This window comes from Pristiophorus japonicus, chromosome 5, assembly GCF_044704955.1.
Source record: "Pristiophorus japonicus isolate sPriJap1 chromosome 5, sPriJap1.hap1, whole genome shotgun sequence".
In the NCBI taxonomy this organism is placed as follows: Eukaryota; Metazoa; Chordata; class Chondrichthyes; family Pristiophoridae; genus Pristiophorus; species Pristiophorus japonicus.
Window position 1 is genome coordinate 250166703 of NC_091981.1, and position 288358 is coordinate 250455060.

General features: G+C 46.2%; 1 protein-coding gene across 1 annotated transcript; it reads left to right on the forward strand.

Annotated features, from left to right (window-relative positions):
* The first annotated feature begins 55818 nt into the window (after positions 1-55818).
* LOC139264669 (integrin beta-1-like) lies at positions 55819-230748 on the forward strand. Its single transcript, XM_070881540.1, has 15 exons — positions 55819-56000; positions 101553-101622; positions 104008-104093; positions 148404-148620; positions 153255-153425; positions 153727-153920; positions 158733-158888; positions 164648-164743; positions 187558-187647; positions 187758-187898; positions 206569-206771; positions 211903-212132; positions 218158-218380; positions 218940-219101; positions 230226-230748. The coding sequence occupies exons 2-14, from the start codon at positions 101553-101555 to the stop codon at positions 219091-219093; spliced, it is 2031 nt and encodes a 676-aa protein (XP_070737641.1). The 5' UTR covers positions 55819-56000; the 3' UTR covers positions 219094-219101; positions 230226-230748.
* The last annotated feature ends 57610 nt before the right edge of the window (positions 230749-288358 follow it).

Consider the following 288358-nt stretch of genomic DNA (forward strand, 5'->3'; position numbering starts at 1 on the left):
AACCAGGCATCGGGAAATTCCAAGGAGCAAAAGTGCAGATCCACTTAATTCCAGGGGCGCGACCCATTCATCACAAGGCGAGAGCAGTACCGTACATGATGAGAGAAAGGGTAGCGATCGAGCTAGACCGGCTGCAACGAGAGGGCATCATTTCACCGATCGAGTTCAGCGAGTGGGCCAGTCCTATTGTCCCAGTCCTCAAGGGAGACAGCACCGTCAGAATTACAAAGTAATTATCAATCGTTTCTCCCTGCAGGAACAATACCCACTACCAAAAGCCGCCGACCTCTTTGCAACGCTGGCGGGAGGAAAGTCGTTCATGAAGCTGGATCTGACTTCAGCCTACATGACGCAGGAACTGGAGAAATCATCGAAGGCCCTCACCTGCATCAACACGCACAAAGGTCTTTTTGTTTATAACAGATGCCCATTTGGAATCCGATCAGCGGCGGCGATATTCCAGAGAAACATGGAAAGTTTACTGAAGTCAGTCCCGCACACCATGGTCTTCCAGGACGACATCTTGGTCACAGGTCGGAACACAGTCGAGCACCTGCAGAACCTGGACGAGGTGCTTAGTCGACTCAACCGCTTGGGGCTCAGGTTAAAACGCTCGAAGTGCATTTTCCTGGTGCCTGAAGTAGAGTTCCTGGGAAGGAGGATTGCAGCGGACGGCATCAGGCACACCAACGTGAAGACGGAGGCAATCGAGAACGCACCGGTGCCACAGAACGTGACAGAGCTGCGGTCGTTTCTGGGACTCTTGAACTACTTTTGTAACTTCTTACCAGGCCTCAGCACCCTGCTGGAACCACTATATGTCTTACTACGAAAAGGGGCCGAATGGATTTGGAGCAAAAGTCAAGAAAATGCCTTTGTAAAAGCGAGAAAATTGTTATGCTCAAAAAATTGCTTGTGTTGTATGATCCATGTAAGCGTTTGGTACTAGCATGTGATGCGTCGTCATATGGCGTCGGGTGTGTATTGCAACAAGCTAATGATTTCGGAAACTGCAACCAGTTGCTGATGCATCCAGGAGTCTGTCTAAGGCCGAGAGAGCCTACAGCATGATTGAAAAAGAAGCGTTAGCGTGTGTTTATGGGGTAAAGAAAATGCATCAATACCTGTTTGGGCTAAAATTCGAATTGAAAACTGACCATAAGCCACTTATATCCCTGTTTTCTGAGCGTAAAGGGATAAATACCAATGCATCGGCCCGGATCCAGAGATGGGAGCTCATGTTGTCCGCATACAACTACGCCATCTGTCACAGGCCAGGCACAGAAAACTGCCCCAATGCTCTCAGTAGGCTGCCATTGCTCACCACGGGGGTGGAAATGGCCCAGCCTGCAGATCTAGCCATAGTTATAGAAGCATCACCCGTCACTGCCCGGCAGATCAAAACCTGGGCAAGCCAGGACCCCTTATTATCTCTAGTCAAAAGCTGTGTGCTTCACGGGAGCTGGTCCAGTGTCCCAGTGGAAATGCAGGAAGAGATAAAGCCGTTCCAGCGGCGGAAAGATGAAATGTCTATACAGGCAGACTGCCTTCTGTGGGGCAATCGAGTAGTGGTCTCCAAGAAGGGCAGAGACACCTTCATCAATGACCTCCACATTACCCACCCAGGCGTCGTAATGCTGAAAGCGATAGCCAGATCCCACTTGTGGTGGCCCGGTATCGATGCGGACTTAGCATTCACAGATGTAATACATGCTCGCAGTTAAGCAATGTACCCAGGGAGGCGCCGCTAAGTTTATGGTCTTGGCCCTCCAAACCGCGATCTAGGGTACACATCGACTATGCAGGCCCGTTCTTGGGTAAAATGTTCCTTGTGGTTGTAGATGCGTACTCCAAGTGGATTGAATGTGAGATATTGTCGGCTAGCACGTCTGCTACCACTACTGAAAGCCTGCGGGCCATGTTTGCCACACACGGCTTACCCGATGTCTTGGTGAACGACAATGGGCCATGTTTTACCAGTGTTGAGTTCAAAGAATTCATGACCCGTAACGGGATCAAACATGTCAGATCTGCCCCATTTAAACCAGCGTCCAATGGCCAGGCAGAGAGAGCAGTGCAAACCATTAAGCAAGGCTTGAAGAGGGTAACTGAAGGCTCACTGCAGACTCGCCTATCCCAAGTCCTGCTTAGCTACTGCACGAGACCACACTCACTCACTGGGATCCCACCTGCTGAACTGCTCATGAAAAGAGCACTTAAGACAAGGCTCTCGTTAGTTCACCCTGATCTATATGAACAGGTAGAGAGCAGTCGGCTTCAACAAAGTGCATACCATGATAGCGCAAATGTGTCACGCGAGATTGAAGTCAATGATCCTATATTTGTATTAAATTGTGGACAAGGTCCCAATTGGCTTCCCGGCACTGTCGTGGCCAAAGAGGGGAGCAGGGTGTTTCGGGTCAAACTTTCAAATGGACTCATTCACCGGAAACACTTGGACCAAATCTAACTCAGATTCACGGACTATCCTGAGCAACCCACCTTGGACCCTACCTTTTTTGATCCCCCAACATACACACCAGTGGCAACCGGCACCACGGTTGACCACGAAGCAGAACCCATCATTCACAGCAGCCCTGCAGGGCCCAACACATCAGGCAGCCCAGCAAGGCCAGCTGCATAGCAGCCCAGCGAGGGCCAAACAAATGATTTAACAACACCAGCTTTCACACTGAGATGATCAACCAGGGCAAGAAGGGCCCCAGAATGACTCACGTTGTAAATAGTTACAATATTGACTTTGGGGGGGAATGTTGTTATATATGCAGACTTGTATTTACTCTGTACAGCCACCAGAGGGCTCATTCCTTGGAGTCCCAAGGGATCCCATAATCCCTTGGGAGCACAGGTATTTAAGAAAGGTTTACAGGTTGGAGAGGCACTCTGGAGACCTGCAATAAAAGACTAAGCTCACACTTTACTTTGAGCTCATAGTGTTCAGCCTGACTTTCTCCGTACACAACACATATTGTGCCTTTAACGTAGAAAAATGTCCCGTTCACTTCACAGAGGCGTAAGGAAACGATGGAAGCCAAGCCAAAGGAAATATTAGGAAGAAATGACCAAAAACTTGGTCAAACTGGTGTCCTTTAAAGTGGGTCTTAATGGAGGAGAGCGAAGTGAAGAGGCAGGGGGATTTAGTGAGGGAATTGTGGAGCATAGGGCCTCGGCAGCTGACCTCACGGTGTGGCAGGGGTGCAGGATACGATACAGGCAACAGTGTTATGAATGAGTGGAAGAATGGGATGTGCACTGGAAGTGACTTAAGATCCAGCCAATGACCTTAAAGGGCCGGAAGATGAGAAACCATGACCCATTGAAAATCTCAGCTGAGCCTTGGTCTTTCAGCAGGTAAATGTGAGAGGTGGAATGAAGGGAGAGTCCGGTCAATGAGGTGGCGTTCGGCCTCACCACTCCATTTTCCTGCTGTTTAAATTGCTATCTTGCCCCATCCTTGGCGGGATTGCAGAGAAAACCCCCTCGAAGTGCCAGACTGACACGAAATGTTTGAAAAAACAAAACATTATGATACTGGTTTGCCTTGATGGTTTAATTTTTTTAAATTTCAAAATATACTTTATTCATATAAAAATTTGTACAGTACATTCAAAAAATCAGTTCAGTACATTTAGCTGCGGTCAGCAATCCCATGCACTACATTTGGGTGCTGACGGCAGTTCCGTTCGATACATTCCCTTGCTTTTCAGTTCAAGTACAATTTGGTACAATACGGGATACATTGTAGTACATTCAACAAATTACATTACATGTGTCACTATACAGTACACGGAATGGGTGACGGTACATTTACATTTTTCTTTTCAACGTGCATTACGAAACAGACCTTGCATTGTACATGGCACTACATAGGTGTTTACAGATCATAGTGCTCATGTACACAAAAAAGAAGTTACAAGTACAGCCCGAGGGAGTTTTGTACTGATACCAGCCCCTGGGTTTACAGTGGCAGAAGGGCTTTAAACTGTGGCCCTTCCCCACCGTGCCTTTGCGGCGACTGCACCAATTTTAAGGGCGTCCCTCAGCACGTAATCCTGGATCTTGGATTGCGCCAGTCTGCAATAAGCAGACGTGGACATCTCCTTGCTCTGGAAGACCAGCAAGTTTCGGCAAGACCAAAGAGCGTCTTTGACCGAGTTGATGTCTGTCTTGGTGTGTGTCCCTGGGAACAGTCAGTAGAGCACAGAGTCCTGTGTTACGGAGCTGCTTGGGATGAACCTCGACAGCAACCACTGCATCTCTTTCCAAACCTGCCTTGCGAAGGCGCAATCCTGAAGGAGGTGGGTGACGGTCTCGTCCGCCCCGCAGCCGACTTGGGGGCACCGTGCCGTGCTGCTGAGACGTCAGCTGTGCATGAATGCTCTACAGACCTGCGATTTCCCGAGATCCGATCCCTGCATGCGCTGCTTCCCAGTGGCAGCCTCACATCATAGTCAGGCAGAAATTTGGCTGCTTTGAGCCTCCCGTTAGCGCCTACAGGGGGCGCCAAGGGGTTTCCGACCAGGCACAGCAAATGCACCGATGCCTGTGAACTTCCCTGGCAGTTACCGCCTCGCTCTCTTGCGCCCCGTAGATCGTGATGTCATCAGGTGCACAGCGCCCCTTTAACATCCCGGATGTGATATTCGCTCCCGCACCCTGCAGCATCACCGGGTATCAACAACGTCAGCTGCAGGAGGTGTTGTCACCTCGGCTGGCCGCGTGGGGAGCGATATTTAAAGGCCGTGGTGGTCAGGTGGGGCAAACTTTATTTTTGCACCAGTCTGCTGCCTGCTGAATGTTTCTGACGGCTGATTGCTGCGCGATTCCTGAGCCCTCCACTCTCTTAGTGTGCTTGGGGCTTTAACAGAAGATGCGCAGGTCCCATGGCCCCACAGAAATTGATGCAACCCATCACTGGTCCTTCCCTTTAAGTGAGGGAAGGAGACTCTGAAGGCAGCTGCACTGCACTGAACTTTCTTCAGTACTCTGCCATTACCACCACACTCACACGCTTTAGTGCTCTAAGGGAAGGTGTAGTGCTTGATTTAGTGCTCCACTTCCCTTTTGGAGCGCTAAAGCTGACCCAGGATTCAAAAAGGATTATTGCCCGGCGATACTTCTCACTTTTCAAAAGTTATCACCGCAAACAGGAGGCAGCGGAATTTCAAGCCCTTTTAAAGAATGGGAGGGGATTCTATTGAAACAGTTTGGATTCTGAGGGGCTTGACAGGGTAGATGCAGAGAGAATGTTTCCCTTCGTGGGGGATTCTAGAACTAGGGGGCATAATTTCAGAATAAGGGGTCGCCCACTTAAAACGGAAATGAGGAGGAATTTCTTCTCTCAGAGGGTCGTGAATCTTTGGAATTCTTGTCCCCAGAGAGCTGTGGAGGCTGGCTCATTGAATATACTTAAGGTGGAGATAGACAGATTTTTGAACGATAGGGGAGCTATGGGTTATGGGGAACGGGCAGAGAACTGGAGCTGAGCCCATGATCAGATCAGCCATGATCGTATTGAATGACGGAGCAGACTCGAGAGGCCAAATGGGCCATTCCTGCTCCAATTTCGTATGTTTTTCTGTTCTTAAATGTTACTTTTATACACTCCAACATCTCCGGCAGTGAATCACTAAAACCTGCTCAGCTGTCCATGTTTTTCTCTCAGTTTGTTTCTCTCCCCTGTGCAACTGTCTGTTTTGGATCTGCCATATCATTCTTCACATGGTTTCCTTATCTTGGCTTCCTCTTCTCCTCTGCTTTTGATCTAATGGAGCTTCTGATGTGAACAGTGGGACCAATAAACCGATCCTTGTTCCTCAATATCATCATTCCCTGAGGGCTTGTAGCACTCATCGTGTCAAAGTGAGTCGTTTCTTCCTTCCTAGTAGCAAAGGAGCCACTTAAAATAATAAAAAATTATGAAAAAGGAGATGAATCACTGATGACATGACTGACCTAATTCATTCATGCCTGCTGTGCTCACAGCTAAAATTGTTTGAAATTCAAAGTTTTGTTTATAATTCACTGTTTTTGGTGTGTATCAAATATTTTTATGTGTTCACTGCTGTATATGTGTTCAATCAGAACTAAGTAGTAAAGATCTGGGAGGTTCAAAAGCAGCTATTATAATTAATTCATTGTGAGACCACTTACTACATCAGATAGCATGGTTTTGGGTGATGAGCACACATTGCACCATTTACTAATTAGCACCTTTTGCATGGCCAAAGTAAGGATTTTTGAGTGAAGCAGTAAAGCCAGTGAGATTTACAGTTTTAGAAATCTGAGGCCCCGATATATACGGGGAGGCGGGGGAGGGAGCCTGTCAGCGTCCGTGAAACCTGGAATTTAACACAGGGCCTCGTCAACATTTTTTTACTCCCTTTCCCTCCAGCAGCTAGCCCGATTGAAGATTGGCAGGTGGGAAAGCCTGTGGTACAAGGTAGCCGCCAGAGATGCTCCCCGTCAGTCGAGAAGATCGGGGGGTTGGTAGTGTCATATATGTAGACCATGTATACTAACTGTATTGTCACACAAGGTGTGCCACCAGAGGTACCTGAGGGTCACCTGCATAGATGTGCAGGGCCCAGTATAAAAGGCTGCCCACCATGCTTGTGTCTCACTCTGGAGTTACAATAAATGGGGGACTAAGGTCGCAACAGCTCAAGTACAATACTAGACCTCGTGGAGTCATTCATAAGGGCATTAAAGACATAACAACTGGTGATGAGATTACGAACTTTCACGCAAAAATGACTAATGTTGGTGCATTAGAAAAGTTCTCAGAGGGTGAAGATTGAGAAGCCTTTGCAGGGCGGCTTGGCCAATATTTCATAGCAAAAGAACTGGTAGGCGATGATCCGGCCACGCTGGCAGATAAGCGCAGAGCTATCCTGTTGACCAGTTGTGGGCCCGCGGTCTACGGCCTTGTCAGGTACTTGCTTGCACCAGAGAAAACAACGACCAAGTCACACGAGTAGCTGAAAGTGCTAATTTGGGAGCAACTCAAATCAAAGGAGAGCATCTTCACGGCCAGCCATCGATTTTATACACACCGCCGCCCCGAGGGCCAGGAAATCACAAAGTACGCTGCCGACCTCAGGAGGCTGGCAGGACCATGTGAATTCGGTGTATCCCTCGCCGATGCGTTGCGGGACATCTTCGTAATTGGCATCGGTCATAAGGCCCTTCTTCACAGGCTACTGTCTGCCGAAACCACCGTCTCTCTGCAGAAGGCCATCAGCATCAGCCAGGCGTTCATGACCTCAAGCTGCAGCTCCAAGCAGATGATGACTCACTCTCAGGGCTCAAACCCGGCAAGTACTGTAAATAGAATGGCGCCTTTCACAGGCAGAACTGTTGAACGTGAATTTGCCCAGGGCAGAGCGTACAGGCCCCCGATCCCTTCAACTCAAAGAGTCCGCCGAGGGGTGCAAACATAAGTCGAGTAGCACCATGCTGGCGGAGGTAATCACAGGGCTCATCAGTGTCGATTCAGAGACTGTGTGTGCAAAGGCTGCAGCACAAAGGGCTACCTCCAGTGAATGTGCAAAAAAGCTGTGACTCACCACGTGGAAGAGGAGTCAGCAGATGGCTGTGAATCCAGCGCGGATTATGACAAAATGGCTAGAGAGGCAGCTCAGTCCCAGGACGAAGTGTATGAAGTATATACCTGCACCACAGATTGTCTTCCAGTGATAATGGAAGCCGAGATAAATGGCGTTCCAGTCTTCATGGAAGTGGACACTGGGGCGAGTCAGTCAGTAATGAGCCAGGAAGCCTTTGAGAGGCTATAGAATGATCAAGCTGAACAACCCAAGCTGGTCCCGGTTCAGGCAAAACTGTGCATCTACACCAAGGAACTGATATCAGTTGTTGGTAGTGCGGATGTAAGTGTATCCCATGATGGCGCGGTGCACAATTTACCATTGTGGATTGTTTCAGGTGATGAACCAACGCTACTTGGAAGAAGATGGATGGGGAAGATTCATTGGAACTGGGAAGACTTCATCCCTCCAGCGATCAACGTCCCCCATGCTCAGAGGCCGAGCAAGCCCCCACCTTGGACCAGGCCGACCGGAGAGCAGATTCGCGCAGCCCCCAAGGCAGACCGCTCATCACGACTGCGTGGCGATGATCCGGCTGAGACAACCAGAACGCACCTTCCTGGTTTCAGTGGCAGGACTCCTGGGGAGGAAGATTGGATTCGAGGGCACCTTCCCAGCTTCAGTGGCAGAATCCCTGCGAAAGAAGATCGTGGCAGTCGACATCATGGACAGGTAAAAGATGGCGTCCAAACCACGAGGTGCAACGCTAATGGAGCAACGAAACATGGTTCCACGCAACGAAGACGACTGGGGTAAAAGTAGTAAGACCATTTTAAAGGAGGCCAGCAACCCGCCATTTTTGAATGAACTGCTTGAAATTGGTAACCAATGTAAAAGTCCAGCTGTAACGAGCAAAATGTTGTTGAGCGATGTCGGGTGCAAATTACAATCAGTCAATGTAGCGGGCGAATACCTAACGGTTGTATACAGGTCCAGCGGGCTACCCAATGCTGTAGCCTGCGTACCCGGGACCAGAACAATGTATCATAAAGTATCCCCACAGCTGACAGAAGTAGACAAGCCGCAGATAAACGATCCCCGGAGAGCAGAGGCACCGGTAGCGATACCCTGCCTCAGATCGGTTTAACATTGCAGGCACCCGATGGCATGAACCGTCACGGGTCAGAAACAGTAAACTGCGCCTATGCTCGCAGTCGGCTACCATCGCCTACCACCCGGGTGGAAAAGGCGCAGCCCACAAACCCACTCGCCACCACGGCAATGCCTAAGAGCGAAGGGTCACCCGCAATGGTTCCTCCAAACGGGACCTGTACTAGCCAGGATCCCAAACTAGAGAGTGCTCACAATGGTGCCCTCAAGGAAAGCAAGTCACCAGTCCCCTGCAAACTGCTAGACAAGATGAGGCAGCCCCACCGTCGCTTAGACGAAACGCTCACTCGCTCAGACCGCTCCCCAGGGAGTAGCAGCGACACTGTGCAAACGAAAAGGACAGGGAGGTCACAGTCACATCAGCTGTCTTTGGGCCTGCCCGACACTAGGAGTAACAGTAAGAGCCCTGAGCTCCGGCAACTCGAGTAAAATGAGCTCACCTCGCCCACAGACCCACTAGCATGGGGCATTGTGCCACCACCAGACGACCCGGATCTCATCCGGCCGTGCTGGAACTAGACTGTCCTTGTGTACCTGTACTGATATACCTGTACTGATCATGTAAATGTACCACACAAAAAGAAACGCAACTGTAATCCACCCAACAAATGTACCAAGATGTAAATGTAAAATCCATGTGATGAACTTGAATGCAACTTGCATGTAATGGGCCATTAGCCTGATCTCTGTGTGGGGGGGAGAATGGATAGTCATGGACTCACAACCAGAAACCACAGGGACCTCCACTGGCAAAAAATCTCACTACCAATCCACCCAAGCTAGAAGCGATCCTCCAATGGTCAACCCAGGAAGAGCAAAGCCCAGGTCACCGTTAATGTACGAGTTAATTTGCATTAAAGACTTGGGGGGAAGTGGTGTCATGTATGTAGATCATGTATACTAACTGTATAGTCACATAAGGTGTGCCACCAGAGGGCATTGTGGTGGGAGACCTGAGGGTCACCTGAATAGGTGTGCAGGGCCCAGTATAAAAGGCTGCCCACCATGCTTGTGCCTCACTCTGGAGTTACAATAAATGGGACTAAGGTCACAACAACTCAAGTACAATACTAGACCTCGTGGAGTCATTCATAAGAGTATTAAAGAAGATGCTAAGAGGCTGCAGGGTGACTTGGACAGGTTAGGTGAGTGGGCAAATGCATGGCAGATGCAGTATAATGTGGATAAATGTGAGGTTATCCACTTTGGTGGAAAAAACATGCAGGCAGAATATTATCTGAATGACGGCAGATTAGGAAAAGGGGAGGTCCAATGAGACCTGGGTGTCATGGTACATCAGTCATTGAAGGTTGGCATGCAGGTGCAGCAGGCGGTGAAGGCAAATGGCATGTTGGCCTTCATAGCTAGGGGATTAGAGTATAGGAACAGGGAGGTCTTGCTGCAGCTGTACAGGGCCTTGGTGAGGCCTCACTGGGATATTGTGTTCAGTTTTGGTCTCCTAATCTGAGGAAGGACTATTGAGGAAGTGCAGGGAAGGTTCACCAGACTGATTCCCGGGATGGCAGCACTGACATATGAGGAGAGACTGGATTGACTGGGCCTGTATTCACTGGAGTTTAGAAGAATGAGAAGGGATCTCATAGAAACATATAAAATTCTGACGGGACTGGACAGGTTAGATGCAGGAAGAATGTTCCTGTTGCTGGGAGAGTCCAGAAAAAGGGATCACAGTCTAAGGATAAGGGGTAGGTCATTTAGGACTGAGATGAGGAGAAACTTCTTCACTCGGAGATTTGTTTACCTGTGGAATTCTCTTCCGCAGAGAGTTGCTGATGCCAGTTCATTAGATATATTCAAGAAGGAGTTGGATATGGTCCTTGCAGCTAAAGGGATCAAGGGGTATGGAGAGAAAGCAAGAAAGGGGTACTGAGGTGAATGATCAGCCATGATCTTAATGAATGGTGGTGCAGGCTCGAAGGGCCGAATGGCATACTCCTGTACCTATTTTCTATGTTTCTATAACAGATGGGGGCGGCTTGGAGCCAAGGGAGGGATGGAAAGATCGCAGGGGAGGAAGAGGTCGCGCGCGGGGGGAGAGAGGGTGTGTACGGGGACAGGGGTCACGCAGGAGGGCAGAAAGGTAGCGCACGGGTCGGAGAGAGTGGTCGAGGGAGAGAAAGAGAGGGGGGAGAGAGAGGATGCACGGGGTGGTGGGAGAGGTATCGCATGGGGGGAGTAGAGAGATCACGCTGGAGGGAGAGAAGTCGCACTGGAGTAGAGAGAGAGGTTGCGCGGGAGGTGGAGAGAGAGGTCACGCGCGGGGGAGTCAGAGGTTGCACTGGGGGAGAGAGAGGTCAACCTGCACGGGGGTGAGGGAGAGGGCACGCGGGGGGGAGAGACAGGTCGCAGGGGGTTAGAGAGAGAGGTCACGCGGAGGGCGGAGAGAGGTCATGTGCAGGGGGACAGAGGTTGTACTGGGGGAGAGAGTGAGGTCGTGTGGGAGAGAGGTCATGGGGGGTGAGTGGGCGTGCATGAGGGGGAGAGGGGCTGCAGTGACAGAGGTCGCAAGCGCGAGGGGAGAGTGGTCGCGGGGGGGGCGCACGAGAGGTCGCATGGGGGGGGCGAGAGGTCGCATAGGAGAGAGAGAGAGGTTGTGCTGGTGGAGAGAGTGGTAGTGTGGGGGGTTGGGGAGGGAGAGGTCGCATGATGGGGAGGGAGAGGTCAGGTGATGGAGAGATCTTAACGTCAGTGGTAGGAAAGGTACTAGAATCTGCTAAATGATGTAATAACAAAACATCTAAACACAAAGCTTAGAGATTGAATTAGGCCCAAAAATGGGTGGTGTCAGGGGCCAGCACTATTTGCTTGCACCCATTGAAAGTGATCCAGGTAGCACGCAAAATTCCTGCTACCTACTCGTTATAATGATTGGAGCACTGATCTCAGCGCTGAACATGCTGTTGATTGACAGCGCTCAATGGTGGGGGTAGTGGGTGCAGTCTAATGCTCAGTATGTTTGGCCTAGGCTCTCTGCACTACTGAAAGGGGAGGTGCTTTGTTGCAACAACAGAAGACATGGCTCAACAATAAAGGGATTGAGCATGAAGATTCTCGGATTATTTTTATTCATTCATGGGATGTGGGCATTGCTGGCAAGGTCAGCATTTATTGCACATCCTTAATTGCCCTTGAGAAGGCGGTGGTGAACCGCCTTCTTGAACTGCTGTATACTTCTTTGTAGTACAAAGGTTTAGTACAACTGAGTGGTATGTGGCTTGCTAGGCCATTTCAGAAGGCAGTTAAGAGTCAGCCACATTGTTGTGCGTCTGGAGTTACAGATAGACCACACCGGGTAAGATGGCAGATTTACTTCCCTAAAGGACATTAGTGAACCAGATGGGTTTTTACGATAATGCGCTAGTTTCATGGTCACCATTACTGATACCAGTTTTATTTAATGAACTGAATTTAAATTCCCCAGCTTCCATGGTGGGATTTGAATATTGAATATATTTAAAGTGGAGAGAGACAGATTTTTGACCGATAGTCAGAGTAGGAATCGCAGGATAGCTCAGATGAATACGTGGCTTGAGGAGTGATGCAGAAGAGAGGGATTCAAATTCCTGGGACATTGGAACCGGTTCTGGGGGAGCTGGGATCAGTACAAACTGGAGGGTCTGCACCTGGACAGGACTGGAACCAATGTCCTGGGGGAGTCTTTGCTAGTGTTGTTGGGGAGAGGTTAAACTAATATGGCAGGAGGATGGGAACCTATGCAAGGAGACAGAGGGAAGTAGAATGGGGGCAGAAACAAAAGATAGAAAGAAGAAAAGTAAAAGTGGAGGGCAGAGAAACCCAAGGCAAAAAGCAAAAAGGGCCACATTGCAGCAAAATCCTAAAGGGGCAAATGGTGTTAAAAAGACAAGCCTAAAGGCTCTGTGCCTCAATGCGAGGAGTATTCAGAGTAAGGTGGACGAATTAACTGTGCAGATAGCAGTTAACGGATATGATGTGATTGGCATCACGGAGACATGGCTCCAGGGTGACCAAGGCTGGGAACTCAACATCCAGGGGTATTCAGCGTTCAGGAAGGATAGACAGAAAGGAAAAGGAGGCAGGGTGGCGTTGCTGGTTAAAGAGGAAATTAATGCAATTTTAAGGAAGGACATTAGCTTGGATGATGTGGAATCGGTATGGGTGGAGCTATGGAATACCAAAGGGCAGAAAACACTAGTGGGAGTTGTGTACAGACCACCAAACAGTAGTAATGAGGATGGGGACAGCATCAAACAAGAACTTAGGGATGTGTGCAATGAAGGTACAGCAGTTATCATGGGTGACTTTAATCTACATATTGACTGGGTTAACCAAACTGGTAGCAATGTGGTGGAGGAGGATTTCCTGGACTGTATTAGGGATGGTTTTCTAGACCAATATGTCGAGGAACCAACTTAGAGGGCTGGTCATCCTAGACAGCGTAACGTGTAATGAGAAAGGACTAATTAACAATCTTGTTGTGCGAGGCCCCTTGGGGAAGAGTGACCATAATATGGTAGAATTCTTTATTAAGATGGAGAGTGACACAGTTAATTCAGAGACTAGAATCCTGAACTTGGGTAAAGGTAACTTCGATGGTATGAGACGTGAATTGGCTAGAATAGACTGGCGAGTGGTACTTAAAGGGTTGACGGTGGATAGGCAATGGCAAACATTTAAAGATCACATGGATGAACTTCAACAATTGTACATCTCTGTCTGGAGTAAAAATAAAACTGGGAAGGTGGCTCAACTGTGGCTAACAAGGTAAATTAAAGATAGTGTTAAGTCCAAGGAAGAAGCATATAAATTGGCCAGAAAAAACAGCAAACGTGAGGACTGGGAAAATTTTGTAATACAACAGAGGAGGACAAAGGGTTTAATTAGGAGGGGGAAAATAGAGTATGAGAGGAAGCTTGCTGGGAACATAAAAACTGACTGCAAAAGCTTCTATAGATATGTGGAGAGAAAAAGATTAGTGAAAACAAACGTAGGTCCCTTGCAGTCAGATTCAGATAAATTTATAATGGGGAACAAAGAAATGGCGGGTCAGTTAAACAAATACTTTGGTTCTGTTTTCACGAAGGAAGACACAAATAACCTTCCGGAAATACTGGGGGACCAAGGGTCTAGTGAGAAGAAGGAACTGAAGGATATCCTTATAAAGTGGGAAATTGTGTCAGGGAAATTGATGGGATTGAAGGCCGATAGATCCCCGGGGCCTGATAGTCTGCATCCCAGAGTACTTAAAGAAGTGGCCCTAGAAATAGTGGATGCATTGGTGATCATTTTCCAGCAGTCTATCGACTCTGGATCAGTTCCTATGGACTTGAGGGTAGCCAATGTAACACCACTTCTTAAAAAAGGAGGAAGAGAGAAAACGGATAATTATAGACCGGTGAGCCTGACATCAGTAGTGGGAAAAATGTTGGAATCAATTATTAAGGATGAAATAGCAGCGCATTTGGAAAGCAGTGACAGGATCGGTCCAAGTCAGCATGGATTTATGAAAGGGAAATCATGCTTGACAAATCTTCTGGAATTTTTTGAGGATGTAACTAGTGGAGTGGACAAGGGAGAACCAGTGGATGTGGTGTATTTGGACTTTCAAAAGGCTTTTGACAAGGTCCCACACAAGAGATTGGTGTGCAAAATCAAAGCACTTGGTATTGGGGGTAATATACTGACGTGGATAGAGAACTGGCTGGCAGACAGGAAGCAGAGAGTCGGGAAAAACGGGTCCTTTTCAGAATGGCAGGCAGTGACTAATGGAGTGCCGCAGGACTCAGTGCTGGAACCCCAGCTCTTTACAATATACATTAATGATTTAGATGTAGGAATTAAGTGTAATATCTCCAAGTTTGCAGATGACACTAAACTGGGTAGCGGTGTGAGCTGTGAGGAGGATGCGAAAAGGCTGCAGAGTGACTTGGAGAGGTTAGGTGAATGGGCAAATGCATGGCAGATGCAGTATAATGTGGATAAGTGTGAGGTTATCCACTTTGGGGGCAAAAACACGAAGGCAGAATATTATCTGAATGGCGGCAGATTAGGAAAAGGGGAGGTGCAACGAGACCTGGGTGTCATGGTTCATCAGTCATTGAAAGTTGGCATGCAGGTACAGCAGGCAGTTAAGAAAGCAAATGGTATGTTGGCCTTCATAGCTAGGGGATTTGAGTATAGGAGCAGGGAGGTCTTACTGCAGTTGTACAGGGCCTTGATGAGGCCTCACCTGGAATATTGTGTTCAGTTTTGGTTTCCTAATCTGAGGAAGGACGTTCTTGCTATTGAGGGAATGCAGCGAAGGTTCACCAGACTGATTCCCAGGATGGCGGGACTGACATATGAGGAGAGATTGGATCAAATGGGTCTTTATACACTGGAGTTTGGAAGGATGAGAGGGGTTCTCATAGAAACTTACAAGATTCTGGCGGGACTGGACAGGTTAGATGCGGGAAGAATGTTCCTGATGATGGGGAAGTCCAGAACCAGGGGACACAGTTTTAGGATAAGGGATAGGCCATTTAGGACTGAGATGAGGAGAAACTTCTTCACTCAGAGTTGTTAACCTGTGGAATTCCCTGCCGCAGAGAGTTGTTGATGCCAGTTCATTGGATATATTCGAGAGGGAGTTAGATATGGCCCTTACGGCTAAAGGGATCAAGGGGTATGGAGAGAAAGCAGGAAAGAGGTACTGAGGGAATGATCAGCCATGATCTTGTTGAATGGTGGTGCAGGCTCGAAGGGCCGAATGGCCTACTCCTGCGTCTATTTTCTATGTTTCTATGTTTTTATGATAGGTGAGTCAAGGGTTACTGTGAGCGGGCAGGGAAGTGAAATTGAAGCCAAGATCAGTTCAACCTTGATCTTATTGAATGGCGGAGCAAGCTCGAGGGGTCAAATGGCCTACACCTGTTCCTATTTCTTATGCTCTTATTTGAGCTCATGCCTCCGGATCGTTAATCCAGACCTCTGGATTCCTAGTCCAGTAACGTAACCACCATGCCACCGTTCCCGCTCCACTGATGGCCTTGTTCGTGGCTGTTCAAAGAAGGCGAGCTGTCATATTCCAACAGGATGGCAAGAGGCAATCCAAGGTCACTTGCAGAAGGCTCTGGGGGGTGGGGTGGTGGGGGGCAGGGATAACTAACTCTGTCACGGCCGCCAGTGTGGGCTCAAGGACGTGGATCCAGTGCCGAAAAAAGCTAAATGACCTCCACGGCTGGTCAAAGTGAGTGAAGGCTTCAACAAATGCCATATTCCACCATCTGCACCATAAGCCTCACACACTGCTCAGCGCACCATATCATCATATCATAGGCAGTCCCTCAAAATTGAGGAAGACTTGTTTCCACTCCAAAAGTGAGTTCTCAGGTGACTGAACAGTCCAATATGGGAATTACAGTCTCTGCCACAGATGGGACAGACAATCGTTGGATGAAAGGGTGGGTGGGGAGTCTGGTTTGCCACACACTCTTTCTGCTGCCTGCGCTTGTTTTCTGCATGCTCTCGGCAATGAGACTTGAGGAACTCAGCGCCCTCCCGGATGCTCTTCCTCCACTTAGGGCGGTCTTTGGCCAGGGATTCCCAGGTGCCGCTGGGGATATTGCATTTTATCATGGAGGCTTTGAGGGTGTCTTTGAAATGTTTCCTCTGTCCACCTGGAGCTCGCTTGCCGTGTAGGAGTTCCGAGTAGAGCTCTTGCTTTGGGAGTCTTGTGTCGGGCATGTGGACAATGTGGCCCGCCCAACAGAGCTGGTCAAGTGTGGTCAGTGCTTCGATGCTGGGGATGTTGGCCTGATCGAGAACACTGACGTTGGTGCGTCTGTCCTCCCAAGGGATTTGCAGGATCTTGCGGAGGCATCGCTGGTGGTATTTCTCCAGCGATTTGAGGTGTCTACTGTATATGGTTCACGTCTCTGAGCCATACAGCAGGGCGGGTATCACTACAGCCCTGTAGAGCATAAGCTTGGTACCAGATTTGAGGGTCTAGTCTTCGAACATTCTCTTCCATAGGCAGCCGAAGGCTGCGCTGGCGCACTAGAGCACTGGAGGGGGTCGTCATCAATGTTTGCCCTTGGCTCTCGAGGTATGGAAAGTGGTCCACGTTGTCCAGGGCCGCGCCGTGGATGTTGATAACGGGGGGCAGTGCTGTGTGGCGGGGTCGGGTTGGTGGAGGACCTTTGTCTTACGGACAAAGGTCCGTAAGACAAAGGTCCCCCATCATTGACCTACCAACAATCTCTACCTATCGCCACTCATGCCTCACAATCATGGTTTCACTTCACCCTCACAACCTTACCACTACTGCAACACTCACACCCACATCTCACGTTTTGCACACACTGACTCTCATGTGGCCTCAGCTTGCCGCAATGCAGGCTCAGACTGCTGCCACCATTGCTGGGTTTATGAGTTTTGAAAGGGGCTTGCAGGGTGCCAGCAACCTGTCCTCCAACAGCCGCTATGTTCGCTGAACTAAAATGGCCCCCAGTCTCCTGAATTCTAATTTAAACTTCACACTCTTGTGTTTAAATCCCTTTGCAGCTTCACCCTTCCCTAATTCAGTAACCCTATAACCACCTAGTAAACAATCATAACAACTTAGTAAATAGTAGTCAACATGGAGTCTGGCTTCTGGGGGATCCTCCCCACCCCTCACCCCACCAATGCTAGGTGAGGCTTTACTACCTCGGTCCCACACTCTAGAATTCCGTTCCAAACCCCTTCGCCTTTCCACCACCCTCTTCTCTAAGATCCTCTTTAAACAACCATCCTAATAACTCCTTTGGCTGGGCATTCATTATTTGCTTACACCTCCGTGAGGCGTCTTAGGTTGTTTTTCTGTGTATAAATGAATGTTGTTGCTGAAATGGGGTGATCCCAACAAGGGAGCAGGAGTGAAAATAAAGAAAATACACTTTAAAAAAAAAAGCCTCAAGTATTTCATCACATTACCTGTACTATCTTGCATTAATATGTATTTGTTTACCATCTTAACAGAGATAATGAGTTCATCATGTAGGTTCCTGTATTTTTTCAACCCTTGTGTATCTGTATCCTGCAGATGGAAAACTGTTCGTGACCTCCAGTGTTCTAACTCAGCTGCCAGTCTGCCCTGTTCAAAGGCAAGCATCGGTACACTCGCAGCTCTTGATCTAGTGACCAAATCAGAAAGTTTATAAAAATATGATTGCAGTAATTAGTGGATGTGTCTGAACACTCTGTGACTTTATGTGAGGAATCCCACTGGGCGAAATCACCAGCAGCATTTGTCTTATCTTAGGGATGTGCACATCCGACCAATACATGCTCCAGAAAAAGCCCAGCAGCCTACAATTCCCAGCCCTTCCTTTCAGCTGAAGTAGGATGACAACAAGAGGCTGGGTAGCTAGTAACCAGAAGAGAGCCATTTTGTATTAATCACACGTACTTGTCAGTACACGTAATTCTACAGCAGGTTGGCAGCTCTCCAACATGTGACTCAGTATTCTGAGATGAAGCATATGTCCCAGCTTCTCACACTCAGCTAGGACTCATAGGATAAGCATATCTCCTTAAGGAGTGTGTTCAACATTGTCCCAGGAAATGATCATGTTTCTGACGGCAGACAGTAGCTACTGTAAAGTTAACCCAAGATAGCACTGTTTCATGAATGCATTCCGTACACAAGCAAAAATTCAGTCTGCTAAACTCTGAAGGATGGATATATTTGCTGTGTAGCTGAAGGCTGGACTTGCTGACACATGCTAGGTTTGCCTTATGTCAACAGCAATAACAGGAAAAGGACAAGATGAGTCAAAGAATGATGCATATGTGAACAGCCGATCCCAGTCAGACCAAACTTAGGGGTATTGCCCTTATCTAAAACTGACAAGCACATATAAACACATATCAGCAGTTATTGGTGCTGCTACTGATTTTTGAAAATCACTGTACATATCACTATAATTTTTAAAAGTTGCTCTTGGGCAGCACTAGATATGCTGCATTTTTATGGTACATCCGTAGCTGCCCTGAGAAGGGGGTGGTGGGCTTTCTCTTTAAACTGATGATGGTACTCCCATGATGTTGTTAGCTAGGGAATTGCAGGATTTTGATCCAGCGATGAAGGGGAATATGTTCAAGTTCGGATGGTGTGTGACTTGGAGGGGCACTTGGAGGTGATGGTGTCAGCTGTGGCTCAGAGGGTAGCACACTTGCCTCTGTGTCAGAACGCTGTGTGTTCAAGTCCCACACCAGAGGTTTGATTACCTGATGCAAGGCTGACACTCCAGTGCAGTACCGAGGGAGTGCGGCACTGCTGGAGATACTGCCTTTCGGATGAGATGTTAAATCAACATCTGTCCTCTTCTTAGGTGGACATAAAATAACCCACGGCACTGTTCGCAGAAGAGCAGGGGGAGTTCTTCCGGTGTTCTGGACAATATTTATCCCTCAAACAACACCTAAAGCAGATTATTTATTTCATTGCTGTTTGTGGAAGCTTGCTGTGCACAAATTGGCTGCCGCGTTTCCTACCTTATAACAATGGCTACACTCAAAAGTACTTTATTGGCTGTAAAGTGCTTTGGGACGTACTGGGGTTGTGAAAGGTGCTATATAAATGCAAATCTTTCTTTTCATAATCTTGCTCCTTCTTGGTGATTTCAGGGCTGGGAAGTGGTATATGACGAGCGCCACAATCAGGAGGGAGGCAAAGATTGAGGCATGGCAGGGTGGGGGCACGGCCAATCGTATCAGACAGGAGAGCCCGTGATTGGTGGAAGATTTGATTTGAGGATCCAGGGGAGCCTGTTTTAAATATTATAATACAGTGTCCCGCCTCCTGAGAGCGGGACACAGACCACACTACGCAACCCGCTGCTGTACAAATGGTGGCTGACACGTGCGTAGCGGGTTGCAGTTGCGTTTGGTGATTTTTACATTTTTTGAACCCCCTGACCCTCTTCTATCCGGCGTATTCCCTATATCTATTCCTTCAGTCATGTAGTCAAGCCCACAATTTGCCTTTATTAAACTTATGCTGGCTGTCTTTGATTATTCTTTGTACCTCTAATATATTTTTGAATTGTGGATTCTGGGGCCGAGATATTCCGGGGGCTCAGCGGGCTCGATCGGTGGCGGGTTGGGTGTGAAATGTTTTTTTTCACCTGTGAACCCACCGCCTCGCACCTTCCCCCGATGTCGGGCCTGTCATTGCTGAGCAAACCCAACACGCAGCAGCGGGGGACCCAATTCAGGTCACTATGACCTTATTTAGAAATCATTAAAAATACATTTGAGCTCACCTTTTGATTTTATGTGCCCGCCCACAGAGTCTTCGCTGCTTGGGAATCACGTCTGTTAAGCTGAGGCAGAAGTTCAGTGGCCATTGAATCAGCTGTTGAGTTGACAGCTTCAAATGTAAAGTAAAAGCTCCCACCTTAGAGATATCTTCCCTCAGTCACAAGCTCTTCCTCACTACATTTCCACAACAGATTCACCATGCTGCAAGTCCTTACACAATCTCCATCCAGTCCAACCTCATTACCTCTCTCACCATTAACAGATCGCGTCTGTCATCTCTTTCACCTGCCATTTATTCCATCAACTGACTGTAGAGGGACGTGATCGGGGCCCAGGGGAGGCATGAGTTTGGGGCCAGGGGCCCAGGGGCAGCACGGACCAGCCCACCCTGCGATATGTGTGCGCACTAGGTCCGTGCAGCAGAGCTGGTCTCCAGTCATCTTGGATAATCCTTGCCACTGGAACAAGACCGTATGGTGGCTGGTGTGCAATGGCCACCACACGTTAAAAAAAATCCACACATAGGCCTCTTCCACCCTTCAGGTTGTAGTTCCGGTCCTTCATTGAAACACCTGTGAACTCATCCTCTTTTTGGCGTGAAAGCAAGTCATCCTCATTTCGAGGGACCGCCTATGATGATTCCATCAGCATGGGTGCCCTTTATACTCTCTCACCTTGGTCCTCAGAATCCCATCAGGATCAGCCCCAACACCAGCAGCACCAACAACAACACCACCCTTCTCCGCAATCAACTGATGCTGCATTAGACACAGGGCATCAGCACCCAACCACATTGCTGCCCAGGAGGGCCAGGGATGGCCTCACCATTACTTCGCTTGAGGCACCAGGTTGGCACCACCCCACATCAACACGATAAAACATCCCTACAATGCCCAAGCCATTCCTTTCACACTCATCACCATTTCAGGGGGTACTGTTATGTCTCACCATTCACTGCAACTCACTAAGCCACTTCCAAAGGTACACACAAAGTCCAAGAACACAAAGTGTTGAAAATAAAGGTTTCAATGTTTGACACCACATTAACAGAATTTACATGAACATTGCATCAAACACCCAAGTGGCTATCCTTGTGTGTTGTTAGTTAGTATGATTGCACTTGGATGAGGGTGAGTGCAAGGAGTGGCTAGTGAGATGGGGATGTGATAATGTAAATAGAGGGAGGGATGGGTGGAAGTGCAAGGTAAGTTGGTGTGAGTAAGGATGTGTAGGTGTAGGGTAGGGAAGGCAGAGTGATGGGAATATGATGAGAGGCACAGCAGGATGAGATTGAGTGTGGCTTTGTACTAACATTTCGTGATCTACTGAGATTGCAGCACTGCACCCAGATCCTCCTGACCACATCCCTGCTTAGGACCTCCTCTGCAATGTGCAACTAGGCTGCATTGATCTCCTGGGGAGGTCTCTTCCGCCCATGGGAAGGGAAGAGGAGCTCCCTGCGTGCTGTGACTCCCTCCATAAGCATATGGAGGGAGTCATGGGAGAGCCTGGGTGCAGCCCTGTGCCTTTGTGCAGTCAATGCCAGTGTTTGCACACCATAAGGCTGTAGAACACTGACAGCATAAGTGTGAAAAGAAAATTGGCACTGGTCTCTTTGAGGAAACTGGCTGATGACCCATCATCAAATGACTTCACCAGGCCCGCTTCCTCTAATTGGCTGGGAAACGCGCCGGGTTGGCTTAACAAGTCCAGTCAAGGGAAATTCATTCTACACATCTGTACCCGCCACTGTCATTCCCGCCACGGACCCGCCGAGATCAGCAAAATCGCAGCCGAGGAGTTTGTCCACTCCTGACATTAGACTGACTGGTCTATAGTTACCCAAAAATCTATCACATGCCGTCAGGACCCAGTGACTTATCCACCTTGAATTCTGCTCATTTTTTTCAGCACCAGTTCTTTTCCTAATTACTTGCAACATATACTTCTCCAGTACATCAGCAGCTCACTTTCACCATCATTTGTAAAAACGAATGCAAAATATTCATTGTGTGTCTTCACCCGTCACAATCGGATTCCCTTCTTCGTCTTTGAGTGTTCCCACTCTCTCTAATTTTCCTTTTATTTTTTATATGCTTATAAAGAAGCACTACAATCAGTGTTTACAGATATAGAAAAAAAGATATTATTACATTTTTTTTCACGGTCGGACTCCCCACCCTCCCACCTGTAGGATAGTGGGCCATGACAAGCTAAATGACTTGGCATAAGCATAAAGCATGATGGGATCATTAGCATATAATGTGAAGAAAAAAAAAGTTTGCGTGCAAAGTAGTAAGACGAATTCGAACCAGGGAGGCTGAGATAAAATGGAATAAGGGGACAGTTAATGCAAAGGGTAGTACAGTTAAAAAATGTGAAATGTGGGATGATTCAGCAGCCTTGAGGACCAGTGCAATTTTAAAAAATTCATTCTTGGGATGTGGGCGTTGCTGGCAAGACCAACATTTATTGCCCATTCTTAGTTGACCTTGAGAAGGTGGTGGTTAGCCGCCTTCTTGATCTGCTGCAATTCATGGGGTGAAGATACTGAAAACTGCTGGGTAGGGAGTTCCAGGATTTTAGCCCAGTGACAATGAAGGATGATAAGTATCTTACACAGTCGTGTGACACCTGCTGAGTCAGTATGAGTAACTGGTGCAAACAAAGAAACAATACAAGTAGCTGTGTTTCAAGAAAGGTATAAATATAGAAACATAGAAAATAGGTGCAGGAGTAGGCCATTCGGCCCTTCGAGCCTGCACCATCATTCAATAAGATCATGGCTGATCATTCCCTCAGTACCCCTTTCCGGCTTTCTCTCCATACCCCTTGATCCCCTTAGCTGTAAGGGCCATATCTAACTCACTCTTGAATATATCCAATGAACTGGCATCAACAACTCTCTGCAGCAGGGAACTCCATAGGTTAACAACTCTCTGAGTGAAGAAGTTTCTCCTCATCTCAGTCCTAAATGGCCTACCCCTTATCCTATGTCTTCTGGTTCTGGACTTCCCCAACATCGGGAGCATCTAACCTGTCCAGTCCCGTCAGAATCTTATACGTTTCTATGAGATCCCCTCTCATCCTTCTAAACTCCAGTGAATAAAGGCCCAGTTGATCCAGTCTCTCCTCATATGACAGCCCAGACATCCCTGGAATCAGTCTGGTGAACCTTCGCTGCACTCCCTCAATAGCAAGAACGTCCTTCTTCAGATTAGGAGACCAAAACTAAACAGAATATTCCAGGTGAGGCCTCACTAAGGCCATGTACAACTGTAATAAGACCTCCCTGCTCTGATACTCAAATCCCCTAGCTATGAAGGCCAACATACCATTTGCCTTCTTCACTGCCTGCTGTACCTGCATGCCCACTTTCAGTGACTGATGAACCATGACACCCTGGTCTCGTTGCACCTCCCCTTTTCCTAATCTGCCGCCATTCAGATAATATTCTACCTTCATGTTTTTGCCCCCAAAATGGATAACCTCACATTTCTCCACATTATATTGCATCTGCCATGCATTTGCCCACTCACCTAACCTGTCCAAGTCACCCTGCAGCCTCTTAGCGCCCTCCTCACAGCTCACACCGCCACCCAGTTTAGTGTCATCTGCAAACTTGGAGATATTACACTCAATTCCTTCATCTAAATCGTTAATGTATAGTGTAAATAGCTGGGGTCCCAGCACTGAGCCCTGCGGCACCCCACTAGTCACTGCCTGCCATTCTGAAAAGAACCCGTTTATCCCGACTCTCTGCTTCCTGTCTGCCAACCAGTTCTCTATCCACGTCAGTACATTACCCCCAATACCATGCGCTTTAATTGTAATGAAAATCTCTGTTAGGTGAGCTTAGCATTAAGTGCAACCTCACCTGGTGAGCCCCTAGCCCCCTGATGATTCTCCTGCATGTTAAGTGGATAGATGTGCCGCTAGCTTGTAGTACTCGTGTGTTGTCCAATAAAATCTCTGTCAAGTTGATCTGACTCAAGGCTTTATTCATGGAGTGTGGATAATTCCGGCAACACCAATCCAACTACTTGTGGCCCCAGTCTCCCCTCAGCCTTCCTTCATAAACAAATGCTGTTTCTCAACTTAGAAAATAACAATAAAAATATAGAAAATAAATCCATCTTTCAGATGAGACGTTAAATACTTTCAGGTGGATGTAAAAGATCCCATGGCGTTTATTGAAGAAGAGCAGGGGGGTTCACCCTCGGGGCCGAAATTGCCCTCCGCCCCGTTTGGGGTGAATAATTAGAATCATTTGGTGAATTACCGCCCCAATCGATGAGGCAGGGAATAGAGGGAAATTGCCCTCTTTTCTTCTGAAAAATCATTGGGGCAGTGTTTGAGGTGGCAGAGGGGCGGAAGCAAATTGGGAGCGGGGCAGAAGACGGGCGGTGTCATCAGCGCTGCGCTGAGTACGTCAGCGCGAGCACGAGGGGGACGTGCCGCGTCACACTGACGCTTAGTAACGTCCCTCCCCTTCACTTAAAGGGGAGGGACGCTGCAAGGCCTACTTGGCGCCCACTGGACCACCAGGGAGGGCTTTGGCCAGGCCAGCAGGCCGGCACCCAAGAAGGGGTGCCAGGCTGCCTGTTGGTGGCCCGGCCGAGCCTGTTGCCGCCATTGTCGGGCCAATTGCAGAGTCGGCCGACAATTAAAATAAAATGGCGGCTGCGGCGGTGTGCCCTCTTCTCTGAGGGCAGACGCGCCGTCCAGCCACTGGCAGCTTCCCGCCGTGCGGGGCAAGCGATCATTCGATTATTTGAGGGCAATGCCACGTCCGGGCGGGGACCAGTGGTCGGGACCAGTGTCACTACCGCCGTTCGCACAGGAACGGGGCAGGTACCTTCTCCTCCTCAAAAATCTCAGGAGGGCAATGTCCCGATCGTTGGAGAGTTCACTCCGATTGGTGGTAACTGCTCTTAAAAAAGGGGCATATTTGACCCCTAGTATCCAGGCCAATATTTATCCCTCAACCAACTTCACTAAAAACAGATTAACTGGTCATTTATCTCATTGCTGCTTGTGGGAGCTTGCTGTGCGCAAATTGGCTGCCATGGTTCCCTGCATTACAACAAAGACTACACTTCAAATTACTTAATTGGCTGTACAGGCTTTGGGATGTCCTGAGGTTGTGAAACGTGCTATGTATATATACCAATCTTTTTTGGGGGTGTCATGTATGTACTTTTGGGATCACTAGCCACTAGATGGCGTCACTGTTGGAGGCCATTGGGCTGCACGCACATGTGTGTAGCCCATGTATAAAAGGCCAGCCATTTTATATATATGCACTTTGGGCCTTAATAAAGTAGAGCCAAGGTTATACCTCTTGGAGTTAAACAGTACACAGTCTAACAGTTATTGCATACACAACAGGGGGGAAAATAAAGAGTACTTATCCCCTCCTCATCCTTTACTCCTCTCCGCTCTCTGCCCTCCTCCCCTTCCCTCCCCTGCCTCCTACTCCTCCTCCCCTCTCTTTACCTTCTCTGCCAGCACACTCTCCTCCTTCCAACCTCTTCCACCTCATCTTCCTCAATCCTCCCCAGTCTTCTCTGTGACACTCCCTTCCTCACCCAACCCTCCCCATCCCCCAGTGCTGCTAATGCTTTTCCAACCTCTTGCTAAGCTCTATCCTTTGTTTCTCCACCTCCTGGCCTCCAACTATTTTACCCTCTCCCTCCAATCTCTAACCCTGCTGTACCTTTCACCCCTCACCCCTCACCTCTAACCTCTAAATTTCCTCTACCTTCCTCCTCCCCCTAGCCTCTAATGGTACTCTATCTTTCTATGTGTCACCCTCCTGGGCCTCTCATCCTCCTCTAGCTCCCTCTGCCACACTCACTCCCCCTCACCCACCAGAATCTAACTCTGTTTTACCTTCCCTCTTTAGCTTCCTACCACCATCATTACAGTCCTCCCTCAGCCCTGGCCCAATTCGACTCCACTATCTAATCCTGCTTCACCTAAAGACTGCATTTAGTCTTGACTTCCCATGTGCAATACCACAGAAGGTCAATCAGCCTAAGGTAATACTAACCATTTCATAGAGGTGTTTACAATAATGAAGGGTTTTGATAAAGTAAATGAAGAGAAGCTGTTTTCAGTGGCAGAAGGGTCAGTAACCAGAGGATACAGATTTAAGATAGTGGGCAAAAGAACCCGAGGTGAGATGAGGTGATTTTATTTTTTACACAGTGAGTTGTTTTGATCAGGAATGCACGGGCAATTGGATAAATAGGCACAGGCAAGATGGGCCAAATGGCCTCCTTCTGTGCTGCATCCTTCTTTGATTCTTACCAATCTTGTGTGGTTTGATCACTGTGAATGACAGGATATACTGGGAGTTAACAACTAAGCGACAGTGAGAAAATGTTACAGGACGTAAGTGTAACTAAAAGAGGAAGTGCGTGTAAGACTATAAATATATTAACAGATTAAGACATTGCTTTCAAGACAAATTAACGAATGGAAAGGAAGCTTAGGAAAATGCAATTAGTAGACCCTTTCTTGATGGCTGAGAGTTGTTCACTAAACACTGTTAAGTCAAAGAACACTTTACTCTCTTGTCGAGAGTGTGTTGTTGGTACCACTTTCAGAAAGGGTAAGCTACTGTGAGAACTATGGCAGAAGAATAAAATCATAGAATTATAGACTGGTTACAGCACAGAAGGAGACCATTTGCTCCATCGAGCCCGTGCCGGCTCTCCGCAAGAGCACTTCAGCTAGTCCCACTCCCCTACTCTTTCCCCGTTGTCCTGCAATTTCTTTTTCCTTTAGGTACTTATCCACTTTCCTTTTGAAAGCCACAATTGAGTCTGCCTCCATCACCCTCTCAGGCAGAGCATTCCAGATCCTAACCATTTGGAATGGATTGATGCTTGGCAGTGACCTGCCTTTAAAATACAGGCCATTCACCGTGGTAATTCTAATTTACAGTTTACTTGTAGGGAAAGTCTCTGCCCTGATGTGCTGGGTGCCGGAGGAAATCTAAACTTCCACCGTCAAACTCTGGTTCTTCTGTGCTTGGAGTGTTACCAGGACATCAAAAAATTCGAGCAAGAAATTGGAATGTGTTAAATGTTGGTATGGTGTTGAAGGTCTGAGGTATAATTCAACTCCAGAAATGTCTTCATGATTTCAGATACCAATCTTAGCTATGCCTTTGATCTGATTCTTATTATTTTCTTTGTATCTCCATTCTGGGCTGGTGGTAGCGATAAGCTGAGAGGCTGTATGGGACCTGTGGGATGCTGAAAACAATCCTGGTTTACGCAATGCTGATCATATACACTGGCTGCGGAAAGGATTTTCACTTTCATCAGATTCAAAGCAGTACTTGGGTTCTGCCACACATACCATGTGCTGCCACATTATGTATCACATTCTGCTTTAATAAAGCCACAAGTCCAGGGGAAGCAAATTAGTGTTGTGGGATCACCATGCTCACCACATCATTCGAAGAGGTTGCTGACTCTGTTTGTCACACAAACATACACACTTATACAGAATTAGGTAAAAACATGGCTATTCATCCCAACCAGTCCATGTCGGTGTTTACCATCCATGCAAGCAAATGGTTCGAATCATATTTACCCACCCTGTTTTTATATCCCTTCAATCCTCTTTCCTTTATCTACATATCCAATCTAATCTTGAATGCTGACATCGTTTCTGCCTCACCCACTAACTCTGGAAGTGAGTTCCACAGCCTCACAACTCTGTGTGAGAAGATGTTTCTCCTGCTTTGAGTTCTAAATCGCTTACATTTAATCTTGTATCTGCGGCCCCTCGCTCTTGTGCCTTCAACTATTAGAAACAGTTTGCTTCAATCTACCCTCTCCTATCCTTTCATAATGTGAAACCCTTCTAAGCCCCATAATCTATATTCCAAAGAATAATGACCCAGTTTTTCAAGTGCTTTTTCATATTTGCATTTGATTAATACCTTCTTCGGAGGGTATTCGTGAGTTTAAAAAATAGAGGACAGGGTGATTCACTGAAGGTGCAGAGGCATTGAGTGAAGAGGGGAGGGACTGGCTGCCTTATATTGTAGTTACAGCACAGGCACAAGCCTGGTGACTCACTTCATGATTCCAAACTCTCGGCACCACCAATAAAACTGAGAATAACCATCAACCAATGAACAAGTCATTTGCTTCATTGCATGAAATTATGTAAGCTGGAGTGGGTAGAATTGTGGGTTCGATCCTGAAGCAATATACCACATACTACAACTTGCTCCAGCGGTGATTCAACAATCAGAAATGTTTTAACAAGCCAAAGGTTTACTCAATTATATCCTGCCTGGGAAATGTATGTAATTGTAGGCTCTCTCTTATGGTTCAACTGAAGTGCCATCAGCCGTATGTTGGAGCTACCTTGACCACCTAGAAGGACAAGGGCAGCAGGTGAATGGGTACGCTATCACATCAAAGTTGCCCTCCAAGTCACACACCATCCTGACTTGCAAATATATCCGTGTTTCTTCATCGTCGCTGGATCAAAATCATGGAACTGCCTACCTAACAGCACTGTTATGTGGGAGTGCTTTCACCACACAGACGGCAGCCGTTCAAGAAAGCAGCTCACCACCATCTTCTCAAGAGCAACTAGAGATGGGCAATAAATGCTGGACTTGCCAGCAACACCCACATATCGAGAATAAATTTGAAAAAAATGTACCCCATATCTTCCAGCAGCATCCTATCTTCAAAAGCAAATTACTGCGGAGGCCGGAAATCTGAAATAAAAGCAAAAAATGCTCAGCAGGTCAGGCAGCGGCTGTGGAGAGAGAAGCAGAGTTAATGGGGTAGAAAGTTTCTACGGACCCGGGAAGGCATCGGAAAAGCCGGTTTTCAGCCCGCAATGCGCAAGCGCTGAAAACCGGCTTTTCCAATCTGTCAAGCTGGAGCTTGACGGATCGTAGACATCTCGGGAGCGAGGATGGTTGAGCGGGCGAGTTTGCGGGATTTATGCATATCTTGCCCGGAAAATGTCCTCAAAAATCTTGCACCTGAAAAAGCAGGCGCAGAGCCTACTTTTACAGGCGTAAGAGTTTAAAAACCTATAAAAAAACATGATTAAAATAAAAATTAAAAAAACATATTTATATTAAAACCCTGCCCACTCAGGTAATGTTTTTTTAACCCTAACCCTAACTTTTTAAAACATCGGCAATTCTCTTTTCTTTAAAAAACATGTAGAAACATAGAAACATAGAAATTAGGTGCAGGAGTAGGCCATTCAGCCCTTTGAGCCAGCACCACCATTCAATAAGATCATGGCTAATCATTCAACCTAATCATTCAACCAGTATCCCTTTCCTGCTTTCTCTCCATACCCCTTGATCCCTTTTGCCGTAAGGGCTATATCTAACTCCCTTTTGAATATATCTAACGAACTGGCCTCAACAACTTTCTGTGGTAGAGAATTCCACAGGTTAACCACTCTCTGAGTGAAGAAGTTTCTCCTCATCTCGGTCCTAAATGGCTTACCTCTTATTCTTAGACTGTGAGCCCTGGTTCTGGAACTCCCCACCAATGGAAACATTCTTCCTGCCTCTACACCTGTCCAATCTCATCTGAATTTTATATGTTTCTATGAGATCCCCTCTCATTCTTCTAAACTCCAGTGGATACAGTTGATTCAATCTTTCCTCATATGTCAGCCCTGCCATCCCGGGAATCAATCTGGTGAACCTTCGCTGTACTTTCTCAATAGCAAGAACGTCCTTCCTCAGATTAGGAGAACCAAACTATACAACTGCAGTAAGACCTCCCTGCTCCTATACGCAAATCCCCTAGCTATGAAGGCCAACATGCCATTTGCCTTCTTCACCGCCTGCTGTACCTGCATGCCAAACTTCAATGATTGATGTACCATGACACCCAGGTCTCGTTGCACCTCCCCTTTTCCTAATCTGTCACCATTCAGATAATATTCTGTATTCCTGCTTTTGCCACCAAAGTGGATAACCTCACATTTATCCACATTATACTGCATCTGCCAGGCATTTGCCCACTCATCTAACCTGTCCAAGTCACCCTGCAGCCTCTTAGCATCCTCCTCACAACTCACACCGCCACCCAGCTTAGTGTCATCTGCAAACTTGGAGATATTACATTTCATTCCTTCATCTAAATTATTGATGTATATTGTAAATAGCTGGGGTCCCAGCACTGAACCCTGCGGCACCCCACTGGTCACTGCCTACCATTCTGAAAAGGACCGTTTATTCCGACTGTCTGCTTCCTGTCTGCCAACAAGTTCTCTATCCACGTCAATACATTACCTCCAATACCATGTGCTTTAATTTTGCACACTAATCTCTTGTGTGGGACCTTGTCAAAAGCCTTTTGAAAGTTCAAATACATCACATCCACTGGTTCTCCCTTGTCCACTCTACTAGTTACATCCTCAAAAAATTCTAGAAGATTTGTGAAGCATGATTTCCCTTTCATAAATTCATGCTGACTTGGACTGATCCTGTCACTGCTTTCCAAATACTCTTTCATCTTTAATAATTGATTCCAACATTTTCCCCACCACTGATTTCAGGCTAACCGATCTATAATTCCCTGTTTTCTCTCTTCCTCTTTTTATATTTACATTAGCTACCCTCCAATCCATAGGAACTGATCCAGAGTCAATAGAATGTTAGAAAATGATCACCAATGTATCCACTATTTCTATGGCCACTTCCTTAAGTACTCTGGGATGCAGCCTATCAGGCCCTGGGGATTTATCGGCCTTCGATCCCATCAATTTCCCTAACATGATTTCCTTCAGTTCCTCCTTTTCGTTAGACCCTCAAACCCCTAGTATTTCCGGAAGGTTATTTGTGTCTTTCTTAGTGAAGACAAATCCAAAGTATTTGTTCAATTGGTCTGCCATTTCTTTGTTCCTTATTACAAATTCACCTGATTCTGACTGCAAAGGACCTATGTTGGTCTTCACTAATCTTTTTCTCTTCACATATCTATAGAAGCTTTTGCAGTCAGCTTTTATGTACCCTGCAAGCATCCTCTCATACTCTATTTTCCCCCTCCTAATGAAACCCTTTGTCATCCTCTGCTGAATTCTAAATTTCTCCCAGTCCTCAGGTTTGCTGCTTTTTCTGGCCAATTTATATGCCTCTTACTTGGATTTAACACAGCCCTAATTTCCCTTGTTAGCCACGGTTGAGCTACCTTCCCCATGTAACAATTTTAATTTCTATTTGTGTATTGTGTGAGGTGTTTTTTAAATGTTTTATGTTGTGTTTGTGCGTTTTTTTTTCATTCATTGTAATAGGAGCTTCGTAACTTACGAAACTCCTATTACTATGAATGAGAAAATACTTACCTGTGATTGGGTGTCCAGGCACACGTGACTCCTGCGCATGTCCCTATGAGCACGCGCTGCGACGCACTGGGAGAGGAGGCCTATGGATCAGGATTTCGAGCGGGCGCTGCAGCTCCAGGTAAGTGCGCATTTTATGTCTATTATTTAGTGCTTTGCCCGCGGGAAGTCCTCGAGAGGAATTTCTGCCCCATTGTTTCAGGTCGATGACCTTTTGTCAGAACTGAAAAAAGTTAGAAATGTAACAGGTTTTAAGCAAGTACAGAGATTGGAAAATGGGGAAGATGAGGAAAGAGAAAAAAGGAAGGGTCTGTGATAGGGTGGAAGGCAGAAGAGATCAAATGACAAAAGGGATGATGATGCAAGGCAAAAGGAGATGATAATGGGACAAGTAAAGAACAAAAGATGGGTCTAGAAGAGATGTAAAAGGGAATGACAGAATCATCAACAGCTGCCATCGGAAAACATGGGTGCAGAGGTTATGATCTGAAATTGTTGAACTCAGTGTTGAGTCCGGAAGCTGTAAAGCACCTAATCGAAAGATGAGGTGCTGTTCCTTGAGCTTACGTTTTTTATTTATTGTATCCTAACTTCCCTGTCAAACAATTTGGGTAACCAAGATTCTTTAAAGATTTGTGCCCACTGAGCACTTGCTGGAAAATCAGCATTATGTGCATTATATTTTGCCAGTGGTCATCCAACGCTCTGTATGTTAATGGAGTACTAATCATTTTGACAAGATCCCACACAAGAGATTGGTATGCAAAATTAAAGCACATGGTATTGGGGGTAATGTACTGATGTGGACAGAGAACTGGTTGGCAGACAGGAAGCAGAGGGTTGGGATAAACGGGTCCGTTTCAGAATGGCAGGCAGTGACTAGTGGGGTGTCACAGGGCTCAGTGCTGGGATCCCAGCTCTTTACAATATACATTTACACATTAATGCTTTGGATGAGGGAATTGAGTGTAATATCTCCAAGTTTGCAGATGACACTAAGCTGGGTGGTGGTTTGAACTGTGAGGAGGACAGGCTGCAGGATGACTTGGACAGGTTAGGTGAGTGGGCAAACGAGTGGCAGATGCAGTATAATGTGGATAAATGTGAGGTTATCCACTTTGGGGGCAAAAACATGAAGGCAGAATATTATCTGAATGGCGGCAGATTAGGAAAAGAGGAGGTGCAACGAGACCTGGATGTCATAGCTCATCAGTCATTGAAAGTTGGCATGCAGGTACAGCAGGCGGTGAAGAAGGCAAATGGTATGTTGGCCTTCATAGCTAGGGGATTTGAGTATAGGATCAGGGAGGTCTTACTGCAGTTGTATAGGGCCTAAGTGAGGCCTCACCTAGAATATTGTGTTCAGTTTTGGTCTCCTAATCTGAGGAAGGACGTTCTTGCTTTTGCGGGAGTGCAGCGAAGGTTCACCAGACTGATTCCTGGAATGGCAGGACTGACATATGAGAAGAGATTGGATTGACCTGGGCCTGTATTCACTGGAGTTTGGAAGGATGAGAGGGGATCTCATAGAAACATATAAAATTCTGATGGGACTGGACAGGTTAGATGCAGGAAGAATGTTCCCGATGTTGGGGAAGTCCAGAACCAGGGGACATAGTCTAGGGGTAAGGGGTAAGCCATTTAGGACTGAGATGAGGAGAAACTTCTTCACTCAGAGAGTGTTAACCTGTGGAATTCCCTACTGCAGAGAGTTGTTGATGCCAGTTCATTGGATATATTCAAGCGGGAGTTAGATATGGCCCTTACAGCTAAAGGGATCAAGGGGTATGGAGAGAAAGCAGGAAAGGGGTACTGAGGTGAATGATCAGCCATGATCTTATTGAATGGTGGTGCACGCTCGAAGAGCTGAATGGCCTACTCCTGCACCTATTTTCTATGTTTCTAATTACTGTTGATAAAAGAGAGGGAGCTGCTTATAGACAAAGTGACACCTTACACTCAAGGAATGCCACTGCCTCTCCAGCTGTCCGTTTTATGCCACATTAAATTTAATGTTCGGCAATGTGTAGGAAAAGAGTGCAACAGTTACTTCAGTGCTATATGCTGAGCTGCATATTGGCTGATCCAAGTGACATCTCCTTCTGGTGCTCAGAAAAACAAAGAGGTGTGCAGATTTAATGTGGTGGTCCTTTTCACTTCCACTGACAGTATTGTCATGATGTTGCTCCTTGACTGCAGGTCTGGTTCCAGGAGCTGGCACAGGACTGATGTCGTGTCCCTGTTGACAAGGTGCCTCTACCCACCCTATTCCTCACTCACGTCTAGATGGTGGCATATCTGTGATCCCCACACTGCGTTGACTAGTAGTGAGTCCTGAGCATTGGTTTCCTGTATCCGCCAACATATATGCGGTGAAGTCCTGCTATTCCTCCTCCTCCAAAGTATCCAGCAAAGAGAGACTTGGCTGCACCCATGCTGCCGGCAATAAGCATTAATGATTATTCCATTGCCTCAACCTGCCTTAGCTGAGTGATCTCCTCTCTTACCTTCCTGCCTGCACCTTCCACTTTAACACTGGGCTGCTCCTTGTGTCCTGTTCCATGCAGTCCATCATTGGTGGCTGCTCACTTGGCCTTTATCCTCCTGCCCTCTAGAACGTCTTACCCTTTTTCTCTAACCATGCCACCTCTCTCCCTGCTTTCAAAACCCTCCTCAAAATCCCTTTCTTCAACTATACTTTCTATTCCCCCACCACAATCCTCCCCTTTATCCCCTACTCCCTGCTGCTTTGTGTCTACTGCTTTGACCCCGCTTAATGTAAAGCTCTCTGAGATGTCTTCCTGCACATTAAAAGCACTTTAGCAATACGAGTTTTTCTTATTTTATATTTTTTATCTATAATACTCCTGTGAAGTGCCGTGGGACGTTTTATTACGTTAACGGTGCTATATGAATACAAGTTGTTGTTGTTGTATTTAAATATACTTTACCTTGTTTTCTTTGACACTCCTTATTTGAAAGGATTCTGCTCCCCCATTACAAGCCTAAGGACTCTAGTGTACTTGTAACAAAACACTATAAACAGGCTAAAGATTTCAGAGAATGCTCCCTTGAAATATTTGCTTTTGTATTAAACAGCGAAAGAAAATCCAGAAGCGCCATCTATTGTTTAAGTGTGGAACTGCAGTGTTTCATTTTACCCCGACAATATGGGGCATCTTTTCTTCTATTCACTAGTTTTAGCAATTGCATTGATGTATGTAAACAGGCTGTGTGCTACTGGTGGGACGAGATTACAAGGAATTTTTCACACTAAGAATTATTAGGATATGAAAGGCATTATCACAAGTTGCTGCTGAAACTAAAGAGGGGATTAGATGAGGACTTATAGAACAACAACAAAAACTTGTATTTATATAGCTCCTTTAACGTACTGAAACGTCCCAAGACACTTCACAGGAGTAGTATGAGATTTTTAAAAATTGCCACCGAGCCGCATGAAGAAATTAGGGCAGGTGACTAAAACCTTGGTCAAAGAAGGAGGTTTTAAGGAGCGTCTTGAAGGAGGAAAGGGAGACAGAGAGGTTTAGGCAGGGAGTTCAGAGCTTGGGGCATAGGCAACAGAAGGCACGGCCACCAATGGTTGAGTGATTATTATTAGGGATGCTCAGAACTGGAGGAGCATAGACATCTTGGGGGGGTTGTGGGGCTGGAGAAGATTACAGAGATAGGGAGGGGCGAGGCCATGGAGGGATTTGAAAATAAGGATGAGAATTTGGAAATCCAGGCGTTGCTTAACCAGAAGCCAATGTAGGTCAGCGAGCACAGGGATGATAGATGAGCGGGACTTGGTGTGATTAGGACACGGGTAGCCGAGTTTTAGATCATCTCTAGTTTACCTAGGGAGGCCAGCCAGGAGTGCATTGGAATAGTCAAGTCTAGAGGTAACAAAGGCATGGATGAGGGCTTCAGCAGCGGATGAGCTGAGGTGGGGCGGAGACGGGCGATGTTACGGAGGTGGAAATAGGCGGTCTTAGTTATGCCGCAGATATGTGGTCGAAAGCTTATTTCAGGGTCAAATATGACACCAAGGTTGCGAATAGTCTGGTTCAGCCTCAGACAGAAGTTGGGGAGAGCAATGGAGACAATGGCTGGGGAATGGAGTTTGTGGCGGGGACCGAAAATAATGGCTTTGGTCTTCCTAATATTCAACTGGAGAAAATTTCTGCTCATCTGGAACTGGGTGTCAGACAAGCAGTCTGACAATTTAGAGACAGAGGAGGGGTCGAGAGAAGTGGTGGTGAGGTAGAGCTGGGTGTCATCAGTGTACATGTGGAAACTGATGCTGTGTTTTCAGATGATGTCACCAAGGGGCAACATATAGATGAGAAATAGGAGGGGACCAAGGATAGAACCTTGGGGGACACCAGAGGTAACGATGCGGGGGCGGGAAGAGAAGCCCTTGCAGGTTACAGAAGAAAAATATTAAAGGGGCCAGGCAAAGAGCAAGGAGATAGGTTTAAAAATTTGCTATACAATACACTCGTCCCCATGTTAGACAGTGATGACCTTATTTATGGTCAACAGAACTGCTACAATATATTTGAACCCAAAATCCTTTCATCAAGACTGTTTACATCCACCCCTCAATATTGATTGCTTCCACCCCTATCTCAGCCCTTCCACTGAAATCCTTATCCATGCCTTTGTCACCTTCAGACTCAACTACTCCAATGCTCTCCTAAAGTTTGATTGAAGAAGTGAGTTGCAAGTAGGGTCTTAAAGGAGAAGAGAAAGGTGGAGAGGTGATGGGATTTAGGGAGGAAATTTCAGAGCGTGGGGCATAGGGGACTGAAGACACAGCCGCCAACGGTGGGACAAAGGGGAGGTGGTGCACACAAGGCCAAAATGAGAGGAACTGAGAGTTCGGGTGGGAGGGGTTGCATGGCTGGAGGAAGTTACAGAGATAGGAAGGGGCGAAGCCATAAAGAGATTGAAATATGAGGATGAGAATTTTAAATTGTTTAAATCAAGTGCCCCTACCTTCTAAACAGATAGCTTGACCACTGAGTCTTAGGGCAGAGTCCTTTTATCAATCAAACTAAATGGCATTGCATGTTACATGTGAAATGTACATACATGAATAGGATGCTGTTAGTATAATTGATTCATGTATTTTCTCCAACAATATAACAAATGAATTGATTGTTATAATAGGGTAATTAGTACCATTCAAATGTCATTAAAATAGGATATGAGAATGGATTTTGCAAAGGCCATGCAGTAGAAATGAGTCATTTGCTAAAACTGCAGGAGAAAATAATATAACTTTAGTCTTTTTCTCGGCGACATGGAAAATAAAAAGGGAAAACAAGGTCATTCCTATTGTTAATAGGAAACAGTGAGGAAAAGTGGAAAATTCTCATTCTAGGATTAGTACATGAAGTAACAAGCTCTGTATGAACACAATTAACTGAAGGATTTGTATGTATTCGTGCTTTTGAAAGTCATTAAAATCTTCTTTCTCTGAGAACTACTGAAAGCCCAAGACTGATAACATAATTACTATAGATCATCAAGGCAAAAGAAGACAGTAATATTGAATTAAGAAAGTAGGGAGTCTATTGGGAGTGGATGGAGGAAACAAATTAAATTGCTTATGAATAGTTTAATTAGTTTGACTCAAAATGCAATAGATATAGAACTCTTTCAAAAAGAGAACATACAGTCAGAGAATGCTTCTTAATGAGGTATGTTGAACGGAGAATGGGAAAGAGGCTACACTGTGGTATAGAATTTGGAAAATGGATGGCACAAAGATGTAGCGAATATGAAAATGGAATCCACCTACAGGATTAAAGATTTTACGTCTGACGCATAACCAATATCTGGCATACCTGGATTGCACTGCCTGAAAGGGTGGTGGAGGCAGATTCAATCATGGCTTTCGAAAGGGAATTGTATAAGTACCTGAAGGGAAAAATATTGCAGGGCTATGGGGAAAGGGCGGGGGAGTGGGACCAGCTGAAGTGCTCTTGCAGAGAGCCGGCATGGGCTCGATGGGCCGAATGGTCTCCTTCTGTGCTGTAACTATTCTATGATTCTATGATTCTGTATATCAAAAGGATTTGAAGCATACCCATTGACTCAAATTTCACACAAAGAATGCTGATTTGCCCGAATTTCACATTGACTAATCAACAGAGGAACAGAGGAATATTTGGAACATTAGGAACAAGAGTAAGCCATTCAGCACTTCAAGCCTGTTACATAAGAACATAAGAAATAGGAGCAGGAGTGGCCATATGGCACCTTGAGCCTGCTCTGCCATTCAATAAGATCATGGCTGATCTGATCATGGACTCAGCTCCACTTCCCTGCCCGCTCCCCATAACCCCTTATCCCCTTATCGTTTAAGAAACTGTCTATTTCTGTCATAAATTTATCTAATGTCCCAGCTTCCACAGCTCTCTGAAGCAGCGAATTCCATAGATTCACAATCCTCTGAGATAAAAAATTTCTCGTCATCTCAATTCTAAATGGGCGGCCCGTTATTCTAAGATCATGCCCTCTAGTTCTAGTCTCCCCCACCAGTGGAAACATCCTCTCTGCATCCACCTTGTCAAGTCCCCTCATAATCTTTTACATTTTGATAAGATCACCTCTCATTCTTCTGAATTCCAATAAGTAGAGGCCCAACCTACTCAACCTTTCCTCATAAGTCAACCCCCTCATCCCCGGAATCAACCTAGTGAACCTTCTCTGAACTGCCTCCAAAGCAAGCATATCCTTTCATAAATATGGAAACCAAAACTGCACGCAGTATTCCAGGTGTGGCCTCACCAATACCCTGTACAGCTGTAACAAGACTTCCCTGCTTTTATACTCTATCTCCTTTGCAATAAAGGCCAAGATTTCATTGGCCTTCCTGATCACTTGCTGTACCTGCATACTATCCTTCTGTGTTTCATGCACAATAACCCCAGGTCCTGCTGTACTGCGGCACTTTGCAATCTTTCCCCATTTAAATAATAACTTGCTCTTTGATTTTTTTCTGCCAAAGTGTATGACCTTACACCTTCCAACATTATACTCCATCTGCCAAATTTTTGCCCACTCATTTAGCCTGTCTATGTCCTTTTGCAGTTTTTTTATGTCCTCCTCACACATTGCTTTTCCTCCCAACTTTGTATCGTCAGCAAACTTGGCTACGTTACACTCAGTCCCTTCTTCCAAGTTGTTAATATAGATTGTAAATAGTTGGGGTCCCAGCACTGATCCCTGCGGCACCCCACTCATTACTAATTGCCAACCAGAGAATGAACCATTTATCCCGACTTTCAGTTTTCTGTTTGTTAGCCAATCTTCTATCCATGCTAATATATTACCCCCAACCCCAGGAACTTTTATCTTGTGCAGTAACCTTTTGTGTGGCACCTTGTCAAATGCCTTCAGGAAGTCCAAATACACCACATCCACTGGTTCCCCTTTATCCACCCTGTTCGTTACATTCTCAAAGAATTCCAGCAAATTTGTCAAACATGACTTCCCCTTCATAAATCCATGCTGACTCTGCCTGACCAAATTTTGCTTTTCCAAATGTCCTGTTACTGCTTCTTTAATAATGGACTCCAACATTTTCCCAACCACAGACGTTAGGCTAATTGGTCTATAGTTTCCTGCTTTTTGTCTGCCTCCTTTTTTGAATAGGTGCGTTACATTTGCAGTTTTCCAATCTGCCGGAATCCATGGAATTTTGGTAAATTACAACCAATGCATCCACAATCCCTGCTGCTACTTCTCTTAAAACCCTAGGATGCAAGCCATCCGGTCCAAGGGATTTATCTGCCTTCAGTCCCATTATCTTACTGAGTACCACCTTCTTAGTGATTGTGATTGTGTTAAGTTTCTCCCCAGCTATAGCCCCTTGATTATCCACTGTTGGAATATTGTTAGTGTCCTCTACCATAAAGACTGATACAAAATACTCGTTTAGAGTTTCTGCCATCTCCATGTTCCCCATTACTAATTCCCTGGTCTCGTCCTCTGAGACCAACATTCTAGCCACTCTTTTCCTTTTTATATACCTATAGAAACTCTTACTATCTGTTTTTATATTTTGTGCTAGTTTACTTTCAAAGTCTATCTTCCCTTTCTTAATCATCTTTTTTAGCCATTCTTTGCTGGCTTTTAAAAGCTTCCCAGTCTTCTGTCCTCCCACTAGTATTGCCCATTTTGTATGCCCTTGTTTTTAATCGGATACTGTCCTTTATTTCTTTAGTTCGCCACGGATGGCTTTCTTTTCTCTTGCACCCTTTCCTCCTTACTGGAATATATTTTTGTTGAGAGTTGTGAAATATCTCTTTAAATGTTCTGCTATTCAAGTTGAGCATGGCTGCTCTGCAACTCCATTTACGCATCTTTGCTCCATATCTGCCTAACAAAAATATATTGATCTTAGCCTTGAAAGCTCCAATTGTCCGAGCAGCCACGCCTTTTTCAGGGAGAGAGTTCCATTTACAACATGCCTTTGTGTGAAAAAGTGCTTCCTGATTTCGCTGCTGAATGGCGTAGCTTTAATTATGCCTCCTTGTTCTTGGTTTCCCCACCAGAGGCAATAGCTTTTCTGGTATGGGCTCGACGGAACAAATGGTGTAACCTGAGGTGCTGTAACCACTCTATGATTCTATGATTCTACCTGCCCTATCAAATCCTATTAACATTTTAAACATCTCAATCAGATCACTCCTCAATCTTCTATCCGTGAAGGAATGCAAGCCAAGTTTTTGCAACCTGTAATAAAAACAGAAAATGCTGAAAACACTCAGCAGGTCAGGCAGCATCTGTGGAGAGAGAAAGAGAGTTAATGTTTCAGGTCGATGACCTTTCGTCAGAACTCTGACGAGTTCGGCAGTTCTGACGATGGGTCGTCGACCCGAAACGTTAACTTTGTTTCTCTCTCTACCGACGCTGCCTGACCTGCTGAGTATTTCCAGCATTTTCTGTTTTTATTTAAGATTTCCAGCATCCGAAGTATTTTGCTTTTGTATTTATGCAACCTGTCCTCAGAATGTAACCCTCTAAGCCCCAGTAACCTTCTGGTGAATCTGCACTGCACCCCCGAAAGGACAATATACCCTTCCTGAGGTGCGGAGCCCAGAACTGCACACACTATACCTGATGTGGTCTGACCAAGGCTCTAAACAACTAACGCATAACTTCTTTCCCTTTCTATTCCAGACCCCTGGAGATAAAGACCAACATTCCATTAGTCTTTTTGATTACTTTGTGTACCTATCTACCAATATTTAATGATTTGCGTACTGGGACTCCCAAATCTCTTTGCTCCTCTACCGTTTCTAGTTTCTCACCATTTATAAAATACTCTAGTTTATCTTTCTGTAATGAATTAAGTTGCTTGTTGCATTTATTAATTAGTTAAGCATTTAATAACTGACTCAATAAAGTTAAAATTCCGATATAAAATACAATTTATAAATAAATGAGTTCCTCATTCATATTTAATAAGTACATTTCTGTCTGATTATAACTTCAGGTCCATTATTATAATCCTGTTAATTTTGTTTATCAACACTGCCACATGAGGTCAACTACGAAACTATGAAATTAGAGGGTACATATTAAAAATTGGTCCTAAGTAGTTACATTAAGCAAAACAAGCCATCAATAAAACGAAAACAAAATTAAGGAAATCGGGAATGTAAAAGAAAAGAGACGATAAAAGATAATTGGACATAAGAAAATTGAAAAGGAAATCCTCAAAACAACATGATGCAGAATGCAGGAAAACATGGTGGGGCTGAAATTCAGCCTCCCAATAACGGCACTTACCGCCAGGCAGCGGAGTCGAGCAGCCGCCGATTTCCATCCAATGGCCGCCACGATCGAAATCCACCTCGGGAATTTTTTTTTGGCGGTCCTCACTTCCGCCCCCCTGCTGCAGACCATCCTAAGTGCGTCATCAAAGGGCGAACTGCCAGTCTCCCGCACCTCCATCACCCCTCCTGCGAAATTTAGGTTGAAAAACCATAAATCCGCCGAGCGGTGCCCCCGACAGCTTTTTCTATCGATGCACCTTGTTTTCTGTGTGTGGGACTTGGCTGCACAGCGGCCATTAAAGGCGAGGGCCCACTGCCGCCGCGGCCATGTTTTTTTTTGCCGGCTGATTTCCCCATCGGCCGGACAATTATGCCCCTGGGTTCGACTGGGCTGCCCTGGCAACTATCTTGGGTGCCAGACCGCTGGCCTGGCCGAAACCCTCCCTGGTGGCCCAGTGGACCCAAGTTTCAAAGTGCCGAGCGCTCTCCCCTTTAAGTGAAGGAGAGAGTGTGGTGATGCTCACGCATCGTGATGTCATCTCCGCTCCGCTGCTGACTGACAGCGGCGGAGACTCAGCCCCGCCTCCACTCCCGCCCCTCTACAGTACATACCGCCCACTTCCGCTCCCATTATGACTGGCTTCCGGTCCGCTCCAAAAAAGTTGCCAAAAAGCTGAAAATTGACAAGAGTCCACCTCGTCTGACGCGGCGGTAAAAACGATAGGTGCACCAGGTTTCCGGTAGGGGTGAATTTCTACCCTGCTGCATCCAGGTGAATTCCCCAATTAATCTTATAAAATTGTGCTCTGAACTTTAATTCAACTCAAACACACTGGAAACTATGCAACGAGGAAAACTAGAAGAGACATTTCCTGAGAAATCTTACAGATACATCCTTTTCCATTAAGATTCATCTGAGTTGTTTTAGATAACTTCAACTGGTTTCTGGCGTGCTGGCAAAAGAGTGCTGAAGCTCTGTTTCTGCAGCCCGAAGTGAGGAAACCTGACCAGATCAGGGTACACACCATCTAGTGGGCAAAAGTAGCAACTGCATGGAGAAGACATTCACTATTTGGCCATGTGAATCTCCTTGTGCTTTTAAATGTTTTTACATTTACTTTCCTTTGGCAGGCTGCATGACCATTCTATTGAGACGTTGAAATGTTATGTTGAAGAAAATCATCGAGGATATATTATAGAAATATTCTGAGTATAATTTCTCCAAGTGTTATTCAGTGCTGCCAGCAACCACCAGGATTGAATTTGTGAGGCAGCTGTTTTTGTTACAGATGTCACACACACACAGACACCTTAAGTAATAAAACAGACTTAAAAAAAATGTCATCAGTGTTTCCCAATTGAGGGAAAGGTAGCAAAGTGGTTATGTAACTGGACAAGTAATCCTGGACTCATGCTTCTGAGACAAGAGTTCAAATCCCTCCACGGCAGCTGGGGAATTTAAATTCAGTTAATTAAATAAATCTAGAATTAAAAAAAAACTCATATCAGTAATAGTAACCATGAAACTACCGGATTGTTGTAAAAACCCATCTGGTTCTCTGATGTTCTTTATGGAAGAAAATCTACTGTCCTTACCTGGTCTGGCCTATATGTGACTCCAGACCCACAGCAATGTTGGTTAACTCTTAGCTGCCCTCTGAAATGGTGGCTCACCACCACCTTCTTGAGGGCAATTAGGGATGGGAAGTAAATGCTGTCCTTTCCAGTGACGCACACATCACAGGAGTGCAAGGTAACTAAGTTTGCTGATGATACTAAGATGGGTGAGAAAGCAATTTGTGAGGAGAACACAAAAAATCTGCAAAGGGATATAGACAGGCTAAGTGAGTGGGCAAAAATTTGGCAGATGGAGTATAATGTGGGAAAATGTGAGGTTATCCACTTTGGCAGAAATAATAGAAAAGCAAATTATAATTTAAATGGAGAAAAATTGCAAAGTGCTGCAGTACAGAGGGACCTGGGGGTCCTTGTGCATGAAACACAAAAAGTTAGGATGCAGGTACAGCAAGTGATCAGGAAGGCAAATGGAATGTTGGCCTTAATTGCAAGGGGGATAGAGTATAAAAGCAGAGAAGTCCTGCTACAACTGTACAGGGTATTGGTGAGGCCACACCTGGAGTACTGCGTACAGTTTTGGTCTCTGTATTTAAGGAAGGATATACTTGCATTGGAGGCTGTTCAGAGAAGGTTCACTGGGTTAATTCCGGAGATGAGGAGGTTGACTTATGAGGATAGGTTGAGTAGGTTGGGCCTATACACATTGGAGTTCAGAAGAATGAGAGGTGATCTTATTGAAACTTATAAGATAATGAGGGGGCTCGACACGGTGGATGCAGAGAGGATATTTCCACTCATAGGCATAGGGGAAACTAAAACTAAGGTACATAGTCTTAGAATAAGGGGCCACCCATTTAAAACTGAGATGAGGAGAAATTTCTTCTCTCAGAAGGTTGTAAATCTGTGGAATTCTCTGCCCCAGAGAGCTGTGGAGGCTGGGTCATTGAATATATTTAAGGCGGAGATAGACAGATTTTTGAGAGTTAAGGGAGTAAAGGGTTATGGGGAGCGGGCATGGAAGTGGAGCTGAGTCCATAATCAGATCAGCCATGATCTTAGTAAATGGCGGAGCAGGCTCGAGGGGCCAAATGGCCTACTCCTGCTCCTATTTCTAATGTTCTTAAATAAAAAAAAAAGTAATCTGTCAATGTTTTGGATACGAAGGGAATCGAGGGTTATAAGGATAGTGCAGGAAAGTGGAGTTGACGTAGAAGAACAGCCAAGATCTTATTAAATGGCAGAGCAGGCTCAAAGGGCCGAATGACCTACTCCAGCTCCTATTTCTTATATTCATATAACTGCAGTGGCGAGGAATGCATTTGAGATCATGGAGAAAATAACAGTAATCCATCATGTGACGCTTTCAACTTGAAATGCCATACTATACATTCATAAGACACTAGCACTAGATGGAATGCATCCAATTTTACAAATGAAGTGGAGACAGATGTAGGAAAACTGGATAAATTTTATTGTTCATTGGCCACTGGGAAGCCTGGAATGTTTTTGTATTTAATGTTTAAGTTGCTTATTGCCTTGGGATTGGTGTCCAGGTCTAGCAAGAAAGTGGATCCTTCAATGAGTGCCGCACGCTAACAGATCCATCACACATGCTAGCCGAGTCAACTCTGAGAGCCAATCTGGCTGGTCTCCAGGCAGCATAGAAATAGAAACAAAAGATCTTTTCAAATACTTTTATTTGGTAAAGATCATGCAAATGTTATGTCCTTTTGCTTTGTAAACTAATGGTCAATCAACACACAGGAGTGCAGAAAATATGAATAGTCCCTCACCACTTCCTCTACCTTGGTGGATTCATAGAATCGTAGAAAATTACTACACAGAGGGCCATTCGGCCCATCGTGTCTGTGCTGGTTGAAAAAGAGCTACCCAGCCTAATCCCACCTTCTAGCACTAGGTCCGTAGCCCTGTAGATTATGACTCTTTAACTGCATGTCCGAGTACCTTTTAAATGTGATGAAGGTTTCTGCCTCTACCATCCTTTCAGGCAGTGAGTTCCAGACTGGGTGAAAAAACGTTTCCTCATCTCCCACCTCTAATCCTTATTATTCATAAGATTCATAAGATAATGGCTCAGATTTTGCTGTCAAAATAACAGTGAGGCGAATGGCATTCACTGTTATTTAAGCGTAAATGGTACAGCAACTTCGGGCGAGGTTAAATGCCATTACCCAAAAAGTTGCTTTCTGAGTTCCGCCGTTCCGCCATTAGCTTTGCGAAAATGGCATCTCGTGTCTGCCTCACCATTGAAAAGTATCGAATGGTGTGGAGTTGCCGAATCAGTGGGGTAGGTATGAATTAAACTCACCACAGAACGTTAAGCCTTGTCATAACAAGCGCAAGTACCCTTTTAACGATGTGATAACTGTTAATTACTGCCTGTCGACCTCTCGGCACTGAAAATTAGCTATTAAAAGTGTGGAGTGTGGTATTAATTGTTGTTGGAACTTTAAAAAAATTTCAAATTTAAAATTAATTATATTTTAGTTAATATTTTCATATTTTAATGTAAATAATATAGTCTGGCATTTTCTGCCACCACCAAACGCATGCATTCATTCAGAGTAATGTTCTGTTGCAGTCTTGTGGGCCGACAACAACCCTCTGCTGCTGCCCCGATGTAGTCCTGTTTTCCCGGCTCACCTGCTATTTACCTCTTCTGATTCCAAGGTTGGCCCCTTCCCAGCAGTCACTGAAGCTGCCAGCTCCCCTAGCCCCACTGTCAGTCCCAGCCCCTTTGCCGTGGCTGGCTCCAATATGACTGCCACCATTTCGAAAAGCACAGGCCAGAGGCTGGATGACACATCACTCAAGAAATTGACGCACAATTGTGGAGTCCAGTTTATTGATCAATCAGTTCATATGCTGTTTGAGCATACACTGGCCTCTTCAGTTTATTGTCCACCCACATGAGCAGATTAGGCAGTAGAATATCCTCTATCATTCTCTGCAAATATAAACATAGAAACACAGAAAATAGGTGCAGGAGTAGGCCATTCGGCCCTTCGAGCCTGCACCACCATTCAATAAGATCATGGCTGATCATTCACCTCAGTACCCCGTTCCTGCTTTCTCTTCATACCCCTTGATCTCTTTAACCATAAGGGCCATATCTAACTCCCTCTTGAATATATCTAATGAACTGGCATCAACAACTCTCTGCGGTAGAGAATTCCACAGGTTAACAACTCTCTGAGTGAAGAAGTTTCTCCTCATCTCGGTCCTAAATGGCTTACCCCTTATCCTTAAACTGTGATCTCTGGTTCTGGACTTCCCCAACATTGGGAACATTCTTCCTGCATCTAACCTGTTCAGTCCCATCGGAATTTTATATGTTTCTATGAGATCCCCTCTCATTCTTCTAAACTCCAGTGAATACAGGCCCAGTCGATCCAGACTCTCCTCATATGTCAGTCCCGCCATCCCGGGAATCAGTCTAGTGAACCTTCGCTGCAATCCCTCAATAGCAAGAACGTCCTTCCTCAGATTAGGAAACCAAAACTGAACACAATATTCCAGGTGAGGCCTCACCAAGGCTCTGTACAACTGCAGTAAGACCTCCCTGCTCTTATACTCAAATCCCCTAACTATGAAGGCCAACATGCCATTTGCCTTCTTCACCACGTGCTGTACCTGCATCCCAACTTTCAATGTACCATGACACCCAGGTCTTGCTGCACCTCCCCTTCTCCTTGTCATGTATTCAACCAGCATTGTAACCCATGTATAATCTGACCTAAGTTGTACACTGTGAGAACAATGGCCACTAGGTGGTGAACTTGTGGGAGACACTCCTAACCTGGACCTTCAGGTATAAAAGGGGAAGCTCCACCCACTTTCATCACTTGAGTGCTAAGGAATAAAGGACAGGTCACAGACTGACCTTCTCTCAAGCATGGGCCTCGTGTGCATTTATACTGTATAGTAAGGATGTATCAATGGCGACGAGAAACTGGGATTTAAACCACGCGAGCATGGCCACTAGTAGAACAGACGAGAGGTACTGTGTTAAGGAATGGTTGGGACAGAGATTCAACATTGTTAAAGCAACACACAGTTCACCAGGCAGACAAGGGCAATTGGGCATGCCCCAACATGTAGGCGAACCCAGAGGGGGAGTTCGACAGAGACAATGGCAAGCTGAACGGCGATTCACGCCATTGCAAGGGACAATGCAGCCAGTAATGGGGCCATCAACACCTGTTAATGGCACACTCAAGGACATCACAGGGGCAGTCAGGGACGATCGACTGGCAAGGGACCTTTTGTTTCCAACAACAGCTCATGTTGGAGGCGTGGAGGCACACACTCAGCCGGAGTTTGCAGAGATGAGCAAAATACCTACAGAAATTGCAGAAATGAACGCTGGGGGAAATCGCTGGAAACTGAAGTTCAGCGAGTTCATGTGGAGCATTTATACAGTTCATACACCAGAACGCCACCGATAATGATGAAAGTGCTCCTCAATGGCATCCCAGTATCAACGGGGGCCAGCCAGTCCCTGCTGAGCATCAAACAGTTCGAGAAGTTGTGGACGTCCAAGGCCAGGAGGCCAAAATTATCGGCGATTGACGCACAGCTACGGACATACAAAAGGAGATCATTCCGGTGCTAGGCAGCGCCACGGTATTCATGACCCACGAAGATTTGGAGAACAGGTTGCCACTCTGGGTTGTCCCGGGGGACGATCCCACATTACTGGGGAGGAGTTGCCTTGCTGTCATGAACTGGAATCAAGGTAGTGATTCACATGAACCCGGACGCCAGACCAGTACACCACAAGGCCAGAGCGGTGCCGTACGTGATGCGGGAAAAGATAGAAGGCGAATTGGACCGCCTGTTGAGGGAAGGCATCATCTCGCCAGTCGAATTCAGTGACTGGGCGAGCCCGATTGTGCCGGTGCTCAAGGCGTATGGGTCGGTCAGGATATGTGGTGATTACAAGGCCACCATCAATCGGGTGTCACTCCAAGACCAGTACCCGCTACCGAGAGCGGAGGACCTCTTTGCGACGCTATCCGGTGGCAAACTTTTTTCAAAATTGGACCTGACCTCAGCTTACATGACCCAGGAGCTGGCGAGTGAGCCGAAGAAGCTGACCACCATCACGACACACAAGGGGTTGTTTGAGTACAACAGATGTCCGTTCGGGATTCGCTCGGCCGCCGCGATCTTCCAAAGAAATATGGAAAGCCTCCTCAAGTCGATTCCAAGGACGGTGGTTTTTCAGGACGACATCCTCATCACGGGTTACGATACTGAAGAACACCTCCACAACCTGGAGGAGGTGCTATGCAGACTGGACAGAGTAGGTCTGCGACTGAAAAAGGCGAAGTGCGTCTTCCTATCTCCAGAGTTAGAATTCCTGGGGATGAGGGTAGTAGCAGACGGGATCAGACCTACTGCGTCCAAGACGGAAGCGATCCAGAGAGCACCCAGACCCCGTAACACGATGGAGCTGCGTTCGTTCCTGGGGCTCCTGAACTATTTTGGTAACTTTCTTCCCAAATTGAGCACGCTGTTAGAGCCGCTACACGTGCTCCTATGCAAAGGTCGCGAATGGGTCTGTGGGGACAGCCAGGAAAGGGCTTTTACAGAGTATGCAATTTGTTATGCTTCAACAATCTGTTAACGCTATATGACCCATGTAAGAAACTTGTGTTAATGTGCGATGCGTCATCCTATGGTGTCGGGTGTATGTTGCAGCATGTCAATGACAAGGGTCAGTTACAGCCGGTAGCGTATGCCTCCAGAAGTCTGTCCCAGGCAGAAAGGGCTACGGGATGGTAGAAAAGGAGGCGCTCGCATGTGTATATGCGGTAAAGAAAATGCACCAGTACCTGTTTGGCAGGAAATTTGAGGTGGAGACAGATCACAAACCCCTAACGTTCCTTTTGGCTGACAACAAGGCCATAAATGCAAACGCATCGGCCCGCATACAGAGGTGGGCACTCACGTTAGCCGCCTATGACTATGCAATTCGGCACAGACCGGGCACCGAAAACCGCGCCGATGCACTCAGCAGGCTCCCACTTGCCACCACTGAGGAGGCTACCGAGCATGCTGCTGAGATGGTCATGGCTGTTGAAGCTTTCGGAAGCGAAGGCTCACCCGTGACAGCCCGTCAGATTAAAGTCTGGACAAATTGAGACCCGCTATTGTCTCTAGTCAAGAAATGTGTCCTGAATGGGGACTGGGCAGCCAAGTACAGGGCATGCCCTGAGGAATTTAAACCATTTCACAGGCGCAGGGATGAACTCTCGATTCAGGCCGATTGCCTACTGTGGGGAAACCGCGTAGTCATGCCCCAGATGGGCAGAGAGGTGTTCATCAGAGAACTCCACAATGAGCACCCGGGCATTGTCATGATGAAGGCAATTGCCAGGTCACACGCTTGGAGGCCAGGGATAGACGCAGATCTGGAACTTTGTGTTCGCAGGTGCAACACGTGTGCCCAGCTGGGCAATGCGCCCAGGGAAACCCCCCTTAGCCCCTGGTCATGGCCCGCCAAGCCTTGGTCACGCATCCATGTGGACTACGCAGGTCCTTTCATGGGGAAAATGTTTTTGGTTGTAGTAGACGCCTACTCCAAATGGATCGAATGTGACATTTTAAATTCAAGCACATCCTCTGCCACGGTAAAAAGTCTACGGGCAATGTTCGCCGCCCGCGGTCTACCGGACATGTTGGTCAGCGACAATGGCCCGTGCTTCACAAGCACTGAATTCCAGAACTTCATGGCAGGCAATGGAATTAACCATGTCAGAACGGCACCATTCAAGCCAGCCTCAAACGGCCTGGCAGAACGAGCAGTGCAGATAATCAAACAGGGGATGCTCAGAATTCAAGGGGGTTCCCTACAATGCCGCTTATCACGCCTCCTGTTGGCCTACAGATCCCGACCACACTCGCTCACAGGGGTTCCACCCGCAGAGCTGCTAATGAAAAGGACGCTCAAAACCCGGTTATCCCTTATACACCCCACCATGAAAGAAATTGTCGAGAGCAGGTGCCAGTCACAATATGACTACCATGACAGGAATGCGAGGGCGCGATGTATTGATGTAAATGACCCTGTTTTTGTCCTCAACTACGCTGCAGGGCCAAAATGGCTCGCAGGCACTGTGATTGCCAAAGAGGGAAATAGGATTCTGGTAGTTAAACTTACCAATGGACAAATCTGCCGCAAACACGTGGATCAAACAAAAAGGAGGTTCAGCAACCCCATAGAAGAAGCAGAGAGAGAACACGATATAGAGTTCACTCCTCCACAGGTGACCGAACACCGGAACCAAAGGGAGAAGAGCCCAGTCACTGTGTGCAGTCCGGACAGGCCTGAGGCACCGCAAACAGCAGACACTCAGGCCAGTGCCCAACAACCGGAGCCCCAACTCAGGCGCTCTACAAGAGAGTGTAAACCACCAGAGAGACTCAACCTGTGATCCCAATAAGACTTTGGAGGGGAGGTGATGTCATGTATTCAACCAGCATTGTAACCCATGTATAATCTGACCTAAGTTATACACTGTGAGAACAATGGCCACTAGGTGGTGAACTTGTGGGAGACACTCCTAACATGGACCTTCAGGTATAAAAGGGGAAGCTCCACCCACTTTCATCACTTGAGTGCTAAGGAATAAAGGACAGGTCACAGACTGACCTCTCAAGCATGGGCCTTGTGTGCATTTATACTGTATAGTAAGGACGTATCACTCCTAATCTGTCGCCATTCAGATTCTTCCTTCCTCTTTTTGCCACCAAAGTGGATAACCTCACAGTTATCCACATTATACTGCATCTGCCATGCATTTGTGCACTCACCTAACCTGTCCAAGTCATGCTGCAGCCTCTTAGCATCCTCCTCACAGCTCACATCACTACCCAGCTTAGTGTCATCTGTAAACTTGGCGATATTACACTCAATTCCTTCATCTAAATCATTGATGTATATTGTAAATACCTGGGGTTCCAGCACTGAGCCCTGCGGCACCCCACTAGTCACTGCCCGCCATTCTGAAAAGGACCCATTTATCCCGACTCTCTGCTTCCTGTCTGTCAACCAGTTCTCTATCCACGTCAATACATTACCCCCAATCCCATGTGCTTTGATTTTGCACAGCAATCTCGTGTGGGACCTTGTTAAATGCCTTTTGAAAATCCAAATACATCACATCCAATGGCTCCCCTTGTCCACTCTACTAGTTACATCCTCAAAAAATTCTAGAAGATTTGTCAAGCATGATTTCCCTTTCATAAATCCATGCTGACTTGGATCGATCCTGTCACTGCTTTCCAAATGTGCTGCTATTTCATCCTTAATCATTGATTCCAACATTTTCTCGACTACCGATGTCAGGCTGATTCCACGTTTTCTCTCTCACTCCTTTTTTAAAAAGTGGTATTACATTAGCTACCCTCCAGTCCATAGGAACTGATCCAGAGTCGATAGACTGTTGGAAAATGATCACCAATGCATCCACTATTTCTAGAGCCACTTTCTTAAGGATGCAGACTATCAGACCCTGGAGATTTATCGGCCTTCAATCCCATCAATTTCCCTAACACAATTTCCTGACTAATAAGGCTTTCCTTCAGTTCCTCATTCTCGCCAGACCCTTGGTCCCCTAGTATTTCCAGAAGGTTATTTGTGTCTTCCTTCATGAAGACAGAACCAAAGTATTTGTTCATCTGGTCTGCCATTTCTTTGTTCCCCATTATAAATTCACCTGATTCTGACTGCAAGGGACCTACATTTATCTTCACTAATCTTTTTCTCTTCACATATCTACAGAAGCTTTTGCAATCAGTTTTTATGTTCCCAGCAAACTTCCTCTCTTACTCTATTTTCCCCCTTCTAATTAAACCCTTTGTCCTCCTCTGCTGAATTATAAATTTCTCCCAGTCCTCAGGTTTGCTGCTTTTTCTGGGCAATTTATATGCCTCTTCTTGGATTTAACACTATCGTTAATTTCCCTCATTAGCCACGGTTGAGCCACCTTCCCATTTTATTTTTACTCCAGATAGGGATGTACAATTGTTGAAGTTCATCCATGTGATCTTTTAATGTCTGCCATTGCCTATCCATCGTCAACCCTTTAATATCATTTGACAGTCTATTCCAGCCAATTCACGTCTCATACCATCGAAGTTACCTTTCCTTAAGTTCAGGACCCTAGTCTCTGAATTAACTGTCACTCTCCATCTTAATAAAGAATACTACCATATTATGGTCGCTCTTCTCCAAGGGCCTCGCACAACAAGATTGCTAATTAGTCCTTTCTCATTACACATCACCCAGTCTAGGATGTCCAGTCCTCTAGTTGGTTCCTCGACATATTAGTCTAGAAAACCATCCCTAATACACTCCAGGAAATCCTCCTCCACCGTATTACTACCAGTTTAGTTAGCCCTATCTATATGTAGATTAAAGTCGCCCATGATAACTGCTGTACCTTTATTGCACGCATCCCTAATTTCTTGTTTGATGCTGTCCCCAACCTCACTACTACTGTTTGGTGGTGTGTACACAACTCCCACTAGCGTTTTCTGCCCTTTGGTATTCTGCAGCTCTACCTATACAGATTCCACATCATCCAAGCTAATGTCCTTCCTTACTATTGCGTTAATTTCTTCTTTAACCAGCACTGCTACCTCACCTCCTTTTCCTTTCTGTCTATCCTTCCTAACTGTTGAATACCCCTGGATGTTGAGTTCCCAGCCTTGGTCACCCTGGAGCCATTTCTCCGTAATCCCAATTATAACATATTTGTTAATAGCTGCCTGCGCAGTTAATTCATCCACCTTATTAAGAATACTCCTTGCATTGAGGCACAGAGCTTTCAGGCTTGTATTGAGTAAGGCACTGGCAGAGAACGCTTCATACAGTGGAGCGCCCCTTGGGTTAAAAGACGCAGAAAATACTGCAGGAAGGAAATCTGAAGGAAAGTGATAAAGAAAAATAATACATTTTGTATAATACATTTTTGCATATGCATTTTTTTTGGGGGGGGGGGTAGCATAATATATGATATTCTCCCTAATTGTATCTTGTGTAGTCTCCCTAGATTGCACATCTTTTCTGTTGGAAACCCGAATCTTTTTTTTTTATTCAGTCACGGGATGTGGGTGTCACTGGCACAGCCAGCATTTATTGCCCATCCCTAATTGCCCTTGAGAAGGTCACAGTGAGCCGACTTCTTGAAACACCTGGCATGCTAGGCTACTTTGGAGGGCAGTTAAGAGTCAACCAAATGTATGTGGGTCTGGAGACACATACAGGCCAGACTAGGTAAGGGCATCAGATTTCCTTCGCTTAAAGGACATTATTACGACAATCTAGGAATTACTGACACTAGTTTTTTTTTAGTTCCAGATTTACTTAATTGAATTTAAATTCCACAGCTGCTGTGGTGGAATTTGAACTTGCGTCCCTGGAACATTAGTTCAGGCCTCCGGATTACTATGCAGCCGTTTCCCTACAAGTGGTGTCTTAGCCATGAGCCCCAGTAACAAGTGACTCCATAAGTTTCTATGCCACCAGCCTGTCTTTTACATCATTGATCCAAATCAGGAAGCTTTAGAGACTGCAAAATGCAGTGCCCTGCTCTTACTGAATGTGCCAGTCTTAGATGCTTCTAATCAGTTCTGAAAGTTTTAAAAGAGAGTGGCATGGAAGATGAAGTCTGTCGCTGCTAGGGGCCTACAGCTAAGAGATAGGCAGGTCTGGTGGCACATGTGGGAAGAAGATGTACAGTACAGGCTTCAGAGCCAGGAGTATCTGATCTATAACCACACTTTGGGCTATTAGTTTGTGGAACAAATGTCAACAATCAAGTTCAGAAAAGTAGGTCAACATACTTGATGTACTCTGTTCCTTTCCAGTGTGCAGCTCGACCCAGCATTTGAACTGGCAGCCCCGACCTGCAAGGACTATCAGCAGGTCGGGGCCTTCAAAGGAGCAGTACCACTTCAAGGTACAGCGTGTGCTGGAGAGTGACGGCTGTGAAGAGGGCGACTGGATTGGATGTCACCAAGGTCCAGGTTGCTGATTGGAGCGTGGGCAGATACAGCAGGAGCGGTGAGGTTGAGGTGCAGGAGTGGCAAGTGATTGTGGAGCAACGTGATTGGGGCTCAGGAGAGGCATGAGTTTGAGGCCCAGAAGAGGCGAGGGCCCAGGGGCAGCACGGGCCAGCCCACACTGCAATATGTGCGTGCACTGGATCCGTGTAGCAGAGCTGGTCTCCAGTTGTCTTGGTTAATCCTTGCCATTAGCCCAAGACCTAGCTTTGTCAAGCCTGTGTGGTGGCTGGGGTGCAATGGCCACCACACGTTAAAAAAATCCACGCACAGGCATCTTCCACCCTTCAACATGTAGTTCGGGACCTGGAATATTAGGACCTTCATTCAAACACCTGTGAACTCATCCCTTTTTAGCATAGAAGCAAGTCATCCTCGATACGAGGGACCGCCTATGATGATGATGATGATGTACTCTGTCCAATATTAAGACAAAACAAAATAACTGTTCAGGATTTGATGCTTTTGGATTTCAGTTGGCATTTTCTTTCAAAGTACATCACCCATATATGTCGCACATTTTTTAAATGTATGTATTTGTTCATGGCAAGGCCAGCATTTATTGCCTATCCCTAATTGCCTGCGAGAAGGTAGTGGTGAGATGCCTTCTTGAATCGTTGCAATCCATGTGGTGAAGGTACTCCCAGTGCTGTTAGGGAGGGACTCCCAGGATTTTGACTCAGCGATGATGAAGGAATGGCAATATATTTCTATGTCAGGATGGTGTGTAACTTGGAGGGGAACGTGAAGGTGGTGGTTGATTGAAATGTTATTGATTAAAAGACCACATCTAGTACCTTAGTGATGGGTCTGTGAAAGTCACTACTTGGGATTGTGGTCTTGGACCAAAAGTTATTGAATGTTACTGGGCTAGTGTAACGCAATACAGAGTGAGCTGATAGCACATGAACACTGTTCAAGTACTGTATATATTTACCAATGCTCTTTATTGGCGATTGTGCAGCGGGAGCAGATTTGCATGAGTATCAAGGTTGGAATTTGAACTAAGATCTTTTGGAAATCCTTAATGTATTGACTTGATTTATTGTACTTATCAACTTCTCAAGGAAGTCAGTGGTGGGTGGGACAGTGTAACAGAGGTTAAGCCATTGAGAATTCTATTTAAATGGTTGGCATAATTAATATAAAGAATATAATAATGTTTAAGTATGTGATAGAAGAACTGATCATTGAAAATATAGCACAGCTGTTTTAATATAGCTGTGATTGCCAAACCATTTGGACGCACATGAATTAATTTGATCAATTTTTTTCCCAGTAAAAAACACAAAAAAATAGATTTTGTTTAATCCAGAATGAATGGCTATCACTCCCACTGTGTGGCAGTTCCTGGGTCTGGTGTGTCACTGTCTTCTGTGGAAAGATTATATAATTCTGCTGTTTTCTGGGAGGAGAGAGAGAGAGGTTATAATTCTGCTGTTTTCTGGAGGAGAGAGAGAGAGGATATAATTCTGCTGTTTTCTGGGAGGAGAGAGAGAGGTTATAATTCTGCTGTTTTCTGGAGGAGAGAGAGAGAGAGAGAGGATATAATTCTGCTGTTTTCTGGGAGGAGAGAGAGAGGTTATAATTCTGCTGTTTTCTGGAGGAGAGAGAGAGAGAGAGAGAGGATATAATTCTGCTGTTTTCTGGAGGAGAGAGAGAGAGAGAGAGAGGATATAATTCTGCTGTTTTCTGGAGGAGAGAGAGAGAGAGAGAGAGGATATAATTCTGCTGTTTTCTGGACAAGAGATGATATAATTCCAGGAAATCAGTTGGGTTTTGGGAATAGCCATAATTGGAGTAGGAGACAATTTAGCCTCTCCAGGACAATGAACGAAATACTTTTCTTTTGGCAGGCAGCAAAAATCAGCAACGTTCACACGATCTGTATTTTTTTTTAAAGTCTCAGAGGTCCAAGCATCGACAACTGGGCCAAGGTTCCAGCATTGCACATACATGGGGTGGGGCTCGTGTTAGTAACAACCGAAACAGGGAGACCGACTGGGAGCAGAATTGAAGCAAGCGCCTGTGTGTGTGAATCCAGATCCGATTGAATGCGGAGACAAGCCAGATCACCCACTAAAACCCGGCATCTGGTTAACTCATTATATTAGCTGTGCAAAGAACATACTCCACTGTAAAGGTAAGCTAGCGGGTCTGATTAATCGTCTCCATCTGGTAGCTGTCCCGTTGCTGTTTTGTTGCAGCTGTCCTGATTTCTACAACAGTATGCAAATCCAGACACACTCCCGTTGCAACAGCTCCGTCTGCTTCTGACTCGGTTTTATATTGGCAATTCCAGCTTTTTGCAATTGTGGTTGCTAGTTAATCCAGCTAATATTGATTGCTTGAAAACTGTCCCAGGACCTAACTGCTATTTAAAAAGAATTGAACCCAGCTGGCTATGGTACTGATTTTGAGTCCTGACCATAAACTAATGCCTTGTGTTTAAATTTCCCCATGGCCTTGCCCTCCCTATCTCTGTAATCTTCTCCTCGCCAACGACCCCACCCATGAACTCTCCACTTCTCTGAAACTGGTCTCTCCCTTTGCTCTACGAATCGTGGCTGTGCCTTCAGCCACCCAGGCCCCACCTACCCGCATTCCACCCTTTAAGACTGGTTAAAACTCAACTCTTTCACCAAACTTTTGGCCACCCCAGTGAACATCTCCTCCTCTTGCTCGGTGTTCATTTTTTTTCCTTGTCCTTCTGTGAAGTGCCTTGGAACAAATCTCTACATTAAAGGTGCTATATAAATGCAGATTGTTGATGTTGTAATCTGTCATGTATGTAACCTCATGTAACTGTAACCTTCATGTAACAATACTGCATACTGTATACACCTAAGAAATGCACACCTTGACCACAAGGGGTGAACTTGTGGGAGACACTCCTCACCTGGTCATCCAGGTATTTAAAGGGAGGTCCCACACAGGGTCATGTCTTCTTGGTCCTGTGAATAAAGGTTCAGGTAGAATGTGCCTCGTGTGAATTTATAGTAGTGTGTAAGGACATTACATAATCCACATGATTTAGATCAGTGATTTTAAAACTTGAGGAGCAGCCTGCAAATGTTGTCAGACACCAGGGGGTCCTCTGCATGTATACTAGCTCGACTACCCACTGCCTGTCTCTGGGGATGTCAATTTTGGAAACTAGAACATGGTTCAATTTTTCCACCCAGGTTATGTAAGGCCTGAATCAGATGCAGAATAAAGCACCCTTCACTCAACCCAACAACATGCATAGTCTATCTCTTAGATTTTGTGTCAGCCGTGGCTCAGTGGCACTCTCGCCTCAGAGTCAGAAGGTTGTGGGACTTGAGCACAGAAATCGAGGCTGACACTCCAGTGCAGTACTGAGGGAGTGCTGCACTGTCGGAGGTTCTGTCTTTCGGATGAGACGTTAAACTGAGGCACCGTCTACTCTCTCAGGTGCATGTAAAAGATCCCATGGCACTATTTTGAAGAAGAGCAGGGGAGTTATCCCTGCTGTCCTGGCCAATATTTATGCATTAATCAACATAACAACAACAGATTATCTGGTCATTATCATATTGCTTTTTGTGGGACTGTGTTGTGCATAAATTGGCTGCTGCATTTCCTACATTACAACAGTGACTATACCTCAAAAGTACTTCATTGGCTGTAAAGTGCTTTGAGACGTCGGGTGGTCGTGAAAGGCGCTATCTAAATACATGTCTTTTTATTCCATGCTGCAATAATGTGAATTTATTTAATATCCCTATCCTTATGGCTTCTTTGAATGCTGGACATTTTTGTGGCGTATAATCATGTCTAATCTTTGTTGTCTGAGCAGAAGTATGGTTCACCACAGGGCGCAAGATGGGGAAGTAAGCCTCCGCATGCTGCGCTTATGCACCTTGTTATGTCTGATTACAGAACAGGATTGGGAAAGTCCCGGAACTGATCATCTGACACGTCTCAGCCATTAAATGGAACATGTTCTTCAGGAAAGGGAATCTGCCACCATCCCTACACGTGGCTCTAATCCACACTACGTGATTGACTGTTAATGTTCTCTTAAATGACCATGCAAGCTACTTAATTGTACAAATAATCGCTACCGGCTTTTTTCATTAGAACAAAGCAGATTATGGATCAATCTGAATGGATGGTACCAGGTAGATAGAAGTAGACTGTTTCCAATAGTTGTGGGATCCAGAATAAGGGGTTATAGGTACAATTTTAAAAGTACAAGATTAAATGTAAGAGATTTAGAAAAAGCAAGAGTATCTTTTTTGCACAAAAATTTGTGAGGTTGTGGAATTCACTTCCAGGGATAATAGTTGAGGCACAAACTATGTCAGCATTGAAGATTAGATTGGATACATGGATGAAGGAAAAGAGGATAAAGGGACAGGGTGTGGGTAAATGCGATTATAACTACAGGTTGAACCTCCCTTATCCAGAACTCCCTTATCCAGAACCGCCCCTCGTCCAGAACCATTCCCGGTCACTGGGTGGTGCATGCGCAGAACTCCGACATAAACAAATTGAAGTCCTTCCTCGCGGCTGACTCCCGCAATCACTGGCCTGACCCCGTGATCCACCACGCCCCCTCTCCCAACACCTCTCTGCCGCACTCCCAGCCCTAGGCCAGCCAGCCCAGATATCCCCTTGCTCAGTACCTGTACCATCTAATTTAACATGACCACCCCTCGTCCAGAAAAATCCCTTATCCAGAACGGACCAGGTCCCAAGGGTTCTGGATAAGGGAGGTTCAACCTGTACTTGCTCACGTGCAGGTTAAAGGCTAACGAGGAGTGTTTGGGCTGATTAGCATGTTTTCATATTGGAACTTCTATTTATTTATATGTGTCGTATATGCTGACTATGGATGTACTCTATGTGTAGTCACTGTGATATTATATAAGATGGAGACTTGTTTACTTGATGTACTATCAATAAGGTTCACACCGTGTACAGACATGCTGGCACCACTAGAAGGTGCAACTGGGGGAGACCAGGGGCTTCCTGCCTTAGTGGCAGGGCCCTGTATAAAAGGCTGCACACCATGCTTGCAGGGCACTCTGGAGTTTGGAATAAAGGACCAAGGTCACTACAGTTCAAGTACAACACATTGCCTTGTGGAGTCATTCATAAGTACAATATAGACATAACAATATGTATTTTAGGAAGACGTTCCATCACCACCTTCTTAGGACAACTAAGATTGAGAAGAGGGTTGGCGCGATGACGCAGTCCTGCTTGACCCCAGTCTGGACGTGGATTGGGTCTGTGATAGATCCGTTGGTCAGGATCACGGCTTGCATGTCGCGGAGGATGGTGACAAACTTTTGGGGGCAGCCGAAACTAAGGAGAACTCTCTATAGTCCCTCATGGTTGACAGTGTCAAAGGCCTTTGTGAGGTCAAAGAAGGCCATGTACAAGGGTTGGTGCTGTTCCCTGCATTTTTCTTGCAGCTGTCGCGCCGTAAAGATCATGTCCGTTGTACCCCATAGTGGCTGAAATCCGCCCTGTGACTCCGGGAGGAGCTCATGATCTTTGCAGCGTGACAGCTGCAGGAAGAATGCAGGGAACAGTGCAGCCCTTATACATGGCCTTCTTCAACCTTACAAAGGCCTTTGACACTGTTAACCGCGAGGGTTTATGGAGCATCCTCTTCCGTTTCAGATGCTCCATCAACATCAACATCCTCTGCCTATTCCACGATGACATGCAGGCCATGATCCTTACCAACGGATCCATTACAGACCCAATCCATGTCCGGACCGGGGTCACACAGGGCTGCGTCATCGCCACAACACTCTTCTCAATCTACCTCGCTGCCATGCTCCACCTCACAGTCAACAAGCTCCCCGCTGGAGTGGGACTAAACTTCAGAACCAGTGGGAACCTGTTCAACCTTCGCCGTCTCCAGGCCAGGTCCAAGACCACCCCAACCTCTGTTGTCGAGCTACAGAATGCGGATGACGCCTGCGTCTGCGCACATTTGAGGCTGAGCTCCAGGACATAGTCGACGTATTTACTGAGGTGTACGAAAGCATAGGCCTTACGCTAAACATCCGTAAGACAAAGGCCCTCCACGAGCCTGTCCTCGCCGCACAGCACTGCTCCCCCAGTCATCAAGATCCACGGCACAGCCCTGGACAACGTGGGCCATTTCCCATACCTCGGGAGCCTCTTATCAACAAAAGCAGACATTAATGAGGAGATTCAACACTGCCTCCAGTGCGCCAGCGCAGCCTTCGGCTGCCTGAGGAAAAGTGCATTCGAAGACAAGGCCCTCAAATCTACCACCAAGCTAATGGTCTATAAGGCTGTAGTAATACCCGCCCTCCTGTATGGCTCAGAGACATGGACCATGCCCAAGTCGTGGAGAAATACCACCAACGATGCCTCTGCAAGATCCTACAAATCCCCTGGGAAGACAGACGCACCAACATTAGTGTCCTCGACCAGGCCAACATCCCCAGCATTGAAGCACTGACCACACTTGATCAGCTCTGCTGGGCAGGCCACATTGTCCGCATGCCAGACACGAGACTCCTAAAGCAAGTGCTCTACTTGGAACTCCTTCACGGCAAACGAGCCAAAGGTGGACAGAGGAAATGTTACAAGGACACCCTCAAAGCCTCCCTGATAAAGTGTAACATCCCCACTGACATCTGGGAGTCTCTGGCCAAAGACCGCCCTAAGTGGAGGAAGTGCATCCGGGAGGGCGCTGAGCGCCTCGAGTCTTATCGCTGAGTGCATGCAGAAAACAAGCGCAGGCAGCGGAAAGAACGTGTGGCAAACCTGTCCCATCCTCCCTTACCCTCAACGACTGTCTGTCCCACCTGTGGCAGGGACTGTGGCGCTCGTATTGGACTGTTCAGCCATCTAAGGACTCATTCTAAGAGTGGAAGCAAGTCTTCCTCGATTCTGAGGGACTGCCTATGATGATGATAAGTGGACGAAATCCGCACTGTGACTCCGGGAGGAGCGCCTCAGCCACAGGGAGAAAACGGTTGAGGAGGATTCTAACGGCAACTTTCCCAGTGGCTGATAACAGGGAGATTGCTCTGTAGTTGCCGCAGTCGGACTTGTCCTCTTTTTTGAAGATGGTCACGATTACAGCATCTCTGAGATCTCCTGGCATGCTCTCCTCCTTCTAGATGAGAGAGATGAGGTCATGCATTTGTGCCAATAGTGCCTCTCCGCCATACTTTAGTGCCTCAGCAGGGATTCCATCCATTCCCGTTGCCTTGTTGTTCTTGAGCTAGCGGATGGCCTTTTCCTACCTTGTGCAGGGCTGGGGTTTTGCTGAGATGGTGGCGGGTAGCATGTTGCGGGATGGTGTCGAGGACTCAAGTCAAAGGCAGAGTCTCGGTTAAGGAGATCTTCGAAGTGCTCCTTCCAGCGGTCCTGACTGCCTCGGTGTCCTTGATGAGTGTCTCCCTGTTCTTGGCCAGCAGTGGGGTGGGGCCTTGGGTGCTTTTTTGTAGTGAAGAATCCTCGCACATCATGGCTGTCGGCCAGCTGCTGAATCCCCTGTGCTTTCTCCACCCACCATCTATTCTTTAGGTCGCGGATTTTTTGTTGGACCTCGTCTGTAATGCTGCTTTGCTGCTCCCGAGTTGGGTTGTTGTTTTAGGTTCAGAAATACCCTGCGCTTGCGATTTGTTAGCTCTTGGATTGCTGCAAGATCCTGCAAATCCCCTGGGAGGAGAGACGCACCAACGTTAGTATCCTTGATCAGGCTAACATCCCCAGCATCGAAGCACTGACCACACTTGACCAGCTCCGTTGGGTGGGCCACTTTGTTTGCATGCCTGACACAAGACTCCCAAAGCAAGCGCTCTACTCTGAACTCCTACATGGCAAGCGAGCCCCAGGTGGGCAGAGGAAATGTTTCAAGGACACCCTCAAAGCCACCTTGATAAAATGCAACATCCCCACTGACACCTGGGAGTCCCTGGCCAAAGACCGCACTAAGCGGAGGAAGTGCATTCGGGAGGGCGCTGAGCACCTCAAGTCTCATCGCTGAGTGTGTAAAGTCCTTACAGCATGAAACCACATGAGGCACATTCCAGGGACAAGGCCACTCTGTGACCTTAACCCTTTATTACAGGACTCCAGAAGTGATGACCCTGCGTGGAACCTCCCTTTTATATACCTGTGTGGTCAGGTAAGGAGTGTCTCCCTCAAGTTCACCCCCTGTAGTCAAGGTGTGCATCTAAGTTGAGTGTATACAGTAATACAGTGGTGTTACATTGTAGTTACAAACATGACATCATCTTCCCCCCAAAGTCTTACTGGAATCATAGGTTTAGTCTTTCAGGTGGTCTACGCTCCCTCGTGGAATGCCGCAGTTGGGGCTCTGGTTGTTAGACACTGACGAGAGTGTCTGTCACCTGTGGTGGTTCCGGCCTGTCCGGGCTGACCTCAGCAACTGTGCATTCTTCCAATTGCTCTTGTTGCACGTTCGCTGGCAGTAGTCCGAGCTCCATCTCATGGTCTTCTTCAGGTTCCTCCGTGTCCATACTGAACCTTTTATTTACTTGGTCCAGATGCTTATGGCATATCTGGCCATTATTGAGTTTTACCACGATGACCCTATTCCCCTCTTTGTCAATTACGGTACCCTCAAGCCATTTGGGCCCCATGGCGTGACTGAGGATGAATACAGGATCATTTATTTCTATACATCTCCCCATTGAGTTACGGTCATGGTACTTGTTTTGTGACTTGCGCTTGCCCTCAACTATGTCGGTCAGGACTGGGTGGATAAGGGACAACCGAGTTTTGAGTGTTCGTTTCATGAGTAGCTCTGCGGGCGGAACCCCCGTGAGTGAGTGCGGGCGGGATCTATAGGCCAGCAGGAGGCGCGATAGGCGGCATTGTAGGGAGGGTCCTTGAATTCTGAGCATACCTTGCTTAATGATTTGGACTGCCCGTTCCGCCTGGCCATTGGAGGCCGACTTGAACAGCGCAGTCCTGACGTGGTTGATGCCATTGCCCGACATAATCTCCCAGAATTCATAGCTCGTGAAACATGGGCCATTATCACTAACCAGGATGTCCGGCAAGCCATGGGTTGCGAAGATAGCAATGTAGGCTTTCCACGGTGGTGGATGACGTGCATGAATTCAGGATGATGCACTCGATCCATTTCTACTACAATGAGAAACATCTTCCCCATGAACGGGCCCGCGTAGTCAACGCGAATATGTGACCATGGCTTGGTGGGCCAGGGCCACGGGCCGAGCGGGGCCTCCCTGGGGGCATTACCCAGCTGGGCACAGGTCGTGCACCTGCGAACACAGTGTTCCAGGTCTGAGTCAATTCCAGGCCACCAAACGTGTGACCGGGCAATGGCCTTCATCATCATAATGCCTGGGTGCTCGCTGTGGAGTTCCCTGATGAATGCCTCCCTGCCTTTCTGGGGCATGACTACCCGGCTGCCCCATAGTAGGCAGTCGGCTTGGATGGAGAGCTCATCCATCCGCCTATGGAACGGTCTGACCTCCTCAGGGCATGCTCCGTGTGCGGGCGCCCAATCCCCAGTCAGGACACATTTCTTAATTGGGGATAGGAGGGGATCTTTGTTTGTCCAGATTTTGATCTGGCGGGCAGTGATGGGGGAGCCTGCACTGTCAAAGGCATCGACAGCCATGACCATCTCAGCGCTTTGCTCAGCTGCTCCCTCGGTGGTGGCCAGTGGGAGACTGCTGAGCGCGTTAGCGCAGTTTTCAGTGCCAGGCCGGTGCCGGATGGAGTAATCATAAGCAGCTAGCGTGAGAGCCCACCGGTGTGTGCGAGCTGATGCGTTGGCATTGACAGCCTTGCTGTCTGACAACAGGGATGTGAGTGGCTTGTGGTCCATCTTTAATTCAAACTATCCACCGAAGAGTTACTGATGCATTTTTTTTACACCATAGACACATGCAAGCGTTTCCTTCTCAACCATCCCATATCCCCGTTCTGCTTGAGAGAGCGACCTGGAGGCATAAGCCACAGGTTGTAGCTGACCCTCAGCATTACCCTGCTGCAACACGCACCCAACCCCATAGGACGATGCATTTACAGGGGTCGTACAGAGTCAACAACTTGTTTGAACAAAGTAGGTTTCGCGCCCGATTAAAAGCCCGTTCCTGACAGTCCCCCCAAAACCAATCGCAACCCTTACGCAGGAGCACGTGTAGCAGCTTCAACAACATGCTCAAGTTCGGCAGAAAGTTCCCGAAATAGTTCAACAGTCCCAGGAATGAACGCAACTCCGATGTGTTGTAGGGCCTGGGTGCTCGTCGAATCGCCTCTGTTTTGGATTTGGTGGGCCAAATCCCACCTGCAGCAACCCTCCTGCCCAGAAGCTCAACCTCAGGAGCTAAAAACATGCATTTAGACTTCTTGAGTCGCAGGCCTACCCGGTCCAGTCGGTGTAGCACCTCCTCCAGGTTGTGGAGGTGTTCCTCAGTGTCTCGACTCGTGATGAGGATGTCGTCCTGGAATACGATCGTTCCCGGAATGGATTTAAGCAGGCTTTCCATGTTACGTTGAAAAAACGCGGCCACTGATCGAATGTCAAACGGGCATCTGTTATACGCAAACAGTCCCTTGTGTGTGGTGATCATGGTCAGTAGTTTAGATTCGTCGGCCAGTTCCTGGGTCATATAGGCTGAAGTGAGGTCCAACTTGGTGAACAGCTTGCCATCTGCCAGCGTGGTGAAGAGGTCCTCCGCTCTTGGGAGCGGGTATTGGTCTTGTAGGGACACCCGATTGATGGTGGCCTTGTAGTCATCACAGATCCTGACAGAGCCATCCGCTTTTAGAACGGGAACGATGGGTCTCGCCCAGTCACTGAATTCAACAGGCGAGATGATGCCCTCTCGCAACAGCCGGTCCAATTCGCTCTCGATTTTTTCCTTCATCACATAAGGCACCACTCTGGCTTTGTGGTGCACTGGCCTGGCATCAGGGGTGATGTGTATCACTACTTTAATGCCTTTGAAAGTCCCGACGCCCGGTTGGAAAAGTGACTCGAAATGTTGTAGGACTTGTGAGCACGAACTTCGCTCCATCGAGGACATTGCGTGAACATCCCCCCATTTCTAGTTCATCTCGGCTAATCAGCTCCTCCCCAACAGTGCGGGACCATTGCCTGGGACAATCCAGAGTGGCAGCCGGTTCACTAATCCATTGTGTGTGACAGCCATCATTGCACTGCCTAGCACCGGAATGATTTCTTTCATGTAAGTCCGGAATTGTGTCTCAATACGTTCTAATTTGGGTCTACTGGCTTGAGTGGCCATAGCCTCTCAAATTGCTGAATGCCCATGAGTGACTGGCTGGCCCCAGTGTCCAGCTCCATGCATACTGGGATGCCATTCAACAAAACCCTCATCATCATTGGTGGTGTTTTGGTGTATGAATTGTGAATATTTGCCACATGGACCCGCTGAACCTCGGCATCCATCGATTTGCCCCAAAAGTCACCCTGCCTCGCAGAACCCTCTTCTGGTCCATCTGCCTCTGGTTGCAGGTTTTCTGCACATTCGAGCTAAATGGCCACTGAGATTGCAGTTTCTGCAGACAAACTGTTGGAATCTGCAGGATCTGGCTGACTGTTTTCCCCCACACCTCCAGCATGAGTTAAAGATTCCATTGTTGGGGACAAAGGGACTATGGCCAGGAATTCCACGCTGACTGTCCTTTTGACTGCTCTTAAGTACCCTATTAGTGGGCGTCAATGGCCCCATCCTGGGCCGCATTGTCCACTGTGACGGCATGAACGTCTGTTCAGCCTGCCGTTGTCTCTGTTGAGGTCCTGCTCTGGGATCTATTGCTGTCTGGTAAATATCGGACTGCCCCTGCCTGCCTGCGGGGCTCTGAGCAGCATTGATGATGTTGACTCCCTGATCCATCGCTGCGTTAGAGGCAGAATTGCGCGCGTAAATCATTTTCGTCTCTTCCCCGCCATGAAAGTTTGAGTTAACAACGCTGCCGCTTCCAAGGTCAAGTCCTTGGTCTCAATTAACTTGCGAAAAATTCCCGCATGACCGATACCCTCGATAAAGAAGTCCCTTAGCATCTCCCCCCCTGCAGGCGTCTGTGAACTTACAGAGGCTGGTCAAACGCCGGAGGTCCGCTACAAAGTCCGGTATGCTCTGTCCTTCACGACGTCGGTGGGTGTAGAATCTGTATCGAGCCATGTGTATGCTGCTCGCCGGTTTGAGGTGCTCCCCGATTAATTTGCTAAGCTCTTTTGTCCGATGGCTTTTCGGCTGCTGCATCCCCCAGCCAGTCTTTCGTGACGAAGCTTTGCTGAAGCCTCTTGACAAAATCGCCCCAGTCTTCCCCAACACAGTACCGTTCCTCTGTGCTACTGGTGGCCATCCTCGTGGGTCGTGAATTCCCGTTTCTCGTCGCCAATGTAAAGTCCTTACTCTACAGTATGAAACCACACGAGGCACATTCCAGGGATAAGGCCACTCTGTGACCTTAACCCTTTATTACAGGACTCCAGAAGTGATGACCCTGCGTGGGACCTCCCTTTATATACCTGTGTGGTCAGGTAAGGAGTGCCTCCCACAAGTTCACTCCCCGTGGTCAAGGTGTGCATCTAAGTTGAGTGTATACAGTAATACAGTGGTGTTACATTGTAGTTATAAACATGACAGAGTGCATGCAGAAAACAAACGCAGGCAGTGGAAGGACCATGCAGCAAACCTGTCCCACCCTTCCTTACCCTCAACGACTGTCCCACCTGTGGCAGGGACTGTGGCTCTCGTATTGGACTGTTCAGCCACCTAAAGACTCATTCTAAGAGTGGAAGCAAGTCTTCCTTGATTCCGAGGGACTGCCTATGATGAGTGGACGAAATCTGCCCTGTGACTCCGGGAGGAGCACCTCAGCTACAGGGAGAAAACGGTTGAGGAGGATTCTCGCAGCAACTTTCCCAGTGGCTGATAACAGGGAGATTGCTCTGTAGTTGCCACAGTCGGACTTGTCCTCTTTTTTTAAAGATGGTCACAATTACTGCATCTCTGAGATCTCCCGGCATGCTCTCCTCCTTCCACAAGACACCCAAAGTAAGCACTCTACTCGGCACTCCTACACGGGAAGCTAGCCCCAGGTGGGCAGAGGAAACATTTCAAGGACACCCTCAAAGCCTCCTTGATAAAATGCAACACCCTCACCAACACCTGGGAGTCCCTGGCCAGAGACCGCCCTAAGTGAAGGAAGAGCATCCGGGAGGGTGCTGAGCACCTCGAGTCTCATCGCCGTGAGCATGCAGAAAACAATCGCAGACAGCGGAAGGAGCATGCGGCAAACCAGACTCCCCACCCACCCTTTCCCTCAACCATTGTCTGTCCCACCTGTGACAAAGACTGTAATTCCCACATTGGACTGTTCAGTCACCTGAGAACTAACTTTTAGAGTGGAACCAAATCTTCCTCAATTTCGAGGGACTGCCTATAATGATGATGATGAGGACAACTAAGGATGGGCAATAAATGTGGCCTTACCAACATCACCCACATCCCAACAACAAATGTAAAAAAAAGATCTGAAAAGAATATTGGCCTGGATTTTGCAGTCAGCGGCGAAGTGACGGTGCTCGCAGCTGACTTCAAAGAATGCTGCCCACAAAGGTCTAGGTAAAACGCACCCGACCCTGTACGCTGACGCATCAAATGTAAGAACTAGCTTTTTACCTGGATCAAAAAAGGCTAAAACATTGTTGGAACACAGAAGGTTGTGTGCCTTATTGAAGGCGCGTTCTTGGGTGTCCCCCCAAAACCAATCGCACCCCTTTCTGAGTAGCACATGGAGAGGCTCCAGCAGCATGCTCAAGTTCTGCATAAAGTTCCCAAAGTAATTGAGTAGCCCGAGAAAGGCGCGCAGTTCCGAGACATTTCGGGGCCTGGGTGCCAGACGAATTGCTTCGGTTTTGAATTCTGTTGGGCGGATTCCATCAGCGGCAATCCTTCTGCCCAAAAATTCAACCTCGGGCGTGAGAAACAGACACTTGGATTTCTTAACTCTTAGGCCTACCCGATCCAATCGACTTAATACTTCCTCCAAATTGCAGAGATGGAGTCGGTGTCCTTGCCCGTGAAGAGTATGTCATCTTGAAACACAACCGTCCCTGGGATGGACTTGAACAGACTCTCCATGTTGTGCTGGAATATAGCAGCTGCCGACCTGATGCCGAATGGGCATCGATTGTACATAAAAAGGCCTCAATGTGTGTTGATGGTGGTGAGTAGCTTGGACTCTTCGGTCAGTTCTTGTGTCATATACGCAGATGTGAGATCTAGTTTCGAGAAAAGTTTTCCTCCAGCCAATGTGGCAAATAGGTCCTCCACTCTGGGTAGCAGGTATTGATCCTGTAGGGAGACTCTGTTTATGGTAGACTTGTAATCCCCACAGATTCGTACGGATCCATCAGGCTTCATGACAGGGACGATGGGACTTGCCCAGTCGCTAAATTCCATGGGTGAGATAATGCCTTCCCACAGAAGCTGGTCCAGTTTGTGTTCAATCTTTTCCCTCATCACATAAGGCACAGCTCTAGCCTTGTGATGGACCGGTCTGGCATCCTGTGTGATGTTGATTTTAACTTTAGCCCCTTTGAAGGTGCCCACACCTGGCTGAAAGAGATGTTCAAAATGATTTAGAACTGTTGAGCAGGAGGTCCGTTCCTCTGACGACATGGCGTGAACATCATCCCATTTCCAATTTAGTTTTGCCAGCCAGCTTCTCCCCAAAAGTGCTGGGAGATCTCCGGGGACAATCCACAGGGGAAGTCGGTTCACCGTCCCTTTGTGTGTGACTGAGAGCATGGTGCTTCCAAGGACTGGGACGATTTCTTTGGTATAGTTCCTTAGTTTGGTGTTGATCCTTGTGAGTTTTGGTCTGTTGCTTTTGTGCGGCCACAGCTGTTCAAATTGTTGAACGCTCATGAGAGATTGACTAGCTCCCGTGTCCAGTTCCATGTTGACGGGTATCCCGTTGAGTAGGACCCTCATTATTATTGGAGGTGTCTTGTTGAAAGAACAGTGGACATTGATCGTGTTGACCCGCTGTACCCTGGCGTCCCGTGCACTGTCCCCACTGTCTTCTGGTCCGCTTTCTGACCCTTCTGATTCGTATACCAGCCGAGCTGCTGTTTTTCTGCACATGCCAGCCAGATGCCCTGTATTGTTGCAGTTTCTGCAAACAGCATGCTGAAATCGACACCCCCTTGTTGAGTGCCTTCCCCCACATCTCCAGAACAGACCGCTTCCATTGTTTCCGAAGGATGAGCTGCGTCTGGCTGATCTCTCTTGAGCTTCTCTCAGTCTGTAGTTGATTGCTCGCATTATGGGTTGATGAGGTGTGAACGGCCATTCATGTGGCCCTTGATGGCTTCTGGCGCCACTGCCTGCTGTTGAAGGCCTGCTCTCCTGTCTTTGTCTGTGTGTGGGGGTAGCGGCTCGTTTCACGCTGTGAACCCCTTGTTCCGATGTTTCGTTAGTTGTCGTACCCACAGTATAGATCAACCTAGTTTCTTCTTCTCCTGCCAAGAATGTCTATGCGACCAGTGCTGCTGCCTCTAGGGTCAAGTTCTTGGTCTCTATAAGCTTTCAGAATATGCCTGCGTGGCCTATTCCTTCAATAAAAAAGTCTCTCAGTACTTCTCTCCTTAGTTCATCGGAGAACTCACATAAACTAGCCAGCCTCCAAAGTTCCGCCACAAAGTCGGGTATGCTCTGGCCCACACAGCGTCTGTAGTTGTAGAACCTGTGTCTGGCCATGTGTAGGCTGCTCGCTGGCTTTAGGTGGTCTCTCACCAGTGTGCTCAACTCCTCAAACGACTTGCTTGCTGGTTTCTCGGGTGCCAGCAGGTCCTTCATTTAAGGCGTATGTTTTCGAGCCACAGCTGGTCAAGAGATGGGCTCTTCTCTTGTCTGCCTTATCGTCGCCCAGCCAGTCTTTGGTTACAGAGCTTTGCTGGAGCCTTTCTATAAAGTCCTCCCAATTGTCTCCAGCATTGTATTTCTCATCTGAGCCGTTGGTAGCCATTCTGTGGATTCTGTGATCCTGTAACTCGTCGCCACTGTAAAGTCCTGACCCTGCAGTACAGACTTACATGAGGCACATGCTGAAGTCAAGGTCACTCTCTGGACCTGCACCTTTATTTCACAGCTCTCGAGTGCCACATTTGTCTGAGACCTGCCTTTATGTACTTCAGTGGGACAGGTATGCAGTGTCTCCTGCAAGTGCACCCCTGGTGGTAAAGTATGCTTGTGGTTACAGGTCATATCTAGTTACAGCCATGTATAGCATGGTAAGATACAGTTATATAAAGTAATGTGAGATACATGACAATTTTAGCTATGAGGAAAGATTGGATAGGCTGGGGTTTGTTTTCTTTGGAACAGAGGAGGCTAAGGGGAGACTTAATTGAAGTGTATAAAATTATGAGGGGCCTAGAGACAGTGGATAGAAAGGACCTATTTCCCTTGGCAGAGGGATCAATAACCAGGGGGCATAGATTTAAAGTAATTAGTAGAAGGATTAGTGGGGATTTGAGGAGAACCTTTTTCACCCAGAGGATGTTGGGGGTCTGGAACTCACTGCATGAAAGAGTGGTAGAGGCAGAAACCTTCATCGAATTTAAAACAAATTTGGATATGCACTTGAAGTGCCGTAACCTACAGTGCTACGGACCAAGAGCTGGAAAGTGGGATTAGGCTGGATTTGTGGCAGGCACAGACACGATGGACCGAATGGCTTCCCTCTGTGTCGTAAATTTCTAAGATTCTATTCTATATGCATTGGGTTTCTTTTGATCAAGGGTCAAAGTGTATGAAAAAGGCAAGCCTGAAGGCTCTGTGCCTCAATGCGAGGCGTGTTCGGAATAAGGTGGACGAATTAACTGTGCAGATAGCAGTTAACGGATACGATGTGGTTGGCATCACGGAGACATGGCTCCAGGGTGACCAAGGCTGGGAACTCAACATCCAAGGGTACTCAACATTTAAGAAAGATAGACAGAAAGGAAAAGGAGGCGGGGTGGCATTGCTGGTTAAAGAGGAAATTAATGCAATTGTAAGGAAAGACATTAGCTTGGATGATGTGGAATCGGTATGGGTGGAGCTACAGAATACCAAAGGGCAGTAAACGCTAGTGGGAGTTATGTACAGACCTCCAAACAGTAGTAGTGATGTTGGGGAGGGCATCAAACAGGAAATTAGGGATGCATGCAATAAAGGTGCAGCAGTTATCATGGGTGACTTTAATATGCATATAGATTGGGCTAACCAAACTGGAAACAATACGGTGGAGGAGGATTTCCTGGAGTGTATTAGGGATGGTTTTCTAGACCAATATGTCGAGGAACCAACTAGGGGGGAGGCCATCTTAGACTGGGTGTTGTGTAATGAGAGAGGATTAATTAGCAATCTCATTGTGCGAGGCCCCTTGGGGAAGAGTGATCATAATATGGTGGAATTTTACATTATGATGGAGAAGGAAACAGTTAATTCAGAGACCATGGTCCAGAATTTAAAGAAGGGTAACTTTGAAGGTATGAGGCGTGAATTGGCTAGGATAGATTGGTGAATGATACTTAAGGGGTTGACAGTGGATGGGCAATGGCAGACATTTAGAGACCGCATGGATAAACTACAAAAATTGTACATCCCTGTCTGGCGTAAAAATAAAAAAGGGAAGGTGGCTCAACCGTGGCTATCAAGGGAAATCAGGGATAGTATTAAAGCCAAGGAAGTGGCATACAAATTGGCCAGAAATAGCAGTGAACCCAGAGACTGGGAGAAATTTAGTACTCAGCAGAGGAGGACAAAGGGTTTGATTAGGGCAGGGAAAATAGAGTATGAGAGGAAGCTTGCAGGGTACATTAAAATGGACTGCAAAACCTTCTATAGATATGTAAAGAGAAAAAGGTTAGTAAAGACAAAGGTAGGTCCCCTGCAGTCAGAATCAGGGGAAGTCATAACTGGGAACAAAGAAATGGCAGACCAATTGAACAAGTACTTTGGTTCGGTATTCACTAAGGAGGACACAAACAACCTTCCGGATATAAAAGGGGTCAGAGGGTCTGGTAAGAAGGAGGAACTGAGGGAAATCCTTATTATTCGGGAAATTGTGTTGGGGAAATTGATGGGGTTGAAGGCCAATAAATCCCCAGGGCCTGATGGTCTGCATCCCAGAGTACTTAAGGAGGTGGCCTTGGAAATAGCGGATGCATTGACAGTCATTTTCCAACATTCCATAGACTCTGGATCAGTTCCTATGGAGTGGAGGGTAGCCAATGTAACCCCACTTTTTAAAAAAGGAAAGGGAGAGGAAACAGGGAATTATAGACTAGTCAGCCTGACATTGGTAGTGGGTAAAATGATGGAATCAATTATTAAGGATGTCATAGCAGCGCATTTGGAAAGAGGTGACATGATAGGTCCAAGTCAGCATGGATTTGTGAAAGGAAAATCATGCTTGACAAATCTTCTGGAATATTTTGAGGATGTTTCCAGTAGAGTGGACAAGGGAGAACCAGTTGATGTGGTGTATTTGGACTTTCAGAAGTCTTTCGACAAGGTCCCACACAAGAGATTAATGTGCAAAGTTAAAGTGCATGGGATTGGGGGTAGTGTGCTGACATGGATTGAGAACTGGTTGGCAGACAGGAAGCAAAGCGTAGGAGTAAATGGGTACTTTTCAGAATGGCAGGCAGTGACTAGTCGGGTACCGCAAGGTTCTGTGCTGGGGCCCCAGCTGTTTACATTGTACATTAATGATTTAGATGAGGGGACTAAATGTAGTATCTCCAAATTTGCGGATGACACTAAGTTGGGTGGCAGTGTGAGCTGCGAAGAGCATGCTATGAGGCTGCAGAGTGACTTGGATAGGTTAGGTGAGTGGGCAAATGCATGGCAGATGAAGTATAATGTGGATAAATGCGAGGTTATCCACTTTGGTGGTAAAAACAGAGAGACAGACTATTATCTGAATGGTGACAGATGAGGAAAAGCCGAGGTGCAACGAGACCTGGGTGTCATGGTACATCAGTCATTGAAGGTTGGCATGCAAGTACAGCAGGCGGTTAAGAAGGCAAATGGCATGTTGGCCTTCATAGCGAGAGGATTTGAGTACAGGGGCAGGGATGTGTTACTACAGTTGTACAGTGCCTTGGTGAGGCCACACCTGGAGTATTGTGTACAGTTTTGGTCTCCTAACTTGAGGAAGGACATTCTTGCTATTGAGGGAGTGCAGTGAAGGTTCACCAGACTGATTCCTGGGATGGCGGGACTGACATATTAAGAAAGACTGGATCAACTGGGCTTGTATTCACTGGAGTTCAGAAGAATGAGAGGGGATCTCATAGAATCGTTTAAAATTCTGACGGGTTTAGACAGGTTAGATGCAGGAAGAATGTTCCCAATGTTGGGGAAGTCCAGAACCAGGGGTCACAGTCTAAGGATAAGGGGTAAGCCATTTAGGACTGAGATGAGGAGAAGCTTCTTCACCCAGAGAGTGGTGAACCTGTGGAATTCTCTACCACAGAAAGTTGTTGAGGCCAATTCACTAAATATATTCAAAAAGGAAAGCAGGAATGGGGTACTGAAGTTGCATGTTCAGCCATGAACTCATTGAATGGCGGTGTAGGCTCGAAGGGACGAATGGCCTACTCCTGCACATATTTTCTATGTTTTCTATGTTTTCTATGTTTTTCTATGTCTATACAATGCCAGCTACATCAAATAGTTTCTATGCTTTTACCATGTGTTATTATCTAAATTTGACTATATGGGATTACAAATGCTCCGGTGCTATGCACCAAGGCAGCCTTAACATTAGATGATGTGAATTACCCTAATCTGTCTCCTCTTGAGCTCCCCACCATCATGCAAGTTTTCACTCCTCGTGACACAGCTAAGTCCATGCATCCTGAGAACATCCTGGCTATAGCACTGAAGTTCTATGCACCCGAGCTATTCACCCCTCTAACCAACCTGTTCCTATGATACTGACATCTACCGAACAATATGGATGATTGCGCAGGTATGTCATTTCTGCAAAAAAAACCAGGAAAAATCTAGCCCACGCTATTAGCCTCCTCCCAATATTCAGTAAAGTCATAGAATCATGGAATGGTTACAACACAGAAGGAGGCCATTTGGCCCATCGAGCCCACACCCGCTCTATGCAAGAGCACTTCAGCTAGTCCCACACCCTCGCATTTTCCTCGTAGCTCTGCAAATATTGTTCCTTCAGGTACTTATCTAATTCCCTTCTGAAAGCCACGATTGAATCTGCCTCAGGCAGTGCATTCTAGATCCTAACCACTCGCTACATGAAAAAGTTTTCCCTCATGTCACCTTTGGTTCTTCTGCCAATCACCTTAAATCTGTGCTCTCTGGTTCTTGACTCTTCCCCCAATGGGAACAGTTTCTCTCTATCTACTCTGTCTAGACCCCTCACGACTTTGAACACCTCTATTAAATCTCCTCTCAACCTTCTTTGCTCGAAGGAGAACAACCCCAGCTTCTCCAGTCTGTTCACATAACTGAAGCCCCTCATCCATGGAACCATTCTTGTAAATCTTTTCTGTACCCTCTATAAGGCCTTCACATCCTTCCTAAAGTGTGGTGTCCAGAATTAGACCCAATACTCCAGTTGAGGTCTGGATCAGTGTTTTATAACGGTTCATCACAACTTCCTTGCTTTTGTTCGGTATGCCTCTATTTATGAAGCTCAGGACTCCGTATGCTTTTTAACCGCTTTCCCAACCTGCCCTGCCACCTTCAATGATTTGTGCACATATACCTCCAGGTCTCTCTGTTCATGCACCCCCTTTAGAATTGTACCTGTTAGTTTATATTGCCTCTCCTCATTCTTCCTATCAAAATGTATCACTTTGCACTTTTCTGCACTCAATTTCATTTGCCACATGTCTGCCCATTCCATCAGCCTGTCTATGTCGCCTTGAAGTCTATAATGAACCTCATTGTTCGTTATACTTCCAAGTTTGGTGTCATTTGCAAATTTTCAAATTGTACCCTGTACACCCAAGTCCAAGGGTTAGGAATTCGGTATCACCCATTTTGAGGCGGTAAGCCCGGCTGGTTGATAAGTGTAGCGCCTTGTGAAAGTTAGCGCCGTCTACCATGAAATTCGGTTTCAGCACCCCAAGAGGGAAATGGATCGGTAAATCAAGTCGTTGCACAATTCTCTTAGGGCGATGAAGCCAAAAATCGTTGTGATAAATTCCCAGAGCGAATGTGGATGAGGCGATGGTTGTTAGTCATTCCGGCACCAGCCTCTTCTTAAAGGGGAGGTAAGATGACTCTGCGCAGGCGCAGTTTCACCATCGCAGTCTGCTCAGAGCGGGAAGATGGCTGAGAGCAGGATCACCAGCGTGCCCACCGATGTTTAAATGCGGCCCTAGAGGCATTAAGCGAGGCTGTGGAGATGCAATGGGATGTCCTGCAGCCTGAGAGTGGCAGGAGGCTACCGCCTAGAGATTTTAGACGGTTGTGGAGGGAAGTGGCACAGCACTTGTCGGCCAGGAACATGGTGCCCAGAACTGCGACACAATGTTGCAAGGAGTTCAATGACCTCACTAGGGTCATCAGGGTGAGTACCCTTTCTATGAACGTCACGATGCCATAATGTGAACCTCACTTTCTCATACAATGTACAGTAGGTCAGTACCTGCGTCTTCATTATGTGTACCAGGCCATGGTCTTCGTTGCTGAAGAGAGCTGTAAAGTTCCACCTCAGTTGAGCAGCCATACCTTGGCCATCCACATGTAGCTCATCTTCTTGTTCCTTACTCAGCCTCACCCCTCTTCTTACTACCGATTCACTTTTAATATGCGTTTGCAAAACTTCAGCCTTACTCTTAATATTAGTGATAGCCACCAAATCCCACTGTTCACACAGCCACTCTGCGCAACTACTGAGGGTCAAATGGACATCTGCACACTTCCATACAGTAGCAGCTATTCAACTCTGCAAGGCACATGTGACAGACGATTAGCTGCACACTTACTCACACCTTCTGTTTGTTATTGCAGGCGAAGCTTGCTCACAACAGGCAGGAACAGCTGTGGACCGGAGGAGGGGAGCCTGAGCTCCACGTCCTCACCAAGGTGGAAGTGTGAGTGTCCGCCCTCATGGGCACACAAGTGGGTGCAGTAGTGGTCGGGGAAGCCAATCCCCCTGGGGACTATGACGGTATGTTCATCCCCTTTGTCTCTTACATGAGACCATTTACCCCTGAAAACACGTGCCTTACCATATAACTACCATATAAATGTAAAACCCACTTTACATATAAATGTCCTACGTCACCTCCTTCTTCCCTTCCTGCCCCCTCCCCTGCTGCTAACCACACTTCTGTCGCTTTGTGCTTACAGATAATGAGCCAGAAACGCAACAGCCTGTCCGTGAGGCGTCCAATGACGGGGGAGACGAGCAGGAAGGGGACGACAGTTCTGCGCCACTCTGGCACGATCCATCTGCTGCAGACAGTGGGGACACCACCTTGGCGAACGAGCTGATATTCCTGAGGTTTGACAAGCGTGAGGCTCCTGGCCACAGTGCATCGGCCCCTGAGGCCTGCTGAGCATGACTCCGATGTGGACCTGGATTTGGAGGGGATGGCGACAGAGTCTCAGGGGATGCCCGGGAGCTTATGGGTGCATTGGCAAGGGTCCCGCAGAGCGTGGATGCAGTTGCTGTGAGGTTGGGGGAGGCCGCCTCAAGCATTACCCGTGCCTCTCAGCGGTCCATCGAGCCCATCCTCGACAAGTACCAAAGGATGGTAGAGTCGACGAGCGACCGTGGAGACGCAGAGGTGATGGTGTGTGCCATGGCTTATGTGGCAGCAGCAATCACAGCACAGGCCGAAGCAACACAAAGCCTTCGTGATGTGATGCAGTCACTCGTTGCTGGCATCAATTCTCAGTCTGCTGAGTTGCAGACTCAGTCTGCTCACACGCAGTCTCAGGTTGAAGCCACGCAAACACTGATTGCTGCCATTCTCTCTGGATTCTCCACAGTTCAACGGGGTACTGACAGTGCCAAAGCAGCCCAGAAATCTGTGCTCCAGCCGATTACTCCGGATGCTGAGGCTCTGCCCCAGGGGAGTTGCAGTGTGTCATGATGACAGCATTCCGGCTCCCACCACTGCCACTCCAGCTTTGCACCTGCTGCGGTCTACACTCTAGCCATCGCAGACTGCTGCCACCCATGCTGAAGTGGTGCAGTCTGCAGCCGGGCCTTCCAGGCACAGATCTGGTCCAGGGCATCCTGCTAGGCCATCTGCAGTCTCTGCCTCACAGACACAGCAGCCTTCAAGCAGCCTTGCTGCAGATACTGGGGGCACATTAAGGAGGAGCACTTGGCGTGGGAGAGGGGAAAAGGGGAGGGGTGGGAAATATGTGACCAAGTCTCAATAAGGACTTTTCTGACCATGGCCAGATGTCCACATCTTGTAAATATAGTCGTACATATGTCGTTGCTAATGTTTGACGCTTGCTATTTGTGGAAGTGTCTTGGCATAATATGGCTCATGGGAGCTGGTCTTGCATTTCAGATGGGAGGGACATTTGTATAAATATTCCTGAAGTTGCTTGTGTGTTATGCTGTTTCAAGGGGAGTTTGTTACATTCTTTATTAGTTGCTGGTGAAGGGTTGTTGGTGTGCTGCTTGAGGGCACACTCTTGTTTGAGATAATAAAATGTTGATCTGACCTTTTACATTGCCGTCATGTGTATGAATGGAAAATTTCACAGAGCTGCGCCATCAGCCTAGCACATAGCGATGTGACTAACAGGGCCAGTTATCATCTGGTTATTGATTCATCGGAATCGATGCAGGATGAGGCGCTGATGTGTGGCCCTTGCAGCGGCAACATTGGCACGGTGCCTCCTCTGTGGCTGCTCATCCTCCTCCTCATCTGCCTCGCCATGCTGTGCATCATCATGCTCCTCTTCCTCCTCTTGATGGAGCTGCAAACCCCAGTGGCAATGCCTGGGCCAGATTGTGCAGCATGCAGCAGACCGCAATGATCAGCGACACTTAATCAGGGGAGTACTGAAAGCTGCCTCCAGAGCAGTCAAGGCATCGTAAACGCTGCTTTAGCACCCCGATACTCTGCTCTATGAGGTTCCAGGTGGCCGTATGGTTCTCGTTGTACTGATGCTCAGCACGGGTGTTGGGGTTGTGGAGGAGTGTCATGAGCCAGGTGGCTAGACCATAGCCTTTGTCGCTGAGCAGCCAGCCGTGACCTTCATGTGGTGACTGGAAGAGTTGTGGCACAGTGCTCTCCTGCAGGATGAAAGCATCGTGTACGTTGCCAGGATAGCGGGCATTCATAGCGAGGAGATGCTGCCAGCATAGCGGGCATTCACAGCGAGGAGCTGCTGCCAGGATAACGGGGATTCAGAGCAAGGAGACGCTGCCGGGATAGTGGGCATTCACAGCGAGGATGTGCATTGCCAGGATAACGGGCATTCACAGTAAGGATACGCTGCCAGGATAGCATGCATTCACAGCGAGGATACGCTGCCAGGATCGCGGGCATTCACAGCGAGGATGTGTTGGGTATGGTCGCACTCCAACTGGACATTCAGAGAGTGGTAACCCTTGTGGTTGTGAAACACCTCCGCATTCTGGTGTGGTGCTCGCAATGCCACGTAGTTGCAATCAGTAGCGTCCTGAACCATTGGAAAGCCCGCTTTTCTGGTGAACCCACATGACCATTCCTCCTGTTTTTCCCTCGTCATGGGAAACGTTATGTAGTCCATTCTCTTGCGGTGCAGAGCGTCTGCGACCTTGCGGCTGCAGCAATGAGCAGCAAATTGTGAGATGCTGCAGATGTCCCCTGCTGGAGTCTGGAAGGAGTAGGAGCCATAGAAACTGAGCGCCACAGTGACCTTTACTGCGACGATCAGCGAAGTCCTGGTCTCGATATCGGCCTGCAGGTCTGGCTGCAGGAGATGGCATAGCTTGGTCGCAACCTCCTTGCAGAACCGCAGCCTTCTTACACATTGCTCCTCAGACATGTCCAAGTCTGAGAATTGGTCCCGATAAATCCGTAGGGCGTAAGGCCTCCTGTTCCGACATCTCCAGAGTCTCCTCATTCATGACCCCACATTTCCAAGCTCCCTTCTCTGGAGACGTTGCCTACCAATAGATTGGAGGAGGCGATGGTGGTGTGATAACAATGCACCCATGTAAATGCACATCTAAAATCGCTACCCAACTGTAAGTTTGAACACAATCGGCCGCAGCAATCCAAGAGGTTTACGCACTGTGCTATGTGGAAACGTAGCACTCACTGTGATCTCTGATTAACCTGGTTGCTCATCCCTTTAAATACTCTCCCGACATCGCCCAAAGAAGCTGGGACCCCCTGCTTTCTTTGGCATGTTCAGCGGCTGTTGGTAAGTGAGGCGCACAAACCTAATTTCGTTAGAGGAAATGGAGGATAGATGTGGGGCAGAGGCGTCAAGGGAGGGTGGCGATGATATGGTTTTGAAACGGAGGGTGGCAGTATTTGAGGAGAGGGAACCATCACCTACAAATTCCCCTCCAAGTCTCATTTGGACATACATCACTGTTCTTTCATCGTCACAGGGTCGGAATCCTTGAATTTCCTACCTAGCAGCATTCTGGGAGCACCATCAGCCTAAGATCTGCAATGGTTCAGGAATGCCCAATACCACCTTTGAAGGGAAACTAGCAATGGCTTTTCAGGGTTGCTCACACCTGTAAGAACAAAATACTTGTTATGTATGTAAACATTGTAACTGTGTAAGACTTGCCACCAGAGGGCGCAACTGTTGGAGGCCCAAGGGTCACCTGCACACCTCGTGCAAGGGAGTATAAAAGGTTGTCTGCCATGCTGCTAAGGCACTCTGGAGTTGTATTAAAGAGACTAAGGTCACATCAGTTTTAGCTCACAGTACTCAGTCTTGTGGAGTTCTTCCAAACTTAACAATTGGTGACGAGTAACAGATTACGAACTTTCACACGATCATGGCTGCTGTTGGCATTTTAGAGAGATTTGTAGATGGTGACGATTTGGAAGCCTTCGTTAAGTATCTCGACCAGTACTTCGTGGCCAATGAGCTGGATGGGGAAGATAAAGCGATCAAGCGCAGGGCGATTCTCCTCACCGTGTGTGGGTCCACAATATACGGCCTCATCAAGAATCTGCTAGCACCGGAGGAACCAGTGGAGACATATACAGAGTTGTGTACGCTCGTTCGGAACCCCCTCAAGCCGAAGGAGAGCGTCTTAATGGCCAGGTATAGCTTCTACACGCACCATCGCTCCGAGGGCCAGAACGTGGTGAGTTATGTCGCCGACCTGAGACGCCTTGCGGGATCTTGCGAATTTGCTGGATTTTTAGGGGAAATGCTGCGGGACATTTTTGTGCTTGGCATCGGCCACGAGGTCATTCTTCGCAAGCTGCTGTCCGCCGAATCCCTAGACCTGACCAAGGCCATCACGATAGCCCAGGCATTCATATCCATGAGCGATAATACCAGACAGATATCTTCCCAGCATCGAAGCTCACCAGCAAGTACTGTGCATAAAATAATGTTGCTGGCAGGCAGAACTGCATATGGCAGGGTCTACACGCCTGCAGCTGCAAGACCTAGGATGACTCAGAGTCCGCCATCGGGCGTGAATGCAAATCCATTAGCACCATGTTGGCGCTGCGGGGGTAATCATCGAGCCCATCAATGTCGATTCAAGCAGTACATGTTCAAAGGCTGGGAAACAATGGGGCACCTCCAACGAATACGCAAGTGCTGCGATTCACCACGTGTCAGAGTCGGCAGAGGATGATCGATCTGGCGCGAATCACGCAGAACAAACGAGAGGCAACTCAACCCGAGGAAGAAGTGTATGGGGTACACACCTTCACCACCAAGAGCCCTCCTATCATGTTGAAAGTCAAACTGAAATGTATTCTGGTATCAATGGAGTTGGACACGGGGGCGAGTCAGTCAATTATGAGCCAGAAGGCTTTTGAGAAACTGTGGGGCAACAAGGCACAAAGGCCCAAACTGAGCCCGATTCAGACAAAGCTGCGCACCTACACCAAATAGCTCATACCAGTCATTGGCAGTGCGGCAGTTAAGGTATCGTACGATGGAGCTGTGCATGATTTATTCCTGTGGATTGTACCAGGCGATGGCCCAACGCTATTCGGCAGAAGCTGGCTGGGAAAGGTTTGGTGGAACAGGGACGACATCAAAGCACTATCTTCAGTGGATGATTCCTCGTGCACCCAAGTGTTGAGCAAGTTTCCGTCGCTATTTGAACCAGACATCAGCAAATTCACAGGCGCCAAGGTGCAGATCCATTTAGTCCCCGATGCAAGGCCCATTCATCACAAGGCTCGAGCGGTTCCATATATGATGAGAGAGAAAGTCAAGATCGAACTGGACAGACTTCAATGAGAGGGAATCATATTGCCAGTCGAGTTCAACGAGTGGGTCAGTCTGATTGTTCCGGTGTTGAAAAGCGATGGCACGGTCAAAATCTGCAGAGACTACAAGGTAATGATCAACAGAGTCTCGTTACAGGACCAGTACCCGCTACCCAAGGTGGATGACCTGTTCGCAACGTTAGCAGAGGGGAAGTCGTTCACCAAGTTGGACCTAACCTCCGCCTACATGACACAGGAGCTGGCTGAATGTTGAAAAGATTGATGTGCATCAACATACACAAAGGACTGTTTATATACCACAGGTGCCCTTTTGGGATTCGCTCGGCTGCTGCCATCTTCCAGAGGAACATGGAGAGTCTGCTGAAATCGATTCTGCGCACCGTTGCATTTCAAGACGACATCCTGATCACCGGTTGTGAAACCACCAAACACCTGCACAACCTGGAAGAGGTTCGAAGTTGACTAGACAGAGTGGGACTCAGGCTGAAACGCTCCAAGTGTGTTTTCCTGGTGCCAGAGGTTGAATTTTTTGGGAAAAAGATTGTGGCAGATGGCATCAGACCAACGGACTCAAAGACAGAGGCCATCAAGAATGCACCCAGACCACAGAATGTGACGGAGCTGAATTCATTCCTGGGACTCCTCAACTATTTTGGTAACTTTCTACCCAGGTTAAGCACTATGCTGGAACCGTTGCACATGTTGCTACATAAGGGTGACGACTGGGTTTGGGGTAAATCTCAAGAGACAGCCTTTGAGAAGGCCAGAAACCTACTTTGTTCTAATAAGTTACTTGTACTGTATGACCCGTGCAAACGATTAGTGCTAGCTTGTGATGCATCTTCGTACAGGATCGGCTGTGTGTTACAGCAAACCAATGTATCGGGCAAACTTCAACCGGTTGCATACGCGTCTAGAAGTCTGTCTATGGCTGAAAGAGCCTACAGTATGGTCGAGAAAGAGGCGTTAGCATGTGCATATGAGGTTAAGAAAATGCACCAATACCTATTTGGACTTTGGTTTGAGCTTGAAACCGATCACAAACCGCTCATTTCACTGTTTTCAGAAAGCAAAGTTATAAACACCAATACTTCATCCCTCATCCAAATATGGGCACTAACTTTGTCCAACTATGACTATGTTATCCGCCACAGACCAGGCACTGAGAACTGTGCTGATGCCCTCAGTCGGCTACCATTGCCCACTACCGGGGTGGAAATGGCGCAGCCCGCAGACTTACTTCTGGTCATGGATTTCTTTGAAAGCGAGTGGTGAACCTGTGGAATTCTCTACCACAGAAAGTTGTTGAGGCCAATTCACTAAATATATTCAAAAAGGAGTTAGATGTAGTCCTTACTACTAGGGGGATCAAGGGGTATGGCGAGAAAGCAGGAACAGGGTACTGAAGTTGCATGTTCAGCCATGAACTCATTGAATGGAGGTGCAGGCTCGAAGGGCCAAATGGCCTACTCCTGCACCTATTTTCTATGTTCTATGTTTCTATGTTCTATTTGTCACTGCTCGCCAGATCAGGACCTGGACCAGCCAGGATCCTGTGCTATCACTTGTAAAAAGTTACGTCCTCAATGGGAGCTGGTCGGCCGTTCCCGGGAAGATGCCAGATGAAATTAAGCCGTTTCACTGACGCAAAGGTGAAATGTCCATCTAGTCGGACTGTCTCTTATGGGGTAATCGTATGGTTTTGCCAAAAAAAAGGCAGGGAAACATTTATACGCGACCTACACAGTACCCACCCAGGCATAGTCATGATGAAGGGTTTAGCCAGGTCGCATGTTTGGTGGCCCGGCATTGACTTGAACTTAGAGCCATGCGTACACCAGTGCAACACATGCTCACAACTGAGCAATGTACCAAAGGAGGCTCCATTGAGTCTGTGGTCATGGCCCTCCAAACCGTGGTCCAGGATCCCTGTAGATTTTGCTGGCCCCTTTCTCGGAAAGATGTTTTTAGTTGTAGTGGACGCTCACTCTAAATGGATTGAATGCATAATCATTTCATCCAGCACATCCACTGCCACCATTGAAAGCCTCTGGGCTATGTTCGCCACCCATGGCTTGCCCGACGTCAGTGACAATGGACCGGGTTTCATCAGCTTGGAATTCAAGAGTTTATGACCTGCAATGGCATCAAGCATGTTAGGTCTGCCCCATTTAAGCCTGCATCCAATGGTCAACGGAACGGGCAGTCCAAACTATCAAGCAGAGCTTGAAACGTGTGATGGAAGGCTCCTTGCAAACCTGCTTATCTCGGGTTCTGCTCAGCTACCGGACGCAACCCCACTCGCTTACTGGGGTTCCCCTTGCAGAATTGTTAAAAAAATGAAAAGAGTACTCAAAACCAGGCTCTCCCTAGTCCACCCAGATCTCAATGATCATGTGGAAACCCGGCATCACCGGCAAAACATGTACCAGGATTGTGCGGCTGTATTGTGTGACATTGATGTTAACGGTCATGGTCCTAAATGGGTTGCTGGCACTGTCTTGGCCAAGGAGGGGAATAGAGTGTTTATAGTCAAACTATTGAATGGACAAACATGCAGAAAGCATTTGTATCAGACCAAATTGTGGTTCACCGACAACCAGGAACAACCTGAAGAGGACATCACCATCATCGATCCACCAACACACACCCAACCAGCAATTGACCTCACTGTCAATCAAGAGGATGAACCCACCATTCCCAACAGTCCTGTCAGACCAGCCGCTCCGCAGTGCAGCAATGGTCCGACCAACTCACCCATACCACTCAGACGATCAACCAGGGAGCGTAGGGCCCCGGATCGTCTCAACTTGTAAATAATTTGTATCAAAGACTGGGGGGAGTGGGTAAGTGATGTTATGTATGTAAACATTGTAACTGTGTAAGACTTGCTACCAGAGGGCGCAATTGTTGGAGGCCCAAGGGTCTCCTCGTGCAAGGGAATATAAAAGGTTGTCTGTCATGCTGCTTAGGCACTCTGGAGTTGTATTAAAGAGACTAAGGTCACATCAATTTTAGCTCACAGTACTCAGTCTTGTGGAGTTCTTCCATACTTAACAATAATAAAACATAATTTCCCTTCCCCAGTACTTGTAGTACTTTGGTTTAATCAAACATGTGAAAGTTACCTTCTGATTATTTAGGGTAGGAAGCTTCTTCACTTGCTGTCTTCCAGTGCTCTCATCTGGTGCAGCTTGGAGCCCGTTATTTTTCTGTGTGCTTTAAGATTTTCTCAGCATCTGATGTCTTCTCTGGTCAAGAATTGAAGTGTGCTTTAGAAGGTAAGGTCCTTAATTACAACAGGAGTGCAGAACACACTTTTGTATGGTGCCATGATATTAGATGGGCAAAACCAAGTAGTTTTCCCTAGTTGATTAAGTCTTCTCCTCTTCTCCTTAGGCAGTCGCTCATGTTGAGAATGACTTGCTTCCAAGGGATGAGTTCTCAGGTGTTTCAATGAAGGACCTAATATTCTAGGTCCCAAACTGCATATTGAAGGGGGGAAGATGCCTGTGCGTGGATTTTTTTAACGTGTGGTGGCTGTTGCACACCAGCCTTTCAACAGCAACCAGTGGTTGATCAAGTATTCAAGTGTATGTGAAAGTTGAATTACGTTTTCAGAGCAAGGCATATTATAGATTCTAGGTGATGTCCAGTGGCATTTATGGGTAGTCTGTAGTCTAAAGTGTGGTTGCGATCTTGAGCTGTGAAGGTGGAGTTGTAGTTAACCTCAGATAAGTCCCAGGGAAGTGGTCAAAGTAGACACATCTTGAGGTCAATTAGAAGCTATTTACTCCAGCATTTCTGGAGAATGGCAGCTGCTTCTGCTGTTGGGGAGAGGCCAGGTTATCAAGGTCAGAGAAAGGAAAAAACAGCAAGAAATGATTGACTTTCCCTTTTTTAAAGTCTTTTTTGTTCAGACTGTTTTTTCATCTGTCACAAGTTGTGACACTTTGAAGAGCAATGTCACAAGAATCATGGTCACATGCGAAATGCGTTTTATCATCTAAGGTTACCGTGGACTGCCCTCCAGCAGGTTTGCTTGTAATCTCAATGTTTTTGCATGCTGAGGAAGCTGACTAGCTGAAGGGGCTTGGAGAGATTGACCTCTGAACAGGCAGTAAAGTTCTGACCTTATATGGAAACAATTCCTCTGTTAGTTGATGCAGTGTCATGCATAATCTGTGCCAGAATAGCTTTTTTGTAGCACGTCGCACTCCCAGAGTACATACTGTTACCATATTGAGAAATATTTTGTTCATTGTTTTGTTCTATTTCAGACTCAGTGCTTGGAAAAATTTTTCAGTCAGCAGGGACATCAGCTATTAATCACATTTTAACTCTAAAAGGTTTTATTAAAAAATGGCGTAAACACGCCATAACATATAGGAACCACGCTGTATTCTTTCTTACTCAGTAAATCACTGTCGAAATTGTTCTGCAAAGTGCCTAATCCTTTTTTGTCATGAAGAACTTGTATTTATACTCAAAAGAACGACAGCAGCTATTACAGTAAAACACGTCCTACTTTAATAGGTTTTTTCAAAGGCTAATTTGAAAGTGTTTTGAGATATAAAAGTACAGGTATTATTTGCCTCAGCTGGTGCTTTTGATTTTAGATGCAGTAACAGGTAGAATGCTTTATAAATGTCACAGGCACATTATTATTTTTAAACATTTTCATGGTGAAGTTTTATGTGTTTTGAAGTGATGGATGTTAACAATGGGGAGTGGATACATTTATGTTGGAATCATCTCCCCTCTTCCAGATCAGATGTAGTTTAAATGCAGAGTGAATGTCCTATTCTGGCAATTCAGGTGGGGCCAGACGGGGAGGAAGGAGGTAACTACAACGGTAGCTTCTCTGGTGCCAGTTTTCTGTCCCCGTCTCTCTCCTGAATGTGCAGTATGGTTCATCGTCACCTCCAAGTCACACACCATCCTGACTGGGACGTAATAGTCCAGGACAAAATCCTGGAACTCTCTACTTAATATCACTGTGGGAGCACCTTCACCACACAGACTGCAATAATTCACAAAGCAAGCTCACCGCCACCTTCTCAAGGGCAACCAGGGACGGGCAATACAAGGCCGGGCTTGCCTGCGACACCCACATCGCGAGAATGAATTTTTTTTTAAACTCGCCCACTGGTCATTATTTACGTGAGACTATACTGAGAAAGGAAACAACACCCTCAAAGACTCCCTGATAAAGTGCAACATCCCCACCGACACCTGGGAGTCCCTGGCCAAAGACCGCCCTAGTTGGAGGTAGTGCATCCAGGAGGGTGCTGAGCTCCTCAAGTCTCATCGCCGGGAGCATGCAGAAATCAAGCGGCAGGCAGCGGAAAGAGCGTGCGGCAAACCAGTTCCACCCACCCTTTGTCTCAACAACTATCTGTCCCACCTGTGACAGGGACCGTGGTTCTCGTATTGGACTGTTCAGCCACCTAAGGACTCATTTTAAGAGTGGAAGCAAGTCTTCCTCGATTCCGAGAGACTGCCTATGATGATGATGATGAGACTATACTGTAAATATTGGCAGGATATTTGTTCATGGAAACAGCTGATCTTGTCCTCACCCTTAATCCATTCATCCAGCAGGAAAGGTTGGATAGTGACCCCATATTAGTTTGAAAACACTGCTGGCCAAACTCCATCTTGGCTGAAGTCAGCTTATTCAGCACAGACCAGGATCAAACTAGGGGCTAGACTTTCCACTTCACATCGCCCATCTAAGGCCCATCTGTGGCCCAAAATGGACTTCTATCGCCCATTTTGAGCAAAAAGTGGAAACTAGGCCCAAAATATCGCTGGAAAAATAGGCCCCCCAAGTTTCCACTTTAATCACTGAGATGATCGCCCAAATGATCGCCCACACAAGGCCCCTCCCAAGTTTCAGCACTTAGCATGCACTTCGCTGGGCTGATGCAAGGCCCAAAAGAGTGCTCAAAAATAGTTGCTTTTTCAGAGCCTTAGAGAGGGAAATAGGCACTACGGACACCATTTCTAGCCTCTGAGGAAGGGTGCAGAATTGTTCTGAGTTATTAGAGAGTAAAATTGATGCAAATTGTACTCAGAAATTTGGGACAGGGAATATAAATAGGTATTATCACCTTATTTATGCATATATTGGAATTATTTATTAAATAGCTTTTACATAGTGAAGTTATTTAATGATATTCCGTGGGGAAACAGAATAAACAAACAAATCTGCATGAAGAACAGTATGTTGTAAAACTTATGTAAGTAAGAGAGAAGGTTCAAAAGTTGTAGAACATTTTTTTTTAAATTAACAAACAAAGAACTAATGAACAACACCCTCCCTCTAACCCACCACCCCCCGCACCAACCTACCCTTCCCTCAAAATCCCCAAAATGTTACAAGAAGAAGAAATGAACATTTTACAGAACAAGTGACCATTTAAGTAATGATAACAAGTGACCATTTCAGCCACGCGAACAAGTGACCATCTCAGTTATGATAACAATTGACCACTTCAGTCATAACAACAAGTGACCATTTCAGTGATGACAACAAGTGACCATTTAAGTGATGACAACAAGTGACCATTTCAGTCATGCCAACAAGTGACCATTTCAGTGATGAAAACAAGTGACCATTACAGTGATGATAACAAGTGACCATTTCAGTCATGATAACAAGTGACCATTTCAGTCATGCCAACAAGTGACCATTTCAGTCATGACAATAAGTGACCATTTCAGTCATGCCAACAAGTGACCATTTCAGAAAGAATGGAAAGGGAACAGTTAAGTAATGATAACAAGTGAACAAGTGAACATTTAACTTTATACTGGGTTGCGTAAAATTTAGTTATGTTTAAATGTACCCAATAACATTGCAGATTCTAGTTACTATTTAGGTCATTAAATAATACATAAATATAAATTTCAACTACTCTCGCAGCTGCCAGTAGGCTGTTCCACCGTTTGCGGCACTGGTCCGGTGTGTGCGTTTCATTGGAGGCCGATGTGACTACATCGGCTATTTAGGACCAATTCCTGCGATATGCACGGGGTGGAGGTTTCCCCTGCCCACCCCGTGTCAGATCCTCCAACCTGGAGCTGACAGCATTTACGAGGACCTCATTTGCCTCTTCGCTGAAGGGTTTGGCCCTTCTCTTTCCTGCACCTCCCTCCATTCTTTAAATTTATCTGAAATTTGGATAAGAATTTCTGACCTGCTTCCTTTCTCCTCTCTCTCTCTCTCTCCCAGACCCACCCAGAGCTTCTGAGCATGTGTGAAGACCCATGACCTCTCAAAACGTGGGAAGAAGCATCAACCTGAAAAAAAAATCAACCTGCACATGCGCAGTAATGCGTTGCTGGGGAAGCTATTTTTTTCATTCACTTCCGTTTTCTTTGGGCGATCAGGAGATCGCCGAGAAATGACATCGCCCATTTGACATCGCTGGGCTAAGGCCGAGTGGAAAAGCGCAAAAAAAAAATGGGCCTTGAGCCGGCGATCAGCACGGGCGATAGGTCCCACATCGCTGGAACAAAGCCCATTTTTTTCGACCTTAGCCTGAAAGTGGAAAGCCTAGCCCCAGGTTTCTTCCTGATCTGCTGCACCATGCAGCATAGTTGCTCACTAAACCAGTGGTATGGAACAATACATGAAGGACGGTGTTAGGGCTCAACTTTGGTCGAGCCCGTTTATCGGCGCACTTACTGGAGTCGCGCCGTTTATGTACATTCCGCGATGCGGCGGAAAATTTTTTTGCAACTTTGGCTGCTGTCTGACTTCTTCACTGCAGTCGCGCAGTGTGGCCAGTTGACTCGGGGGGGGGGGGGGGTGGAGTGGAGCCTGCGTTCTGCGCTGGAAAATGTGCTGGGACATCTGAACATGCGCACTGGAGAATGGTGATGTCCGCGCATGCGCAATAGCGCTGCGAGTTGGCAATCGGCCATTTTTAATGAGCTAGCTAGTTGCTTATATTTTGGTGCCAGAAGGAGTGCTGTGGTAGGAAAATCACTGCTGAATTCAAGAAACAGTGCTCTGTTTGGTAAAATCAGTGCTGCATGTCAGCAGAAATGCCAGAAGGAGTGCTGTATATGGAAAAATAAGTTTACTGTATGTTTGGAAAAATCACTGTGTGTCTAAGAGCATTGGAAAAACACTGAGTGTCTCAGAGCAGCTGCAGCAATACAGGAATGCAGCAACGTGCATTAAGAACAAAGAATTTCTTGCTGGAAGAAGTGGAGACACTAGTTAATGTCATTGAGACCAGATGGCAGGAGCTGAATACCAGCAGAGGTCACATAAAAGTGCCACCCAAAGAAATGAAGAAAGGCTGGAACCAAGTTGCAGAAGATTTCTGCGCATTGGTGAACATCAAGAGATCTGGAAGCCAATGTAAAAAGAAATGGCAGGACCTTGGTCAAGTAGTTAGTGTAAGTAATATTTACATTTATTCAATGCAATTGCAATTGTAAATGTGGCCAGCTGTATATGTCCCACCCAGCAGAAAGACACCCTCTCTAAAAAGTTGCATTTTCATCTTTGCAGAAGAAATTGTCCCACAACAAAAGGGAAAGAACTCGAACAGGAGGAGGCTCACCAAATCTGCACGCACTGACACTATTGGAAGAAAGGGTCACTGCTTTGATGGGTCCTGCCTGGAGAAAAACAATCAGTACTGCACAAGCCGGGCTCACACTCGAGGGAGAGGGTAAGTCCTGAAAATTCATCGTGGCCCTTCAAATCAACCTGCTGCCTGGCCTGTGATGTGTGATCCAACTCATGCCACCCCTCCTGCCCCCTCCTCTGCTGCTAACCATTTGATTGTTCTGTTATATTTTGGAGAATCTGATGCCAATCCTGAAGATGCAGAAGAAGATTCAGACGCGGACGAGCCTGAAGACGAGAACATCTTGAAGCCAACCCTCCAGACCAACATGGGGGTGAGGGGGAGTTGGATGAAGCTACCACTTATATACTGAATATGGAGCATGTGCAGTTCTCAGAGTTGCCAGCCCCTTCCATAACTAGTGATTTGAGTTCTGGTGGGACATTCCTTGGTTTCTCACTGTCCGAGGTTGTGGGTCCCTGTAGTGGGCTGCTGCAAGTAACACCCAGGGCCCCACCGTCCGAGGCTGTGGCTTCCACTGGGATGCTGCGAGGCAGACCCAGGGTGAGGGGAAGGAGAAATCGACTCCGCTCTCCTGAGATGCAGGATGCAACAGATGTGGTTCAGATTGAGTAGGGAGAGCATTGACCTTACCCGATCACTCCTGGACACCATCAGTGGGGTGAGTGATGAGGTAGCGGGACTGTCGGCAATGATATGAGAAATAGGAATGATGTCCGCAAACAACAGTGAGGGAATAGTGTCCATCGGAGGAGGCGGCGTGGGAGATTGGAGGAGATCTATAAAAGGCCCAATGTCGGAGGAGCAGCGGGACATCAGAGGAGGCGGCGCGGGAGATCGGAGGAGGCCAGCTGGTGCAGCTGCAGCAGGGAGAGAAGGCAAAAAAGAAGTGAAAAGAAATCGAAGGGTGACGTCACAGCCAAGGGGGTAAGTGATTGGCTGGTGATTGGTGAGTAGTTTTTCTTTTTCTTTTCCTTTATCAGTAGGTAACCTTTATCATTGTTGCCAAATTAAGTGAATTTAAGGGTTAAGTCATGGCAGGAGAGCCCAGGCCCGTGTCATGTTCCTTCTGTGCTATGTGGGAACTCGGGGACGCTTCCATGTGTCCCTGACGACTAAATGTGCGGGAAGTGTATCCTGCTGCAGCTCCTGACAGACCACATTACGGCACTGGAGCTGCACATGGATTCACTCTGGAGCATCCGCGATGCTGAGGATGTCGTGAATAGAACGTTTAATGAGTTGGTCACACCACAGCTAAAGGTTACACAGGCAGATAGGGAATGGGTGACCATCAGGAAGAGCAGTGGAAGGAAGGAGGTGCAGGGGTCCCCTGCGGTCATCCCCCTCCAAAACAGATACGCTGCCTTGGGTGCTGTTGGGGGGTTGACTCACTAGGGGAGGGCAGCAGCAGCCAAGTTCATGGCACCGTGGGTGGCTCTGCTGCACAGGAGGGCAGGAAAAAGGGTGGGAGAGCTATAGTGGTAGGAGATTCTATTGTAAGGGAAATAGATAGATGTTTCTGTGACCGCAATCGAGACTCCAGGATGTATGTTGCCTCCCGGGTGCAAGGGCAAGGACGTCTCGGTGCGGCTGCAGGACATTTTGGAGGAGGAGGATGAACAGCCAATTGTCGTGGTGCATATAGGTACCAACGATATAGGTAAAAAACGGGATGAGGTCCTACAAGCTGAATTTAGGGAGCTAGGAGTTAAATTAAAAAGTAGGACCTCAAAGGTAGTAATCTCAGGATTGCTGCCAGTGCCACGTGCTAGTCAGAGTAGGAATTGTAGGATAGCTAAGATGAATACATGGCTTGAGGAATAGTGCAAGAGAGAGGGATTCAAATTCCTGGGACATTGGAGCCGGTTCTGGGGGAGGTGGGACCAGTACAAACCGGATGGTTCGCACCTGGGCAGGACCAAAACCAATGTCCGAGGGCGGTGTTTGCTAGTGCTGTTGGGGAGGGGTTAAACTAATATGGCAGGGGAATGGGAACCTATGCAGGGAGATAGAGGGAAGTAGAATGGGGGCAGAAGCAAAAGATAAAAAGAAGAAAAGTAAAAGTGGAGGACAGAGAAACCCAAGGCAAAAAGCAAAAAGGGCCATATTACAGCAAAAGTCGAAAGGGGCAAAGTGTGTTAATAGCTAAAGGCTCTGTGCCTCAATGCGAGGAGTATTTGTAATAAGGTGGACGAATTAACTGCAGATAGCTATTAATTAATATGATATAATTGGCATTACGGAGACATGGCTCCAGGGTGACCAATGCTGGGAACTCAACATCCAGGGGTATTCAACATTCAGGAAGGATAGACAGAAAGGAAAAGGAGTTGGGGTAACGTTGCTGGTTAAAGAGGAAATTAATGCAATAGTAAGGATGACAATTAGCTTGGATGATGTGGAATCTGTATGGGTAGAGCTGCGGAATACCAAAGGGCAGAAAACGCTATGGGAGTTGTGTACAGACCACCAAACAGTAATAGTGAGGTTGGGGACAGCATCAAACAAGAAATTAGGGATGCATTCAATAAGGGTACAGCAGTTATCATTGGCGACTTTAATCTGCATATAGATTGGGCTAACCAAACAGGTAGCAATATGGTGGAGGAAGATTTCCTAGAATGTATTAGGGATGGTTTTCTAGACCAATATGTCGAGGAACCAACTAGAGGGCTGGCCATCCTAAACTGGGTGATGCGTAATGAGAAAGGACTAATTAGCAATCTTATTGTGCGAGGCCCCTTGGGAAAGAGTGACCATAATATGGTAGAATTCTTTATTAAGATGGAGAGTGACACAGTTAATTCAGAGACTAGGGTCCTGAACTTAGGGAAAGGTAACTTCGATGGGATGAGGTGTGAATTGGCTAGAATAGAGTGGCGAATGATACTTAAAGGGTTGATGGTGGATAGGCAATGGCAAACATTTAAGGATCACATGGATGGACTTCAACAATTGTACATCCCGGTCTGGAGTAAAAATAAATTGGGGAAGGTGGCTCAACCGTGGCTAGCAAGGGAAATTAAGGATAGTGTTAAATCCAAGGTAGAGGCATATAAATTGGCCAGAAAAAGCAGCAAACCTGAGGACTGGGAGAAATTTAGAATTCAGCAGAGAAGGACTAAGGTTTAATTAGAAGGGGGAAAATAGAGTATGAGAGGAAGCTTGCTGGAAACATAAAAACTGACTGCAAAAACTTCAATAGATATGTGAAGAGAAAAAGATTAGTGAAGACAAATGTAGGTCCCTTGCAGTCAGATTCAGGTGAATTTATAATGGGGAACAAAGAAATGGCAGACCAATTGAACAACAACTTTGGTTCTGTCTTCACGAAGGAAGACACAAATAACCTTCCGGAAATACTAGGCGACAGAGGGTCTTGGGAGAAGGAGGAACTGAAGGAAATCCTTATTAGTCAGGAAATTGTGTTAGGGAAATTGATGGGATTAAAGGCCGATAAATCCCCAGGGCCTGATAGTCTGCATCCCAGAGTACTTAAGGAAGTGGCCCTAGAAATAGTGGATGCATTGGTGATCATTTTCCAGCAGTCTATCGACTCTGGATCAGTTCCTATGGACTGGAGGGTAGCTAATGTAACACCACTTTTTAAGAAAGGAGGAAGAGAGAAAACAGGTAATTATAGACTGGTTAGCCTGACATCAGTGGTGGGGAATACGTTGGAATCAATTATTAAAGATGAAATAGCAGCACATTTGGAAAGCAGTGACAGGATCGGTCCAAGTCAGCATGGATTTATGAAAAGGAAATCATGCTTGACAAATCTTCGAGAATTTTTTGAGGATGTAACTAGTAGAATGGACAGGGGAGAACCAGTGGATGTGGTGTATTTGGACTTTCAAAAGGCTTTTGACAGGGTCCAACACAAGAAATTGGTGTGCAAAATCAAAGCACATGGTATTGGGGGTAATGTATTGACATGGATAGAGAACTGGTTGGCAGACAGAAAGCAGAGAGTCGGGATAAATGGGTCCTTTTCAGAATGGCAGGCAGTGACTAGTGGAGTGCTGCAGGGCTCAGTGCTGGGACCCCAGCTCTGTACAATATACATCAATGATTTAGATGAAGAAATTGAGTGTAATATCTCCAAGTTTGCAGATGACACTAAGCTGGGTGGCAGTGTGAGTTGCGAGGAGGATGCTAAGAGGCTGCAGGGTGACTTGGACAGTTTAGGTGAGTGGGCAAATGCATGGCAGATGCAGTATAATGTGGATAAATGTGAGGTTATCTACTTTGGTGGAAAAAACACGAGGGCAGAATATTATCTGAATGGCGGCAGATTAGGAAAAGGGGAGGTGCAACGAGACCTGGGTGGCATGGTATCTCAGTCATTGAAAGTTGGCATGCAGGTACAGCAGGCGGTGAAGAAGGGAAATGGCATGTTGGTCTTCATAGCTAGGGGATTTGAGTATAGGAGCAGGGAGGTCTTACTGCAGTTGTACAGGGCCTTGGTGAAGCCTCACCTGGAATATTGTGTTCAGTTTTGGTCTCCTAATCTGTGGAAGGATGTTCTTGCTATTGAGGGAGTGCAGCGAAGGTTCACCAGACTAATTCCCGGGACTGACCTATGAGGAGAGACTGGATCGACTGGGCCTGTATTCACTGGATTTTAGAAGAATGAGAGGGGATCTCATAGAAACATATAAAATACTGACGGGACTGGACAGGTTAGATGCAGGAAGAACGTTCCCAATGTTGGGGAAGTCGAGAACCAGGGGACACAATCTAAGGACAAGGTGTAAGCCAATTAGGACCGAGATGAGGAGAAACTTCTTCACTCAGAGAGTTGTTAACCTGTGGAATTCCCTGCCGCAGAGAGTTGTTGATGACAGTTCGTTGGATATATTCAAGAGGGAGTTAGATATGGCCCATACGGTAAAGGGATCAAAGGGTATGGAGAGAAAGCAGGAAAGGGGTACTGAGGTGATAATCAGCCATGATCTTATTGAATGGTGGTGCAGGCTTGAAGGGCCGAATGGCCTGCTCCTGCACCTATTTTCTATGTTTCTATGTTTCTATGAGGGAGGGAATGTTAGAGGAAGTACAAAGCACAGCAGTGGCCATGAGGGAGGGAATGTCAGAAGTAGTGAAAAGGACGACACTGGCAATGACACAGGCCATTAGGGAGGGAATGTTTCAGTCTGCTGAGACACTGTCAGGGTGCAGGGAGAGCCTGTGTGAGTTAGCTGCTGCAATAAGGGAACACATCCAGACCATGTGACAATTGACAGAATCAACTGCCACTCCCACTGCAATCCCCACACCAGCCTCTGAAGAGACCAAAGCCGGCCCTCCACATTAACACCTGATACCCGCACCCCCCCGCCCCCTCCCCCCCCCCACCACCACCCATCAAGAAGTGCACATTAAACGAGATGTTAGAAGGAATAAGCTTGATGCCAAGGCCAAAATGACTGCGACACTGCCTGCGGGCAGGGGTGGTGCAGCGTCGAAGACCAAGTGCGGCGGGCGGTGTTAGACTAAGAGGGACGAGAGATGGGTGCAGCCTTTCTTTGCTGCTGCTGTTGTTGTTGTTGATGTTGTTACTGTTGTAAATGTTCTCACGTTGAAAGTTTTTTGCAAGTTATGTAAATTTACAAGTTTATAAGTGATTTTAATATTCTTAAGTGATCTTAAAGATTCATATTAAAGTAAAGTTTGATATAAGAATAATTTTATTACAATAAAGTTAAGTACATTGTAAACTTTAGAATAAAATATATTTTACACTAAAACTGAATCATGTTCCATTAACACAACACAACATTACGGAACAGCACCAAAAAATAAACATGACCATGCGGAATAGTTGTCGCTGAGCCCTCAGACGTCTGTAAAGCGTTCACAGATGAGCTGCTGCTGCAAGGCTCGAGCAATCGTGAAAGGAGCTCGATGGCCCGGCCATCTCCATCGTTGTGCTCCAGCCTCAGGCACTTGCATGATATCGTCATCCTCATCATCATCCTCCTCCACCTCCTCCTGCTCGTCGCCTGCATCTTCCAAATCATTATCATCAGCCACTCTCACCGCAGGTGGGGCTTCTTCCACTACCAGCTGCTGCTGCCTCATGCTGGCTAAGTTATGCAGCATGCAGCACGCAACAGTGAACTGACCGACAGTCTCAGGGGAGTATTGCAAGTAGCCTCCGGAATGGTCCAGGCATCGGAAACGCTGTTTCAAGATGCCAATGGTCCTCTCTATGATGCTGTGCGTCGTAATGTGTGACATGTTGTATTGACAGCCAGCTTCCGGCCGGGTTATGCGTAGGGGCGTCATGAGCCAGGTGGCGAGGCCGTACCCTTTGTCTCCCAGTAGTCAGCTCTGCCCTTCTGGCTGTTGCTCAAACATGGCAGATATAACGCTGTCGCATATGTTGTGTCCTTGGATGCTCTAATAACGACTCCGCGTGTTGTACATGAACTGTCGTGACCTGGTGGCCTGCCTTTTATACTAGGCCAGGCACACCTGTACAGGTAACCTACGAGTCTCCCACTGTTGTGCCCTCTGGTGGCACACCTTGTGATAGTACCAACAGTAGCTATGTAGGATACATGACAGCATAGGATGAACACATCATGTGTGCTGCCAGGCTATCTTGCATCGACTGACATGATGCAATGCATGTTGTCACACATGAACTGCACATTAATGGAGTGAAAGCCTTTTCTATTCCTGAACAGCTTGGCATCCTTCAAAGGTGCTCGCAAGGCGATTTGGGTACAATCAATGCAGCCCTGTATCTTTGGGAAGCCAGCAATCCTTGAGAATCCCACAGCCCTGTCATGGATTGCTTGGGCGGTCAGTGGGAACTTGATGAAGTCATTCCTCCGCACATACAGTGCAGCCACGACCTGGCGAATGGAGTCATGTATTGCATGTTGAGAGATGGCGCACACATCTCCAGTTGTAGCTTGAAATGATCCAGAGGCATACAATGAAAAGGTAGCTGTAACCTTCACTTCAACTGACAAAGCAATCCACCTGCCACTTCTCAGCTGCAGGTCTGATCTCAGCAACTCACAGATCTCATGGACAACTTCTCTGCGGAAACGCAGCCTTTTAACATGTTCTGCATCACTCAGGTGCAGCTACGAACGCCTGACTCGAAATTGCCGAGGTGGGTAATGCCTCATGCCCAGCAGCCTACGGGCTCTGATGTTCCTGATGTGATGAGCTCTAATCAAATGTCTCCTACGTAGCACAATGATGCAGAATACTTGCAAAAGGTATGGCATTGTCAGTATTGCCCCCATATCTAAAGTTAAACTTTCAAAGAAGGTCAAAATGGCAGGAAAGCAGGCAGGACAGGTTCGCATTCTCTCTCTTTCACTCTCTCTCTCTCTCTCTCTCTCTCTCTCCTTGCCCCCCCAAGGTCTGTATGGATGGACCACACCCAAACGTCGTTTGTTCTCTCCTCTCTCCCTTCCCCCCTTGAGTCTTGTGACCTCTCTCTCCCTCCTCCCCCCCTTGAGTATTGTGACCTCCCTTGCTCCTCGCCCCCAGCCTCTCTGTTGAATTGCAGCCTCTCCCTCTCTGTGGCCCCCAATGCTTGCCAGCTCCCTCCCTCCCCGCCGCCCCCCCCCCCCAGCTTCTCCATTGATTTGCTTGCAGCCTCTCCGTTGAATCCCCGATGCCGGCCAGTTCACTTGTTCCCGCCCCTAGCCCAGACAAGTGGCCTCCTGGTGCATTATCCCGCCCCTAGCCAAGGCCGAGTGGCCTCCTGGTGCGTTATCCCGCCCCTAGCCCAGGCCGAGTGGCCTCCCGGTGCGTTGTCCCGCCCCTAGCCCAGGCCGAGTGGCCTCCCGGTGCGTTGTCCCATCCCAGCCCAGGTCGAGTGGCCTCCCGGTGCGTTGTCCTGCCCCTAGCCCAGGCCGAGTGGCCTCCCGGTGCATTGTCCCGCCCCTAGCCCAGGCCGAGTGGCCTCCCGGTGCGTTGTCCTGCCCCTAGCCCAGGCCGAGTGGCCTCCTGGTGCGTTGTCCCGCCCCTAGCCCAGGCCGAGTGGCCTCCCGGTGCGTTGTCCTGCCTCTAGCCCAGGCCGAGTGGCCTCCCGGTGCGTTGTCCCACCCCTAGCCCAGGCCGAGTGGCCTCCCGGTGCGTTGTCCCACCCCAGCCCAGGCCGAGTGGCCTCCCGGTGCATTGTCCCACCCCTAGCCCAGGCCGAGTGGCCTCCCGGTACATTGTCCCACCCCTAGCCCAGGCCGAGTGGCCTCCCGGTGCATTGTCCCACCCCTAGCCCAGGCTGAGTGGCCTCCCAGTGCATTGTTCTTCCCCTAGCCCAGGCCGAGTGGCCTCCCAGTGCGTTGTCCTTCCCCTAGCCCAGGCCGAGTGGCCTCCCGCATCAACCTGCTGCCTTCCCGGGCCAAGTGCAGAAAGGTGAATTGCAGTTCGAAGATGAAGGTAGGACTTTAATTTTTTATTTCTTATAGAATTGTTAGTAGTTTTTGTTTGCAAACATTGCTAAGGGTAAGGCTTGGTTGGTTCAGGTCCAGGTCCTATCCGCTTCCTGCCCCTAGCCCAGGCCGAATGGCCTCCGATGTACCTACCTGCGCCGATTTCTTTATCTCTCCGCAAGGGTTTTCTGAAGTGGCCACATACGCTGGCCTAAGTAGAAATGGAGTAACTATTAGCTGGCTAAAGTTGCCTAAATGGGCAGAACTGGCGTAGGTGGCTGGTACCGCCCCCTTTTGAGAAAAAAAACCGAACCTAAAAAAAACGTAACTAAGTGAGTTACGCTGGTGCAAATTGATTGGGGAAACTGGGGATTTTTAAATTACGCCAGAAAAAGCAGCCTACTCCAAAAAAAAACGGAGCAAATCCTGGCCAAAATTGAGCCCTTAGAAACTAAGAATGCCTAAAAATGTATAAAACTAATACGGATGCTGTGTTTTAAATCGTTGTTTTGAACTGGAGACGAGGCGTCTCCTTAGAATGTTACGTAATGCTTAGAAATGCTAATTATCTGTGGTTTTCCAGTTAAAGCTTCAGTTTGTTTATGTATCTTTAAGACGATTTGTATAGAAAGGCTTAGAATGGAAGAAAGTTCCATTGTAGGAATTTATGTCAACACAGGCGTAATGACCGGTTGAGGTGAGAAAGCTCTGGTTTGGCTTCATTCTTCAAAGGATAGAGGACTAGGCTTTGTATTGATTGTACTCAAGGGAATAGGGACAGAGGGAGAAATGAAAGGAATTCCACAGAAAAGCGTCTTCGAGAAGGTATAAACGAAGACATGTGACCAAAATCGTAAGACATCTTTAAGGCGGGTTCTTGAAACAAGAATCGAGACAAAGAACTAGAAGCCTTATTGGATATTAAGTTCTTTGGGGAACCTCTGCAGGTCAAAAGATCTTGTCAATATTCCGGTTCAGGCCCACCCCTAAAAATAGGTTAAAAGTGACTTCCTGGAAGAAAGAGAGAGAGAAGGAGGAAGAAAGAGAGTGAGTGAGAGAGAGCGAAGGAAGCCCTAGATGAAAGTACAGAATTGCTCACGTGTGTCAACTGTCTGTCCGATCGGATCGATTTCAACAATTGTTACAGTCGTATGATTTTACTGTGTAACTAATGTGTTATATTCTGATTAAACACAATATATCCACCATATTGGTTTGCGCTCGTACCTGATTATTTAAAGTGACCAGAGATAGCCGTAAAGAGGCAATTTCTAACAAAGGAAATCTTCTGATTTCCCATATGACGCCCTATACTGACTCAATTCCATGGCAGCATTTGGTCTGCAACTGTTGCAGAGACAGGGCCTGCTCTGTTCTGTCCCACAGGAGAAATACTGGTCCCCACCTTCGTTTTCCCGATTTTTGTATCAGTGAGTGTTCGCTGGCTGCTGACCCCAGGACTATCTCCATTCTCTCTGATGTTCAGACATGCTGCCCTGCTCTCCCAATGTTCAGCTTCACTTCCCAGTCTTCCTGTTGTTGGTTGATTATACTTCGGATGTTGCTGGTTTCACCATTTTGAATTTCACAGGCCTATCCATAGAAAGGTCTGTTCACAGCGCTGCTTCCTTATTGGTGGACTTCAAAGTTCTCCATCTGCAAGGGAGCAGCAGCGAGAACAGAACTTTGCAAACTACCAGGCTGAAAAGAAAGAATGACTTGCATTTATATAGTGCCTTTCACAACCTTAGGACATCCCAAAGCGCTTTACAGCCAACAAAGTACTTTTGAAGTGTAGTCACTGGTGTAATGTAGGAAATGTGGTAGCTAATTTACACACAGCAAGCTTCCATATACAGCAATGTGATAATGATGGTAGCATAGTGGTAATGTTACTGGACTAATAATACAGAGGTTGGGACTAATAAGTCAGAGGCATGAGTTCAAATCCCACCAAGGCAGCTAGGGAAATTTAAATTCAGTTAAAATACACTTGAAGTGCTGTAACCTACAAGGCTATGGACCTAAGCTGGAAAGTGGGATCAGGCTGGATAGCTCTTTGTCGACCCGCATGGAGAAGATAGGCCAAATGGCCTCCTCCTGTACTGTAAATTTCTATGAATGATCAGATAACCTCTTTTTAGTGATGTTGATTGAGAGATAAATCTTGGCCAGTATAAATCATCTCCTTTTCAAAATAGTGCCATGGGATCTTTTACAGCCACATGAGAGGGCAGACAGTCTCTGTTTAATGTCTCATCTCAAAGATAGCACCTCCGATAGTGCAGCGCTCCCTCAGTACTGCACTGGACTGCCAGCCTGGAATTCTGTGCTCAGGTCTCTGGAGTAGGACTTGAACCCACAACCTTCTGACTCAGCAGGCTGACACACAAGTGACCCCAGTGACAACTGAAGAGTACACGGTTTTGTGGGCTACATAGCTACAGCTTGAGGGGAGATATGGCCCATGGTTTATTGTTTGTTTACCACAGGTTTACAGTAAATAGTCTCAAAGAGGTTTGTCCTTTCATGCACTACAGTGGACTCCTTTTGTGTGGTGACTTCTACCAATTACTTTGAATTTACCCATATTTCACTTTAGGAAATGTAAGGGTAGGTTACATTTAACCCAGATGTGCTCAAAGTTGAATGTGTAAAATCTATTGCAGTTCCTGTAGGTATTTAACTCTTTGATAATTGTGCATTTTAATACAAAAATTGCAGATTTTCTTAACAGAAACAAAACCCTACCTATGACTTTTGAGAAAATGGATTCTAAAGTCTGGGGGTCAGTCCAATTTCCATTATTCTGGGCACTATATTCTGTATTGGATTTTACAAAAAATATACCTTAATTTTATCAAGTGGAGAAATCTTCAAATGCTGTTAAAATATGTAGTGGAATCCTGTAACATCTCATCTCAATTGTAGCTCGACAGCTTGTGAGATTTTTAAAAGAAGTATCTGGGCTCCATCAGAAATCTTGCTACCAAATCTGCTTTTGCTTAATTTGTAAAATGAATTGAAATTTTTTTTTAAATAACGTGCTGCAGAGCAAATCGAACCTGTGGAACAGTTTTGAATAACTAAGTAGAATACTATTTGTCAAAACTTGTGCTCTTTCTAAAACTGAAGTCTTATGTGCTTTCACAATGCAAAGATCTACTAATATCTAAATGTAATTCAGAACCCTTCATTACTGTTTCTTTTTCTTTCAGATGGATTTGAAGCATATCCTAACTACAATGTTGATTTGTTGCTGGCTGTGGCAGGGTCTAGCTCACTCAGGTAACACCTTTAAATGAACACAGTATATTCCTGACCATCTAATGGTTGCTTGGGTCAGTGCAGCACTCTTGCCTCTAAATCAGAAGGTTATGGGCTGGATTTTTGATGTTGCCGTTTTCGGGGCAAAAGCAGAGGCGGGGCGGGAAAGTTACCGCCCGGGTAACATCTGCGCTGTGCGGAGAAATTTTTGTCATCTGGGCCCTGCGCTAGGGGCGCAGCGCAACAGGATGCGTTGTGCTACTTTCGCAGCGCAAAAATGGGAACCTCGCCAAATAAAATGTGGAGCCGGGAATGCTCCGATGGAGGCCTTGGGAGGGAAACCCCCCCCCCCAAAAAAATCACAAAAACATTGCCCACACCAACACAGCGCAAATCGCTACAAAAAAAAAGAATAAACACTGCAGTTTATCTACCTCACCGTCGCCGCCAGGGCTGGACCGCTCTGTTTTCCCTGGCCGTCATCGCCGGGCACACTTCGGGACGTACGGCTCGGGTGCGAGTCAAAACTTCTGCCGGTGTCGCAATGAGCGGCGCTCCACACCCGGTGCAGCTCTTCCTGGCGGTGTTTCTAAGCGCCGCTGCAAAAAGGGACTGGAGGATCGCGACAGGGCGCAGAAGACCTCGCCGCCCAATTTCTCGTCGCTCCAGAAACCCGGAGCGCAAAGGTGCCAAAAATCCAGCCCCTTGAGTTTAAACCCCAAAGCAGAACTTGAGCACATAATCTACGTTGATACTTAAATGCAGCTTTGAGGGGGCATTGTCAGAGATAAGAAACATAAGAAATAGGAACAGGAGAAGGCCATTTGGCCCCTCAAGCTTGCTCCGCCATTTAATAAGATCATGGCTGATCTGATCATGCACTCAGCTCCACTTCCCTGTCCGCTCCCCGTAATCCTTTACTCCCTTATCGCTCAAAAATCTATCTCCGCCTTAAATATATTCAATGGCCCAGCCTCCACAGCCCCCTGGAGCAGAGAATTCCATAGATTTACAACCCTCTGAGATGCTGCCTTTCAGATGAGATGTAGATTAAATTGCAGTCTGAACATTATTTGAATGAGAGTTGGGAGTTCTCTTAGTGCCCTGACCAGCATTTATCCCTTAAACACCACCAAAACAGATTAAATGACCCATTGCTGTTAGTGGGACTTTGCTGTATGCAAATTAGAATAATAGAATCATGGAAAAATAATGACACAGGAGGCCATTCGGCCCATCGTGTCTGTTCGGTCGCAAAAGAGCTACCCAGCCTAATCCTACCTTCCAGCACTAGGTCCGCAGACCCGTAGATTATGGCTCTTTAAGTGCACATCCAAGTACTTTTTAAATGTAATGAGGGTTTCTGCCTTTACTACCCTTTTAGGCATTAGCTGCTATATCTGTCTACAGAATGCCAGTGACTAAACTGCGAAAGTAATTAATTGGCTGTGAAGTGCTTTGGAATAACCTGAGGGTGTGATACGGTGCTATATAAATGCAAGTTCTCTTTTAAGATGTTCAAACACACACCAAGAATTATCCAACATTTCCTATTAATGCTGCTATTTTCATGATAGATCGAGAGGTTAGAAGCCTTGCTTAGGAATGTGGTGAATTTGAGTTTCAGTGGCACAAGTCACTTGAATTGATTTGCTTCAGATGGGATGTTTTATCAATTCTCAGGTGCCTACAGTGGATAGAGTGCCAATTACTGAGAATCTACTTTATAAAGAGCGGCTTTATCAGTGCAGACCAATTGTGAGATTTTTCTAAAGCTGCACAAAATTATTTTTTCCACGCTTTTTAATGAACCTATGACCGTTTTAAAATTGATTTTTAAGTTTAATGATCAGAAAATGAAATTATTTTTGCTTCTCTAAATCTTCCTTTGAGTTTCACTCCTTTTTTCTCCTCTGCTAAAGTTGGTAATGTGCTGAGGATACTGGCATTTTCTGAAGGGGTCGCTGAAAGCACAATCAGGAAGTTTCATGGGATGGGCCCCTGATACCCCACCTAGCCCAGATACTTACGCCACAATTTTCAATGTCCTGCACAAGGCAGGTGCCTTTAGATGCACCACGAGTGGCGCAGGGACCCTGCCAGAGGCTGCTACTGAGGTGGTCTCCCTCCTGACCCCGCATACTCGGATAGGGTCACTGGTAGAGGTCACAGAGATAACTACCGGGATCACTGGCCTGTGGATGTTTGATCCCAAAGTGCTTCACGCGTACAATTTAAGAAATTTCTGGCTGTATCCAGTTTTAGTCAATCACAATAATTGTGTGGAGTTAATTTGGTTAAAATTGCTAACTTTGGAGAAATTTTCATTGCAGAGCTAAATACCTTTTTGTGCCTGTTTTGGTGTAAGTGCCTGCAGTGATCTTAATTTGTCTTTTCATATTACAGATCCCAGTGAGTGTTTAAAAGCCAATGCAAAATCATGTGGGGAATGTATACAAGCTGGAAAAAATTGCGGATGGTGCACCAAAAATGTAAGTTATCGGTGATTTGTCCCATGAAAATAGAAGAGTTCCTCTCATTGCTACTATCTGGATTTCATCAACCCAATGTTTTCAAATTTGTAGAGGATACTATGGCAATGGATTATGACATTGTTTTCAGAAGCATGAATAACCCGTGTTATAAGTTCCACAGCTCCATGAACAGCTCCATCAGTAGCGATACAATATGGAGTACCTATAAGCAATGTCCCCCGGAAGCTGCACTGCCTCCTGCGCGACCCACCTCCTCCAATCCCCGGCCCATTCAAATTTCTGCGCATGCGCGGTATCTACAAAGTAAAAGCCACTGAGTGGCCTGTGCTGGAACCTTGCAGATGACTGCGCGGCTGCGCAGCTTAGCAACAACATTGCCTGTAAGGAATTCTGTATAATAATACTGGTTCAATGGTAACTTGTTGCTACTTTGGTGAGTTGTGTAAAATTACTGTTGCACTGTCCCTCTCAGCTTGTCCATCTAGGGAAATAATTTTAAAAAATGAATACTGATTAAGCCATGTCACTAATGAACATACTCCATGCATTTTGACCAAGCTGCATGGGCTTTCGATAACTGCGAATGTACAAGAAAACATTAATATTGTTACAAGATATTCCCTTAGGTACACAGGTGCTTCTCACTCCCGTAAACAGTCTGAGCATCTTTCCGTCAGGGGTGTGCCCTCAATGCTCAGTATCTTATATCAAAACCTGGGTTATAACTATGGCGGAGGATGATCCGTTGAAAGTGGGGAGTGCGCTGGCTGACACACAACGGGATGTTTCAGTATGTCACAAGGACCGAGGGAGAGGGCGCACAGGTTCTCGGACATGGCACTGGAGGTCCTGTTGGAGGAGGTCCAGAGGAGGTCCACAGGGAGGAAGGAGGCCACCTCGCCCTCCTGTCCCTTTCTCTTGCAGCAGCTGGTGCTGCTCTACCTGGCCTCATGTCCTGCTCCAGACCAAGGGGAACACTCTAGCAAGATCCCCATAACCACCCACTTTTTTTCTCTCCTCTAAGAGGCGGTAATGGAGCGGATAAGCCTTACCGACCGGGTGTAGATGGATGGGCCGACCCTTCCTATATTGCCCACGGACTGGGAGTGGTGGGAACCGGTTTCCGCGCCGCTCGGGCACGCACCGATACCCTTCCGACCCCCGTGGAAAATTGCCCCATGGGAGAGGCACGCTGCTGGTCAGTGCCACTGGCAGCTTTTCCCTGCGGGAAGCTGTGTATAACTGGGCGGCACGTCCGCCCTTAAAGGGGAGGGCGCACTGCCGGCGCCTCCCTTTTATTTTAATTGGCAGCCAACAATAAGAAATAGGAGCAGGAGTAGGCCATTAGCCCCCACATTGGTGGTCATGGGTTCGGCTGGGCAGCCAACAGGCAGCTGGGGACCCTTTCTGGGTACTGGGCTGCTGGCCCGGCCGAAACCCTGCCTGGTGGCCCAGTGGGCCTAACTAAACCTCATGCAGAGCTCACAGCGGCCCTCCCCTTTAACTGAAGAGAAGGGACGTTGTGACGTGGCACTTCTGTCCCTCAGCTTCGCCCCGACCAGAAATGCACAACAAAGAGCTGAATGTCATTGCAAGATCCGCCCCAGAAAAAACGACAAGATCAGTAAGTGCGCTTACTTTTTGGTTGTGGGGCAATTTTGGCCCCAGTGTAGTCAGTCGATCTCCAGTAGCAAGGGGACAGTGGAAGCAGAGCTCAAAGCAGAACATGCTGTAAATACTCAGCAAGTCAGGCTGCATCTGTGGAGAGAGAAGCAAAGTTAATGCTTCAGATCGATGACCTTTCCTCAGAACTGGAAAAAAATAAAGATGTAACAGGTTTTTAAGTAAGTACAGAGGCAGGGAAATGGGGAGGGGAGGAAAGAACAAAAGGGAAGGTCTGTGATTGGGTGGAAGGCAGGAGAGGGTAAATGACAAAAGGGTTGATGGGGCAAGGCAAGAGGAGATGGTAATTGGACAAGTAAAGAAACAAAAGATTTGTCTACAGGAGGTGTAAATAATTACAGGTGCAGCGTCCAAAATCCAGAGTTCCGGAATCCGGAACGTTTGGAATCCGGACTCGGGACCGGTTGGTGGCAGGGTTGTCCGGAATCCGTAAAATGTTCCGGAATCCGGGCCCGCCGACCCTGCCGACTTTGAGGTCTTGACGTTGCCCGACCTCAGGCCTCACCTCATCCCCCCCCCTCGCCACGCCACTGCCCGACCTCAGGCCTCACCTCATCCCACCCTCGCCTCGCCGCTGCCCAACCTCCAGCCTTGCATCACTGCCCCTCGCCACGCCGCTGCCCGACCTCAGGCCTCACCTCACCCCCCCTCGCCTCGCCGCTGTCCGACCTCGGGCCTCACCTCACTGCCCCTCGCCTCGCCGCTGCCCGACCTCGGGCCTCACCTCACTGCCCCTCGCCTCGCCGCTGTCCGACCTCGGGCCTCACCTCACTGCCCCTCGCCTCGCCGCTGCCCGACCTCGGGCCTCACCTCACTGCCCCTCGCCTCACCGCTGCCCGACCTCGGGCCTCACCTCACTGCCCCTCGCCTCGCCGCTGCCCGACCTCGGGCCTCACCTCACCGCTGCTGCCCTTACCTCGGGGCCTCCTTGCCGGCCCACCTGAACACCTCCTCCGTGACGGGGCTGCCCGATCAGCTCCTCCTCGGCGGGGCCCCGCCCGAGCATTTCCTCAGTGGCGGGACCCTACCCAACGACCTCATCGACGGGGACGGTGACCCAAACAGCTCCTCAATGGGCACTACCCTCTTTCTGTCGTTCCGAAATCCAGAAACACCCGAACCTGGGCTCGGGTGTTTCTGGATTCGTGACGTCAGAAAAACCTTCCAAAGTCTGTAAAAACGCGGAATCTGGAACGGCCTCGGTCCCGAGGGTTGCGGATTTGGGATGCTGCACCTGTACCAACAGCTGCCGTCTGAAAAAATGGGAGCAGTCGTTATGATCTGAAATGTTTGAACTCACTGTTGAGACTGGAAGGATGTAAAGCCTGATCGAAAGATGAGGTGCTGTTCCTTGAGCTTTCATTGAGTTTTAGTGGAACAGTGTCAGAGTGTGGCAGAGAATTAAAATGACAGGCAACTGACTTGGTGTCACGCTTATGGACTGAATGGAGGTGCCCTGCAAAGCGGCCACCCAATCTGCATTTGCTCTCCCCAATGTAGAGGAGACCACATCATCGTGAGCAACGAATGCTGTATACTAAATTGAAGAAAGTACAAGTAAATCGCTGTTTCACCTGGAAGGTGTGTAGGGGGCCCTGGACGGTGGGAAGCGAGGAGGTCAAAGGGCAGGTATTGCAGCTTTTGCACATGCACGGGAAGGTGCCGTGGGAAGGGGTGGGGTTGTTGGGGGTTATTGAAGGGTGGACCAAGGTGTCGAGGAGGTAACGGTCCCTTCGGAATGCTGAAAGGAGAGGGGAGGGAAAGATGTGTTTGATGGTGGCATTGCACTGGAGGTGCTATAAATGGCAGAGGATGATCCGTTGAATGTGAAGGCTGGTGAGGTGGAAGGATAGGACAGTGGTGGTTTTGGAGGGGAGGGGAAGGGATGAGAGCAGAAGTGTGTAAGTGTGGGAAATGGGACGGACATGGTTGAGGGCCCTGTCAAACACGGTGGAGGGGAATCCTCGGTTGAGGGAAAAGAAAGACATTAGAAGCACTGGTATGGAAACTGGCATCGTCAGAACAGATGCAATGGAGACAGAGAAACTGAGAGAATGGAGTAGAGTCCTTACAGGAAGCAGGGTGGGAGGAAACATAGTCAAGTCATTGGGAGTCAGTTGCCTTATAGTGGATATTGGTTGACAGCCTATCCCCAGAGATGGAGACAGAGCAGTCGAGGAAGGGAAGGGAAAAGTTGGAAATGGACCATGTGAAGGTGAGGGAAGGGTGGAAATTGGAAGCAAAGTTGACGAAATTTTCAGTTTGGGGTGAGAGCAGGAAACGGCATCATACAGTCATTAATGTACTTGAAAAAGAGGTGAGGGAGGGGACCAGAGTAGGACTGGAACAAAGAATTTTCCTCTTATCCCACGAAAAGGAAGGCAAAGATAGGTCATCCAAAACTCTACTGTCCATGTTCTAACTCGCACCAAGTCCCGTTCACCCATCACCCCTTTGCTCGCTGACCTCCATTGGCTCCTGGTTGCACAACGCCTCAATTTTAAAATGCTCATCCTTGTTTTCAAATCCCTCCGTGGCCTCGCCCCTCCCTATCTCGGTAATCTCCTCCAGTCTCACAACCCTCTGAGATGTCTGTGTTCCTCTAATTTTGGCCTCTGGAGCATCCCCAATTTTAATCGCTCGCCATCGATGGCCAGGCCTTCAGCTGCCAAGGCCCTAAGCTCTGGAATTCTCTCCTTAAATCTCTCCACCTCTCCTCCTTTAAGACGCTCCTTAAAATCTACCTCTTTGACTAATTTGCTTTCATATCTCCATCTTGATGTCTCATCTCATATCTTGATATCAAATTTTGTTTGATAACATTCCTGTGAAGCGTCTTGGGACGTTTTACTATGTTAACAGCGCTATATGCTTTTGTAGGACCCGTATGGGTTCCCATAGTACAACCTTTTATTTGGAGGAATTGAGTGGCATCAAAAGAGAAGTTGTTTAATGTGAGAACAAGTTCAGCCAGGTGGAGGTGGGTGGTAGTGGATGGGGATTGGTTGAGCCTCTGTTCAAGTAATAAGCAGAGGGCCCACAGGCTGACCTGGTGGGGTGGAAGTGTTGATGGGAAACCACACATGGATTGGCTGATCGCAGTGCAGAACACCTCCGTTCAGTCCGCGTGATCCCGAGTTGCCCGTTATTTTAATTCTCTGCCGCACTCCCACTCTGACCTTTCTGTCCTTGGCCTCCTACCCTGTTTCAATGAAGCTCAATGTAAGCTCGAGGGACAGCACCTCATCTTTCGATTAGATACTTTACAGCCTTTGCGACTCAATATTGAGTTCAACAATTTCAGATCATAACCTCTGCTCCCATTTTTTTAGACAGCAACTATTGGTAATGATTCTGCTATTCCCATTAACACCTCCTGCAGATCAAACTTTTGTTTTTTTCCTTCTCCCATTACCATTTCCTTTTGCCTTGCACCATCATCCCATTTGTCATTTAATCTCTCCTGCCTTCCATCCTGTCACAGATCTTCCCTTTTGTTCTTTCCTCCCCTCCCACTTTCCATGCTTCTGTGCTTGCTTAAAACCTGTTACATCTCTAACCTTTTCCAGTTCTGATGAATGATCATTGACCTGAAACTATGGCCATGATTTTGCTGACCTTGGTGGGTCGGTGGCAGCTGTAGTGTATTTGTTTCATGAGTTCTTTGCTTAAGATTTCACAGCTACCCATTTGTTGTAAAGGACTAGCTGGTTTATTAGCAAAGGTTTAACAATCAAATTGAACCCTACCAGTTCATCCAGCAGGTTCACAAATGCATGCCTCATTGTGGAGAACCTGAACTCAATTCACTGGGGTTTTGTTGAGTCTTAAGAACATAATAACATAAGAAATAGAAGCAGGAGTAGGCCACTTGGCCCCTCGAGCCTGCTCCACCATTCAATAAGATCATGGCTGTTCTGATCTTGGGCTCAGCTCCACTTTCCTACCTGCTCCCCATAACCCTTCAGTCCCTTATCGTTCAAAAGTGTGTCATCTCCACCTTAAACATATTCAATGACCCAGCCTCCACAGCTCTCTGGGGCAGAGAATTCCACTGGTTTCTGAACATCTGAGAGAAGAAATTCCTCTCATCTCAGTTCTAAATGGATGACCCCTTATTCTTAAACTATGCCCCTAGTTCAAATTCCCCCACGAGTGGAAACATCCTCTCTGCATCTACCTTGAGCCCCCTCAGTATCTTATATGTTTCAATAAGATCATCTCTGATTCTTTTAAACTGCAATGAGTATCGGCCCAACCTGCTCAACCCTTCATCTCAGGAATCACCCGAGTGAACCTTCTCTGAACTGCCTCCAATGCAAGTGGATCCCTCCTTAAATAAGGAGACCAAAATTGTACGCAGTACTTCAGGTGTGGTCTCACCAATATCCTGTACAGTTGGAGCAGATCTTCCCTGCTTTTATACTCTAACCCCCTTGCAATAAAGGCCAACATTCCATTTGCCTTCCTGATTACTTGCTGTACCTGCATACTAACTTTTTGTGTTTCATGCACAAGGACCCCTAGGTCCCTCTGTACTGCAGCATTTTGTAATCTATCTCCATTTAAATAATAATTTGCTTTTTTATTTTTCCTGCCAAAGTGGTTAACCTGACACTTTCCCTGATTATACTCCATCTGCCAAATTTTTGCCCATTCACTTAGCCTGTCTATATCCCTTTGCCGATACTTTGTGTCCTCCTCACAACTTGCTTTCCCACCCATCTTTGTGTCATCAGCAAACTTGGCCACATTACATTCGGTCCCTTCATCCACATCATTAATATAGATTGCAAATAGTTGAGGCCCCAGCACAGATTCCTGTGGCACACCACTAGTTACCGTTTGCCAATTGGAAAATGACCCATTTAACCCAACTCTGCTTTCTGTTATCTAGCTAATCCTCTATCCATGCTCATATATTATCTCCAATCCCATGAATTTTTATCTGTGCAGTAACCTTTTATGTGACACCTTATCGAGTGCCTTCTGGAAATCCAAATACACCATATCCACTGGTTCCCCCTTATCCACCCTGCTCGTTATATCCTCAAAGAACTCCAGCAAATTTGTCAAACGTGATTTCCCTTTCATAAGTATAGGAGCAGGGATGTCTTACTACAGTTGTACAGGGCCTTGGTGAGACCACACCTTGAGTATTGTGTGCAGTTTTGGTCTCCTAATCTGACGAAGGACGTGCTTGTTATTGAGCGGGTGCAGCGAAGGTTCACCAGACTGATTCCGGGATGGCAGGACTGACATATGAGGAAAGACTCGATCGGCTAGGCTTATACTCACTGGAATTTCGAAGAATGAGAGGGGATCTCATAGAAACTTATAAAATTCTGATGGGACTGGACAGGTTAGATGCAGGTAGAATGTTCCCGATGTTGGAGAAGTCCAGACCAGGGGCCACAGTCTAAAGATAAGAGGTAAGCTATATAGAACCGAGATGAGGAGAAACTTTTTCACCCAGAGAGTTGTGAACCTGTGGAATTCTCTGCCACAGAAAGTTGTTGAGTCCAGTTCGTTGGACATATTCAAAAGTGAGTTAGATGTGGCCCTTACGGCTAAAGGGATCAGGGGGTATGGAGGGAAGGCAGGGGTGGGGTACTGAGGTTGCATGATCAGCCATGATCATATTGAATGGTGGTGCAGGCTCGAACGGCCGAATGGCCTACTCCTGCACTTATTTTCTATGTTGCTATGTTTCTATAAAACCATGCTGACTCTGCTTGACTGTATTTTGCTTTTCCAAATGTCCTGCTACTGCTTCCTTAATAATAGACTCCAACATTTTCCCAACGACAGATGTTAGTCCAGCTGGTCTATAGTTTCCTGCTTTCTGTCCGCCTCCTTTTTTAAATAGGGGCGTTACATTTGCGGTTTTCCAATCCACTGGGACCTCTCCAGAATCCAGGGAATTTTGGTAGATAACAACCAATGCATCCACTATCTCTGCATTTAAGACCCTAGGATGCAGGCCATCTGATCCAGGGGACTTGTTCACCTTTAGTCCCATTATTTAACCGAGTACTTTTTCTTTAGTGATACTGATTGTTTTAAGTTCCCCCTTCTCAATTAGCGCCTTGATTATCTATAATTGGAATGATTTTTGTGTCTTCTATCATGAAGACTGATACAAAATATTTCCCTGTTCCCCATTATTAATTCCCCAGTCTCAGCCTCTAAAGGATCAACGTTTACTTTAGCTCCTCTCTTCCTTTTTATATACCTGTAGAAGCTCTTACTGTCTGTTTTTATATTTCTTGCTAGTTTATTCTCATAATCCATCTTCTCACTCGTTATTATTTTTTTAGTCGTCCTTTGCTGGTTTTTAAAAATTTTGCATTCTTCTGGCCTCCCACTAATCTTGGCAACATTTGATGTCATTGTTTGCGATTTGATACCATTCTTCACTTCCTTAGTTAGCCATGGATGGTCATTCCTTCTCTTAAAGTCTTAAAGTCTTGTGAATATCACGTGACTGGCTAAGCCACTCACAGTGCAGCAGCTCTACAACTATTTTTGTTGTATCTGTAAACAAGTGCCCCCTGGTTAAAGCGGGGGGGTCACACTCCAAAAACTTTCAATCAAGTGCCCCCTTGTTTTTTTTTCTGAGGGCACCAAAAAGGAAAATTATACAAGTACCCCCTGGCTAAAAGGGGGTGGGCACTAAAACAGACAAATTTAAACAAATTAAACTTTAGATATTGTGGTTCAAATTAAAATTTGGTTGCTGGGGGTGATGATGCACTCCAGTCCCTCCGGCGCCCATCTCTCTCGGAAGGCCGCGATCGTACCGGTGAACACTGCGTGCTCCATCTCCAAGGACACCCTGGCTCGGATGTAATCACGGAAGAGAGGCAGGCAGTCAGGCTGAATGACCCCCTCGACTGCCCGCTGCCAGGACCGGCTGATGGCCTCCTTGACAATGCCCAGGAGCAGTCCTACGAGGAGGCCTTCCGACCTGCCCGCTCCCCTCCGCACAGGGTGCCCAAAGATCAGGAGTGTGGGACTGAAGTGCAACAAGAATTTGAGGAGCAGCCCCTTCAAATATTGGAAGAGGGGCTGCAACCTCGCACATTCAACGTTTACATGGAACATGGACTCCTCTAAACCGCAGAAATTACAGGCGGCCTGGGAGATCGTGAACCGATTAAAGAACTTATTGCACGGGACTGCTGCGTGCAACACCCTCCAGGACAAGTCCCCAATAAATAGAGGGAGGACTCTCGAGAAAGCACTCCATTGGAGAACCCCGGCCTCTTCCGGATGGCAAGATGATGCACCATAGCGTGTCCGGAGAGCAGACGAGGATGGCAACGTGGAGAGTGTGCAAGAGAAGCCCGTACAGGAAACCCTTCCGTGCAGAACTGAAAGGCACGGAGGGGATTTCCCCGAGGAGGCTCAAGTTGTGAGGCGCCGGCTCCAGAGGGAGATTCCGGCGCTTGGCGCCGATGAGGAATTCTGTCCGGACGGAGGTCAGTTCGGACAGGATCTCCCCACATGCTTGAGCCTCCTCGACACACCTAACAGAGTCAGGGCCCAGTGCTGTTTTTAGTGACTCGATGGCATTGGCCGCGCGCCGGAGGTTGGCCCAGTTTAGGCGCCGTGCCAGCTCATCTGGCATGATCCTGCCTGCTCCTCCGCCATCGAGCACATCCCTGATCCTGGTTACCTCACCAGCCACAGCCCTCTCGTCTGCCTGCCACCTAAAACTGCAGTCATGGAGGTACGGATTCCTGAGCAGCGGCTCCTGCAGGACAGCTGCCACTCCAGACGGGGGAGAGCTGTGCTTGGTGGCGACTGTTGTGTATCTGTAAAGCATGCATTCCCATGTTCCGCCACCAGGGAGCGCATCTCCTGAAGTCCCAAGGGATCCCAGCATCCCTTGGGAGCACTGCATAAAACCCGGCCGCTAAGGCCTGTTCCCCACTCTGGAGTGTCTTAAAAAGACTGAGGTCACTGCTACTTTAACATCCCTGTGTGCAGTCTCATCTGTGTTAGGAACACAATAACTGGCGACGAAGATGGGATGCGAACCCACGCATGCAAAGCACAATGGATTAGCAGGTTTTGCAGAGCTTGAAGCTTGTCTGCAAGCTCGTTGGAGGTGCCCATTGTTCCACAGCTCTTGCAAACATACCCTTTGAAGCAGCATGAATAGGCTGAATGGAAGCCTCCACAACGCCAACAAGGTGTGAATTGCCTTGCATTCATCCTTTGTTGCGGACTCTGAGTCATCTGGGTCATCTGAGGCCTGCTGGCAGTTGCAGACTCGTGGTTTCTGCCCTGTACATTTCTGCTCGCAAACGCACAGTTCCAGTTAATTTATGAACATTGCTAGCACTTGTGTGCTGAGAGTTTTGTTTGATGTTATCACTGGTGGACATAAACGCCTGTGCTATCGCAATGGCCGTACTGAGGGTCGGTGTCTCTACAGTCAAAAGTTTTCGTAGAATGGTTTCATGGCCAATGCCCAGTACAAAAAAGTCTCTGAGCATCTGCTCCAGGTAGCCATCATACTCACATTGTCCTGCAATTCGCCTTAGCTCGGAGATGTAGCTTGCCACTTGCTGACCTTCAGATCGCTGGCACGTGCAGAACCAATACCTCGCCATCAACACGCTCTCCCTCGGGTTAAGATGCTTCTGAACCAGTGTACACAGCTCCTCATACGACTTATCTGTGGGTTTCACCGGAGCCAGAGGATTCTTCATGAGGCTATAGGTCGGTGCCCTGCAGACCGTGAGGAGGACCGCTCTCCTTTTTGCAGCGCTTCCTTCTCCATCCAGCTTGTTGGCTACAAAGTACTAGTCTAGCCGTTCGACATAGGCTTCCCAGTCCTCACCCTCTGAGAACTTCTCCAGGATGCCCATAGTTTGCTGCATCTTTGCGTTGGATTCGTATACTCGTCGCCAGTTATTGTGTTCCTAACACAGATGAGACTGCACACAAGGAGGTTAAAGTCACAGAGGAAGATCGGTCCATGGTGGATAAAAGCAATTTTGAGCCTCAGAGAGGAGGCAGATGCTGAAGTACACGGGGTGCACACATTTTTGATGAAATGTCCACCTATAATGCTAAATGTAAAATTGAATGGCTTACCCGTAGCCATGGAACTGGACACTGGCGCTAGCCAATCCATCATGAGTAAAAAGATGTTTGAGAGACTGTGGTGCAACAAGGCACTCAGATCAGCTGTGAGCCTCATCCACACGAAACTGAGAACATACACCAAAGAGCTCATCATTGTCCTGGTGATGGCCCCACACTGCTTGGAAGGAGCTGGCTGGGCAAATTCAGCTGGAACTGGGATGACATCTGAGCGCTATCACATGTCGATGAGGCCTCATGTACCCAGGTTCTTAACAAATTTCCTTCCCTTTTTGAGCTAGGCATTGGAAACTTTTCCGGGGCGAAGGTGTGGATCCACTTGGTCCCAGAGGCACGACCCATTCACCACAAGGCGCAAGCGGTACCTCACATGATGAGGGAGAGAGTGGAAATCGAGCTGGACAGGCTGCAACGCGAGGCAGCATCTCCCCAGTGGAATTCAGCGAATGGGCCAGCCCGATTGTTCCAGTACTCAAAAGTGATGACACGGTCAGGATTTGCGGCAATTATAAAGTAACTATTAATCGTTTCTCGCTACAGGACCAATACCTGCTACCTAAGGCAGATGACCTATTTGCTGGCAGGAGGCAAGATGTTCACCAAGCTCGACCTGACTTCAGCCTACATGACGCAGGAGCTGGAGGAGTCTTCGAAGGGCCTCACCTGCATCAACATGCACAAGGGACTGTTCATCGACAACAGATGCCCGTTTGGAATTCGGACAGCTGCAGCGATCTTCCAGAGAAACATGGAGAGCCTACTCAAGTCGGTACCACGCATGGTGGTTTTTCAGGACGACATATTGGTCACGGGTCGGGATACCGTCGAGCACCTACAAAACCTGGAGGAGGTCCTCCAGCGACTGGATCGCGTAGGGCTGCGGCTGAAGAGGTCGAAAATGTGTCTTCATGGCAACAGAAGTGGAGTTTTTGGGGAGAAAGATCGCGGCGGACGGCATTCAGCCCACAGATGCCAAGACAGAGGCTAACAGGAACGCGCCCAGCCCACAGAACGTCATGGAGCTGCGGTCGTTCCTGGGACTCCTCAACTATTTTGGTAACTTCCGACCGGGATTAAGCACCCTCTTAGAGCCCCTACATGTGTTATTGCGTAAAGGTGAGAACTGGGTATGGGGAAAAAAAGCAAGTAATTGCTTTTGAGAAAGCCAGAAACATTTTATGCTCCAACAAGCTGCTTGTATTGTATAACCTGTAAAAGACTTGTGCTAGCATGTGATGCATCGTCGTACGGTATTCGGGTGTGGATTACAACAAGCTAACGTTGCAGGGAAGTTGCAACCTGTCGCCTATGCCTCCAGGAGCTTGTCTAAGGCTGAGAGGGCCTACAGCATGATTGAGAAAGAGGCATTAGCGTGTGTGTTCGGAGTAAAGAAAATGCATCAGGATCTGTTTGGCCTCAAATTTGAGCTAGAAACTGATCACAAACCCCTCATATCCCTGTTCGCTGAAAACAAGGGGATAAATACTAATGCCTCAGCCCGCATACAAAGGTGGGCACTCATGCTATCAGCATATAACTATACCATCCACCACAGACCAGGCACCGAGAACTGTGCGGATGCTCTCAGTTGGCTACCATTGCCCACTACGGGGGTGGAAATGGCGCAGCCCGCAGACTTGTTGATGGTGGCGCAGCCCGCAGACTTGTTGATGGTCATGGAAGCGTTTGAAAATGATAAATCACCTGTCACGGCCTGCCAGATTAGGACTTGGACCAGCCAAGATCCTCTGCTGTCCCTAGTAAAAAACTGTGTACTGCATGGGAGCTGGACCAGCATCCCCGTTGAAATGCAAGAGCTAATCAAGCCATTCCAGCGGTGAAAGGACGAGCTGTCCATTCAGGCAGACTGCCTGTTGTGGAGTAACCGCGTAGTGCTACCCAAAAAGGGCAGGGAGGCGTTCATCTCGGATCTCCACAGCACACACCCGGGTATAGTAATGATGAAAGCGATAGCCAGATCCCACGTGTGGTGGCCCGGTATCGACTCTGACTTAGAGTCCTGTGTACGACAATGCCGCGTGTGTGCTCAGTTGAGCAATGCGTCCAGAGAGGCACCACTAAGTTTGTGGTCCTGGCCCTCCAGACCATGGTCGAGGATCCATGTCGACTATGTGGGCCCGTTTCTCGGTAAAATGTTCCTGGTGGTGGTGGATGCTTTTTCAAAATGGATTGAATGTGAAATAATGTTGGGAAGCATCGCCACTACCACCATTGAAAGTCTGAGGGCCATGTTTGCCACCGATGGCCTGCCTGACATACTAGTAAGTGACAACGGGCCATGTTTCACCAGTGCCGAATTTAAAGAATTCATGACCCGCAATGGGATCAAACATGTCACCTCGGCCCCGTTTAAACCAGCCTCCAATGGACAGGCAGAGCGGGCAGTACAAACAATCAAACAGAGCCTTATAGAGTCACAGAAGGTTTACTCCAAACCCGCCTGTCGGGAGTACTGCTCAGATACTGCACGAGACCCCACTCGCTCACAGGGGTGCCCCCGGCTGCGCTACTCATGAAAAGGACACTTAAAACCAGACTCTCGCTGGTTCACCCCAACCTGCATGATCAGGTAGAGAGCAGGCGACAGCAACAAAATGTAAACGATGGTCGCGCCACTGTGTCACAGGAAATTGATCTGAATGACCCTCTGTATGTGCTAAACTATGGACATGGTCCCAAGTGGATCGCGGGCACGGTGATAGCTAAAGAAGGGAGTAGAGTGGTTGTAGTCAAACTAGACAATGGACAAATTTGCAGATAGCACCTGGACCAAACGAGGCTGCGGTTCACAGACTGCCCTGAACAACCCACAGCAGACACCACCTTTTTCGAGCCCACAACACACACCCAAATGATCAACGACACCACCCTGGACCAGGAAATTGAACCCATCATGCCCAACAGCCCAGCAAGGCCAGGCTCACCCAGCAGCTCTGCAGGGCCAACAACACGCCAGCCCAGCGAGGGCACAGCCAACACACCAGAACAGACATTTGTACCGAGGCGGTCCACCAGGGAAAAAAGGCTCCCGACCGCCCCACCTTGTAAATAGTTTCCACTTTGACTTTGGGGGGGGGGAGTGATGTTATGTATCTGTAAAGCATGCACTCCCATGTTCCGCCACCAGGGAGCGCATCCCCTGAAGTCCCAAGGGATCCCAGCATCCCTTGGGAGCACTCTATATAAGCCGGCCCCTAAGGCCTGTTCCCCACTCTGGAGTGTCTTAATAAGACTGAGGTCACTGTTACTTTAACCTCCCTGTGTGCAGTCTCATCTGTGTTTGGAACATAATAGCGATTCTGTTCCAGACCCTGATGAGTTCCTGGTAAAAGACAGGCAGCCCGGCATGGCGGTCCTGACACTCCCCAAGCTCACAAACAGGAGCTGCCTGTCATAATTGAGGCTGTACTGCTGCTGGAAGAAAGACGTCGCCAGCGCACCACCTAGGAGCGGGTTCGACGTAGAGGTATCTCTGCAGGGTCTGAAGATGGAAAGTCGCATGCTGGGTGCTGACGCATAACAACGCCCGACCGCCATCCCTAAGTGGGAGACTCAAAACCGCAGCAGAGACCCAGTGCTTCCTGTTGTTCCATAAGAAGTCCACCAGCTTCTTCTGTATCTTGGCGACAAACGCAGGGGGAGGGGTCAAACTGACCAGCCGATACCATAGCATAGCGGCCACCAGCTGGTTTATGACTAGCGCTCGACCCCTGTAGCACAGCACTCGGAGCAGTCCTGTCCAGCGCCCGAGGCGAGCGGCGACCTTGGCCTCCTGCTCCTGCCAGTTTGCCGGCCAGGCTTCCTCGTCGGGGCTAAGTTAGACTCCCAGATAGAGGAGATGGGTCGTGCTCCAGGCAAAGGCCTGAACTCCTCCGGCAGGGAGTCCAGCCGCCACTGACCCACCAGGAATCCGGAACATTTCTCCCAGTTGATCCTGGCGGAGGATGCAGCCAAGTAAATCCCCTGGCACACACACATCCTCCGCAGGTCAACGGGATCCTCGACCATGAGTAGCACGTCATTGGCGTAAGCCGAGAGGACAACGTCCACACCTAGCCCTTGCAGAGCCAGTCCCATCAGCCTCTTCCGCAAGAGGCGCAGGAAAGGCTCCACGCCCAAGGCATATAACTGGCTGGACATGGGGCATCCCTGGCGCACTCCTCTCCCAAAGCGAAGGGGTGCCATACAGCAGCAGCTCTACAACTCTTTTGTTGTAAACTAATAATCAAGTGCCCCCTGATTAAAGGGGGAGAGCACACTCCAAAAACTTTTCAAGTGCCCCCTTGATTTGTTTTTTTTTGTTTTGTTTTTGTTTTTTTATGGGGGCACTAAGAACACAAATAATAAAAGTGCCCCTTGGCTAAAAGTGGGGGGGTCACTAAAACCAACAAACTTAAACAAATTAAACTTTAGACACTAAAGGTTAAAATTAAAATTTGGTTGCCGGTGTGATGATGCACTCCAGTCCCTCTGGCGCCCACCTCTCACGGAAGTCCGCGAGCGTACCGGTGGACACTGCGTGCTCCATCTCCAGGGACACCCTGGCTCGGATGTAACCGCGGAAGAGAGGCAGGCAGTCAGGCTGAATGACCACCTCGACCGCCCGCTGCCTGGACTGCCTGATGGCCCCCTTGGCAATGCCCAGGAGCAGTCCTACGAGGAGGCCATCCGACCAGCCTGCTCCTCTCCGCACAGAGTGCCCAAAGATCAGGAGTGTGGGACTGAAGTGCAACGAGAATTTGAGGAGCAGCCCCTTCAACTATTGGAAGAGGGGCTGCAGCCTCGCACATTCAATAAAAACTATGGGCATGATTTTGCTGACCTTGGTGGGCTGTAATGTATTTGTTTCATGAATTCTTTGCTTAAGAATTCACAGCTACACATTTGTTTTAAAGGACTAGCTGGTTTATTAGCAAAGGTTTAACAATCAAACTGAACCATACCAGTTCATCCAGCAGGTTCACAACGGCATGCCTCATTGTGGAGAATCTGGATTCAATTCACTGGGGTTTTGTTGAATCTTAAGAACATAAGAACATAAGAAATAGGTCATTTGGCCCCTCGAGCCTGCTTCGCCATTCAATAAAATCATGGCTGTTCTGATCCTGGGCTCAGCTCCACTTTCCTGCCTGCTTCCCATAATCCTTCACTCCCAAAATGTGTCCATCTCCACCTTAAATATATTCAATGGCCCAGCCTCCACAGCTCTCTGGGGCAGAGAATTCCATGAACATCTGAGAGAAGCAATTCCTCCTCATCTCAGTTCTAAATGGGCAACCCCTTGTTCTTAAACTGCACTCCCTAGTTCAAATTCCCCCACGAGCAGAAACATTCTCCCTGCATCTATCTTGAGCCCCCTCAGTATCTTATATGTTTCAATAAGATCATCTCTGATTCTTCTAAACTGCAATGAGTATTGGCCCAACCTGCTCAATCCTTCATCTTAGGAATCAACCTGGTGAACCTTCTCTGAACTGCCTCCAATGCAAGTATATCCCTCCTTAAATAAGGAGACCAAAACTGTATGCAGTACTTCAGGTGTGGTCTCACCAATACCCTTTATAGTTGTAGCAGAACTTCCCTGCTTTTATACTCTATCCCCCTTGCAACATTCCATTTGCCTTCCTGATTACTTGCTGTACCTGCATACTAACTTTTTGTGTTTCATGCACAAGGCCCCTAGGTCCCTCTGTACTGCAGCATTTTGTAATCTCTCTCCATTTAAATAATAATTAGCTTTTTTATTTTTCCTGCCAAAGTGGTTAACCTGACACTTTCCCTGATTGTACTCCATCTGCCAAATTTTTGCCCACTCACTTAGTCTGTCTATATCCCTTTGCCGATACTTTGTGTCCTCCTCACAACTTGCTTTCCCACCCATCTTTGTGTCATCAGCAAACTTGGCCACATTACACTCGGTCCCTTCATCCACATCATTAATATAGATTGAAAATAGTTGAGGCCCCAGCACAGATTCCTGTGGCACCCCACTAGTTACTGTTTGCCAAGTGGAAAATGACCCATTTATCCCAACTCTGCTTTCTATTAGCTAGCTAATCCTCTATCCATGCTAATATATCACCCCCAATCCCGTGAATTTTGCAGTAACCTTTTATGTGGCACCTTATCGAATGCTTTCTGGAAATCCAAATACACCACATCCACTAGTTCCCCCTTATCCACCCTGCTCGTTACATCCTCAAAGAACTCCAGCAAATTTGTCAAAAGTGATTTCCCTTTCATAAAACCATGCTGACTCTGCTTGACTGTATTTTGCTTTTCCAAATGTCCTGCTACAGCTTCCTTAATAATGGACTCCAACATTTTCCCAACGACAGATGTTAGTCCAGCTGGTCTATAGATTCCTGCTTTCTGTCCGCCTCCTTTTTTAAATAGGGGCGTTACATTTGCGGTTTTCCAATCCACTGGGACCTCTCCAGAATCCAGGGAATTTTGGTAGATCACAACCAATGCATCCACTATCTTTGCTTTTAAGACCCTAGGATACAGGCTATCTTGATCCAGGGGACTTGTCCAACTTTAGTTCCATTATTTAACCGAGTACTTTTTTCTTTAGTGATAGTGATTGCTTTAAGTTCCCCCCTCTCTATAGCGCCTTGATTATCTATGATTGGGATGTTTTTTGTGTCTTCTACCATGAAGACTGATACAAAATATTTCCCTGTTCCCCATTATTAATTCCCCAGTCTCAGCCTCTACGGGATCAACGTTTACTTTAGCTTCTCTCTTCCTTTTTATATACCTGTAGAAGCTCTTACCGTCTCGCTCTTTATTATTTTTTTAGTCGTCCTTTGCTGGTTTTTAAAAATTTCCCATTTTTCTGACCTCCCACTAATCTTGGCAACATTGTGTGCCATTGTTTTCGATTTGATACCATCCTTTAATTCCTTAGTTAGCCATGGATGGTTCTTCCTTCTCTTAAAGTTTAAAAGTCTTGTGAATACCACGTGACTGGCTAAGCCACTCACAGTGCAGCAGCTCTTCAACTATTTTTGTTGTATCTGTAAACAAGTGCCCCCTGGTTAAAGCAGGGGGGTCACACTCCAAAAACTTTCAATCAAGTGCCCCTTTGTTTTTTTTTCTGAGGACACCAAAAAGACAATTTATACAAGTGCCTCCTGGCTAAAAGGGGGGGGGGGGGCACTAAAGCAGACAAACTTAATCAAATTAAACTTTAGATATTGTGGTTCAAATTAAAATTTGGTTGCCGGGGGTGATGATGCACTCCAGTCCCTCCGCGCCCACCTCTCGCATGCTCCATCTCCAGGGAAACCCTGGCTCGGATGTAACCACGGCAGAGAGGTAGGCAGTCAGGCTGAACGACCCCCTCGACCGCCCGCTGCCTGGACCGGTTGATGGCGCCCTTGACCATGCCCAGGAGCAGGCCTTCCTACCTGCCCGCTCCCCTCCGCACAGGGTGCCCAAAGATTAGGATGCGCGACGGAAGTGCAACCAGAATTTGAGGAGCAGCCCCTTCAAATATTGGCAGAGGGGCTGCAACCTCGCACATTCAACATATACATGGAACATGGACTCCTCTAGACCGCAGAAATTACAGGCGGCCTGTGAGCCCGTGAACCGACTTAAAAACTTATTGCACAGGACTCCTCCAGGCTAAGTCCCCAATAAATAGAATGAGCACTCTATAAATAGAGAGCACTCCATTGGAAGCCCCGCCTTCTCCGGACAGCAAGATCGTGCGCCATGACGTGTCCGGACGGCAGACGAGGATGGCAACGTGGAGAGTGTGCAAGAGTAGCCCATACAGGAATCCCCTCCGCACAAAACTGAAAGGCATGGAGGGGATTTCCCGGAGGAGGCTCAAGTTCTGAGTCGCTGGCTCCTGAGGTGGGATTCGGGGCTTGGCACCTGTAAAGTCCTTACTCCACAGTATGAAACCACATGAGGCACTTTCTGGGGACAAGGTCACTCTTTGAATTGAACTCTTTATTCACAGGACTCCAAAAAGCCCTGATCCTGCGTGGGACCTCCCTTTTTAAACTGTGTGATCAGGTAAGGAGTGTCTCCCACAAGTTCACCCCTTGTGGTCAAGGTGTGCATCTAGGTTGTGTGTATACAGTAATACAGTGGTGTTACATTGTGGTTATATACATGACATCACCTCCCCCCACAAAGTCTTATTGGAATCATAGGTTTAGTCTTACAGATGGTCTACGCTCCCTCGTGGAGCGCCGCAGTTGGGGCTCTGATTGTTGGACACTGACGTGAGTGTCTGTCACCTGTGGTGATTCCGGCCTGTCCGGGCTGACCGCAGGGACTGTGCATTCTTCTGATTGCTCTTGTTGCTCGTTCACTGGCGGTGTGGTGAGCTCCATCTCATGGTCTTCTTCAGGTACCTCCGTGTCGATGCTGAACCTTTTTTTTACTTGGTCCAGATGCTTACGGCATATCTGACCATTGTTGAGTTTTACCACGATAACCCCATTCCCCTCTTTGTCAATTACAGTGCCCTCAAGCCAGTTGGGCCCCATGGCGTGATTGAGGATGAATACAGAATCATTTATTTCTATACATCTCCCCCTCGCATTACGGCCATGGTACTCATTTTGTGACTTGCGCTTGCCCTCAACTATGTCGGTCGGTCAGGACTGGGTGAATGAGGGACAACCGAGTTTTGAGCATCCATTTCATTAGTAGCTCTGCGGGCGGGACCCCCGTGAGCGAGTGTGGTCGGGATCTATAAGCCAGCAGGAGGCGCGATAGGCGGCATTGAAGGGAGGGTCCTTGAATCCTGAGCATACCTTGCTTAATGATTTGGACCGCATGTTCCGCCTGGCCATTGGAGGCCGGCTTGAACGGCACAGTCCTGAGGTGGCTGATGCCATTGCCCGATATAAACTCTCAGAATTCGTAGCTTGTGAAACATGGGCCATTATCACTTACCAGGATATCCGTCAAGCCATGGGTTGCAAAGATCGCACGTTGGCTTTCCACGGTGGTGGATGACGTGCATGAATTCAGAATGATGCACTCGATCTATTTCGAGTACGCATCTACCACAATAAGGAACATCTTACCCATGAATGGGCCCGCATAGTCAACATGAATGCGTGACCATGGCCTGGTGGGCCAGGGCCACGGGCTGAGCAGGGCTTCCCTGGGGGCATTACCCAGCTGGGCACATGTCGTGCACCTGCGAACACAGTGTTCCAGGTCTGAATCAATTCCAGGCCACCAAACGTGTGACTGGGCAATGGCCTTCATCAGCACAATGCCTGGATGCTCACTGTGGAGTTCCTTGATGAAGGCCTCCCTGCCCTTCCGGGGCATAACTACCCGGCTGCCCCATAGTAGGCAGTAGGCTTGGATGGAGAGCTCATGCATCCGTCTGTGGAATGGTCTGACCTCCTCGGGACATGCTCCGTGTGCAGGCGCCCAATCGCCAGTCAAGACATATTTCTTAATCAGGGATAGGAGGGGATCTCTGTTTGTCCAGATTTTGATCTGGCGGGCTGTGATGGGGGAGCCTGCGCTGTCAAAGGCATCGACAGCCATGACCATCTCAGCGCTTTTAGTATGGGAACGATGGGGCTCACCCAATCGCTGAATTCGACAGGCGAGATGATGCCCTCTCTCAACAGCCGGTCCAGCTCACTCTCGATCTTTTCCCGCATCACATACGGCACTTCTCTGGCTTTGTGGTGCACTGGCCTGGTGTCCGGGGTGATGTGTCTCACTACTTCAGGGCCTTTGAAAGTCTCGACGCCAGGTTGGAATAGTGAATCGAATTGTTGTAGGACTTGTGAGCACGAATATCGCTCCACAGATGACATTGCGTGAACATCCCCCCATTTCCAGTTCATCTTGGCTAACCAGCTCCTCCCCAACAGTGCGGGACCATTGCCCAGGACAATCCAAAGCAGTAGCCGATTCACTAACCCATTGTGTGTGATAGCCAGCCTAGCACCGGAATGATTTCTTTCGTATAAGTCGTAAATATGTGTCAACATGTGCTAATTTGGGTCTACTGGCTTTAAGTGGCCATAGTTTCTCAAATTGCTGAACGCCCATGAGTGACTGGCTGGCCCCAGTGTTCAGCTCCATGTGTACAGGGATACCGTTTAATAAAACCCTCATCATCATTGGTGGCGTTTTGGTGTATGAACTGTTCGCCGCATGGACCTGTTGAACCTTGGGGTCCATTGATTTGCCCCAAAGGTCATCCTGCCTCAAAGAACCCTCTTCTGGTACATCCGCCTCATATATTAGTCTGATTGCAGGCTTCCTGCACATTCGAGCTAAGTGGTCACTGAGATTGCAGTTCCTGCAGACAAACTGTTGACATCTGCAAGATCTAGCTGAGTATTTTCCCCCACACCTCCAGCATGAGTTAAAGTTTCCATTGTTGAGAACAAAAGGGCTGTGGCCAGGCATTCCGTGCTGACTGTCCCTTTGACTGCTCTTAAGTACCCTATTAGTGGGTGTCAATGGCCCTATCTCGGGCCGCATTGTCCACTGTGATGGCGTGAATGTCTGTTCAGCCTGCCATTGTCTCTGTTGAAGTCCTGCTCTGGGATCCATTGCTTCGGACTGCCCCTGCCTGCCTGCGGGGCTCTGAGTCGCATTAATGATGTTGACTCCCTGATCCATGTGTTAGAGGCAGAATTGCGCGCGTATATTATTTTCGTCTCTTCCTCCCCCGCCATGAAAGTATGAGCCATCAACACCGCCGCTTTCAAGCTCAAATCCTTGGTCTCAATTAATTTGCGGAAAATTCCCACATGACCGATGCCCTCGATAAAGAAGTCCCTTAGCATCTCCCCCCTGTAGGCGTCTGTGAAATTACAGAAGCTGGCCAAACGCCGGAGGTCTGCTACGAAGCTGTCCGCTACGAAGCTCTGTCCTTCATGACGTCGGTGGGTGTAGAATCTGTGTCGGGCCATATGTATGCTACTCGCTGGTTTGAGGTGCTCCCTGATCAATTTGCTAAGTTCTTCAAAGGTTTTACCCGTCGGCTTTTCAGGTGCTAGTAAGTCCTTCATGAGCGCGTAAGTCTTTGGTCCGCAGCTGGTCAGGAGATGAGCCCTTTGCTTGTCAGCCGCTGTATCCCCCAGCCAATCTTTCGTAACGAAGCTTTGCTGAAGCCTCTCAACAAAATCATCCCAGTCTTCCCCAACACAGTACTGTTCCTCTGTGCTACCGGTGGCCATTCTCATGGGTCGTGAATTCCCATTTCTCGTCGCCAATGTAAAGTCCTTACTCCACAGTATGAAACCACACAAGGCACCTTCTGGGGACAAGGTCACTCTGTGACCTGAACTCTTTATTCACAGGGCTCCAAAAATCCCTGACCCTGGGTGGGACCTCCCTTTTTGTATCTGAGTAATCAGGTAAGGAGTATCACCCACAAGTTCACCCCTTTTGGTCAAGGTGTGCATCTAGGTTGAGTGTATACAGTAATAAAGTGGTGTTACATTGTGGTTACATACACGACAGCGCCGATGAGGAATTCCGTACGGACGGGAGTCAGTTCGGACGTGATCTTCCCATGTGCTTGAGCCTCCTCAACACACCTAATAGAGTCAGTGCTATTTTTAGCGACTCGATGGCATTGGCCGCACGCTGGATGTCGGCCCAGGATAGGCGCCGTGCCAGCTTGTCTGACGCCATCTAGTCCGATCCTCCTCCATCGAGCAGGTCCCTGACCCTGGCCACCTTGCCAGACACAGCCCTCTTGTCCGCCTGCCACCTAAAACCGCGGCCGTGGAGGTACGGATTCCTGAGCAGCAGTTCCCGAAGGACAGCCGCCACTCCAGACGGGGGAGAGCTGCGCTTGATGGCGACTCTGTTCCAGACCCTGATGAGTACCTGGTAAAAGACAGGCAGCCTCCGCATGGCAGCCCAGATGCCCACCAGGCTCACAAGCAGGAGCTGCATGTTGTAATGGAGCAGTACTGCTGGCGGAAGAAATATATCACTAGAATACACCATCTAGGAGGAGGCAACGTACAGGTATCTCTGCAGGGTTTGAAGACAGAAAGTCGCAGCCTGGGTGCTGATGCACACCAACGCCTGACTGCCCTCCCTAAGCGGGAGACTCAGAGCCGCAGCAGAGACCCAGTACTTCCTGTTGTTCCAGAAGAAGTCCACCAGCTTCTTCTGTATCTTGGTGACAAATGCAGGGGGAGGGGCTAAAGTTGTTATATATGTGGACTTGTATTTACTCTGTACAGCCACCAGAGGGCTCATCCCCTGGAGTCCTAAGGGATCCCATAATCCCTTGGGAGCACAGGTATTTAAGGAGGCTTCACAGGTTAGAGAGGCACTCTGGAGACGTGCAATAAAAGACTGAGGTCAAACATTAGTTTGAGCTCACACTGTTCAGTCTGATTCTTTCTCCATACACAACAACTGGCGACAAGGATGGGATCCGAACCCAAAGATGCAGAGAACAGTGGGCATCCTGGAGAAATTTTCAGAGGGAGATGATTGGGAAACATTTGTGGAGCGACTTGACCAATACTTTGTGGCCAACGAGCTAGATGGGAAAGAGAGCGCTGCCAAACATAGAGCGATCCTCCTCACTGTCTGTGGGGCACCAACGTATGGCCTCATGAAGAATCTGCTCACTCCAGTGAAACCCACGGAGAAACCGTATGCCGATTTGTGCACACTGGTCCGAGAGCATTTGAACCCGAAGGAAAGCGTTCTGATGACGAGATATGGATTCTACACCTACAAAAGGTCTGAAGGCCAGGAAGTGGCGAGATATTTCGCCGAGCTAAGCCGCCTTGCAGGACATTGCGAATTTGAAGGACATTTGGAGCACTTGCTCAGAGACTTTTTCGTACTTGGCACTCTATGAAACCATACTTCGCAAACTTTTGATTGAAGAGACCCCAACCTTGAGTAAGGCCATAGCGATAGCCCAGACGTTCATTGCTACCAGGGACAATATGAAGCAAATATCTCAGCACTCAAGTGCTGCTACAAGTACTGTGAACAAAGTGATGTTGTTTTCAAATTGTAATGCACAGGGCAGGTCACACATACCTGCAGCTGCACATCTGCAGATGACTCAGAATCCACCATCAAGAGTGATGAATGCAAGGCCATTAACACCTTGTTGGCGCTGCGGGGGTGATCATTGTTTTCATTCAGGCCGATTCAAAGAGTATGTTTGCAAGGGCTGTGGAACAATGGGACACCTCCAACGAGTGAGCAGGCAAGCTGCTAAGCCTGTTAAACCTGCAAACTACCATGTTGCAGAGGAGGACAGATCCACGGAGGATTACGACGAACCAGAGCCTTAGAGGCCGCAGAGGTACATGGAGGGCACACATTCACCATGAATTGTTCCCCGATGATGCTGAATGTTGAACTAAGTGGACTCCCAGTTTCAATGGAGGTGGACGCAGGCGCGAGCCAGTCCATCATGGGCAACAAGGTTGTGGTGCAACAAGGCCTCATGGACAATCTTAACTCCAGTTCGCACGAAACTAAGAACTTACATGAAAGAACTGATTCCTGTAATTGGCAGTGCTCCCGTAAAGGTCTCCTACGAAGGAATGGGGCACAAGCTACCACTCTGGGTGGTACCGGGCAATGGTCCCATGCTGCTCAGCAGGAGCTGGCTGGGAAAGATACGCTGGAACTGGGACGACGTCCGAGCACTATCGTCCGTTGACGACACTTTGTGTGCCCAGGTCTTAAATAAATTTCCTTCACTGTTCGAACCAGGCATCAGGAAATTACAAGGAGCAAAAGTGTAGATCCACCTAATTCCGGGGGCACGACCTATCCATCACAAGGTGAGAGCAGTACCGATCAAGTTCAGCGAGTGGGCCAGTCCTCTTGTCACAGTCCTCAAGGGAGATGGCACCGTCAGAATCTGTGGCGATTACAAAACAATGATCAATCGTTTCTCCCTGCAGGACCAATACCCACTACCAAAGGCCGAAGACCTCTTTGCAATGCTGGCGGGAGGAAAGACGTTCACGAAGCTGGATCTGACTTCAGCCTACATGAACTGGAGGAATCATCAAAGGCCCTCACCTGTATCAACACGCACAAGTGTCTTTTTGTTTATAACAGATGCCCATTTGGAATCCGATCAGCGGCGGCGATATTCCAGAGAAACATGGAAAGTTTACTGAAGTCAGTCCCGCACACCGTGGTCTTCCAGGACGACATCTTGGTCACAGATCGGAACACAGTCGAGCACCTGCAGAACCTGGAGGAGGTTCTTAGTCGACTCAACCACGTGGGGCTCAGGTTAAAATGCTCGATGTGCATTTTCCTGGAGAATTGCGGCGGACGGTATCAGGCCCATCAATGTGAAGACGGAGACAATCGAGAACGCACCGAGGCCACAGAATGTGATGGAGCTGCGGTCATTTCTGGGACTCTTGAACTACTTTGGTAACTTCTTACCGGGTCTCAGCACACTGTTAGAACCACTGCATGTCTTACTACGAAAAGGGGCCGAATGGGTTTGGGGCAAAAGCCAAGAAAATGCCTTTGTAAAAGCGAGAAAATTGTTATGCTCAAAGAAATTGCTTGCGTTGTATGATCCATGTAAGCGCTTGGTACTAGCATGTGATGCGTCGTCATATGGCGTCGGGTGTGTATTGCAACAAGCTAATGATTTTGTGATGCAGCAAGGCCTCAAGACCAGTCCTGACTCCCATTCGCACTAAGCTGAGAACTTACACGAAGGAACTGATTCCCGTAATCGGCAGTGCTACTGTAAAGGTCTCCTACGATGGAGCGGTGCACAAGTTACCATTCTGGGTGGTAACGGGCGATGGCCCCACGCTGCTCGGCAGGAGCTGGCTGGAGTTGATACGCTGGAACTGGGACGACGTCCGAGCGCTCTCGTCCGTCGATGACAGTTTGTGTACCCAGGTCATAAACAAGTTCCCCTCGCTGTTTGAACCAGGCATCGGGAAGTTCCAAGGCGCAAAAGTGCAGATCCACCTGATTCCAGGGGCGCGACCCATCCATCACAAGGCAAGAACAGTACCGTACATGATGGGAGAGAGGGTGGAGATCGAGCTGGACCGGCTGCAACGAGAGGGCATCATTTCGGCGATCGAATTCAACGAGTGGGCCGGTCCAATTGTTCCAGTCCTCAAGGGAGACGGCACCGCCAGAATCTGTGGTGATTACAAAGTAACTATCAATCGTTTCTCCCTGCAGGGTCAATACCCACTACCAAAGACAGATGACCTATTTGCGACGCTAGCGGGAGAAAAGACGTTCATGAAGCTGGACTTGCCCTCGGCCTACATGACACAGGAGCTGGAGGAATCATCGAAGGGCCTCACCTGCATCAACACACACAAAGGTCTCTTCATTTACAAGAGATGCCCGTTTGGGATTCGATCGGCTGCGGCGATATTCCAGAGAAACATGGAAAGCTTACTGAACTCGTCCCACCACCGTGGTCTTCCAGGACGACATCTTGGTTACAGGTCGGGACACCGCCGGGCATCTGCAGAACCTGGAGGAGGTTCTTAGTCGGCTGAACCTCGTGGGGCTCAGGTTAAAATGCTCGAAGTGCGTTTTCCTGGTGCCTGAAGTGGAGTTCCTGGGGAGAAGAATCGCGGCGGACGGCATCAGGCTCACCGATTCGAAGACGGAGACAATCGAGAATGCGCCGAGACCACAGAACGTGACGGAGCTGCGGTCGTTTCTAGGACTCCTGAACTACTTTGGTAACTTCCTACCGGGTCTCAGCACACTGCTAGAACCACTGCACGCTTTACTGAGTAAAAGAGACGAATGAGTATGGGGTAAATGCCAAGAAAATGCCTTTGTAAAAGCTGGAAAACTGTTATGCTCAAACAAATTGCTTGTGTTGTATGATCCATGTAAGCGTTTGGTACTAGCATGTGATGCTTCGTCATACGGTGTTGGGTGTGTATTGCAACAAGCTAATGAATCTTGGAAATTGCAACCGGTTGCTTATGCATCCAGAAATCTGTCTAAGGCTGAGAGGGCCTACAGCACGATTGAAAAAGAAGCGTTAGCGTGTGTGTTTATGGGGTAAAGAAAATGCATCAATATCTGTTTGGGCTCAAATTTGAATTGGAAACCGACCCTAAGCCACTGATATCCCTTTTTTCTGAAAGTAAGGGGATAAATACCAATGCATCAGCCCGTATTCAGAGATGGCCGCTCACATTGTCCGCATACAGCTATACCTTCCGCCACAGGCCAGGCAAAGTCCATCACTCGAAGACCTTCCAGGCTTCGAGCACGAGAGAGCACCACATATGCCTGACCACTTTTGAATTCTCGTGCCAGCGAGATATCCACACAGTCTAACGACATGCCCTGACTTTTGTGAATGGAGATGGCCCAGGCCAATTTCAGAGGCAGCTGCTGTCTGGTCAAGTAAGTTCCACCTAAAGCTTTAACCATCCAACATTCTGCTTTTATTGTCTCTGTTACCCCACACAAGAATCGCACCTGAGGCAGTGGTTTGTTTCCAGGTTCAAAGCTTATGACACCTGTTACCGCCCGACAGATTTGAACCTGGATTAGCTAAGGACCCCTTACTGCCCTTAGTAAAAAAACTGTGTGCTCCACGGGAGTTGGTCCAGTGTCCCATTAGAAATGCAGGAAGAAATCAAGCCGTACCATCGGCGCAAAGATGAAATGTCCATACTGGCGGACTGCCTTCTGTAGGGTAATCGGGTAGTGGTGCCCAAAATGGGCAGGGTCACTTTCATTAGTGAACTCCACAGTACCCACCCAGGCATTGTAATGATGAAAGCGATAGCCAGGTCCCATGTGTGGTGGTCCGGTATCGATGCAGATTTAGAGTCCTGCATGCACAAATGCAATACATGCTCACAGTTAAGCAATGCACCCAGGGAGACGCCACTAAGTTTATGGTCTTGGCCCTCCAAACCGTGGTCTAGGGTCCATGTCAATTATGCAGGCCCGTTCTTGGGAAAAATGTTCTTAGTGGTTGTAGATGCGTACTCCAAATGGATTGAATGCGAGATAATGTCAGCAAGCACATCCGCTGCCACCATTGAAAGCCTGTGGGCTATGTTTGCCACACACGGCCTGCCTGATGTCCTTGTGAGTTACAATGGGCCATGCTTAACCAGTGCCGACTTCAAAGAGTTCATGACCCGCAATGGGATCAAACATGTCACATCTGCCCTGTTTAAACCAGCATCTAATGGTCAGGCAGAGAGAGCAGTGCAAACAATCAAGCCCAGCTTGAAAAGGGTAACTGAAGGCTCATTGCAGACTCGCCTATCCTGAGTCCTGCTTAGATACCGCACGAGACCCCACTCGCTCACTGGGATTCCCCCCGCTGAACTGCTCATGAAAAGGGCACTTAAGACAAGGCTCTTGTTAGTCCACCCTGATTTACATGAACAGGTAGAGAGCAGGTGGCTTCAACAGAATACATATCATGATGGCGCAAATGTGTCACGCGAAATTGAGATTAATGATCCTGTATTTGTGTTGAACTATGGAAAAGGTCCCAAGTGGCTTCCCGGCACTGTCGTGGCCAAAGGGGAGAGTAGGGTGTTTCTGGTCAAACTTTCAAATGGACTCACCTACAGGAAACACTTGGACCAAACCAAACTCAGATTCACGGACTATCGCGAGCAACCCACAATAGGCGCTACCTTTTTTGACCCCCCAACAAACACACCAGTGGCAACCGACACAGCGGTTGACCACGAAGCAGAACCCATCACCCGCAGCAGCCCAGCAGGACTCACCACGCCAGGCAGCCCAGCAAGGCCAGCTGCATAGCAGCCCAGCGAGGGCACAACAAACGACTCACCAAAATGAGCATTTGCACCGAGACGATCAACCAGGGAAAGAAAGGCCCCAGATCGACTCACATTGTAAATAGTTACATTATGGACTTTGGGGGGGTGGGGCGGGGGAGGAGCTTGTGAGGCCTCCTTATGTACAGGTGCTCCCAAGGGATCCCACAATCCCTTGGGAGCACCTGTACATAAGGAGGCCTCACAAGCTGGAGAGGCACTTTGGAGACCTGTAATAAAAGACTAAGGTCACACTTTACTTTGAGCTCACAGTATCTGCTCAGACCCTTTACTCAATACTTAACATACTCCATCTGCCAAATTTTTGCCCACTCACTTAGCCTGTCTATATCCCTTTGCCGATGCTTTGTGTCCTCCTCACAACTTGCTTTCCCACTCATCTTTGTGTCATCAGCAAACTTGGCCACATTACACTCGGTCCCTTCATCCACATCATTAATATAGATTGAAAATAGTTGAGGCTCCAGCACAGATTCCTGTGGCACCCCACTAGTTACCGTTTGCCAAGTGGAAAATGACCCATTTATCCCAACTCTGCTTTCTATTAACTACCTAATTCTCTATCCACGCTAATATATCCACGCAATCCCATGAATTTTTATCTTGTGCAGTAACTTTTTATTTAGCACCTTATTGAATGCCTTCTGGAAGTCCAAATACACCATATCCACTGGTTCCCCCTTATCCACCCTGCTCGTTACATCCTCAAAGAACTCCAGCAAATTTGTTAAACGTGATTTCCCTTTCATAAAACCATGCTGACTCTGCTTGACTGTATTTTGCTTTTCCAAATGTCCTGCTACTGCTTCCTTAATAATGGACTCCAACATTTTCCCAACGACAGATGTTAGTTCAGCTGGTCTATAGATTCCTGCTTTCTGTCTCCCTCCTTTTTTAAATAGGAGTGTTACATTTGCGGTTTTCCAATCCACTGGGACCTCTCCAGAATCCAGGGACTTTTGGTAGATCACAACCAATGCATCCACTATCTCTGCTTTTAAGACCCTTGGATGCAGGCCATCTGACCCAGGGGACTTGTCCACCTTTAGTCCCATTATTTAACCGAGTACTTTTTCTTTAGTGATAGTGATTGTTTTAAGTTCCCCCCCTCTCCATAGCGCCTTGATTATCCATTATTGGGATGTTTTTTGTGTCTTCTACCATGAAGACTGATACAAAATATTTCCCTGTTCCCCATTATTAATTCCCCAGTCTCAGCCTCTAAGGGACCAAAGTTTACTTTAGCTCCTCTCTTCCTTTTTATATACCTGTAGAAGCTCTTACTCTCTGTTTTTATATTTCTTGCTAGTTTACTCTCAAAATCCAGCTTCTCACACGTTAATATTTTTTTAGTCGTCCTTTTAAAAATTTTCCATTCTTCTGGCCTCCCACTAATCTTAGCAACATTGTACGCCATTGTTTGCAATTTGATACCATCCTTTAATTCCTTAGTTAGCTATGGATGGTTCTTTCTTCTCTTAAAGTTTAAAAGTCTTGTGAATATCACGTGACTGGCTAAGCCCCTCACAGTGCAGCAGCTCTACAACTATTTTTGTTGTATCTGTAAACAAGTGCCCCCTGGTTAAAGCAGGGGGGTCACACTCCAAAAACTTTCAATCAAGTGCCCCCTTGTTTTTTCTGAGGGCACCAAAAAGACAATTTATACAAGTGCCTCCTGGCTAATGGTGGGGGGGCGGGGGGGGGGGCACTAAAACAGACAAACTTAAACAAATTAAACTTTAGATATTGTGGTTCAAATAAAAATTTGGTTGCCGGGGTGATGATGCACTCCAGGCTCTCCGGTGCCCATATCTCGCGGAAGGCCGCGAGCGTACTAGTGGACACTGCGTGCTCAATCTCCAGGGACACCCTGGCTCAGATGTAACCGCGGAAGAGAGGCAGGCCGTCGGGCTGAACAACCCCCTTGACCGCCCGCTGCCTGGATCGGCTGGTGGCCCCCTTGGCCATGCCCAGGAGCAGTCCTACGAGGAGGCCTTCCAACCTGCCCGCTCCCCTCGCACAGGGTGCCCGTAGATCAGGACTGAAGTGCAACCAGAATTTGAGGAGCAGCCGCTTCAAATATTGAAAGAGGGGCTGCAACCTCGCACACTCAGTAAAAACATGGAACACGGACTCTTCCAGACCGCAGAAATTTCAGGCGGCCTGGGAGCCCGTGAACCGACTTAAAAATTTATTGCATGGAACTGCTCCGTGCACCACCCTCCAGGCCAAGTCCCCAATAAATAGAGGGAGGTCTCCCGCGTAGAGTGCACTCCTTTGGGGACCCCCGCCTCCTCAGGATGGCAAGATGGTGTGCCATGGCGTGTCCGGACGGCAGACGAGGATGGCAAGGTTGAGAGTGTGCAGGAGCAGCCCGTACAGGAAACCCCTCCGCGCAGAACTGAAAGGCATGGAGGGGATTTCCCCGAGGCGGCTCAAGTTGTGAGGCGCCGGCTCCCGGGAGGTTTCGGGGTTTGGCGCCGATGAGGAATTCCGTCCGGATGGGGGTCAGTTCAGACGGGATCTCCCCACGTGCTTGAGCCTCCTCGACACACCTAACGGAGTCAGGGCCCAGCGCTGTTTTTAGCGACTCGATGGCGTTGGCCGCGCGCCGGACGTCGACCCAGTTTAGACGCCATACCAGCACATCTGGTGCCATCCAGCCCGCTCCTCCGCCATTAAGCAGGTCCCTGACCCTGGTCACCTCACCAGCCACAGCCCTCTCGTCCGCCTGCCACCTAAAACCGCGGTTGTGGAGGTACGGATTCCTGAGCAGCAGCTCCTGCAGGACAGCCACCACTCCAGACGGCGGAGAGCTGCGCTTGGTGGCGACTCTGTTCCAGACCCTGATGAGTTCTTGGTAAAAGACAGGCAGCACCCGAGACTCACAAACAGGAGCTGTGTGTCGTAATTGAGGCTGTACTTCTGGCGGAAGAAATACATCACCAGCGCATGCCTCCTAGGAGCGGGCTCGACGTAAAGGTATCTCTGCAGAGTCTGAAGATGGAAAGTTGCATGCTGGGTGCTGACGCATACCAACACCTGACCGCCCTCTCTAAGCGGGAGACTTAAGACCGCAGCAGAGACCCAGTGCTTCCTGTTGTTCCAGAAGAAGTCCACCAGCTTCTTCTGTATCCTGGCGACAAACGCAGGGGAAGGGGTCAAAGTGACCAGCCGGTACCACAGCATAGCGGCCACCAACTGTTTTATGACTAGCGCTCGACCCTTGTAGGACAGCACTCGGAGCAGTCCTGTCCAGCACCCTAGGCGAGTGGCGACCTTGGCCTCCATCTCTTGCTAGTTCGACGGCCAGGCTTCCACATCAGGGCTAAGGTACTCCCAGATAGAGGAGATGAGTCGTGCTCCAGGCAAAAGGCCTGAGCTCCTCCGGCAGGGAGTCCACCCGCCACTGACCCACCAGGAGTCCGGAACATTTCTCCCAGTTGATCCTGGCAGAGGATGCAGCCGAGTAAGCCTCCTGGCACTCACGCATCCTCCGCAAGTCAACGGGATCCTCGACCTTGAGGAGTACGTCATCGGCGTAAGCCGAGAGGACGACCTCCACGCCCGGCCCTTGCAGAGCCAGTCCCATCAACCTCTTCCACAGGAGGCGCAGGAAATGCTCCACACAGATGGCATATAACTGGCCGGATATGGGGCATCCCTGGTGCACTCCTCTCCCAACGCGAAAGGGCACCGTACAGTAGCAGCTGTACAAACGTGTGAACATACTCACAGGTGCGTACATTACAGCGGGCGACGTCGGTGGTGCGTCCTGACCCCACTACTGGCTCCATCCCAATATATGAAATGAATTTCTCTTGATTGGGCTCGTTGAGCCCGCCCGGCGCTACTGCCAGCCAATTACAAGAAGTGGGTCTGGTGACATCATTTGATGACGTGTCATCAGCTGGTTTCTTTAAAGGGACCATAACTAAATTAATTTTGACACTTGTGCTCTCAGTGTTCTACAGCATTGAGGTGCTGCCAACACTGACAATGACTGCACAAAGGCACAGGGCTGGAGGGAGGTCCTCTTCCCTTCCCATGGGCAGAAGACACCTCCCCAGGAGATCAACACAGCCTGGTTGCACATTACACAGGAGGGCACAAACAAGGATGTGGTCAGGAGGACCTGGGTGCAGGTCCAGCTGTAATACACAACTAAATTGCCTGCAGCCTGTGGCTTTTTATTTAAACTTGTGCGTATCCTGCCTAAGTGTGAAGGAAGTCTCCAGCAAGTTACTGTAACAACTGCTCAAATAGTCAGCATTAGCACACTTGCCAGTAATTTAATCCAAACTCTCATTTTATACAGTACTAGTGAGCTCAGCGACTGCTGCCTATAAGGTAACAGTTGTTCCTGTGACCAGCTAGAAACTTCCTTTCAGGTTAAGCAAGCTGAGAAAGGAAAAACCTATTGTTCCATGAAATTCCTATTGGCCTGCTGCAACAGTGGAAGTGCGACGGGGCTGGCTATAAGTTGGGCCACGTGAGGAGGTTCAGACCCCGGCCCAAATTATAGGGTCGTGGTCATTTACATACTTGTGCATCAGTAAGGCTGCGCCATTGCGACCCATCCTGCTCTGCTGTCAACAAAATCAGAGTGGAGCCATGATGCTCCAACAGAGGTGCGAAGACCCAGGAAGCGGCCAACAAAAAGGATCCAGTGGAACCAATTTTTTGAAGGTGAGCGATCCCGCATTGAAAGAGTTTTAGGGCCTTTTCTGGGACTAACACCAGCTCTCAGCTGGAGCCTTTAAAGGACGTACTGGGTGGAAGTGCCAGCGAAGCCAAGGAACTCGCCCAGACACGGAGACGAGTAGAAGGTTCATCCATGTTCCTCCCTGCACTGCAATTTCTCTTAGGGATGCAACATAGGCAGAACTCGGTGTTGCCCGATTTTCTGGTCCCCTGACGGGAGATCCACTCCACTTATACCATGGCGACAATCAAAAGTTTGTGGCGAGTCATTTGTAATTGTGCCGCTGACTAAAGATAAAGGGCTAGAAATTGCGTAGCGCAAAATTATCGCCAGGCGACAATAATTTGCTGCTCCAAGAGGGAAGTGGAGTGCTAAATCAAGCGCTGCCACTTCCCTTAGAGCGGTAAAGTGAGAGGGGCGGCAGAGCACTGAACAATGTTCAATGCAGCGCTGTCGTCTTTAGAGGCTCCTTCCCTTGCTTAAAGGAAAGGGCCAATGATGGGCTCCATCATTATTCACACTCTGTCTGTTGTGCCACGGGACCTGTGCTACATCGCAGCCCCAAGTACTTTGAGAGAGTGCAGGGCTGAGGAATCACGGGGTCAAGAGAAACCGGGAGGCACCAGACTGCGGAGAGAATTTTTTTTACCCTACCTGACCACCAGTGTCTTTAAATAGCGCTTCTCAAGCAGCCAGCCGAGGTGACAACGCCTCCTGCAGCTACCGTTGTTGACGCCCGGCGATGCTGCAGGGCCGGGAACGAATATCACATCCGGGGCGGTAACAGAGTTTTGCGCACTGGATGACGTCACGATCTACGGGGCACAAGAGAGCGAGGCGGTGAGTATTAGTGCCAGCACAAACCCGCCAGGGAAGTTGGCAGGCCTCGGTGAATTTGCCGCGCCCGGTCGGTAACTCCTTAGCGCTCCCTTACCGTGCCCCGCAGGTACGAACGGGAGGCGCAAACAAGGTGATTTTCTCCCCCATAGTGCCAGTGAGGGGTGGAGTGGGGAATTGACTGGGACTGCAAGAAAAGCATTCCCTTTATTAGCTGCGATTTTGGCCATTTGCTCTACAAATTTCCCACGATTTTCAGCAAGTTTTGGCAAACCTAATTATGACAGTGTGCCAGGACTGTGTTCTGACTGCAGCCAGGATCTCCAGTACACAGGAGGCACCCACAGTTGGAGCATCTCTCAGGAACGATGCTGCTGATGAAGTCAAGATGTTGGGGGCCACTCTCCAAGAAACATTAAAAGCAAAAAATAAAGACTTGCATTTATATAGCGCCTTTCATGACCACTGGACGTCTCAAAGCACTTTACAGCCAATGAAGCACTTTTTGAAGTGTAATGTAGGAGATGCAGCAGCCAATTTGCGCACAGCAAACTTCCACAAACAGCAATGTGATCATGACCAGATAATTTGTTTTTGTTACGTTGATTGAGGAATAAATAGTGGCCAGGACACCGGGGATAACTCCCCTGCTCTTTGAAATAGTAGCATGGGATCTTTTACATCCATCTGAGAGAGCAGACGGGGCCTCGGTTTAACGTCACATCCGAATGACGGGATCTCCCTGACAGTGCAACACTCCCTCAGCATTGCACTGGAGTGTCAGCCTAAATTTATGTGCTCAAGTCCCTGGAGTGGAACTTGAACCCACAACCTTCTGACTCAGAGGCAAGAGTGCTACCCACTGAACTGACACTCGAGCTGACACTAAAGGCCAGTTTGCATTCATCTGGAAACGTATTAGCCGTGAGAGAAATTAATGTGATGTGGGATTGAAGTGAATCCTGAATGAATCTGCAAGTTCCATCTTATTTGCTGCTTAACATATAGTAAACAAACAACAAAATCATGACCAGGTCTGTATGTTAAAAATGTTTACTTGCAGTATGAAGTTCCGGAGTATGGGATAAAATTCACACTTCTTCAGTTAATATTAAATCACAAAATGATTAGCCCATAACACACAATCATTTCAACCTTGATGGTGTCCCAAGCTCTGAGTCTTGGCTTTTCACCTAGGTTTCTGTTTAAGAAAGGAAAGAAGGTTATAAAGTTATCAATGATTTGGACTGAGCGGAGGGAGAACGGAATTGTAATTTGCTGATGACACAAAAGTAAGGGGTTCTGACAAACGGTGAGGGGGAAATTGGCCTCTTTTGTTCCTCCTGTTAACGCCTCTGGGGAGCAACAACGGGGCGCTACTGGCTCTGCCACTGGGCGCGGTGAGAGTACCGACGCCCGCAAACTTGCCGTGGAGGTGTGCGGCGGTGGTAATACCTAGTGCCACGATATTCTGCGCCCCGGAGATCATGACGTTGTCCGGCCGCGCGGTGCCCCGGTAGAGTCTTAGATGCGGACTTCGGTTCCGCCCCCTACAGCATCGCTGGACATCGACACCGGCAGCTGCAGGAGGCGTTGTGAGGGAGGCCGGACACTTGGGGAGTGGGATTTGAAGGTAATGCCGCTCGGGTAAGTTAAAAATTTGTTAACAGCCCTTAGGTATTTTTTTTACCATTTTGCTCTAGTGCGATTACTCAGCCCTGCTTGGGGCTGATAGTCGCGGATCGTGACTGCCGTCGACGAGGAGGGATACCCTTGTAATGCGGAGCCTGCAGCAATGGCCGATCCTGCCAGAACTGCCCTCGACATTGTGCAGTGCTGTAATGATACCACCCCTTTAGCGCTCCAAGGGAAATGGTAGCACTTGATTTAATGTTCCACTTCCGCCCTGGAGCTCTAAACCGGAAGTTCGCGTTGGCTTTACTTGCGTAGCACCTGGTGCTACCGCAAACGTCATCGCCCCAAACGGAGCACGACGCAATTTCTAGCCCTAAAAGACTGAGGGGGAGGAATTGGGTGCATTTGCACCTCGCGGGGCACAAATGTGTTTGCGACCAGGCGCGGCACCACTAACGACTCCCGCTAAATTTGGCGGGAGGTTAGCAGCGGCGCTACGGCATTGCGCCTCGCTCTGTGCGCCCGGCGATGCCCCGGCCCATAAATTAAGTCTCGCCCCCCCCCGAGGCAGCGCGCGGCGATAACAGCGACTGTTTCAGGGATGCGTACCGAGCGGCTGGCTGCTACCGGGGCGAAAATTAAAGGGGAGGTGGCTGACTGCTGTTAAAAACAAATGATGCTGTTCTCTTTGCCGCTCTGGTTGCGGTTTGTTGGCGGGGTCGGTGCCGCCATCACTCAGTCCGGCACTCTGCTTGAGCGCAGGGCTGATCACGTGGCACCCCGGTGGTCCAGGTAGGTGGGTTCCTCTTATGCAGAGTATGCAGCTTGGGCCCTTCCCTTTAATTGAGGGAAGAGCAAATCATACGCGGCAGCGCTATGTGGTCTGGTGCGTAGCACTGCTGGGACTTCCATGTACAGCCTCCCGGATGTTACCGCCCCCAACGGGGCGATACCCAATTTCTGGGCCTTAAGGGCAACATAGTCAGGTTAGCAATAATGCAAGATAGTGACAGATTGAATTTAAATGCAGAAAATTGTGAGGTAATGCATTTTGGGAGAAAAAACGAGGAATGGAATTCGAGGTACCATGGAATGATACTGAATGGTGTAGAGGACAAGCTAGGGATTTAAACAGATATGATACCTTGAAGGTGCAATTGTAGGTAGATAAAGCCATAAAATTGGCCAATGATGATGTAGGTGAAGAAACCCACGTTGTCTCTTCACTTGAGTAGTAATGAAAGTGGTGATTGCTTCAGGTTCAATACTTCAGTCAGCATGTCATTTATTTCTTCAGTCAGCATGTAAAGCACTTTACAAGCAAAGTTGATTAAACAGATACGAGTGCAGAAATGTAAACATGTATTTCACTATTCCCTTGCAGCACTAACTCTCGAAGCATAAAATGTCTTTTTTTAAATGATTCTTGTTCCCTTACTAAACTGAAATCTGCCTCTTTTCCCTTGATTGGATTCCTTCTGACATCTAACTTAACATACTTTTCAGAACTTTCCCATGGTGTCCAGGTTAAACCAAGGCTCAAGCTCCATGGCACGTAGTATCCCTTATCTCATCTGTTTTCAACACTTAATCAATCTGCTTTTCTGTGTGACCAATGGAGTCTTACTTATTACACTGTCTGCAGCTGCATGTCCAATTTGGTTTCCTAGGTAACGGTCATAAAAAATCTCTTCTTTGGCAAGATTTTCAAGGTCTAGGCACCATACTTCAATTAAGTTACTGTTGTTACCAAGCTTACATTCAAGCTTCTATGCGATTTCTATGTGTGCTAAGTTAACTTTTAATTTCTCAGCAAGCTCTCTGCCAAGCGAGTTCATTTGCCTCATAAGTTAATTGTAATTACCTATGTGAATATATAAAGAAAATATGTGTTAATAAATAAATGTGCACTATTTTTTGGGCTCAATTTTCCCCAGTTATCTGTGCTTTTTTTTTGGCACGCGCTGCTTTTTTTGGCGTAAATTAAAATATCAAAGTTGCCCCAAAGTTTCTGCGCCAGCGTAGGTCAGTTAGATACGATTTTTTCAGGTTATGATTTTTTTGCGTCGTCAGGGGTGTAACCTGATGTCTGTGCCAGTTTTTCACATTTAAGCAAGTTTGGCCAACTTACAATTTTCCTAGAACGGAGTATGTGACCACTCCCAAAAAACCTACTGTGCACTTAAGAAAGAGCAGCACACATTAAAAAATCAGCACAGAAAGACACCATTGTTTTTAGGCGACGTTTTGGAGGGCGTCCAAGAAGACAAAGACTATGCATCATGAAGCTTACTTTCTTCAAACTCAAAAAGGGAGAAAACAGAAATCTAATGCAATTCTTTAAATTTTTGATTTTTTTCAAAGTGCCACACCACCACCGAACGTCTCCTCACCAGGCTCGAGGGCTGGAGCGTTAGCCGGCAGAATCGCTCCCTCACCCGGACATAGAGGCTTGGGGCTCAGCTTCAAAAAAAGCTCGGGAGGAGGTGGGGTGGGGCGGGGGGAGTGGGGGAGTGGATGCCGAATTGAAGGGATGAGAAACCTTACACTATATAGCAGCTTAAAAAGAAGCCCAGCGGGGGAGGGGATGGATGCCGAGCCCCTGTGTCCAAGCGAGGGAGCGATTCTGCCGGCCGATCCCTGAGCCTGGTGAGGAGACGTTCAGTCGGTGATGAGCTGGTACTTTGAAAAAAATCTAAAATTAAAGAATTGCATTAGGCTCCGTTGCCCCAAGTGTCCTCATTGAATGCCGAGCTACCCTTTCTAAGCAAGCTTATTGCGCATGCGCAGACCTGGGTGTGGTCCATACTAGGGGCGAGAGAAGGGGGAAAGAAGCTTTAACTCCGTGTCCTGCTGTTTTGAGCTTCTTGCAAAGCTACAATTAAATTATGGGGGCAATATTGACAATGCCATACCTCGTGCAAGCCTTCTGCATGATGATGCTGCGGAGGAGATGATTGATTCGACAGCATCACCTGAGGAACCTCAGAGCACGTAGGATGATGGGCAGGAGGCCTTACCCACATCGGGTATATCGAGAGAGGCATTCATACCTGTACCTGAGTGATGCAGACTGTGTCAGAAGGCTGCATTTCCGCAAACAAATTGTAACCGAGATCTGTGAGTTAATAAAAGCAGACCTGCACCCTGGAAGCGTCAGGAGGACTGCTTTGTCAGTTGAAGTAAAGGTTACAGCTGTATCATTCCAGGCCACAACTGGGGATGTGTGCACCATTTCTCAACATGCAACACATAGCTGCAGGTGACTGCTGCACTATATGCCCGGAGGAATGACGACATAAAGTTCCCCATGACCGTCCAGGCAATGCGTGACAGGGCTGTGGGCTTCTGCAGGATTGCTGGCTTCCCAAATGTACAGGGCTGCAATGATTGTACCCACATCACCTTGCGAGCACCTTCTGAGATGTACAGGAACAGAAAAGGCTTCCACTCTATGAATGTGCACAACATGCATCGTATCATATCAGTTGATGCGAGATACCCTGGGAACACTCATGATGCGTTCATTCTACGTGAGAGCGCTATATCTGACATGTTTCAGAAGAAGCCAGAAGGGCAGAGCTGGATGCTGGGAGACACAGGGTACAACCTCGCCACCTGGCTCATGACGCCCAGACACGTAACCCGGACGGAAGTTGACCGGGAATATAACATGTCACACATTGCGATGCGCAGCATAATAGAGAGGACCATTGGCATCTTGAAACAGCATTTCCGATGCCCGGACCATTCCAGAGGCTACTTGCAATACTCCTCTGAGATTTTCGGTCAGTTTACTGTTGTGTGCTGCATGCTACATAACACAACCATCATAAAGCAGCAGCAGCTGGTAGTAGAAGACCCACCTGAGGTGATAGTGGCTGGTGCTGAGGAGGAAGATACAGATGATGAGGAGGAGGAAGAGGATGAGGAAGCCATGCAACTCATCATCATCATAGGCTATCCCTTGAAACGAGGATGACTTGCTTCCATGCCAAAAAAGGATGAGTTCACAGGTGTTTCAATAAAAGACGTAATATTCCAGATCCCGAACTACATCCTGAGGGTGGAAGATGCCTGTGCGTGGATTTTTTTAACGTGGTGGCCATTGCACATCAGCCACCACATGGGCTTGTCAGAGCTAGGTCTTGGTCCAGTGGCAAGGGTTATCCAAGATGACTGGAGACCTGCTTTGCTGCACGGACCTAGTGAGCACACATATCACAGTGTGGGCTGGCCCGTGCTGGGCCCCTGGCGCCATACTCGCCCTTCTCCTGGGCCCCGATCATGTCCCTCTACAGTCTCTCGCCGCTCCTTCGCCCCGACCTTGCCACTCCTGCCCATGCTCCAATCACCGACCTGGACCTTGATGACGTCACTCTTTGCTACCGTCGCCCTCCTGCACCAACTCACGCTGCTCCTTGAAATAGTATGCCTCCACGTTGCTCCCGGGGCCTCCAAGCTGCTCTTAAGGCTGCTCACCGCTCCTTTTATGGCCCCGATCTGCCGCTGATGTTCTCATGCAGGTCGGGGCCTCCATGCAACTACCTGAACCCGGAGCACAACGGCGGAGGAGGGCGGGCCATCGTGCCCCTTTAACGATTGCTTGAGTCTTGCGCCAGCAGCTCATCCGTGAACGCTTTGCTGCCTGAAGGCTCAGCGGCAACTATTCCAAATGGACCATGTTTACTGTTTGGACCTGTTCTGTAATGTTGTGTTAATGGAACAAATAATGTAAATGATTCTTATTTAGTTCAAAAAGTTGTGTTAGTGGAACAATTAATGGAAATGATTCAGTTATAATTTTAATTATATTTTATTCAAAAGTTTATCACTTGTTTCTACTTACCTTAACTTTAATAAAAAATATTCTTGTATCAAACTTTAAAGTTTTCAGTTAGGATCAGTTACACACTTTAAGTTCACTTACAAACTTTTAAACTTGTAAATTTACCATAATTTACAAAAAAACTTTTAATTTGAGAACAATTACAACAGTAACAACATAAATAACAACAACAGCAGCAAAGAAAGGCTGCACTCATTTCTCCTCCACCTTATTGTAAGACCGTCCGCTGCACTTGGTCTTGGTGACTCCACCCCTGCCCGCAGGCGGTGGCACAGCGTATTTCGAGTTAATACCAAGCTTATTCTTTCGAGCATCTTGGGTATTGCCCTATTCTTGATGGGGGGCGTAGGCAGGCGGTAATGTGGAGGGCCCGGCTTGGGCCTCTTCAGAGACTAGCATGGCGATTGGAGTAGGAGTGGCAGTTGATTTTATCAATGACTGCGGGTCTGGGCATGTTCCCTTATTGCAGCAGCTAACTCCAACGTTCCCTCCCTCATGTGCCCTGACAGTGTCTCAACTACCTGCAACATTCCCTCCCTCATGTTCACTGACAGTGTATCAGCTATCTGAAACATTCCCTCCCTCCTGTGCCCAGACAGTGTTCCCATTTCTCATGAGAGGGCTGTTACTTCTCCAGACAGTCCCGATACCTCATCACCCACCCCACTGATGGTGTCCAGGAGTGATCGCGTAAGGTCAATGCTCTCCACACTCATTGCTATCATTTGAACCACATCTGTTCGATCCTGCACCTCAGGAGAGCACTGTCGAGCTCTCCTTCCTCTCCTCACCCTGGGTGTGCCTCGCTGCATCCCACTGGAATCCCCAGCCTCGGACTGTGAGAAACCATGGAATGTCCCAACACTCGTACCACTCAGGTAAGGGCCTGGCACCTCAATGGGCGGCATCTGCACATACTCCACAGTGCGTACAAGAGTGGGGGCTTTATCCATCCCCTCCCCCTGCCCCTCCTCCTCCCCTTCACCCCCATGCTCTTGGTCTGGAAGGTGGGATGGGAAGATGTTCTCCTCTTCAGGTTCGTTGGCATCTGAATCTTCTTCCGTATCGGCTTCAGCCTTGTCAGGGTTGGCCTCAAGTTCTGCAAAATATAACAAAACAGACAAATGGTTAGCAGCAGAGGAGGGGGCAGGGTGGTATGAGTAGGCTCACACAGCACAGGCTGATTTGAAGGACCACGATGAATGATAGCACATTGCATCAACCGAAGCGTAGCTGATGGAGACAACCCTATGAACCAAAGCATGGCTAGCCCGAGCAGTAATTAACATTTTGCAAAGCCAATCTGTGGAATTTACAGGACTTACCCTCTCCCTTGAGTGTCCTTCATCGAAACACCTGTGAACTCATGGAAGCAAGTCATCCTCGTTCGAGGGACCGCTTTTGATGATGATGATGATGCGTGTGGGCCCAGCTTGTGCAGTGGTGGTTGCTTTTCTCCAGGCAGGACCCATCAAAGCAACGACTCTCCCTTCCAAGGGTGTCAGTGGTGCAGATTTGCCGGGCCTCCTCCTGTCAAGTTCTTTCCCTTTTGTTGTGTGCCACCTTCCTGCAAAGATGAAAATATAACTTTTTAGAGAGGGTGTCTTTCTGCTGGGTGGGGCATACAGGTGGTCATATTTACAATTGCAATTCCAGTGAATAAATGAAAAGATTACTTATACTAACTACTTGACCAAGGTCCTGCCACTTCTTTTTACACTGGCCTCCAGATCTCGGGGTGGTCACCATTGCACAGTAATCTTCTGCAAGTTGTTTCCAGCGTTTCTTCATTTCTTTTGGGTGAAACTTTTACGTGATCTCTGCTGGTGTCCAGCTCGTGCCATCTGGCCTCAATTACAGTAACTAGTGCCTCCACTTCATCCTGTGAGAAATTTTTGGTCCTTGAGCCGTGTTGCATATTGAACTGCAGCTCTGTATTTTCCACTAAGAATTAAAGTTCTCACACACAACTGGCTCCTTCAAAATGGCCGAATGCAGACCGGGAACTGTACTGGGCGCGTGCACCCATAGCAGTCACGTAAAAAATGGCATTTTTTTTTTTGCGCCTATGCAGAAGGTGGGTGGTGGGGGGTTGGGGGCATTGTTTTTCCGGTGCAGACATTAGGCTCCACCCCCCGAAGCTAAAGGACAGGCTGTGCGGTGCCAATTTCAAAAATTAGAACGGGGAAACTAGTAAGTTGTTTTTTTGGAGTAGTCGGGACCAAAGAAAATGAACATAATTCTGGCAATACGCCAAAAAATGGCATTGGGGAAAATTGAGCCCTAGTGTTTGCTCCCTAAACTATATGCTAAGCTAGCCTTAATATCCCATCAAGCTCTCTGCCTCTTCCTTCTCCATGGTTCAACATGCCCAATGTTCCAACAAATGGCATTTTGGGCTTTATAAATCTAAAGATGTAATGATATGTATAAAACTTTGGGTAGGCCACAATTAGACTGCTGTGCAATTTTAGAGGCTCCATTAAAAAAAAAAGAGAGCAAGGAAGAGAGAACAAAGCATAGATTCATCAGGAAGATACCAGGGATAAGAAAATATATTAATGAGGAGAGGCAAGATATTAGGACTATTTGCACTGAAGCAGGTAAGAGCAGATTTAATAGAAGCTTTTCATATTATGAAAGGTTTTCATAATGTGAAAAGAGAAAGGTTATTTTCTCTAGTTGGGAAGTAAATGAAAATAGGTCCTCAATTTATTTGTCACAAAGAGAATGAAGAGAGAGATTAAGAGAAATTTCTTTCTGTAGAGTTGCTAGACCATAGAATAGGGAATAGTTGAGACAGAGCTTTGCATTTTTTGAAGGAAAATTGTATAACTGTTTGAGTCAGAGGAAGATACATGGGGAGAGAGCAGGATAATGTGATTAGTTTTGGATTTCTCTAACTAAAACAAAGACATGATGGGCAGAATGGTCTTCTGTGTTGTAAACTTCATAAGAACATAAGATAAGAACACAAGAATTAGGAGCAGGGGTAGGCCATACAGCCCTTCGAGCCTGCTCCGCCATTCAATAAGATCATGGCTGATCTTTATCCTCAGTTCCACTTTCCCACCCAATCCCCATTTCACTTGATTCTCCTAGAGTCTGTAGTGTATTTGCTTCATGAGTTCTTTGCTTAAGAATTCACAGCTACAAATTTGCTGTAAAGAACAAACTGGTTTATTAGCAAAAGTTTAACAATCAAACTGAACACTATCAGTTCATCCACCAGGTTCACAACTGCACACCTCATCATGGAGAAACTGAACTCAGTTAACTGGGGTTTTATTGAGGTTGGTGAACATCACATGACTGGCTAAGCCACTCACAGTGGAACAGCTCCACAAACCTGTGAGCATTACAGGGTCCAAAAAACTATCCATCTCAGCCTTGAATATACTCAACGATTCAGCATCCACAGCCCTTTCGGGCAGAGAATTCCAAAGATTCACAATCCTCTGAGTCAAGAAATTCCTCCTCATCTCAGTCTTAAATAGCCAACCCCTTATCCTAAGACTATGTCCCCTAGTTCTAGATTCCCCAGCCAGGGGAAACAACCTTTTATGGTTCTATATCATGATGATAATTTCTATGAGCCTTTTTGCCATTGAAGCACAGGAACTTACCTAATTTGTCCTTTTTTCTAGGAGTTCTTGCAGCAGGAAGAATTAACAGGGGCACGCTGTGATGATATAGAATCATTAAGAAAGAGAGGATGTTCGATGGAAGATATTGAAAATCCCAACGGTTCACTGAGAGTAAATGTCAATAATAGTCTGGCTGGCTCTGTAAGCGGTGAGAAGATAAAACCTGAAGATATCGTACAAATTCGACCACAGAAGCTAACTGTGAAATTACGATCAGGTACTTCAACTGCAATAAAGCCTGGAAAATGCTCCAAAAGTTAATAGTCATCATCATTATTCATCATCAACCCTTCTGCTCCTTTAAATATATATGCAAAGTGTAATTATTTAAAAAAAGCTGTTGAACACAGTTCTAATGACAAGTTATACTCAGAATGTTAATCCATCTTTCTCAATATAGAAGCTGATTTCTAGCATTTCATGTCTTTATTTCAGATTTCCAAAGTTCATGGTGCTTCCTTTTATGTCTACTGCTAAGTAATGGGCCATGAAACTCCTCAGGCTTTCCGCCAGTCTCCTGCTGTAACTCTGGTGGGAGACAGGTGGAATCCCCATGGAAGAGGCAGGAATGTCAGGTCTCCGCCATGTTTGGGTGCTTCTGAAGAGCCTAGTAGGGGGTAGAATTTCCACCTGCCTTTACGAGGCAAGCGATGAGCCTTGTGTGGGCCCAGCAGCAAGGATTTGGTATTGCAGTTGACATGCTCAGTAAGGCGAGGCGTATTGCCCTCCACAAGGGCTCGTGAGCTTCCCCAGTAAGAACTGGGCCTGGCAAGTGTCCTGGACCCCCGAAGAGGAATTGTTTTTTCCTTTGAACAGTGCTAGGGATGATTATGAGGATGTGGGGGGCGGGGGCAGTGGGGAGGGGGGAATGAGTCTGGGCACATGGGGAAGATGGATACCAAATATGTGCCTGCACTCGGGCTTGTGCTTACCTACCCCATGCAAATGAGGTGGCCTCTCACTATCGCTACAAAATCTAGTGGGGTCAATACTAGAGAGCATCATTGGGGGTGATCCAGTAGCATTTTCCAGGATTACAACCTGTGGAATTTCAGAGTTGTGAACTTGACCAGTTGTTTAAATTGCTCAGTAGATATGATTGCTCTGGTTCGATACCATCACTAAGTTAATTCCAATATGTCTGTAAGTACATGAATGCCTAATCACCGCACAAGAACTATTGAACATGAAGAATTCTAAAGCTAATTCCATGAAGCTCGATGTCCATTTTTGTTTAAAATATTTCTTCAAAAGTTTCTATTTTACTATGACGCCTGCCCAAGAATGAAATATCACTTCTACAGCTGGGAGGATGTTGTGGTACAGTACTTCTCTAATATTCTGTCACACAGGAAAGATGTAAAAGCTTCAATCTGAGAGGCGCTCCTTGACTTACCTCTAGCCTTCACTCTCTACTCCTCGGGTGGTAGGGAGGAAGGAGACCTTTCCTGTCTCTCTTTCCTTTAACAAAATTACTGTAGTCAGTGCTCCACTCACCTTGCCTCTCTTTTTCTTTCTCAGCTACCAATATGTCATCTTGCACACTGTTCCTGTCTAAATCCTCTTTGTGTTTGAATCAAAACTCAATGTACCATCTCCTACTCCAGCTCGTTATTTCCCAGGACCTTAAGATTGTGGAACTCTCTACGTACCTTAGTTTGCTCCTCCTCCTTCTGACCTTTCAGGCATCTTGTAATCACAACTTCCTGATTTCGATCATTATATCTCCCCTGCAGGTACAGCAAGTGATCAGGAAGGCCAATGGTATCTTGGCCTTTATTGCAAAGGGGTTGTTGTATAAAAGCAGGGAAGTCTTGCTACAACTATACAAGGTATTGGTGAGGCCACACCTGGAATACTGCGTGCAGTTTTGGTTTTCATATTTAGGAAAGGATATACTTGCTTTGAGGCAGTTCAGAGAAGGTGCACTAGGTTGTTTCCAGGGATGAGGGGGTTGACTTATGAGGAAAGGTTCAGTAGGTTGAGCCTCTACTCATTGGAATTCAGAAGAATGAGAGGTGATCTTATCGAAACGTATAAGATTATGAGGGTGCTTGACAAGGTGGATGCAGAGAGGATGTTTCCACTGATGGGGGAGACTGGAACTAGAGGGCATGGTCTTAGAATAAGGGGCCGCCCATTTAAAACTGAAATGAGGAGAAATTTCTTCTCTCAGTGGAATTCGCTGCCTCAGAGAGCTGTGGAAGCTGGGACATTGAATAAATTTAAGACAGAAATAGACAGTTTCTTAAACAATAAGAGGAAAATGGCTTATGGGGAGCGGGCGGGGACGTGGAGCTGAGACAATGATCAGATCAGCCATGATCTTATTGAATGGAGGAGCAGGCTCGAGGGGCCGTATGGCCTACTCCTGTTCCTATTTCTTATGTTCTTATGTTTTTATGTAATCTTTTCAGTCTCGGTTAACATTTGGTGTTATGGACGTTGGTCACCTAGGTTTCTCAGTGTAAAACACTGGAATTATGACAGAGTTAACAACAGAGAGAAACGTTAACACATCTCCCAGATTGGAATAAAATAAGTGTCAAATTAGAAACCATTCGGAGATAGCTAGCTGGTAAAGTAATTCAAACTTAATTTTGAAACGTAAGAACATAAGAACATAAGAACATAAGAAATAGGAGCAGAAGTAGGCCATTTGGCCCCTCGAGCCTGCTCCGCCATTCAATAAGATCATGGCTGATCTGATCATGGACTCAGCTCCACTTCCCTGCTCGCTCCCCATAACCCTTTACTCCCTTATTGCTCAAAAATCTGTCTCTCTGCCTTAAATATATTCAATAACCCAGCCTCCACAGCTCTCTGAGGCAGAGAATTCCATAGATTTACAACCCTCTGAGAGAAGAAATTTCTCCTCATCTCAGTTTTAAATGGGCGGCCCCTTATTCTAAGACTATGCCCCCTAGTTTTAGTTTCCCCGATGAGTGGAAATATCCTCTCTGCATCCACCTTGTCGAGCCCCCTCATTATCTTATAAATTTCAATAAGATCACCACTTATTCTTCTGAACTCCAATGTGTATAGGCCCAACCTACTCAACCTATCCTCATAAGTCAACCCCCTCATCTCCGGAATCAACTAGTGAACCTTCTCTGAACAGCCTCCAATGCAAGTATATCCTTCTTTAAATACAGAGACCAAAACTGTACGCAGTACTCCAGGTGTGGCCTTACCAATACTCTGTACAGTTGTAGCAGGACATCTCTGCTTTTATACTCTATTCCCCTTGCAATGAAGGCCAACATTCCATTTGCCTTCCTGATCACTTGCTGTACCTGCATACTAACCTTTTTTTGTTTCATGCACAAGGACCCCCCAGGTCCCTCTGTACTGCAGCACTTTGCAATTTTTCTCCATTTAAATTATAATTTGCTTTTCTATTATTTCTGCCAAATGTAACAAATTGATCAGAATTTTCACTTCAGAAAAAGAAAGAAAAGGATGTGAGATGACAGAAGCTGAGGTGGTCTTCAATCATTTTGCATGTAGTATTATGATTATCTAATTCTTTGTTGAGAGCTGGTTTCGTGGAGTTTTATTGGGCTCCTCCTACCACTTTCTAAGAATTCAATAATTCACTAATGACTGAACTGTGGTGCAATTTCCTTAAATCACTCTTCTGAAAGCTCACTCTTACCCAGCCCCATTTCAACATAGTCTAAAACACATGACATGTACTGGGCATCCTGTGATGTAGATGAACTTGTGTCTAAACTTGCCACTTATTAAAGTCTGACAGTGATAACCTCCGTTTGCTGGTACTGCACAATGAAACAGATTCCTTAACACAGCACAGCGGGCTCCCAGCAGGATTCCTTCCACAAAGACTGAGGCTGCCCTTGCCTGGCTGTGAATCCCGGGAAAGGCAGGCAGGCAGTGAAAAGGGCAGAATCACCCTGAAGATGGACATATTGGCACCCTAGTAGGCCTCAGTTGGCACAGGGGCCTACACAAGGAGGTAATAGGGGCTTGAAGTGGAGGGAGAGGAGGTCATGTGATTGCCCTCAATTACCTCTCTCCCCATTAGGTGAACCGAGGATCGACATCGCCGGCTCTTGGCGTTTACCACTACCTCCCCATAGCGGCTTTGGGAAGTGGTGGTGAATGGGGTCATGAGAGGTAAATCCTCTAGGCACACAGGCCCAGTGGCGGGTGAAACGTTCAGCAATAGTCCCGGCGATTGGTGGGAAATTGTAATCAAGATGGTGAGCTGGTGGTATCAACCCCCCCACGCCTCCCCCCCCCCACGGCTCCCCACCCCCACCGCCTGCATTTTCCATCATTCTGCGCTGCAATCCGGCCTGGTTTTCGGTGGGATCGTGGAGGAGAATGCTGGCCCAGAACCCCCTTGCTCTTCTTCAAACAATGCAGTAACCCCTCCATACTTCACTGTATTCTTATAAATTTAAACCGTTTGTCTTTTTATTTCATTCATTCACAGATGTGGGTGTCACTGGCAAGGCCAGCATTTATTGCCCATCCCTAATTGCCCTTGAGAAGATGGTGGTGAGCCGCCTTCTTGAAACGCTGCAGTCCGTGTGGTGAAGGTACTCCCACAGTGCAGTTAGGGAGGGAATTCCAGGATTTTGACCCCACAATGACACAGGAACAATGATATATTTCCAAGTCAGGATGGTGTGTGACTTGGAGGGGAACTTGGAGGTGATTGTGTTCCCATGGACCTGCTGTCCTTATCCTTCGAGGCGGGAGAGGTCACAGGTTTGGGCAGTCGAAGAAGCTTTGGCGAGTTGCTGCAGTAAATCTTGTAGATGGTACTTTTATGTTTCATATTTGTGAATTTTTAGCACTAACATTTTTGTTTCTTTTCAGGAGAACCACAAACCTTTTCTGCACATTTTAAGGGAGTTGAGGATTATCCTATTGATCTCTACTATCTTGTGGATCTCTCCCTTTCCACACAGGATGACTTGGAAAAAATGAAGATGTTGGGAATTGAATTGAAGAATGAAATGTTGATGATAACATCTGATTTCAGAATTGGTGAAAAAATAAATCCTTACGTTTTGTTTTTATGATCCAGATCCTTGAAATTATATAAAAGAACATGAGTACACAACACAAAAATCAATAGATTATTTTCCCCACAGAGGTTATGCAGAGTTGACTTTTAGCAAAGTCAGTTTAATGCCATGTCTCTTAATTCATTTTTAAACTGCAGAGGTTTGAGTTTGATGGTTTGAATGACATTTTCTCGTTCCATACTTTTTAAAATTCTTCTTCTCTACTTTGTCAAATTTAGCTCTGGTAATATTTGCTCACCTGTAAATGTGTTCCCTTTTAGGGTTCGGTACCTTACAAACAAACCCTTGCACAGCTGGTGAGACATGCACAAATCAATTTAGCTTCAAAAATGTTTTACCGTTGACCGACGATGGAGCAACGTTCAACACACTTGTAGGCAAGCAGACTATTGCAGCAAGTCTGAACTCTTCTGAAGGTGGTGTTGATGCTATAATGCAGGCTGCGGTCTGTGGTGTAAGTAGTAAACACTTCAATGTTTAAATATCAGTACAATAATTGGTCAATTTTAACCTAAAATGTGGGTGTTTCTGTGATCTGCGCTTCCAGTTGGGAGCCCGATTCGACAGGCAGTGCACCTTGGAAAACACGGGTGCGCAGCCTATGATTTTAAACACAGACTGGGAGCCAGGGATGTGTGCTGTGAACAGCACTTCCCGCTGGAAGCACCGTACTGTGGTAACTCCCTTAATGTCCCAAATAGGCAGAACAACAGATCTGACTTTATCAACAGTACACCCTTTACTAGAAAGTTATCAGCTGGATCTGTAAGACTTTTAAATATCATATCATAGAAATTTACAGCACAGAAGGAAGCCAGTTGGCCAATTGTGTCTGCGCCGGCCGACCAAGAGCTACCCAGCCTAATCTCACTTTCCAGCTCTTGGTCCGCAGCTTTGTAGGTTACGGCACTTCAAGTGCATATCTAAGTACTTTTTCAATGTGGTGTGGGTTTCTGCCTTTACTATCTTTCAGACCCCCACCACTCTCTGGGTGAAAAAATTTCTCGACAAATCCCCTCTAAACCTCCTATCAATTACTTTAAATCTAATCCCCCGGGTTATTGACCTCTCTGCTAAGGGAAACAGGCCAAGTCTATCCAATCCTATCCAATCTTTCCTCATAGCTAAAATTCTCCCGTCCAGGCAATATGGAGCAGGACAAATGTTTATATTGGAAGAAGGCAAATTATTGAGGCATTTAACATTCTAAAAGGAACAGATAATCTGGATCATTGAGAGAGGCCCAATAATCAATGTTTAAATTGTAAGACAAAGTTCAAGATGCGATGCGAAAAGGTGAATTACCATTCAGATATAATTTTTTCACACAGAGGGAATGATTTTGACTTTTGGGCCACCGACCTGTGGACTGACACCCCCCTGTACCCGCAGGGCGCACTGACTGACCCCCCGTACCCGCGGGGCACACCGACTGAACTCACGTACCCATGGGGTGCACCGACTGAACTCACATACCCACGGGGTGCACTGACTGACCTCCCGTACCCGCAGTGCCCACCGACTGACCTCCTGTACCCACGGGGTGCACTGACTGACCTCCCGTACCCGCGGTGCCCACCGATTGACCACCTGTACCCACGGGGTGCCCACCGACTGACCTCTCGTACCCGCGGGGTGCACTGACTGACCTCCCGTACCCGCGGTGCTCACCGACTGACCTCCCGTACCCGCAGTGCCCACCGACTGACCTCCCGTACCTGCGGTGTCCACCGACTGACCTCCCGTACCCGCGGTGCTCACCGACTGACCTCCCGTACCCGCGGTGCTCACCCCCTGATCTCCTGTACCTGCGGGGTGCACTGACTGACGTCCTGTACCCACGGGGCACTCACCGACTGACCTCCCGTACCCGCGGTGCTCACCGACTGACTTCCCGTACCCACGGGGCGCACCCTCTGACCTCCCGTACCCGTGATGCGCTCACCAACTGACCTCCCGTACCCGCGGGGCACACTGACTGACCTCCCGTCACCCCTGGGCTCGCTGACCTACATTCTCCCGGTCCGGCAATGTCATGATTTAAAAATTCTCATCCCCCTGATCAAATCTCTCCATGGCCTCGCTCCTCCCTGTCTCTGTAACCTCCTCCAGCCTTACATACCTCTAAGAACTCTGTGTTCTTCCACCTCTGGCCTCTTCTGCAAACTCCGCTTTCATTGCCCCGCCATTGGCTGCTGTGCCTTCAGATGTCTAGACTCTAAGCTCTGGAATTCCCTCTCTAAACCTCTCCACCTCTCCCTCCTCCTTTAAAACGCTCCTTAAAACCTGCCTCTTTGATCAAGCTTTTAGTCACCCATCCTATTATCTTCTTCTTTGGCTGGCTGTCAGTTTTTGTGTGATTACGATCCTGCGATGAGCCTTGGGATGTTTTACTACGTTAAAGGCACTAAATAAATGCAAATTGTTGTTGATCAACACCACCACAAACAGATTCATTCTTGCTTATGGGATCTTGTTGTGTGCAAATTTTCTGCGGCCTTTGTCTACAAAACAACAGTGACTACACTTCAAAAAGTTGCATTGTTTGTGACATGTTTTGGGACAATTCTGAAAGACATGAGTAAAGCAGGCCTTTTCATATCCTTTTGAGGCTTTTGATCTTAATTAGTTGTCCTGCTGACAAAAGCTATATGTTTGCCTTCAGTAAATTAATTTGGGCTAATGAGCTCCTGTACATCTCCCACAGGACTTTCAAGCGGATGCGTCTCCTTTCATTTTGCGAGCTGGAATAGTAAGTGGGGCTTGCAGCTGGAGCACATTAGGGGGAATTTTAACTCTTGTGGGGCCCATAAAAATAACTCAAGACTTACCTTTGCTGAGCCTCTTCTCCTCCATCGCCCGTGGAACTGGTGGAAGCCTGAACTGCACAGGCTTCAACCAGTTCATACCTAAAATGGCAATCGGGGTCCTATTTACATCATAGAACCTTGATTTCTATATTAAAAGGGGTCTATCACCTGAATCAGGCAGGTGCTTTGGACCCATAGACACAGGCCCCGTTTAAAATGGCCCCAGCCTCAGCTCTGGTATTAACGGGGCGATAAGACCATCAACCCCTTTTTGAGGATGTTAATGCCAGAAGAAACGAGTCAAAATCAACCCCTATACGTTTTGTATAGTGTCAGGAGATCTTTTGCACTGGCATCATTGGATCAGTTTATTGGGGACATGATGCTTGCCAACGGCATTTTGTAGGCTTCCCCCATCCATTATCAAAGGCTTTCCCGTATCCAGCAAGAGAGTAAGAGGGCACTCGTTTTATGGAAGCTGCTTGGCTTGAGCTGAAAAGCGATTGTGCTTGAGGCAGCGTTGGAGGTGGTAGGTGACAGCTGTCTCCAGGAGCTTTCCCAAGAAGCTCAGTGAGCTGATGAACAGTGTTTTCTGAGGTCGTTTGAATCTTTCACTTGGTTCGTGTATCGTTGTCAGCACTGCTGACTTCCAACAAGTGGGGAGTAGCCCATCACTAGGGTTTTAGTGAAGCTGTCTGGAAACATTGCCATCATTGTGGCAGCTGTTTTGCACAGCAGGCATTTTATAATGTCATCTTCCCCCGGTGTTCTTCCACATATACTCCTTAGCTTCAGCTGGAGTTTAGAAACAGTGGTGGGTGGGCCAAGGACCTTGTGTGGCCTTCTGATCCAACATCTGCCATGTTGCTTGCATAAGCTATCCCTCGTGGTTGGAACAATTCTCATTGGGTTTTGAACAACTGCCTTGTCCTGGAAACTGTCAAATCTTTCACAGTTTCATGAATGCTATAGAAATGATACTTAAAGAGGTCAGCTTTCTCCATTGCTGTCTCTGTACTGCGGCCAAGACTATGCAGTGTAGACGTGTCTTTATTTTGCCTTTAACCTGTGCATGGAAGCGTTTAGGGGCCATAAATGGTCCCATTTGTTCATAGAGTCTCCCATTAAGAGATTCAAGATCTTGGCTTGCAGGCAGTTTTTAGCAGTTTCTGTCTCTTTGAAGCAAGTGTTTGAATGTAATCCCTCCGCTATCTGTTCTTTTAGCTTTATCGCTCTTCAGTGTGTTGCAGTATCGCAGCAGTCCTGTCGCAAAGTGCCTTTTTGATTAGCAATACTGCCTCTGCTGCTCATGTTTTAAGCATTTTCCATCTGTTTCTGGTTCATCTGTGGTTTGCGGGTCAGAAGGAGAGAGATCTTTTCAAATAAATGCAGTCTGAATGGAGGCCAGTCAGCCCTTTTGTAATTGCGGTCTAGTTCTGGGTGGTTGTAGGCGAGTGGAAAGACTTAGCATCAGCGTAACTGTTGGGTGATCGCACATCGCATTCTTCCCCAACCTCTGGCTTGAGTATTCACTGGCAATAGTTGGTGTCCCGATTGCTAGGTTGAACATGTCTTTGGAATAGAAGCTACTGCTGTAGAAAGGAGGCTCTGGGTTTTCAGAGTGCTACAACCTAGATCATGTCCAAGCCTTTTTGTCTTTGCGGACTGTTTCGATGCATACCATAGATCCCCACAGGCCACAGGTTTAAATCAATGTTCCCATTAACTTGTATCTATCTCAAGCTGTAAGTATTAGATTAAATTATCAACCAATCAGACAGCAGCATAAAACAATCCTTACCAAACTTAGGGGACCATTAGAATTCAAACAAGGCAAAGCAACAAATAAGAAACGAAAGTGCAAATAGAACTGTGGGCCGCTGTTGGCTCATAGACCATAATTTGAACAGTCTGCTGTAGAAACACATTACCTATAGAATCACTGAACCCGCTGCTCCATGGTTTGCATCAAAATCCATGCATTCAGTTAGCAAGGTACCTTGGATTAACGTGTTATCTCCAAAATGGAGGGCCTACCTGAATAGGCCTTGATTCCTGGTGGGCAGTAGGCTGATATAGTCGAGCTTTTCATGCCAGGTGGACTTTGGCTGCAACACACCAGCAGCATCAGGTACATCAGTTTGATTGATCTCCAGACTGTATGGACATGGTGTGCTGCCACTCCTTCCTTCCTATCTGATAGTGTAGAATGCTGAACCTGTCTTTGCTGGACAGGAAGTTCTCATTCACAGCTACAGTGTCATTTTTCTGTAACATTCGCAGTAATTCTCTGTTGACATGCAGAATGCTTTTCTCTAAAGCATGGCACAGACCTCTAAAATCCAATGTCCAAATTTGTCTCTGCATCCTTTCTCTTTTCCCTGCTGCCCCAAGTAAAACTGTTCTTCAAAATAAATAAACACATTTAGTTTATTTAAATCTGCTTTATCTTACAGGATAGAATCGGTTGGCGAAATGTCACTCGACTGCTTGTCTTCTACAGTAATGCAGGACTTCGCTTTGTTGAAGATGGGAAACCCAGCAGAAAGCTGCGACGTGCTGGGAGATGCCACCTCGATACTCAAGGTGTCTACACAGCAAGACGTCATCATGTAAGCTTGCTTTTGATCTTGTCAGATTCAACATAAAAATCTCCAATAGACGATACAGCTCTTTTAAGGAAAAAGCTTCCGTTGCTCTTCTGTTAAAACCTAAATCTATGTACAGTATAGATATTTCATATTGGGTTATACAGTATTAGAACCATCGTCTTCTAGAACCTTAGTTTGAGTATAGTTTGGATTGGTGTGATTCAATTACTGTCATTTAAATTGGACATTAGTCCTTAGCACAGTCTATGAATTTATCACTAATTGGTACGACTGTGTTAATATTTGTATTTGCGATGTGGCGACGCTGGCAAACCTGCATTTATTGCCCATTTGTAGTTACCCTGAGAAGGTGGATAGTGGGCCACCTTCCTGAACCACTGCAAGTCCTTGTGTTGCTGCTAGTCCTAGTGTTAGGTCAGGAACTCTGGCATATTGACCCAGCCACAATGATGAAATGGTGATATATGTCCAAGTCAGGTTGGTAGGTGACTTGAAGGGGAACTTGCAGATGATTTCCAATACATTTCCAGTATTTCAGTTTTTATTTCAGGTCACCTATGTGCATCTGAGACCACAAGCTATGACAATCTAGCATTGAACCAATCTAACCTAATGGGGGTACAGTAGCATAGTGGTTATGTTACTGGACCAATAATCCAGAAGCCGAGACTAATGATCTGGAGGTGTGAGTTCAGATCCCACCACGGCGGCTGGGGAATTTAAATTCAGTTAATTAAATAAATCTGGAATAAAAAGCTAGTGTCAATAATGGTGCCCATGAAACTACCAGATTGTCATAAGAACCCATTTGGTTCACTAATGTCCTGACCTGGTCTGGCTATGTGACTCCAGACCCACAGCACTCGTAAATGGTCTCTGAAATGGTCTAGCAAGCCACTTGGCTTTCATAGAAAGTGGCTCACCACCACCTTTTCAAGGGCAATTAGGGATGGGCAATAAAAGCTGATCTTGCCAGCGATGCCCACATCCAATAAATAATGAAAACATTGCTGGCTGTAGAATGTAGTACAGGGGATATCCTGTAAAACATCAGTACAAACATATCTTTATGATATGGAGCCGGTTTTCATTCCAGTACTCTGACAGGTCAGTGATTAGGGTTGCCAACCTTCACAATCGCCCAGGATTCTCCCGGAACAGGCGATTGATCTCTCAGGTGCTACTCTGTCAACTCTGCTTTCAACAAACTTGACAATTTGATCTTTCCACCAAGGTTGTCAACCCTCCCAGATTGTCCAGGAGTCTCTGGGAATTGAGGGTTTCTCGCCTGGGCAGTGCTGTTAGCAACCCGAGGGAGAAGTTTGCATTCACAGATTGTGGAATTCGCTCCTGCATGCCACAGCGGTCCTGACTTTTAATTCCCGCCCCCACTGTCATACCTGCACGAGGAGACTCTTTGACTGTCTCAGCCATTCCCCGCCTCCCAGAAGCGACCTGGAATTTCTTTGTAGCTGGTCCCATCCCGTGACCCCGTGACTTTGCCCTTCCAATGAAGTTACGGCATCGAGCTAAACCAGCCAAGAGGAAATTCTCTGCCTGAGAATTTCAACTCTCTTCTCTCTTCTCTGTCTACTAACCAGTCCAGCCTGCAACATTCATGATTGGACAATTGGGATCCAGGTTTGAATCAATAAGAGCAGGGGGAGGAGGGCAAGCAGACCATGTGTCCTTTAAATGTGAACTGGTCTCTGGTGACTGAAACATAGAAACATAGAAAATAGGTGCAGGAGTAGGCCATTCGGCCCTTCTAGCCTGCACCGCCATTCAATGAGTTCATGGCTGAACATGCAACTTCAGTACCCCATTCCTGCTTTCTCGCCATACCCCTTGATCCCCCTAGTAGTAAGGACTTCATCTAACTCCTTTTTGAATATATTTAGTGAATTGGCCTCAACAACTTTCTGTGGTAGAGAATTCCACAGGTTCACCACTCTCTGGGTGAAGAAGTTTCTCCTCATCTCGATCCTAAATGGCTTACCCCTTATCCTTAGACTGTGACCCCTGGTTTTGGACTTCCCCAACATTGGGAACATTCTTCCTGCATGTAACCTGTCTAAACGCATCAGAATTTTAAACGTTTCTATGAGGTCCCCTCTCATTCTTCTGAACTCCAGTGAATACAAGCCCAGTTGATCCAGTCTTTCTTGATAGGTCAGTCCCGCCATCCCGGGAATCAGTCTGGTGAACCTTCGCTGCACTTTCTCAATAGCAAGAATGTCCTTCCTCAGGTTAGGAGACCAAAACTGTACACGATACTCCAGGTGTGGCCTCACCAAGGCCCTGTACAACTATAGCAACACCTCCCTGCCCCTGTACTCAAATCCCCTCGCTATGAAGGCCAACATGCCATTTGCTTTCTTAACCGCCTGCTGTACCTGCATGCCAACCTTCAATGACTGATGTACCATGACACCCAGGTCTCGTTGCACCTCCCCTTTTCCTAATCTGTCACCATTCAGATAATAGTCTGTCTCTCTGTTTTTACCACCAAAGTGGATAACCTCACATTTATCCACATTATACTTCATCTGCCATGCATTTGCCCACTCACCTAACCTATCCAAGTCGCTCTGCAGCCTCATAGCATCCTCCTCGCAGCTCACACTGCCACCCAACTTAGTGTCATCCGCAAATTTGGAGATACTACATTTAATCCCCTCGTCTAAATCATTAATGTACAGTGTAAACAGCTCGGGCCCCAGCACAGAACCTTGCGGTACCCCACTAGTCACTGCCTGCCATTCTGAAAAGTATCCATTTACTCCTACTCTTTGCTTCCTGTCTGACAACCAGTTCTCAATCCATGTCAGCACACTACCCCCAATCCCATGTGCTTTAACTTTGCACATTAATCTCTTGCGTGGGACCTTATCGAAAGCCTTCTGAAAGTCCAAATATACCACATCAACTGGTTCTCCCTTGTCCACTCTACTGGAAACATCCTCAAAAAATTCTAGAAGATTTGTCAAGCATGATTTCCCTTTCACAAATCCATGCTGACTTGGATGTATCATGTCACCTCTTTCCAAATGCGCTGCTATGACATCCTTAATAATTGATTCCATCATTTTACCCACTACCGATGTCAGGCTGACCGGTCTATAATTCCCTGTTTTCTCTCTCCCTCCTTTTTTAAAAAGTGGGATTACATTGGCTACCCTCCACTCGATAGGAACTGATCCAGAGTCAATGGAATGTTGGAAAATGACTGTCAATGCATCCGCTATTTCCAAGGCCACCTCCTTAAGTACTCTGGGATGCAGTCCATCAGGCCCTGGGGATTTATCGGCCTTCAATCCCATCAATTTCCCCAACACAATTTCCCGACTAATAAGGATTTCCCTCAGTTCCTCCTCCTTACTAGACCCTCTGACCCCTTTTATATCCGGAAGGTTGTTTGTGTCCTCCTTAGTGAATACCAAACCAAAGTACTTGTTCAATTGGTCTGCCATTTCTTTGTTCCCCGTTATGACTTCCCCTGATTCTGACTGCAGGGGACCTACGTTTGTCTTTACTAACCTTTTTCTCTTTACATACCTATAGAAACTTTTGCAATCCGTCTTAGTGTTCCCTGCAAGCTTCTTCTTGTACTCCATTTTCCCTGCCCTAATCAAACCCTTTGTCCTCCTCTGCTGAGTTTTAAATTTCTCCCAGTCCCCGGGTTCGCTGCTATTTCTGGCCAATTTATATGCCGCTTTCTTGGCTTTAATACTATCCCTGATTTCCCTTGATAGCCACGGTTGAGCCACCTTCCCTTTTTTATTTTTACGCCAGACAGGAATGTAGAATCGTTGTAGTTCATCCATGCGGTCTCTAAATGTCTGCCATTGCCCATCCACAGTCAATGCCTTAAGTATCATTCGCCAATCTATCCTAGCCAATTCACGCCTCATACCTTCAAAGTTACCCTTCTTTAAGTTCTGGACCATGGTCTCTGAATTAACTGTTTCATTCTCCATCCTAATGCAGAATTCCACCATATTATGGTCACTCTTTCCCAAGGGGCCTCGCACAACGAGATTGCTAATTAATCCTCTCTCATTACACACCACCCAGTCTAAGATGGCCTCCCCGCTAGTTGGTTCCTCGACATATTGGTCTAGAAAACCATCCCTTATGCACTCCAGGAAATCCTCCTCCACCGTATTGCTTCCAGTTTAGTTAGCCCAATTTATGTGCATATTAAAGTCACCCATTATAACTGCTGCACCCTTATTGCATGCACCCCTAATTTCCTGTTTGATGCCCTCCCCAACATCACTACTACTGTTTGGAGGTCTGTACACAACTCCCACTAACGTTTTTTGCCCTTTGGTGATCTGCAGCTCTACCCATATAGATTCCACATCATCCAAGCTAATGTCCTTCCTAACTATTGCATTAATCTCCTCCTTAACCAGCAATGCTACCCCACCTCCTTTTCCTTTTATTCTATCCTTCCTGAATGTTGAATACCCCTGAATGTTGAGTTCCCAGCCCTGATCAACCTGGAGCCACGTCTCTGTAATCCCAATCACATCATATTTGTTAATATCTATTTGCACAGTTAATTCATCCACCTTATTACGGATACTCCTTGCATTAAGACACAAAGCCTTCAGGCTTGTTTTTTTAACACCCTTTGTCCTTTTAGAATTTTGCTGTACAGTGGCCCTTTTTGTTCTTTGCCTTGGGTTTCTCTGCCCTTCACTTTTCCTCATCTCCTTTCTGTCTTTTGCTTTTGTCTCCTTTTTGTTTCCCTCTGTCTCCCTGCATTGGTTCCCATCCCTGCCATATTAGTTTAAGGAGGGAAGGATGGAGAGGAGCCACCAGCCGCAGTCCCTTGCTGGATGAACCCAGCAGGTGGGGCGCGGGGGGGGGGGGGCAGTTCATGTCAGCCTGTCCTGTGCTCTGTTGTATAATGTGTTTTATTAACGGAGTCAGGCAGCTTTGGTGGCTCTCCCTGAGGACTGTGCTGCATCTCCCGGAAGCTGGGTTTCTGCGGTGGGGTGTGGGACTCAGTGAATTGATTTAGTTTTGGTTTTACTTATTCTTTTTATAGCTTGCCATGTATTGCACAAAAACTTAGTTAGAAGTTACTTATAGCGAAGATGTTTCATCGAAACTTTGGAATTTACTTGGTGTTTCTCATTATGGCCGATGCTGTCGAAACATCACAGGAGCAGTCTTTGTTTAAACAATTCTTATCCTAAATCATTCTAATGTTTTTCTGTTCTTCCTTGATTTATAAGTCATGTCGTTATTTATCTCACTGAAATCTTTGTATTCTACAAATCAAAAAGATAAATATTTTATTTGGTGCCTGGTGAGACTGAGACACTCAACTGAAGTAAATGCACTAACACATGCAAACAGTAGGCATTTGTCATGTGGTCAAATGTCATGTGATCAACTGTCAGGTGACTGAATGCTGCGCGATCAAACATCATGTGATAAAATATCACATGATCAAACCTCCAGGAACATGTCCAACCAGTGTTGGCAACCCTGCCAGTGTTGCAGCTGGATCCAGTGTGTCTTCTCAGTGTTGAATCGGTAAGATGTTTCCCAGCCCTGTGAGATGTGGTATAACAGATTTGCATAGAAATTTAATTGTAGAAATCAAAATGTTGTATAGGTTGGGAATTGGTCTAATGTGGTCACGTTGAACAAATATTGATATTAGAGTTGGTGTTGTGCATTTTGGATTTTTGAGATTTTGCAATCACGCAAATTGGAAAACTTTTTTTTATTTACAGAATCATCCACCCTTTGCTCATTTGGCACAAAAACTGAATGACAATAAAATCCAGCCTTTTTTTGCTGTTAAAGAAGAGTTCAAGGATGTTTACAAGGTAAAAAAACCTAGATTTACTGGCTCACTTTCTTCACTTGTTTGATGGAACGAAACTGACGGGCCTATAAAATTGCTCGGGGTTGCACTGTGTCCCATCCCTGTCATTCTGTGCCCCCTCCCCATTTCCTTGGAGCTGGTTCCAATAGAGACTGAGCGTATCTGCCCATATGTAGAGGGCGCATCCAAACTACATGTAAAAGAGGGAAATACATCCTCCGACACATTGCCCAGCATTTGCATCATTAGAACGCGACATGCAAGGGCTGCCTTGTTATCCAGAATTCAAAGTTGGTGGAAGGTGCACAGACTTCCTGAAGAAATTATTAAAATTTAGAAAAGAATTTGGCTCATTTGACTGACAGCTTGGAAGCTGCCATCATCCCTGTGACCGTTGCACATCAGCCACCACAAGGGCTTGACAGAGCTAGGCCTTTCTCCAGTGGCAAGGATTAACCAGGATGACTGGAGACCTGCTCTGCTGTGGAAACCTGCAAAACTGTTATTGTCAGCAGTTTGTGTAATTGTACTTGTACATCCATGTCTTATGTTATGGGATCGTAGAATGGGAACCATTGGGTGACTGTTTCTGCCTATTTTGACATGTGCTGGAGTGGTTAAGAGGCTGCTTGGCTTGGGGAAACATTGAAATCTATTGACATACGGGCACAAAAAAAGCAGGCTCTAGATAATATAATGAGTGATTCAATGTATATAAGACAGACAGAAAGTATTGTATATTAGAACGTTCTCGGAGAAAGACTGGGGCGCACATGTGTTACCACAAGGCCATTCCAGATTGATCACCTCGCGATCATGTTGACAGGTTGTATCTTTCTTCAACTGACTATTCTATGGGCTAGAATTTGGTGAAAAACCGCCACCTTTGGTATACCACCCAAAAAAACGCTAAGATTATTAAATTAAGGCCAGCAGAAAATTAATCAAAAAATCAAAAAAAATCCGCCCAGTGGGAAATATTGGTGTTCTACACGGATTCTTGGCAGAAATTAAGACCGAGGCTGTAAGTTGGGCTGAGGTAAAACACAAAAAATATTTTTCAATAAAACAAAAAATAAAAAATAGGAAAACATTCTCAGGACCCTTTTCCACTGAATCGCTGCAGAAGAATAAAAAAAAAAATTAACTTTTTGCTGGGCTTCATACATACCGCCGAGCTCCAGCTGGTTTCTCGTGGGCGTTTTTTTTCTACTCACCTACGGGTCACCGCTATGACCAAACTTGGGGGTCGCGGTTTTTTGGCGGTGCACGCCGACGGTCCGCTCCCCAGCGGTATTTCAAAACCGCCGGCGAAACTCTTCAATGAAATTCCCGCCGGGTGGTTTTCCGCCAAAAACGAAGAATACCACTGAAAAACCCGGCAGAAATGCTCACCAAATTCCAGCCCTATAAGTCCAACCTTTGTATCTTAACTTCTTTACTTGTATTCTAACTTCTTTTCCAACTGTAATAAGCGCTCTCTAGTCTTTAAGGAGCAAAGAACAAATCTGATATAAATTACTCACAGAATCCATTAGTATAATTTAAAAGTAATTTCAGGAAGTGAGTGGATTTATGCATATAATCCAATATTTGCTTTGTTTTGGGAGTAGGTTACACAAATGTGAAGTCCAATTTTATTATATAATAGACTCTAAACTATGTATTTACTATTTCTAAATGAAATCACTACCTTGTACAAAACAAACAATATTGGCTTCTATCAATTTGAGCCAGCAATTCAACAGATTCAGACCACTGCATTGCAGACTTAACAAGTTTTACTGAAAATTCCTTTATGGATTGCTGTCTGCTTTGTATGGTATTTTTTCCTGTAGCAATTAATGAAACAGTCACTGCAGCCTGAGTCACTGATAGAGTGGATGTTGCTGTCTGATTTTAAAATTCAGCTTTGCTAACATTTCTTTTGTGAGATTGCAAGTGCTTCTATATAGTAAACATAATACATATAGCTTAAAACGTCTTACATCTCTATCTATTTTTCCAGTTCTGACAAAAGGTCATCGACCTGAAACATTAACTTTGTTTCTCTTTCCACAGATGCTGGCTGATCTGCTGAGTATTTCCAGCAGCTTTTGTTTATATTTCAAATTTCCAGCATCTGCATTATTTTGCCTTTGTAATATAGTTAGTTGCATTTTCAACTCGCATTCCATTTTGGAAGTCAAGTGTTGTTAAACTACACTGTCTGCTATCTAAATTCTTTGGCATTTGAATGTACATCCAATGTACTCCAGCTTTTGTCATACATAACTGGGAGAAATAGCCAATAATTTTTATTATTTAATGTAGCTCTAATTGTAAATAAGTAAATAGTTTCCTTTCGTGAAATAATTTAGTAAATTGTTGTATCAGAAATAGTTTATGTTACCTGTTTCTGAAAGTATTTAAACAGTGCTGCATTCTTCAGGTTGTAGCTAGTTGGACTTTTAAGGCAGAAAAAACTACAGTTCTTACTTGGAGGGGGCAGGGTTAAGGGAACAATCCTTCAGTGAACATAACAGCAAAGATTTTTTGTCAACTGACAAGTAGGAGGATAAAAGAAGGAATGCAACTTTAATAAAGAATTCAAATATGGCAATAAAAAGTTAAAAGCTAAGCTTTATGCTAAATGGCAGAATTAACTACTGCAATTAGAAACATATAAGAAACATGAGAAATAGGAACAGGAGTAGGCCATATGGCCCCTCGTGCCCGCTCCGCCATTCAATAACATCATGGCTGATCATCGACCTCAACTCCATTTTCCCACCTGATCTCCATATCTCTTAATTTGCCGAGACTTCAAAAACCTATCTATCTTGGCCTTGAATATACTCAACGATTCAGCATCCACAGCCCTCGGGGGCAGAGGATTCCAAAGATTCACAACCCTCTGAGTGAAGAAATTCCATCTTATCTTGGTCTTAAATGGCCAGCCCCTTATCCTGAGACTATGCCCCCGAGTTCTAGACACTCCAGCCAGGAGTAAGTGATTACCTGGTGATTGGTGAGTAATTTTTCTTTTTCTTTTCCTTTATCAGTAGGTAACCCTTATCATTGTTGTTGCCAAATTAAGTTAATCTAGGGGTTAAGTCATGGCAGGAGAGCTCGGACACGTGTCATGCTCCTCCTGTGCTATGTGGGAACTCGGGGACGCTTCCAGTGTCCCTGGTGACGAAATGTGCGGGAAGTGTGTCCTGCTGCAGCTCCTGACAGACTGCATTGCAGCACTGGAGCTGCGGATGGATTCACTCTGGAGCATCCGCGATGCAGAGGATGTCGTGAATAGCACGTTTAGTGAGTTGGTCTTACCGCAGGTAAAGGTTACACAGACAGATAGGGAATGGGGGACCAACAGGAAGAGCAGTGGAAGGAAGGTAGTGCAGGGGTCCCCTGCGGTCATCCCCCTCCAAAACAGATACACTGCTCTGGGTACTGCTGGGGGGGTGAATCATCAAGGGAGGGCAGCAGCAGCCAAGTCCATGGCAGCGTGGGTGGCTCTGCTGCACAGGAGGGCAGGAAAAAGAGTGGGAGAGCTATAGTGGTAGGGGATTCAATTGTAAGGGGAATAGTTAGGCGTTTCTGCGGCCGCAATCGAGACTCCAGGATGGTATGTTGCCTCCCTGGTGCAAAGGTCAAGGATGTCTCAGAGCGGTTGCAGGACATTTTGGAGGGGAGGGTGAACAGCCAGTTGTCGTGGTGCATATAGGTACCAACAATATAGGTAAAAAATGGGATGAGGTTCTACAAGCTGAATTTAGGGAGCTAGGAGTTAAATTAAAAAGTAGGATCTCAAAGGTGGTAATCTCAGGATTGCTACCAGTGCCACATGCTAGTCAGAGTAGGAATCGGAGGATAGCTCAGATGAATACTTGGCTTGAGAAGTGGTGCAGAAGGGAGGATTTCAAATTTCTGCGACATTGGAACCAGTTCTGGGGGAGGTGGCATCAGTACAAACCGGACGGTCTGCACCTGGGCAGGACAGGAACCAATGTCCTAGGGGGAGTGTTTGCTAGTGCTGTTGGGAAGGGGTTAAACTAATATGGCAGGGGGATGGGAACCTACGCAGGGAGACAGAGAGAAATAGAATGGGGCAGAAGCAAAATATAGAAAGGAGAATAGTAAAAGTGGAGGACAGAGAAACCCAAGGCAAAAAGCAAAAAGGGCCACATTACAGCAAAATTCTAAAGGGGCAAAGTGTGTTAAAAAGACAAGCCTGAAGGCTCTGTGCCTCAATGCAAAGAGTATTCATAAGAACATAAGAATTAGGAACAGGAGTAGGCCATCCAGCCCCTCGAGCCTGCTCCGCCATTCAACAAGATCATGGCTGATCTGGCCGTGGACTCAGCTCCACTTACCCGCCTGCTCCCCATAACCCTTAATTCCCTTATTGGTTAAAAATCTATCTATCTGTGATTTGAATTCATTCAATGAGCTAGCCTCAACTGCTCCCTTGGGCAGAGAATTCCACAGATTCACAACCCTCTGGGAGAAGAAATTCCTTCTCAACTCAGTTTTAAATTGGCTCCCCCATATTTTGAGGCTGTGCCCCCTAGTTCTAGTCTCCCCGACCAGTGGAAACAACCTCTCTGCCTCTATCTATCCCTTTCAGTATTTTAAATGCTTCTATCCTTCTGAACTCCAACGAGTAAAGACCCAGTCTACTCAATCTATCATCATAAGGTAACCCCCTCATCTCCGGAATCAGCCGAGTGAATCATCTCTGTATCCCCTCCAAAGCTAGTATATCCTTCCTTAAGTAAGGTGACCAAAACTGCATGCAGTACTCCAGGTACGACCTCACCAATACCCTGTACAGTTGTAGCAGGACCTCCCTGCTTTTGTACTCCATCCCTCTCGCAATGAAGGCCAACATTCCATTCACCTTCCTGATTACCTGCTGCACCTGCAAACTAACTTTTTGGGATTCATGCACAAGGACCCCCAGGGCCCTCTGCACCGCAGCATGTTGTAATTTCTCCCCATTCAAATAATATTCCCCTTTACTGTTTTTTTTTCCCAAGGTGGATGACCCCACATTTTCCAACATTGTATTCCATCTGCCAAACCTTAGCCCATTCGCTTAACCTATCTAAATCTCTTTGCAGCCTCTCTGTCCTCTACACAACCCGCTTTCCCACTAATCTTTGTGTCATCTGCAAATTTTGTTACACTACACTCTGTCCCCTCTTCCAGGTCATCTATGTATATTGTAAACAGTTGTGGTCCCAGCACCGATCCTTGTGGCACACCACTAACTACCGATTTCCAACCCGAAAAGGACCCATTTATCCCGACTTTCTGCTTTCGGTTAGCCAGCCAATTCTCGATCCATGCTAATACATTTCCTCTGACTCCGCGTACCTTTATCTTCTGCAGTAACCTTTTGTGTGGCACCTTATCGAATGCCTTTTGGAAATCTAAATACACCACATCCATCGGTACACCTCTATCCACCATGCTCATTATATCCTCAAAGATTTCCAGTAAATTAGTTAAACATGATGTCCCCTTCATGAATCCATGTTGTGTCTGCTTGATTGCACTATTCCAATCTAGTTGTCCCGCTATTTCTTCCTTAATGATAGCGTCAAGCATTTTCTCCACTACAGATGTTAAACTAACCGGCCTATAGTTACCTGCCTTTTGTCTGCCCCCTTTTTTTAAACAGAGGCGTTACATTAGCTGCTTTCCAATCCGCTGGTACCTCCCCAGAGTCCAGAGAATTTTGGTAGATTATAACGAATGCATCTGCTATAACTTCCGCCATCTCTTTTAATACCCTGGGATGCATTTCATCAGGACCAGGGGACTTGTCTACCTTGAGTCCCATTAGCCTGTCCAGCACTACCTCCCGAGTGATAGTGATTGTCTCAAGGTCCTCCCTTCCCACATTCCCGTGACCAGCAATTTCTGGCATGGTTTTTGTGTCTTCCACTGTGAAGACCGAAGCAAAATAATTGTTTAAGGTCTCAGCCATTTCCACATTTCCCATTATTAAATCCCCCTTCTCATCTTCTAAGGGACCAACATTTACTTTAGTCACTCTTTTCCGTTTTATATATCTGTAAAAGCTTTTACTATCTGTTTTTATGTTTTGCACAAGTTTACTTTCATAATCTATCTATCTTTTCTTTATTGCTTTCTTAGTCATTCTTTGCTGTCATTTAAAATGTTCCCAATCTTCTAGTTTCCCACTAACCTTGGCCACCTTATACGCATTGGTTTTTAATTTGATACTCTCCTTTATTTCCTTGGTTATCCATGGCTGGTTATCCCTTCTCTTACTGCCCTTCTTTTTCACTGGAATATATTTTTGTTGAGCACTATGAAAGAGCTCAAGCCACGCATTCATCTGAGCTATCCTGCGATTCCTACTCTGACTAGCACGTGGCACTGGTAGCAATCCCGAGATTGCTACTTTTGAGGTCCTACTTTTTAATTTAGCTCCTAGCTCCTTAAATTCTTCTCGTAGGACCTCATCCTTTTTTTACCCATATCGTTGGTACCAATGTGCACCACGACAACTGACTGTTCACCCTCCCTTTTCAGAATGTCCTGCACCCGCTCCGAGACATCCTTGACCCTTGCACCAGGGAGGCAACATACCATCCTGGAGTCTTGGTTGCGGCCGCAGAAACGCCTAACTATTCCCCTTATAATTGAATCCCCTATCACTATCGCTCTCCCACTCTTTTTCCTGCCCTCCTGTGCAGCAGAGCCAGCCATAGTGCCATGAACTTGGCTGCTGCTGCCCTCCCCTGATCAATCATCCCCCTCAACAGTACCCAGAGCAATGTATCTGTTTTGGAGGGGGATGACAGCAGGGGACCCCTGCACTACCTTCCTGCTCTTCCTGCTGGCCTTCCATTCCCTATCTGGCTGTGGACCCTTCACCTGCGGTAAGACCAACTCGCTACACGTGCTATTCACATCATTCTCAGCATCGTGGATGCTCCAGAGTGAACCCACCCTCAGCTCCAATTCTGCAACACGGTTTGTCAGGAGCTGGAGGCGGATACACTTCCCGCACACGTAGTCGTCAGGGACAGTCGGAAGTGTCCCTGAGTTCCCACATGCTTCAGGAGGAGCATATCACGTGACCGAGCTCTCCTGCCATGACTTAACCCTTAGATACACTTAAATTGGCAACAACAATGCTAAAGTTTACTCACTGTTATGGAAGAGAAAAAAGAAAAACTACTCACCAATCACCAGCCAATCACTTACCTCCTTGGCTATGACTTCACCTTTCTATTTCTTTCTACTTATTTTTGCCTTCTCCCTGTAGCTGCACAAGCACGCCTCAGCGACGCAATTCCTCGACACTGCTCCCCGGACTCCCTGCTGTGCCTTTTATAGGCCTCTTGCCGAAGTCCCGACTGACTCTCCATGCACCTCCTCGACGCTCATAATAAGGTGGACAAATTAACTGCACAGGCAGCAATCAATGAATATGATATAATTGGCAACACGGAGACATGGCTCCAGGGTGACCAAGGCTGGGAACTCAACATCCAGGGATATTCAACGTTCAGGAAGGATAGACAGAAAGGAAAAGGAGGTGGGGTAGTGTTGCTGGTTAAAGAGAAATTAACGCAATAGTAAGGAAGGACATTAGCTTGGATGATGTGGAATCTGTATGAGTGGAACTGCGGAATACCAAAGGGCAGAAAACACTTGTGGGAGTCATGTACAGACTACCAAACAGTAGTAGTGAGGTTGGGGACAGCATCAAACAAGAAATTAGGGATGCGTGCAGTAAAGGTATGGCAGTTATCAAGGGCGACTTTAATATACATATAGATTGGGCTAACCAAACTGGTAGCAATACGGTGGAGGAGGATTTCCTGGAGTGTATTAGGAATGGTTTTCTAAACCAATATGTCGAGGAACCAACTAGAGGACTGGCCATCCTAGACTGGGTGATGTGTAATGAGAAAGGACTAATGTGCAATCTTGTTGTGCGAGGCCCCTTGGGGAAGAGTGACCATAATATGGTAGAATTTTTTATTAAGATGGAGAGTGACACAGTTAATTCAGAGACTAGGGTCCTGAACTTAAGAAAAGGTAACATCGATGGTATGAGACGTGAATTGGCTCATATAGAGTGGCGAATGATACTTAAAGGGTTGACGGTGGATAGGTGATGGCAAACATTTAAAGATGACATGGGATGAACTTCAACAATTGTACATCCCTGTCTGGCATAAAAATAAAACGGGGAAGGTGGCTCAACTGTGGCTAACGAGGGAAATTAAGGATAGTGTTAAATCCAAGGAAGAGGCATATAAATTGGTCAGAAAAAGCAGCAAACCTGAGGACTGGGAGAAATTTAGAATTCAGCAGAGGAGGACTAAGGTTTAATTAGGAGGGGGAAAATAGAGTATGAGAGGAAGTTTGCTGGGAACATAAAAACTGACAGCAAAAACTTCTATAGATATGTGAAGATACAAAGATTAGTGAAGACAAACGTAGGTCTCTTGCAGTCAGAATCAGGTGAATTTATAATGGGGAACAAAGAAATGGCAGACGGGTTGAACAAATGCTTTGGTTCTGTCTTCACGAAGGAAGACACAAATAACCTTCCGGAAATACTAGGGGACCGAGGATCTAGTGAGAAGGAGGAACTGAAGGAAATCCTTATTAGGCGGGAAATTGTGTTAGGGAAATTGATGGGATTGAAGGCTGATAAGTCCCCGCGGCCTGATAGTCTGCATCCCAGAGTACTTAAGGAAGTCGGCCTAGAAATAGTGGATGCATTGGTGATCATTTTCCAACAGTCTATCGACTCTGGATCAGTTCCTATGGACTAGAGGGTAGCTAATTAACACCACTTTTTTAAAAAAGAGGGAGGGAGAAAACAGGTAATTATAGATCGGTTAGCCTGACATTGGTAGTGGGGAAAGTGTTGGAATCAGTTATTAAAGATGAAATAGCAGCACATTTGGAAAGCTGACAGGATCGGTCCAAGTCAACATGGATTATGAAAGGGAATTAAGCTTGACAAATCTTCTCGAATTTTTTGAGGATGTAACTCGTAGAGTGGACAAGGGAGAACCAGTGGATGTGGTGTTTTTGGACTTTCAAAAGGCCTTTGACAAGGTCCCACACAGGAGATTGGTGTGCAAAATTAAAGCACATGATATTGGCGGTAATGTACTGACGTGGATAGAGAACTGGTTGGCAGACAGGATGCAGAGAGTCGGGATAAATGGGTCCTTTTCAGAATGGCAGGCAGTGACTAGTGGGGTGCCGCAGGGCTCAGTGCTGGGGCCACAGCTATTTACAATATACATTAATGATTTAGATGAAGGAATTGAGTGTAATATCTCCAAGTTTGCAGATGTCACTAAGCTGGGTGGTAGTGTGAGCTGTGAGGAGGTCGCTAAGAGGCTGCAGGGTGACTTGGACAGGTTAGATGAGTGGGCAAATGCATGGCAGATGCAGTATAATGTGGATAAATGTGAGGTTATCCACTTTGGGGGCAAAAACATGAAGGCAGAATATTATTTGAATGGCGGCAGATTTGGAAAAGGGGAGGTGCAACGAGACCTGGGTGTCATGGTACATCAGTCATTGAAAGTTGGCATGCAGGTACAGCAGGCTGAAGAAGGCAAATGGTATGTTGGCCTTCATACCTAGGGGATTTGAGTATACGAGCAGGGAGGTCTTACTGCAGTTGTACAGGGCCTTGGTGAGGCCTCACCTGGAATATTGTGTTCAGTTTTGGTCTCCTAATCTGAGGAAGGACGTTCTTGTGCAGCGAAGGTTCACCAGACTGATTCCCGGGATGGCAAGATTGACATATGAGGAAGACTGGATCGACTGGACCTGTATTCACTGGAGTTTAGAAGGATGAGAGGGGATCTCATAGAAACATATAAAATTCTGACGGACTGGACAGGTTAGATGCAGGAAGAATGTCCCCGATGTTGGGGAAGTCCAGAATCATAGGACACAGTCTAAGGATAAGGGGTAAGCCATTTAGGACTGAGATGAGGAGAAACTTCTTCACTCAGAGAGTTGTTAACCTGTGGAATTCCCTACCGCAGAGAGTTGTTGATGCCAGTTCATTGGATATATTCAAGAGGGAGTTAGATGTGGCCCTTATGGCTAAAGGGATCAAGGGGTATAGAGAGAAAGCAGGAAAATTGTCCTGAGGTGAATGATCAGCCATGATCTTATTGAATGGTGGGGCAGGCTCGAAGGGCAGAATGGCCTACTCCTGCACCTATTTTCTATGTTTCTATGTTTACCCTGTGAAACCCCTTCAGAATCTTGTATGTTTCAATGAGATCACCTCTTATTCTTCTAAACTCCAGAGCGTGAAGGCCCATTTCACACAATCTCTCATCATAGGACAGCCCTCTCATCCCAGGAATCAATATAGTGAACCTCGTTGTACCCACTCTAAGGAGTCATATCTTCGAGTTTTCCTTGGATTTGTAGCTGTTTCCAAAAACAGAGAAGCTCTCAAAGTCTCTCTGTCGGCTGGCTGAATCCTTCACCAACCAAAAATTTCAGCTTTGTATTATCCGATTAGCTCCCATTCCCGTCGCCAAATGTCATATCTTAGAGAACATACGCATTACACAGCCTGTAAAATGGCTGCAGGTTGCGGTGACCCCTGACCAGCTGGGCAGGTGACCTGCTCTTTATTAACAACACTAGCTGCAGTAACACAGGTATCCACAGTGGAGCTACAGACATTACATAAGGCAAGTATGTCCTTCCTTAGATAAGGAGACCACAACTGTGCACAGTACTCTTGGTGTGGTTTCACCAAGGCCCTGTACATTTGTAGCAATTCTTCCTTACTCTTATACTCCAAACTCCTTGCAGTAAAGGCCAACATGCCATTTGCCTTCCTGATTGCTTGTTGTACCTGCAGGCTAGCTTTCTGTGTTTCTTGCATGAAGACACCCAAATCTCTCTGAACACCAACATTTAAAAGGTTCTCACCATTTCAAAAGTATTCTGTTTTTCTATTCTTCCTAGAAAGTGAATAACCTCATATTTCCTCACATTGGGCCCCAAGTTTCTACAGGATAAAAAACGGGCGCCCCTCCGAGCTGGGCGCCCATTTTTCACGACTAAAACGGCGCCAGAAAAAAAACGCGCTATTCTCGAGCGCTCTGCAGCTCCTTGTCTGTTTGGCGCGCCGCCCAGGGGGGCGGAGCCTACACTCGCGCCGATTTTGTAAGTGGGAGGGGGCGGGTACTATTTAAATTGGCTTTTTTCCTGCCAGCAACACTGCGCGTGCGCGTTGGAGCGTTTGCGCATGCTCAGTGTGACAAAAACATTGGCACTCGGCCATTTTTGTAGTTCTTTGTAGCTGTTTAATTTTTGAACATTTTTTTTATAAAACCACATTGCCATCAGCACATCAGCACTGAGGCTTCCCTTCTCACTGTCTCCTTCCCCTCCCTCCCCTCCGCGGCAACAAGCCGCTGTCTCCTTCCCCTCCCTCCCCTGCGCGGCAACAAGCCACTGTCTCCTTCCCCTCCCTCCCCTGCGCGGCAACAAGCCGCTGTCTCCTTCCCCTCCCTCCCCTGCGCGGCAACAAGCCGCTGTCTCCTTCCCCTCCCTCCCCTGCGCGGCAGCAAGCCGCTGTCTCCTTCCCCTCCCTCCCCTCCTTCCCCTCCCTCCCCTGCTCGGCAACAAACGGCGGTTTCCTTCGAACGATGGCTGAAGCACTTTCACACAGGTAGGAAGATGGTTTATTTAATCTTTTCTTTGCTTATAAATGTTTATTCAGGTTGGATTTATTTGTATAATATTTGTAAAAGTATAAATAAGGATTGATTGTAGAATTTAATGAGTTCCCTTTCCCCCCCCTCCCACCCCAACCTCGTTCTGGACGCCTAATTTGTAACCTGCGCCTGATTTTTTAATGTGTAGAACAGGTTTTTTCAGTTCTACAAAAATCTTCACTTGCTCCATTCTACTTTAGTTTGGAGTACGATTTCACTGTGGAAACTTTAAAATCAGGCGTCAGTGGCCGGACATGCCCCCTTTTGAAGAAAAAATTCTGTTCTAAAGTAGAACTGTTCTACCTGACTAGAACTGCAGAAAAAAAAATGTGGAGAATTGCGATTTCTAAGATAGTCCGTTCTCCACCAGTTGCTCCTAAAAATCAGGCGCAAATCATGTGGAAACTTGGGCCCATTATATTCCATCTGTCACCTTACTGACCACTCACTTAGTCTATCTATAACCTTTTGCAGACTCTTTAGGGGCAAAATTGCCCCTTTTTATAGCCCCATTAGCACCTCCGGGGGGGCGTGCATGGCAAGCCCTCGAACCACCCCGTGCCGATTCCTTTACCCCCCCAGGGAAATTGCCCCACGGGCCATGAGGCTGGTGTGAGTGGATGTCAGCTGGCCGACATCCGCTCTCTGAGCGCTCCTTAATTTCTATTTTCAGAACATGTAGCCCAGGATCCCTGACCTCTATCTTCCTTGAAACCCTTACACCAGTCCCATCTTCCTGAGATCTTGATATTCCCAGTTATCAATTTCCTGTTCAATTGGTTTGTGTCAACTGAACCTCAACTTCACCTCACCCCTTGGAAGATACAGAGTCTCTGCGAGATTGTCCCATACCTGCAGAACTGTCTTCGGTCGGTTGCATCGGTGGGGATATGGTCGTTGTGTCCATTGGAATACTTGGACCTACCAACTCACTCTGATCACAGTCCAGCTCAGACTCATAATCACATACTCTTGGTACTGAAGATGCATCGCTCGCCAGAAACATTTGATCCACATGAACCTTCCTGATGTAATCACCAATTTTGATTGCATACTGCTTGGTGCTACACACCCGAATAATTGTACCAACGTCCCATTTGTGTGGACTTATCCTTTTTGATGTACTGAGAACTCTGATTGATCACCCTTCTGAAAGCACCGCTCTTTGATAATGATAATGATGTTTCTGCACCGATTATGTCTTCTCTACCTTATAAGACAAGTTCGGTTGCAATAAACTGAGTTGAATCCTCAGCCTATGTTTCATCAATAATTCTGCAGGTGTGTACCATGTTGTAGAATGGGGCATAGTTCTGCATTTGAAAAGAAAATTTATTGATCTATGCTTCATGCTCACCGATGATCCAGTCTGGAGAGCATGTTTCCACAAAGCCTCCTTGACAATGCTGACCGACCTTTCAGCTGCACCATTTGGTGCTACCAACGTATGTTTGAAACCATTGTGTCTGGCAAAATTCGCAAATTAATTTGACCGAAATTGCAGACCATTATCTGACACCATTTCTTCGGGCAGGCTATGGCATGCAAAAATGTCCCACAATTCATCCAATATACGCTCTATAGTCGTAGATGACCCCATATGCCGTACTTCCAGCCATTTCGAATAGCTATCGATTAGAACCAGAAGATCATCGTTTCCCCTCTCACAAAAATTAATTTGTCTTCTTTGGAATGGTCTCCTGGCCAAATCCATGTTTAGAAACATAGAAACATAGAAAATAGTTGTAGGAGTAGGCCATTCGGCCCTTCGAGCCTGCACCACCATTCAATGAGCTCATGGCTGAACATGCAACTTCAGTATCCCATTCCTGCTTTCTCGCCATACCCCTTAATCCCCCTAGTAGTAAGGACTACATCTAACTCCTTTTTGAATATATTTAGTGAATTGGCCTCAACAACTTTCTGTGGTAGAGAATTCCACATGTTCACCACTCTCTGGGTGAAGAAGTTTCTCCTCATCTCGGTCCTAAATGGCTTACCCCTTATCCTTAGACTGTGACCCCTGGTTCTGGACTTCCCCAACATTGGGAACATTCTTCCTGCATCTAACCTGTCTAAACCCGTCAGAATTTTAAATGTTTCTATGAGATCCCCTCTCATTCTTCTGAACTCCAGTGAATACAAGCCCAGTTGATCCAGTCTTTCTTGATAGGTCAGTCCCGCCATCCCGGGAATCAGTCTGGTGAACCTTTGCTGTACTCCCTCAATAGCAAAAATGTCCTTCCTCAAGTTAGGAGACCAAAACTGTACACAATACTCCAGGTGTGGCCTCACCAAGGCCCTGTACAACTGTAGCAACACCTCCCTGCCCCTGTACTCAAATCCCCTCGCTATGAAGGCCAACATACTATTTGCTTTCTTAACCGCCTGCTGTACCTGCATGCCAATCTTCAGTGACTGATGTACCATGACCCCCAGGTCTCATTGCACCTTCCCTTTTCCTAATCTGTCACCATTCAGATAATAGTCTGTCTCTCTGTTTTTACCACCAAAGTGGATAACCTCACATTTATCCACATTATACTTCATCTGCCATGCTTTTGCCCATTCACCTAACCTATCCAAGTCACTCTGCAGCCTCATAGCATCCTCCTCGCAGCTCACACGGCCACCCAACTTAGTGTCATCCGCAAATTTGGAGATACTACATTTAATCCCCTCGTCTAAATCATTAATGTACAATGTAAACAGCTGGGGCCCCAGCACAGAACCTTGCGGTACCCCACTCGTCACTGCCTGCCATTCTGAAAAGTACCCATTTACACCTACTCTTTGCTTCCTGTCTGCCAACCAGTTCTAAATCCACGTCAGCACACTACCCCCAATCCTATGTGCTTTAACTTTGCACATTAATCTCTTGTGTGGGACCTCGTCGAAAGCCTTCTGAAAGTCCAAATACACCACATCAACTGGTTCTCCCTTGTCCACTCTACTGGAAACATCATCAAAAAATTACAGAAGATTTGTCAAGCATGATTTCCCTTTCACAAATCAATGCTGACTTGGACCTATCATGTCACCTATTTCCAAATGCGCTGCTATGACATCCTTAATAATTGATTCCATCATTTTACCCACTACCGACAGGCTGACCGGTCTATAATTTCCTGTTTTCTCTCTCCCTCCTTTTTTAAAAAGTGGGGTTACATTGGCTACCCTTCACTCCATAGGAATTGATCCAGAGTCTATGGAATGTTGGAAAATGACTGTTAATGCATCCGCTATTTCCAAGGCCACCTCCTTAAGTACTCTGGGATGCAGTCCATCAGGCCCTGGGGATTTATCTGCCTTCAATCCCATCAATTTCCCCAACACAATTTCCCGACTAATAAGGATTTCCCTCAGTTCCTCCTTACTAGACCCTCTGACCCCTTTCATATCCGGAAGGTTGTTTGTGTCCTCCTTAGTGAATACCGAACCAAAGTACTTGTTCAATTGGTCTGCCATTTCTTTGTTCCCCGTTATGACTTCCCCTGGTTCTGACTGCAGGGGACCTATGTTTGTCTTTACTAACCTTTTTCTCTTTACATATCTATAGAAGCTTTTGCAGTCCGTCTTAATGTTCCCTGCAAGCTTCCTCTCATACTCTATTTTCCCTGCCCTAATCAAACCCTTTGTCCTCCTCTGCTGAGTTCTAAATTTCTCCCAGTCCCCGGGTTTGCTGCTATTTCTGGCCAATTTGTATGCCACTTCCTTGGCTTTAAACACTATCCCTGATTTCCCTTGATAGCCACGGTTGAGCCGCCTTCCCTTTTTTATTTTTACGCCAGACAGGGATGTACAATTGTTGTAGTTCATCCATGCAATCTCTAAATGTCTGCCATTGCCCATCCACTGTCAACCTCTTAAGTATCATTCGCCAATCTATCCTAGCCAATTCACGCCTGATACCTTCAAAGTTACCCTTCTTTAAGTTCTGGACCATGGTCTCTGAATTAACTGTTTCATGCTCCATCCTAATGTAGAATTCCACCATATTATGGTCACTCTTCCCCAAGGGGCCTTGCACAATGAGATTGCTAATTAATCCTCTTTCATTACACAACACGCAGTCTAACATGGCCTCCCCCCTAGTTGGTTCCTCGACATAATGGTCTAGAAAACCATCCCTTATGCACTCCAGGAAATCCTCCTCCACCGTATTGCTTCCAGTTTGGTTAGCCCAATCTATATGCATATTAAAGTCACCCATGATAACTGCTGCACCTTTATTGCATGCATCCCTAATTTACTGTTTGATGCCCTCCCCAGCATCACTACCACTGTTTGGAGGTCTGTACACAACTCCCACTAACGTTTTTTGCCCTTTGGTGTTCTGCAGCTCGACCCATATAGATTCCACATCATCCAAGCTAATGTCCTTCCTAACTATTGCATTAATCTCCTCTTGAACCAGCAATGCTACCCCACCTCCTTTTGCTTTTATTCTATCCTTCCTGAATGTTGAATACCCTTGGATGTTGAGTTCCCAGCCCTGATCATCCTGGAGCCACGTCTCTGTAATCCCAATCACATCATATTTGTTAACATCTATTTGCACAGTGAATTCATCCACCTTATTACGGATACTCCTTGCATTAAGACACAAAGCCCTCTAGCATTTTAGCTGGCATGGTCCAGCAGTGTTGATTTACACTTACTTACTAATACTTCTAAGTCTTTATCCAACCCAGGCCAATAAACAAAACTTCGGGCCACCACACCACTTTCATGCCCACGATGCCAGTATGCTCACTGTTAAGTTCTGTCAAGACTTTGGCCCATAGTGCACTGGGAATGATTACTCTCAGGCCCCATGTTAGATATCCCTACTCACATAATAATTCATTCCAACGATGATAAAAGAGCTTTATCTCCTCGTCTAAATGCTTCTGATTTTCAGACCACCGTCACAGGGTGTGCTCATAGGCCCAAAGTATGTGCTTTGCTGGAAAGTCCTCATCAACGACATCTAGGGTGAAGATTGACTGTTCGCAGCCAATTTCAGAATCTTCATGGTGCATCCATCTCTGCATTCTGCTTCGACCTGCGATACTCGATTCTATAATCATACTGAGACAATAAAATACCCCACCTTTGCATCCAGGAAACTGCCATATATGGACTTGCTGCCTTTGGGCCTAAGGTAGCTAGTAACAGTTTGTGATCAGTTACTAGCATGAATTGACCTCCCAAAAAAAACTGGTGAAACTTTTTAACACCAAATATAATTGCCAAAGCCTCATGCTCAATCTGGGCATAATTTTGTTTGCTTTTTTTGAGCGTACGCAATGCAAAGGCAACCGTTTTTTCCTGCTGCCTGTCATTCATAACATGGCTGATCACTGCTCCCACACCATACCCAGAGGCAATGCTTGTCTTAGTTCACGAGTCAGATTATAATGGACGAGAAGAGCACTACTGCTCAAGCGTCGCTTGCATGTGTCGTATGCATTCTTTGCTCTTTGTCCCATATCCAACTCACACCTTTCTTTAATAAATAATGGCATGGGGTGTGAGCACCGTTGCTAGTCTAGCTAGAAAATGAACATAATATTGGACCATGCCTAAAAAGAATTGTAATTCAGTCATGTTTTTTGGTTCCGGAGCCATCATGATGGCTTGCACTTTCTCCTTTACCAGTTGAAGACCATTTTCATCTACCCGCAATCCCAGATACACCACTTCATGCTGTATAAATGTACATTTGCTCCTCTCCAGCTTCACATTATGGTCATTGAATTGTCTGAATACTTCTAAGATTTCCAGGTTTTCCTTCCCTGTGCCGGTGGCTATCAACACATCATCTTGATTGCACAAACAGTGATTCATTCTCTGTAAGTTCTGATCCATGGTAGCCTGACATATGTTTGGTGAGGACTTGATATCATCAGACAACTTGGTATATGAATATAAACCTTAGTGTGTGTTGACTGTCAGACACTGCTGACTATCCTTGCCAACGTTGAGTTGAGTGTAGGTGTGGGAGAGATCCAGTTTTGTGAAGACTTTGGCTCCTGCCAGTTCTGCATACAAATCCTGTGATGTCGGTAGAGGGTACTGTTCATCATCAACTGCTTGATGCCGAATAATGTTATAGTCCACACAGAGTCGTACCGTTTTGTCTGCCTTCAGAACAGCAACTAACGTGGTGGCTCAGTCACTCCTATCAGTCTTCATTAAAACTCTGTTTTTCTCCAACTTAGCAACGTGCAATTTTAATGCATATGGTACCGGCCTTGATCTACAAAAAATCAGTTTGACATCTGGCTTAATTTGATTTTGTGCATTGCATCCCTTGATGCCCTCGTAAGAGTCCTGAAACATATTAGCATATTTCTCCAGTAGAGTATCTAGTCGAGACTTAACTATTTCTGTACTGCAGATGCTGTACCAATCCAAATGATGCACTCTTAGCCAATTTTTGCCCATGAGTGTTGGCCGATTTACATATTTCGCTATAATAATAGGTAATCTTGTTTGTTGCCTACGAAATAGGAGGTGGGTGGGGTGGATTGACCCATCCACCTCCACGGAGGTGTGTGGGGGGCCTGACCCATCCACCTCCATGGCACGAACCTGGTATTGCAGTACTTCCAGGAACGGTGCAGTGGCTCTAGGCCTTTTGGCTAAGAGCATTGGTGCAGAGTGATCCTTGATGTATGCAAGGTGACCTCTGGCGTTTGTGATTTGACAAAGAATTGGAAAGATTGGCAACGAAAAATTTAAAAAAAAAAAGAAAATTCCACCCAAATTTCTTCATGAAGCGAGTCCCATCTTCGTTACTATTTTTGTAGTGTATTTGCTTCATGGGTGCGTTGCTTAAGAATTCACAGCTACACGTTTAATGTAATGAACTAGCTGGTTTATTACCAAAGGTTTAACAATCAAACTGAACCCTACCAGTTCATCCACCAGGTTCACAACTGCATGTCTCATTGTGGAGAACCTAGACTCAATCAACTGGAGTTTTATTGAGTTTTGTGAACATCACATGACTGGCTAAGCATCACATGACAGTGCCATGCTCCATAACTATTTTAAACTAAACTTTAAATCAAGTACCCCCTCCTTGTATGGGCACTAGAACCCTCAAATTAACAAATTAACTGGTAACTTTGCCAAATTAAATTAAAATTCTGTTCTCGGGGGTGATGATGCACTCCAGTTCCTCCGGGACCCACCTCTCGTGGAAGGTCGCGAGCGTACCGGTCTAGGAGAGGTGTGAGTTTGGGGCCCAGAAGAGGCGAGGGCCCGGGGGCAGCACGGGCCAGCCCACACTGGAATTGTGTGCGTACTAGGTCTGTGCAGCAGAGCTGGTCTCCAGTCGTCTTGGTTAATCCTTGCCACTGGAACAAGACCTAGCTCTGTCAAGCCCGTGTGGTGGCTGGTGGGCAATGGCCACCACATGTAAAAAAAATCCACATACAGGCATCTTCCACCCTTAAATATGTAGTCCTGGACCGGGAATGTCAGGTCCTTCATTGAAATACCTGTGATATCATCCCTTTTTGGTGTGGAAGCAAATCATCCTCGAAATGAAGGACCGCCTAAGAAGACCGGTGGACACTGCGTGCTCCATCTCCAGGGACACCCTGGCACGAACGTAACAGCGGTAGAGAGACAGGCAGTCGGGCTGAATGACCCCCTCAACCACCCGCTGCCTGGACTGGTTAATGGCCACCTTGGCCAGACGCATGAGCAGTCCTACGAGGAGGCCTTCCGACCTGCCTGCTCACTTCCGCACTGGGTGCCCAAAGATCAGAAACGTGGGACTGAAGCTCAGCCAAAAATCGAGGCGCAGCCCCTTCAAATAATGGAAGTGGGGCTGCAATCTCACACACTGTATATAAATGTGGAACATGGACTCCTCCATACCGCAAAAGTTGCAGGTGACCTGGGAGTCCGTGAAACGATTTAGAAACTTATTGCATTGGACTGCCCCGTGCAACACCCTCCAGGCCAAGTCCCCAATAAATAAAGGGAGGACTCCTGTGTAGAGAGCACCCCATTGGGGACCCCCGCCTCCTCTGGACGGCAAGATGGTGCGCCTTGGCAATAGCTCCACAAAGCTTTGAGCATGCTCACAGGTGGATATATTATACCTTTGATACAAGCTCCTACTATTTCTTGATTAATATTCTGTCTAACGGTATAGCTACTGTTAGGATGCCTATATTTCACTCCCACCAGTCTTTTCTATCCCTTGTTACTCCTTATCTCCACTCATACTGATTCTACTTCCTGATCTTCTGAGGTGAGATCCTTTCACTACTGTTCTTATGTCATCCTTTATTATCAGGTCTACCCCTCCTCCTTTTCCATTCTGCCTGCCTTTTCGAAATGTTAAGTACCCTGGAACATTTAGCTCCCAACCTTGGTCACCTTGCAACCATGTATCTGTAATGGCTATTAGATCAAACCAATTTATCTTTATTTGTGCCACTGGTTCATCTATCTTGTTATGAATGCTTTGTGCATTCAGATAAAAAAGCCTTGATTGTAAATGTCTTACCATTATTCTTTGCTGCACTGCTACCGTCAAACTCTGTCCCTTCCTGTCACACTTTGCTTATTTTTACCCAAATCGCTACACTACTCTACTGCCTTGACCTTTCTCTTTAGATTTCTAAATTTCCCCTTACCTGACCCCTTAACCTCTTTTTTAGTTAAGGAAAATATTGGCATCACAGCAAATTGCCTACAAGCAGGAGATGGAGCTAAGAGAGTGTAGAATGTTTAGTGGAAATAGATCTGTTGGACTAGATAAAGGACTGACATTATTGGTAAAGGTTGGCATCTAACAAAAAGATGGAGAAGGTGAGGTCGACATGCTGGCCACACGATCACACTACCCGGTGCCAGGCTGAAAATGTAACAGATCTCCCAACCATACCTGTTAGTACATTGAGCTCCAGGACGAGACCTGATTCACAGTTTCTGTGGCTTTGCAGTTTCAGTCACCTTGGTTACAAGGTCATTTTTAAAATGAGTGGCTTTTTGTATCGCTGAATAAGATCATCTTGGAAAACCTTTCAATGTTCACTAGTAGTTAGAAGTATAATGTTGGAGACTTAAAAGCTGATTGCTCTCAGCTAAAAAGCAATGAGCCTTGAATGGCTCCAATTTAAACACATTTTTGTCAAACTGCCTTAAAAATACAACAGTGAATGTTATCGCTGTTTCCTCATAGTAGCAACTGTCAGCTAAAGAATTCTTGGAACAAAGGGTGTTTGAGATTTGTTTTAGATTTGAAGGTTAAAATGATCCTGGTAATATTATAGGACAATTATAAACAGGCACCAATAATGCACTGGATAAGTACAATACCCCTGTTGATTCTTTGATAATGATCTGAGAACAAGATAAGGCTATTTAGCTTAGCAAACTCGCCCAACTGCTTGTCCATGTTCAGGGTTAGCACAGACTCTTTTCACCACCTTCTCTTGATGACAAACCCTTGCCCTCCCTATTGAATTTGGAATCTTTAGCTCGGAAAACTCCAATTGAGTCTCAATTAATTGTATTGGAGGCCTGTCTATTCCATAAACTCACAAATTGAAATTGTTATCTCTGGAAGTACATTTAGTTTGTAGCTTACTTCACTTACCATGTTGTGTACTGCGCTTTGGGTTCTGCTCAAAACTTCTCCATTTCTACATTACCAAATGAGTAGATGCACCAAAATTAATACTTCTCCACAGGGCAGGGATGGTAAACTGTGATAACACTGCAGGAGTTTGCGGGAGGACACAGAAAGGTTAGCAAAGTGGGTAGATAACTGGCGGATGCAGGTCAATGCAGAGAAATATGTTGTACACGTTGGGAAAAAAACAGTGAAAGGAAGTATACTTTAAATGATAAGATTCTTAACAGAATGGAGGAACAGAGAGATCTAAGGGCTGCAGCTACATAGATCTTTAAAGTTGGGAGTGATGCTGTATTTATACAATACTGTACATTGATTAGTATAGTTGTAGTATTGCCTGCCAATTTGAGCGCTCCATTAGAGGAATTATATTAGAGCCATGGAAAGCAACAGTGGAAATTCACCAGAATGCTATCAGATATGGGGGGTGGTAGTTATGAAGGAAGGCTAAAAAAAAATTGGAGATTTTGTACTGGAACAGAGAAGGTTAGGAGATTTAATTTAATAGAGACTTTCAACAATGATGGACTGTTCTCACGAGTTGGTGGATCAATAATAAGTGACCTTAGACTCAGGATTATCACTAGAAGAATGATGTGGGAATTAGAAGATTTTTTTTCACAAAATGGGTTATTAGAACAGGAAATGCTTTAGCACAAATGGCAATTGAGGTAGAGACCATAACACTATTTAAAAGGAACTGGATAAATATTTAAAAACATAAAAGCATATAAAAGGATTTGGAAAAAGGGCTACAAAATAGGATTAGAGAAGATCATATTAGTTGTAGAGCTGGAACCAGCAGAGGCACAATGGGCCGAATAGCTATCTTTGCTGCTGAAGTTTCTATGACGCTATGGCTTGAATTTTCCCTTGCTGACCCCCACCCCCTAAATCAGGCAGAATAGCGAGTGAACTGTGGGGAAAATTAGGCAGTGAGGCCTACCTGCACTTCTGCTCCTAAAGTGGCCTTCTGCCTCTTCTGGTGCTGCAATAGTGGTCCTGTGCTGCAGCAGCACCTGAAGTTTCTTCATGGTCAGTGTTCATCTCCCGCTTGCTGGCGGAGATGCTACTGGGAGCTTGCCATGAATACATACTGACCCCAACCCGGGAAACTAGGCCGAGGCCATAGGAGCTGGGTAATGAGTGAAAGTGCCGCTTTAACTGTATAGGGGCAGATTAAAGAAAATATTCTTTCAAAATCTTATATACTAATCATTTTTATTTCTGCCACTGAGAACAGATTTAGCTCCCTTAAGCTTTTCGTAGCTCATTGTTTTAATATTTTATGCCATTTCTATTGCTATCTTTTATTCACAAAGGTAGCTTTTGAGGAGCTTACCATTCTCATTAATTCCGCAGCCCATTATAATATGGAAAGATAATATTCTTTCTCTATATTAACAGACACTCCAAGATCTCATTCCAAAATCTGAAGTGGGAATTCGGACATCAAACTCCAGTAATGTAATCAGGTTAATCCTTGATGCTTATCACGTAAGTACTGACCATTAAAGTGACTCGTGCATTAAAATCAGTTCAATTTCTTGTTGAATTCCAATACTTAGAAATCCAATGGTGGTTATGTTTCCATCTTTTTTTTACAGGCTTTGTCTTCTGAGGTTATCCTGGAGAACAGCAAATTGCCAGAAGGTGTGTCAATACATTATACAGCCTACTGTAAAAATAATACCGTTCATACAGGAGAAAATGGCAGGAAATGTTCAGACATTCAGCGTGGCGATGAGGTAAGGTATTCTTGCATTTCAATCTTGTCAAAGACTTGATCAATAACTCTTGAGGAAATGATGGCCTCTATTTTCCCCATCATTGGGCACTGATTTTTTGGCGGCCAGCGATTATTTTGGTGTAGATGGTCAGTTTTAATTTTCTCCAAAGTTTTGACACCGGCACCAACTATATCAGCAGCAGAGTTTTTGGTGCCAGATATTTTAGTGCTGGTGTGTGTAAAAAAATGATTCCATGCCATTTCTGGCCATTAAGGCCATTTTCTTGTCATGTATCTCACATTACTGTATATAACTGTATCTTACCATGCTATACATGACTGAAACTGGATATGACCTGTAACAATAAGCATACCTTACCACCAGGGGTGCACTTGCAGGAGACACTTCATACCTGTCCCACTGTGGTATATAAAGGGAGGTCTCAGGCAAGTGCAGCACTGGAGAGCTGGAATTAAAGGTGCAGGTCCTGAGTGACCTTGACTTCAGCATGTGTCTCGTGTAAGTCAGTACATTAGAGTCAGAACTTAACAGTGGCGACGAGTTATGGGATCACAGAATCCACAGAATGGCTACCAACAGCTCAGATGAGAAATACAATGCTGGAGACAATTGGGATGACTTTATAGAAAGGCTCCTGCAAAGCTTTGTGACCAAAGACTGGTGAGGCGACGATAAGGCAGACAAGAGAAGAGCCCATCTCTTGACCAGCTGTGGCTCGAAAACATACGCTTTAATGAAAGACCTGCTGGCACCCGAGAAACCAGTCATTTGAGGAGTTGAGCACACTGGTGAGAGACCACCTGAAGCCAGCGAGCAGCCTACACATGGCCAGACACAGGTTCTACAACTACAGACGCTGTGTGGGCCAAAGCATACCCGACTTCGTGGCGGAACTTTGGAGTCTGGCTAGTTCATGTGAGTTCCCCAATGAACTAAGGAGAGAAGTACTGAGAGACTTTTTTATTGAAGGAATAGGCCATGCAGAAATATTCCGAAAGCTTATAGAGACTAAGAACTTGACTCTAGAGGCAGCAGCACTGGTCGCACAGACGTTCTTGGCAGGCGAAGAAGAAACGAGGCTGATCTATACTTCGGGTACAACAACCAACGAGGCATCGGAACAAGGGGTTCACATTGTGGAACAAACCGCTACCCCCACACACAGACAAAGGCAGGAGAGCAGGCCTTCAACAGCAAACAGTGGCGTCAGAAGCCATCAAAATCAAGGGCCACATGAACGGCCGATCACACCTCATCAACCCACAATGCGAGCAAGCAACAACAGATTGAGAGAAGCTCAAGGGAGATTAGCCAGACGCAGCTCATCCTTCGGAAACAATGGAAACGGTCTGTGTTGGAGATGTGGGGGAAGGCACTCAACCAGGGTGTGTCGATTTCAGCATGCCATTTGCAGAAACTGCAACTACACAGGGCATTTGGCTCACGTGCAGAAAAACAGCAGCTTGGCTGGTATACGAATCGGAAGGGTCGGAAAGCGGACCAGAAGACAGTTGGAACAGTGCACGGGACGCCGAGGTACAGCGGGTTAACACGATCAATGTCCACTGTTCTTACACCAAGACGCCTCCAATTATGATGAGGGTTCTACTCAATGGGATACCCGTCAACATGGAACTGGACACGGGGGCCAGTCAATCCCTCATGAGCGTTCAACAATTTGAGCACCTGTGGCCGCACAAAAGCAACAGACCAAAACTCACAAAGATCGGCACCAAACTAAGGACCTATACTAAAGAAATTGTTCCAGTTCTTGGTAGCGCCATGCTCTCAGTCACACACAAAGGGATGGTGCACCCACTTTCCCTATGGATTGTCACCAGGGATCTCCCAGCCCTGTTGGGGAGAAGCTGGCTAGCAGAACTTAATTGGAAAGGGGATGATGTTCACACCATGTTAACAGAGGATCAGACCTCCTGCTCAACAGCGCAAAGCCGTTTTGAACATCTCTTTCAGCCAGGTGTGGGCACCTTCAAAGGGGCTAAAGTTAGAATCTACGTCACACAGAATGCCACACCGGTCCATCACAAGGCTAGAGCTGTGCCTTATGTGATGAGGAAAAAGATTGAAAACGAACTGGACCTGCTTCTGCGGGAAGGCATAATTTCTCCCGTGGAATTCAGCGACTGGGCAAGCCCCATCGTCCCCGTCATGAAGCCTGATGGATCCGTGCGAATCTGTGGGGATTACAAGTCGACCATAAACAGAGTCTCCCTACAGGACAAATACCCGCTGCCCAGAGCGGAGGACCTATTTGCAACGTTGGCTGGAGGAAATCTTTTCTCGAAACTTGACCTCACATCTGCGTATATGACGCAGGAACTGACCGAAGAGTCTAAGCTACTCACCACCATCAACACACATCGAGGCCTTTTTATGTACAATCGATGCCCATTCGGCATCAGGTCGGCAGCTGCTATATTCCAGCGCAACATGGAAAGTCTGCTCAAGTCCATCCCGGGGATGGTTGTGTTTCAAGATGACATACTCATCACGGGCAGGGACACCGACTCTCATCTCCGCAATCTTGAGGAAGTACTAAGTTGATTGGATCAGGTAGGCCTAAGAGTTAAGAAATCCAAGTGTCTGTTTCTCGCGCCTGAGGTTGAATTTTTGGGCAGAAGGATTGCCGCTGATGGAATCCGCCCAACCGAATCCAAAACCGAAGCGATTCGCCTGGCACCCAGGCCCCGGAATGTCTCGGAACTGCCGCCTTTCTCGGGCTACTCAATTACTTTGGGAACTTTATGCAGAACTTGAGCACGCTGCTGGAGCCTCTCCACGTGCTACTCAGAAAGGAGTGCGATTGGTTTTGGGGGGACGCCCAAGAACACGCCTTCAATAAGGCACGCAACCTTCTATGTTCCAAGAGTGTTTTAGCCTTTTTTGACCCAGGTAAAAGGTTAGTCCTTACGTGTGATGCGTCAGCATACTGAGTCGGGTGCATTTTACAGCACGTCAATGATGCGGGTAAATTGCAGCCCGTTGCTTATGCCTCCAGGTCACTTTCGCGGGCAGAGCGCGGGTACGGTATGGTTGAGAAGGAGGCGCTCGTGTGCGTGTACGGTGTCAAAAGGATGCACCAATACCTTTTCGGGGCCAAGTTTGCGTTAGAAACTGACCACAAACCCTTCACGTCCCTACTATCCGAGTGCAAGGCAATCAACTCCAACACCTCGGCGCGCATTCAGCGGTGGGCACTCATGCTGGCGGCTTACGACTACACGATAAGGCACAGACCAGGCACAGACAACTGTGCCGACGCGCTTAGCAGGCTCCCCTGGCGACCACAGAAGGGTCCGACGAACAGGACTGTGAGATGGTCATGGCAATCAATGCCTTTGAATCCACATATTCGCCCATGACGGCTTGCCAAATCAGAGCCTGGACGACAGCGACCCCACGTTATCTCTAGTTAAAAGATGCATTTTAACCGGTGACTGGGCAGAGGCTCGCGATGCCTGCCCCAAGGAGGTCAAACCCTTCCATAGGCACATACATGAACTCTCACTACAAGCAGACTTCCTGATGTGGGGCAGCCGAGTCATTATGCCCTTACGAGGCAGGGAGGCATTTGTCCGGGAGCTCCATTGCAAGTCCTCATAAAAGCCATAGCCAGATCTCATGTCTGGTGGCCTGGCATTGACGCGGACTTGGAGCTCTGCGTCCGTCAGTGCACCATTTGTGCCCAACTTAGTAATGCCCCCAGCGAGGCCCCCCTAAGCCCCTGGCCCTGGCCCACCAAACCGTGGTCGCGGATGCATGTAGACTATGCGGGCCCATTCATGGGCAAAATGTTCCTCGTAGTCGTTGATGCATTTTCAAAATGGATCGAATGCACCATTTTAAACTCGAGCACCACCTCCACCACTGGAGAGCTTTAGAACCATGTTTGCAACGCACGGAATCCCTGACATATTGGTCAGTAATAATGGTCCGTGCTTCACCAGCGCAGAATTTCACGATTTTATAGTTGACCACGATATATATCACATTAAGACGGCACCTTTCAAGCCGGCCTCCAATGGCCAGGCGGAGCGAGCAGTGCAGATCATTAAACAAGGCATGCTCAGAATCCAAGGTCCCACACTGCAGAGCCGCCTGTCACGACTGCTGCTGGCATACAGATCTCGTCCGCGTTCGTTGACTGGGGTTTCTCCCGCGCAACTATTGATGAAACGAACCTTAAAGACCAGGCTCTCGTTAATCCTCCCAGACATTCATGAAATTGTTGAGGATAAGCGTCAAAAGCTAACTGAGTACCATGACCGAAATTCGAGGGGGAGGTGGAATGAGATAGGGGACAAAGTGTTTGTGCTAAACTATGGCCGGGGTCCCAAATGGCTTGCAGGGACAGTAACAGACAAAGAAGGAAACAGGCTACTGGTTGTACAAATGGACAATGGCCAAACCTGCCTAGACCAAGTAAAAAGTAGATTTACTGATAACACTGAAGAGCCAGAGGCAGACTACAATGTGGAACTCACACCACACCTGTTGGACAGACAGGTGGAACAACCTGAGGAAAGGGCAGTCTCAACAGACAGCCCAGGCGGGATACCAGCAATCACACCGAACGAAACAGACAGCCCAGGCGAGATACCAGCAATCACACCGAACGAAAAACAGGCACCAAGGCAAACAACTGAACCACAACTAAGACGCTCCATGCGTGAGCACAGACTACCTGAGAGACTGAATCTATAAAGGCAATAAGACCTTGGGGGAGGGTGATGTCATGTATCTCACATTACTGTATATAACTGTATCTTACCATGCTATATATGACCTGTAACAATAAGCATACCTTACCACCAGGGGTGCACTTGCAGGAGACACTCCATACCTGTCCCACTGTGGTATATAAAGGAAGGTCTCAGGCAAGTGCAGCACTGGAGAGCTGGAATTAAAGGTGCAGGTCCTGAGTGACCTTGACTTCAGCATGTGTCTCGTGTAAGTCAGTACATTAGAGTCAGGACTTAACATTTCCCATCACCGATTTTTTTTTAAACGGCGCATAGAGACATTAGAGCCCATTTGGAAAAAGCCTACCTTAACTTAATGAAATAGGCGCTGGCCCGATTCTATCCCTGGCCGAAGGTCCGCCACGCTTATCTGAGCAAAGAACTGCAGGTAAAAATAAACTAGGTGAAATAAAGCTTACAGATGAGCCTTTTCCATGGATGAGCAAACTGCAGGCAAATTTCAAAAACATCTTCCAGAACAGCCGTTTCTCTCGAAGTCCCAACTCCAGGCAAATTTCAAACGATACTTCCAGGCACATCAAAACATTCAGAGGAGCCTCTTCCCTCGAAGACCAAACTCCAGGCACACCACAACATCGAGAAGAGCCTTTTCCCTCATAGACAAAACTCCAGGCACATTGACTTTTCCACACACCCGATCCAACCCGCTGCTAACCCTGGCTGATGGTCCTCCACGCAAGACTGTGCAACAAACTCCAGGCACATTGGAAAGGATCACTGCATTATATTTAAAGACTGGACATTGATTTTTGTTTTTAAATAGTCTCGCTTACATTTGCAATGTTTATCTCAGTTTGCATTTGAAGACAGTGTTGCAATGCGTAGGTTAACCTGAATAAACAATAATATATTTTAAAAGATATTTTATTACTGTAAAAATTATTAACCACTAGAATAGGGTCTGATTAACCACATAAGTATTGTTACACTCATAATAAACGGTGAGACTGAGTACTGTGTGTAATGAGCAAGTGTGACCTTAGCTCCTTTATTAAGGTTCCAGAGTGCAGGTACCTCGTGGGTGGCCTGCTGATATACTGTGCTCCCAAGGGATCCCTTGGGACTCCAACAGATGGGCCCTCTGGTGGTCAGGTGTACTGTAAGTTACAAAGGGTTAAATACATAACATCACTCCCCCGTGAAGTCAACAAACACCTGTGAACTTTTTGGTGTGGAAGCAAGTCATCATCGAATCGAGGGACTGCCTATGATGATGATGATGCACAATTTGAGAAACATAGAAACATAGAAAATAGTTGCAGGAGTAGGCCATTTGGCCCTTCGAGACTGCACCACCATTCAACAAGATCATGGCTGATCATTCACCTCAGTAACGCTTTTGTGCTTTCTCTCCATACCCCTTGATCCCTTTAGCCGTAAGGGCCATATCTAACTTCCTCTTGAATATATCCAATGAACTGGCATCAACAAATCTCTGCGGTAGGGAATTCCACAGGTTAACAACTCTCTGAGTGAAGAAGTTTCTCCTCATCTCAATCCTAAATGGCTTACCCATTATCCTTAGACAATGTCCCCTGGTCCTGGACTTCCCCAACATCGGGAACATTCTTCCTGCATCTAACCTGTCCAGTCCCGTCAGAATTTTATATGTTTCTATGAGATCCCCTCTAATCCTTCTAAATTCCAGTGAATACAGGCCCAGTCGATCCAATCTCTCCTCATATGTCAGTCCGCCCATCACGGGAATCAGTCTGGTGAACCTTCGCTGCACTCCCTCAATAGCAAGAACGTCCTTCCTCAGATTAGGAGACCAAAACTGAACACAATATTCCAGGTGAGGCCTCACTAAGGCCCTGTACAACTGCAGTAAGAACTCCCTGCTCCTATACTCAAATCCCCTAGCTATGAAGGCCAACATACCATTTGCCTTCTTCACCGCTTGCTGTACCTGCATGCCAACTTTCAATGACTGATGTACCATGATACCCAGGTCTCGTTGCACCTCCCCTTTTCCTAATCTGCCGCCATTCAAATAATATTCTGCCTTCGTGTTTTTGCCACCAAAGTGGATAACCTCACATTTATCCACATTATACTGCATCTGCCACGCATTTGCCCACTCACTTAACCTGTCCAAATCACCCTGCAGCCTTTTAGCTTCCTCCATACAGCTCACACCATCACTCAGCTTAGTATCATCTGCAAACTTGGAGATATTATACTCAATTCCCTCATCCAAATCATTAATGTATATTGTAAATAGCTGGGGTCCCAGCAGTGAGCCCTGCGACACGCCACTAGTCACTGCCTGCCATTCTGAAAAGGACCCGTTTTTCCCAACTCTATGCTTCCTGTCTGCCAACCAGTTCTCTATCTACGCCAGTACACTACCCCCAATACCATGTGCTTTAATTTTGCATACCAATCTCTTGTGTGGGACCTTGTCAAAAGCCTTTTGAAAGTCCAAATACACCACATCTACTGGTTCTCCCTTGTCCACTCTACCAGTTACATCCTCAAAAAATTCTAGAAGATTTATCAAGCAGGATTTCCCTTTCATAAATCCATGCTGACTTGGACCGATCCCGTCTCTGCTTTCCAAATGTGCTGCTGTTTCAACTTTAATAATTGATTCCAACATTTTCCCTACTACTGATGTCAGGCTAACCAGTCTATAATTACCCGTTTTCTCTCTCCCTCCTTTCTTAAAAAGTGGTGTTACATTAGCTACACTCCAGTCCATAGGAACCGATCCAGAGTTGATAGACTATCGGAAAATGATCACCAATGCATCCACTATTTCTAGGGCCACTTCCTTAAGTACTCTGGGATGCAGACTATCAGGCCCCAGGGATTTATCGGCCTTCAACCCCATCAATTTCCCTAACACAATTTCCAGCCCAATAAGGATTTCCTTCAGTTCCTCCTTCTCACTAGACCCTCTGTCCCCTAGTATTTCCGGAAGGTTATTTGTATCTTCCTTCGTGAAGACAGAACCAAAGTATTTGTTTAACTGGCCCGTCATTTCTTTGATCCCCATTATAAATTCACCTGAATCTGACTGCAAGGGACCTACGTTTGTTTTCACTAATCTTTTTCTCTTCACATATCTATAGAAGCTTTTGCAGTCAGTTTTTATGTTGCCAGTAAGCTTCCTCTCATAATCTATTTTCCCCCTCCTAATTAAGCCCTTTGTCCTCCTCTGCTGTATTATAAAATTCTCCCAGTCCTCAGGTTTGCTGCTTTTTCTGGCCAATTTATATGCCTCTTCCTTGGCTTTAACACTATCCTTAATTTCCCTTGTTAGCCACAGTTGAGCCACCTTCCCCAATTTATTTTTTACTCCAGACAGGGATGTACAATTGTTGAATTTCATCCATGTGATCTTTAAATGTTTGCCATTGCCTATCCACTGTCAACCCTTTAAGTATCACTCGCCAGAGCATTCTAGCCAATTCACGTCTCATACCATCAAAGTTACCTTTCCTTAAGTTCAGGACCCTAGTCTCTGAATTAACTGTGCCACTCTCGACCTTAATAAATAATTCTACCATATTATGGTCACTCTTCCTCAAGGGGCCTCGCTCAACAAGATTGTTAATTAGTCCTTTCTCATTACATATCACCCAGTCTAGGATGGCCAGCTCTCTAGTTGGTTCCTCGACATATTGGTCTAGGAAACCATCTCTAATACACTCCAGGAAATCCTCCTCCACTGCATTGCTACCAGTTTGGTTAGCCCAATCAATATGTAGATTAAAGTCGCCCATGATAACTGCTGCACCTTTATTGCACGCATCCCTAATTTCTTGTTTGATGCTGTCCAAATCCTCACTACTACTGTTTGGTGGTCTGTACACAACTCCCACTCGCACTTTCTGCCTTTTGGTATTCCGTAGCAGCACCCATACCAATTCCACATCATCCAAGCTAATGTCCTTCCTTACTATTGCATTAATTTCCTCTTTAACCAGCAATGCCACCTCACCTCCTTTTCCTTTCTGTCTGTCCTTCCTAAATGTTGAATACCCCTGTATGTTGAGTTCCCAGCCTTGGTCACCCTGGAGCCATGTCTCCGTGATGCCAATCACATCATATCCGTAACTGCTATCTGTGCAATTAATTCGTCCACCTTATTCCGAATACTCCTCACATTGAGACACAGAGCTTTCAGGCTTGTCTTATTAACACCCTTTGTCCCTTTAGAATTTTGTTGTAATGTGGCCCCTTTTGCTTTTTGCCTTGGGTTTCTCTGCCCTCCACTTTTACTTTTCTTCTTTCTATCTTTTGCTTCTGCCCCCATTCTACTTCCATCTGTTTCCCTGCATAGGTTCCCATCCTCCTGCCATATTAGTTTAAGCCCTCCCCAAAAGCACTAGCAAACACTCCCCCTAGGACATTGGTTCCGGTCCTGCCTATGTGCAGACCATCCGGTTTGTACTGGTCCCACCTCCCCCACAAACGGTTCCAATGTCCCAGGAATTTGAATCCCTCTCTTCTGCACCACTCCTCAAGCCACGTATTCATCTGAGCTATCCTGCGATTCCTACTTTGACTAGCACGTTGCACTGGTAGCAATCCAGAGATTACTACTTTTGAGGTCCTACTTTTTAATTTAGCTCCTAGCTCCCTAAATTCGTCTTGTAGGACATCATCCCATTTTTTACCTATATCATTGGTACCTATATGCACCACGACAACTGGCTGTTCACCCTCCCTCTTCAAAATGTCCTGCACCCGCACCGAGACATCCTTGACCCTTGCACCAGGGAGACAACATACCATCCTAGAGTCTCGGTTGCGGCCGCAGAAACGTCTATCTATTCCCCTTACAATAGAATCCCCTATCACTATAGCTCTCCCACTCTTTTTCCTGCCCTCCTGTGCAGCAGAGCCACCCATGGTGCCATGAACTTGGCTGCTGCTGCTCTCCTCTGATGAGTCATCCCCCTCAACAGTACCCAAAGCAATGTATCTGTTTTGCAGGGGGATGACCGCAGGGGACCCCTGCACTACCTCCCTTCCACTGCTCTTCCTGTTGGTCACCCATACCCTATCTGACTGTGTACCCTTTACCTGCGGTGTGACCAACTCACTAAACGTGCTATTCATGTCATTCTCATCATCGTGGATGCTCCCGAGTAAATCTACCCGCAGATCCATTGCCGCAATGTGGTCTGTCAGGTGCTGCAGGTGGATGCACTTCCCGCACATATAGTCGTCAGGGACACTGGAAGCGTCCCTGACTTCCCACATATTACAGGAGGAGCATAACACGTGTCCGAGCTTTCCTGCCATGACTTAACCCTTAGATTAACTTAAGAAGTGAAGAAATGCCTTATTATCAGATCTGGTTCACATACTTTGAGTTTAGCTTGGAATCAATGCGCCCAATAGAGAAATTAACCTTCTGCCATGTCTTACTGAAATTCTTGGGGCTTTCTTTTGCATTATATATGTGTTATCTTAGAAAGACTTCCGAGAAGAGAGACAAGATCCCAGGATTGTTGCATCTTTGGGGTTTTTCTCCTTGGGTTCAGCATCTCTGGCTTCTCTTAAGCATATCTCACCTCCTCTATGAACCAGAGCGTACACTTACTTTCCCAATAACGATGCACTGTGATGCGACCTGGGGGTCGACCAAAGAACTTTACTTCGGCTTACTGCAGTATAGAACGTGCTACTATGTGATCTCTCTATGGTCAGCAGAATTTAATTTCAGATCAATGAAGGTGGTATCATAGGAATAACAACGCCAGAGACCTAATCATGGTGAGCCTATCAAGAGCCATGTAATAGCAGAAGAATCAGGGCCAGTGTTTGCGTACAGGCACCTGCTGAATACCTGACAGCCCCATTGCATCAGAGGTGCACTGTCCCTGTCACAGTGGAAGATCCTACAAATTGCCAGACCTGTGACATTTGCATGGCCCAGGTGCCCTCCAGACACAGAGCCACACCCGGGTTAGGGCTTGAGCCTGACCAATGGAAGAAATGGGAGTGCAGCTGGAAGCCTGCAACTGTGCGCTGTGCTCCCGGAAGACACCAAGGGGGGGATTTTAACTCCTCAAAAAACAGGTGGGTTGGAGTCTGGTGAGAGGTTAAAGTGTTAAAAGTCTGAGTCCCGACTCCCAACCCGCCCACTTCCGGTTTTAACGGAGGCTGGACGGGGGGAAGGGCAGCCAACCCGCTCCCGTGAGGCGGGTCTCCATTTAAATATTATTAATGGGGCTGGTGTGCCTCAGATTTAACCACCACTTTAAATTTAACTGAAGCTGGTCGGGTTTTGCAGGCCTCCCGAAACCAGCCAGCTAAAGTAAGGTGAGGACTGCTGGATCCAGGAGGTAAGTGCATAAGAACATAAGAATTAGGAGCGGAAGTAGGCCATTCGGCCCCTCGAGTCTGCTCCGCCATTCAATGAGATCATGGCTGGTCTTCGACCTCAACTCTACTTTCCTGCAATGTCCCCATATCCCTTGATTCCCTTAATATCCAAAAATCTATCGATTTCTGTCTTGAATATACTCAAAGACTGAACCTTCTGAGTGAAGAAATTTTTCCTCATCTCAGGCCTAAATGGCCGACCCCTAATTCTGAGACTGTGACCCCTGGTTCTAGACTCCCCAACCAGAGGAAACATCCTCCCTACATCTATCCTGTCAAGCCCTGTAAGAATTTTATATGTTTCAGTGTTTCAATGAGATGCCTTTACACTTACCTCCTGGATCCAGCGTCCCTGCCTAACCCACCCCCTGTGATTGGAGACCCCCCCCATGGAGCTTCCGATTTCCCCCGCCCCCATGTCTAAAATTTAACCACCCACCCCAGGCCCACTGATCCCCCCCCATGAGGCCATACTCCTGGCCCCCCTGAAGTGCCCCCCCCGCCCCTTCCCCCCATGCTCGCGGCCTCCGCGATGTGTTGCGCTTCTGGTCCCTCCCCACCAACCTGATCTGTTCCACTCTCATTGGTTTCCCCCCCCCCCACCCCCGATGTGTTGCGCTTCCAGCCCCCCGATATGTTCTGGACCTGGCTGTTGAGTCCTTAACTCTTAAACATAATCACACGAGGCACGTACTGCAGACACAGTCACTCTGTGACCTTCACCTTTATTACCTGGACCAAGGAGTGCTGGCCCTGCGAGGGACCTCCCCTTATATACCTGAATCTCCAGGTAAGGAGTGTCTCCCACAAGTACACACCCTGTGGTCAAGGTGTGCATTTCTAGTAAGTATGTACAGTATGTAGTGGTTACCTGAGGGTTACAATTGTATAAGGGTTACAGTAGTATCCTGGTTACATACATGACATCACCTCCCCCCTCACGTCTTTTTGACTCAAAGGTTAAGTCTATCAGGTGGTCGATGCTCTCTCGTGGAGCGCCGCAGTTGAGGCTCTGGTGGCTGAGCCTTGGCATGCGTTTCTGTCACCTGACGTTATTCCGGCCTGTCCGGGCTGGCTGCAGGGACTGTGCATCCTGATGATTGTCCTTGTTGCTTGTCCACTGGCAGTGGTGTGGTTGACATCTCATGCTCTTCTTCATGTTCATCGGTGTCTATGCTGAACCTTTTCTTTACTTGGTCCTAGTGTTTGCGGCATATCTGCACATTATTGAGTCTGACCACAATGACCTTGTTTCCCTCTTTACCAATTACGGTGCCCTCCAGCCACTTGGGTCCCAATGCATGTTTAAGTACAAATACCGGATCATCCATTTCTATACACCTCTCCCTTCAGTTACGATCGTGGCACTCGGTTTGGGACTGGCGCTTGCCCTCAACAATGTCTGCCAGGGTTGGGTGGATGAGGGACAGCTGCGTTTTGAGCGTACATTTCATGAGGAGTTCCGCTGAGCGAGTGCGGCCAGGACCTATAGGCCAACAGGAGGCGCGATAGGCGGTACTGCAGAGAGGGTCCTTGGATGCGGAGCATGCATTTCTTTATGACTTGGACCACACGTTCCGCCTGGCCATTGGAAGCCGGCTTGAACGGCGCCGTCTGGACATATTTGATGCCATTACCCGACATAAACTCCTGGAATTCATGGCTGGTGAAACACGGGCCATTGTCGCTGACCAGAATGTCTGGTAAGCTGTGGGTCACGAAAACCGTGCGCAGGCTCTCCACGGTGATGGATGTCGTGCACGAGTTTAATATGATGCACTCGATCCATTTCGAGTATGCATCAACAATTATCAAGAACATTTTTCCCATGAACGGGCCCGCATAGTCCATGTGAATGCGTGTCCAAGGCTTGGCGGGGCAGGGCCACGGGCTGAGTGGGGCCTCCCTGGGGGCATTGCCCAGCTGGGCACACATCGTGCACCTGCAAACCCAGTGTTCCAGGTCTGAGTCAATCCCCGGCCACCATACATGTGACCGAGCAATATCCTTCATTAACACGATGCCAGGGTGCTCGCTGTGGAGTTCCCTGATGAATGCTTCCCTCCCCTTCTGGGGCATGACCACTCGGCTGCCCCATAGTAGGCAGTCAGCTTGGATGGAGAGCTCATCCATCCGTCTCTGAAACGGTCTGACCTCCTCGGGGCACGCTCCGTGCGTGGGCACCCAATCCCCCGTCAGGACACAATTCTTTATCATGGATAGGAGGGGGTCCCTGTTGGTCCAGTTTGATCTGGCGGGCTGTGATGGGGGAGCCTGCAGTGTCAAAAGCGTTAAAGGCCATGATCATCTCAGCGCTTTGCTCCGTCTCCCTTTCGGTGGTGGCAAGGGAAAGCTTGCTGAGCGCGTCAGCGCAGTTTTCGGTGCCTGGTGGTGCCATATGGTGTAGTCATACGCAGCCAGCGTGAGGGCCCATTGCTGTATGCGAGCTGACGCATTTGCATTGACCGCCTTGCTGTCGGACAACAGAGAAGTTAACGGCTTGTGGTCCGTTTCTAACTCGAACGGTCTGCCGAAAAGGTATTGATGCATTTTTTTCACACCATAAGCGCAAGCGAGTGCTTCCTTTTCGACCATGCCGTACCCACGCTCTGCCTGGGAGAGCGACCTGGAAGCATAAGCCACCGGTTGGAGTTGTCCGTCTCCATTACCCTGCTGCAACACACACCCAACCCCGTATGATGATGCATCGCATGTTAAAACTAGTTTTTTTACAGGGGTCATACAACGTTAACAGTTTGTTAGAACAAAGCAGGTTCCGCACTCTGTTGAAAGCCCGTTCTTGACAGTCCCCTCAAAACCATTCACAACCCTTACGCAGGAGCACGTGTAACGGCTCCAACAATGTGCTTAAGTTCGGCAGGATGTTCCCAAAATAGTTCAAAAGTCCCAGGAACGATCGCAACTCCGATGTGTTGCCGGGCCTGGGCACACGACGGATCACCTCCGTTTTGGATTCGGGTAGGCCGGATCCCGTCTGCGGCAACCCTCCTGCCCAAAAACTCAACCTCTGGGGCCAAAAACACACACTTGGCCTTCTTCAGCCGCAAATCTACCCGGTCCAGTCGGCGTAGCACCTCCTCCAGGTTGTGGAGGTGTTCTTCGGTGTCTCGACCCGTGATTAGGATGTCGTCCTGGAATACGATTGTACCAAGAATGGATTTCAGCAAGCTTTCCATGTTTCTCTGAAAGATGGCGGCCGCCGAACGGGTGCCAAAAGGACACCTGTTGTAGATAAATAAACCCTTGTGCGTCGTGATGGTGATCAGAAGCTTGGATTCTTCAGCCAGTTCCTGAGTCATGTAGGCCGAAGTGAGGTCCAATTTAGTGAACAGCTTGCCACTTGCCAATGTGGCAAAAAGGTCCTCCGCCCTCGGGAGCGGGTATTGGTCCTGCAGGGACACCCGGTTGATGGTGGCTTTGTAGTCACCGCAGATCCTAACCGAGCTGTCTGCTTTAAGGACAGGAACAATGGGACTTGCCCAGTCACTGAATTCAACGGGCGAAATTATGCCATCTCTGAGCAGCCTGTCCAGTTCACTTTCAATTTTCTCACGCATCACGTACGGCACCGCTCTGGCTTTGTGGTGCACTGGTCTGGCATCCGGGGTGATGCGTATAACTACTTTTGTGCCCTTGAACATTCCGACACCGGGTTGAAACAGTGACCCGAATTTTTGTAGTATCTGTGAGCATGAGCTTCGCTCCACAGATGAAATGGTGTGCACATCCCCCCATTTCCAGTTCATCTCAGCTAGCCAGCTCCTTCCCAAAAGCGCGGGGCCATTTCCCGGAACAATCCAGAGTGGCAGCTGGTTCTGTGACCCATTGTGTGTTACCACCAAGTTTGCACTGCCGAGCACTGGAATGATCTCTTGGGTGTACGTCCGTAGCTGCGTATTAATTCGTTCCGGTTTGGGCCTGCTAGCTCTGTGTGGCCATAGTTTCTCAAATTGTTGTGCACTCATAAGGGACTGGCTTGCTCCCGTGTCCAGCTCCATGTGCACCGGGATGCCATTCAATAAAACTTTCATCATCATGGGTGGCGTTTTGGTGTATGAGCTGTGGACATCAGCCACATGAACCCGCTGAACTTCAGCATCCATGGCTTTACCCCAGACATTGTCCTGCATTGCAAGCCCCTCGTCTGATTCCTCTGTTTCATAGATTAGCCTCACTACCGGCTGTTTGCAAACCCTAGCCAAATGCCTCTAGCATTACAATTCCTACAGACGAACTGCTGAAATTTGCAGCTTTTCGCATAATGTCTGCCCCCGCATCTCCAGCATTGGCTGAGATCGTTGTTCACAAAAGGACTATTAGCATGCATTCCTCTCTGATTGTTCCCTTGGTTGTTTCTAAACACTCTGATGGTGGGTGTTAAAGCTCCCCTTGATGATGTGAATTGCCGCTCCCCTCTCCATTGTCCCTGTCGGGGGCCCACCTTAGAGTCGGTTTCAGCTTGGGCAGTTACAAAATGCCTTTGTCTGACTGCTGCAGTTTCAAACTGCCTTTGCCTGACTGCGAGATCTTGAGCCACATTTATCACGTTAATTCCTTGGTCCGTTGCCACATTGGACCCAGGACTACTCGCATAAATTATCTTGGTCTCTTCTTCGCCCTCTATGAAAGTTTGAGCTATCAATGCTGCCCCTTTTAGAGTTAAGTCCTTGGTCTCTATGAGCTTCCTGAAGATCCCGGCATGGCTAATGCCCTCAATGAAAAAATCTCTTAACATCTCCCCCCTGCAGGCGTCCGAGAACTTACAGAGGCTGGCCAAGCGCAGCAAGTCTGCCACGAAGTCCGAGATGTTTTGCCCTTCCCGACGTCGGTGTGTGTAGAACCGGTGCCGGGCCATGTGTATGCTGCTCGCCGGTTTTAAGTGTTCGCTGATCAGCTGGCTGAGCTCTTCAAAAGACTTGTCGGCCGGTTTGTGGGGTGCGAGCAGGTCCTTCATCAGCGCATACGTTTTTGTCCCGTAGCTTGTTAGTAGATGCGCCCTCCGCTTGTCAGCCGCATCCTCTCCCAGCCAATCCTTCGTGACAAAGGTCTGCTGGAGTCTCTCCACAAAATCGTCCCAGTCTTCACCCACACAGTAACGTTCCTCTGAGCTACCGGTGGACATCCTCTGGGTTCAGTGATTCCCGTTTCCCGTCGCCAGGTGTTGAATCCTTAACTCTTAAACATAATCACACGAGGCACTTACTGCAGACACCGTCACTCTGTGACCTTCACCTTTATTACCTGGACCAAGGAGTGCTGACCCTGCGAGGGACCTCCCTTTATATACCTGAATCTCCAGGTAAGGAGTGTCTCCCAGAAGTACACCCCCTGTGGTCAAGGTGTGCATTTCTAGTAAGTATGTACAGTATGTAGTGGTTACCTGAGGGTTACAATTGTATAAGGGTTACAGTAGTATGCTGGTTACATACATGACACTGGCCCTGTGATGAGCTCTCATTCCCACCCCCCCACCCCTCTCCTCCTGCCCTTCCCTGCTCCTCCAGCCCTCCGATAATCACCCGCTCTCTCCGCCTCTCCCCCATCCCGCTCCTCCTGCTCCCCTCCGACCAGCCCCTGGCCCTCACGAGATCCCTCCCTCCTTCCTTTATGCAGCCTAGTACCACAGGCCTACCCACCCACAGCCAGGCAGCCTCTCAATCTGGCTGGCTGTGGGTGGGAAACAGAAGTTTCCAATGCAAATCAGGCTCTGCTGTTAAATTCAGCAGGGCCTGTAAGAAACCCATTCTCCCAGGATTACCTGGGTGCAGTGAATGTCAGAAAATCAAGCAGATCAGAGAGTACACCTCGAAATGGACTTGCCCGATTTTCTGCCATTTAGACACAACAAAATTCTCCCCTATCATGCTTAAGACTTTCAATGTTTGATGTGTACTTGTACCTCTTTTTACTTTATGGCAGCAACACAGTATTTTGGATAACCATGCTTTAATGCAATGTTTTGAGGGCGAAATTGCCCCGTGCCTTGTTTGGGGCGCACAATTCAAATTAAATAAAAATGTATTGCCCGGCGAAAGCGGAACCGAAATGATTTGGGGCCTTGGTGCATGAAAAAACATCTGGGCGGTATCGGAGACGCTCTGTGCTTACGCGGGGATGTAGCGGGGTGAGAAACGGGTGGAAGCGCGGCGCGACACAACATCCCCGCCCCTTCTCTTAAAGTGAAGGGGTGCTGCGAACTCTGCAGCTGCATCTGTGGCACCCACTGGGCCACCAGGGAGGGTTTCGGCCGGGCCAGTCACAGCCATTGTCGTGCCGACTGCAAAGTCAGCTGACAAAAAAAAGATGGCAGCCTGCGGCGCAAGACCCTTTAAGGACGGACGGGACGCCCCAGCCCCCACAGCTTTGCAACCTGCACACCTGTCGATAGCATCGCCCCGTGCCTACCTCGCTCCCGTGGGACAATGTCCCCTGTGGGGCGTAAAGGGGTCGGCGCGGGGATATAAGGAATCGGCGCGCATGCCGATGACATCATCACCCTGTGCACTGGCGCGAAAGCTATGGGGCATGTTGCAAAGCCGTTTTCGCCACCGCCATCTTGGGGGTAATTCCGGCCGGGTCGCTTCCGCTGCCTGCCCCCGTGCGAAAAGGCACGGGGCAATTTTGCCCTCAAAACATTGCATTAAAGCATGGTTATCCAAAATACTGTGTTGCTGCCATAAAGTAAAAAGAGGTACAGGTACACATCAAGTGTTGAAAGTCTTAACAGGCCTTTCGAAAAGGGGCAATTTCACCCCCTTTGTGTATCCACTTTTTATTCAAACCGACTGTGGTGTATGTCGGCACCTTTTGTAATGACTCCATGAGGCAGGGTATGGTATTTAAACTGTATAGACTGTAGTCCTTTATTTGCAGCTCCTCGAGTGAGAACACCAAGCTGTGAGCTTCCTTTTATATTGGGTTACCTGCAGTGTGCAGGCAACCCTTAAGTCTCCAGCAGCAGCACCCTCTGGTGTACAGGTAAGGTGTGTACAGTGTAAGGGTACATACAGTGTTACAGACATCACACAACAAACAAGTATGCATATATAACACCGACGATTACAACCAGCTCCCCACCTGGAGGTGCAGTGCATTTTGTAGAAGGTACACACTGCAGCCACGGTGTGCCGATGGTGGAGGGAGTGAATGTTTAAGGTGGTGGATGTGATGCCAATCAAATGGGCTGCTTTGTCATGGATGGTGTCAAACTTCTTGTGTGTTGTTGGAGCTGCACTCATCCAGGCAAGTGGAGAGTATTCCATCACACTCCTGACTTGTACCTTGTAGATGGTGGAAAGGCTTTAGGGAGTCAGGAGGTGAGTCACTCACTGCAGAATACCCAGCCTCTGAGCTGCTCTTGTTGCCACAATATTTATGTGGCTGGTCCAGTTAAGTTTCTGGTCAATGGTGATCCCCCAGGTTGTTGACAATGAGGTCTTGGGCCTTTACCTTTGGTTTCTCAGTAACCAATACCCGAAATAAGAAGTATTTTTAAAATGTCACTCCATTCCTTCCAGGTGAGCTTCGTCATAAGCATCACAGCAAAAAAATGCCCAAATAATGGGGAGAAGACGTTAATTAAAATCAGACCTCTCGGTCTTAACGAGTTTATAGAAGTTGTCCTGAAGTTTGTGTGTGAATGCGAGTGCCATAAAAAGGGAATCGCTAATAGCCCAGTGTGTGACCAGGGCAATGGGATGCTTGAGTGTGGAACTTGCAGGTAGGTGATCAGTTTGTTCAGGCATTAGCTGTAATAAAGAATATGTGCACAACGTCGATAACAGGATGTAGACTTTAAAAAATAAATAATTATCTTTTTTTCTGTACTCTTAAGCCCTCTTAAGTCGAGGCTGCACTGGCGGAATGGGTTGTGAAAAATTGGGCGTGCAGGTCTGCGTGCCTGATTCTCAGCACACTGAAAATTGTGGCGAAGGAAACTGTCTTACAAAGTGATACTGCATTGGTGGCTACTACTGCCCTGATTATGGTGCGCTAATTATGATCGTCAGGTGCCACTCTGAAGTTCACATTCCTCGGGAAGCTCCCCATTGTCCATGCTAGGCTGGCACAAGTGACACATTGAACTTCTATCAGTCGTCACTGCACAGTTGTAACCAGTGAGTGAGTGGGCTTGCACGAGGCAGCAGCTGTATTAAGTTTCCTGTGGTGGACAGGGAAGTTCAGGCTAGAGCTCCCAGATTTACTTGTGGGAATTAATTTTATACTCTAATAACTCTTTGTATGAAAATGTCATTCTAACCTTTCTTTGTGATTCTGGTACCTAACCCTGAGCTTATCCCATTTTTTACCCAGTCACAACCTGTTTAAATAATTTCTCACTATTTGCTCTCTAAAGGTCTTTGAATAGATTGAAATCTTCCTTTAGACTGCCTTTTGTCTTCTCTTCTCCAGTGAATGCAACCCTAATTTGTTCCAATCTCTCATCATAACTATATCCTCTCATCCTTGGTATCATCATAGGTCATTTATGTTGCACCGTTTCCATCACTCCAATATCCTTTCTATAATAGGGTGCCCAAAATTGCAGTGTTGAACCAATGGCTAGTACAGGCTTCTTGCTTTTTAAAAAATTCAGTAGTTATATATATATAAAACACAGTATTCAATTTGCCCTTTTAATAGATTTTCTAATTGCAGTCTTGTTTTTAAAGATCTGTATGTCTACACCGTTCGATTACTGTCCCTCCATGCCTTTTGACAATTTCACAGCCTTAAGGTATCTTTCCATTCTCTAATATATGCTATTTCACATTTATCTGTATTTGACTCATATCTTCCCACACCGCTAAATTGTTCATATCCTCCTGCAGTGTTCACAGTTTGCCTAATTTGATGCCATCTGCAAATGATGATATTAGTCCCTCTATGGCTCTATGGTCACCTCTGAGTCACTTATGTATGTGAAAACAAATGAAATCCTGACGTACGTTCCTGGAACACAACACTAGTTGCATGTTCCAAATCTAAGAAACATCCATTTATTCCTCTGCTTTCTTTCCTTGGACATCCCTCAGTCCATTCCCCCATTTTACAGTTAATATTGTGGATGCAATGCTCAAAAAATTTCTCATGACACTTTATCAAATGCAAATGTCCAAATATACCCAATATTTGCAATCTAAAAACACCCTGATAAGTGCCATTCTAAGTATTTTTTTAATGTTATTCCTCGTTGAAGAACACAGGAGATGTCCACAGAACACAGATAGGTTAAGGGAGTGATATGTGGTAAATGTAGTTCAACATAGACAAATGTGAAGTGGTATATTTTGGGAAAATGAACCAAGAATAGAAATATATCATAAACTATAAGATTCTCTAATAATTTCCTATTACTGCCTATAAGGCAATTATCCTACAGTTACTTCATTGATCCCGTTTCCATTTTTTAACCGGCGTGTAATATTTACTATCCATCAGAGCTTTGGTACAATTCCTGTTTCCAAATAATTTGGGAAAATTATGGTTAGTACCTTATTATTAACCTCCAGTGTTTTGGAGGGCAGACTTTTTTTTATTCCTGTATGACATGTGGGCGTCGCTGTCAAGGCCAGCATTTATTGCCCATCCCTACTTGCCCTTGAAAAAGAGGTGATGAGCCACCTTCTTGAACTGCTGCAGTCCACAGTGTTGTTAGGGAGGGAGTTACTTCTTTGTAGTGGTTTAAAACAACTGAATGGCTTGCTAGGCCATGTCAGAGGATAGTTAAGAGTCAACCACATTGCTGTGGGCCTTGAGACACATACAGGCCAGACTGGGTATGGACAGCAGATTTCCTTCCCTAAAGGACTTTAGTGAACCAGATTTGTTTTTACAACAATCTGGTAGTTTCAGCCATTATGGATATTAGCTTTTTCTTCTAGAATTATTTAATTAACTGAATTTTAATTCCCCAGCTGCCATGGTGGGATTTGAACTCATATCTCCATATCATTAGTCCAGGCCTCTGGATTACTAGTCCAGTAACATAGCCACTATGCTACCGTTTCCATCATAGCGGTGCATCAGGGTTGATTTCTGTGACCTTTTCCCCTGAGAATTGCTTATACCCCAGGCACAAGGCCCAGGAAAAAAGGGGTGGAACCCTGTTCTGTCCAGGTTTCTGTCCACTTTACGTCGGCCTACGTTTTCTGCGGCTTCCTTCAGGGGGGCATTGCAGGCCCCACAGCGACATTAGTCGCAGTCCCAGCAATGTCGTGGTAATGAAGTTGGAAGGGTTCCTAGCACAATTTCTTGTTGTGCAGCCCCGAGCACTGCTATGCAGGGTGCTCACAAATCTGGCATTAGGGGCGGTGCTGGAATCTTCCTCAGATCAGAGAGTCTGAAAGGATCTGACAGAATTTTTTTTTTCTGTTAACTAGCTGATCTTTGGGCTTTGAGGATGTCTGGCGATTACCAGTGGCCAGGAACACAGCTGCAGGCCGCTCAGGCACATCTGGGCCTGGACAGGTGCAGCACATCTAGGGTGCACAATGGCTGTCCAGCACTGGGCCAGAAGGGAGCCAGGAAAATCAGCCTCATCAACTTTAAGTCTCTTTAACCTTTTCAATATGGTTTCCTTTTTAATATTTATACCCATTAGTTGGTACTCTATGACTTATTTTGTAATGCTTCAGTCCTCCTTTCCTCTTCTTTAAATACAGAGGTAAAACACCTTTCGAAACATATTAACAGAAGTATGCCATTCGGCCCCTTGAGCCTGTTCCACCATTCAGATAGAATTTACCTGATCTATACCTCAACTTCATTTACCTGCCTTTGCTCCATGTCCCTTGATGCCTTTACCGAACAAAAATCTATCTATCTCACGATTGAAAATTTCAGTTGCATCCACAGCCTTTTGGGAGAGAGAGCTCTGGATTTTCACGACAACTTAGCTTGAAAAAATGCTTCCTTATTTCACTCCTAAATAGCATAGCACTAATTTTAAGGTTATGTCCTCTTGTTCGGGATTCCCCCACCGAAGGAAATAGTTTCTGTATATCTACCTCAACCAATGCATTTATCACTTTAATCAACTCGACTAGTTCACTCTCAACCTTCTAAACTCAAGGGAGTACAAGCCCAGATTATCCAACCTGCCCTCCTAATTTGATCCTTTACACATTGGTATCATTCTGGTGAATCTGTGCTGTAGCCCCTCCAAGGCCAGTAAATCTTTCCTGAGGTTTGGTGCCCAAAGCGGAATGCAGTACTCCAGATGGGGTCTGTACAACTGAACCACTACTTCCTCCCCTTTGTATTTCAACACCCCTTGAGATAAAGGCCAACACTCCATGAACTTTACTGATTAATTTGTGAACGAGCTTTAGTCGTTTGTGTAGAGGGACAACCAAATCATTTTACTCCTCCACAGCTCCTCGTCTCATACCATCAAGACAATATTCCAATTTGGCATTCTCAGATCCAAAATGGATGATCTCCACATTGAAGTCTATCTACCATAGTTTTGCCCAATCACTTAGGAGCTGAAATGACCCCTTTCTATACGGCCCCTGGCCACCTGAAAGCGGTGGCCATGAGTCGGTGCGGAATGGTCACTGAGTCTCCGTGGAGGGACCGCCATTTTGAACATTGCCCTTAGTTTTGGAGCGGTGTCCGGGACCGCTCCGCCTGTTTTCCCACCGCAGCCGACCCTTGACCGACTGGCAGGGACCTCTTCCTGCAACTATCCCTTGGGAGCAGCCTCACTGCCAGTTGATGCCCTTGACAGCTTTTGTTGTCGGTACACTCTCTGTGGCTTGGTGGCATGGATGCCCTTAAAGGGATGGTGACGATGCCGGCGATGCCATGTTATTTTTTTTATCGGCCGACTGCCAGGTCAGCCAACAATTATGGCCGTGGGTTTGGCCAGGCTACCAACAGGCAGCCCGGCACCCCCTCTTGGATGCCAGGCCACTGGCCTGGCCAAAACCCTCCCTGGTGGCCCAGTGTTTGCCACTAAAGTGCCTGCAGAATTCGCAACGGCCTTCCCCTTTACTTGAAGGGGAAAGACATTGTGATGCTCCAACGCGATGACGTCATCAGCATGGCGCTGATGCCTTGCAGCGTTGGTCACTCCGCCCGCCCCCACTTCCGCCCCACTAGTGACGGCCACTCCGTCCCGCCCCCACCTTTGCCCCCATGATGAGGTCACTTCCGCCCCACTCCAAAAGACCCTGAGTGCTGAATTTCAACAGTTTGGCTGCCCCTTGCATTGGGGCGGCCAGAACACATCGAAAACAGTAGGTGCGTCTCGTTTCCGGCCCTTAATCTGTCTAGGTCCATTTGTAACCTCCTGCTCCCATCTACAGAACTTACTGTACCTCCCCACAGACCTGACCTTACAGCCTGCTCAGCATAGGAATTGGCCAATTATTGGCCCTCCCACAACCGGTGAGCTACCGGTCACCCGATTGGCACTTGCAGTTTGCCAACGGCATTTAAATGAGGCGGAACCCGGAATTTGTCATTTGTCACCTGTGAAGTCCTTTCTATGTGTTTAGAAAAACCTTTCTCGTACCCTTTATGTTGGCTCAAAATCTCTCTTATACACACTTTTGGCCTTTCTAATCACCTTTTCTGCTTTTCTTCTATGCTTTTGGTATTTTTTCTGGTTTGGCTCCTGTTGACCTAGAATCTTATTCATCCATGGAACTTTGGCCTTTGACACAACCCCTTTATTCTCAGTCAGCATTATTTTAGTTATTTCCCTATCCTCCTTGTAGTTAAGTATTTCTAACTGCTATTCCAGAAGGAAAGAAAATGGGTAAGAACAAGATTTATTGTTTTTTAAAAAAAGTTAGTAGTTTACTGTCACTGATTTTAAGACTGGACTGCTTCATTTTCAGATGTAACGAAGGACATATTGGTCGATTTTGTGAATGCAACATTGATGAAGTATTTAGTGAGGCTTCATGTCGAAAAGATAATACATCTCTAATCTGTAGTGACAATGGAGATTGTATCTGTGGGGAATGTGTCTGCAAAACGAGGGAAAATCCCAAAGAAATCATCTCGGGCAAATATTGTGAATGTGATAACTTCAATTGTGACCGATCCAATGGGTTGATTTGTGGAGGCAAGTATACAGCACAATGAATTACTTGCTAGAATTTGCTTCCAGATGCTGGTAACTGGTCTTCACAACTTGCACTTGTTTATAAATTATCACAGATATTTGTTGTAAAAGTTACTAAACATTACTGGGTGTGAAAGATGGGTAGAAAGCAAGTGAGGGAAATGCATATGCCAGTTGTTTCTATGTCTAGTTGCAGATTCAAGTTAATTCTGATTTGGCACTTTCCTCTGTACCTGCGTCCACATCAGCTAATCCAGATACAGCTTCCACTTCATTACAGTCGCTCAGCAGAAGAAGGTACAATAGGTCCACCGAGCTTAAAGAAAATCAAATTGCAAAGATGATGTGGAATCTATATGGGTAGAGCTGCAGAACACTAAAGGGCAAAAATCGTTAGTGGGAGTTGTGTACAGACCTCCAAACAGTAGTAGTGATGTTGGGGAGGGCATCAAACAGGAAATTAGGAGTGCATGCAATAAAGGTGCAGCAGTTATAATGGGTGACTTTAATATGCACATAGATTGGGCTAGCCAAACTGGAAGCAATACGGTGGAGGAGGATTTCCTGGAATGCATAAGGGATGGTTTTCTAGACCAATATGTCGAGGAACCAACTAGGGGAGAGGCCATCTTAGACTGGGTGTTGTGTAATGAGAGAGGATTAATTAGCAATCTCATTGTGCGAGGCCCCTTGGGGAAGAGTGACCATAATATGGTGGAATTCTGCATTAGGATGGAGAATGAAACAGTTAATTCAGAGACCATGGTCCAGAACTTAAAGAAGGGTAACTTTGAAGGTATGAGGCATGAATTGGCTAAGATAGATTGGCTAATGATACTTAAGGGGTTGACTGTGGATGGGCAATGGCAGACATTTAGAGACCGCATGGATGAATTACAACAATTGTACATTCCTGTTTGGCGTAAAAATAAAAAAGGGAAGGTGGCTCAACCGTGGCTATCTAGGGAAATCAGGGATAGTATTAAAGCCAAGGAAATAGCATACAAATTGGCCAGAAATAGCAGCGAACCTGGGGACTGGGAGAAATTTAGAACTCAGCAGAGGAGGACAAAGGGTTTGATTAGGGCAGGGAAAATGGAGTACGAGAAGAAGCTTGCAGGGAACATTAAGGCAGATTGCAAAAGTTTCTATAGGTATGTAAAAAGAAAAAGGTTAGTAAAGACAAACGTAGGTCCTCTGCAGTCAGAATCAGGGGAAGTCATAACGGGGAACAAAGAAATGGCAGACCAATTGAACAAGTACTTTGGTTCAGTATTCACTAAGGAGGACACAAACAACCTTCCGGATATAAAAGTGGTCAGAGGGTCTATTAAGGAGGAGGAACTGAGGGAAATCTTTATTAGTCGGGAAATTGTGTTGGGGAAATTGATGGGATTGAAGGCCGATAAATCCCCAGGGCCTGATGGACTGCATCCCAGAGTACTTAAGGAGGTGGCCTTGGAAATAGCGGATGCATTGACAGTCATTTTCCAACATTCTATTGACTCTGGATCAGTTCCTATCGAGTGGAGGGTAGCCAATGTAACCCCACTTTTTAAAAAAGGAGGGAGAGAGAAAGCAGGGAATTATAGACCGGTCAGCTTGACCTCAGTAGTGGGTAAAATGATGGAATCAATTATTAAGGATGTCATAGCAGCGCATTTGGAAAATGGTGACATGATAGGTCCAAGTCAGCATGGATTTGTGAAAGGGAGATCATGCTTGACAAATCTTCTTGAATTTTTTGAAGATGTTTCCAATAAAGAAGACAAAGGAGTACCAGTTGATGTGGTATATTTGGACTTTCAGAAGGCTTTCGACAAGGTCCCACACAGGAGATTAATGTGCAAAGTTAAAGCACATGGGATTGGGGGTAGTGTGCTGACGTGGATTGAGGACTGGTTGTCAGACAGGAAGCAAAGAGTAGGAGTAAATGGGTACTTTTCGGAATGGCAGGCAGTGACTAGTGGGGTACCGCAGGGTTCTGTGCTGGGGCCCCAGCTGTTTACATTGTACATTAATGATTTAGACGAGGGGATTAAATGTAGTATCTCCAAATTTGCAGATGACACTAAGTTGGGTGGCAGTGTGAGCTGCGAGGAGGATGCTATGAGGCTACAGAGTGACTTGGATAGGTTAGGTAAGTGGGCAAATGCGTGGCAGATGAAGTATAATGTGGATAAATGTGAGGTTATCCACTTTGGTGGTAAAAACAGAGAGACAGACTATTATCTGAATGGTGACAGATTAGGAAAAGGGAAGGTGCAACGAGACCTGGGTGTCATGGTACATCAGTCATTGAAGGTTGGCATGCAGGTACAGCAGGCGGTTAAGAAAGCAAATGGCATGTTGGCCTTCATAGCGAGGGGATTTGAGTACAGGGGCAGGGAGGTGTTGCTACAGTTGTACAGTGCCTTGGTGAGGCCACACCTGGAGTATTGTGTACAGTTTTGGTCTCCTAACTTGAGGAAGGACATTCTTGCTATTGAGGGAGTGCAGTGAAGATTCACCAGACTGATTCCCGGGATGGTGGGACTGACCTATTAAGAAAGACTGGATCAACTGGGCTTGTATTCACTGGAGTTCAGAAGAGTGAGAGGGGACCTCATAGAAACGTTTAAAATTCTGACGGGTTTGGACAGGTTGGATGCAGGAAGAATGTTCCCAATGTTGGGGAAGTCCAGAACCAGGGGTCACAGTCTAAGGATAAGGGGTAAGCCATTTAGGACCGAGATAAGGAGAAACTTCTTCACCCAGAGAGTGGTGAACCTGTGGAATTCTCTACCACAGGAAGTAGTTGAGGCCAATTCACTAAATATATTCAAAAGGGAGTTAGATGAAGTCCTTACTACTCGGGGGATCAAGGGGTATGGCGTGAAAGCAGGAAGTGGGTACTGAAGTTTCATGTTCAGCCATGAACTCATTGAATGGCGGTGCAGGCTAGAAGGGCTGAATGGCCTGCTCCTGCACCTATTTTCTATGTTTCTATGTTTCTATGTCCTGTGTGTGGCTAAGTATATCATACAAAGTTCTGTATCCATCATGACTATTAGAAGAATGATACCAAGATAACAGAAACCCAATGCTGAACTGTAATTTGGTTCCTAAACTTCTGAAATGGTTCATGGTTTTGGTGGATGCTTAAAGGTAATGGACACCATGGGTGCCTCAACAGAAAGGTACAAAGAAGCTCTGTAACAAAGTTAAATGGATACCTGATGAGGATGAGAAGTTAAAGAGCTTGGTAGAAGAACATGGTACAGAAGATTGGAATTTCATTGCTAGTCATTTTCTTAACCGAACAGATGTTCAATGTCAGCATAGGTGGCAAAAGGTTTTAAATCCAGAGCTAATAAAAGGACCATGGACTAAGGTGGAAGATCAAAAGATCGATCCACAGATATGTCAGTGTGTCAGACCTGAGGATCAGTCCTGTTTCAGATCATGAGAATCTTTTATATTACGTATTTTGGCCTATTGTTTTATGGATTCTGGAGCTTTAATTAATCTAAGGCCAGAATGTGTGCTAGCGCTTTAACAAGTAAAAGCAGTAGGCCACAGTAGTCTCTGATCCCCTGTTCCGTCAGAGTTCAAAATGGTATTGACTTAGTGAGAGAGGGTAGCTTAGATGGAATGCTGTCATTCTTTTAGGAGAGTGGCATAATAATACAGAGATTACTCCAGCACACTGAAGTAAGGAATGGTGTTTTTATTTATTCCCTTGTCAAATTCTCAGTGGAGCAGATTTTCTGATCGGTGCTATCAGTTCCACAGGCATGGAATGAGTGCAGAGAGAGTGGAAAGTTGAGCGAGCAGGTTTTATATTGCCCAATTCCTTCTGCTCACAATTTAACAGCTAGCTACATTTTACTTGTTAAAGCACTAGCACACATTAATGCCTTAGATTAATTAAAGCTCCAGAATCCATAAAACAATAGGCCAACAATTCCGGCCTCCCTGGGTCCATACGGAGTTCCTACGGACCCGGGAAGGCTTCGGAAATGCCGATTTCCAGCGCGCAATGCGTATGCACAAGCAACCGGCATTTCCGATCTGTCAAGTTTCTGGCTTGACAGATGGCCGCATCTCGGGAGCGAGAACACTTGTAAGTGTAAATTTCCAATATTTACGCTTACAAATGTCCTCAGAAATCTTGCGCCTGAAAAAGCAGGTGCATAGCCTACTTTTACAGGCGCAAGTGTTTTAAAAAACACAAAAACATAAAAATAAAGTTATTAAAACATATTTTATTATTAAAAACCCTCCGACGGTAAGTTTATTTTAAAAAATTGGGAAATTATTTTTTTAAGACATTAATAACTTTAATTTAAATGAATGTAGTGTAATTATTTTCTATTTTTTATTAGTGTTTTGAGTGTTTGGGGCTGTGTTTTGGGTGTTTCGGGCTCTATCACAATCATAGAATAGGAGTTTAGGACCCAGCGGAACTCCTATTACTATGATACTTTACCTGATTGGCTGCCCAGAGCCATGTGATTCCAGCTGTACGCCTGCACACGCATCAACGTGCACGCGCTGCGACTCGCAGTGAGGGCAGGCCTCAGCATCAGAAAGTCGAACCTAGGCAGCAGCTTAAGGTAGGTGCGTACTTTTTCTCTAAAATGCCGCGGGAATGCCAAAACGGGATTTCAGGGCCATGATTTAACTGAGTATTTGGTACAGTTTCCAGACCTTTGCTCCAGGGTGGCATTTTTTGCATTCAGAGCCTATGTTGAATGGGAGCAAAGAAGATAGAGGCTTTGGATATTTTTGTTTCTTGCAATGTTTACAGTATATTTCTAGAACTCCAATGTTCATTTTATAGATTCTTAAAAAGATTTCTGTAATTTTATTAATATATGTATATTTTAGTTTAATTTTTTGCTATTATTTAATTACAGTATAATAAAGATTCATTCATTACAGTAAGCATCTTTTTAAAGTCCCCCCAAGAAAGCCCATCACTTCAGCCAAGTCACCAGAGCATGAATAAAAAGGAACAGGGACAAATGTGGGCATGAAAAAAGCTCTTCCAAACCAAAACCTCATGGCTCAAGTTCCAGAGTCGCCTGGTGGGCAGCAAGTGATGGTAGAGTTAATGGTGGTAATTGCTTTAGATGTGCCCCAAATGCATTATCTATGGTTGAAATTGGCATAAGTTGATGGAATCCATGCCTGGGAGATCAGCAGACACTAGAGCTGCATTGCCTGCATTGCCATTATTCCACCAACTATAGCTGCATACCCTGGCATTCCACCATCATAAGCAGTCCCTCGGAATTGAGGAAGACTTGCTTCCACTCTTAGCATGAGTTCTTAGGTGGCTGTACAGTCCAATACGAGAACCACAGTCTCTGTCACAGGTGGGACAGATAGTCGTTGAGAGTAAGGGAGGGTGGGACTGGTTTGCCGCACGCTCCTTCCGCTGCGTGCAATTGGTTTCCGCAGACCTGTGCTATCTGCTACAACATCACCTCAACTTTCTTCAGCCACCTACTGCTTTGCAGAACTACTGTCCTCTGGGGAGGGTGTCCTGGCGTGAAACACTTCTCGCACCCGCCTTAAGCAGTAACACCTCTGCTTTGTCAGCCATCATATCATGGGTTTAGGTGTTGTAGCACTCCATTATCTTCCCACAGATACCATTTCCTGTTCCATATTTATTTTGACAACCACTTTTTGTGCCTAAACAGCCTTTACAAAGGCTGAAACATACAGAGGAAACACCAACAGTCTTTCTAATAGCTAAAATTTATATTGCCCACATTTGAACCTGGCTGCGTCCCTTTAATTTTCCCAGCAGTCCCTCTGGTGCACGCAATTTCCCACATCATGATTTTGCAAAGCCAATCTGGGCCCAGAACTCACGTATTGCAAGATGTCTTTGAGACTAATCATGCCTGCCTTCCAAACCAATGATTATTGCAAGAGGTAATAAAAAAGAGAGACAGAAATAAAGTTAGGGATAAACTTGCATTTAAAAGAAACTGCTGTGTGAGCTAATCGTTTTTACTTTTTTTTGCAGGAAATGGCATTTGCAACTGTGGAATATGTGAATGCTTGCCCAACTTTATAGGCAGTGCCTGTGATTGTTCGTTGTATGTGTCACCATGTATTTCAACTAATGGAGAGATATGTAATGGCAACGGAATATGTGAATGTGGTTCATGCAAGTGCCTGAACACTATGTTCTCAGGACCTACTTGTGAGCAGGGTCCAACTTTTCCTGGTGCCGATACAATACATAAGTAGGTATTCTGTAAATCGTGAGGCTTGTGATCTCTTCATTGTTTCTTCAACAAATCTGTTGGTGTTTAACTCCTTCAAAAAGTAATTAGGGAATTATCTGCTTAGGATGGGGTTTGAAGGCTTTGTGGATGTAGAACCCAATGGGGTGGACTTTCGGTGTGTTGCCGCCTTTGTTTGCGCCCCGGAGGGATGGTAATGGCTGTGGAAATGATTTCCGGTGGGGCGGCCAGCTTCCAGCGCCCCGCCGGGACATTTGGTGCTGGTTTTGCGGGGGGCGCGGAGCAGTACCGTCCGGGAGAGGCGAGTCAGTGTGCAACGCTCCCGGTTGCAACACCATTCTGCAATTTGTTTCCAACGGGACCTGTAGCGCACCCCAGTGGGACCAGCTGCGAAAGCGGGCAGTCCGAGCTGTTCCAGCGGCAGAGAGGGAAGGAACGACCACATGAGGTAAGTGTGAGTGGTTTCTTCTTTTTTACTTTTGTGATCATGTTTATGTGGGGTGACCAAGGTATTGGGAATGTTTTTTGTAATTTTTTGGGGGCAATTTTTTTTTTCCAGGAAAGTCTCTCTTGGGGCGCTCGAGGACGGGCTCTTTACTTCGAGATTTTCAGTTATGTCCTCCAAGGGTGTGAGTATTTGGAGTTCGGCCTCGCCACCACTAGTCTTCCTTTGCTCCATCCTGTTGTGTGGAATTTTGGCCTGCAAAACATAGAATGGTTGGTGAGTACCACTGTGATAATGCATCAGAAATGAGGGCACAAGGGTGTCGCTGACACGCAGCTGTAACTGTGAGATGAGAGGGAGCCTCCATTGTGCAAACACACACACACACATATATATATAGGCCTCAACAATGAAATGCTGCTTCAGTGACTATATAGTTGTTGTGTATCTGTAAAGCATGCACTCCCATGTTCCGCCACCAGGGTGCTCATCCCCTGAAGTCCCAAGGGATCCCAGCATCCCTTGGGAGCACTGTGCATAAGCCTGTTCCTCACTCTGGAGTGTCTTATTAAAGACTGAGGTCACTGTTACTTTAACCTCCCTGTGTGCAGCCTCATCTGTGTTAGGAACACAATAATAGTGAAGGTGGGAAATAAGAGAATGATGAAGGAGAGACTCCCCGATGCAAGGTCAGCAGTTGGTGGAACAGGTACTCACTTTCATCAGATGGGTGATATTGTTCAGCCGTTTTCTGCGCTGCGTGGCCGTGTGGATATGAATGGAGGTCCCTGAGACCTCCACAGCAATCACCCTCCAGGCATTGGTAAACACCTCGTGAGTGGGTCTCCCCGTGTCTGGGCACAGGACTCACCTCCTTCCCTCGACACCCTGCATCAGGGTCTCCAGCTCAACGTCCGAAAATCACGTTGCCTTTCTTGGTCCAGCAGCAGCAGCCATCCTTGAACACAATTCCTTCCCTCCTCGGGGCCTAGATTCAAACCCCAGCCTTTAAGAAGGCCAGGGAGCAGCTAGTTCGTTAGCTTCAAATGACCAGAAGGCTGAATTTCCCCGTGGTAATGCCGCCCCAATCAACCAACCCACACCGCTGCAAACTCCCGATTCCCGACGGTCATTACTGTCGGACGTCATTTTTTCCAAAAAATCCGTGCAAACCGATCGAGTGGCCGCCGCAAACAGCAGCGGTAATGGAACCAAAAAAGATGGTAGGTGCACCAGGTTTCTGGCGGCCTGAATTCTGGCCCCATTCAGCCATGCAGTTAGGAAAAATGGGGCAGTGAAGCATTCTGCTGCAACTCTGCATGCTAATGACAACAGGTGGGTAGCATACGCTCAGTATCCACCTCTATACTGCAACATAGAAACAAAGCCACCACATCAGTGGCATAAAGAACAGAAAGTTGCCGCAGAGGTGATCCAGAACAGTAGGAAAGGACCATGACAAGGTGTAAGAGGACTGGATGGAGGAAATGGGAGTGAGGCATTGCAGTCTGATTCTCACTCATAGGTACTCAATCTACAGGGTTTACTGACCTTGGGAGACTTGCCTTGATACCTCAACCCATCAATGCATTAGAAGGCTATGCTCCTCTCCCCCACCCCCGCCCCCGACCTCCCATAGATTACTGAGGAACTAGGTCAGTTGCTGAAAAAGATGTGGATTTAGAAAACATAGACATAGAAACATAGAAAATAGGTGCAGGAGTAGGCCATTCGGCCCTTCGAGACTGCACCGCCATTCAATGAGTTCATGGCTGAACATGCAACCTCAGTACCCCATTCCTGCTTTCTCACCATACCCCTTGATCCCCCGATTTGCGAGGTGACAACACGTTTCAGGACTTTGGAACACGTTGTGTATGGAGAAAGAGTCAGACTAAACACTGTGAGCTCAAAGTAAAGTGTGACCTTAGTCTTTTATTGCAGGTCTCCAACCACAAGGAACATTTTACCCAAGAACGTGCCTGCATAGTCGACGTGTACCCTAGACCATGGTTTGGAGGGCCAAGACCATAAACTTAGCGGCGCCTCCCTGAGTACATTGCTTAACTGCAAGCATGTATTACATCTGTGAACGCAGGACTCTAAGTCCGCATCGATTCCGGGCCACCACACGTGGGATCTGGGTATTGCTTTCATCATTACGATGCCTGGGTGGGTACTGTGGAGGTCATTGATAAAGGCGTCTCTGTCCTTCTTGGGGACCACTACTCGATTGCCCCACAGAAGGCAGTCTGCCTGTATAGACGTTTCATCTTTGTGCCGCTGGAACTGCTTTATCTCTTCCTGCATTTCCACTGGGACACTGGACCAGCTCCCGTGAAGAACACAGCTTTTGACTAGAGATAATAAGGGGTCCTGGCTTGTCCAGGTTTTGATCTGCCAGGCAGTGATGAGTGATTGCTCACTTTCAAATGCTTCCATAACCATGGCTAGATCTCCGGGCTGCGTCATTTCCACCCCCGTGGTGGGCAATGGCAGCCTACTGAGAGCTTCGGCACAGTTTTCTGTGCCTGGCCTGTGGCGGATGGTGTAGCTGTATGCGGACAATGTGAGCGCCCATCTCTGGATGCGGGTAGATGCATTGGTATTTATCCCTTTACTCTCGGAAAACAGGGATATAAGTGGCTTATGGTCAGTTTCCGATTCGAATTGTAGCCCAAGCAGATATTGATGCATTTTCTTTACCCCATAGACACACGCTAACGCTTCTTTCTCAATCATGCTGTGGGCTCTCTCAGCCTTAGACAGACTCCTGGACGCATAAGCAACCGGTTGCAGTTTCCCGAAATCATTAGCTTGTTGCAATACACACCCCACGCATCACATGCTAGTACCAAATGCTTACATGAATCATACAACACAAGCAATTTGTTTGAGCATAACAATTTTCTCGCTTTTACAAAGGCATTTTTTGGCTTTTGCCCCAAACCCATTCGTCCCCTTTTCATAGTAAGACATGCAGCAGTTCTAACAGTGTGCTGAGACCCGGTAAGAAGTTACCAAAGTAGTTCAGGAGTCCCAGAAACTACCGCAGTTCCGTCACGTTCTGTGGCCTCGGTGCGTTCTCGATTGCCTTCGTCTTCGCTTTGGTGGGCTTGATGCCGTCCACTGCAATTCTCCTTCCCAGGAACTCTACTTCAGGTGCAAGGAAAATGCACTTCGAGCGTTTTAACCTGAGCCTCACGTGGTTGAGTCGACTAAGAACCTCTTCCATATTCTGCAGATGCTCGACTGTGTTCCAACCTGTGACCAAGATGTCGACCTGGACGACCATGGTGTGCAGGATCGACTTCAGTAAGCTTTCCATGTTTCTCTGGAATATCGCCGCCACTGATCGGATTCCAACCGGAATCTGTTATAAACAAAAAGACCTTTGTGCGTGTTGATGCAGGTGAGGGCCTTCGATGATCCCGCCAGCGTTGCAAAGAGGTCATCGGCCTTTGGTAGTGGGTATTGGTCCTGCGTCATGTAGGCTGAAGTCAGATCCAGCTTCGTTAACGTCTTTCCTCCCACCAGCGTTGCAAAGAGGTCGTCGGCCTTTGGTAGTGGGTATCGGTCCTGCAGGCAGAGCGATTGATAGTTACTTTGAAATTGCCACAGATTCTGACAGTGCCATCTCCCTTGAGGACTGGGACGATAGGACTGGCCCACTCATTGAACTCAATCGGGGAAATGATGCCCTCTCTGCAGCTGGTCTAGCTAGATCTCTACCCTTTCTCTCATCATGTACGGTACTGCTCTCGCCTTGTGATGGATGGGTCGCGCCTCCGGAATTGGGTGGATCTGCACTTTTGCTCCTTGGAATTTCCCGATGCCTGGTTCGAACAACGAAGGAAATTTGTTTAAGACCTGGGCACACGAAGTGTCGTCAGTGGGCGATAGTGCTCGGACGTCGTCCCAGTTCCAGCGTATCTTTCCCAGCCAGCTCCTGCTGAGCAATGTGGAACCATCGCCAGGCACCACCCAGAGTGGTAGCTTGTGCCCCGCTCCATCGTAGGAGACCTTTACGGTGGCACTGCCAATTACAGGTATCCGTTCTTTCGTGTAAGTTCTTAGTTTTGTTCGAACTGGAGTTAAGACTAGCCTTGAGGCCTTTTTGCACCACAACCTTTCGAAAGTCTTTTTGCCCTTGATATACTGGCTCACGCCCGTGTCCAGCTCCATTGACACCAGGAGTCCATTTAGTTCAACATTCAGCATTATCGGGGGACAATTCATGGTGAATGTGTGCACCCCATGTACCTCTGCCTCCTCGGTCTGAGGCTCTGTTTCGTTGTGATCCTCCGTGGATCTGTCCTCCTCTGCAACATGGTGCTTGGCAGGTTTAACAGGCTTTGCAGCTCGCCTGCACACTCGTTGGAAGTGTCCCATTGTTCCACAGCCCTTGCAAATGTACTCTTTGAATCGGAATGAATGGAAATGATGATCACCCCCGCAGCGCCAACAAGGTGTTAATGGCCTTGCATTCATCACCCTTGATGGTGGACTCTGAGACATCTGCGGACGTGTAGCTGCAGGTATGTGTGACCTGCCCTGTATGTTACGATTCGAAAACAACATCATTTTGTTCACAATACTTGTGTGCTGAGAGATTTGCTTCGTATTGTCACTGGTGGCAATGAACACCTGGGCTATCGCTATGGCCTTACTCAAGGTTAGGGTCTCTACAGTCAAAAGTTTGCGAAGTATGGTTTCGTGGCCAATGCCAAGTATGAAAAAGTTTTTGAGCATGTGCTCCAAATGTCCTTCAAATTCGCAATGTCCTGCAAGGCGCCTTAGCTCGGCGACATAACTCACCACTTCCTGGCCTTCAGACCTTTTGTAGGTGTAGAACCGGTACCTCATTACGCTTTCCTTCAAGTTCAAATGCTCTCGGACCAGTGTGTACAAATCATCGTACGATTTCTTCATGGGTTTCGCTGGAGTGAGCAGATTCTTCATGAGGCCATATGTTGGTGCCCCATAGACAGTGAGGTGGATCGCCCTTCGTTTGGCAGTGCTCTCTTCTCCATCTAGCTCGTTGGCCACAAAGTATTGGTCAAGTTGTTCCACAAAAGTTTCCCAATCATCTCTGTCTGAGAATTTCTCCAGGTTGCCCACTGTTCTCTGCAGTTTTGGGTTCGCTATCTGTATCTCATCGCCAGTTGTTGTGTCTGGAGACAGAGTCAGACTGAACACTATGAGCTCAAAGTAAAGTGTGACCTTAGTCTTTTATTGCAAGTCTCCAGAGTGTTTCTCCAATCTGTGAAGCCTCCTTAAATACCTGTGCTCCCAAGGGATTATGGGATCCCTTGGGACTCCAGGGGATGAGCCCTCTTGTGGCTGTACAGAGTAAATACAAGTTTACTTATATAACAGAACGGAAATGGAGGTTGGAGATAGGAAGATAATTTGCTAGAAAAGAAGGGTCAGGGGTGTCTTTTTTTTTTAGGAGCGTGGTGATGACGGTAGATTTGAAGGGGAGGGGGCCAGTACCTCAGGAAAGGGAACCATTAACAATGCCTGCCAAGATGGGGACCAGGAAGAGAAGTTAGGTGATCAGCAGTTTGGTGGAAATATGGTTGAGGGAGCAGGAGGTGGATCTTCAAAGAAAATCTTCAAGGAAAAAACGAGGCCTCTGTGTTTGCGAATTATTCTCTCTATATTCTGTATTAATCATTCTCTGGAGCTGTATTGCTGTAGGGCACCTTTTCAAGCGGTCCGGGGAAATTCAGCTCCATGGCAGTTTCTGTACGAGAGGCATCAAATGAATAGCTTTTGAGATTTCAAACAATACTGCCTCAGGAGTACATTAGAAGTACGGTGATTTAGAAGCTGGATAGTCAAGAAATAGACATCTGTAATTACAGTTACATTTTTGAAAGAAAAATGAGCAAGGTTTAAAGCAGGTACAATTTACCATATTGTGGTCCAGCCTGCTTCTGATGTATTGCTGATGCCCATAATGGACACATTTTATGAGTGGATATTGAAGCATTTATGCCTGAGATTAATACTGGTGGCATTTATGACCGTGTTAGCATATATAAGAATTTTTAGCATGGGGGGGGATAGCTGGGGTAGATTTACCAAAGAACATGATCACATATTAAAAATGTCATCCTTTTCCTGTAAACTGCAAAATCTCATTTGTGCTTGAAGTCTTACTGGGGGGCATGTATAACTGAAAATCCAGATGATGGGTTACCCAGTGAGCTCGTCACACTAATTTCGCAGTCACACCTTATCTTTGTCTTCCTCTGAATTATCGATTTAATTAATTGGGCTGATTGAACAAGTATTAGGCGAATTTGCTGCTGATTTGGCATCTAAGTCTGCCATATGCAGTTCTTTGTTCTTTTCACAAGTGATAAATGAGTGGAAGGGACATTATTTTATCAAATGATGGACACTTGGAGAAATGACTGTGCTACTTCATATAGCAAAAAGACTCGGGGGCATGTGGTCATTATCCATTGTTAACAATGAGTGATGATGTGATATTAACAGTTAGAGACTCATGCCTTCAGAATGTTCAACCATTTTGCTGTCTAGACTTTTGGTAAAGCCAAGCTCACATTTACTGATTTATTACAATTTTGATTACATAATGCTTGCAGTCAGCACTGACCAAGAAAATAAGCCTTACTGTCTCAAAATAGAGTCTTCAAATTATCAATTTGAATTTCCCAAATGTTTCACATATTTTTGGAGACTCTTATTTTTCCTTATTAAGCTGAGGAATGTCAATGCTGCAGCAGGGAACATTTTCCAATATCAGCCACCCAATGGCACTGTTGGGTGCTCCTGGAATAAGAAGTATAGGAGAGTAAGAATCAGACCAGAGTTTCCTCCACTCTGCTCCAACAATGGACAGATTTCCTCTGTGTATCTTTTTTAATGAAAAAACAGGCTTACGCTTTTATTATGCACAGAATATGGTGGCCTTGGTACTGGACTAGCAACCCAGAAGTTGAGAGTTTAAATGGCCGTCAACTTTGTCCAAAGTCAGCAGCTGGTAAGCCTCCAGGCCCAAAGATCTATAGGGGTAATATCTTTGTGCGTCTTCCTTGGACAAGTTTGTTGCTCTGTTCCATTCCTATGATCTGAGGGAGGCTAGGTGCACTGCCTAGTGCCTATTTATTCTGGGTGCCCTTTCTAATGGATACCCGCCCAGCGTACCTGCAGAAATATGAAATGACTCTACCATTAGGGCCCCCCTGCATCATTTGACATGGTTGCGTCTGCCCTCCCCTGCCCACCTTGGGGGATCTCTAAGAAAGATCTGGGTAACATAAATGGGTAGAGACTCAGTGTAACAGATCACCACACCTTATTTTTCTGCATTATTCACAGGAATTGCATGTTCCCTGGAAACGAATGAGAAAAAAATTGACCATTAGAACATTCCTATAAAGCTAATGGATAACTTCAACAACAGCACCATCTTATAATTATATAGCGCCTTTAAGGTCATATGATGTCCCAAAATCTTTCACAGAGGCACACCAGACACCAAGGAGAAGGCTCAGGGTTGGTGACTGAAGGCAAAATCAAAGAGGTGGATTTTGGAAAGGCGAGAAGCGAGAAAGTGAAGGGGTTTAGCGCGAGCATTCAGAATGTGGGGTTTTTTGGGTTGAAGTCTCTGTGAATGGAGGCGATGGAAGGGGGGGGTTCAAGAGAGGCTAGTGTTGGAAGAACAGAGGTGCAACAGGGCATAGACTGGAGGAGGTTGCAGAGCTAGGGAGAGCTGAGGCCATGGAGAGATTTGTAGATGAGGACAAGGATGTTGAATATTGATATGTTGGGGAACAGGAAGCCACTGAAAGTTGGCAAGGGCAGGAGTGATAAATGAATGTGACTTAGTGCAAGATAGAATGTAGGCAGTGTTATTTTGGACAAGTTGCAATTTTTAATCTTTCTACAATGCAAACATTTAAATATAGTTTACATTTCTCTTTCAAGTCCTATTAAAACAATTTTAATAGACTTTACAAGTTCACCTTATGGGTGCTTTTGTAACTGTGTCAGGCTTTTATTCTCATGTTACAGGTATTAATATATGTCTGTGCATGGTAGTTGTTCTGCATTCTCCCACCGGAGGCAATAGATTCTCTTTATCTACCCTATCAAATCCTGAGGAACACCGCTTGTCACATCCCGGCAATCAGAGAACATTCCCTTTATCACTATTTTCTGTCTCCTACCTCCCAACCAATTACCAACCTACATCACAAGATTACCACCAATCCCATGCGCTTTCATTTTTGCTCATAGGTGGCCCAGACTAATTTACCCTCTTTCTATTTACAGTGCCAATTCTTGGGTCTGCACAAATATATGGTTGAATAGCTGAAGTCAAGAGATCAGGATCACTGACACAAGCCCATATCAATAGCACACACTGTGCTACAGTACTGCCTAAACGTTTAATACTTGTTACATAAGGAATAACTTGACATCATAGCCATATATTTGAACCATAGTAATTGCAGTGGAGAAGGAATTCATTCAGCCCATTAGGTCTGTGCCAGTACTAACTCTTCAACAGGAGCTATCTACTCTGAACCCATTTGTTTTGCCTTTTCTGTATCCTTTTATAGAATTATTCAAAATACCCCATAGAAAGAGCCGAGTAAAATTAACCATATTATACAATACACCAGTTAGTCTAACATCAGTTGTGTGAAAACAGTTAGAATTCATAATTCAAGATCAAATTATTGAACATTTAAAGATGCATGGGATGGATTTGTTAAAGGAAAGTCATGTTTGCCAAATTTAATAGAGCCTTTACTTCATTAAAGTGGCTGAGAAAACGGTTTAAAATGCATATGGGACCCTGGGCTTCATAAATAGAGGCATCAAGTACAAAAATAAAGAAGTTCTGATGGACCTTTATAAAACACTGGTTCAGCCTCAACTAGAGTATTGTGTCTAATTCTAGGCACAGCATTTTAGGAAGTATGTGAGGCGTTAGAAAGGGTGAAGAAAAGATTTACGAGAATGATTCCAGGGATGAGGGACTTCAGTTATGTGGATAAACTGAAGAAGCTGGGGTTGAGAGGAAATTTGATCAAGGTGTTCAAAATCATAAGAGTCTAGACAGAGTAGATAGAGAGAAACTGTTCCCATTGGCAGAAGGGTCAAGAACCAGAGAACACAGATGTAAGGTGACTGGCAAAAGGCGACTTGAGGAAACACTTTTTTACACAGCGAGTGGTTAGGATCTGGAAGGTTGGTGGAGGCAGACTCAATCATAGCTTTCAAAAGGGAATTGGATAAGTAACTGAAGGAAAAAAAATTGCAGGGCTACGGGGAAAGGACTGGGGAGAGGGACTAGCTGAAGTGCTTTTTCAGAGATCCGGCATGGACTCAATGGGTCGAATGGCCTCCTTCAGTGCTGTAACCATTCGATGATTCGAGGTGACTTTACAAGAAGTGACTGTACAGTTGAAGGCAATGCAGCAGATGTGTATATATAGATTTTAAGAAGTAATTTGACAAGGTGTCTGACAAGAGGCTTGTTACAAAAAGTTGGCTTATGTTATAAGAGGAAATATAGCAGCATGGATAGAGGTTACTGGTGAACAGGGAACAAAAGATTAGGGTTAATTGGTGTTAATGAGTTTGGAAAAGGGTTAGAAATGGTATACTTCAGGGGTCAGTGCTGGGTAAATTTTATTCTTGAGATATTATATATATATTTACATGATTTGAACTTGGGTGGAGGGAGCACAACATTGAAATTTGCTGCTCAGACAAAAGTAGTGGAGTTGTGACGAAGACCACAAAAGATCTCATAAGGACATAGACAGGTTAGCAGAATGGGCAGATAGGTGGAAGATGCAATTTAACACGGATACATTTGAGGAATTGCATTTTAGGAGGAAGAGCAAAGAGTAGGCGTGTATACTCAATGGAAAGATGCTGAAGAATGGGAGGGTGCAAATACATAGGGCTCGATTTTCAGTATTCTGCCCCCCCTGTTGGCGCCCCGGTAAGTGCTTCCCTGTGGGTTCCCAGCTTACAGTGCCCCGTCGACACTTTCAGTGCTGGTTTCGACAGGGCACGGAGCAGTACCGCCCAGAAGAGGCGAGCCAATGTGCAACGCCCCTGGTTGCAACAGGCTCAATTTTTGGCTGCCGCCCATGAAACAGTGAGGTAAGCAATGTCGACCTCGGGTAAGCGAGATTGTTCTTTATTTATTTGTTTTTGCTATTTATGTTGTGGTGGTGTGAGTTATTTATTGGGAATGTTTTTGGTGGGGTTTTTTCAGGTTTTATTCCGTCCCCCAGGCCTCTCTTAGAGCGCTCCGAAGCTGACTGTTTACCTTGGAATTTTCGCTTGCTCAGCCAGCCTAGCGTCCTAAGAGAGGTGTGTAACGCCTCCCTTAGCGCTCCAACCCACATTCCGGGCCCAGCTGACTAATTTTGCTGACTGAGACGCAAACTGTTCCCGGGCGCAAACTTTACCGCCCTTCTGCCATTACCGCCCCGAAATGAGCAAAGCTGAAAATCCAGTCCTATAATTCCTTAAAAGGCACAGTGCAGGTAGATAAAACATTAAAAAGGCCAGTGCCATTCGGGTCATAGTAAGGAATACATTACCAGAGGGAATAGTTGAGATTGAGACCATTGCATATTTTAAGGGAAGAGTAGATTAACATTTGAAGCAGGGGAAGATTTAGGCTATAGCGAGAGTGGGATTAGTTTTGGATTGCTTTAGCAAAGAGCCAGTACACACACTATCACCAAATGACTTCCTTCAATGCTGCAAATATCCATGATTCTATTTGCGCAAGAGATGCCTCTCTGGTTTACAAGTCTTATATGAGGATTACAGTAAGAAATGGAAACAAATTGTTACTTCAAGCCTGCTGCGCAATGTATGGTGGTGGGGGTGTGGGGGGGATGGGAGCCGGAGGGCGCGGAGGATGGGGGGGGATCAATTTTATTGATACTTATGTTTAGCACCACTGTAAATGCTTTTGAATTTTTTAAAAGGTGCTTCCAGTGTTGCAGAGTAATTCTTTCCCCTGCATGGCCAGTGTGTTTTCTTCTCTGCTGTGAAATCTTGCACAGTATAGACTGAAGTTTGCCTCCTTCCTCCCTACTCAGTGGGATATAAAAGCACAATAATGCACTTTCATGTTGTTTCCTGGAAATACAGAACATTTAAGTAAATAAAATTTGTGGTCTTGTGATTTCTTGCTTCTTTTGAGCAGGTGATCACTGTGGATTTCGCAGTTCATCCTAGTTATTTAAAAATTGCTATTTATTAGTTATATTTATTTCAGTCAACAAATATAAACAGTACTTTTGTTTTAACTTTAAAAAGTCCTTTAAATCAGCATATGTTGCAATTCAATAACAAAAGCGATCAATTGTTCTGTTGCAGATCGGTGCTAAATCTAAAGTGCACAGCTGGGATCACAGAGGATGAGCAGAGCTGAGCTGAGCTGAGCCGCCCCTGCTTTGGTTATAGACATTGAGAGCCCTGAATCATTTCTCCCTGGGATCTCAGGTGGGGGTGAGCAAAACCCCATGAAGAGGACATTTCATTGTGCAGAGACCTACGATGAAATCACATATTTTTATTACAACATAATCAATGTACATGCGTTCTCTATAAAAGCGTTCTCTATAAAATACTGTTAGATGCCGTGTTGGCTATTCTGTATCCTCAGTTTAGTTGGTGCCAGACTTGCAGTACTTTCCTGTATGCTGTGCACTATGTCTGCAGTAACCAGTGTAATGCATTTTGGGGGGAAATAATACAGTAGACACTTCTTTCATAATACTTCAAACTATTTCTAAAGCTGGACGCAGTATGTAACATCAGACATGGATGTTATTTACAGATTAAAGTGTATAACAGTCGTATTATCTTGAATGAATATAACCAGACAATTATCACTTAAGCAATCTCCTGAGTTTGTCTTTATTTTCTATTTCTCGAACACATTGTAGTATAAATCTTTGCGGGGCTAATATATTTTGTTCCTCGCAATAAGTCAGAATGGATGGATACTGACTAGGGAAATATCTGGTTAGTGTAAAGTGATTGCACAATTTGTGCTCCTCTGTTTGCTCAGTGGGTACCATTGTTGAAATACTACTAGTACCTGTAGTAGTAGATAAGTGAGAGTCTATAAGGTCTCAACCTCTCTTGCAGTATAGAATTGAGGTCATCCATGTCTGCACCTTGGAGCTTGGACCCCAAAGCTTCCGTGTTTGCAAGAGATGATCCTACTGATGCTGAAATTCTGTGGGGATTCTACTCTCGACCACTTCAGCATTCACCTCCTCTCTACCAGTGTCTCACCGTAACTCCCAATAGGAGACCAGTGGACTCTCCAGTGCAATGTCATAAATGGCTATTTTCAGTCATTCCTCGTTGGTTAGTTATTTTCATCCTCCTGATTTTTTTCTCATATCCAATGGGTATTTTTAAATGTTAACTATTCACCAATCCCATTGCATAAAACCTTTCTGCCACACTTTCAATTTTCTCCCAACTAATATTCTCCCCCCCCAAAATTCTACTCAGTCACATTTCTGTTTAAAAAAAAATCTCTGCCATAAAACCACTTCAACAGTTCATCACCCATCTTACTAAATACCAATTAAATAACATTAATCAAAAAACATTGAAACAAACTTGGCTCCAGCAATTTTTTACTCTACTTCCACAAACATGATTTACCCAAAAGAGCTTTGTATATCATATACTCTGGATAAAAATCCCACCCCCATAGAGCAAGTTATTATTTAAATGGAGAAAAATTGTAAAGTGCTGCAGTACAGCAGGACCTGGGGGTACTTGTGCATGAAAAACAAAAGGATAGTATGCAGGCACAGCAAGTGATCAGGAAGGCAAATGGTATATTGGCCTTTATTGCAAAGGGGATGGAATATAAAAGCAGGGAAGTCTTGCTACAGCTATACAGGGTATTGGTGAGGCCACACTTGGAATACTGTGTGCAGTTTTGGTTTCCATATTTATGAAAGGATATACTTGCTTTGGAGGTAGTTCAGAGAAGGTTCACGAGGTTGATTCCGGGGATGAGGGGGTTGACTTATGAGGAAAGGTTGAGTAGGTTGGGACTCTACTCATTGGAGTTCAGAAGAATGAGAGGTGATCTTATCGAAACGTGTAAGATTATGAGGAGGCTTGACAAGGTGGATGCAGAGAGGATGTTTCCACTGATAGGGGAGACTAGAACTAGAGGGCATGATCTTAGAATAAGGGACTGCCCATTTAAAACAGAAATGAGGAAGAATTTCTTCTCTCAAAGGGTTGTAAATCTTTGGAATTTGTTGCCTCGGAGAGCTGTGGAAGCTGGGACATTGAATAAATTTAAGACAGAAATAGACAGTTTCTTGAGCGATAAGGGGTTATGGGGAGCGGGCAGGGAAGTGCAGCTGAGTCCATGATCAGATCAGCCATGATCTTATTGAATGGCGGAGCAGGCTCGAGGGGCCGTATGGCCTACTCCTGTTCCTATTTCTTACGTTCTTATGTTCACAATTCCCACCTAGCTGCTGAAGCCCTGTGGAGTCATAATAATAATAACTTTTATTTATATTGCGTCTTTAATGTGGTAAAATGTCCCAAGGCGCTTCACAGCAGTGTTACAAGAAAAAACAGAAACATTTGACACCGAGCCACAAAAAAAGAAATTAAGGCAGATGACCAAAAACTCGTTTAAAGAGGTAAGTTTTAAAGAGCGTCTTAAAGGAGGAAAGAGAGGTAGAGAGGCGGAGAGGTTTAGGGAGGGAGTTCCAGAGCTTGGGGCCCAAACAGCCGAAGGCACGGCCACTGATGGATAATGAGGGATGTTCAAGAGGGCAGATTTTGAGGAGCGCAGACATCTTGTGGAGTTGTGAGGCTAAAAAAGATTACAGAGATAGGGAGGGGCAAGGCCATGGAGTGATTTGTAAACAAGGATGAGAATTTTGAAATCGAGGCGTTCTTTAATTGGGAGTCAATGTAGGTCAGAAAGCACAGGGGTAATGGGTGATCTTGACTTGGTGCAAGTTAGGACGCGTGCTGCTGAGTTTTGGATGACCTCAAGTTTATGTAGTATAGAATGTGGGAGGCCAGCCAGGAGTGAGTTGGAGTAGTCAAGTCTAGAGATAACAAAGGCATGAATGAGGGTTTCAGCAGCAGAAGAGCTGAGGCAGGGGCAGGCAATGTTACAGAGGTGGAAAAAGGCAGTTTTAGTTTTGCCGCGGATATGTGGCTGGAAACTCATTTCAGGGTCAAATATGACACCTAGGTTGCAAACAGCCTTGTTCACCCTCAGACTGATGCTAGGGAGAGGGTGCAAACTTTTCCCAGGCGGTATCAGGACTGCCCCACCGCCATTACCGCCCCATAAACTCAAAAGCCGAAAGTCCAGCCCATGAAGTCAGAAATTACCCCTTTACTGCCCAACCACAGCTTTTTGGGATGGGGTGGTGGGGTGCACTGTGAATAAGATATATCTCAGGACTTAAAATGGCATGTGAATTAATTTGGCATTAATGCAGTCACATAAATTTGTTCGTGAGTTTTCAGATACTATATGTATTATGAAAATATGTCACAGAAATGGACCTCAAGAACCATTGGGTTCTAAATCCAAAAAGCCCGGGACTTGGTGCGAGTTAGCCCATGGGCAGCCGAGCTTTGGCAGACCTCAAGTTTACGTAGGGTAGAATGTGGGAGGCCAGCCAGGAGTGCGCTGGAAGAGTCAAGTCAAGAGGTAACAAAGGCATGGATGAGGGCTCCAGCAGCAGATGAGTTGAGGCAAGGGCAGAATCGGGCGATGTTATGGAGGTGGAAATAGGTGATCTTGGTTATGATATGGATAGGTGGCTGGAAGATCATTTCAAGGTCAAATATGACACCAAGTTTGCGAACAGTGTGGTTCAGCCTCAGACTGATGTTAGGGAGAGGGATGGAGTCAGTGGCTAGGGAACGGAGTTTGTGGCGGAGATCGAAAACAATGGCCTCGGTCTTTCCAGTATTTAATCTTCTTCTTCTGAGGCAGTCCCTCGGAGTCGAGGATGTATTTACGACAAAAAGGGGAGTCAATTTGACTTTGGGTGATAATGTAAAATGGGCAATATGAATTCAATCACCTGTTACATATCCCTCCCGGTTTTGAAAATTGGGAGAGATGTATAATGGACGGCTGAATTGATATTGCCTGTTTTACACCAGCACCCAAAGTCAGAATTATCCCCAAGGTGTTTGTGACATTGTATTGTTAATAGTATGGCAGCACAGTGTATCTGAACAGCTGGCAGTGTAATTGATTCCAGTGTTTTACGTCAAATAAATAACCTGTTCATTCGTGTTTCAATAAACTGCAATTTTGAATTATGGTTATGTCTAGCACTCCATCTGAATTTGATAAAAGTGGGAGTGTTATAGGAAGCACAAAGTGAATTGTCGAACTGAAGCCTTTCCTCATCAGGGAGCGAGCAGCCCCATTACAGGTATACAGCATCATGAATATAATTGTTACTGTTACCTCTCTCATTGTCTGGTTATTTTTCAACTTGCATAGAAGGTAAATGGTAATGGCTGCCAAAAATATTCCCTTCGTGACATTTGTAGTTTTCAGAATATTTTTCCCATTTAGAAAAGAAAAAAAGACTTGGATTTATATAGCACCTTTCATGACCACCGGACATCTCAAAGTGCTTTACAGCCAATAAAGTACTTTTGGAGTGTAGTCACTGTTGTAATGTAGGAAGCGCGGCAGCCAATTTGTGCACAGCAAGTTCCCACAAACAACAATGTGATAATGAGCAGATAATCTGCTTTTATGATTGAGGGATAAATATTGGCCAGGACACCAGGGATAACTCCCCTGCTCTTCTTCAAATTAGTGCCATGGGATCTTTTATATCCACTTGAGAGAGCAGACAGGACCTCAGTTTAGCATCTTATCCAAAAGACAGCACCTCAGACAGTGCAGCACTCCCTCAGTGCTGCACTGGACTGTCAGCCTAGGTTTCTGTGCTCAAATCCCTGGAGTGGGACTTAGAACCCACAACCTTCTGACTCAGAGGCAAGAGTGCTACCCACTGAGCCACCTCTGACACTTTAGAGAAAAGCATTCGAAAACTAGAAAAGTCATGAAATTTCCCAACAGAGAAATTTCACTTTCTAAGCTCACTCCATCTTTCTATTTTTATTGCAAGTGAGTGAGCAAGCTTTAAACACTCACTTATGCTCTCCAGCCTTTCATACCTGTCAAAAACCAGCAAAAATAACCCTACAACCGCTGGAAATCTGAAACAGAAGGAGAAAATGCTGGAAGAGATGAGTTAATATTTTCAGTGTGGATCATTCTTTGAAACTGGAGGATCTTGTAGATGTAGCTGTCCTCCAGAGAACGGGGTAAAATGAAAATTGGGTTGGTTCTGTAATTGGCGGCCTATTTGTTCTGCCTGCTTATCACCCATTGGATGAAGATAAATACTGTACCTCAAGATGTGTTAAATGGAATAGTGGCACTATGTTCCGATCAGGAAAAGGATCTCGACAATATTGTGGATAGATCTATGAAACCTTCAGCCTGGTGCTTACCTGGGGTGAAAGAAAACAATTGGGCCTCAAGAATTTGTGGCCCCTTCCGTTGTACTTCCAATGGCAAGGGGACCCAAGACGATTGGAGACCAGGCTCTGCTGCATGAAACATCGATGCCGAAGTCCAACACCACCTTCAGTGTGCCAGTACAGCCTTTGGTCGCCTGAGGAAGAGAGTGTTCGAAGACCAGGATCTCAAACCTGGCAGCAAGTTCATGGTCTACAGAGAAGTAGTGATACCCGCCCTCCTATAAGCCTCAGAGATATGGACTATGTACAGTAGGCACCTCAAAGCACTTGAAAAGTACCACCAACACTGATAAATGCAACAATGTCAGTGTTCTCGCTCAGGCCAACATCCCCAGCATCGAAGCATTGACCACGGTCGACCAGCTCCGATGGACGGGCCACATTGTCTGCATGCCTGACACTACATTCCCAAAACAAGCACTCTACTCCGAGCTCCGACACAGCAAGCGAGTCCCAGGAGGGCAGAGAAAACGCTTCAAGGACACCCTCAAATCATCCTTGAAAAAGTGCAAAATCTCCACCGACATTTGGGAATCCCTGGCTGAAGATCGCTCAAAGTGGAGGAGAAGCAACCGAGAAGGCTTCGAACACTTTGAATCTCTTCGCTGCGAGCACGCGGAAGCCGAGTACAAACAGCGGAAGGAGCGTGTGACAAATCAAGCACCCCACCCACCTGTCCCTCCAACCACCACCTGCCTCACCTGTGACAGAGACTGTAGATCCCGCATTGGTCTCATCAGTCACCTTAGAATTCATATTAGTTTGGAAGCAAATCATCCTTCACTCCGGGGAACTGCCTAAGAAGACTTCCGATTATGGAGTTCTCACATCCATGGCCTCTCAGGGACAGGGTAGGCAGCTGGTATACAAGCATTTCAAGTCATTGAACAACAGATCGAATTGAAGTGTTCAGCATTATAAAGGGGAGTGACAAAACTGATGCAGGAAAGTTGTTCACCACAAAAGGTTTAAACGCCAGAGAGTAGAAGATAAAAAATATGAGGTCAGAAGTAAGCAGAGAAGTTAGTCTAAGTGTTTTTTCCCCCGGCAGCCGAGTTTTGGATCACCTCTAATTTACGTAGGGTAGAATGTGGGAGGCCAGCCAGGAGTGCGTTGGAATAGTCAAGTCTAGATGTAACAAAGGCCTGGATGAGGGCTTCCACAGCGGATGAGCTGAGGCAAGGGCGAAGACGGGCAATGTTACAGAGGTCTAAATTATGCTGCGGATATCTTAGATCTGGTCCTGTGTAATGAGACAGAATTAATAAACAATCTCCTAGTAAAGGATTCCCTTGGAATGAGTGATCATAGCATGATTGAATTTCAAATTCAGATGGAGGGTGAGAAAGTTGGATCTCTAATCAGCGTACTAAGCTTAAATAAAGGAGACTATGAAGGTATGAGGGCAAAGTTGGGTAAAGTGGGCTGGGAAAATAGATTAAAGTGTAGGACGGTTGATGAACAGTGGTGTACATTTAAGGAGATATTTCATAACTCTCAAGAAAAATATATTTGAGTGAGGAGGAAAGGGTGTAAGAGAAAAGATAACCATCCGTGGCTAACTAAAGAAATAAAGGATGGTATCCAATTAAAAACAAGGGCATACAAAATGGCCAAAACTAGTGGGAGGACAGAAGACTGGGAAGGTTTTAAAAGCCAGCAAAGAACGACTAACAAAATGATTAAGAAGATAGACTATGAAAGTAAATTATCACAAAATATAAAAACAGATAGCAAGAGTTTCTATAGGTATATAAAAAGGAAAAGAGTGGCTAAAGTAAATGTTGGTCCCTTAGAGGACGAAACTGGGGAATTAGCAATGGGGAACATGGTGATGGCAGAAACTCTGAACAAATATTTTATATCAGTCTTTATGGTAGAGGACACTAACAATATTCCGACAGTCAAGGGGCTATGGGGGGAGGGGAGGAACTTAACACAATCACAATCACTAAAGAGGTGGTACTCAGTAAGATAATGGGACTAAAGGCAGATAAATCCCCTGGACCTGATGGCTTGCATCCTAGGGTCTTAAGAGAAGTAGCGGCAGGAATTGTGGATGCATTGGTTGTAATTTACCAAAATTCCCTGGATTCTGGGGAAGTCCCAGCAGATTGGAAAACTGCAAATGTAACGCCCCTATTTAAAAAATGAAGTAGACACAAAGCAGGAAACTATAGACCAGTTAGCTTAACATTTGTGGTTTGGAAAATGTTGGAGTCCTTATTAAAGAAGCAGTAGCTGGACATTTGGAAAAGCAAAATTCAGTCAGGCAGAGTCAGCATGGATTTATGAAGGGGAAGTCATGTTTGACAAATTTGTTGGAGTTCTTTGAGGATGTAACGAACATGGTGGATAAAGGGGAACCAGCGGATGTGGTTTATTTGGACTTCTGGAAAGCATTTGACAAGGTGTCACATAAAAGGTTACTGCACAAGATAAAAGTTCACGGGGTTGGGGGTAATATATTAGCATGGATAGAGGATTAGCTAACTAACAGAGAGTCGGGATAAATGGTTGATAACCAGTAACTAGTGGGGTGCCGCAGGGATCAGTGCTGGGACCCCAACTATTTACATAGAAACATAGAAACATAGAAAATAGGTGCAGGAGTAGGCCATTCGGCCCTTCTAGCCTGCACCGCCATTCAATGAGTTCATGGCTGAACATGCAACTTCAGTACCCCATTCCTGCTTTCTCACCATACCCCTTGATTCCCCTAGTAGTAAGGACTTCATCTAACTCCTTTTTGAATATATTTAGTGAATTGGCCTCAACAACTTTCTGTGGTAGAGAATTCCACAGGTTCACCACTCTCTGGGTGAAGAAATTCCTCCTCATCTCGGTCCTAAATGGCTTCCCCCTTATCCTTAGACTGTGTCCCCTGGTTCTGGACTTCCCCAACATTGGGAACATTCTTCCTGCATCCAACCTGTCTAACCCCGTCAGAATTTTAAACGTTTCTATGAGGTCCCCTCTCATTCTTCTGAACTCCAGTGAATACAAGCCCAGTTGATCCAGTCTTTCTTGATAGGTCAGTCCCGCCATTACGGGAATCAGTCTGGTGAACCTTCGCTGCACTCCCTCAATAGCAAGAATGTCCTTCCTCAGGTTAGGAGACCAAAACTGTACACAATACTCCAGGTGTGGCCTCACCAAGGCCCTGTACAATTGTAGCAACACCTCCCTGCCCTTGTACTCAAATCCCCTCGCTATGAAGGCCAACATGCCATTTGCTTTCTTAACCGCCTGCTGTACCTGCATGCCAACCTTCAATGACTGATGTACCATGACACCTAATCTGTCACCATTCAGATAATAGTCTGTCTCTCTGTTTTTACCACCAAAGTGGATAACCTCACATTTATCCACATTATACTTCATCTGCCATGCATTTGCCCACTCACCTAACCTATCCAAGTCGCTCTGCAGCCTCATAGAATCCTCCTTGCAGCTCACACTGCCACCCAACTTAGTGTCATCCGCAAATTTGGAGATACTACATTTAATCCCCTCGTCTAAATCATTAATGTACTGTGTAAACAGCTGGGGCCCCAGCACAGAACCTTGCGGTACCCCACTAGTCACAGCCTGCCATTCTGAAAAGTCCCCATTTACTCCTACTCTTTGCTTCCTGTCTGACAACCAGTTCTCAATCCATGTCAGCACACTACCCCCAATCCCATGTGCTTTAACTTTGCACATTAATCTCTTGTGTGGGACCTTGTCAAAAGCCTTCTGAAAGTCCAAATATACCACATCAACTGGTTCTCCCTTGTCCACTCTACTGGAAACATCCTCAAAAAATTCCAGAAGATTTGTCAAGCATGATTTCCCTTTCACAAATCCATGCTGACTTGGACCTATCATATTACCTCTTTCCAAATGCACTGCTATGACATCCTTAATAATTGATTCCATCATTTTACCCACTACCGATGTCAGGCTGACCGGTCTATAATTCCCTGTTTTCTCTCTCCCTCCTTTTTTAAAAAGTGGGGTTACATTGGCTACCCTCCACTCCATAGGAACTGATCCAGAGTCAATGGAATGTTGGAAAATGACTGTCAATGCATCCACTATTTCCAAGGCCACCTCCTTAAGTACTCTGGGATGCAGTCCATCAGGCCCTGGGGATTTATCGGCCTTCAATCCCATCAATTTCCCCAACACAATTTCCTGATTAATAAGGATTTCCCTCAGTTCCTCCTCCTTACTAGACCCTCCGACCCCTTTTATATCCGGAAGGTTGTTTGTGTCCTCCTCAGTGAATACCGAACCAAAGTACTTGTTCAATTGGTCCGCCATTTCTTTGTTCCCCGTTATGACTTCCCCTGATTCTGACTGCAGGGGACCTACGTTTGTCTTTACTAACCTTTTTCTCTTTACATATCTATAGAAACTTTTGCAATCCGTCTTAATGTTCCCTGCAAGCTTCTTCTCGTACTCCATTTTCCCTGCCCTAATCAAACCCTTTGTCCTCCTCTGCTGAGTTCTAAATTTCTCCCAGTCCCTGGGTTCGCTGCTATTTCTGGCCAATTTGTATGCCACTTCCTTGGCTTTAATGCTATCCCTGATTTCCCTTGATAGCCACGGTTGAGCCACCTTCCCTTTTTTATTTTTACGACAGACAGGAATGTACAATTGTTGTAGTTCATCCATGCGGTCTCTAAATGTCTGCCATTGCCCATCCACAGTCAACCCCTTCAGTACAATCTATATTAACGACTTGAAAGAAGGGACTGAATGTTACGTTGCTAAGTTTGCTGATGATACAAAGATGGGAGGAAAAGCAATGTGTGAGGAGGACACAAAATATCTGCAAAAGAACATAGACAGGCTAAGTGAGTGGGCAAAAATTTGGTAGATGGAGTATAATGTTGGAAGGTGTGAGGTCATGAACTTTGGCAGAAAAAAAATCAAAGAGCAAGTTATTATTTAAATGGAGAAAGATTGCAAAGTGCTGCAGTACAGCAGGACCTGGGGATACTTGCGCATTAAACACAAAAGGATAGTATGCAGGTACAGCAAGTGATCAGGAAGGTCAATGGTATCTTGGCCTTTATTGCAAAGGGGACGGAGTATAAAAGCAAGGAAGTCTTGTTACAGCTAAACAAGGTATTGGTGAGGCCACATCTGGAATACTGCATGCAGTTTTGGTTTCCATATTTACGGAAGGATGTACTTGCTTTGGAGGTAGCTTAGAGAAGGTTCACTAGGTTGATTCCGGGGATGAGAGAGTTGACTTATGAGGAAAGGTTGAGTAGGTTGGGCATCTACTCATTGGAATTCAGAAAAATGAGTGGTGATCTTATCGAAATGTATAAGATTATGAGGGGGCTTGACAAGGTGGATGCAGAGAGGATGTTTCCATTGATGGGGGAATCTAGAACTAGAGGGCATGGTCTTAGAACAAGAGACCGCCCATTTAAAACAGAAATGAGGAGACATTTCTTCTCTCAAAGGGTTGTAAATCTGTGGAATTCGCTGCCTCAGAGAGCTGTGGAAGCTGGGACATTGAATAAATTTGACAGAAATAGACAGTTTCTTAAACGATAAGGGGATCAGGGGTTATGGGGAGTGGGCAGGGAAGTGGAGCTGAGTCCATGATCAGATCAGCCATGATCTTATTGAATGGCGGAGCAGGCTCGAGGGGCCATATGGCCTACTCCTGTTCCTATTTCTTATGTTCTTATGTGGCCAAAGCTCATTTCAGGGTCAAATATGACACCGAGGTTGCGTATAAGTGAAGATTGCGCAAAGCAACCTTGAATGAAGGGATAGGGTGAGAAGGTCGGTAGGCGGGGTTGAGATCAGTTGGGTCAAACTGACATTTCCTGTTCTTAAAGATCCTTACGTCCTTTAAGATCGCAAAGCTGATCAGCATATCCTGGAGTATCGCAGGAATTTCTACCTCAGTTACATACTCTTTTTAAATATTTGTTATCTTAATATGTGCAAGTTCATCCACTTTTTGTGTAATACTCATTTATTAATATTACATTCACCTTCGCTCCAAAACACCAATATATTTGTAACTCCATTATATCTATGGGATCTTTGACCCGAATGATCAGAAATGGTAAATCAACTACCCTTGTAGTGTTACATTTTGTTTAATCATGTGGAGCTTTTTATTGATTTTGAATTAGACACTTCAATTAGATCTGCTGTTCAGTGGCTTGGTACGCTTGTATACCAGCTGTCTACCCTGCCCCTGCTGACTGAGAGGCCATGGATGTGAGAACTCCATAATCGGAAGTACAATGGTAGGGGCCACAAATCCTTGAGGCCTATTTGTTCTAGATTGCTAAATGTGTCCCACAGCTAGAGGTCCTACTCTGCTGGATAATTTTTGCTTTAGTCTTTAACATACTTAAAAAAAAAATTCCATGTGGCGCAGACTTGCCAAGCACAATGCGTGATCTCTAGGGAACTGTTCAAACATTGCTCGGGGGGGTGGAGAGCTCAGGCTCAAGATCACCATCTGTAATGTCTGTACGGATCACATGCTCTTGCAGTCACTTAATGATATATCGCACAAACAAGACTTTTCTTGGCAGTCAGCAAAATGCAAAGGAAATAGATGGATAGGAGAGCAGAAATGTCACTTGGCTCAGTGAGAAAAAAATGTTCTAAAGGTTAGGGCTGAGGCTGAGGTTTTGGAGCAACGCCAGTAATGCTTCGCGTTGCCGCCAGGCCCACAACTCCCCAGATGGAGACACCATTCAGGGCTCCAGCAGTGTCCAACCCCTGAATAACCATTGCAAATTGCAAGGACGTTGCAAGGACCACCTGTACATTATTAATATTTGAAGTTTAATCCAAGTCGAGCCAAATCTAATACAAATTCTTTCAGACCTGGTGAAATCCAAAGCAGTCCCTTATCAGACCTGGCACCGTCATACATCTTACATATGAATGTATGTTTCTAAGCAGTGCATTTGTCTATTCCAAGCTGCTGCACATGATAGAAATCTGCACTGCACATTTTATTGGCCTTATACATCTTTTTTCCTTAAGCCGATCACACATCCTTCACTATTTAGGAAGGCGAATGGATGGTGCTGAGGGGTTTCTTTTAAAATGACCCGAGGCCGCGAGCCATTATGATCTGAAATGCACTGCCTGAAAGGGTGGTGGAAGCAGATTCAATAGTAACTTTCAAAAGGGAATTGGATAAGAACTTGAAGTAAAAAAATTAGCAGAGCTATGGGGAAAGGGCAAGTGAGTGGGACGAATTGAAAAGAAAAGAAAGAAAAACTTGCATTCATATAGCGCCTTTCACGACCACCAGACGACTCAAAGCGCTTTACAGCCAATGACGTACTTTTGGAGTGTAGTCACTGTTGTAATGTGGGAAACACGGCAGGTAACTTGCACACAAACGGCAATGTGATAATGACCAGATCATCTGCTTTTATTATGTTGATTGAGGAATAAATATTGACCAGGACACCGTGGATAACTGGATAGCTCTTTCTAAGAGCCAGCACAGGGATGACGGACTGAATGGCCTCCTTGGGTGTTGTATTATTCTGTGACAAACACTAATGGTAACACTGTTGTGTCCAGAGTAGCCATCGAAGCAGCTGCTGCAGGAAATGTGGACAATGCAAGCCTTTCCTTTTCCCAGCTGATTTGCTCCCACAAAGCATCCTGTTTTGACTCCCCTCTCTTTAGCAAAGCACTGAATAATATTTTTATGCGCGTGATTCTGTTTGATCCGTCACTTCTGCTAGATTGTGATGGCTGAAAGATTGAACAACTTTGATTTTCTAACAGCTTTCTCCCTCACCCACGCCATTGACTCATGCAGACGTGCAGTTCCATGTTGCTGGCTGCCATTACCCAAGTGGCCAGTCTTCATGTATACAAAATGTCAGTGAGCTGTGTGATAATAGGTGACATTCGGCGGGGGTGATGGGGGGGCGAAATTGGGCCTTGTTTTGCCTGTTTTCTGGGCACGAAATCCACATTGGGGAGACCAATTTCCGGACGCAATATCCCGTACGCAATCCCTCCAAGGAACTACACCAACTGTCAAATTGGCAGCCAGCGACTGCTAGATGCCTTGAGCTGCCCGCTTAAAGCAGGTGTTAGGCCTCTTGAAACTCTTTTGTGTTTACCTGAAAATAACCATAAACATTAAACCGTGCCACCCGTCTGGGTGACAGACCTCTTGAATATGCTAATTGGGGTCTAGCACCTGTTTAAGGATTATGCTGCCAGGTGTGTCAGAACCTGGGTGGCGGACCCCAAGAAGAGGAGATAGGTGTCCTGTGTTCCTCCTTCAAGCACCAATAGCAAAAGTAGATTATCTGCTCATTCATTCATTCTGTTTGTGGGGACTTGAGGGTAGAAATTCGACCTCATTGTGGCTAGTTACGGAGGTAAAATGGGTGCAACGAGGTCCAATTTCGGCAACCAATGTTTTTGGGTTGGACGATTGTGGATTGGATGATTCTTTTCAATGCAGTGCTGAGGGAGCGTTGCACTGTCGGAGGTGCTGTCTTTTTCAGATGAGACGTTAAACCGAGGCCCCGTCTGCTCTCTCAAGTGGACATAACAGATCCCAGGGCACGATTTCAAAGAAGAGCAGGGGAATTATCCCCGGTGTCCTGGCCAATATTTATCCCTCAATCAACATAACAAAAACAGATTATCCGGTCATTACCACATTGCTGTTTGTGGGAGCTTGCTGTGCGCAAGTTGGCTGCCGCGTTTCCCACATTACAACAGTGACTACTACATTCCAAAAATACTTCATTGGCTGTAAAGTGCTTTGAAACGTCCGGTGGTCATAAAAGGCGCTATATAAATGCAAGTCTTTCTTTATTTCTTTTGCATCTGGTGGCCACACATAACAGGCGTATGTAGCTGAGAGGCCGGTGCCTGTTTTGGAACCCCTTGGGAAACTGATGTCCTGAGTAGGCACTGGAGCTGCTGCGCTCATCTTGAGCTGCTGTGGATGTGGCCCACGGACCAGCCACCACCAAAAAGCTGAGTTTGGCTACATTTTTAAGAAGTTTCCAGTGGAGCCCGGAGGAGTAGGCGTCTTCTTCGGCGGTCCTTGGTATTGAGGATGACTTGCTTCCACATCAAAACAGGTGTTTCAATGAGCGACCTAATATTCCAGGTTCACAACTATATATTGAAGGGTGGAAGATGCCTGTGCGTGGATTTTTTTAACGTGTGGTGACCGCTGCACACCAGCCACCACACGGGCTTGACAGAGCTAGGTCTTGGACCAGTGGCAAGGATTAACCAAGATGACTGGAGACCAGCTCCGCTGCACGGACCTAGTGCGCACACATACCGCAGTGTGGGCTGGCCCGTGCTGCCCCAGGGCACTCACCTCTGCTGGGCCCCGAACTCCCGCCTCCCCTGGGCCCCGACCACGTCGCTCCACAATCTCTCGTCGCTCCTGCGCCCCGACCTCGCCGCTCTAGCTGTACTGCCCACGCTCAAATCAGCGACCTGGATTATGGTGACGTCCAATCCAATCACCCACTTCACTGCCGTCGCTCTCCTGGAGTGGCATGCCGACACGCTGCCCATGGGAGTGTTTGATGGGACAGCGTAGAGGGAGTTTTACTCTGTATCGCGGCCCCGACCTGCGAGAGACCATCATCGGCAGATTGGGACCACAAAAGGAGCGGCAAGCAGCGGAGTAGGAGTGCGCTCCTACCGGCAGCTGATGGCCGCGATTGACCCCCTTCCTGTTGTCCTTTCCCCCGGCATTTACCCAAAGCCCCTGCCTGTCGCCTGGCGGCCCAACATCAACAGTTCCTGTAAAAGAACAACTTGCCCGTGGAGTTGCAACAGGCTCGCCCAGATTATTTAGATGAGGCCCGAGGCGCAAATTCGGGCTGGCAGCAGGCCTCCCGGCATGTTGTGGCCGCATCAGTGCCTTGACGTCCTTTTGCTGTGACTGTGCTTTAGGAAGTATTCCATTGTTTTGAAAGCCTTTCGAGGCATTCTGAGGACACGATACGGTTCTCTGTAAATGCAAAGTCTTTCTTTACTGTAGCCCCCAGGTAATTGAGTGTTCACCAGGGATAGAGCCTGGGGGGGTCTCCTTGTCCTTCACCAGGCAGCACATTTCCCCACTAATGGAATTACTATTAAAATATGTTATGAGCATGTGACAAACATATGGAGATAGAGATTGTGTAAGCAGTATTGCAAAATTTTGGTGTGAACTTACAGAGCCTGTGGGTGGCTATACCGTGGGAACTGTGAGGTTAGTGGGAAACTCACCGACTTAAACTTCCTTCTTTTGCAAATAAAACAAAACAAACTCCGGATTCCTTATGTAGCTCAGCTTCCTGTTTCTGCTTTGCATTACATTGTGTGCAGATATTGTCACGCTGACCATAAATGCTTGGCTGAAGAAATGTTTTCACTTCCAGTTATAACTCTGATGAAAAGCAGTTCCTTGTATATGTGTTCTGACATATACTAAAATAATATAATATGTCATCATTTACTCCCAGGAGCTCAGTTGTATTATGTTTCTGCAGATTGAATTTTTGTATAAAACCTACAGGCAATAACACAAATATTTGCAATGTAAGAGTAGTTTGGAATAACGTACCGGAAATCATCAATAACCTGTGTCATGTTTGGGTATGACGTTCACACCTCATTGTGATAGATTCTGCTCCTGGCAGAAACCAGGTACAATTCTGTGCTGTCATCTGAATAATGAATGTGCCAAAATTCTCAATCAACTGCACGGCAGAAAGGTCAGTCAAAGTTCCAATAAAACTCCAGGGGCTAGAAATTCAGTATCGCCCGCTTTGAGGCAGTGAAGCTATCAGGGCACTACCTTCCGCCTCAAAGTGGGATATTCAGTTGTTTCGTCCCCAAGAGGATAGTGGAGCGCTAAGAGAAGGGTTCCACACTTCTCTTTGGACAGTAATGGAGCGATAGTGCAGGAGGCCTACTCAATTTTGGGGGCTAGGATGCCAGCGCCCTAGCACCTAAAGGTGAAAAAAAAAAATCCTGTTGAAAAATTCAACAAACCTCACCCACACTTCCCCACTACTGCAGCAAATAAATAGAAGTAAAAAAGTGAAATTTCAGCACTTACCTTGCATGCCGGACGACATCACTCCAGGATCATCACTGGACCAACTGTTTTCCCCTGCAAGTCTCAGCACCAGGCGCTACGGCAGGCGAAAGACTGAATTTTGCAAGCGTGGCGCTATGGGGGCGTTGCACACTCGGTGACGTCATCGAGTGGGCGGGGCTAGCGAGTGCAGCGCAAACTGTCAGCACCGCCGCTAAACCTTCACTGAAGTTCGCGGCAGGCACTGACAGTGCGGCGCTCGGGCGGGAGGTGCTTTGCGCCCCAAAGCAACGGGTGGTGCTAACCAACCAAATTTCTAACCCCAGGAATTTTATTAGAATTATTTTAATCTAAAGTTTGCTGTCATAGTGGTTCTCCAGTGAAGAACGGGGAGACGTTGGAAGGGAATCAAATCTATTTAGCTGCATATTTGGATTTTTATTGTGGAGGTAAAGGGGGACATGAGGAAGAGAGATTCATGTTTTGCTAGATTATTGATCTGGGCCCAGGAGATTCTTTACAACTGTTGTTCCCAATGCAACTCAGGTTTAGCAGCCATCAGACGTGCACTCGCATGGGCCACATGGGTGATGTTTGTGTTTGCCTTGCGCACAGTATTCTGCTTTCCCTCTTCCATTGCCATCCTGCTACCAGCCCTTGCCAAAAAAAAAAATGATCAAATTGTTTACAAATTTGACCATTTTGAATCAACTAACTCCTCCAGTTGCTTAGCACTTGGAAGTTAATGAGCTGTATAGACCTGGATGGTTCCAGGTTACATCGCTAGTTTGAGATGTTACCTGATCTTAGCCAGGGCAGTGATAGCGATCGGCCTCAGAGTCTTGGGGAGGGGAAAGGGGAAACCAGTCACAGTTCCTACGCTTGATTGGCAAGATTGGGTTTGGATGTGGTTATCCACGAGAGAATAGCTTGTTGACATTCAAACATTACAAATACAACATTACAGATAATGAATGATTACTTGGACAAGGTATTGGCCCTTGTGTAACCCAGCAAGGAGTCAAAACTTTCAGCAAAGCAGGGGTGAAAATTGGTTATGTAAAGTAAAAGAAGAATTAAATGTCAACTAAACCTTGGAGCCTCTGTTGGTGCGGTGGGGAGGAAGGGGATGGCAGGAGAATTCCGTCCACCCTTGACAGAAACCCCAACTCCTCACAACAGACCAGAGTGGGTGTTGCCAGATTTCTGCGAGGAGGCTGGCCCACAGCCCTCTCAGTGACAGATGTTTGATGGCCAAGATGGCCAAAGAATTAGAAGTTTCTTATCTTGGAAAATTACCAATTTAAAATATCTCAATTGAAAAATAAATGCGAGATTTTACAGATTTAAGCTCCAGTCTCTAAAAAATATTGGATGGTTTCTAGAAATTAGTGAAACTTTGTATTCCCCATCTTAACATTTAACAGTGAGTGACATGGTTTCAAATTATGTTCATGACTAATATCGTTACAGAATAGCTATAGTAACGTCTTTGAGAAGTTAAATGTGCATCATTATTCCGTTCAAATTTCATGGTATTGACCTTAATTAGAATTGAATTAGAAGGACCAATCCAATCTTTACTTAAGATTGGAGACAATATAATCACCATCATCAATGGCGCCTCCTGATCACTTTAAAAGAGAAAGATAGTAAAATTAGCAGCTTACTCCATAAGTTGATTCCACATTTAGCAAAAAGAATGCACAATATTTCAATATTTGTTGCTATATGAACAATACTGCACCCACAACATATGTTTTCCCAGTACTCTACATCCGAACTGACCGGATAACTTACAAGTGCTGGAGGAAATAAAGAAAAACAAGTACCACAGGTTTTCAAACGTGCTACAATTTGCAGCTCACTAATAAACAACAATATAAAAAATGTTGAAGAAGTTGCTGTGTGGCAGAGATGATGAAACACCAATAAAGAATTCAGGAGAAACTTCTTTGCCCAGAGAGTGGTTAAAGTATGGAACTTGCAACCACATGGAGGCAAATAGCACAAATGCCTTTAAGGGAAAGCGGGATAAGTACACGAGGGAGAAAGGAATAGAAGGATTTGCAGATAGAGTTCGATGAAGTAGGGTGGGAGGAGGTCTGTGTGCAGCATAAGTGCTGGCACAGACTAGTTGGGCCAAATGACCTGTTTCTGTGCTGTAAATTCTATGTAATTCTATGATGGAGTTTCCAAGCATGCAGAGAGGTGGTCAGTGCTATCAGAAGATTAGATAGCAGCAAGAAGGATGCTTCATGAAAGAACATGGAGGGTCTACAGCTGTTCTGGGATCATGCAGGGGCTGTTCATTTGATTGTCTGTGTGCCAGTTGAGATTATGAGGTGCTCGGTTCCTGGAGGAATGTTTGGGAAAATAATATACCAGTAGGTTACAAGTGTGGAATTAGGATATTTTTTTAATTAAAAAAATCAACAGTTTGGAACCAAGATCAGCATTACACAGGAATGTATTTGAAAAGTATTTTTACTACAGTGTGTTAGTGGAATGGAAATAGTATGATCCACCCAAACTGACCAGGCACAGATACACAGATAGCAGCACTGCTGAGCGCATAGATCATTGAATGAACAAATGCTCTCTTCATGTGAACAATAGTCTGTTGATGTAAATGGTAATTTAATTGGATGAACGAAGTTCTGTCTGAATGAATGAGGGTCTCATTCTATTTATAACACTCACTACCCATGGCGATTAACAGAAGCATGGGGGTCAGGAGACTACAAATTAGACAGTATTAGGGCATAAATGAAATATTTATCCTTAAGTGCCACCTGAAATAGTATTTTGAATTCATGATTTTGAGCCACGTATGGTGAAGTATAATGTTTTTTCATCAGTAATCATTAATAGCTTGTATTTAAACTGTTCAAAACATTTAATATTTTATTAGTTTGCATTTAGATGTGCAATTCTGTGCTGCTGTGGAAGCCAGGTTGTGACAGTTCAATTTTATACCACTAGAGGGAGCTATTGCATCTCTTTTATGCAATGTATTCTGGGAAGGATAACACCATTGCAGCCGCTGTGTCGTTAAACGGTGCCAAGTAATCTGATTCATATGGAAAATGGGAATGTATTATTTTTCTGTGACCAGACATGATAATTATAGTTGTAGAATTTTATTGCTCACAGACAGGAGTTTGATCTCCAAACTACAGTATTAGAATCACAGAGGGTGAATTTCCTGGGAAGTCCCTGCTCTGCCACCATAACTTTGCTGGAAGTGCAGCCGAAATCCCATTTACATGCGTAAATGGGGTTCCTACCGCACTTGCGTCAAAGTTACGGCAGCAGAGCAGGAGCAGCTCCGAGGAAATTCCCAGCCATAGAACCACAGAATTTTACAGCACAAAAGGAAGGTCATTCAACTCATTGACCCTGTGCGAGCTTTTTACAGCTGCTATCCATGTAGTCCCATCCCCTGCCCTTTAATCAACCCCTTAAAATGTTTCTTTTTAAATATTGATCCACCTCCCTTTTAAAGGCTACTACGAATTCTGCTTCCACCAGTTTCTGGTAGAGTTTCTTATGTCCTAACAACCCTTTGTGTAAGCAAAACATCCTCTAACCTCTCCCTTTTTCACTTTGGTGATTATCTTGAAATTGTTCTTTAGTTATGATGCATTGGCCAATGGGAATAGTTTTTCCCAATTTACCTTATCAAAACACCTCATAATTTTGAGGAGCCCGATCAGATAAGCCTTGTTTGTTCTAATGAAAAGAACTCCAGTGTCTCCTCATAACTAAAGCCTTTAATCTCTTGTACCACTTAGTGAATATTTTCTGCATCCTCTCCATGACTTGAACATCTTTTCTAAAGGCACATGCCCAAAACTGGACTGTGACCTAACTCATTTGTATCATTTTTAAAAAATCTATACCTTTGTTTATAAAACTTAGGATCCGAAAAGGTTTTTTTTTAAAACACATTTTTCCTACTTGTAAAGGTTGGTGTATTGAACCCTTAAATTTCCCTGCTCCTTTACTACAATTGAAGTTTTACCATTTAGTGTGTATGTCCTCTCCTTATCCATCCTCACATTTTTTTGCATTAAAAATTTCATTTGACATCTATCTGCCCAGTCTACCATGTCCTCTTGAAGTCACTTACAGTTCTCTTACCCACGGTATACAGAAATGTCACATTATTCATATTTGGATTCACCATTCCCACTTGAAGTCTGGTCCTGTCCCTCAGCACTCGACCAGCAAAACTAGTGGATAATATTGGGGTAGATTTTCAATGGAATGAAAATCAGGCGGATGCTACAAAGGGTCAGTAATCCGCTCGTCAGATTACCACCCAGGTAATAAACATACAAATTAACATACATGTTTTATTGACAACTTACCAGGTGATCTCTCTCTCTCGCTCTCCCTCCCTCTCTCTCCCCACTCTCTCTCGCCTCCCTCTCTGTCTCTCTCCTCCCTCTCTCTCTGTACTCCGCTCTCTACCTGTATCGAGCTGTAGTATATTATAAGCAGAATTAAAGGGTGAATGCACCTCTTAAATGGAGACGTCATATTACCCAGAGCTGGTGCAGGAAATTATTCACTGCAGCACAGGATGTCAACTGCAAGAGCCACCTAAGCTCAGCGACACGTAAACTGATTTTCTTGCCCTCGTTTGGCACAAGGGTCTCTAAACAGCCTGAACAGCAAGCCTGGAGGCGGCGAGAGTAGTAAATGCCCAGAACATGATCCGAAGTGGCACAAGAGGTTCAATGACTGACCAAAAGAACAAAGGTGAGCTTGAGTGTCTTGCTGTCTTTATCTCTCTGCATTAGACCCTGCCACAGCAGTTTTTTGCTTCTCCCCCTACACCCAGCACTCCAAACCCTTCTCTTCCCCACTCCCCATGCTTCTCCTCCAATCACATCAGGTAACTGCACCATCTCTCCTCATTACAATCACACACTCATCTGCTGATGTCCTCACTACAGATACTAACAGCAGTCTGCGTTCACCTGGTCTCAACTGAAAGGCCTTTCGATCTTAGAACATAAGAACATAAGAATTAGGAGCAGGAGTAGGCCACACAGCCCCTCGAGCCTGCTCCACCATTTAATAAGATCATGGTTGATCTTCGTACGCAACTCCACTTTCCTGCCCTATCCCCATATCCCTTAATGCTTCTGGAGTACAAAGATCTAGCTATCTCAGGTTTGAAATCACCTCTCAGCAATTACGCTGTCAATCCCCCTCGGAATCTTATATGTTTCAAGGAGAGCACCTCTCATTCTTCTAAACACCAGAGAGTACAGGCCCAATCTATACAATCTCTCCTGATAGGACAAACCTCTTGTCCTAGGGATCAATCTTCTGCTAATTTCTTAAGCATTTCTCACTGCAGCCACTCACTCGCACATGACCATCTCCCCATCTTTGCTGCTCCTCCCTCTCGGTGTACTTGTTATTAATAGTTCAGCTTGTATTGTTTTCTCCACACCATCACATGTCATCTACCTTAACTTTTCCATTGCTGTCTAATTTCACCCTCTTTTACCCCCCTTCTCGCCCAACCCTGTGATATTGAGCGCTATGTTGCTGATCTACCCACTCCCCAGCCTCCTTCATTTATTTTAGCAATTAAAGATATGGATGAAGTCTTCGTTCAAATCAGTGCTGTCGAACATATTACCGAGGTGAGGGGAGAAAACAAGGGAAAACATGTCATGGGTAAATTGTCAATGAAACATGTATGTTAATTTAAACACCGTCTACGATTTCATGTACTGTGCTATAAATATACTATGCAACAATATTCAGTATTACTGCATCTCAGGACATTCTTTGTTTACTCAATATAATTTGAAGCAAAAAACGTATAGAGCAAAGAAAAGTATTTATCTGAATCTTGTTTCTCTATAATTAAATGTTTTTTCTTTTGGGATAAGCCCATGGTGGACAACTGATTTTGCTTTCTGGATCTATAACTTTCATCAGGACAGACCCAGTGACATTTATATCAGTGTAATTTAAAACTCCCTCATACAGAAATATAAGTGGTCTATTTGACAATTGAAAGCTTGCTGCCTTTTAACAGTTATTAACGTTAAGTCTCGCAATCAGTCTCTTCCATGTCCCTTGTTGCCATTACTCAGCTTCTTTGGTCAATATTAATATGTGGACAAAAGCTTTCTCCACCTTAACTTGTCTCCTTTAGTAACAAGCCATTCCATTACAGAGGAAAGTCCTTGTGTAGTACTCATTGCCTTTTCATTGTTACCATGTGCTTGGTTCGTATAGTTTTACTGCCTTGATTTATTTTTGTTTTGACCCACATCATATTTATGTTGGTTTATATGGGCCATTCCTTTGGATTTATGCAAAGGTTACTTGGTTCCTTTCCAGGGATTTGAGCACATAAATCCAGGCTGAAACTCCATTACAGTGCTGAGAGAGTGCTGCACTGTTGGAGGTGCCGTCTTTCGGATGAGACGTTAAACTGAGGCTTCATCTGCTCTCTCAGGTGGATGTAAAAGATCCCATGGCACTATTTCGAAGAAGAGCAGGGGAGTTATCCCTGGTGTCCTGGCCAATATTTATCCCTCAATCAACATAACAAAAACAGATTATCTGGTGATTATCACATTGCTGTTTGTGGGAGCTTGCTGTGCGCAAATTGGCTGCCGCATTTCCTACATTACAACAGTGACTACACTTCAAAAAGTACTTCATCGGCTGTAAAATGCTTTGAGACATTCAGTGGTCGTGAAAGGCACTACATAAATGCAAGTATTTATTTTCTCAGTCACAGTTCAATAATATTCAAATTGTTAACTTGTCACTTCATATATGTCTTTATTGTTTATCCACACTTCCATAGATTTGAGTATATTCAGATTTCATACAGTATCACTTACATAACTGTTCCCTTACTTTACATCCTCAGAGAACCAGAGTAGGCTTTGGTCAGTCAGCAGCCCTCATTTTCTCCCCACACAGTCTCCCCATCTCCTCCAAAGTCAGTGACTCACATTGGGATATGGTTCCACTGATGCTGCCGCTTTCCCAGTATTTCATCCAAATGACCATTTGTTCAGAGTGAAGTAAACAATGAGTGTTGGTGGGAATTGGACCTTGGAAAGGCATTGCGGCCAAGCCTGAGCCCCATCCAATGGGCAGACATTCAAGTTTTAATATGAAGTCAGGGTGAGAGGTCAGTGTGGGGTTGGCAAGCTTACCCCGGACTGTAAGATTCCAAAATTCGTGGAAACCCCCCACTGTTTGGACTCACTGAAAAGGAAATTCGATTTGGGACTATTAAACAGAAAGTTTGGGATCCTAAAATGCATATGGAAGAAATCTACGAGTTTTAACCAAGTTTGGGATTTTAAAAGGCATGTTGGGTCTGTGAGGAAAAAGGCTGCAAGGCCTGGGAGCAACCTCTATAAAACCAGTTTGGGGATTGGAGCAAATCAAATTGTCTGGGGAACTGTTAACCCTCAGACCCACCCCCTAGAAGACATTAACATTTCAACAATCGACCCACGGAGAGCAGTCCCCACCCTAATCACAGGACCCATTCAACACTTGCATAATTCTAATCACCTTTCCAACCTGCATAGAAATCTCGGACCCAGACAGGCAACTCGAAACCAGAAACTAACTTTAACAATTGTGACTCGAAACCAAAGGATAATTTCAACAGTCGACACATTTTTAATCGAGTTACCATTAACGAGTCTGCCAAAATTAAACAAAGAACCGGGCTTGATTTGGCATGTAGATTAGGAAGTCTCTCAAAGTATAATTGAGGCCCTGTTTTACAGTCAGCAGGTTATCACAGATCACCACAGCGAAGGCAGAAAAGTCAGTCTTCAGTGACCCCGGATATCATTGGACACATTGCGGCAACAAGAGCCTCACGAAACTATCACCGAACCATTACCAACAACCAACTTGGTAATATTGAGCCACCACGACCGACAGATTTCGACAAGAACCAACTCAGGAAAAAAACGAAGATTCGAAAGTTTTCCACTCTACAATCTGTTCCTGACCTGCAAATGGGTAAAATTTTACCTAAAGTAACCCAAAACCCTACCTCTGCAAGAGAAAAGTGGGTACTTACCCCATACATCCAAAACGTGCCCTACCGCATCAGCAGACACACCCCAACTGAAGGAAACGCAGCAAGAAGTCCTCTACTACATCTGGGGTACGGCAAGCAGAACCTCCAAAACCCTGTGAACCACCGTCAACTGTCAAAGGACGGATTGGTGAGCATTAGCCCTGCTGCCCTCGAGTCTAACCTAGCGAGAGATAAGGATTGGGAGGTGGGAGGTGTTCTTCTGCTGTATTTCTTCTTTTGTGTGTGTATTAAAGTGTTCTCTATTTTAGAGATTGTAAGATTTGACAATACATTAATATTGTAATTCTCTTTCTTGAATAAAATCAAAGTTTCTTGCATCAAAACCAGTTGTCTGCTGCACTTTGTCACATCCTTAAATAAATCCAAAGTCTAGAATCGAGGGAATGGGAGCGATTCGAACCGCTCAGAAAGTCAGAAGTGAACCTGACCCCCACACCACCCCCTACAGGACCCCCGACATGAAGCATGGGTCATTATAATTCCCGGGCCTCATTTCCATATTCCAGGTCTGACCCACCCAAACCCGATGGGAATGATGGGAAAGCCGGTGCCTGGTGGGTAAGAGCACGGCGTGGCGCGGGAACAGTCCCTGGCAGTGAGGTAAATGCATTGGGGGGAAGGTGTGGATGTAAAAGCGGTGGGGGGGAGAGGGACGAGATCCTGGGTCCGGAGGAGCAAGAATGCATATTCTATCTGGACGGCATATATTTCATTAGCTGACAGATTGTGGGGTCCAGTACTTTATGATCAAAGGCTCAGGATCTGCTGTTCAATGTTTAACCAATGATTTGAGATAAGGGAGCCAGAGAGCACACTTTGTTTATTTCCAATCAGATTGAACTGGCGCTCACCATCTGTGCCTGAGGTGGAACTGAAACTTCTCTGTGGGAGACTTGAAATGATACTGCTTTTTCTGGAAAATACCTCCTCAACACTGAGACTTCCCACCGATTCTGTGTCAAAGTAAAGTCTTGATGCTGATTCTTGTTAAAAGTCGGAAATTGGTGCTGATAGATAATGGGCTCAGAAGCACACTGATGTGGTCTGCTTCTTCCACTGCTGTCACCTCTCTTAAAGGCATTATAAGACTGCAGTTTCTCCAGTTTCTCTCCGATCTCCCCTCATGACCTTTCCGAGCTCATCCTGTCCATGAGACACACTTCCTGCTCCCTTGAATCTATTCCCAGCAAACTGCTAACCACCCAACTTCCTTTAGTGGCTCCCATGTTAGCTGACATTGTTAACAGTTCTCTCTCTTCAGGTACTTTCCCCTTCTCCCTCAAATCTGCCATCATCACTCTTCTCAAAAAAAACAACTCTCGACCCCTCCGTCCTTGCAAACTACCACTCCATCTCCAACCTCCCTTTCCTCTCCAAAGTCCTTAAACATGTTGTCGCCTCCTAAATCCGTGCACATATTTCCTGCAATTCCATGTTTGAATCCCTTCAATCCGGTTGCTCGTGCCTGCCACAGTACCAAAACGGCTCTCATCAAAGTCACAAGTGGCACATTTGTAAGCAAAATACTGCTGGAATCTGAAATAAAAACAGAAAATACTGGAAATCTCAGCAGGTCAGGCAGCATCTGTGGAGAGGAAGCAGAGTTAACGGTTCGGGTCTGTAACCCTTCGTCATCGACCCGAAACATTAACTCTACTTCCTCTCCACAGATGCTGCCTGACCTGCTGAGATTTCCAGCATTTTCTGTTTTTATTAAAGTCACAAGTGACATCCTTTGTGACGGTGACAAAGGCAAACTATCCCTCTTCGTCCTTCTTGACTTGTCTGCAGCCTTTGACACAGTTGACCACTCTATCCTTCTCCAACACCTCTCCACCGTCACCCAGCTGAGTTGGACTCAGGACTGTATTTATACTGACCCAGAAATCGCAGCCTCCATACGGAGTTTCTATGCACCGGGGAAGACATCGGAAAAGCTGGTTTTCAGTGCGCAATGCACATGCGCTGAAAACCGGCTTTTCCGATCTGTCAAGTTTCTGGCTTGACAGATCCTCCGCATCGCGGGAGCGAGCACATTTGCAGGGCAAGATTGTGGGATTTACGCATATCTTGCCCAGCAAATGTCCTCAAAACTCTTGCGCCTGCTTTCATCAGGCACATAGCCAACTTTTACAGGCGTAAGAGTTTTAAAATACACAAAAACATTTTAAAATAAAGTTATAAAAACACATTACAGTAAGTTTATTTTAAAGCATAATGAAAAAAACTTTTTTAAAAATCAGGAAAATATATATTTTTTAAATACATTAATAACTTGAATTTAAATTAATAAAATATATTATGCATTTTTTCTACTTTTATTAGTGTTTTGGAGGCGTTCCTCTTTCATTGGGATAAATGGTTCATTCTCTGGTTGGCAACGAGTAACTAGTGGGGTGCCGCAGGGATCAGTGCTGGGACCCCAACTATTTACAATCTATATTAACAACTTGGAAGAAGGGACTGAGTGTAACATAGCCATTTGCTGGCAATACAAAGATGGGAGGAAAAGCAATGTGTGAGGAGGACACGAAAAATCTGCAAAAGGACATAGACAGACTAAGTGAGTGGGCAAAAATTCGGCAGATGGAATATAATGTTGGAAAGTGTGAGCTTTGGCAGAAAAAAATCAAAGAGCAAGTTATTAATTAAATGGAAAAAGATTGCAAAGTGCTGCAGTACAGCAGGACCTGGGGGTACTTGTGCATGAAATGCAAAAGGATAGTATGCAGGTACAGCAAGTGATCAGGAAGGCCAATGGAATCTTGGCCTTTATTGCAAAGGGGATGGAGTATAAAAGCAGAGAAGTCTTGCTACAGTTATATAAGGTACTGGTGAGGCCACACCTGGAATACTGCTTGCAGTTTTGGTTTCCATATTTACAAAAGGATATACTTGCATTGGAGGCAGTTCAGAGAAGGTTCACTAGGTTGATTCCGGGGATGAGGGGGTTGACGTATGAGGAAAGGTTAAATCGGTTGGGCCTCTACTCATTGGAATTCAGAAGAATGAGAGATGATCTTATCGAAACATATAACATTATGAGGGGGCTTGACAAGGCGGATGCAAAGAGGCTGTTTCCACTAATGGGGGAGTCTAGAACTAGAGGGCATGATCTTAGAATAAGGGGCCACCCATTTAAAACAGAGATGAGGAGAAATTTCTTCTCTCAGACGGTTGTAAATCTGTGGAATTCACTGCCTCAGACATTGAATAAATTTAAGACAGAAATAGACAGTTTCTTAAACGATAAGGGGTTATGGGAAGCATGTGGGGAAGTGGAGCTGAGTCCATGATCAGATCAGCCATGATCTTATTGCATGGCGGAACAGGCTCGAGGGGCGGTACGGCCTACTCCTGTTCCTATTTCTTATAATAATAGGAGTTTCAGACTTACGAAACTCCTATTACTATGAATGAGAATATACTGCACCTGATTGGCTGCCCAGAGCCATGTGACTCCAACTCCAGGCTTGCGCACGTCCCGACGTGCACGCACTGCGACGCGCAGTCAGGAGAGGCCTCAGGACCGGGAACTCGCGTGGCCGCAGCAGCTTCAGGTAGGCGCATCTTTTTTCTAAAATCTATTCGAACGCCCGCAGGAAGGAGAAACCGGGATTTCTGGGCCACTATTTTCAGGGTCACAAGATTGGGAAGTCCAGAACCAGGGGACGTAGTCTAAGGATAAGGGGTAAGTCATTTAGGACTGAGATGAGGAGGAACTTCTTCACTCAGAGAGTTGTTAACCTGTGGAATTCCCTACCGCAGAGAGTTGTTGATGCCAGTTCATTGGATGTATTCAAGAGGGAGTTAGATATGGCCCTTACGGCTAAAGGGATCAACGGGTATGGAGGGAAAGCAGGAAAGGGGTACTGAGATAAATGATCAGCCATGATCTTATTGAATGGTGGTGCAGGCTCGAAGGGCCGAATGGCCTACTCTTGCACCTATTTTCTATGTTTCTATGTTTCTATGATGGGTCTGGAGTTTTCCCCTTTTTGGCTGATTTTCCCCTTTTCTTAAGTTTGGAATGCTATGTCTGCCACCAACCGTTAGCTCAGCACAGACCTGAGGGTGAACCTGGAGCCTTCTGCCTCAGTACCAAACTATGTGGAGTATCTAGTGACTGAGCTGTTGGGATAGCTCAACTCTGAGCAGAGCGAGGGTGCTACTCTATTGATTCCCACCCATCTGTGTTTTAGCAATGTGAGGCGACTAAACAACAGGATGCAACTAAATTATATCTGTAATTAGTCGGACGTCTCATGAATTTGACGCTGATGATTAATGAGAGCACAGAAAGAGTTTTTTTAATTGTGCAAGGGTATCCACAGGCATATCATGGATTTCCCGCAGCCAAACACATTCTCTTGTAATCAGGAACTGGTGACTAATTCTTCATTTTAATATAAGGGACAGAGTTCCAGATGGTGACACGTTCGATGAGTGTTCCACAGGCTGGAGGCATTGTTTGAAGCCTTAGATTTGCTATTCTATGTAGAATTTTTGAAATGATATTAAATGTTGAGGTGCAGCTCTCGTAGTTCTTGCATTCTTCCTGTAACTACAGTGGAGTGGCTTAACTGTGGCTAGGTGTTCTGTTGCAGGGGTGAATTCCTCAGTTGAAGACACTTCCTTTCCCATATGACAGCCTGATTTGAGGAGAAGCAAATGCGGTCATCCAGAAAAACCTGAGCAGCAGCTCTCTCGACGGTCACTGTGGTGGAGTGCTAAGATAAACAAATCAGAAGGTTCCAGGCAGTCTGTTCTGAGTTCGCCAATCATAGCAGCGGCATTCAGTTGGCCTCAGCACCCTTTGGACAAGGGAAGGCAAAGGTTAGCCAGGGGTTTGCTGCTCTTGATTGATGTCGAGCAACTCCTACTGGAAAGTGCATGCATGCGGACATTGGGTTGGAACAGCACTGAGCTCCATATGGTTACCATTACAGCCGAGTAGCCTCACAACACTAAAACAAGAGTCAAACGCTGGCACTCTGAAATAAAAACAGAAAATGCAGGTCAGGCAGCAGCTGTGAAGAGAGAAACAAAGATAAGGTTTCAGGTCGATGGCCTTCCATCGGAACTCGCAAAGTCCCGCGAGGCGGTTTAGTTTTGCACATCTTCCATGCAGAGGAGCTCCCGGGGCACCTTGGCAATTCTGCCCTTTACACCTAGAGAGCTGGCATTAGATCCACTGAGATCTGCAAAGAAATAAGGCTTTAAATACCTTTAGTCAAGAAAGATCATTCAAACTGATTCTTCCTGAACAGAAGAACGTAAGAAATAGGAACAAACGGCCATATGGCCTCTCGTGCCTGCTCCGCCATTCAATACAATCATGGCTGATCTGATCATGGACTCAGCTCCACTTCCCCGCTCGCTCCCCATAACCACTTATCCCCTTATCGTTTAAGAAATTGTCTATTTCTGTCTTAAATTTATTCAATGTCCCAGCTTCCACAGCTCTCACAGGCAGTGAATTCCACAGATTTACAACCCACTGAGAGAAGAAATTTCTCCTCATTTCTGTTTTAAATGGGCGGCCCCTTATTCTAAGATCAAGCTCTCTAGTTCTAGACTCCCCTATCAGTGGAAACATCCTCTCTGCATCCACCTTGTCAAGCCCCCTCATAATCTTATACGTTTCAATAAGATCAGCTCTCAGTCTTCTGAATTCCAATGAGTAGAGGCCCAACCTACTCAATCTAGGGATTGCTACCAGTGCCACGTGCTAGTCACAGTAGGAATCGCAGGATAGCGCAGATGAATACGTGGCTTGAGCAGTGGTGCAGCAGGGAGGGATTCAAATTCCTGGGGCATTGGAACCGGTTCTGGGGGAGGTGAGACCAGTACAAACCGGACGGTCTGCACCTGGGCAGGACCGGAACCAATGTCCTAGGGGGAGTGTTTGCTAGTGCTGTGGGGAGGAGTTAAACTAATATGGCAGGGGGATGGGAACCAAAAGGAGACAAAAGCAAAAGACAGAAAGGAGATGAGGAAAGGTGGAGGGCAGAGAAACCCAAGAAAAAGAACAAAAAGGGCCACTGTACAGCAAAATTCTAAAAGGACAAAGGGTGTTAAAAAAACAAGCCTGAAGGCTTTGTGTCTTAATGCAAGGAATATCCGTAATAAGGTGGATGAATTAACTGTGCAAATAGATGTTAACAAATATGATGTGATTGGGATTACAGAGACGTGGCTCCAGGATGATCAGGGCTGGGAACTCAACATCCAGGGGTATTCAACATTCAGGAAGGATAGAATAAAAGGAAAAGGAGGTGGGGTAGCATTGCTGGTTAAAGAGGAGATTAATGCAATAGTTAGGAAAGACATTAGCTTGGATGATGTGGAATCTATATGGGTAGAGCTGCAGAACACCAAAGGGCAAAAAACATTAGTGGGAGTTGTGTACAAACCTCCAAACAGTTGTAGTGATGTTGGGGAGGGCATCAAACAGGAAATTAGGGGTGCATGCAATAAGGGTGCAGCAGTTATAATGGGTGACTTTAATATGCACATAGATTGGGCTAGCCAAACTGGAAGCAATACGGTGGAGAAGGATTTCCTGGAGTGCATAAGGGATGGTTTTCTAGACCAATATGTCGAGGAACCAAACTAGGGGGGAGGCCATCTTAGACTGGGTGTTGTGTAATGAGAGAGGATTAATTAGCAATCTCATTGTGCAAGGCCCCTTGGGGAAGAGTGACCATAATATGGTGGAATTCTGCATTAGGATGGAGAATGTAACAGTTAATTCAGAGATCATGGTCCAGAACTTGAAGGGTAACTTTGAAGGTATGAGGCGTGAATTGGCTAGGATAGACTGGCGAATGATACTTAAGGGGTTGACTGCGGATGGGCAATGGCAGACATTTAGTGACCGCATGGATGAACTACAACAATTGTACATTCCTGTCTGGCGTAAAAATAAAAAAGGGAAGGTGGCTCAACCGTGGCTATCAAGGGAAATCAGGGATAGTATTAAAGCCAAGGAAGTGGCATACAAATTGGCCAGAAATAGCAGCGAACCCGGGGACTGGGAGAAATTTAGAACTCAGCAGAGGAGGACAAAGGGTTTGATTAGGGCAGGGAAAATGGAGTACGAGAAGAAGCTTGCAGGGAACATTAAGACGGATTGCAAAAGTTTCTATAGGTATGTAAAGAGAAAAAGGTTAGTAAAGACAAATGTAGGTCCCCTGCAGTCAGAATCAGGGGAAGTCATAACGGGGAACAAAGAAATGGCAGACCAATTGAACAAGTACTTTGGTTCGGTATTCACTAAGGAGGACACAAACAACCTTCCGGGTATAAAAGGGGTCAGAGGGTCTGGTAAGGAGGAGGAACTGAGGGAAATCTTTATTAGACGGGAAATTGTGTTGGGGAAATTGATGGGATTGAAGGCCGATAAATCCCCAGGGCCTGATGGACTGCATCCCAGAGTACTTAAGGAGGTGGCCTTGGAAATAGCGGATGCATTGACAGTCATTTTCCAACATTCCATTGACTCTGGATCAGTTCCTATCGAGTGGAGGGTAGCCAATGTAACCCCACTTTTTAAAATAGGAGGGAGAGAGAAAACAGGGAATTATAGACCGGTCAGCCTGACCTCAGTAGTGGGTAAAATGATGGAATCAATTATTAAGGATGTCATAGCAGCGCATTTGGAAAGAGGTGACATGATAGGTCCAAGTCAGCATGGATTTGTGAAAGGGAAATCATGCTTGAGAAATCTTCTGGAATTTTTTGACGATGTTTCCAGTAGAGTGGACAAGGGAGAACCAGTTGATGTGGTATACTTGGACTTTCAGAAGGCTTTCGACAAGATCCCACACAAGAGATTAATGTGCAAAGTTAAAGCACATGGGATTGGGGGTAGTGTGCTGACGTGGATTGAGAACTGGTTGTTAGACAGGAAGCAAAGAGTAGGAGTAAGTGCATACTTCTCAGAATGGCAGGTAGTGACTAGTGGGGTACCGCAAGGTTCTGTGCTGGGGCCCCAGCTGTTTACACTGTACATTAATGATTTGCACGAGGGGATTAAATGTAGTATCTCCAAATTTGCGGATGACACTAAGTTGGGTGGCAGTGTGAGCTGCAAGGAGGATGCTATGAGGCTGCAGAGTGACTTGGATAGGTTAGGTGAGTGGGCAAATGCAAGGCAGATGAAGTATAATGCGGATAAATGTGAGGTTATCCACTTTGGTGGTAAAAACAGAGAGACAGACTATAATCTGAATGGTGACAGATTAGGAAAAGGGGAGGTGCAACGAGACCTGGGTGTCATGGTATATCAGTCATTGAAGGTTGGCATGCAGGTACAGCAGGCAGTTAAGGAAGCAAATTGCATGTTGGCCTTCATAGCGAGGGGATTTGAGTACAGGGGCAGGGAGGTGTTGCTACAGTTGTACAGGGCTTTGGTGAGGCCACACCTGGAGTATTGTGTACAGTTTTGGTCTCCTAACTTGAGGAAGGACATTCTTGCTATTGAGGGAGTGCAGCGAAGGTTCACCAGACTGATTCCCGGGATGACGGGACTGACATATCAAGAAAGACTGGATCAACTGGGCTTGTATTCACTGGAGTTCAGAAGAATGAGAGGGGACCTCGTAGAAACGTTTAAAATTCTGACAGGTTTAGACAGGTTAGATGCAGGAAGAATGTTCCCAATGTTGGGGAAGTCCAGAACCAAGGGTCACAGTCTAAGGATAAGGGGTAAGCCATTTAGGACCGAGATGAGGAGAAACTTCTTCACCCAGAGAGTGGTGAACCTGTGGAATTCTCTATCACAGAAAGTTGTTGAGGCCAATTTACTAAATATATTCAAAAGTGAGTTAGATGAAGTCCTTACTACTAGGGGGATCAAGGGGTATGGCGAGAAAGCAGGAATGGGGTACTGAAGTTGCATGTTCAGTCATGAACTCATTGAATGGCGGTGCAGGCTAGAAGGGCCGAATGGCCTACTCCTGCACCTATTTTCTATGTTTCTATGTTTCTAACCTTTCCTCATAAGTCAACCCGCTCATCCCCAGAATCAACCTAGTGAACCTTCTCTGAACTGCCTCCAAAGCAAGTTTATCCTTTTGTAAATATGGAAACCAAAACTGCACGCAGTATTCCAGGTGTGGCCTCACCAATATCTTGTATAGCTGTAGCAAGACATCCCTGCTTTTATAGTCCATCTCCTTTGCAATAAAGGCCAAGATTCCATTGGCCTTCTTGATCACTTGCTGTACCTGCGTACTATCCTTTTGCATTTCATGCACAAGTACCCCCAGGTCCCGCTGTACTGCGGCACTTTGCAATCTTTTTCCATTTAATTCATAACTTGCTCTTTGATTTTTTTCTGCCAAAGTGCATGACTTCACACTTTCCAACATTATATTCCATCTGCCAAATTTTTGCCCACTCACTTAGTCTGTCTATGTCCTTTTGCAGATTTTTTGTGTCCTCCTCACACATTGCTTTTCCTCCCATCTTTGTATCATCAGCAAACTTGGCTACATTACACTCAGTCCCTACTTCCAAGTCATTAATATAGATTGTAAATAGTTGGGGTCCCAGCACTGATCCCTGTGGCACCCCACTAGTTACTCGTTGCCAACCAGAGAATGAACCATTTATCCTGACTCTCTGTTCTCTGTTAGTTAGCCAATCCTCTATCCATGCTAATATATTACCCCCAACCCCGTGAACTTTTATCTTGTACAGTAACCTTTTATGTGGCACCTTGTCAAATGTCTTCTGGAAGTCCAAATACATCACATCTACTGGTTCCTCCTTAGCCACCCTGTTCAAAGAACTCCAGCAAATTTGTCAAACATGACTTCCCCCTCATAAATCCATGCTGACTCTGCCTGATCGAATTTTGCTTATCCAAATGTCCTGCTACTGTTTCTTTGATAATGGACTCCAACATTTTCCCAACCACAGATGTTAGGCTAACTGGTCTATAGTTTTTTGCTTTTTGTCTACCTCCTTTTTTAAACAATGGAGTTACATTTGCAGTTCTCCAATCTGCTGGGACCGCCCCAGAAGCCAGGGAATTTTGGTAAATTACAATGCATCCATGATCCCTGCCGCTACTTCTCTTAAGACCCTAGGATGCAAGCCATCAGGTCCAGGGGATTTATCCACCTTTAGTCCCATTATCTTACTGAGTACCACCTCCTTAGTGATTGTGATTGTGTTAAGTTCCTCCCCCGCTAAAGCCCCTAGACTATCCACTGTTGGAATATTGTTAGTGTCCTCTACCGTAAAGACTGATACAAAATATTTGTTCAGAGTTTCTGCCATCTCCATGTTCCCCATTACTAGTTCCCCGGTCTCGTCCTCTAAAGGACCAACATTTACTTTAGCCACTCTTTTCCTTTTTATAAAACTATAGAAACTCTTGCTATCTGTTTTTATATTTTGTGCTAATTTACATTCATAGTCTATCTTCCCTATCTTAATCATTTTTTTAGTCGTTCTTTGCTGGCTTTTAAAAACTTCCCAGTCTTCTGTCCTCCCACTAGTTTTGGCCACATTGTATGCCCTTGTTTTTAATTGGATACCGTCCTTTATTTCTTTAGTTAACCACGGATGGTTATCTTTTCTCTTACAACCTTTCCTCCTCACTCGAATATATTTTTCTTCAGAGTTGTGAAATGTCTCCTTAAATGTACACCACTGTTCATCAACCGTCCTACACTTTAATCTATTTGCCCAGTCCTGAAGGAGCCCGCTTGCTCCACTGGGGGCAGTCGGACCGAAGAGGAATTGTCTCAGGGCCTCCTCAGCCCCAGGCCACTATTTCATCTGTGTTTGGACCGGGTATCGTTGATGCGTTTGCTTCGGCCAAGCAAATGACTCCATCTCCAGAATTTGGGAGGGGGGTCTCTGGTTTCAGATTGGAACAAATGGGGGCTCGATCCCGCAGAATTTACTCTGCTGGAGCAGACCCCTCAGAGCTTCAATGACATTTTATAGTAGATTTGATTATAGCTCTATTGCTTAGAGATTTCATTTATGTTTATGCTTTAGGCATAAAAATAATATGTATTTATTTCAGCTCTCAATCCGTATAACTAAATCAAAACATATAAAAGTAATTTTGACGATAGAATTTCTGATACTGCAACTTGTGCAAACTATTCTTTTCCCCACAGATTTTCATAACACCATGTACCAGAGCTAATGGTTATCCCCTCAGGAGGTGTACGAAACTGATAGCCTACATGTGTATGCTCATTGCCCTTATCTATTACATTGCTCGGTGTGCGTGAGTATGTGACAGTGGTGGCCAATCATCCTCAGGAAAAGTGATTATGGACCATGGTGTTGTGTACGTCCCCTGGTGGTCACATGATCGTGTTCCTTCATGCCCCTTGGTCCTCTGCCTCCATCATCCATCTGCTATTATTATCATTGCAGAGGTCGACAGACGCGCTGTGAAGTGTTATTACGTTGTGCCGGACGTAACAGGAAGCAGAGTGATCGCAGGCGTTTCGGGGTTGTATTGTGATCTGTCCCCTGTGAAGTCTAAACGTTGAAACCTCATTTTTAAAATGCTGAATGTAAAATCAGCTCGATGGTAATGTGACCCTCATTATAACTCTCCTGTGCATAGCTGTGGGGATTTAACACTGGAGTAACTTCAGTGCTGCAGTCAATTCTGAGAGCTTTATCCAGCAGTCAGCACCATACAAAGCTCTGGGGCACACAACAACACCTAGCAGTCCTAATTTGAAGCATTCATTCAACTTTCAATCTTTCCAGAACGCATTTTGTTTCTCTAGGTTCCAGTTCCCATTTCAAACCTTCTCTGCGGATGCTATTTTCATTGACTTTTGTACCGAGGGTATGTCAAAATTGAAACTTGTTCAATCTTCTTCTGACTAAGGGTGGTGGGGAGAGGGGCGATGGATCGAGTGAGGCTATTTTGAAAATGTCACAGTGCTTGACTTGCTGCTTTTCACTTGTATTCCAAGAATGATGCTGGTGAACATAAAGATGCAAATCAGTATTAGGTCTTGAAGAGCATATCGTCTACTAATATAGATTATTCATGGCTTCTCCTTGGATAATGACTCCAAATCTTAGACTTTTTTTTACTTCAAGCTCCATTGGTGTCTCTATAGATAGGTTAATTAAGCACAGTGAGAAACAGCATTCCTGACAAATTCCATTATTATATTAATATATCAACAACTGTGTGTGATTGGGTTTAAGGAGCAGATTGTTCAGGCCGGTATTTCATATGAATGTAGCACTGGTGTGTTCAGAACCAAAGCCAAATTAACCAGAGCTTTAAACAACACAGAAGAATGAAAAATCCTTGAGATCTTTGAAAGAGACGTTGCTATCTTGATACTCATTTTTAAAAGAGGAAATAAACTTCAATATTAGAGTTATTCATCACATTGTTCGCTCCACTTTGTTTTGGCTGTTTATCAGCTCTTTCTTGCTACTCTGGTCAGAGTATAGGGTATTGAAGTGTGTTGTTTGAATGAACTACCTGGATTTGCCATCATGTTAAGGTGCTTTCTACAACAACACATAAGAACATAAGAAATAGGAGCAGGAGAAGGCCATACAGCCCCTCGAGCCTGCTCCACCATTTAATACGATCATGGCTGATCTGATCGTGGACTCGGGTCCACTTCCCTGCCCGCTCCCCATAACCCCTTATTCCCTTATCGGCTAAGAAACTGTCTATCTCTGTCTTAAATTTATTCAATGCCCTAGCTTCCACAGTTCTCTGAGGCAGCGAATTCCACAGATTTACAACCCTCTGTGAGAAGAAATTTCTCCTCATCTCTGTTTTAAATGGGCGCCCCCTTATTCTAAGATTATGCCCTCTAGTTCTAGTCTCCCCCATCAGTGGAAACATCCTCTCTGCATCCACCTTGTCAAGCCCCCTCATAATCTTATACATTTCAATAAGATCACCTCTCATTCTTCTGAACTCCAATGAGTAGAGGCCCAACCTACTCAACCTTTCCTCATAAGTCAACCTAGTGAACCTTCTCTGAACTGCCTCCAAAGCAAGTATATCCTTTCGTAAATATGGAAATCAAAACTGCACGCAGTATTCCAGATGTGGCCTCACCAATACCCTGTATAACTGTAGCAAGACTTCCCTGCCTTTATACTCCAACCCCTTTGCAATAAAGGCCAAGATTCCATTGGCCTTCCTGATCACTTGCTGTACCTGCATACTATCCTTTTGTGTTTCATGAACAAGTACCCCAGGTCCTGCTGTACTGCAGCACTTTGCAGTTTTTCTCCATTTAAATAATAATTTGCTCTTTGATTTTTTTTCCGCCAAAGTGCATGAGCTCACACTTTCCAACATTATATTCCATCTGCCAATGGTGAATTGAACACTGAAAACAGGGAATAATTTTCTTTACTTTTTGATGGTCGGTGTAATTTTCAGCAATATTTCACATGAAAGTAGTTGGGCTTTTGGAGCGAGGGTAGGATTTATCATACTGCAATGTTTTTCAAACTCAGTCGATCATTGGACCTGAGCTGCTGTCAGGGATCAGGGCTCAGGAGGAGGAAAGAAGCCAGACTGGTTAATAACAGCTCCACTATCATTATCAACTAGAGAATGAAGTAACCAGGATAATGCTGACCCACAACCTCATTTTACAAATGCTGCAAAAGCAAACATAAAAAAGCACCGCTGGTAAAGCTCCCTGGATTGAATACCATCTGCAGTGAGTTGTTATGATCTGGAATGCATGGCCTGAAAAGCTGGTGGAAGCAGATTCAATAATAACTTCAAAAGAGAATTGGACATATAGTCGCAATGGAACAATTTGCAGGGCTAGGGGGAAAGAGCAGGGAAGTGAACTAATTGGATAGCTCTTTCAAAGAGCATTATCTCATTGATGGTCTTTTATATCGCCTAACAGTTTTCTATTTGGCTGCATATGGTGATACCACAAGTCCTGGTCAGAATGGAGATGATTGGGTAATTCCCCCGTCAATCATGCCTGGCGACCGCACTGCTGTAAGTGACTGGGATTGATTTTACGCACATAATTTGTATTATGTGATTATCCTCCACTCACTGCATTTTGATGGAGAAATAGTACATATTTTATTGGGAGAATGCTGTAGTTTCGGTCATGAGTCCTGTTTTCTGTAGTTTGTAGAGACTCGGTTTAAATAGACTCTGTTTGCTGAGGAAATTGACTCTGTTTGCTGTAAGTTCAGCTGTAAGTCTCGCCCCATCTCCAACTCATTAGCTGACACAGTGCAACTCATTGGCTGACACACTGCAACTCATTTGCTGACACACTGCAACTCATTGGCCGACACAGTGGTGTCAATATTCACTCTATTTCTATTTAGCAGTTTGCATGTTATTTAACACATTAACTCATTCTGTGTGATTGGTATATGTGTTAGTTCTCTCTCTATTTGTTCAACCGTACTAAAATGTTTGCTTATTTCTTATCCTTCAGTCGCAAGTCTTTTCACTTTAAAGATGTTGATTGACCTACAGTATATTTCTCGTGTTTCTGTTTTTTGCACTGAAGCTTACATAGAAACATAGAAACATAGAAATTTATAGTGCAGAAGGAGGCCATTTCGGCCCATCGTGTCCGCGCCGGCCGACAAAGAGCCACACAGCCCTTGGTCAGCAGCCCTAAAGGTTACATATAAACATGTGAATAATGACGGAAAGGCAAAGAGCACCCAGCCCAACCAGTCCGCCTCACACAACTGCAACACCCCTTATACTGAAACATTCTACACTCCACCCCAACCGGAGCCATGTGATCTCCTGGGAGAGGCAAAAACCAGGTAAAAACCCAGGCCAATTTAGGGAGAAAAAATCTGGGAAAATTCCTCTCCAACCCATCCAGGTGATCGAAACTAGTCCAGGAGATCACCCTGGCCGTACTCTATTCCCTGCAGTAATTATCATTATATCTGCGCCGTCCAAAAAAAGGTCATCCAGTTTAATCCCAATTACCAGCTCTAGGTCTGTAACCCTGCAGGTTACTGCACTTTAAGTGACCATCCAACCATCTCTTAAAAATGATCAGGATTTCTGCATCCACCACTCTTCCAGGCAGTGAGTTCCAGATCCCCACAACCCTTTGTGTAAAGAACCCCTCCCCCTCCTCAAATCCCCTCTAAACCTTCCACCAACCACCTTAAAACTATTCCCTCGTAATAGACTCCTCCACCGATGGAAATAGGCCCTTACCATCCATTATGTCCACGCCCCTCAATATTTTGTACACCTCAATGAGGTCTCCTCTCAACCTCCTCTGTTCCAATGAGAACAAACCCAGCCTATCCAATCTGTCCTCATAATTAAGATTCTCCATTCCAGGCAGCATCCTAGTAAATCTCCTTTGCACCCTCTCTAGTACAATCACATCCTTCCTATAATACAGCATGCAGTACTCCAGCTGTGGCCCAACTAAAGTATTATACAATTTAAGCATAACCTCCCTGCTCTTATATTCTATGCCTCGGCCAATAAAGGCAAGCATTCCGTATGCCTTCTTAACCACCTTATCCACCTGGTCTGCTACATTCAGGGATCTGTGGACAAGCACTCCAAGGCCCCTTTGTTCATCTACACTATTAAGTGGTCCACCTTTCCTTATTAGCCCTCCCAAAGTGCATCGCCTCACACTTCTCTGAATTAAATTCCATTTGCCACTGCTCTGCCCACCTGACCAGTAGATTGATATCCTCCTGCAGCCCATGACTTTCCTCTTCATTATCAACCACACAGCCAATCTTAGTGTTGTCTGCAAACTTCTTAATCATACTCCCTATATTCAAATCTAAATCATTGATATATACCACAAAAAGCAAGGGACCCAGTACTGAGCCCTGTGGAACTCCACTGGAAACATCCTTCCAGTCACAAAAACATCCATCAATCATTACCCTTTGCTTCCTTCCTCCAAGCCAATTTTGGATCCAACATGACACTTTGCCCTGTATCCCATGGGTTTTAACCTTCATGACCAGTCTACCATGTGGGACCATATCAAAAGCCTTGCTAAAGTCCAGATATACTACATCTTACGCACTACCCTCATCGACCCACTTGGCTACCTCCTCAAAAAATTCAATCAGGTTAGTCAAACACAAATGTAGATTTATCCTGTCTTTCAGGTCTTTTTCCAATAATTTTCCCACCACTGAGGTTAGGCTGACAGGCCTGTAATTACTTGGTCTATCCCTTTCTCCCTTCCTAAACAAGGGTACTACATTAGCAGTCCTCCAATCCTCCGGCACCATGCCCAGATCCAAAGAGGACTGGAAAATGATGGTCAAGGCCTCTGCTATTTCCTCTTTTACTTCGCTCAACAGCCTGGGATGCATTTCATCTGGGCCCGGGGACTTATCTATGTTCAAAGCTGCTAAACCCCTCAATACTTCCACTCTGACTATATTTATTTCATCCAGTATATCAGACTCCTCCTCGATAACAGTATCCGCATTACCCCTTTCCTTTGTGAAAACAGATGCAAAGTATTCATTAAGAACCCTACCAACATCTTCCGCCTCCACACAAAGATTACCCTCATGGTCTCTAATAGGCCCTACCCTTTCTTTAGTTACCTTCTTACTCTTAATATATTTATCGAACATCTTAGGGTTTTCCTTAATTTTACTGGCCAAGAATTTCTCGTGCTCTCTCTTAACATTCCTAATATCTTTTTTAATTTTGCCTCTTAACTTTCTATATTCCTCTAAAGATTCTAAAGTATTTAGCCGTTGGTATATGACATAAGCGTCCCTTTTTTTCTTAACCCTCCCCTGTAAGTCCCTAGACATCCAGGGCGCTCTAGAATTATTTTTCCCAGCCTTTTTCTTTAAGGGCACATGTTTGGCCTGAACCTTCCAGATCTCCTCCTTGAATGCCTCCCACTGTTCCGCCACTGATTTACCCACAAGTAGCTGTTTCCAGTCCACTATGGCCAAATCACTCCTTAACTTAGCAAAATTAGCTTTTCCCATTTGGAACTTTTATTCCAGGCCTATTCTGGTCCTTAACATAACCAACTTGAATCTGACTGAATTATGGTCACTGGCACCCAAGTGCTCCCCCACTAATACCCCTTCAACCTGCCCAGCTTTATTCCTCAAAACTAAATCCAAGATCATGTTGGGCTTGCTACATGCTGACTAAAAAGGTTCTCTTGAATGCATTTCAGGAATTCCACACCCTCTATACCCTTCACACTAAATTTGTCCCAGTCAATATTTGGATAGTTAAAATCCCCTATTATTACTACCCTATGGTTTTGGACTTCACAGCAATTTGCTTACATATTTGCTACTCTATCTCCCTCCCACTGTTTGGAGGTCTACAATACACGCCCCTTTTTTATTTTTCAATTCGACCCATATGGCTTCATTTGCTGATCCCTCTAACATATCATCCCTTCTTACCGCTGTAATAGTTTCTTTAATTAGTACCACGACCCCCCTCCCCCTTTTTACCTCCCTCTCTATCTTGTCTAAAAATCCTGTAGCCAGGAATATTGATCTGCCAAACCTGCCCCTCTTTCAGTCATGTTTCTGTAATGGCTGCAATGTCATACTCCCAAGTGTCTACCTGTGCTCTTAGCTCATCCGCCTTATTCGCTATACTCCTTGCATTAAATATATACCATTAAGCACAGGAAGACCTCCTTGCTTATTACATACTAAACCCTATTCCCTCTGTCTTACAGATTCGCTTTCTAGATTCTTGCTATCCAATTTCTGCTTTACTTCCTTCCCTTTTGAATTTGTTCTCAGATTCCCATCCCCCTGCCAAGCTAGTTTAAACTCTCGCCAACAGCACGAGCAAAACTCCCCGCGAGGATATTGGTCCCGGCGCTGTTGAGGTGCAACCCGTTCAGTTTGCAGAGGTCCCATCTCCCGCAGAAGCGGTCCCAATGCCTCAAGAATTTAAAGCCCTCCCTCCTACACCAACTTTCCAGCCTCTCTATCCTTCTATTCTTATACTCATTAGCATGTGGCACTGGTAGTAACCCGGAGATTATTGCCTTTGAGGTCCTACCCTTTAATTTTCTTCCTAGCTCCCTGAATTCTTCCTGTAGGACCTCATCCCTCATTTTACCTATGTCGTTGGTCCCGATATGGACCACGACCTCTAGCTGTTTACCCTCCCCCCCACCCTCCGCCGACAGTATGCCCAGCATCCGCTCTGTGGCATCCTTGACCCTGGCACCAGGAAGGCACAAAACCATTCGAGAGTCAAGTCTACGGCCGCAGAAACGCCTGTCTGTTCCCCTAACTATAGAATCCCCTATCACTAGGGCTCTTTTTTCCTTCGTCCCTACCCACTGTGCAGCTGAGTCACCCGTGGTGCCTTGGAATTGGCTCTGGCTGCACTCCCCAGAGGCACAATTGTCCTTACCGATACTCAGAAGTGTATATCAGTTTGAAAGCGACGGGACTCCTGCGCTACCTGCCCAGCACACTTACTACGTCTGATGGTCACCCACTTCCCCTCTACCTGCACGCCTTTAAGCTGCGGGGTGAAACGTGCTATCCACGTAGTTCTCAACCTCACAGATGCACCGTATTGACTCCACCCGTTGCTCCAGCTCTGAAATGCAGAGCTCGAGCAGTTGAAGCTGGAGACACCTCCTGCACACATGATTGTCTAGGTTGCGCGAAGCATCCAGGACTTCCCACATGCCGCAGATGTGCACTCCACACCTCTTTAAAAGGAGTACTCACACAGCACAGTTTGTGCAAAGCGTTTTAACACTTTTCATTTTTCCGTAGGCTTTATAATTGTGGTTAACTTTGTACTTGGTTCAGTTTTGGTTAATTTCTTTTGAATATCTCACACTGTAAAAACGCACTCGATTAGTGCATTTTTATTTTTTTGAGGGGGATACGTGTATTTGATTATTTTTTAAAAGTCATGCATTCATCATCAAATTGAATTGACTTTTCTGGCTCATCCCTTCTGGATCAACCTACAGTCCAGTCTGAGACACCATCCGAAATAGCAGGGCTCCATGAGAAAGGAAATGAGTCACAAAATCAAAGGTATTTTGACGTAATTTCCTTTTATTTTTAAAGTAATGCATATGGGTGAGTATTTTGTACTGAAAGTGTGCTCCTTCCTGTTCATTTTCCTTTAACGTTTGCTATTGATTACTGTTAAACGCTTAGTAATACTTTATGTGCAACTTTGGAAGGAGTCACTGTAAGGAAATGAAACATTGAGTGTGTCAGCCACAATGGCATTCATCACTGCCAATAAAGCTGCATTGCTGGCTGACATACAAATAGAGAAAAAATAAGGAAAGAAAAAGCCATCTACAGTAATATCAACCCCATCGTCTAAAGAACCATGAGATAAACTCTTAAAAATGATGAGATTTGGTAAGAAATCATAAGCTGCTATTTCTTTCAAACATAAATCCAATTTAGATTGGCAGTTGGTTTATAAACCTCATTAGTGGCTTCATTTAATCTCTTACAGGTCACAGCTCTTTACAAAAATGCTTAACATTTCAGGAGCAGAGCGCCTCCCTGTACTGTGCTCACCAAGATGGTGGAGAGTTTTGCCACCAAATTTTAATTCCACTTGGGTTGGGATGAAAAAATTGAAAACATTTAAATTTTCATCTCAATGATTTCCGAAGTTAAATAAGGCAACTTGTGAGCTGATGGAATGTTTAATTGTAAACCATTGTATAAACGCGCAAGGAATATAGCTACAAAATTGCAAATTTCTGTTGTTATCTCCAGTGCCCATTCCCATTCCTGAGGGAATTTAGGCAAATTTCTTCTATTTTCAAGAGAGAAAGGGTAGGAATCTCAGAGCATCCAAGATGGGTTTCAGTCATCTGAATTAACACTTTGTTAACTAGTGTTTGTTGACAATATATTTTCTCCTTATTTTCTCCCATGTTTATGTTTGTGTTGATTTGAGCCCAATGGTAGCACCCCTCTCCACTGCCTGTTTTTACTGAAGCTTGATCAGCTCAGACCAGAAATGTAAGTCTTTCTTTTTCTTTCCACCCACCTGTCCCCATCGGCCAATCACAGGAGGTGGCGACGAACAAAAAATATTCATGATTTATTCGAGTGTAATCGCGAAATTGGGAGTTGGGGTGAGATTTCATTAGAAATCCTGAATCGTGTGTCTCACGATTAAGTCGCAAGAGTTGACATTACTGCATCCAGCCTACTGAAGTTGTAACCTCAGTAACCAAAAGGTGCTTTTATATTTTGCATATAGAAATATAAAAGTGTACAACATAGAAGGTGGCCATTCAGAATATCGTGCTCGAGCAATCATCTGGCAGAACGTCTCATCGCCAGAGCTTTCACGCAAGCACCAAGACGTAGCTTGGTTGGTGGTGAGGAGAGTCCTACCCAGCAGATCCTTCATGCACAGCCGGGGTTTCAGAGACATGGCACTCTGCCCCCGAGTTGGCTGTGGTGCAGATGAGATAGTCATTCATTTCCTTTGGGATTGCCCCTTTGCAAGGCAGGTCTGGATGGAGATGCAGCGGTTGCTGTCGAGGTTCATCCCAAGCAGCTCCGTAACACAGGACTCTGTGCTCTACGGACTGTTCCCAGGGACACACACCGAGACAGACATCATCTACTGCTGGAGGGCCATCAACTCAGTGAAAGACGTACTTTGGTCTTGCCGAAACTTGCTGGTCTTCTAGAGCAAGGAGATGCCCACGTCTGCGTGTTGCAGACTGGCGCAATCCAAGATCCAAGAGTACGCGCTAAGGGATGCACTAAAAATTGGTGCAGTCGCCGCAAAGGCACGGTGGGGAAGAGCCACAATTTAAAGCCCTTCCGTCATGATAAAACTCCCCTCGGGTTGTACTTGTAAACTTTTTGTATACATAGAGCACCATGATCTGAAAAAACCTTTGCAGTGCCATGTATAATGCAAGTTCTGTTTAGTAATGTATGTTGCAAAGAAATGTAACTGTACCCTCACCCATTCCGTGTACCGTATAGTGCCACTAGTAAAGCAATATGATGACTATATTACAATGTATTCTGGATTATACTGAAATGTACCTCGAAATGTAAAGCAAGCAAATCTATTGAACGGAACTGCTGTTAGCATCCAAATGTATTGTATGGAATTGCTGACCGCATCCAAATGTACTGAACTGCCTTCCAATGTATTGTGCAAATTTTTATATGAATAAAGTATATTTTGAAATTTAAAAAAACAAACCTCCCCGCCCTGTCTCTCCTCATATCCTTGTATCTTCCTATTCATCCAATATACATTCAATTTTCACTTAAAAGATGCAATGGTCTCTGTGTCAATCACTTTAGGTGACAAAGCATTTCATGCTCCAACAACTCTCCGTGTAAAGAAATTCCTTCTAACCTCTCTCCGTGACAATATTAAATTGATGACTGCTCGTCGCTGACTCTCCAGCCGGAGGTGGTAGTCTTTCCCTATGTGCTCTATGTATAGGTGCAGTAACCTAGTGGCTATTGTACCTAATTAGTAAACCTAAGAGGTTGAATTAATAATCCTATGATGGAAACTTGTGATTTTGGATTGAGGGGTGGTACCCGAAAATGATCATGACTTCACTTTCATGACCTTCAATGGAAAGGAAAATTGGATGTGGTATATAATGGGCGGTTAATTCGATATCACCCATTTTGCACCATCGTCCAAAGTTACCCTCCCCCCACCCCCCCACCCCACTGTCTCCTGCTTTTCAAGACAAGGTGGGTGGGGGAGTTAAGGGGTGAGCTTGTAAACACTATGGTTGATGTATCCCTTCCTGTCTCGGAGAGCAATTTAGCATTTCACCTTTCCATTTCTGAGGTACCTCTGTGAAGATGCAACTGAAGTGTCAAATTCCCGCTTTCTTCTCCTTGCTTTAATCCTTCTTCCCAGATGCCTTCTCCAAGTAAATCAGCCATTGCTTTGAATATATCATTTTCTGTATCCTCTAGTGTGGATGTGAGTCTGATTTGTGAACACATAACTTTTGACTCTGATGAGATTATTTTAAAGGCTTCTGTTGCATGAGGCATGATAGGTTTGCTTATGAGATGTTGTGCAATAAAAGAGAAGAAAAAATGGACTCCATGCGTTGGAGCGGTGCCGGGGGGGCGGGGGGGATAGATTTCCTCTGCATAACACATGCAGCAAAATCCCATCACCATTCAGAAAGAATTGGTTGACAGTTTTTTTTACACACATTGTACAGAGCAATCTCTCTCTATGTCGTTATATGCTGTCTATTGTCAACCATATCACGCGAGGTAAAATTACATACAACTCATTTAATCAGCAAATGAAATGATATTGTGTGAAATGTAAAAAAAAAGAGAGTCATTTTAGTAGTGTTATTGCCATTCTGATAGACCAGCACCTCCCTCCACAGATGGGTGGAAAATAGATGGTACCTAAACAAATTCGCTGCCATTAATATTTCGACATCGAAGTAGATTTATCCACTTGACCTCAGTTTATAAAATAAATTGCAGGGTTTATTTTCCTGGTGGTTATTAGCAATAACAATTAACCAATTAGTGCATTCTGTCTGCTGAAAGCAATCAGAATGAGGGACTGTCAGACAGTAGATTTACTGGAAACACTGGAGAATAAACAACTGCCAGTAAAGATGTAATTCAATCAAGTGATTCGGACTCTGATTATGTCATAAGCTGTAAGAGCAAAGCCCTTTCCCATACAAAGTTTTAAACTCACCGTCGGCGAGTTGGTATCAACGACATAGGTAAAAAAAGGGATGAGGTCCTACGAAACGAATTTAAGGAGCTAGGAGCTAAATTAAAAAGTAGGACCTCAAAAGTAGTAATCTCGGGATTGCTACCAGTGCCACGTGCTAGTCAGAATAGGAATCGCAGGATAGCGCAGATGAATACGTGGCTTGAACAGTGGTGCAGCAGGGAGGGATTCAAATTCCTGGGGCATTGGAACCGGTTCTGGGGGAGGTGGGACCAGTACAAACTGGACGGTCTGCACCTGGGCAGGACCGGAACCAATGTCCTAGGGGGAGTGTTTGCTAGTGCTGTTGGGGAAGAGTTAAACTAATATGGCAGGGGGATGGGAACCAATGCAGGGAGACAGAGGGAAACAAAAAGGAGACAAAAGCAAAAGACAGAAAGGAGGTGAGAAAATTGGAGGGCAGAGAAACCCAAGAAAAAGAACAAAAAGGGCCACTGTACAGCAAAATTCTAAAAGGACAAAGGGTGTTAAAAAAACAAGCCTGAAGGCTTTGTGTCTTAATGCAAGGAATATCCGTAATAAGGTGGATGAATTAACTGTGCAAATAGATGTTAACAAATATGATGTGATTGGGATTACGGAGACGTGGCTCCAGGATGATCAGGGCTGGGAACTCAACATCCAGGGGTATTCAACATTCAGGAAGGATAGAATAAAAGGAAAACGAGGTGGGGTAGCATTGCTGGTTAAAGAGGAGATTAATGCAATAGTTAGGAAGGACATTAGCTTGGATGATGTGGAATCTATATGAGTAGAGCTGCAGAACACCAAAGGGCAAAAAACGTTAGTGGGAGTTGTGTACAGACCTCCAAACAGTCGTAGTGATGTTGGGGAGGGCATCAAACAGGAAATTAGGGGTGCATGCAATAAAGGTGCAGCAGTTATAATGGGTGGCTTTAATATGCACATAGATTGGGCTAGCCAAACTGGAAGCAATACGGTGGAGAAGGATTTCCTGGAGTGCATAAGGGATGGTTTTCTAGACCAATATGTCGAGGAACCAACTAGGGGGGAGGCCATCTTAGACTGGGTGTTGTGTAATGAGAGAGGATTAATTAGCAATCTCGTTGTGCGAGGCCCCTTGGGGAAGAGTGACCATAATATGGTGGAATTCTGCATTGGGATGGAGAATGTAACAGTTAATTCGGAGACCATGGTCCAGAACTTAAAGAAGGGTAACTTTGAAGGTATGAGGCGTGAATTGGCTAGGATAGATTGGCGAATGATACTTAAGGGGTTGACTGCGGATGGGCAATGGCAGACATTTAGTGACCGCATGGATGAACTACAACAATTGTACATTCCTGTCTGGCGTAAAAATAAAAAAGGGAAGGTGGCTCAACCGTGGCTATCAAGGGAAATCAGGGATAGTATTAAAGCCAAGGAAGTGGCATACAAATTGGCCAGAAATAGCAGTGAACCCGGGGACTGGGAGAAATTTAGAACTCAGCAGAGGAGGACAAAGGGTTTGATTAGGGCAGGGAAAATGGAGTACGAGAAGAAGCTTGCAGGGAACATTAAGACGGATTGCAAAAGTTTCTATAGGTATGTAAAGAGAAAAAGGTTAGTAAAGACAAACATAGGTCCCCTGCAGTCAGAATCAGGGGAAGTCATAACGGGGAACAAAGAAATGGCAGACCAATTGAACAAGTACTTTGGTTCGGTATTCACTACGAAGGACACAAACAACCTTCCGGATATAAAAGGGGTCAGAGGGTCTAGTAAGGAGGAGGAACTGAGGGAAATCTTTATTAGTCGGGAAATTCTGTTGGGGAAATTGATGGGATTGAAGGCCGATAAATCCCCAGGGCCTGATGGACTGCATCCCAGAGTACTTAAGGAGGTGGCCTTGGAAATAGCGGATGCATTGACAGTCATTTTCCAACATTCCATTGACTCTGGATCAGTTCCTATGGAGTGGAGGGTAGCCAATGTAACCCCACTTTTTAAAAAAGGAGGGAGAGAGAAAACAGGGAATTATAGACCGGTCAGCCTGACCTCAGTAGTGGGTAAAATGATGGAATCAATTATTAAGGATCTCATAGCAGCGCATTTGGAAAGAGGTGACATGATAGGTCCAAGTCTGCATGGATTTGTGAAAGGGAAATCATGCTTGACAAATCTTCTGGAATTTTTTGACGATGTTTCCAGTAGAGTGGACAAGGGAGAACCAGTTGATGTGGTATATTTGGACTTTCAGAAGGCTTTCGACAAGGTCCCACACAAGAGATTAATGTGCAAAGTTAAAGCACATGGGATTGGGGGTAGTGTGCTGACGTGGATTGAGAACTGGTTGTCAGACAGGAAGCAAAGAGTAGGAGTAAATGGGGACTTTTCAGAATGGCAGGCAGTGACTAGTGGGGTACCGCAAGGTTCTGTGCTGAGGCCCCAGCTGTTTACACTGTACATTAATGATTTAGATGAGGGGATTAAATGTAGTATCTCCAAATTTGTGGATGACACTAAGTTGGGTGGCAGTGTGAGCTGCGAGGAGGATGCTATGAGGCTGCAGAGCGACTTGGATAGATTAGGTGAGTGGGCAAATGCATGGCAGATGAAGTATAATGTGGATAAATGTGAGGTTATCCACTTTGGTGGTAAAAACAGAGAGACAGACTGTTATCTGAATGGTGACAGATTAGGAAAAGGGGAGGTGCAATGAGCCCTGAGGGTCATGGTACATCAGTCATTGAAGGTTGGCATGCAGGTACAGCAGGCAGTTAAGAAAGCAAATGGCATGTTGGCCTTCATAGCGAGGGGATTTGAGTACAGGGGCAGGGAGGTGTTGCTACAGTTGTACAGGGCCTTGGTGAGGCCACACCTGGAGTATTGTGTACAGTTTTAGTCTCCTAACTTGAGAAAGGACATTCTTGCTATTGAGGGAGTGCAGCAAAGGTTCACCTGACTGATTCCCGGGATGGTGGGACTGACCTATCAAGAAAGACTGGATCAACTGGGCTTGTATTCACTGGAGTTCAGAAGAATGAGAGGGGACCTCATAGAAACGTTTAAAATTCTGACGGGGTTAGACAGGTTAGATGCAGGAAGAATGTTCCCAATGTTGGGGAAGTCCAGAACCAGGGGTCACAGTCTAAGGATAAGGGGTAAGCCATTTAGGACTGAGATGAGGAGAAACTTTTTCACCCAGAGAGTGGTGAACCTGTGGAATTCTCTACCACAGAAAGTTGTTGAGGCCAATTCACTAAATATATTCAAAAGGGAGTTAGATGAAGTCCTTACTACTAGGGGGATCAAGGGGTATGGCGAGAAAGCAGGAATGGGGTACTGAAGTTGCATGTTCAGTCATGAACTCATTGAATGGCGGTGCAGGCTTGAAGGGCCGAATGGCCTACTCCTGCACCTATTTTCTATGTTTCTATGTTTCTATCTTTACTTTATATTCAATGTAATACATAGTGAATAGTTTATCGGAAAGAATTGGCGTATCACAAGCTTTACAGTTATACTCTGGCAGTGAATTCAAGGTTTAAAGTTAATACGTATGGCATGGCTAGGTCTGAAGCAGCTATGTGCAGGAGAGGTGGGTTCTAAGGTAAATATGCACCAGGATACTGAGTGAGACTAGGGATATTGGGCTCAATTTTGCCTGAGCCCATATTCTGGTGTATTGCCAGTGTTACGCCCGTTCTTCTCGGCCAGAAATGCGGCAGAAATATTTTGCCAAAGTTTCCCCAATGTATAATTCAAATTTGGTGCTGCGCAGCATGTCCAGTCGCTTCGCGGGGTGTAGCCTGCAGTCTGCGTTGAAAAAACGATGCCACACCTTCTGCGCATGTGTGGAAAAAACAGTGACATTTCTGACGTTATTTCAATGGATGCACATGCGCAGTACAGCTCCGAGTTGGCAATCGGCCATTTTTAAAGAGCCAGTTGTGTGTGTGAGGAAGAGTACTGTTTGAGAGCATTGGAAAAATCACACCTGCAGCAATACAAGATGCAACGCGGTGCAAGGACCAAGAATTTCTTACAGGATGAAGTGGAGGCACTAGTTACTGTGATTGAGGCCAGGTGGCAGGAGCTGGACACCAGCAGAGGTCACATAAAAGTTCCACCCAAAGAAATGAAGAAACCCTGGAACCAAGTTGCAGAAGATTACTGTGCAATGGTGACCACCCCGAGATCTGGGGGCCAGTGTAAAAAGAAATGGCAGGACCTTGGTCAAGTAGTTAGTGCAAGTAATATTTTCATTTATTCAATGGAATCGCAATTGTAAATGTGACCAACTGTATATGGCCCACCCAGCAGAAAGGCACCCTCTCTAAAAAGTTGAATTTTCATCTTTGCAGAGGAAGGTGGCACATAACAAAAGGGAAAGAACTCGAGCAGGAGGAGGCCTGACAAATCTGCAGCCACTCACACCCTTGCAAGAGAGGGTCGCTGCTTTGAGAAAAGCAACCACCACTGCACAAGCTGGGCCCACACTCGAGTACAATGTTAAGTACTGCGAGGGCTTCGGTTCATGGGACTGTCTCCGTCAGTTACGCTTCGGTTGATGCAATGTGCTATAATTCATCGTGGTCCTTCAAATCAGCCTGCTGCCTGCGCTGTGTGAGCCGACTCATGCCGCCCACCCTGCCCCCTCCTCTGCTGCTAACCATTTGTCTGTGTTCTGTTATATTTTGCAGAACTTGAGGCCAACCCTGATGCTGCAGAAGAATATTCAGATGAGGACGAGCCTGAAGAGGAGAATATCTTCCAATCCCACCTTCCAGACCAAGAGCATGGGGGTGAGGGGGAGGTGGAGGTGGAGGAGATGGATGAAGCCCCATCTCTTGTACTCACTTTGGAGGAGGTGCAGGTGCTGCCCATTGAGTTGCTAGCCCCTTCCCTGACAAATGGTTTGAGTGTTGGTGGGACATTCCATGGTTTCCCACCGTCCGAGGCTGGGGATTCCAGTGGGTTGGAGTGGGGCACACTCAGGGCCCCACCTTCTGAGGCTGCGGGTTCCAGTGGTGGGGTGCGAGCCACACCTGTGGGGAGGAGGGGAAGGAGAGCTCGATCACGCTCTCTGGAGGTGCAGGATCTAACAGATGAGGTTCAGATGATGGCAATGAGTGGGACGAGCATTGACCTTACGCAATCACTCCTGGACATCATCAGTGAGGTGGGTGATGAGGTAGCAGGACTGCTGGGAGAAGTAACATCAACCTCATGAGAAATGGGAACGATGTCTGGGACCATGAGTGAGGGAATATCTCAGTCAGCTGAAACCATGTCAGTGAACATGAGGGAGGGAATGTCAGAGATGGTGCAAACACTATCATTGAACATGAGGGAGGGAATGTCACAGGTAGTTGAGACAATTTTGCTCAACATGAGGGAGGGAATGTTGCAGGTCGTTGAGATACTATCAGGGCGCATGAGGGATGGCATGTTGGAATTAGCTGCTGCAATAAGGGAACACGCCCAGACCCCATGCCCATTGACAGAATCAACTGTCACTCCCACTCCAATCCCCACACCAGCTTCTGAAGCACGCCAAGCCGGGCCCTCCTCATGGCCGCCTGACGCCCCCCCCACCCCCCCATCCCCACCCAACAGGTGCGCACTACCCGAGATCTTAGAAAGAATAAGCTTGGTACCAACCCCAGAAACACTGTGCCACTGCCTGCAGGCGGGGTGGTGGAGTCACCAAGAACAAGCGTGGCGGACGGTTTAGAATAAGGTGGAGGAGAGATGGGTGCAGCCTTTCTTTGTTGCTGCTGCTGTTGTTGTTATTATTATTGTTACTGTTGTTCTCAAATTAAAAGATTTTTGTAAGTTTGGTAAATTTACAAGTTTAAAATTTAGTAAGTGATCTTAACGTTTTTAAGTGATCTTAGAGTTTGTAAGTGATCGTAACTGAAAACTTTAAAGTTTGATATGAGAATAATTTTATTCAAGTAAAGTTCAAAGAACTGTTTGTTAAACTTTTGATTAAAATATATTTTACATTTAAACTTAATCATTTCCATCATTTGTTCGATTATTAACACAACTTTTGGAACTCAAGAGGAATCATTTCCATCATTTGTTCGATTATTAACACAACTTTTGAAGTAAACAAGAATCATTTCCAGCACTTGTTCCATTAACACAACACAACATTACAGAACAGGTCCAAACAGTAAACATGGTCCATGTGGAAAAGTTGTCGCTGAACCTTCAGGCAGCAAAGCGTTCATGGATGAACTGCTGGCGCAAGGCTCGATCAATCGTTAAAGGGCCACGATGGCCTGCCCTCCTCTACCGTCGTGCTTCAGGTTCAGGTAGTTGCATGGCTTCCTCGTCCTCGTCCTCCTGCTCCTCATCTGCATCTTCCTCATCATTATCATCAGCCATTCTCACCTGAGGTGGGTGTTCTCCTACAAGCTGGGCAATAAATGCTGGCCTTGCCAGCGACACCCACATCCCATGAACGAAAAAAAAAGATGGGGGTGAGGCCGTGAGACTAGGAAATGGAGAAGTGATAGAGATACAGATAAATTGTGAGACTCCACTGTAACTATTGTAGATATGATTCTACAACCATTACATTGTAGGCCCAATTCTGCGCTTGTGTCCAGCGATATAAAAGGGGTCAGAGGGTCTAGGAATAAGGAGAAACTGAGGGAAATCCTTATTAGTCAGGAAATTGTGTTGGGGAAATTGATGGGATTGAAGGCCGATAAATCCCCAGGGCCTGATGGTCTGCATCCCAGAGTACTTAAGGAGGTGGCCTTGGAAATAGCGGATGCATTGACAGTCATTTTCCAACATTCCATAGACTCTGGATCAGTTCCTATGGAGTGGAGGGTAGCCAATGTAACCCCACTTTTTAAAAAAGGAGGGAGAGAGAAAACAGGGAATTATAGACCAGTCAGCCTTACATTGGTAGTGGGTAAAATGATGGAATCAATTATTAAGGATGTCATAGTAGCGCATTTGGAAAGAGGTGACATGATAGGTCCAAGTCAGCATGGATTTGTGAAAGGGAAATCATGCTTGACAAATCTTCTGGAATTTTTTGAGAATGTTTCCAGTAGAGTGGACAAGGGAGAACCAGTTGATGTGGTGTATTTGGACTTTCAGAAGGCTTTCGACAAGGTCCCACACAAGAGATTAATGTGCAAAGTTAAAGCACATGGGATTGGGGGTTGGCAGACAGGAAGCAAAGAGTAGGAATAAATGGGTACTTTTCGGAATGGCAGGCAGTGACTAGTGGGGTACCGCAAGGTTCTGTGCTGGGGCCCCAGCTGCTTACACTGTAATTAATGATTTAGACGAGGGGATTAAATGTAGTATCTCCAAATTTGCGGATGACACTAAGTTGGGTGGCAGTGTGAGCTGCGAGGAGGATGCTATGAGACTGCAGAGTGACTTGGATAGGTTAGGTGAATGGGCAAATGCATGGCAGATGAAGTATCATGTGGATAAATGTGAGGTTATCCACTTTGGTGGTAAAAACAGAGAGACAGACTGTTATCTGAATGGTGACAGATGAGGAAAAGGGGAGGTGCAACGAGACCTGGGTGTCATGGTACATCAGTCATTGAAGGTTGGCATGCAGGTACAGCAGGCGGTTAAGAAGGCAAATGGCATGTTGGCCTTCATAGCGAGGTGTTTTGAGTACAGGGGCAGGGAGGTGTTACTACAGTTGTACAGGGCCTTGGTGAGGCCACACCTGGAGTATTGTGTACAGTTTTGAGTTTTGGTCTCCTAACTTGAGGAAGGACATTCTTGCTATTGAGGGAGTGCAACGAAGGTTCACCAGACTGATTCCCGGGATGGCGGGACTGACCTGTCAAGAAAGACTGGATCAACTGGGCTTGTATTCACTGGAGTTCAGAAGAATGAGAGGGGATCTCATAGAAACGGTTAAAATTCTGACGGGTTTAGACAGGTTAGATGCAGGAAGAATGTTCCCAATGTTGGGAAAGCCCAGAACCAGGAGTCACAGTCTAAGGATAAGGGGTAAGCCATTTAGGACCGAGATGAGGAGAAACTTCTTCACCCAGAGAGTGGTGAACCTGTGGAATTCTCTACCACAGAAAGTTGGTGAGGCCAATTCACTAAATATATTCAAAAAGGAGTTAGATGTAGTCCTTACTACTAGGGGGATCAAGGGGTATGGCGAGAAAGCAGGAATGGGGTACTGAAGTTGCATGAACTCATTGAATGGCAGTGCAGGCTTGAAGGGCCGAATGGCCTACTCCTGCACCTATTTTCTATGTTTCTATGTTTCTATGACTTTGAGTTGGCAGTGGAGCCTGTCAGTTTCTGACATACTATTTTTATCACCCTACCTCAAACAGGATACAGATAGATTAAAAAAGGGTTCCGAGATGGTGACCAGGCATGGGTGACCATATATGTGGTATATATCAACGATTTAGATTTGAATATAGGGAGTATGATTAAGAAGTTTGCAGACAACACTAAAATTGGCTGTGTGGCTGATAATGAAGAGGAAAGTCATGGGCTGCAGGAGGATATCAATCTACTGGTCAGGTGGGCAGAGCCGTGGCAAATGGAATTTAATTCAGAGAAGTGTGAGGTGATGCACTTTGGGAGCACTAATAAGGAAAGGGTATACATATACGCGGTAGGCCATTTAATAGTGTAGATGAACAAAGGGACCTTGGAGTACTTGTCCACAGATTCTCTGAAAGTAGCAGGCCAGGTGGATAAGGTGGTTAAGAAGGCATACGGAATGCTTGCCTTTATTGGCCGAGGCATAGAATATAAGAGCAGGGAGGTTATGCTTAAATTGTATAATACTTTGGTTAGGCCACAGCTGGAGTACTGCGTGTAGTTATGGTCGCCGTATTATAGGAAGGATGTGATTGCACTAGAGAGGGTGCAGAGGAGATTTATTCAGATGCTGCCTGGAATGGAGAATCTTAGTTATGAGGACAGATTGGATAGGCTGGGTTTGTTCTCATTGGAACAAAAGTCGGCGCGGACACGATGGGCCGAAATAGCCTCCTCCTGCGCTGTAAATTTCTATGTATCTATGTTTCTATGGGCTAGACTTTCCAGTTTGCTGGCCATCGCCCCAAAAATGGGCTTTGTTCCAACGAGGCACAACGTCTCAGCCTTACTGATCGCTGGAACATGGCCCATTTTATTTTCAGCGATTTTCCTCTCGACGATAGGCCAGCAAAGTGAAATGGGCGATTCGAAAGATGGGCAATGTGACGTTCGCCCACCGAATGTCCAGTGATGTGGAAGGCAAAAACTTCCCTTTTTTTCGGCTGACGGGCTTTCCCACGTTTCGGGAGGTCAGGGGTCATCCACACATGTGCAGAAGGCACAGGGAGGAGCAGAGAGAGAGAGAGGATAGAGAAAGAGGAGTAAGGCGGAGACAGAGAGGAGCGAGGAGAGATCAAAACAACAGAGATAAGCAAGAGAGAACCTTCTAATATATTGTTATAATATATATTTTTGCAAACTGTTAAAAATTATAACAATGTCTGAAAACCACCAGGAAGCTGAGGGGGAGAGAAAGAGGGTGAAAGCCTTTAGTGATAAGGCCAATGAGGCTCTGGTGAATGAGGTCCATTCCCAGTGCGGACAATTAACTCGGAGTGTGCACAGGAAAGGCCCACCCCGTGTATTTAGAAAAATGTGGGCTGAGATTGCTGATGTCATCTCCTTGGCATCCCATGAGGCGAGGGGGGCAGACCAGTGCCGAAAATGCTGGAATAGCTTGGTCGCAGCAGCAAGAGTAAGTTGCATTTTATATTTTATATTTTACTGATGCAAATTTACTCATGCAAATTTTTATTAGAACAATGAATCTCCTATCTTGAATTTAAGTTTGTCATTCATGAATGTATTACGTAAACCATGTTAAGATCCGGACAGTGCTCTGAACCAGCAACGATGTACGTTTTAAACGGTTGTGACTTCATGATGCTACCTAATCAATTAGCTTATGCTATGCTATGCTCTTTTCTCGTTTGCAGAAGAAGATATCTATCAACCGGACCAAGCACAGTCAGATGGGGGGGGCGGCTCTGCTCACCTTCAGCCATTGACGGACCTCCAGAAGCGTGCGGCCGTGCTGGTTGGCCATGAGAACCGTTCGGTCACCACCCTGGCGGAGCCCAGCCATGTGTCTCTTAAGTAATGTGTAATGTGTCAAACAGTATTAAAAACAGTATTAAAAACTTAACTAACTAACTAATGTAATGTCCTGTAATTATAATGCAATATGCAATATACTTCTAATGTACTTATGATATACTAATGATGTCATGTCATGTCTTGCAGGTATGCAGCACTTAAGCATAAGGTGCAGGGATTGCAGTCGCTGCCGCTTTCTGGGGAAGTGAAAAGTATTGATATGTAACATCTCTTGTTAATGTTCACCGTTATTGTTATGTATGTAACCCTAGGCAACCTGCATCATACCGCCAGCAGAGAGCTTACCTGTTGGAGTCCTAAGGGATCCCAGCATCCCTTGGGAGCACTGTATATAAGCAGGCCTCCCATGCTGTACCAGCACTCTGGCGTTTAAATAAAGGAGCTAAGGTCACACTTACTCATTGTCTACAGTACTCAGTTGCATTACTTTATTATGAGCATAACAATTGGCAACAAGATACGAACAACGACGGAAAAATGCAAAGAACTGTTGGTATCCTGGAGAAATTCTCAGAAGGGGACGATTGGGAGGCCTTCGTGGAGCAACTCGACCAATACTTTGTCGCCAATGAGCTGGAAGGGGACGAGAATGCTACCAAACGAAGGGCGATCCTCCTTAACGTCTGTGGGGCAACAACCTATGGCCTCATGAAGAATCTTCTAGCTCTGGTAAAACCAACAATCAAATCCTATGAAGAACTGTGTACGCTGGTCTGGGAGCACCTAAATCCGAAGGAAAGGGTTTTGATGGCAAGGTATTGATTCTACACGTGTCAACGGTCTAAAGGCCAGGAAGTGGCGAGCTACATCGCCGAACTGAGGCGCCT

Coding starts and splice junctions, on each gene's coding strand:
- LOC139264669 (XM_070881540.1), top strand. CDS start 101,553: ATGGATTTGAAGCATATCCTAACTACAATGTTGATTTGTTGCTGGCTG. Junction 187,899..206,568: donor ACATTCAGCGTGGCGATGAG/GTAAGGTATTCT, acceptor CATTCCTTCCAG/GTGAGCTTCGTCATAAGCAT. Junction 218,381..218,939: donor GGTGCCGATACAATACATAA/GTAGGTATTCTG, acceptor TTTTTTTTCCAG/GAAAGTCTCTCTTGGGGCGC.